The following is a 288,358-nucleotide window of genomic DNA, read 5'->3' as shown; positions in this document are numbered from 1 at the left end:
AGCCCAGTTGCTAAAGATAATTCATGACTGTTTGACATTAAACAATCAGTTTAGAAGTCTTTTGTGGTCTAATTGTTGTCTCTTTGTCCTCAACTCTTCTAGCTCCACCAAGCTACTCTGAAATAGTCACCAGTGAGGAGCGACAGAACAACTTGGAGCTCCCGGCTGTGAGAGATGAGATTGAAGGACCACTCTATGCTTACATCCATGAGTTCCGCTTCCAACCGCCACCTCTGTATGCTGAGGTGCGTTGAGTTCAAAGACTTTTTGTAGCTTCCATCTTGCTAATGCATTTGAGGTTCTGTGTTCTCAAACCTTGTTCATCTCCCTTGATAGGTTGATCCCTATCCTGAGCAGGTGTGTGGCTCCATGGACAGGAGACCAGATACCTGTCCATCCCGCTGAAGGAGTGACCACACCTGACCAGTGCTGTCAGGGATCTCTTATCTCTACAACCTCAACTGGGGTTTGTTCTTCCTTCATGAGGAGGCATGAGTAGCCATCTTGGTGCACAGATGGATATCCTCCAGGAAACACTCCCAATCCGAGTCGAGTCCAGCTCAGCGGCCTCTAAAATCCGCTGATGATCTTGAGTGATTCCCTTCCCCTCCATTCTTGGTGAAAAGAGTACATACAAGATTTGTTCGGAGAAAACTGTGCCCTTGACACCAAGATGGATAAAACGCAACACCACTAAGTGTGAGAACAGTGTCCAAACATCTCCAACCTTGTTTTGGATGTGATTCTTCACTTATTCGAATGATCAGACCGAATCATCTTGAAGATTTTTTGGTGACCATTATTCTAAGAGCAACAAATAACTCCAACCATCCTGCATCCACTCCAACAAAACAATGACATACTTGTCAATTGTTTGTCATTTCTTGACTTAAAAGAAGTGGCTTTACCACATTGATTTTCTTGAAACGTTTTAAGAACGTTGTAAACTGTAGATGTGGATACAACAAGACCTGCTGAAAAAAGCATTATGGATGGGATTCTGACATGCCATGTTGCCTTTCTGCTGAAAAGAAACTGCGAGAGCATCAAACTGAACATGGCACTGATTCAAGTGGCGAAAGAAAAGAGACCATTGATGGCGAACGAAGAGGACTCTCATCGAGATGCAAGACATTCTTGAATTAGTCCTCCCGCTCATGCTGTTACAAGATACGCAGAGAACTGCACTCCAGAACTCATTTAGAGCCTCGTACTATATGTGCAACAAAGAGCTAACTAGAATTTCTTTTTCCCTACTTTTCTGACTGTGGACTGTTTGCATAGGCCTTCTTTTTGTTTAATGACAGCTAGCACTTTTCATCGATTGCATTCAAAGTGTATACTGAAGCTTGGCTAATATGATTCACAAGTTTAACAAACATATGCTCTGACGTTTACATGTGATTTTAGCTATGTTTGTTTACATAAATGTGCTGTTAACAGACAAACTAGAGTCACTAGCTACATGTTCAGACTAATGAAACTATCTTTGTGGCCTTGGCACAAAAACCATGTTTGTTTTTATCACTGTTTATGGCTGAATTTGTGCGCTGTGCTGACATATACCTATAATTAAAAAAGGGACTATGTATTTTTTGTGAACTGTATGCATCCTTACCTTGATGTTTGTGCTTTGGGTCATGGTGAAAATTGTTGCTGTTTGTTTTGTTTTCTATTGTTTTATCTTAGATACTACGAGAACATTCTCAAACATGCACTTCCAGGGAATTAAAGAACCCTCATAAAGACTGAACATGTAATGCATACTGCATATAGGAAGCGATGTTACTCTTCAGTCAGGCTGGTCCAGAGCTAATTAAACTGGCTTCCATTGTTTTCCTTTTCAGGGGTTGATGGGTGAAATGGATATTAAGCTACTCCCAAGTCGAACGGTGCAATATCCGCTGTGTTTTCAGTGCGTTTCCACATAGTTTTGTATTCTTGGCTTGTTTCTAACTTTTGTACCATTTTCTAGGTTGTCTATATGATGTCAATTTTTTTTATGTTTGTCTGTTTTTGCTCCAATCTGTTTAAATAAATATGCCATTTTATACAAAAACTAAAGTTTAGTTTTTCTTTTATTACTTGTTTGAACATACTTCAAGAACACCAATTTACATGAGGAAACTTGGTTTTCATATTTGAAAACATATTTGGCAAACACAGGTGTTCCTACATGTTCAGACAAAAACTCCTGGCAACAAATCACTTTGACAGAGTGGAAATGAGGTTGTATATCATAGTCAAGGCTATTGCTTGTAAAAAAGTACAAAAAGATCCAGAGATGGTGGTTACATCATGTGCTTTGCCATGTCTAGAACTATGACCAAGGTTGGTAAAACATGATGGGATTGAATGTAAAACAACACAAAGTACGAATAGACAGACGGGTGTTACATATCCCGAGGCGAGATCTTTAATCAGTTCCCTGTGTTGACAGACTTCATTGTGCAGCTTTTCACCACCTGCATTTACATTACGTTTGCATCTAAATTGTATGCAAAACAACCCCCAAAATATAAAAATACAAATTTGTGGACATGTTTATATGATTCTACTTCATTATTGAGTTGTTTGGCTTCACGGGCTTCAGCTTCCCTTCAGAGGAAACGTCTTTTCCTTTCCGTTCTCTTGGCATTCCAGCAAACAGGCCATCTAAGGACCAGATGCTGACCGAACACAAGGAGTTCATTGTCTGTGCGCTCACAGACCTCATGTGCGCTAGGAACGCTTCATATTTTCCACTCCTCTTCCCAGGCTCAAACGGAGCAGATGTTTGCTCCCAAGAGCTGTAAGTGGACCACTAACCTACTTTTCCTCCGCTGGTCAGGGATAAAACTGGATCTCTTCAGCTCATTAGAGCTCATTGCTGTAAATGAAGTGTAAAATGCTCAAGTTTACAGCTGGAAATGTCAATTAAATTCAGAGAAACATCAACAGAGTAATCACTAGGATTGCATAGAGTTTTTAACAAATTAATTTCAATACACATTTATATATGTGAATGACCAGGGCTATTTGACATAATTTCTTAAGGGAGGTTTGTTTTTTAAAGTGAGCCAAAAACCTCAGTAATGGCTACAAAAAGACTTATTTCTTTAAATTTAGGTGACAACATCCCATAAAATCAGGAAATGTTGTCATACTGTATCTAGGCTACAGAATGAAGACTATATGTTTGAAATGAACATCCAAATAAGATTTTTTATTTTTTTTTTGCAGCAAATCAGCATATCAGAATGATTTCTGAAGGATCATGTGACACTGAAGACTGAAGTAATGATGCTGAAAATTCAGCTTTGCATCACAGGAATAAATTACAAATATATTAAAATGAACAAATTTAATGTAAATAAATAAATGCAGCCTTGGAGACTCTTTTCAAGACCATTAAAAAAAAATCGTAATTAATTCAAACTTTTTTTCCGGCAGTGAAACCCATGTGACAGCTAGCCCCGGTCTCCACTATAATTGGCCCCAAAACACCACCCTTTCCAACACACAAGTAGAGGATCAAGTGGAACTGGGTGAGAAGTGCGTCTTAACGGAACACAATGATTATGTAAAATCTTCGCCCTAGGCTCATCTTGACAAGTCTCAATAATTCAAGTGTCTCTAGACATGTTCGATAGGTACTTTAGGTGATGAACTTGACAAGGCCTGTGTCAGGCTGTGTATGCAGCAGGTGTTACAGCACTGCAGGATTAACCTGAGGAAAACCATCAGCCTGCGTCATCTGCGCTCTGTGTGCAGGATTTAAACCGCCGTGCATGCTTCAGCACATATGAAAGAGAACATACGCCAAAGTCTAGACGAGCAGACGAAAGAATGTCTGTTTTGAAAGTTCTGTGAAGGAGCTGAAACACAAAGCAAGGAATTTGAGGTTAAAATATCTAAAAAGAAGCCCTAAAACAAATATAATTCACCTATGATACCGCACAGAAGTGCATGAAGGTGCTCCCCTTCTCTCCCCTTTTACATAATGTCATGGATCTAAATATGGGATTGAGGACACTTTCATAACTGTAACATTAGGCCAGAAGCGGCGGGACATGTTTCTAAGAAGGGACGTGCTCCGCAAGTCAGAGATTGTCCGTCGGTGACTCTGCTGCCCGAGGGGTCAGTTCTGACACTCGACACCCCGACTTTCAGCTGAGTCAGTGTTACCAGTGGTCAGCAATTCAGGCCCTGCCCCCTTTTACAGACATTCTGCAATGCCATTGGTGCAGGAGTGCCAGATCAGCTTCTGACTGGCTGCCACCTGCAAAGTCTCTGAAAGGATTCTGATATGATTTATATATTATATTAAACAAATAGTATTATATAAAATTAAACAAATATATTATATTAAACAAAGTTATACATCTATTAGTACATTAAATATTTAAAATATTTTATATATTTTATATAAATATAGCTAATAAAATATAGCATTACCTTTGCGAATTATATCAATTATAAATATAACACATTCAAATTCTGTATTATATTATATTATATTATATTATATTATATTATATTATATTATATTATAATTATATTATATTATATTATATTATATTATATTATATTATATTATATTATATTATATTATATTATATGAAGTTCCAAACGTAGGTTCTGGAGGAGCCTAATCATTCAGTTCTGTCAATCATCATTACAAGCTTATATAAGCAGCTCTCATTGCGCTGTCACAGCTCAATTCTTCCGGCATCCCTCCACCTCCCCATCTCCTCCTCTATTTCTCTTTTTTCCCTCTAGATAGTACTGCCTAGGGTTCGAGCCTCCATTAAGGACAGCAAACCAAGTTTGTTTACCATTAACCATCAGGACTGTTTGGGCAGGCAAACTCGTGAAATAATATTTTGAAAATTATAAATCATAGCATTGCTTTTGCTTCAGAATCAACTTTCTCTCTTCTGTGATGTTTTAATTTAGTCTTTTGATTTTTTTTTTTTGATTTGTTATCAAGCTGCATCAAAGCTTTACTCTCACATCTGAGCTTTAATAATTATTATTAGCATTAAGCAACAAAATAAGCAAGGGCAACAATAATTCTTTGTTTTTTGGCAACTTTGACCTCAAGCACACCATGCAAATGAGTCATGCTTGTATTTAATGCAGTGACACTGCGTGCAAGTCTCATTTCGCTCGCTTGCTGTTGTTGATACAAAGGCGGCCACTGTGAAGTGATAATCAAGAACTGGTTTGGACTGGTCTACGACGGAGGCGGCCTGAGCGGCAATCTAATAGCTCTGCGTGTGCGCTTACTTCTCAACATACATACTTGGGAGTGTTGAAATATTTTATCAGGGCACATTCAGCCCCGGGCTGTGAAGTGGAGTTCACAGGGAGTGCGGGCTGTCCTATAAGTGCCCGCAGCTCTCTCGCCTTACAGCTCGGGCCAGTTCAATCCGGCTGCCATTGACTTTTAAAGGAGCTTATTTTAACCTGATCCGTCCATTCATCTCTGTAAATAGGCTACACAAAATATCTTTGACTAACTTTACTGGTTTGTTAATGTCAATATGTGCAGAGCTGGGTAGATTACTTAGAAACTGTAGTCCGTTACTGATTCCAAATTACATAAAAATTACTGTTAATAACGTAATCCATCACATTACATATTTTAGGTAATGTAATCAGACTACCTTTTGATTACTTTTTAGATTACTTTTTACCCAAGTTGTTCTTCACATTGATTTAAATAGGACAGTTTCATATTGATATAAAAATACAAAGACTAAGAAAATACATTCCATTCTGTGTAATTAATAACATGAAGTGCATTAAACATTATGTTACTTTAAAGTTTCCCAAACTGGGGTTTCTCAGGGTACTTCAAGAAAATATATTAGATGAATGATGTTGAGATGACAAAAAAGTTTGGGAATGCCTGCATTACATGTAAATAAGAAATATAGCATGAAAAATATAAAAATAACATGAATTTGTGTATTTTAAAATTTTGCATTTTTTATGTGAATGTCCACAAAACTGGAAGAATTTCTGAAGCAGTAGGCTATTTTAGAAAGAAACATTTAAAACATTTAAAATATAAAAAAGAGAAATTAGAGAGAATCAATAAATTATGTATAATTTATTGCTATTGTGTGATTAATATTTAATCATGTAATAAATAAAAAAATAACTGTAGTCTAATTACGAGCATTTAAAAAGGTAATTTAATCTAATTACAAGTACTTAATATTTGGAATCTGATCACATAATCCACATTACATGTAATCAGTTACTACCCAGTTCTACCTGTATGGTTAACCAAATATGACTGGTATGTGTTTTAATAACGCTCACATGTGATTGCTACTGTAGGTTAGTAATGCAGATTAAATTGTGTATTGTGCTCAGCAATTAAAGATGCACCAACATACACACAATACGATTATGATTTATGATGTAAAATATCATGTAACCCAGCACCATGTCAATATATCACACGCATGTCCTGCCGAACATCACCTCAACCTGAGGGGTCCAGAAGTTATAAAAAACGACAGATGAAACCATGTATCACTAGTGTCCCACTGACACTTGGATATGATTGCATTGTGGCAGCGACATTTCTGCTGCATCTGTACTCGCAGAGGCTGTACTCCTGGGTGAGTGAGATATCAGATGTCTACCATTTAGCTCAGCGTTACCATTAGACTAATCCAGACAGCAGACATATATCAAAAAGCTGCAGGTTTCAGATCCATTTCAGACTTTGCAAACGGCCATCAGTCACTGCAGAGAGTTGATGACAGCTTGTGGTTTGGCCGCAGAACAGATAAATGCTTCCAAACCAGCTCTCAAACGCCTTGTAACACGCCTCTGAGTAACAAGCTTGTGTCAATCAAGCTTCAACGGATAAACAGCAAAACATATACACAATATAGATATGTGTAGATGGCTCTTTTGCAGAAAAGAGCCCACGAAGGTGTGAGGGAAGCATGAATGCTGAAATGCCTTGGGTGGTGGATTCACTGTAGCACCAGCCTGTGACATGTTCCACCTCGGTATTACCCGTCTGAAAACATGACAAACACGTCACTGCAGGATCTGCCAGACAGGATAGTCACTGAGTCTGTATTTGTTATGGTTAATAGCTGGCATGTCAAGTTTGATTGATGAAGATGCCCTGGGGATATTTGAAATGAGGTTGAACTCAAACTAGCACATTCAGAAGAAATTATTAGAGAAAATCATCATTGCACATACTGAACGCCGCATTAGTTAGTGAACTGAATAACTGAATAACAAACATTATTGTTTGTATTATATCAGATGATTTTCTCAATCAAATCCAAACATAAAAAGTGATCAAATTCATATTTTAAACGGTTAACATTCAAAAGCTATTAGAATACACCAAAGTAAAGCGAATGACTAAGCATTGTGTTCACTGATCTATGTCATAAACCAGTGACTGCGTCACAATCTTAAGAACAGATCTAAGAAAAAAGGATATGATTGCAATTAATTATGAAAGAATTTGCGATAACAGATTACAACAGATTAAAGCTCTTTCTTCAGTTCTTGGAAACTACGTGACTCTTTTGAACAAGACTTTTGAATTAGGCCTACCTCAAAAACAGGTCAAAAATAGAAATGTGTAGTTTCTTTGTTCCTGTGGGTTGTAAATCACTTGTAATAAATACACAAATGTTCAAAACTTTGGGCTCAGTTAGATTTTTTAAAGGAGATTAATATTTTATTCAGCAAGACAGTGAGGGAAAATGTCAGTAAACAGATTCATTGTGTTACAAAAGATTTTTATTTAAAATAAATGCTGTTCTTTTGAACTTTATATTTATTAAATGACTCTAAAATAAATATGAAAGCAACTGTATGTAGTTTTGTGCATTTCTTGTGACTTTTGGAGCCCCCTACATATAAGTGGAATTCAGTGGAAATATCCCTCTGTGGTAATTACTGGATGTACACGTGCACTTAAAGCAATCCACCGTTTTCGCGCCCAGCGAATTGAAAGACGTTTAGAAAGAAAACAGAAACCATTCGCCTTATTAGAAGTAAGTGTACTCATCAGAATTATTTTGAAACTGATATTTCAAGGTACATACAGTTTATTAAGCAGCCCAATTGTTTTCAATATTGATAATAATAAGAAATGTTTCTTGTTCTCAAATCAGCACATTAGAATGATTTCTGAAGGATCATGTGATGCCAATCATGCTGAAAATTCAGCTTTGCCACCATAGGAATTGATTTTCTAAAATATATTCAATTAGAAAACAGTTATTGTAAACTGTAACATTTCACAATAATTTAGTTTTGATCAAATACATGCAGCCTTGGGGAGCAAGGCAAAACCCCAAAAACCCAAAACCATTTACAAATACTCTTATATTTTAAGATTCTAGTTTTAGCTGGATTTTCCTCCCTGTTTGTGAAGACAGATATGGAGTAAAATACACCTCCATGCTCCCTGATATCTTAATTAAAACAGGAAATGACACTAGTGAGCATATGTCACAAGAACAAATTTTCTGTCTCTGGACTACAGCTCCTTACAGTCTTCACTGAGCATGAGACTTCATTTTAAAATATTAAAGCGCAGCACAAGCAGCCTCATTTACACAGTGGTGTAGCATGCAAACAGAGGCACCAGTGATGCACTTCACCGAGACAATGAATGATCTTCATACGGCGAAAGAGGGAAGGAATTGCCTGTGAAAATGCTGTGCCGGCACTGCTACCTACATGGAAAGCTTAAACAAATGAAAGACTAAAGAAAATGCAGTTTCATTAGTGTAAATGTTTATTTATTATCTGCTTCTCTCAAGAGAGAATTGGAAGAAATCAATCCACTCTGAGAATTCAATACTAAAAGTGTAGTTACAGTTTCATATTCAGTGAGTCCTGTTCAGTCATCCGTGAGGCAGTCAGGTTCAGTTGTGTTTTACAGACAGTTTCAGTCCTGTCTGAATTGGTGTGTTTTTCTTGCAAATATTTGATAAAAATGACAGAGCCAATGACCTACATTTTCGGCGTGTTTTGGAAATCTCATGCCAATTGCATGCATATTAGTGACTGATGATATTGCACATTTTCCTCCTCATTCATTCTGAACCTTGACAAACACAGTAACAAAAGCTAATTTAAACTAAAAAATAGGTCTGCTTAATACAAAAATTAAAGGAACAGTTACTCAAAAATGAAGATTTGTTGAAAAAGTACTCACCCTCGGGCCATCCAACATGTAGATGAGCTTGTTTCTTCATCACAACAGAATTGGAGATATTTAGTGTTACATTACTCACCAATGGATCCTCTGCAGTAAATGGGTGCCGTCAGAATGAGAGTCCAAACAGCTGATAAAAACATCACAATAATCTACAAGCAATCCACAATTAACATCTTATGAAGTGAAAAACTATGTGTATAACAAATCCATCATTAAGGCATTTTAACTTTAAACTGTCACTTCTGGCCAGAATATAAGTACTCTATCTATAATTATTGCTTTCTCCAATGAAAAAGTAGTCTCGTCTGAATCAGAACCAAAATATGCACAAAAATATAACATTTACAAATAAAAACATTCCAAAACTGTTCTAAGTTTATATGTCTGTGGATTTTGATGTGAGAGGAGACCAGGGGTGGACTTCTTCACTGGAGGAAGTGTTATTATGGGTTATGGACTCTTTGTCAAGTTCAAAGTTAAAATGCAAAAATCATTAATTATTTACTAACAAACAACAAACATTCAACTTCACAATACACAAAACAATAAACAATAGACATTCATATTATTTGTATTATTTTCGGATTATTGTGATGTTTTTTGTCAGATATTTGGATTCTCATTCTGACGGCACCCATTCACTGCAGAACATCCATTGGTTAACAAATGATGAAATGCTTAATTTCTCCAAACCTGTTCTGATGAAGAAACAAATGCATCTACATCCTGGAAGGCCTTAGACCAGGGATCTCCAACCCTGCTCCTGGAGAGCTACCATCCTGCAGACTTCAGTTCCAACCCTGCTCCAACACACCTGTCTGTAATTATCAAGTAGCCCTGAACACCTTGATTAGCTGGATCATGTATTCATGAATGGGGTTGGAGCTGAAATCTGCAGGACAGTAGCTCTCCAGGACCAGGGTTGGAGACACCTGCCTTAGACTGACAATCTTCAGCAAATTTTTCTTTTCCTTTAGAGATTCCATACTAATGCACCAAGTTGCGTTTAATGTGGTTTTGTCTGAGCTCAACAATCATCACAACATTGTGTAGGGAAAGTTCCAATTAAAGACACATCACACTGTTATTTTATACTGATGATTGAGGGCTGCTACCTGCTACTTGATTTGGTGCAATCAAGAGTGTTAAGCATTGAACCATGAGGCCGTGAGGGTAGCTGGTGGTTGTGGATTGGATGTCAGAGTGGGTGATAATCTTCTTTGGCAATCTCTGATTTTATGTACCTCTGTGTGCGTCAGACAGTAGCACAGATGTAATTCTCAACCCCGTTGTTGTCCTTTAACTGCACATTTGTCCTGCGATCTGATGCAACAACCTTCTGGAGATGTTTATGTTTTCTTGAAAATGGCTCTGCATGATTGAAATGCAGCAGGTGTTAAAGCTGCCGTAAGGGATTTAAACCATCTTGCAAAAGCAACCAAATGCCCACACTTTACACAGACACGTCAGCAAATCCATTTTTTTAAAGTGATGTAACAGAGGTCATTGTGATTGCTCAGAATACCAGTTTCAGTAATATGTAAAAAAAGAAAAAAAGTAAGCAATCCTTACTTCAAGAGAAATCAGCACAAAATATAAATGCAAGTTGATAGAACGTGATAAACTTTAAAAAGGATAGTCTGCCCAAAAATGAAAAAACTGTCATCATTTACTTACCCTCATGTCATTCCGAACATCTATCACTTTTTTTCTACAAAACACAAAAGAAGATATTTTGATGAATGTTGTTAGCTAAACAGTTTTTGTTCCCATTGATCTCTATAGTATAGGCAAAAAAATACAATGGAAGTCAATGGAAAACCAATATTGTTGGTTATCAACATTCGCCACATTTATACACATTTTGGAAAAGCCAACCATTTTTATATAATTTTGGAAGATTTATGACATTTTTCATGCAAGATCCCAATATTTTCAGGCTAATAATTTGTAAAATCATGGGCTGACTGTACATCCTTTACGTAACTTCTTGTTCCCACAGAAAAAGTGGAAGATGTCTAGAATTTATTTTGTATACATGAACATACAGACATTAACATGAACCAGACGCCCTGAACCTGCTGACCGCACTGCTGATCTCAGCATGCGCAGACTTTAAACATACCAGCAGCAACAGAAAGTGAAAGTGGTTGTTCCTCTTTTGCAGAACATCTTGTTGAGAGAACATCTTGTACCGCTGTGAAGCGGCAGGCAGGTGTTACGTGCACAGAGCCACGCGGGACGGGGGAGGAAGGGGTTCGGCTTCACACCTGTGTGAATGACACAAAGCAGAGCAGGTTCATTTCAGGGCAAAAAAAAAACCAGCTCGAACCAGATAACATATCGCAGAGCATCAGCTCCTTTCTCGCATCACACAGAATCTGTGTACCATACTCTCACAGGATAACATCTTCTCATTCTCATGTCTTCAGTGAGAATACGTTAGAGATTCGACATAGCTATACCTTCACTTACATCAGGAGATGTTTGCTTGAAAATGCTTTTTTTTAAACAGAACATGTATTGAGGGTATAATTTTTAACCATTTTTAAACATTTAAGCAACCCAGCTAAGAAACTTGTGCTGAGAATGTTTTCCTAATATTCCAATTAAGTTATTAAAGAGTCAAAGATGAAAAAGTGTTTTTAAGCATCAAAACGAAAAATTTCAACACCACTCTAAAGTTTTCTTTTTATATATATATATATATATATATATATATATATATATATATATATATATATATATATATATATATATATATATATATATATATATACATACATACATACATTAGAATGTGTCCTGGTTATTTTTTATTTTATTTTTTTTTACTTTTATCATACATAAAAATAAATAATACAATACAAACATGATCACTTTTTCTGTTATATATTTTAATAGGCTAAGTACAGGTCAGAATATGTTTTTACATAAAAATATATGTTACATTGATTTTATACATTTAATTTGATGTGGTCATCAAAATGCGATGTCTGGTAATTGATGTCTCATATTATTTCTGAATATTCTTTGAAAATGTCCAGTTTTTAACTTTTTTCTTCTTCCTGGTAATGCAAACGTCAAATGAACATTCTGAAACAAGTAGTAATGTTTATATAAAAAAAAAAAAACTAAAAAAAAAGTTTTAGAAAAATGTTCTATTAATGATGTATGAATAGTGTTTTTGTGCTAACAATATTAAGACCAGATATAAAACCAGGGCCGGCGCTAGCCATTTGGGTGCCCTAAGCACAAATGCTTGGCGGGGCCCCCCCTCCCCTCCCCTCCCCCCCCCAACCAACCACCCACCCACCAACCAAAGAAATAACTACCATTCAGAATTTCTTATTTAGGTTCTCTTTACTTCCAAAATAACTGCTGCAAATGAATAATTGGAACTGAACAATGTAAACACAGAAAGTTAAAAGTGCAAAAAAAGTTTAGTGCAAATAACAGTATAAGTGTATGAATATTATGAAGTATGAATCTTAAAGTGCACATTTTAAACTGCAAATAACCATGCAATTATACACAGTACACACACATATATCATGTAGACACAAACTTTTATTTTGGATCCGATTAATCGAGATTAATCTTTTCCCAGCCCTAATAATTTGACAACTCTGTGAATATGAAAATATACAAACACTGAGATTGTGTTTTTTTTTTTTCTAATTGCAGTTTCACCAACAGATGTCGCCCTTGGCCGAACCTCTTGAAAATGACCGCATGCCATAGTACAACAACGAAAAATCTTTATCTAAGCGGTCTAATTTGGCAAAATCACATCACGTTCAGTTGCAGGGTTTTTCTAAAGTTCAGACTGAGGCAGATAGACATTGTATTGAAGCGAAGAAATTACAATAGGGAACGTTCTGCACTAATAGCTATATGCACACGTGACACATCTGTAACGTACGGGGAAAATTAGCTTTATTTGTTTATTTTCAAATATGACGATGAGGACCCCAACGATTGGCCTTCCTTTCCTTCTCAAACAAACTGCATCTTTAACAGCCCAAGTTTCACAATTTCCCCGGACCCCGTTAAAATAAAAGACTCAACATGCAGGGCTAAAACCCCCGGATCTTTTGCACTACTAGCGACGCGGACGCGCCGACGCCCCTGGACATGCATACTACACGCAAGGGCTACAAAACTAACATTTTTATTTAAAACATTGTCTTACCTGCAAGCGATGCGTGAGCATCATACCGCTGTCTCTTCTTTTTTCTTTTTTTTCCGCCCCCGACTCTTGGTGCCTTTTCGAGGACATGTCTGAGGTCGGTGTCTGCCAAATTTGACATTGATTGAGGCATAATCGAACAGACCACTGGGAGGTGGGCACCAGAGGGAGACTGGCACAGAGATTCACCTTTTTCTCGACTAATTTGGTCTAGGCCTATATCACTTTTGTATTGCTTTTGTATATTAACATGCTTTTAGAAATATTTTATTTGTTATTTATACTAGTAGCCTATTGTGATGATTTTTTCACGACCCAGATTTTTTGGTGCCCCCCCAAGCACTTGGTGCCCTACAACAAAACCTCTACATCCTTCCTCCTAAACCCCACCCATAATAAAACTCCCAATGTTCACCTTTTTGAGGTCAGGTTGTTCCATGCTGTTATGGCATAACCTTTTTGTGCCAGTTACCGAGTTGTTTACTGCCTAGCATTTATCTAAACCCTTCTTTTCTCATCCCAGCATAACATTTGTAACCCAACATTTTTGCTTTGCATGTAAACACACTCATTGTGCATGAATGCAGTCAGTTGCACCTGAATGCAGTTTTCACCATCCTGAGTTATCACAGAAGATCAGTCAGATGGCCCCAGAACAACTGGTTTGTTTTTCTTGACTTTGGGAGAGATTGGCCGGAGCCCAGGATCTCCAGTGGAGTCATGATTTGGAATTGTGTACACACAACATCTGCCATTCCTTCTATCTCAGTGAGAGAAAACAAGCGAGAAGCCACATGAGCGCATGTGGTCTTTAACCCTCTGCCACAAGAAAAACATTTCCACATCAGTGGCCCTGCGGAGTCACGCGTCCCTCTGATAAAAACAGCTTCTGAAGGAACTTTTATGTGACCTCACAAAGTGTTTGTTCTAATAATAAAAAAAAACATTTTTGTGAGGGATTATCCATTGAAATGTACATTAGACTCCAAATACCTCACGCACCATCACCTGCATGGCTGTGACACACATTGTCTTCTTTGTCCAATGAGAAAGCAGCAACAATGAGGGGGAGTGTCTAGAACATCACGCCACCACTGAGCTGAAAGAACAGGTATTTGGTGAGGAGCTCAAGCAGTGAGCAGTGTAAGATATACTGTACTTACTTTAACTCATAGATTTCCCACCACATAACATAATGAGTCAGTAGGATATACTAATGATGCTAGTCAGTTTATTTTAAGTCCTTGACAACCATTAATCACTAAGAATAAAAAAACAAGCTTGACCTCATTTACTGTGAACTAACTGGGGATGAAATTATTATAATCATTAATAATAGTGTATATATACGTGTGCGTGTGTGTATATATAAAATGAAAAAAAAGAAGGACCTACAGTGAATTTATCACACACACACACACACACACACACACACACACACACACACACACACACACACACACACACACACACACACACACACACACACACACACACACACACACACACACACACACACATATATAATGTTTGTGTCTGTGTGTACTAATGATGCTAGTCATTTTATTTTAAGTCCTTGACAACCATTAATCACTTAGAATAAAAAAACAAGCTTGACCTCATTTGCTGTGAACTAACTGGGGATGAAATTATTATAATCATTAATAATAATGTATATATACGTGTGTGTGTGTGTGTGTGTGTGTGTGTGTGTGTGTGTGTGTGTGTGTGTGTGTGTGTGTGTGTGTGTGTGTGTGTGTGTGTGTGTATATTTATATACCATATATAATTCTAATATATTTAACTAGATTATATATATATATATATGTGTGTGTGTGTGTGTGTGTGTGTGTGTTATAATTAATAATGATATTAAATAAATGTATTATGATAAATTTGAGACATTTTTATGAAAAATAAACAAGAATATTCTGAATGAATACATAAATACATTAAATTGCTAAAATGAACATTTTAGCATTTGATCATTTCTCTTTGTCTGTCTGTCTATCTATCCATCTATCTATGATAAACACATATATTATATATAATAAAGTAACTTTGGATAAAAGCTTCTTCTATAAAGTATGTTTGGATAAAAACATCTTCCAAATGATTACATTAATAAAAAAAGTCATTATTTTATTCAGTTTATAATTTGTATCTACAGGACACATCAACCCTTCTAAATAAATCATCAAACACAATTCTATGACCTTTAGAACAAGCAGATTAAAAAGCAGTCCGAGAGTATTGTCAATGACTTCCTCCATCTCAGAGCAGTACGTAGTATAATTACCTTTTACAGTAGTAACTCTGAAACCTCTGAAGGCTGTCTTCCCTCAATTAATCACACAGATGACAATAACCCCCCCCCCACCCTCAAAGAGCCCTTCAGTGTTGAAAGCAGCACCCAGCTACCGGTCTGAACTAGATAGCTCCAGCCTCAGCAGCATCGCAGTAGTTCCTCATCTGCTTTTGTTCAGTATGAGCCAGTCGAATCCAGTCAGACCTACCCCACAGAAGCATTACAAACCAGCACACAACAACACAATATAAAACAGAGTCAGGCAAAGTAAACCAACTGACAGGAGCAACACATTTATACTCTCAAAAATACTATATTTTAAAATGATTATACATATAGTTCTTTTAGTTATCACACAACATCACAACAATCTAGTAAAACACAAGCAAGTCCAGATGGTGCAGGCTTTCGAGGGTCCTAATGACTATAAGACCAAAGCACTGACTGTCATAAGTAGGCTAATGAAATGAATGGACTGTCACGTGACCAGCTCCATCCAATAGCAACAGACTTGCTTCATGGGCCACACAGACTCTGTTCTACAAATCTCATAAGCAGTGGTCTGTCAGCGTGTGCGCTAGTACTATCAGAACTCAAGACGTTATGCTTTCTCTATCAAGATAGACATCATGTTCTTTTCAAAACCCTCTTCCTTGAGTTGGCGTGCATACAAGAGATCTGCTTGAGATCATGGAAACTGTGCAAAAGCTTAGTTGCCAGCCACCGCTCACACCTCGTATGAGTAATGGTTAGTGAGCGTGTGAGCAATCCTGTTGTTTCTTAATACGACACCTATAAACTGTCAACGGTTGCCTGGAGGTAATCTCTGTCGTCTCGGTAACCTACTGTTCAGGTTCCAAGTGCTCTAAATCAAGTGAGCATGTTCAGTCAAAACATGAAAGCATGTGCTGATGCACTCCACGTTTATGATGAAATCTTGGGCAAGTGCATGTTTTCTTTCTTTTATTTTCTTTTTGCATGGGCACTTTTTGCAAGTAAACATGGCTCCTTGGTGTATTTGTTCTTCCTGGGTCAAAATGCCAAATAAGTATGCACAAGTATGTAGTCAGTATGTCAGATTAAGTGAACACATATGCGTCTCTCTGTGAAGTTGATTAGAACAGCTCATGCACCTCACAGGATTGATCTATTCAACTTTTCTTCAGGAGTGAATCTGTAAGGGTGTGTGGTTGTATGACCTTAAGACCTTCCAAGCTCGAACCCACAGCCGCCTCTTCTTGAGACCTACAGATATACATTTTAAGCTCATCGGGGGAAGTGGTTAAGGAGCCACCCATCTAACTTCCCTAAATGTGCTGTGAAGGCATTGCCACCAAACATGATTATACAACGAAAGAATACTAATATTGTATTTTAAATTAATTACATAGTGCTGCGAACGTGACAAAACCGTGTTTTGTTCAAGGTCTTAAAGGGTTTCTTGTACTTTCTGTACAGATCAAGTTAGAAAGGCTCATGTCAGTGTTGTTATGGTGTAGGGCGTCCTCTATTGGTGCTTGAATGAAATCACCAAATTGAGGATTCAAAACTGCTGTATTAAACAGTTTGCTGTTTAAATATCATCAATAATAATGAAATGTATTAATAGCAGCAGAAACTAAAAATGAAATAAAAGGCATTAATATGTCGCCAGAGTTTCAGTACATTTTGTTTACTTTAATATTTTAGAATTACACATATTAATTGATATTTATGACAATTGGTGCATTGATTTAATTACCCCCAGTTTATATTGCATTTACATAACAGCATCCATTATATATAGTATTTAATAATATACTCATAATCGAGTTGATATTAATATAAATATTTAATATGAATCAGTAGCCTATATTAAATTATAATATTACAGTATTATATACAAAATATTCCATTTTTTTTTTTTTTTTGGACATGCTCATTCAATGTTTACAGACAATGTATTATATTATGCTCCGTATCTATTCATATTGTATATAATACTGGATTCGTTATTATATTATATGATGTTATATAAATATCTATACCATTTATATATTGATATTTATTATTATAAATTTCGATTATATTATATATTTGGCAACAACAGTAACGTACACTTCAGTAAACGATTGCTAGAAAATATGAATATGACCCTATCCCTGGTTAATTTTTGGCAAAGTATTATATTACATGATATATATATATATATATAGTAGTTAACATTTGAAGTGGATCAAAAAAGTTAATCAAAGTTGTCCTCCTAAGACAAGAACACATTTTGTTTTAGGGTTTATTTATATAAATATTCATATTAATTTTAAGCACACACAGTCACGAATGCGCAGTCGTCGTCGTCACCACCATTAAAACCGCCCATTCCCGCCTAGACCGCCAATCAAGTAGGCTCAAACGCAGGCCTGTTTCCAAACAACCAATCACAAGTGACGTTAACCTGACGCTCAGACCTCCGCAGCCAATCGGAATCGTTTCCTTGACAATCAACTAGCAACGCGCTGCGCTTGGCGACTGTGTTTAGGGCATTAGCTGATTAGCAGGATTGTAGAAGCCGAACTCTAATCTTGTTGGACGGATTTGTGTTTTAGTATCAGTTATTTATTGCCAAACTGCAAAAATGAGCCTGTCTCTGAGGTAATTAAGACGTATTTTATCGCTAAGAGTTTATTTAGAGACTAGCTGTTGGTGTGTGGAGTATTAACTAACGTAGCCGGTGCATGTGAACAGTGTATGTTTATTATTAATAGCAACGATAACTAGCATTGCCTTACAAACAAGAGTACCACGCATTTACTTCATTTTATTGCTATGAAATTTACATATTTAAACGTTAACTGTCAAGTCACCTGCAATTTTGAGCATGATATGTTCTCTGGGACATTAAAATTCTGTGTAGGAAGGCAGGTAGCAAGTGTGTAGGCCTGTGATTGAATGGTTTATGAACTAATAGAAGATCAGAAGGAATAAGGTGATATATTTCCATACTTGTGCTATCAGGACTGACCTAACTGCTGATAAGAGTAAAAGAAAGAAAAGGAGAGAACTGACTGAGGAGCAGAAGGATGAAATCAAGGAGGCGTTCGAGCTCTTCGACACAGACAAGGATAAAGAAATAGATTATCATGAGTTAAAGGTAAAACACACACACACACACACACACACACACACACACACACACACACACACACGTGCTGTGTGCTCGTGCACTCATGCCACCCAAGAGTTTCTTCATCAGAACAGATTTGGTCTAGTCCGAACCTTAGCATTACATCACTAATGGATTATTGAGATGCTTTTATCAACTGTTCGGACTCGCATTCTCACGGCACCCATTCACTGCATATGAGCAGGCGTTGGTGAGCAAGTCATGTAATGCTAAATTTGTCCAAATCTGTTCAGATGAAGAAATAAACTCATCCACATCTTGGATGGCCAAAGGGTGTGTACATTTCCTGCAAATTAACATTTTTGGGCCAACTGTTTCTTTAATGTGTAAATATAACTAGTCTTAACAGATAAACAAAGACACTTAAAAACTGTCCTATCATAATAAAGCAAAAACACCAACAACAAATCTTTAAAAATAAAACCGTATTAGCTCAAACGTGCTGATATTTGGAATTTGTGTTCCAGGTGGCGATGAGAGCTCTGGGCTTTGAGGTGAAGAAAGTAGATGTGTTAAAGATCCTAAAAGACTATGACCGAGAAGGAACTGGGAAAATAACTTTTGAAGATTTCAAAGAAGTTGGTAAGTTGAATTTATTACTCACTAATCGGTCTTAGATATAGCTATGTTTCCATACATGTATTTTTTTTTGTTACTTTTGGGATGATGGAAATGCAAGATGTGAATAAACGTATATGCTCAACTGAGGCAGTACGTTTTCTTTATCCACTAAGAAACTATGATGGCAACAGATTTACCGAATAAACTGCTCGATGCTCAACACAAAACTCATGTGACTTTGCTGCAACAGATCATGTGATCGTATAACTGGACTAACCAGCCCACTGATCTCATAGCACAAACCATCTCAAATGTTGTTTCAATCATTCTGAAATGCCTGAACCAAAGTGTGTCACCAAAATATATTTAACAAAGTATCTACCAGAACTGTCTTGCATGATTACGTTCCCCAAAAACATCCTTCAAACGGAAGATAACATGACAACGTTTGTTACTGTGTTTCATCTGCATACTCCGAGGTGCACGTAACATAGGACAAAAGAGCCACAGGCTTCCCTGTTGCAGCAACTTTCATTTTTATTATTAATATTTTGCGCCAGTTTCCCTGGAAGTGGTGATTTTGTCATTTTGAACACATGGTATGGAAACTGCTTTATTTGCATATGTTTCATGTAGTATTCTCATTAGCTGCGTAAGATAAATGCACAACTTTAGAAGGAAACCTAGCTAATTAAATGCTTTGCAGAAATTATTTTGTTGAAATCAGGAACAGATTCCATGTTGGCCTGCTCATGAATATATGTAGCACAATAAATCTGCTTCTAGTGTCACTGCTTGAAATTCATTAACTTTTGTGCTTCAAACCAAGTATAACAATTTTCTTAAAGTGACGGACATGATATTGGAGCGAGACCCAAAAGAGGAAATTCTGAAGGCATTTAAACTTTTCGATGATGACGAAACGGGAAAGATAAGCCTGAGAAACCTGCGGCGAGTCGCTCGTGAACTGGGCGAAGACATGAGTGATGAAGACCTGCGAGCCATGATTGATGAATTTGACACTGACGGGGACGGAGAGAGTAAGTTGCTCGCTTTTTATCTAGGGAGAGGAAAAAAGTGCTATTTTTATTGCCTCTAATGAATGGAAGTAATTACTGTGCTTTTCCCAGTTGGCCCAAAGTGCTTTTCTCAATTAAGGCACAGCAAATTAATGTATTGCAGCCAACAAAAATGGGAACAGTGGAAATGAAGGCTGATTTGAAAGCTGTTTGTGTGTCTTTTGGCGTTGTGAAGAGCTGTATGTAATTTAATCAGCAAAATATTAATAATTGTCTGTGCTGTGAGTAAGTAGGTTAAAAGCAAAGGGAATTTAAGTGATCACATTTGTTCTTGGACTCTTTCAGTTAATCAAGATGAGTTCATCTCTATCATGACCGGCGACTCGTGAGCAGCTGGGACTCAAAGAAAATGTGCTGTAGGTCTGGCTGCACACACGCTGTGAAGAGCCAATCAATCTGACAGACTGATCTTATTCACGAGCAGTAAACCACATTTCAGATGTATGGAACGGTAGGTTCGATTGGTGCTTAAATCTGGAAAGACTCTTGAACTGAACTGGACATGAAGGACAAACAACATTTCAGGTCATGATTAGGTTGGTTAGATTTTTATAGGGATACTTTGTATTTTAAAATTGCAAATTTGTTATGTCCTCAATATTAATAGTTTGTACTGTAGCTGTTCATTTCACATTTGAAATAACATTTCAAAGTACTATTTATTGTAAATACTCAGTAAAAAAACAAACAAGCAGACATCATTTTCTTTGTCTCTTTTTTTGCTAGAGCACATGCATGCATGTATTAAATTAAATTATACTGCTATAGCGTGTTTATTCAGTGGATCCAGTTCTAAAGTGATTCCAGGTAATGTAGCTCAGTTGTTCAGAAACAGAATAGAATTATTAATTTTGATGCATCAGTGAATCATTTCTTTTTTTTTGTGATTAACTTTATTTATCATGTTTATTTGTATTTTTGCCCCTTCTTCCTCAATGTAGATTAATGGCGCATTTTGGTTGGTTTAAAAAGGGATTTCTCAGTCTTGGCCAATAGAGGGAGACATTATTCAAAGAAAAGTTGTTCTGCTGTTGTATTCATTGGTTTTTCAGAAAGACTGCAGTTGAATGTTGTTATAGTCAAGGGAAAAGAAATTTCTTTTCAAAAAGACCAAAACTTTTAATACTCAAATAAATGTAATCCTAAATAATACTCCTTAAACAACAAAAGGTATGACTATAATACCAACAGAATCCTTGCATAGTTAACGAAGCTCATGAAGAAAACGAATCTCAAAATAAATACTAGTTCAGAACTGTGTCAGAATTTCTGTGTGAATCAAACTCAAAAAACTTTTTCAAAGAGCCACTCGGGTTCATTGGAAAAGTTTGACATCTACAAAAGCTCCATGCCTTGGCCTGATCCTGGGCCAGATGTCTGCCTATGTGGGATCGATTCAGCTGTCAAGACGATGTGACAGTGAGATGACAGGAAGGCTTTAAATGGCTGAATGTGTTGAGCATCACCTCTTAAAACACTATCCAAAATTAAACATGTGACTGCAGCTCTGCAGAGGCTGACACCGATGACTCCAGGCGTATCTGTGCCGCTGTGAGGATAATTTGGTCAGTGTGTCTCTGTCTGGAAACAGAGGTGGTGCTGCATGAGGTAAGGACAGTCACCTACACAACATCAGCACAGAAATGGTTGTCATGGATACGGGTCAGTAGATAACAGATGGAAATAAACCCATGTGTGCTTTGTTTTTTACCTGATACATTGAAAACAACAAATCAGGCCACAAAGATGAGCAAAATTTGATTAATTCCAGTTGAAGTAAATCAAATAAGCAAAATATATATATTTGTATTTGGAGTGTATATATATATATATGTGTGTGTGTGTGTGTGTGTGTGTTTTCCCACTGAATTATATATGTATGTATGTATGTATGTATGTATGTATATATATATATATATATATATATATATATATATATATATATATATATATATATATATATATATATATATATATGTGTGTGTGTGTGTGTGTGTGTGTTTTCCCACTGAATTGAAATATTAAAATTTTTAAAACATATAAATGCATTCTTCATTAGTGCTTCATTAATAGCACTTAAAAAGTAATAGTTTATCCAAAAACATCAATGTTTTCTTGCCCTAAAATCACCCCAAAGCATTTATGACGTTCTTCTGTGTAATAAGGAGCATTGTAAATATTTTAAAACATAGAAAAGAATTAAGTCTCACATTTGATATTCAAACCCCTAACATCACAATCAGTTATGAGAGCAAGAACCAGTGCTGCTTGCTTTAATGGACATTAATCCAGGCACAAAAAGCCTTAATGTACCAATCAAAGTTGAATATAAATTAGCATGAATGAGATTTGTGAACTATGGTTTTCGGTGATTTTCATTCCTCACATATAGTTTAAATATGACTTCAGAAGTAGTCATAGTACTGGAGTACTGCTACAAGTTATTTGAAAAATTTTAAGATGAATAATTGCAGTTTTATATATATATATATATATATATATATATATATATATATATATATTTTTACTTATTTCTCAGTATTGTATATTTTAGTACATGAAATATATTTAGAAGAAAAAAAAAAGGTATATATAAACTTTATTTTTACTTATTTCTCAGTATTGTATATTTTAGTACATGAAATATATTTAGAAGAAAAAAAAAAGGTTCCTGAAATCACGCATAGAAAAACAATTATAAGATATTTTTAGAACAGTTTTTATAAATAGCACCAAAAACTGTAACTAAAGTTCATCTAGAGCTGAAATCCTCTGATGACGAAGTGTGGTCAAATGTCGTAATACGATACACTGAAAATCACTGCCGTGCTTTAGATGGGGGAAAAGTGAGGTTATAGGTCATTCTGTCATTACCATCAGGCCGTAGTGGCAGTAATGGCTTCCTTCTCAGTTGTCCAAAGAGTCTCCAGAGACAGGATTCTCTGTTAGATGAATGTTTCCAAAAACCCTGAGTGGACCACAGACGGACATCAATGTTCTCTTGTGTCAAAACTACAGGTTGATCGTATATCAGCCGCCGTCACGAGACGACATCTGAATCGCGGTATAATACTCTCAGATGGTTGCGATCAGATGGATTAGTTTGCTTTGCTAATTATACAGAGCAGTCATTCATAATAAAGAAGTCAATAGTACCGCCTAGGCGTTCGCCCTCTAATTTTGGCTTTGAGGGTCCTGTAACGACTGTAATTTGGAGCATATTTAACTTTACTGTATCTTAAGTCGAAGCCACACGATCATGGCCTACTCGTACAAATTTCAAAAACCTTCTAAGACGTTTCCCCCACACATGGTAATTTAAACTTGGAGGGAACCATTTGTTAAAAAGACTGGCGTATCCATCCATTTTAAGTTTATTTATAGAGTGTATACGATCCAATTACTATCGCTCGAACACAAGTTCATCCATTTTAGAAGCGCCACAAATTTCTCCAGTGAATAAATCTGCATTTTTGAGGGTGACATTTTGGCCCTGTGATGTCCGTCTTCCTTGTTATGCGTTGCTTGTATTGTGCTGAGCAAGTAAATCTGGACCTCAGGGCGAGGTTTTCCGTGACCTCCAGCGTTTAAGGGTTTTCTATGGCTCTGGTTGGTCTGCAGAGGGTCACGTGATTGCTGATAGCAGCTCATCATGTCTAACAGGCTGTAGGTCAGGATAAGAGATGTCTTCTGTCCCTGAGCTCTATGGGAAGAGATGCCGGGATCTGTCACCTCAGCCGTTCCCACGAACTCGGCTTTGCCCATGGGGGCTTCGAGAGCTTCACTGGGAATCTGTGAGACTGTCACAGCTACGTCTTCACTTTTGTTGGCTGGTTTGGTGGTTAAGGGAATACAGTCTTATGGTGGCTGGCAGGAGTTGAAACCCTAGAGTATTTCCAGGCACGCTGCTCATTAGCACTTACGGCAGGCTACATAAAAGGCGATGAGATAATCAACCACCAGGTTTATGATGTTAGATAATGAGCATAGACTCCGTTTGTTTACTACTTGTTTGATGATTTGAATCCAATGTCCAAAATGGGTAAAAAGTAGTGCTGTCAAATGATTAATCGTGATTAATTGCATCCAAAATAAGTTTTTGTTTACACAATATGTGTCTATACTCTGTATATTTATTATGTAGATATAAATACAAACACAAGCATGTATGTATTTAAGAAAAATAAGTTATGTTTATATATTGAAATAAAATATAAGAATTCAAATGTAAATATTTTTAAATATATACAGTATGTGTATTTATAAATATACACACTACACATGCATATATTATGTAAACAATCTTTTTTGTATGCGATTAATCGTTTGACAGCACTAGTGAAAAGCTTATTTTTTTACTGAATTTTTCTTGTTTCATAAAATGTAAAAAAAAAAAACCTTAATTATTTCAAACTTTTCATTGCGAGTATCTAGATATTTGGAAAAATACTTTGACCCAGTCCTCATATTTGAAGTGCTTTTCACATTCCTAATGATATTGCTATTCATGCAGATTTGTTTAGCTTTTTAGGCTTTGAACGAGCAGTGCTTGTTTGGACCCGCTGTCTTTTATAATAGGGAGGACGAATGTGTGTTTCGAGTCCGGTGAAGCTAGGAGCCGTCCCACTTCTACTTAATCTCTCTCTCCCTGGCCCGGCCTCGTACCCATCCACTAATGTGTCTGGCCTTTTCTAAACCTACTCAAGGTCAGATCCAATGTTGATTTTAAAACGCTGCATCTGATGATTACTGGGGGATTAAAGGCGGGAGAAAATAGTCAGATGACGAGCGTTGCGATTGAGACGGGGGTGAAGCGGCACAAGTTATATGCCTTTGGAGCTGGCACATGCTCAGCTGTTGGAGACTGGACCACTTTTCCAGCCAATGTGTGAGTCATTCAGTAGAGATGCACCAGAAATAAACAGCCTCTCTGTTCTTCCTGGTTACAGGCAGGTCCCGCTCCCTCATGTGGTTTGTGTTTGGGTGCTGGTGGTCTGGTGGGGTCTGAACGGGGAAGCCTTGATGTGAAAAACAGGAGCAGAGCAGCAGTTTGGGGTTTGAAAGATGTCGTGTTTAGGCAGGGCAGCTGACCCAATTTAATATCATGTGTTTGGACTGGTGAACTGAAAGTGTTCGCCGGCCGTTTGAGGCCAAGAAATGTGTATTCAAGCCAAAAATAGTGCACACCAGACTGACCCTCTTAATACGCATTCCTGGTCATATTGTGAACCATTATCCATGTTATTCCACAGGGAAAAATATGTTTGTCTTCATAATCTTTCTCTTGCTCCCCCTCTAAAAACAACTTTCCATGTTGGCTGACTTTTTTGTACACCCACTTTTCACAATCCAATTAATTCAAAATCCTAGCCTAGATTTTAATACCCTTTTTCAACTCAGAAATGTCATATTTTGTATCTTTTTTTTTATTTTTATAAAATTATTTATATTTTATATTTATTATATAGTTGATGTAATTTTGCATATATATATATATATATATATATATAATTCTAGTTAATACATACTGTATATTCAACAATTATACTTGTTTAATTTACAGTATGATAGAATTTTAACATTTATATTTAATTTATAATTGTAATTTTGCATATATATATATATATATATATATATATATATATATATATATATATATATATATATATATATATATATACAATACAATTCTTCTTAATTCTATTTTAAATATAAAATAATATTAAAATTACAGCAAACTATACTGCAATTATATGCTTAAAATATATAGATTTGTTTGTCTCAGTGTTTTAATTTTAAAATATAAAATGTAACAATTTAAATTAAAATAAAATTTTACATTGTTATAAAAATGACATCAATAAATATAAACTATTTATTTATTATGTGAATGTGTGTATATATTGAAGGAAAAATACCATAATAAATAAAATGTAACCTTAGATTTTAATATTATAATTTATGCCAAATGGGCTGTGAACAAGAAACTGACTAGTCATTTCTAAAAGTTTCTCACCTTTTTCTTTTGTCACTTTTGAGGAACCAGTTGTCTGCTGTGAAATGTCTCATTGAGAATGGCAAAATGATTGTTATAGAACAGATAATTGGTGGTAAATTGGTGTATAATTGCTGAAGTTTGTATTCTAGATGCCAGTGAGCGGCACAAGCGTGGAAGCTGTCCACAGGATTGTGGCGCCACTGCGTGACTGTGGTTAGACAGCCTGACCGCTCTGATTTCTCTGAGCCAGGATAACAATATTTCATATATATACTTACCATCGCGGTGGCACCCTTTAAAAAGACGTATTGTCTTGAGAACAATCGCCGCCCACTATAGACTGCCGTCTTGCTGCGAGGAGCCAAAGGAGTGGGCTCTGTTTCACAAACTTTCAGCTACAGAAAAGGCAGCCGTCCCATCGGCAGAATAACAACACTCCCACTGGGGAAATGGGAAATGGGGCTTTTGGAGTGCAGTGACTCGCATGAACCCTGCCATGCTATTGTCTGCTAATCCAAAATGGCCAACGTGGAATCTGTTCCACGAAATCTACTTTTTTGATGATGGAAATTTGGCTACTCTATAGCTAAAATGGGTGTTTTAAAGACTATCAGAATTGTTTTGTTTTGCATTATAAGCCTAGACGACCTGGTGAATTGAATGTGAACACAATGACCCCAAAAGTACTTGGACACGTACACCATTTAAAAGTTTGGTGCCTATACGAGTTTTTAAATGTTTTGAAATAAGTCTCTTTTGCTTACCATAGCTGCATTTATTTGATCAATAATATTGTGAAATATTTTTACGATTTAAAATAACTGTTGTCTGTTTGAATATATTTTATAATGTAATTTATTCCTGTGATGCAAAGCTGAATTTTCAGCATCATTACTCCAGTCTTCAGTGTCACATGATCCTTCAAAAAACAATAAAATACTCATATTATACTCAAAAAAAACATCTCATAATAAAAATTTAAAAAACATTTGCTCTATAAAATTTCTGTTAAAAAATCTATAAATCCAACACAGAATAAATAAATATATCAACACAAAGTTCAAATGTATTTTTGTAATCCAACACACGAAAAAAAAAAAAATATATCAACCCAGAGTTCTGTCTTTGATCGCAAATGAGTTTACATCTTGCGATTCTGTTTTATTTTTTTTGTTTGTTATGTTTTGTTTTGTTTTTTTCGCTACGGAATAAATAAAAAATTATATATATATATATATATATATATATATATATATATATATATATATATATATATATATATATATATATATATATATATATATATATAGATATTTTTTTTCTTATAAACAATCCAAACTTTTCAATTAAACAAGCTTCCATTAAAAAAAACAAAAACAAATAAATAAATAATAAAAAACTGCATTAAACAATCCTCCAAAAAAAAAAATAATTAAAAAAAATTAAATAAGAAAACAGCATTTATTTACTTATTCTTGTAAGATTGTTACATTATAAATGTATATCACTTTTATTTATTTTTATTTAATGCATCCTTGCTGGATAAATAAACTAATTTATAATTAAAATTTAAAAAAAGTTGCATGTAAAAATAGTTACAGTATGTCATTGCATTAGATAACAAATTCATTTATATTACATTTATTTTAAGTGAAATATTTCACAAAATACATTAATTTAACCAATGTTTTAAAAAAAGCGTTGCTTTAGTGGAACTTTTCACCTGTTGCTTAACAGTCACTGCGAAAATGCAAAAATGAGTTTTGCTTTCAGCTTTTCCTTGCAAATGCGCTTGATTTGATATTATATAACGCAATGCCATTTATATGTTATATGGCTCAAGTGTCCAAATACTTTTTGGGGTCACTGTAGATCACTCCAGTTTGACCTTTGACCTTGCATTGCTGAGTGATGTCAGTCATGCAGTCTTTCAGTAGAGGTCACCCTTTATTCAGATCCATGTGTCCCGCAGAACAAGGGTTCCTCCATGTGAAGCGTGTTCACGATCGTGCCGTACAGGCCCTGGGTTGTGGTTTACGGCTATGTAAAGAATAAATGAAAAGAAAAGAAAAGCAAACATCAGAAAAAAAACCTCCATTGCCCAAAAAAAAACACAAATTCCACAGGCTGTACATTTGTTACACTGCTCTCACAACACTGCTAACCATTCAGTTGTAAACAAAGGAGTATCTGACTCGCACCATAAGACGGCTCATAATTCTCTTCACACTCATGTGGTTGATTTGGTCATTTGGGGATCAACAAAGAATTATGCGCTCTCTCTTTTAAGGAAAATGGACTCCAAACGGTCACAGACAGATAAATAAAGACACAATAGTTTATTTTAGTAAAGTGCTGCCTGCTAAGTGTAGAATCTCAATTTTATGGATCGAACTTAAGAATCACATTTGTATAGAGTGACTACAAACACTGACTAGAGTCTTGCAATGCAGAGTCTCAGGTGGAAGTTTTGGAAATGTGATGCTGTTTTGGATTTAAGTATAATTACTGTAGTTTTATAAAAATATAACTTTTATATTCAAATAATTCTCACACACATAAATTATATTAATATAAAAGCTAAATGATAAATATATTAAATATTGAAATTCTAATATATAATGTAATATATATATATATATATATATATAAACATAATATATATATATATATATATATATATATATATATATATAAACATAACATATACTTTATATATTAAATAATTTATAAATATTATATATTTATATAATATAAAAAAATTCCATACCTATGTATATATCTATTCTCTGTATACTCTAATTGTATGTGTGCTTATTTTGCTTATATTGTCTCTAAATATATATTTTTTAATTCATATATAATGTTATATTTGATAAACAATTGATGTATTTTATAATAATATATACCCTCCGTTCTTTATTCATCCACATAAATTATATACAACAACAAATCTTGAAAGAAAAATACAATAATAAATATTAAATATATAAATAAGCCTAGCTGCTCTCAGTTGGATGCTGCTATCCCTCATTAAATTGTGCTCTGGGAGGGAACAGGACCTCTTCCCAAATTAACCAGCGCAGTCTGGAGCTGATGGGAAAAGCCATTATGCGACACAAACGGCAAGTTTCAATGTTCTTTGTAGCTCAGTAAAACATTACATTCCAAGAAATAATTACGTGAAATGGCTCAATTTAGAGGGATAATTACTTATTCTTTGACTTCCAATTTTAGAGCGGAACATGCAAAACAAAAGAAAATACTGTACATCAGGCCGCAACGGCTCGAAATTAAAATGTTCCATTGCATATGAAAACCTTTCTGTGTCCGTCTCCCTTCACCCAACACATACTGTACAAACGTATTTGAATGATTCAAATCTTGTCCTTACCGTGACAGAGATTTAAATAGTTAACAGTTAAATAGAAAACAAATATTGCATGCTGATGACAAAAAACGAATTCAGGCCAAGCTGATGACACAAGCTGATTATGATATGGTCACGCTTGGGTCTCAAAGCAAACAAAGCCGTTACTATAGCACATTCAAATAGTCCAATATGTCACTGAATCTCTGTTGAGCTTATCTGTCTGAAGCAGTCTATTTGTTAACAATCTCAAGATGTGTCCAGGCTTTCTATCTGAATGCTCTGGCCGTCTGATGGCAAAACTTATCTATTGTAAACACTCAATACAGATAAAGTCAACCGTAAGCTGTCTGCTTCAAATCTGTACGCTAACTTTCTCACACTGTCAGATATGTGATGGGTTTCCCACAGCTTTGTTAGCCTTTGCTACATTTGTAAACTCAACTAACAACTGAAAACGTCAAAACTTTTGGTTGGGTTGCTAAGCAACTAAAGATTGTTTAGCAACACAAGGAGCTGCAGACCTCGTTCTTCCATCGTTATGTTTGATTTTCCAATCCAACTTCAGGCCATGGGCATTATTTACCTCTTGAATATAGAGTACTGCAGCAGTGATGACACATTTTTGTAGGTCAAACCAGTTCACAAAACCCTGGTTTCCCCAACAAGAAAACAATAGCATTTTTCCACTGGCTTTTAGATTATTACGAGAAATAAGCTCTGTGACCAACAAAATTTTATGATTCTTACATGTTCTGTTCATCATGGTAATCTTCATAGATGAACACACTTTTATGAATTCTGTAGGCACTAATATGCTGTAGCAAATTATTTTTTTGATATAAAGAAAATAAAGACTAGGGATACATTTAAAAAAATCAGTCTTTCTACTTACAAGTTTAATTTATTGGTGTTTCTTTTCAACACCAACAAGTTTTCAGTGTATTAGAGACTGAATTTATGTTTGCTTTAGTTCATAATTCTGGACTTTTTGATTGTGTGATTTAAATCTAGAAGTTCCTTGGAATAAAGAAGAACCTAAATTCACCTTTATTTATATACAATAGAGATTCTTTCAAAGCAGTTTCATAGTAATAAAGAAGAAAATAACAGAATCAATGATGCAAACTTCTTTAAATATGTAAGCAGGCATCAAATGTGTTGTTTTTCATCTCAAATGAGTTTTGTCAGTGCAGTCAAATCCATAATAATAATGAATATTAAAGTCTTTGAAAGCCCTTTATTGTGGTCAAGATGTTAAATGTGAATGCAGGAGGAAGTAGTGCATTGCCTACTTGTGTGTTTACAGATTTCTGCATCCCTGTTTACTGAGCGTTGGTCCGTGTTGTCCTGGGGCTGGGTCACTTTAATGCCCTTGCTGAGGCCTGTGAGCCATTAGTCCAGCTATGTGACCATATGTGAACACTTGGCCCTTTGACATGCCAGTGGCCTGCTCTCCAAAAGATGTACGGAGCAGTTTCCACTCTCCGCTTCCAGTGTTTAAAGGCGCCAAACCGTATCTGTGTGAATATCAGGTGCAATTGTTCGGGAACAGTCTGTTAAAGTTAGGGTTAAGGATTTTTCAAAACCCTTGACACCATATATTTCCATTCTGAAAAAAAGATTTTTTCAGAAGAAAATATACAGTATTGCTCATAGTTAGCTCATGTTAACTAATGCATTAACTTATGGTAACAAATGAAACCTAAATAAATTAAAACGAATAAAACTAATAAAAAGCAAACACACACAATCGTTAAAATGAAAACTGAAATAATACATAATTAAAATATTAATTAAAACTAAAGTAGTATCTCTGTGAGATACTAAATTATACAAAAACTAAATCTTTTTCATTCTTAAGTGACTTATTTCTTTTTATAAAATGTGTGAAAAAAAAAAAAAAAAGAAAAAACTGGTCAAGCACTACTGATCACAATGATCCAGTCCTTGAGCGGAAACATTTCATATGGCCACCAGCACATATTGGCTCAGACATGAGTGCACCACCTGTTTCTGTGGTTTGTTGCTACTGTACCTGTTGTTTCTGTTGACCCAGGCTGACACTTCAAAGTCCTGCTTCACATTGCTGACATGCTAGCCTGTTCTTGCAAGCATTCTTACATGAATGCACTGCAGACAGCTGAGGCCAGTATAAACTTCATAATGGATCGACGTTGGAATTAGCTTAAGTCTTTCAGAGGAACTGTGAATGCAGTTTGACAAATGCTAGCTGATAATGACAATGGAAAATGTCTGTCATATGTTGTCCTTTGCTGCATGGCACACTGGAATACCACTCTGAAATCTGGATTTTGGGACTCCTTTATTGCTGCATTTATTTGATCAAAAATACAGTAAAATCAGTAATGTTGTAAAAACTAATAACAATTTATAAGAATTGTTTTCTATTTGAATATATTAGTGCTGTCAAACGCTTAATCGCGATTAATCGCATCCAAAATAAAAGTTTGCATAATATGTGTGTGTGTACCATATAAAGACACACGTACAGCATTTTGAAAATATTTATATGTATATATTTATATTAATATAAATTCTATAATATATAAATATATTTAATATATAAACGTATTTTTTTTCTTAAATATACATGCATGTGTGTGTATTTATATATACATAATAAATATACACAGTACACACACATATATATTATGTAAACAAAAACTTTTATTTTGGATGCGTTTAATCGTGATTAATCGTTTGTCAGCACTAGAATATCTTTGAAAATGTAATTTATTGCTGGAATCCAAATTTCACAAATAGCTTAGGGACATAATTCGGGGGCAGCTGTGGCCGAATGGTTAGAGATTTGGACTTGTAACCCGAAGGTTGCAGGTTTGAGTCTTGGTGCTGACAGGAGTTGTAGGTGGGAGGGAGTGAATGAACAGCGCTCTCTTCCACCCTCAATACCCATGGCTGAAGTGCCCTTGAGCAAGGCACTGAACCCCCAGTTGCTCCCCGGGCGCTGGATATATAGCTGCCCACTGCTCCGGGTGTGTTCACGGTGTGTTCACTTCTCACTGCTGTGTGTGTGCACATGGATGGGTTAAATGCAGAGCACCAATTCCGAGTATGGGTTACCATACTTGGCAAATGTCACAACTTTCTTTCTTTCTTTCTTTCTTTCTTTCTTTCTTTCTTTCTTTCTTTCTTTCTTTCTTTCTTTCATAAGTCAGACATTGAAGTGCTGTTTTTGTCACTCTTCTGAGTGACAACGAACCCACACAGAGAAATTTTGGTCAGATTTTTTTTTTTTATGTTCCTTTCTTTCTGTTTTAAAGATGTTTTCTTTGGATTGTTTGAATACTCAAAAAGAGAATATAGGAAAATATAACTTGAGCTAGATTTCACATTCATTAACAAAAATCTCTAAATCATGACTCATGATTCTAAATCTCTATTTTCTTTATTCAAGTACTGTATATGGAAACTAAAGTTCTGTTAATCCTAAAGGTTTTTTATGCTACCATAATTTAACCATGGTATTTGAAGTAAGAGTTGAAGTAAAAGTTGTATTTGTGTATTTTTTCTTTCTTTCTTTTATTTTTATAACTGTACTGTCTTAATGGTTTGATATTCTGTACATTTTTAATAAAAAAAAAGAAATCAGAAAAAAAAGATTCACAATACGCACTCCAAAGTCACAATTTGAATCAAAAGATTCACAAACCTGCTCGAAGTCCCGATCTGAATCAAAAGATTCACGATACACACTCCGAAGTCCTGATCTGAATTAAGTGATCAGCGAACCTGCACTAAAGTCCCGATCTGAATCAAAATGATTTGCAATCCGTGCTCCGAAGTTCAAGTCTGAAACAAAAGATTGGTGAACCTACTCCAAAGTAGTTTTGATATAAATCATATTATTCACAATCCGCGCTCTGTAGTACCTATCTGAATAATCACATAAGATTCAAACAAAGTTATTTGTTTATTTGTCTGTTATTTACTTGGCAGTGTATGGGACAGTCACAGGCCTCCCGGTTTTCATCCAAAATATCTTAAATTGTGTTCCGAAGATGAACAAAGCTTTTACGGGTTTGGAACGACATGGGAGTAAGTGATTAATGACTAAATTTTTATTTTGGGGTGGAGTATCCTTTTAATATGACGAGCTGCACCTGAAAATGCACATTAGATGTAAACATTGTGCATTATGATTGAGTTTAGCCTAATTAACTATATTTTTAATTGTTGACCACAGAAGTTCAGTTAATGACAGTTCAATAGGACATCATTTGAAAGCATCCAGTCGTCTCATACCATTGAAGTGAATGTTAAATTTATCAGTATGTATTGTACATTTTTTTTTGAGAAATTATTGTATCTGATTGTATTAGTCTAGAGTATTAGTCAATGTAAAAAGAGCAAATGGGAGAAGCAGAAAAGAGCACAAGAGCATAAAAACATAACTGTGCACGTATAAACACTTTGGCTACGTTATATGTTCTTACTCATTCCATGTATTAAATGTACATCCTTTAGCATATTTACTTAAAATTTTTAGGAAATATCAATGGTATGATCTATTTCAGATGCGGCCGATATTGCAACATCAGTGGTTTGATACACATATGTTTAACTGTTTGATCAAAATGATTGCTAGGGACAATATAGCAGTCACTGGATATTGGTACTAAATATGCCCTTGATATAAACTGCTTTATATATTCTGTCCCACCATGTCGCATCAATATGTATTTTTAACAGTATTGAAGTAGTGCTAATTTCCCAATTTTGGCTTTCGTAGGATGGATCTAGTGCTGGCACAGATCTCAAGAAAACGTCTGTGCTGAGATATGCTGAGAACTAAAGATGAAACAGACGAGCACAGAGCCGTTAAGGAAGCCATCTGTTCTCTGTAAGAGGAAATCAAGTCGTCGGATGATAAACAGTTGGAACGTGTCGCGAGGCTTGTTCATACACACTATCAGAGAATGAGATGGGAGAAAAAAACAGCACCTGTCACTCACTCTGATAGCGTCTATCTCACTGGAGAAGTGTCTGGAGCCCTGTGTGGTCTTTCTAATGGACTCCCTGCTCTTGTGTGATGCTAACCAGCCTTAACCACGTCTGTGTGCTGTCTGTCTCTTTGCCAACAGTTGGTCTGAACTGGAAGCAGCAGAGGTTTGGTGAAAAACACCAAATGACAACTGCCTTTTTCTTGGCAGATTTGAAAAGCACAACTTTCTGTGGCTTGTATAATATGTGTTATGTTGGTTTTAGTTTTGTGGACTCTGTAGAATTAAAAGCAAGGATGCATAACATATCGGTAATCGGTTATCATATATTATATAAAACATTTTATATAAATATTTTTTTTTATGTATTTATACAAAATAGCATAGAATTTTAATATCAACTATTTAGTTATGAAAACAATTATCTGCTTATCAGTATTGCCCAGAATTTTAATATTGATACAGTATTGATCCATTAGATCTTAATTTTAGGAAATTTATCAACAATAATTTTTTATTATTGCAAAATAATAATTGTTTTCCTAAATGTTTCCCCTTGTTTTATTGGTACGTATTTTTATTTAATATTTAATATTAATAGTATTAATTTTTATTTTATTTTTTATTAAAGGGACAGTTGGAAATGAACTGTTGAAAATGAAAATTCTCATCATTTTTGTCATGTATCTTTTTTGTGTTCATACAATCAGGGTTATTATTGCAAAAATAATAATTGTTAATTTTATTTTGTTAATATATAATATTAATATTAATTAGTATCATTTTTAAATAAAGTAGAGTGCAGATGGACAGTTGAAATGGAAAATCCTGTCATCATTTTCATCATGTCTCACTTTTATTTTTATTTTTTTTTGGTCCATACAAACAGGTTTATAATTGTTATAAAAAATAAACATTTAAACATTTTTGTTATTGAAATAAAATAAAATATAAATATTAGATGAAAAAAATATAAACGTATTCAGTTATTCGCAAAGGCAAGGCAGCATTTCTAATTTTCATTTCGTTTAAGTTAAAATACTAAAATTACTAAAATAAATGAAAACTAAAACTGAAATAAAATAAAATCTAAAAAGTAATATTTAAAATAAACAAATAAATATGACAAAAAGCACAACAAAATAGCTAAAAATGTAATAAAATGAAAATTTAATGTATAAAATAAAAGCTAATTCAAAATATTAATCAAAACTATAATAGCAGCCTGTATGAATAAATAAATGTTCAAAATGTCTTGTTTTGTGTTCCACAGAAAAAAAAAAAGAAAAGAAAAAAAATCATACGGTTTGGAACAATATGAGGTTAGTAAAGGTGAACTATTCCTTTAATACCTTTAATATTGTTTCTATGAACTATGAAAATCCTGCTATCAAGACAAACACTCAGTATCCTGTGGATGGCAGAATGGGAAATGTTCTGGACAGACTTTGTCACCGTAAGATTGCATCAGTCACACAGTTGGAACATTCTGTCACCGTTCCCCTGGATGTGTGAGTCGTTTTCATGCGCTCAACTGTCACATGACGGTCATGATGGAGATAAATAAGGGAAACTGCAAACTATAATCTAAGAAACTGTGAGAAAACCACAGTGCATTTGTCAAAACGGTCTAGATTGTGACCTGTCCAGAGCGCAGAAGTCTAATTATGAAAGTAGGGCAGATTGTGATGCTGGTGGGGCCATTTGGAGTGGTCTGCGGTGGGAGTCGTTCATTAGAGAGGCTCGGCTGCTGCAGATATCCACGTCGATGACTGTGGCTGTGTGGTTTCTTTGTTTTGGATGATTCCAGTCTCAGGTGACACAGATCAGGCACTATTAAATGATTCTTCCGACCACAGTTTTCTTTGGCGGAGGCCTTGACTTGAAGCATGAGGCTGGACATGCGTCTTTTCCACACCGTGGCACGGCTCCATTCATTTGTGCTCTGCTTCTTTGGATTGTGGTGGAAAAAAATCTTTCCTCTTTTGAAACTGAGACTCATACACATGAGCGAAACAAACCATACGTACCTTGTGTGATGTGTTCCAGTATGATGTCGGTCAAATGGTGTTTAGTTTGTTCTCTACAAAGAAATCAACAGATGTTGTGGAGAAGCTCCAAAGACTTAGTTTGCTTGTGAAGCTTAAATATTCAGATCATTTGGACAGGATTTGCAGCATTATTATTTTTAAAATGCAATTGTGGATGCATGCTGTATCAAAAATAAAGGTTCCAGAAGGAGAGCCATAGAAAAATCATTTTTGGTTTCAGTGATAAGTTCTTAAAATATTTTTTTTTTCCAACCTTAAACTATTAAAAATAAAGGATCCAAAAGGGTGTTTTCGCAAAAATACTCTTAAAGATATAGGTTCCAAAAAGTGATGCTATAGAAGAACCATCTGGGTTCTCCAAAGAACCTTTCAGTAAACAGAACAATTTTTATATATATATATATATAATGTGAAGAACATTTTAATGATCTGCAGAATACTTTTCTATTATAAAGAACATTTTGTACAAAGAAGTTCCATGGACAGTAAAGGTTTTTTATGGAACCGTAGATGCCAATAAAGAACCTTTATTTTTTAAAGTGAACACCATAGAGAACCACTTTGGGTTCCGCAAAGAACCTTTGAGTGAATGATTCTTAAAAGAACCATTTTTTCTCGGTGTGAAGAACATCTAAAGAAACTTATTCCACTGTAAAGAACCTTTCGGCCAGTGGAAAGTTTCCATGGATGTTAAAGGTTCTTCATGGAACCAAAGATGTGAGAAGAAATTTTTAATGATCTGAAAAACCTTTTTCCAAAGGTTCCGTTGATGTTGACGGTTCTTCATGGAACCATCTAAACCAATAATATATAAATATGTTTGTTAGACGTTGTCTGGGAAATGCTGGCGAGCTGTGTTGAAGTCTCCAGGGCATCTTAGCGCAGCAGGTGAAGCCCCTCTCACAGCAGATAAGGAATCTCAGAAATATGCGACGGACTCCAGGCATGCGCGGCAGCTCCACAGCAGGAGATTACTTTACACTCCATCATGGCTTTCACAGTAACTCAATCCACTGAACAGCAAAGACAAGCCCCTAAGTGCAGAGATATTAGTGCCTGCCAATTCCCATCATGCACCGTTATCACAGATTCTGAACAGAAGCTGCTTGCTGAAAATTAGCACTTGGTGTAATTGTCTAGAGGTAGACTGAAAACAGGTTTTGACAATAAATGATAAAACTGCATGCTTTACACTTTAAAAAGCTGTTGGATTCAAAATACAGTGGTCCATTTTATGCTGGTGGTCATGTTTATCACTGAACCTCCACTATCCAGATACCTTTGGTTTCCGAATAAATTGAAGGTGACAAATATGACTGTAATTATCGTAATTAAGTATAACAATACAAATATTATTGTAATGGCAAAAACCTGTTAATTGGTTAAAAGTTTCCTTACTCTAAAAACTGTAATAGATCTTATGGGACACTTCATGTAATTTTACAATAAAATACTGTTTAATGTACAATTTTCAGAAGTTTTCAGAAATGTTATTATAAACTAAAAAAAAAAGATTTCAGTTTTTCAGTTAATGAAATAATATCCTTTAATTTACTGTAAATTTACTTAATTTTCCTACCATATTTCTTGTTAAACTTCTGGCAACCACAGCTTCTGGGTTATTACCATAAATTTCATTTTTAATTTTATTTAATTTTATTATTATTTTCTTTATTTTTATTTTATTTTATTTTTTTACAGTGTAGGTTATTTCTACAGTGTGCAGTCTGTATAGGGTCCTTCTCTTTATTTGATATTATATGTTCAGTAATTGTCCAAATATTTTCTGTATGAATAATTTAACTCATCTTAGTGATTCAGTTTCTCTTGTGAATCAGATTTTTGAAGTAAACATAAGAACTCTCTTTTTTTTTGTTTTAAAGGAATTGTTTATAATGAAACGCAAAATTTAGTCACTCAAAGCTGTATTTTTATTTATTTATTTTTTTCAGTGGCACATCAATGGTGAAATTTTGAAGAGAAATCTGGCTGCTCATTTCCATATGTATGAACTTTTAGGATACTTTCATGTAATATTAGAGGTAATTTACTATTATTTTCATACAAATAAGAAGTTGGAATATTCTTCCAAAATTCACCTTTTATGTTGCACGGTAGAATTAAATTCAGCTTTGGAAATGGTGACAGATTTTTCATTTTCCGTGGGAACTATTCCTTTTACATTTTTGTCTGAGGTTCGTTTCTTCCCGTCAGATAATTGAACCATTAATCGGGGGCTGAAGATAAGGCCTCTAATCAGAACCACATTAGCTAGTACTTCCTGCTGTCATGTGGCCTCATGGATGAAGTCCTGCCCATCATCCAAGGGTCATCAGGGGCCGCGACCCCTAGCTGTGATCCCTCAGGCCCTGGATAATGGCTCCACTGCAGGATGGTCAGACGTCGGGGAGTGTCCCAGTGATTTCCTAAAAAAGGTGACTTGTGTGCTAATTAAGACCGATGGAAATCCATTTTCCCTGCAGTAGGTCTTAAAAACATTGTTTGAATTTGATTGAGGCTGAAGCAAATTCTCCTTCATTTTAAGATTTTCTGCATGAAATGCACTGGCATCCACAAGCCGGAAAAGATAAGGCTCTGTTTGTTAACGAAAACGCGTTGTAGTTGTTTTGATTACCTGGTGGGTTCTCGGCGGACTTACTTTAGGCCACAGTTTACTCAGCGCCAAAGAAAGAATTGTGTGTGTTTCATATGATGAACACTGTCCAGATGTTTAAGATCCTGTCAAAAGCACTTGGTGGAAAAGTGACGAGAACGAGCGAATGTTTACTTTGCACTTTCTGGAGGATGCCGTTAGAAAAATTTAATCCGAATCAAATTACGATCTGGCACGTATATTCTTTCAGCACGGTTGTATTTAGCATATTAGTAGAGAGCTGCTTTTATAAATGACACATTAAATGTACCATGAAAAGCCCGTGAAATCCAGGACATGTGATGCAATCGGAATACTCACAAAGTACCTCAGGAACGCACACATCCTGTTAGTGGCAGTTCCATAATTTCGAGCTGTGCAAACACGTAGAAAGGAAAGAAAAGCACAAGTTGTCTGGGCTCTGAAAATGATGGGCCGAACTGACAGTGCATCATTTTATGCCATGAATATGAGTATTCAGCTGATGCCTCCAAATGAACTGTGAACAAAAAGCTATTGAGAACCAGGAATGAGGCTCTTCTAGGTAATGGTAGACATCGGTCTCGATGTTTGTGCCTTTTATTTGTTGTAGTTTATTTGTTCACCACACTGGTTGCATGACAGCAACAAGAAATAGGTCATTCTATGAATCAGCCTTCTTGTTTCTAAGTTGTTAAGTATCTAAGGCTAAATTAAATTAGCTGAATTTAAAAACAAATATTTATTGAAAGATATTAATAAGTTTTTTCTGCAAAGAGCACTGCTACAAAATATATTATAAATAAATAAAAATACATTTTCACAAAATAATAGGAAGCAACACTAATAATAATAAATTTTTGAGCAGCAAATCAGCATTTTAGAATGATTTCTGAAAGATCATGTGACACTGAAGCCTGGAGTAATGATGATGAAAATTCACCTTTGCATCACAGGAATAAATTACATTTTAAAACCTATTAAAATAGAAAACAGTTCTTTAAACTTGTAATAATATTTTAGAATATTACTGTATTTTTCGATGAGCCTTCAAAAACATTAAAAATAATATTGAATTCTTGAATGGAAGTGTACATATAAAGTGGACAAAATATTTAATGTCTATTTTATGTCTATACTTTTTATTATTGATTGATTGGGCACCTGTTTTATAGAATGACCCAAATGTCAAAACCTATGGGTAGGCTGTTAATGCAAACTCTCTAGAAGCTAATATTTATGTTGAATCTGCAATGTAGTTTCTGCATTAATATCTCATTGATCTGCCCTCAGATATCATCACTTCATCCTGCGGAGGAAAGAGCTGAGAGGCCCATCCTCAGAACACTTCCCAAGAGCCTGACTTGACTAAGTGGCGGGAACATTAGCATTTTCAGCCGGGCCACTGGGATATGCTTGGAAGAGCACCGTAGGAAAGGTGCAGAGCGAAGAAAAATAAGCCACGGCACTACCAATAAGTCACCCTTGAAAAGAACCAGATGTGTGCTCAAAGATCTCTGAAAATATTAGCTTTGGAGGTAGAACTTCTCAGAACGCTGTTCTTCTCCCAGCCCCTGCAAACCGACACTTGCTCGCTGTACGCTTTTGCATGCTTTTCGTTTCGATACTTTTGTTTTTACACAGTATCTCCAATAGCATTTCCCTGATTTTTCAGAGGTCAAAAATGTGAATAAGGCCCACGGTGCTCATTGTTTCTGCATCGCTCCACGGCGTCTGCTTTTAAAACACACAGTGAGACTTTGTGTGGCGGCTCAAGGCCCTGACAGGCTGAAGTCAGCTCACACCACGGTTGTTCTCCTACACAGAGGCACCTCTATGGAAAGCCAAAAGACCAAAAAAAAAAAAAAAAACACAAACCGCAGGGCTTTTTTGAATAAAACTAGCCAGAGTCTCTTATGCAACCTTTTTTCTGTGGAGACTAGAGCAGAGACACACATGCAAATCTGTCAGCTAACTCATTAGGATAATAACTCGAACATGTGGGGTTTTTTTTACCATCCATCCTGCCGTAACAAAACAAAAAGCCTTAGAGCGATAAGTCGGCGGATAGAAGTACAGGGGTGAAATATGGCCACCGCCAACAACAAAAACAACAAAAGGTTTGTGTTGGGATCTGCTTCCCTATAAATGTCACAATGTTGGAGCCCCTCCTGGGTGTGCCGGACATGGTGTTCCCACAAGATCTCTCTGGCTCGGGTTCTCTGTCATTAGGCCTTGCCACCGGTGCCACACGCCACTCCTAGTGCTGAGCGGAGGGAGCGGAAGGCCACCGAGACGCAGGTTTTGTTGCCAGAGTGCTCGAGCCTCCCCCATAACCGCTTCAGACACATTTTACTGGAACTTCTGCTGTGGAGACAGATAATTGAGTTTCTCTATATTCCATGCAAGTTTGTTTAAATTGTCTGTCTGTATACACAGGTTGTGACCAGTCCAAATCCAACTCATCCCTTGTTGGGCGACTACATGGTGTTTGGTGTTTTCAGATCAGTGTCAACGTATCGATCAAATCGGGCTGTTCCAGTAAATCTCAGGTGAATTTGTTTTACCTGTCATTTCCCAAAAGCCCCGCAACAGGGTTATAGGTTTTCACCCATCCGTGTTAAGATGGCCACTGCGTGGGCAAATGTTTGTTATCTTTGGTTTCAGCTGGAGGTTCGGTGTCTTATTGGGACTGGTCGACATGCATACCAGGACAGACCAGCAGGGCCCTCCCATTACCACATGGTGACCGGGGATATGTTGCATAGGAGTCATGTGACCGCTAGTGTCCTCTTTCCCAGTGTATCCCATTTCGAAAGATGGATGTGAATGCAGACTTTACATTCATGGTAATTATGACAGTAGGTTCAAAGTAATGTTGCTCTTAGAAATAATGCATTCTATTTTTAATCAGTCTACAGTACTCAATGAGTCATGTTTGGATGAATCTCTGGAAACCTGTCATAAACCAGTCAAATTTCATCCCAAAATAAATTATATTTTATTTTGTATTATATATTTATAAATGTAAAATCTTTTAATAACAGTACTTTTTTTCATTGTGACATTATTTTTTATATTTTTTATCGTTCAAATTTCATTTATATATTGCAAAAAGCAGTTTGTAGAATGCAAAAAAAAAAAACTCATTACTGTAATGCAAAAAATTATTATTTAAAATTATACTAATAAAATTATATTTAAATTCTATTTATACATCATTGTAGCATTTGTTGTACTCCCTTTAATTTTGAATAATTTATAGTAAATCATTTATAGATTTATTATAATTTGTAAATTATACAAATTAAAATTAACTGTTGCAGTAATGAGAATTTAATTGATCATCACTGACAATAATGGAAATTAGAAATCAAATATTAAAAGTGAAATGTCAAAATACATTTCGATAATGAGAATTAGTTCTGAAAATGTCACAATTGCAATATTAAATTAAAATATATTCCTATTCCTAAAATAAAAGATATTCCTAAAATAGACCTCATTTTCTTTATGTAAAATATTAATAATTTTTACCTTCTTTTAAATTTGAGGATAAAATTTAGTCTGGGCATGTTTCTGTGGTTATTGGCGTTATTAAATTAAATAAACATGAACTGAAATCAAATATAAAAATATTTTTATATAAATAATTCATGTATAATAAATCATTTATATTTAAATATTTTGTTTCAGCTAGTTGTCAACATTTAAGTACTAAAATAATAAATAAATAAATACATAAATAAATAAATAAATAAAAAACTATAACACTGAGTATGTCAACGATACTAAAATAATTGTGAGATGCTGTGAGATTTAACTATTTGGCTACAGACATGACACTTCTCCAAGAACAGTATGCTCTTGTCCTGTCGAATACAAATTGAATTTCATCTAAATTAAATCAATCTGCATGAAAAGCTGCAATATCTTTCTGTAAGGGGCAATAATCCTGGGCACTTGTGCCAAGGCCAACAGAGGCCTGCATGTCAGTGATACTTTCATCTAAATATACACGAGACTGACGGCAGCAGGTGAGAGGGGCCCTGCCAGACGCTGGTGCTGAACCATCACGCATACGGTGCTCGTCGTACCCAAGTGTCTGTGTGTGAGTGTGTGTGAGTGTGTATGTCCTTGTTGGGTGCGGTTGGGGCTTGGATGCCATCTCCCCTTCACTGTGGATCGAGATCTGATCTAAACGCAACCCAATTTTGGGTTTCTCTTCAAAGCCAGCTGGTCTGGCTTGATTTTCTTTAGCCTTTTTTGACATATTAACAATCTTTTTTTTCTTTTTTACAAAGACTGGCCCGCAGCAGGTGCTGGAGGGTTGACCTTCCTGGAGAAGAACATTATCAGACTGGTAAGTGACCAAAAAGCGTCCAAACTGAACGATTGTGAAAAAATGACGTGTCTGTGGTCGAGCACAAGTCAATAAAGTGCGTGTGCTAGCATGACACCGTGTTTCAACACGTCTTGTTTGGGGCATGCAGACCTGAGAATAGAAATAGAAAGATACAAATTTAGAGAGGTGGGCTTTTTTTTGGGACATGGTTTGCCTTCGTAAATAGATATGTTTGTTTAGGAGATGAATGCTGGAGAGGATCGCCGTTGACTAATATTGTGTCAAGCTTGTTTACGGCTCCTTTTATGACAAAAAAAGCTTTGAGGTGAATGTCGTGAATCGTTTGAGGACTTTATCAAGGTGCTATATGTTTAACCCACATGTTGTGAAGGATTTTCTTTTTCCCAAAAATGCTTGTTAATATTATCGCATTGAACTAGAACTAACTGACTGACAACTTTTCAAAAACCTTGTTACACTTGTGTTGATCCCCTTCAAAAATGACTGGCCTACCAAAAATAGCTCGTAAATGTCTCATTATGCTACCAAATATTGGTTTCAGTCTTTTTTGTCAATTTGTTTTCTTTCAATTAGCACAGGTTTTGTAGTTCTTTTATTGAACTGATTGATTTTCTGTGCTTATGCATCTCAGTTTTTTAATAAACATTGCCAAAATTTTCCACAAATAAAATGCAAATCCTGTGATAATTGTTAGAAAACAAGCATTCTATTTTATTACCAAATCTAGGATTCTTGTATCTTTTTGTCAACTTGTTTTCTTAGAAGTTTACAAGCAATTTTTAAAAGGTCAGTCATTTTTGACCAGAAACACCAAATTAGGTAAAGGATCTTCAAGCTCAGCACAAAGGTTAAATGGAATTTCCAGTTCCTGTATTTAGTACCAGTGTACATAATATTGCAATAGAAGATAAATATGTGCTGGTGTAGAAACCATTTTCACACAGAAATTGCTAGTAAATTTTATAATTGCAAAGAAATGGCAAGTAACATTATATTAATCATAAAATTTTTAGGTAGAAAAACTGAAATAGTATTTTCCTGTAAATAATCTTTGTTTTACTTACAACATGAGGACAAAATATTTTTTTTAAAGAGTACTTTATATGTAAAAGTGAATTCCAGTTTGTGTACAAGTGTACATAATATTGAAACAAAAAGATGTGTTAAAATTAGGATTAAATAAGTTTGCAGACTGTGCACATCTCCCCAAGTGAATGTTCTTTACTGGTGCTAGATCCCGTTGTTTCTTTCTCTATAAAGGCCACAGCTGTAGGGTATCCATCAAGAGTGTTTGAGATAATGAAAGGCACATCAAGGGCATTTGAGATGCCCACAAAACCACTGATTCCTGCCCACAACCACTGCGGCCTTCTCCTCTTACAGCTTCGGTTTCAAAACAAGACGCCGTGATAATGCTATCCTTATGCACTTGTGAGTGTTTGCTCCAGTGTTTATACAGTTTAGACTCTCTGGCTGTCCCGATGGTTGATGCTCTAAAAAAGCTGAATGTGTCTGAGGAGGAAGCGCAAACTGACCCACTTTGGATGTTGAACGTCAATGCAGCAAGATTTGCATGTTCAGCTGCACCGAGCTCAGTTTTTACTGCATGAGTTTTTATTTTGACTCCACGTATTCAGCCTGGTTATTTTAATAGAATATATTGAAGAAAATATATTGTATACTAATAACGTTAGTATATTAGTAAAAAAAAAAAAAAAAAAAAAAACTTTGGATAAAAGATTCTGCTAATTTCATTTAATATAAAGTAAAAATGCTACATTAAATGCAACTGAGTTATTAATTGCTTAAATTAATTACTTAAATTACATTTCTTTTCTTTCCTTTTTTTGACACAAGATGAACTAAAATATTTGCAAGTAGGGTGTATTTTAATTTTGGCTATGGATATTTATGTATGTGTGTGTGCATAATATATAAAAAATATACATATTAAACAAAATATATGAATTATATATAATGTATTAATATAATATATGAAACATGGCTACTGTGATTAATTTGATAAATGCCAAAAATGTTCTCTTATAATTCTTACTATTTTTTACACTAAGAAATTATACTGTGTGTGCATATGTAATGCATTTGTATGTGTGTGTGTGTGTCTGTGTGTGTATTTATGTATGTAAAATATATAATATATAAATATGTAAAAACATGGCTTTTCACATTCATTTTACATATTGTACATATAAAAAATTAAAAGTTGAAAACTATATATATACATGTACATATATATACTGATTAATGTTATAAACACCAAAAAAGTTCTCTTATAGTTCATAGATTATTTTGTCATTTAAAATATTTTTTTCTTAAAAATACTTTTTGTCTTTTATTTATATATATATTATATATTATAATGTAACATTTTGGGCATAATGTAGTGTAATATGAGATATATATTTTTAAAAGGCATACCTGTAAGCATAGATATCAGGTTATGTAACATACTCTGGGTTGACGTGCCTTTAGGGCAGGTTTAAAGAGAGGAGCTCATCAGTTGAGCAACATAATGTTGCACGTTTCGAAGTGAGTTTTGCATGCTAGGACTCTCCCAGTGAAACCAGAGTGTGAACTACAACAATAGAAAGCATGGTTTCTGTATTCAGGCTTATGTGTTGTGGTTTACAGGTGTCTAGCCGTGAGCCGTGGCCTCAGTGACATATGCAAACAACTATAGTGTGTGAATGGGTTAGACACGAATAGTCTGAGATTCCTGCTAACAAGTCCTCTGGGATTGCATTAAATAATTTTGCAGCACAGTTGCAACAAAATAGGCTAGATTGAGAAAAATTACTGGTAGCCTGTTTGACAGGAAACTTGGTTTTAAATAAATAATTGTAGTAAAAATAAAAATGTGGTCAATATTTACTCACCCTCATGTTGTTCCGAACCTGTATGAGTTCTTCCTTCATTCTGCTATTCAATTAACACAGAAATATTCACTTTGTCCAAAAGGAGTTAAAGTTAAAATATTTGTCTTTTCAATGCAAACCTGTTGTTTGCTTTAAAATAGAACTTGAAGCGTGCTTTAAGACAGGCTGTTTATTTAATATTTTGACTGTGGACTGTCTGTCTCTCTCTCTGTAAGGCCTAATGCCTTTTTTTTTTATTATTATTATTTTATGAAAGCAGGTAAAATGTGTACTGCATCTCTGAGTTACTCATTTTCATCTTGATGTGAATTTGATCAAGCATTCATGGACATGTGTGGACCTTAGGCTACATGCACACTGCACTTTTGTTAGCCGCTATTTTTGACCAAAGTAACACGTTATGTTATGCAATTTTAACTAAATCCCCGTCGACATCTTATTTTATTTATATTTGGAAGATTTGCACAGCGCACTCTTTAAGTGTTGCCATGTGCACGTATTATAAGCGACGCATAGGCTACGTGTCTTTCAGCTTGTTGTTTGGGCTCGGCTCATAGAGCGATCAAATTAATGTAGCCTATAGTCAATAACAATTTTTTTCAGGAGTTAATTCGGTTGTAGAATGCGGTGGTCACTCCCGTAAATGTACAGCACTGCAGTGTGGCCTTAGTAAACACAAACAATTGCCAAATCCTAATAATCACCACCAAAGCTTCACAGACACTTAAGATTATGCTCAAAGTAGGCCTATTGCTAAACTTCACATGGAGGTTTTACCCTTACCCTCACTTGGCAGCTCTAGGGGAAATTGTTCAATGAAAAACATGCCCCCCTCAAGAGTGCCCATGCTCCTTTGTGAGTGTCAGCATTAGAGGCCTGCCAGGAAAAGTGTTGGAAAGGTAAAGAGGTTGTCAGTGTTCTGTGTCTATTAAAACACACACATAGCTTTTCTTGGACTAGAGTGGTTAAACTGTTTCCGCTCTCTCCCTAATGCCCAGTTATCGAGATAAACTTTAAAAAACGTTAACAGACCCGGTCTCAGCTGAATGAATAAATACATAAGCCCTCTGATCGAGCAGTTATGGTTATTGAAAGGATGTGTGGTTTCTGGATTGAAGTGCAATACTCCAACGCGCCACTAGTGTGCGCTGATGAGTCACAGAGACGCATGTCTGCCGCACGTCACTAAACTTCACTGATGCGATTTAATGTGCATTTCTAATTTCAATGATTATTCCCCAGACTAATAACTAATTCATGCAATCTGATGAATATTTAATTTTTCTAGGTGCCAAACGAAGGACCTGAAAGCCTAAAAAAAAACATTTGATGGAGACACAAAAGCAGTGAGGATTCAGAGGGAGAAGATAGTGAAGTTGAAACAGAAGGTTTTGAGCAAGTGATTGGTAAGATTTTTTTTTTAAACAAATCAATACATTTTTTTTTGTTCATTTATTTTTATAAAAAAATCCATTTTAAATAGCCTATTTAACATTTCCTTATATAAATTGTATAGGCTACATAACAAACTTAATAATTACACATTATATGTTTAATTAATGTTACCATATAATATAATAATTTAAAAATTATACCGTAAGATTAACCAGTTAACGTAATTATATGAAATTATAATATACATATATTAATATAACAAATAAAATATTGATTGCAACAATTAGGATATTCATTATTGAATAATATTGTATTATTTAATGTGTATTCATTTAACTGTAAATAGTCGGGTGAAGAAAAAATAAATAGGCTATAAAAGATAGTCAAAGAAATCCGCAACTAAGTACAGTAAGTTTCCTTTAAAATAACTAGACATGAACTCTTGAGTTCAGTTATTGAATACGCGACGCGGCTGACGCTTTGGTGATTAGGCGTTCTAGTAGGACGCGTCGCGTCACACGCGTGCGGGTGTGAGTTACAGTACGCGTTAGCCCCGCCCCCTTTACAAAGAGAGAGCGAGACAGAATGATTCTCTCTCCTGTGTGACGAACAGACGCTCGTGAGGATCGTGTCAGTAAACTAGAGGAGATCTCAAACACTTCTGGTCCACCCAGGATAACTCTGGACGTCTTCAGTTGTTTTTTCCTGTTATTTGAAAAAAACGCTTTCGCTTCCATCGCTGCATGTGTCAAAACCAATGAGAGACGCGCAGAGTTCAGCGATCATTCTCACATCACGCGCACATGAAGCGCTTTGAAGCGGTTCTGGATTTGGAGAGCGTGTGAGGAGTTCTGGACCGGTGCGAGTCTGATCATTAACACCAGCGCATGCATGCTTTCTGGACCTGACACACTCATGCATTACAAAGTAAGCTAAAGAACTGTCAAAACTAAAAGCTTTTTGGTTAATAGAATAGTATGATTTGCTAGTATCGAATACCGTAGTATAGTTTAACAAGCAGCTGAATAGTAATGTGGAAAAGTATACTACAGTAGTACAGAAGAGAACAGTTTTACACGTAATACAGGTGAAGTATAGGTAATATTATATACTAATATAGAATAGCACAACTGAAGTATGAAGTAGCTTAGTATTGTTAAACAAGTATTAGAATAGTATATACTGAAGTAACATAGAAAAGTATAAGTATACAGTAGTATACAAGAATAGTATAAGTAATATACACTAGAATAGTACACTTTAAAAAATAATAGTATACACTAGTATAGAAAAGAATGGTTTTAAAGGTAATATAGTATAGTTACACTAGAATAGTACACTTTAAAAAGTAATAGTGTACATTAGTATAGAAAAGAATGGGTTTAAAGGTAATATAGTGTAGTTACACTAGAATAGTACACTTTAAAAAGTAATAGTATACACTAGCTTAGAAAAGAATGGTTTTAAAGGTAATATAGTATAGTTACACTAGAATAGTACACTTTAAAAAATAATAGTATACACTAGCATAGAAAAGAATGGGTTTAAAGGTAATATAGTATAGTTACACTAGAATAGTACACTTTAAAAAATAATAGTATACACTAGCATAGAAAAGAATGGGTTTAAAGGTAATATAGTATAGATTAAGTACTTTAATATTGTGTACTATAATGTAGTTAAAAAAGTAATAGAAAACCATAAAACAGAATCATTTACTAGTAATATTAGTCGAGTATAGAATAGTTTGTGATATAATATTATGTACTAGAATAGTATAGTTAAAAAGCTGTAGAATATAAAATAATAGTGTATACTACTGTAGTATGAAATAGTAATAGTAGTAACTGATTTTAGAAATCCTGATGCTATTACTATGACTATTTTTGTAATTTGTTATTGTTATTTATTAATTTTTTATAATTTAAATGTATGGGGTGCTTTAGGTATAAACAACTTTTCCAAAATTATATGAATAGCATCTCTATTTATACCCCGCTGTGGAAATTGGAGAACTGTAAACAAGTTATTTTATAGGGCAGCTCTTACCGAAACAAATGGCTTTACAGTTAACCTGGAATATCCAGGATGGGGTTCCCAGCCGTTTAGATGAGAGAAGTGCCCTGCGCTGGTGCTTGTGCAATAATAATGACCAAAGGGCAAAATGTGATCCAGGAAAGCCTAGTGCTCCTCCCTATACTTAATAACATTCATTGTGGCCTTTTTGTGAGAGTTTTTTTAGTATGCACGTTGTTAGTATTGAAAGAGAGGCAAGAAGACAAACTTGTACACAAACAGGAAATGTGTGCCATGCGCTGAGACTCTGCAATGTGCCTCTCAAAGTATGGCACACACTTCAACTGTTTATTGCCATCAGGAAACTATAAACCTGACGTGTGTTTGCATTAGTTAGCGTTGAATGATGACAACTTAACAGCAACTAAATTATGACAACAACAGCCACTGTGTTTTCATTCACACAAGCTGTGCACGGAATCACTTGATGGTGATTGAGTTGATGAATAAATGTTGCAAGTAAAGCTAAACGTTGATGAATTTTATTATTTGGAAAAGCTAATCATCCAAAAACCTCTCGATTTAGATGTTATTATGTGAGGCCTGTTGATGATTTCAAAGCTAGTTTCAGGAGCTTCATTGGCTTGCTGTCATATTTCATGAAGAGCTTGACGGGATGAAGTTGTAATTGTGGTGTTATCAGCTAGTAGTAGCATATTGGCTATAGAGATGAGTGCAGTCAGTATATGAGTTGTGTAGGGTTTCCTGCTGGGTGGTCTGAGTGCTGGTCAGACCTCCATGGCACTTTCTTTAGTTTTCTTCATTAGCCATCGAGTGAAATGCAGCGAAACCTCAAAAGTATGTCACCATCATCGTTCTTGAAAAAAAAAACAGCTGTGTTGATTATACCTCCTGAATGAAGACATCTGAAAAAAAAAGTCATTATAGAAAAGCAAGGTTTTCTGATGCAAATGTACAAATTTTCTAATGACAAATTTCGTAACAAAAGCATTGTGTGTTATGTGTTATTTTATAATAAAAATATTATTTATAAATGGAAAATAAATAAAATATATATATATATATATATATATATATATATATATATATATATATATATATATATATATATATATATATATATTACATAAGATTTATTAAATATATAAATATTTTATATATATTTTTTAATTTGATATGCATTAAATACAGTAAAGTTTTGAATAAAAAAATTGTATGTACTTATAAAATATTATATATTTATATAAATACACCTATAAAATAAAACTTATAAAATATCTTTTTTTTTATATTAATCTTTTACAGAATATGGATTCCTATGGATTGATTGTAAATGAAGAAAACCAGTGTGTGTGTTCATTATATTTGCACTCTGCATATTCAACCTGGTTTTTAACCCTAGAAAAGCTCATAAATGAAACCTAAGCTCTCCTGGTCTGTGGCTTTGCTGATCTTGCTCTCAAAGCAGTTTTTTGGCACAGCTTGATTTTGCCACATAAAAAAAACCTTCAGATTTTTTCCCTGTCATGTAATCTATCTTTGTCACTGGTGTAAAATGCTCAATTCACTGCGTTACATCCTCCCGTAAGGAGGTTTCGCACAGAGAACTCTTTGTACAGTGGGCCGTATATAGCGTTAATCAGCGAACACCTACTAGATGCGTTCGTTGGGGGATATTTTTAGTGGATCATGTATTCAGTTTAGTGTGAGTTTAGTTAAAGTATTTAAGATGTGACTTGTTGGCTCTGAGGTAACAGATACTGTGTCCACTGTAACACGGCACTCGGTTTTTCCCATTAACAGGATAGTCAGCCGTTTCATTGGGCTCTGTTAACGTTTTTTCTCTGGGTTGTTATGACATCTGCAAACTGACAGGTTTCAAACAGTGCAAGAATCCCAAGCCAGGTGTCTCTCAAAGGACAAATGCACATTCTTGACCTGAGGTCTTACAGAAGTCAAGCTGATGAAGGACGGTTACCAACAAAGCTTGACGGCAGGAGTCGAAGCCATTCTTTAATATGATAGTTTCATTTCTGGATGCTAATTGGGTAATACAGCATTCTAGACAATATATGTTTAACAGCTACTACAACATGCAATTTTTAATTCTGTGGAATGTATGTAATGTATTCTGTGGAAGTCAATGGGGTCCAATGTTGTTCTTCAGAATATCTACTTTTGGGTTCCTTTAAAAAGATTTGGCTGAGTAAATAATGACAGAACTCTTATTTTTGGGTGGACTATCCCTTTAAGACACTCTAGGCTAATGCTATATGGTGAATATCTCATGCCATATTGCTTAAATATAGCACTGACCTCAGCCAAAACCCTCAACTTTTCTCCATCCTCAAAATTACAGAGGTGCAATCCACGTTTGGTTGAAGCAAACTTGCATGTTTGTGGTGTCTTTTAGGCCTGACCATGTTGCTCGAATCATGTAAGTTTGTTCTTTGATTATGTGACAGAATTTTTCCGCCAATTCCCACAATGAGGTTTACTTTCAAAATGAGTGTCTAGAGAAGACTAGCATCTCTATTCAGCATTTGAAGGCATAGAAAACATTGAGAGCTGTAAATTAAATCACATATCCCAAAAGAGCTCTGATTTGACACTTGTAAACAATGTTTGTCTTAGTTTTGATGAGACATCAATTTCAGCCACTGCTAAAATGGGTAAAACGTTCATAATTTTATTTTTGGAGCTGCTGCGTTTACATGCGCAGTATATTTGGTAGAGGAAGTCTGCGAGGGGGAGTTTGAGGGGGCCGTCGAGCTGAGTACCTGCCGTCATCCTGGTTTGGTTTAAAATGCTCCCTAGTTTCCACGTCACTTCCTCCCCGTGAGATCGTTCCCATGCTGCTGTAAACACCCACACCCAGACCTCCAGACCGCCAGTGCCAGATCAAATCCAATTCTTTTGATGCAGATACTGGGTGAGATAAACAGATCTAATGAAGCACATTTAGCCAGTAAACTTCAGGGGCCGGATTCACAAAAATCCTAAGAAAGGCGTTAAGATGTTTCGTAAGATAAATCCTGAAGAATGTTACTATGTGGAATTCTTGACAAATACTTAAACGGATAGTTCACCCAAAAATGAAAATTAACCAATGATTTACTCATCCTCAAGCCATCGTGTATATGACTTTCTTCTTTCAGATGAATACAATCGGAGTTATATTATAAAATGTCCTGGCTTTTTCAAGCTTTATAAAAGTAGTGAATAGTGGTCAAGATTTTGAAGCCCAAAAAAATGCATCCATTCATCATCAAAAGTACTCCACACGACTTTGGGGGGTTAATAAAGGCCTTCTGAAGTGAACTGATGCATTTGTGTAAGAATAATAACTTTAAGAGTTTATCTTTTGGCATTAAATTTTATTCTGAAATAATAAATAATTTATAAAATTAAAAATAAGGCCCCTATTTTTGAATTTCAACTTGTTTCTGAATTTTCAAAATTTCCAAAAAGTCACTTATAATAATAACAATCATTGTTTACATTGTCATCCCTTGTAGTAGTAATATATATATTGAGTTGTGCTATAATGCTTAATAATTTAAACAAACCAATGAATTCATTAAACATCTTACCTTTGGGGATCTAAGTTGTGAGTTATCTGAACTTTAAGAGGATATTTACGATGATTTTTAAGAACATTCTTTTCAGGATTTCAAATTATTCTTAAGTTTTATCTTTAGAACTTTCCTAAATGTTTTTGGGAAAGCAAAGTAAAAAAAAAAAAAGCAGTTACGAAGATTTTTTTATCTTTCTAGAATTAATTTTTTTTTTTTTTTTTTTTAAGAATGTTTTGTGAATTTGGCCTCTGCTCTTTCTAGGCTTGATCTTTACATCTAAAACTCCCTGTGAGCTGTAGAACATACTGCATCTCAGTCCATTAGAAAATCAACTCACCATATTGTTAACATAAGAGTGGGCGTCCATTTGTAACTTCAGTGTGTGAGGCTTCAGGTGTCATTCACTTCCAGTTATTTTTAGTTATACAAAATATAGCTTGTTTTGCTGATTGATATTCCAAATTGGTATTTCTTATTTTAATTTATTGTCATAATTATTAACTCATTGGTTTGTACCGCAAATAGTTTTACCATTTTTGTATTGTTATTCTTCTATTAATTTACCTATAGTGGCCAATGAAACAAAAATCTCACACAATCACAATCAAAGAAAATAGCTTACTTCCACATTGCAACATAAGGTGAATAGGCTAGCATCGCTATTACTGGTGACTTTACTTAAGGTTTAGGATGTAAACAAACCACCACAATGAATATTAAACTTTAGGGTGTAATTCAAAGGATCAGAGGTAGAAACGGCCACCTGCTTTCTTCAGGTCACTTACCTGCTGCGTGAGAGCGTGGTCCTGTACACGCTGCCAGCGGCTCTGAGTGCCAAGAGCAGAGAGATGAGCCTACACCGTGAGACTCGCTCTGATGTCAGAGCCAACCAGCTGGCGAGATCTGTTCTCCACATCGGGCAGTCTGACAAAAACACTTAAAGATATCGATCACAGGTCTGTGTCTAAGCCGTGAACTGCTAACAGCAGGGCAAGTATGCATTTACTCTTGGCAAATAATATACAGTCAGCTTTGACATAAAAAAAATCACATTATACTATATGTATAGTTACTGATAAATTTTGCTGCATATTAACAAATACAAACAAAATATAAATAATTATCAAAAAAAAATCAATCTATCAAACAAATACTTCCTTAATAAATATTTTTTTTTTGTTTTGTTTTTTTGAAAGAAACACTTCTGCTCACAAAGGCTGCCCTTATTTGATAAAAAATACAGTAAAATCAGTAATATTGTAAATATTATTACAATTTTAAATAACAGTTTTCAGGTTTCAATTTAAAAAAGTTATATATTCTTGTGATGCAAAATTGAATATTTAGCAGCCATTACTACATGTAATAATCCTTCAGAAATCATTCTAATATGTTGAATTAATGCTCAAGAAACATTTCTTATTAGTATCAAGGTTAAAATGAATTGTGCTGCTTAATATGTTTTTGGAAACCATGATGCTTTTTTCAGGATTCTTTGAATAGAACGTTTATTTGAATTAGATAATCATGTTTTGTAACATTATACATTTCTTTACTCTCACTTTTGATTAAAAATGTAGTATACATAATTTCATAACATCTAAACTAGCCTTCTGGAATACTTGATTCTGATTCTGGTCAGTTTTGGCAATCTGTGGACAAATATTTATGGATAAAATGCTAAAATTGTATAATTGTAGTAATCAGTTTCTTACATACATGTACCAGCTTTGTGCCTCATTCTTCATTCTCATTATTCTTACAAAGTAACATTATTTCAACTCAATTTAATATTTCCTGTTTGTTTATTTGTTTATTTTCCCTGAATTTATGCATGAAATCAGGTAGAATAACTGAAAAAAAGATAGATAAAAAGTGTGGATTTAAATGATCACATACTGAGCAGCAGAGTATTAATGTCATGAATGCACTGCTTTTAAAATAATGTTACAGAAAACAGAAGTGATATCTTAGCATGTGGCTATGAATGGCCACCGAGTTTCGGTTGGCAGTGTGTATTGGTTAGCGGTGAAGCGCAAAGGCGGCGCACACACACTGAGAGAACACAGCTGTGTGACACACATCTCCACAGCAAAAGGAAGCCATGCAAATGAGCAACCAACTATGAGCAATGCGCCAAAATGCCTTGTGCTCTCTCTGTCATAGTTGAGAGTTATTCGCCAGAATATTAACCGAATTATTGCTAATAACTTGATCATAGCTGACAGTGATCGCAAGCTTAGATTTTGTAACTAGGTCACTGAGAGGCCTGCAAAAAACTAGGACATAATTTGAGATTTTCCATTGATTTGGGCATATAAGGAAGTGTAGCATACCAGGCTAGGCTAAACTTGTTTTCAGAGAAAATGTCTTCAATTAGTTTATTTTCTTTATTTTTACCCCATTAGCAATTTTTTTTCCTTCTGTTAAAGTGAAAGTGTAATATAATTCTTTGAAGTGTATGCTATAATAGGTTTAAGCGTAATTAAAAGTGAATTTTATCTTATTTTCATGCATATTGTTAAAAATTTTGCCATCATTTTGAATGTTAATTTTTTTCTCCTTAAATTGTATTTATTTTATTAAAATGTATTTTGTATTTAATTTATTAAATACAATTTATTATTTTAAATTTTATTATTTTAATCATTTATTTTATAAAAATTTAATTTTATTTATTAAATGTCAATTATTTTTAAAATTATGTCTATATAGGTTTTATTAATTTTTTATTTATTAGTTTTAGTTTATTCCGTTTTATTTATTTTGGTACTCCAAGTTAAATGTAAACAAAAATGAGAAATGTTGCATTGGCAATTAGCTGAAATTAGCTTTTTTTGTAATTTTAACTATAATAACTGATTCACATTAAGTTAAATCTATGTAATTTTAAGGGTGTGCGTGTGTGTGTTTTTTTTTCTACTGAATATGATTTACAGAATATTTTCTTTGTAGTGTGAGCCAAAGTCAGATCTCTCTAATCTTGTGCTAAGCGGACAGCATCAACCTGGACTCACTTGGTTCAGGATATGGGAATGTAGTGGGGCGTCTGGGAGCTGGTCTCGTTCCGTGGTACGACTAACCTCCACAGCTCGTGTGCTCTCATTGAGAAAGACAAACGCTGTCTCCTCTTTGTCCTTGGGAAGTTTTGAGGCGAGCCGTAAGGGTGGGGCGGAGAGTGACTCGTCCCCATTCCGGCACTGATTGATACAGTCTCTTGGCGGCTGCTGCTCTGAGCAGTAGCACACTCCCTTGATAGACAGCAAAGAGATGTATGAGTCCTCTCCATGAGATACAGCTGGGAGGAAAGCTGGCAGAACGTATGTTCTTGAACATTTCCAGTGTGTATTTGAAGGCCGCTGGGTCGTTGAGGTTGATTTAGCAGTGTTTGCTTAGGTTCTATTAATGCTGCTTATACCTGGATAAACCCCTAAACTCAACTATTAAACACTGTTCGGTGCTGCATTCATGATTTAAACCATGAGTGTACCATTAAATTTCTAAGTTGTTAGGTGGTAAATATGCTAAAAACAGCTTAGCAATATCATAGAAAAGCTCTAGCCACCACAGCATTCAGAACACCTTAGCAACTGCATAGAAATGCTCTAGCAACAAAACCACTCAGAACACCTTAGCAACCACATACTGTTGCGCTGTGCTTTAAATCACTCAAAACACCTTAGCAGCCTGATAACAACACCTTAGCAACAAAACCACTCAGAACACCTTAGAAACCACATACTGTAGCCTAGTGCTTAAAACTACTCAGAACACCTTAGCAACCTCATAACAACACCCTAGCAACAAAACCACCCAGAACACCGTAGCAACCACATACTATTGCGCTGTGCTTTAAATCACTCAAAACACCTTAGCAACCTCATCACAACACCCTAACAACCACATACTTTAGCATTGTGCTTAAACCCACCCAGAACACCTTAGCAACCACATACTGTTGTGCTGTGATTTAAATCACTCAAAACACCTTAGCACCCTCATAACAACACCCTAGCAACCACATAATGTAGCACTGTGCTTAAAACCACTCAGAACACCCTGGCAACTGGCTTACTATCAGACCCTCACAGTGATGGTATAACTTTTTTATCTCAACAAAGCTCATCAGGCCCTTCAGAACGATCAGATTTGCCGGTACTTCCCCTTTTCGGTGTTGTGGAGTGGTTTATGGGAAGAGGCATCTTTTGATTGTTTCTACTCAGTGATGTCACTTCCTTGTGAGGCCGTCTGTGAAGATTTCCTGTCGTTATGTCCATTTGTGTGAGCTGATGGGTGTTGTTTGCAGAGAGAGTCATAGTCAGCTGTCTGACACCTCCGGGGTCTGCCAAGAGCTCTGAGGATCTGCTCCGGCGTGCTTCAACAAGTTCCTCCACTGCCTGGCATGTCTTCAGCGTTTCAGATGCCCTGAAAGATGGGTGATTATGAAGTTGTACAGGCTCCAATCTCAATTGTGTTAACTGACATTAGCCAAGTTATGCCAGAGGCTGTCTTGAAATACTTTTAGATGTAGGCTTATATAGGCTTTTTGTTTATTTCTTCCTTTTTGAGGTCTTTATTAGCAGTATTTATTACCGTTTTGAGATCCCCTAACCTTAAAGGGATAGTACACCCCAAAATGAAAAAGTTCATAATTTTCTCACTTTCAAGGTTTTAATTTATTTTATTTTCAGAAAAAAAAAAATGGCAATATTAGTTTTTTTTTAAAATATTGTTTAATTATTGGCATTGGTCTGATATTGGAAGATTGTATTTTATATTGTTTTAATTTAGTTTAGTTTATTTGTTCTGTTTGGCACTTACGAAGATATTTTGAACCCATGGAAGTCAATGGGTACTGTTGACATTTATATTTATCATTACAGACATTCTTTAAAATATCTTATTTTGTAATCCAATTTATGGTTTTTGCCTGTCAAGTCAAAACTCTTGTGGTAGGATTATTAGAGAATGTTTTACAATAAAATACTTAAATTTAAGTCTCTATATTTCCAAATTGCATGTTTAATTCCATGCATTACTTGCAATTTCTTTGTGAAATTTAAAAGCAATTTCTGAATAAAAAAATTTTATACGCCATATTAAGGAATAAGAATATCATAGAAATGTTAAAAACAAAAAAGAATACAGTACTCTTCTGAATACAAGTTACTTTTTTAAAAATATGAAACATGCTGGGACTTATATAATGCAATTAATGTCAAGCACGAAAAACATTTGTGCCAAATGAGATATGTGAGGCTGTGTTTATTTGTCTAGCGCATTTCCCACATGCCGGTAGATTCAGTTTCACTTATAGAAATGGTTTAGGCTTGCTGTTGTTTATATTTTATTTAAAATTAATTCCACTATAAGTTCATGTTTATTTTTCATTCCTGTTCTGTTCTGAATGCTTCTAAATTTAAAGGATCTGTTGTGTAATTATGTACCTAAAATGCCCTATAAACCACTTAGCATCATGCTTAAAAGACATTAGCATTGTGGCAGTGAGTTAGTTGCCAGGCACTTTTTCTTCAGAAAATGATAAAATCGTGTTGATAGGTGTTGTTGAGAAAGGACGGGACATGGTTCTTCTGAAATGAATGTAAATTGGGTTTGAATTTACACTGATTGTGAGGTATGTGTGGCATTGTGTTTAGCATTTGCGCTAACTGCTAATCTACTACTCCGAGGCATTTTTTTAAATACATATTCATTGACTGCACAGTCAGACACAGGATTTGTTCAAAATTTACTTATGTGGGCATGAATGACACATTCCCCTTCAGGTTGCCCTTTTACCACAGCTAATTTGCAAAGCGTTAGCTGCTAGCTAGGAGGTCTTTCTGCCCTTCTCTGGAAGTTATCCTGGGTCTAATGGCCCCTCAGGAGACTGTCTCAGTCCTATCTAGGTGTTATCTCAGCGCTGTTTTATTTCGGTGGCACCATGCCGCTCTTCACGGGACGAGGAGATATCTGTCCTCTCCTGCTGCCCTCGGGAGAAGCAGAGAGGCAGATTAACAAAGTGACTTAATGTTGCACATTACTCTCTGGAGATCCTTGCTCCTGGTTTCTTGGCACCGGGCCGCCCTCCCTCCTACTCAAGTAACACAGCGGCTCCTCCCACGCCTGTCTCTCTCCGTCTTTATCTTTCTGTCACATGGGTAAACACACCAGCATCTCTGACCTCTAAGCCATTTTGCCTCGGCTTGTCCAGATCCTGTGGGGTTTTTGCAGAGAGCTTGTTCACAATTTCAGTACATTTACCTGGCAGTTCCCTCTTTTTTTCCAGTGGCTTTGGTCCGATATAGCAGCAGGATGTTAGGACTATTTTATTTTATTTTATTTTATTTTATTTTATTTTATTTTATTTTATTTTATTTTATTTTATTTTATTTTATTTTATTTTATTTTGGAAGTAGATTATGTCAGGACTATTTCTTTTTTATTTTGTTTTGATTTATTTCAATATATAAATATTAATATCTAAAATAAAATAAATATTGGTATCCAAATGATTCATTATTGTCGTTATGTAGATAAGATCTACATTTATTTTATTCTATTGCCATAATTACATATATAATACTTATTTTATTATATATATTAATAATAATAATATAATTATTTTATATTTTTATTATTTTTATTTTTTATGTAATAAAATTATTTTAATCTGATTTTATTTTAAAAAAGCATAGATTTTTATATTCCTAAATGGTAAGCATCTTGTCAGCTGCACATTTGTAATATTTTGTAGAACTTTTCTTGTGGTTTACAAATCTAGTTATTGGCCATAACATAAAAATATTTTGGATACTTAATTATGACCGATTCTGTGCTCAGAAAAAGCTGCTAAACTGCATAAATGACTATCATCAAACAAGACAACAATGTACCCCTCAGCATGTACAAGATGTCCTTGAATAACTTCTGCTTGAACGTCAAATCCTGAAATGAAACTGCTACACATAACCAGACTGCTCAGTTAGTTGGAGATGAGTGAACTGGAGATAATCGGCCGAGTGGCTAAAGGGAACTCTTTGAGTCCGGGTTTAATGGATTACATGTCCTGAACAACTTAAAGTTACGTAAGGCCACCGTCCATAACACTGTAAGCTAAGCTGGATAAGGTAGATGTAGAATCTTGAGAACATATAAAGGGATCCATAAAAGTCAATAAGAAATAGTGTTTTGTGGGACTTTGAATGCAGATTTTACGCATACCAAAAGACACTCAGCATTTGATCTTCACTGTCTTGAATTTACTGTAAGTTTCCATTTTTATTGGCATACTCTCTTATCCGAGCAGAGCTTGCCAAGGCTTTTATCGTTTGGTATGCTTTTCAAATTCAAATGAAAAGCTGTCACAACATTCCTGTAACTTCCTCTTCTGATGTATCATCTGCTTTTTCCATCCCTCCTGCATAAATCCTTCACATCTCTCTGGCTTTTATCAGTCGACTTGAAGCATAATCAAAATTGTTGTCCATGTCTAAGTGAAGAGAACACGTGCCCCCTGAAGATCTGTGCTGCTGGTTTTCGGTTTCTGTACAGGCCGCATGTTTTCCCTGTCTCTCGTTGTGAGTGAGCATTTGACCTCTACTCCCCAAAGCTCTCTGCTTTCTCTTATTTGCATTGTGGGTTGCCCTTGAGTTTTATTTCCTCTTGTGCTGGCTGCTCTGGTCTTCAGCTGGGTACTTGTGCTCTCTGAGGGCCGCTGACAACCACAGCCATCTGTGTGAACTTGTAGGGTTAACGCAAACCCTGTAGCACTAATGAAAACCTGTTTATAATAGACATGTATAAGTCACAATGCTTCCTAAAATTGAATATTGACTTAGACTTTTTTGATCTCCTACGGGAAATTAAGGAAATTAAAATGTGAAAATATAATTTGTACATTTAATTTATATTTAAGCATAAACAAAAAAAAAAAGTATGATAATTGTGTAAAAAAACTAAATTTAGTTCAAGATATATTATCTAAAACACATTTTTATTTCTCAAATACATTTCTGGTTCAAATGTAATAATTGCATTAATATAGATTTTTTTAATATATATATTTCACTTTTTTTTTAATTTAAATATGGTAGCAATTTTTCCAAAAAAGTACTATATATATATATATATATATATATATATATATATATACACACACACACACACACACACACACACACACATATATATATATATATATATATATATATATATATATATATATATATATACATATACTTGATTGATTAAAACTTGCTGCCATGTCCATATTTAAATAATAAAATCAGTAAAATTAAATTAAATTCAAAATATATTTTTAAAAAACTATTTTTGTTTTTAAATATTATAAATGTCCTCTTTAAATATATAAATATTTAAACATTAATAATATTTTAAAGTAAGTTTTTTTTTTGCTATGTTAAACGTTTTATAAATCATGTGTTTTCCAAAAAGTCTTGATTTTGTATGCCGTTAACCAAGACGCTCCTTGTTTTTCCCACATTCAAGCATATGAGTGATATCACACATCTGTCTGATAAAATCTGTGTCTCTTTCTCTGTCTTGTCTGTTCAGGAACGAATGCCGGAGTCTTTGAAATAAGAGGAACGAGCAAAGAGGAAAGACTGCGCTGAGGATCTGAGCGAGAGCGAGAGCGAGAGAGGAAGGAAGACAAGTGTGTACCGTACTTTTGGAATAGGAAGGAATACCAGACCGAAATAATGGGGAGGAAAAAGATTCAGATTGCGCGGATAATGGACGAACGCAACAGACAGGTAAAAGAGATGTTATCTTAATGGAAATAATGTAGATGAGGTGCTCACTTCACAGAAATGCAATAAATCTTAAGCACATACTTTTACATACACACACATACAGACATACACACAAACAGCATGCATCACTTAAGGAAGTGCCAGCAGCTTCTGACGACAGCGTCACAAGACACTCACAAGCTGGATTCTCACTTTGGCTTGGCTGCTTTCGTTTTTGCACATGTGTGTTGGGTGTTTGTGTGTGAATGTGAAATATGATTGTCCTAAATCATCATAATTGCTGTTTTTAATACTTCTTTAATTGCTATATTTAATGCATTGCCTCTGCCTTTGAGGATATGATGTGGAGAGTCTGAATAATTGAGGTTTGTAACGGAGTAGAGGAAACCGTGCCTCTCCAAGCGGGTGTGTCATTCACCGCAACTAGCGGTTTCCAAACTATTAATCACCCGGGCTATTAGACGGGCAGGATCTGAACACTTATGAAGCACATCAGCCTCTTACCTTCCTGATCAAACCAGCTTTTCCCTGTCATGCCTGATGTTGTGACTTTGTAGCATGGGTTTACATGGTTTATTTCATTCAGAACTTTGTAAATTAGGTTTCTGCAGCTTTTTTATATTTATATTTACCATTTATAAATCTGGGCATGTGTTGTGCAAGAACTCTAGTGCAGGGCCAAACATGAAATCATGATTTGGAGCGGGGACTGTTGGATTTCATGGCTAACGCTGATAGCTGCAGGTCATACACCAGAGTCCTGGCTCTTTATTAACTAATAACCGTAAAGTATCCATGAGAATTAAACTCACCGTCTTCAGGTTTCAGCCAGGATGAACTCAGTTAAACTCTTGATTTGAGTGACAGGAAGGTGAATTGAATGACTTGCAGTTCAAAGAAATTTAACACGTGATGAATTCTGGGAAATTCTATTTCAACTATTTAACAAAAATTGCCTTTACAAAATTATAAGTATATACATTTCCTTGAATTTCTGTTTTAATTCTACTACTGCTCAAATTTGAATTCTGCCTCCTGTTTGGTACCTTAATTCAAATTTAGGAACTGAATTTAAAAGTCATTCGTAATTCAGTTCTGAATGGTAGTTTAAAACTTTTAATTTAATGACCTAAAAATAAAAACGTTCATTTACAGGACCATTCAAAAAAATTGGGGTTGTTATTTGTTGATGTTTTTGGAAGAAGTCTGTTATGCTCATAAATTTTATCATAAATACAGTAAAAGCAGTAATATTGTGAAATAATATTACGATTTAAAATAACTGTTTTCTATTGTAATATATTTTAAAATGTAATTTGTTCCTATGATACAAAACTGCATTTTCAGCATAATTACTCCAGTCTTCAGCATCACATGATCTTTCAGAAATCATTATAATATGCTAATTTGAGCTCATTTCTTATGTTAAAAATTGTGGAATAAATTATACATTTTTTAGGATTCTTTGGTGAATAGAGCATTTTTTTTTTTTTTCAAAATAGAAATCTTTTGTAGCATTAAAAATGTCTTTATTGTCACCTATGGTCAGTTTAATGCATCTTTGCTAAATAAAAGGATTAATTCTTAAAAAAACGACTTTTGATTGGTAGTGTATAAACAAGATCTTTAAAAAGCCAAAAACCCAAAAAGATCATCTGAAGGACCTATAATGTAACATCAAGATCTTTTTTCAGCTGAAGAACTCTATATAGCTATAAAAAAGTATAATTAAGAGCCTCCATTCAAGAACCTTTTAAATTATTGTACAGGTTTTGCACTTTAGAAGAAAGGTTAAGTGTTCAGCCTGCTGCTTTACATGTTGTTCTTTGCTCCTGAACAAAGCTTCAGTGTTTAAGTGGACAGCAGCTCATGGTGCAGGATAAATGGTTGCCTGTCATCTATGTTTCCTCCCCCCACCTGTCTCCACCCCCCCCCCCCAACCCCAAATGACCAGCCAAGGGCCGGAAGCCAAGGCAAAGCCATTGTGGAGGGGAAGCCATTGGACCCTTCCTGTTATGACAGGAAATGCGCTCAAATGTGCTTCCTGACCCCCATTGCAGTGGCACGATTAACCCTCTCTCAGCGCCCACCCTTTCCGCGTTGTGGTGGTGAAGTTCTCCGTGGATATTCTGTCTGAGATGTCTTAACTCAAGTCAAATAAACTTGCATGCATCTTTACGGGGAAGCACTGTTGTGTAAAGTTAGCTGCAGCCTCAAAGTGCAGTTAAGCATGTAGGAAAATGTAAAATAAAATAGTCTTTGTGACTCAGACATCTAAGGTAAATCAACATAGGCTGAACATGGCAGCAAATGCACGCAGCACGTGAAAGGCGAACGTTTTTTTGCCCGTATGTGTGTGTGGGTGTCTCAGTGAGCATGTGTAAGACATCTGTCGCTCCCGGTGCATGTGCATGTGTGTGTGAGTGTGAGCATAATCTAAATCATGTGGAGGTGAGAGCATCAGCGTGCTGAGCGGTAGGAGTGAGAAGATCACCCTGCTGGAGTTTGTTTGTGACAGAGAGCATGACGTCCGAACTCACGCACAGGGATCAGCGACAACACCACCAACACTATGTAGATTAGATCTTCACATGCATGTTTATTGCACATTGACATGCATGCATGAAGTATACACTGTTGAAGGAGAGAAAAGTCTCTTGAATATGTTTTCTATTTCTCTTAGAAATTAGATTAAATGGAGAACATTCTACTTTTCAAAATTGTTCAAAATAGAATGCAGTAATCTCACATGTCTCCTGTAGAGTTTAACCAAATTGTCTGAGCTATGTGATTAATTTATTCATTTGTTAATCTACCTGTATACTCTTACATGTGTGTCTATTTATTTATTTTTTTCTTCTGAGGAATTTTAAGAAAAACATTTTTAGAGACAAATAGCTCTGGCTCAAGCATGGTGCTGGCAACACCAAAGTCATGGGTTCGATTCCCAGGAATGCATGAAGTGATGAAATATAGAACTTGCTTAGTTCTATATGCGAAGTCACTTGATGAGAGCATATAGGTAAATGATACTTAAATTAACATTATTGAGAATCCCGATAAGTCTGTTGAGTTATGAAAAATAAACTTCTAATGCATTTATGCTCCATGTTAACATCCCATTTGCATCCATTGTATTTCTTTTAATGCATTTTAAGATGAAATTTTGTGAAAATTGATACTTCACTGAGACATAATTGAAAACTTGATTTATGAAAAAGCAACCTCTGAGCAATACACTGTTACTGTATTTGGGGATTTATCTTTTCAGTTGTTTCAATTCATTCATTCTTCCTCTGGAGAAATATCTGCTGCTTTATTGAGACCTATCTGAGAACTCCATTATGTCTCCACATCTACAAGCCAACTCTTCGCAAAAACATTTCCTTTCTATCTCATTTTGATGCCAGAATTTAATTATCCAGAGTTTGAATATTTCAGGCAGATGCCCAAGAGAGTTCTTTGGGTTTTGTGCGGCTGTTCCATCACAGATGGAGAGTTTGTTCTGTGAGGGTTTAAATGGTGTCTTTGGGAAACTGTCCTTTCCAAATGGAACGTGCACAACGCTACCGGCGTGCCTAGGTGATGCTGGGTCATCATTAGCAAAAGCAATCCTATGAACCCTGCCACCCAGGGGCTGTCAATTTGTGAAGCGTGCTGGGCAGAATTTCACCTTGAACTCCCCAGTCTAAATTTAGCATGGCACGCAGAGCTTTGATAGCTCTCTAACCAGAATACCCTGTCAAACAATTTGGTTTTGGATGGATGGGGCCATGTACACTCTAGTTTAATTTTGATGGGGCATTTAACTGAAGTCATGCAATTGTCAATGAAAAGAATTGCAAATGCATTTGAAGAACAAGTCGATAAAGTTCATAGTTCACAAGAAAATGTAGCTAAATTGGAGCCATGGAGTTGTGGGTAGTAGCTATGTATTTATCTTATGAGCATTTCTTGGCCAGAACTTCCTTTAGCTCAAGCAGAAGAGCATGTTGTTAACAATGAAATGGTCATGGGTTTGATTCCCTGGGAATGCATGAACCGGTAAACTGTATACCATGTAGTGGAAGTCACTATGAATAAAAGCATCTGCAAAATGCCACAAATTAAAAGTAAATAAGCTAGTTAAGAAGCCTGGTGAGGACTCAAAATGCTGGTTATCAAGGTTGACAACAAACAACGCTGTCCAACAAGTAATAAGTTTTGTCTATGTCATTGAATGAGGGGTTATCAAATCTATCCCAATTTAACCCTCTTTTTTTTCATTGGTTCATCAGGTTACGTTTACAAAGAGGAAGTTTGGACTAATGAAGAAGGCCTACGAGCTGAGCGTTCTGTGCGACTGTGAGATCGCCCTCATCATCTTTAACAGCACTAATAAACTGTTCCAGTACGCCAGCACCGACATGGACAAAGTTCTGCTCAAATACACTGAGTACAATGAACCCCATGAGAGTCGGACTAATTCGGACATCGTGGAGGTGAGTTCCCTTTGACAATATACACAATGTATTTGACTAATAAATTGAGGGCATTTGAATCAGATGCCTCACCGAGAGATCAGGTAGGGTTCATTTTGGTACAGTAGTAGAATTTGACACCTGGCCCATATCTGGTGGTGATTTGTTAGGGAACATGCTGTAATAGTCCTTGCAAAACACGTTTGGCACATGCCGTTGTGCTCTATAAGAACGGATCAGGCTAAAGGACAGGGACGAGGACTTTACCGTATCTCGTCAGGTCCACGTTACGCAACCAGTTTAAGAGGACATGGCAGATGCCACTGTCCAAGCCAGGTGGTCTGCACAGAGACTTAAGATCATGCTTGCTCATCACAGACACCTTTTGTGACATGTGAGCTCCTGAAAAGGTCACGGGGCAAGCGTGGGTAGCTTTAGATAAGGGTTTCCTCGTCCTCTAATCTAAGACTTCAACGTCTTCTGCTGAAATCGCCACCGAAAGACCAAAGAGCAACAGTGAAACTGCACTCAGCTCTTCCAAACCACCTGTCAAGACTGACTTTGGGAAGAGAGAACTTGAAGGTTCCCACCCCACATGCATGAAAGGCCATGGCGCTCCCATTGGGAGCAGTGGGAAAAATATTTCCCCTGGAAAAGTCCCTTTTCCAGTAAAAACACCCGATTGATTTGCGTAGAGGCCTTGTGGTGCCACACATAAAAACTCTCTCCTCTTACTAAATAAGTAAGGGATGAAAAAAAGCACGCAATAAGGATGAGGAATAACAGGTTGGATGCTAAAAGGGGCGTTTTAGGAGCTCATTTGTGGTGAGAGAACTCTTTATCTTTGTGCGTTTGAGCATGAGCCGGTTATTGTTTCGCAACTCACTTCACTTGCACATAACAAGCTGTGAATTCAAACTCTATTATTATACTTTGACTGTTCAGTCTAGTGTAACATCGTTTGACAGGCCATTTGCAACATTGACACATGAATCACAAGCAAAGCCCTGGGGTCAGACTTAGTTGGGTTTTTTATGAGCTTGAGAGGGAAAACAGCATGGCTTGCCTCATGAGAGGAGAAACATTAAATCTCCATGAGGCAAATCTCACGGACACCCTGCCAAGCCACTAAGGAGCCGGGATAATCCCATTTCCCCGATTAGTGTAATCTGAAAATGCTCCTTTTAATCCTAAAAACTGACAGCGTGCACTGTAACCCCATGTCTTCACCCCGAAACGCATGCTTTCCAGACCCCACACCATTAGATTTCCTCTCTACTGAGAATTGTCAACGAGACTGTTAGCGCAAAGGAAGGAAAATGTTAATTATTTTCAAAGGTCATGTTGTTAATGACTACATGGCCAGCTAATGAGATTGAGCAAAGCTCTGTGCGTATGGTAGTTGACCTCTTGTGTTTGGTCTTGTGCTGCAAGGCATTGGAGGTGACAACCTTCCCCTCCTCCAATTTCACCAATTTCAACATACCTCCAGCGATTGGCACATCGATCTGATTTCAAATGTAACGAAGAAAACATCGCCAACCTACTTTTAGAAACTGGCTCCATTTCAGGCACATTTGCCTCAAACGTTTTTCTACTCTCCTAATTTAGATAATTTGTCTTCAAGTAGTTGCATGCCAATGCATTCTTAAGCACTTCATTTTGTTCCCCATTCCCAGTTCACTCACAGTTCTCCATGTGAGAAGGTTTGCCTTAAAGTCATTGCTTCACATTCCATTGTGCTGTTTGTTGTGTCTTTGGCTAAATTTATGTTTAGAAGTGTTTTGATGGGATTGTTTGCTGCGGCAACGGTTGCCTTGTGTATTCGGAGGTGCTGGTTGCATGCACGCATGATGGCTCTTGATCTTCCGTTGAACCTTGATGACGATTGACAGATTAAATCCGTGAATCAGATTTGCTGGGTTTATACTGCTCTGTTAACACTGTCACATTGCAGTCACAACATCAAGAGGATGCCAGGAACTAGACCTTTTTGCTGTTACAGACCGTTTTTGATCTGATCTGATTTTGATATTTATGTTTATATAAGTATTTTGATCTGCATTTAATATATATGTTTATATAAGTCTTTAAATACATTTTTGTATTTTTTTCCCCAAAAGAAATCAGAGCCACTCTCATCGTTTCAGGAACTTCACCAAAAGAGAGACGTCTTTGTTTTGCATTCCTTCACCCCGCCTTTTTCACAAACGGGTTACTGCTTCACTTAGTAACAGCGTGTTGTATTTTGCGCTTTTGACTTGAGACTCGTGGTTATTTATAAGATGGTCTTTCACATTCTTTACCCCTCTGCCTATTTCCGTCCTCTGTCCTGGGCAGAGAGCAGCTGAAGTTCTCATAGCGTTGGAAATAAGGAGCAGACGCCCAACTTGTGTGCCAGACCTCCTCCCTGTTCCAACCCTTTGTGTTTTTATGTGGTCCTTCCCCATTAAATGCCTGAAAACTGGTAGTTTTCTAAAAATAGAAAGCAGCACAGCTAAAAATAGCTCCGGCCCGGCAGTCGTGCCAAGGAAAATGGAGAAGAATAGGCGTGGAGTGCTGGAGAGAGAGAGAGAGAGGACAGCCACGCTTGTTTCCCCCCCCCACTCCATTTTCCCTGACTGAAACTGACCACAGATGGCAGCGTACTTCAGTAAAGCTTAAATCAAACTTGTTAGGATGCCGTTTTCACACTTTAAGAGAGGAAAGGAAGAGTTCTTTTGATTACGTGACTTCTCGTGGCATGCTCCTCTGCACTTCGCAGACTGTTTCTGTCGGCTCATATCTGCCATCTGTTCAGCTATGTAAACTTGAAAACATGGTGTGAAATTTGAGCATGCAGTGACCTCAGCCCATATTTGGGTCATTGTTCTGATCCGCTCATGCTTAGAGTTTGAAACGCAGTATTTACTGCCCTGTTTTCTTCATCCTCGATTGAACGACATCAGAGGGCGGTTTTACATTCCACGATTAATCTGAACCTTGTTGCGTGAGTCAGGTTTTCCAAGACCCAACGGCGAGCCAGCGCAGCACAAAATGCTTCGCTTTTACCAAGACTCTATTCTTTCTGAGAGTGCTAATTGTTAGCTGGTAACAATAACGCTTTTGAAGCCCATTTCCAGATAGGCTACCCTTGATAAGGAGTTCCAGAGACAAAAGCTGTTAATTGACGGCGAGGGGGGAATCTTTTATTTCTCACTGGTGTTGCAGCTGATCGTAGAGCGTAAAGTCGGCTGTTACTGTGGCATGCAACGTGTCAAATACAGTTTAGTCTGGTGACTGTGAATGATTGGGGCCCACAAGAGCCCATTATTGAGCTACAGTGAGAGGCTTTGTGTTCAAAAGGACTTGATCAGTAATAATTTAACATGAATAAGCTCTATAGATGCTCCAATGGAAAAACAAGGCTTCTGAGAGGTCACATGCCAACAAATGTAAAGAGTGGCATGCTTGTGTGTGATAATGTGCGATTATTTACAGCAAGGCCCCAGAGGGAATTCATTAAAATCCATAAACGTGGACCTGCTTGACCCCGGGAATGATTCTGGTGAGGAATTCTTGCCTCACGTTAGCTGCAAAGAAGTTGGGAGGTGTCGTTTTCCGAGAACTGACAATCAAAACCACCCAAGAACACCAGGGAGCACAGGACGTTCACTTTTTTCGAGCCCAACTCGGTTTTGGGAGACTCTTCCGCTTCCTTGCGGTCAGATTGGATATCCACTGTGCCGGTTACTATCGTAATTACGCTCTCAAGTGCGTTTAATACCAAACACGCGGCGCTCAACTCGTGGCAGTAAAAAAGAGGGCCTTTGATTCATTATTATAGGGTACTGAGAGCATCAAAGGAGGTAAATTACCCAGAGGTCCCCAGTGTGGCATTTTCCAAACATTGCCCAGCTGCTGTGGTCAGAGCAGCTGGTGGAAAGAGCCCTGGAGGAGGGCCAGACAGTGCCACGCATTGGCCATGCGACCTGCCGCATCCCCGCCGGCTTACCAGTACGGCTCTAATAGGATTCCGCCTCTTTGACGGCTTTCGTTTTTCCTCCCCGATCCATCTGCTTTTGATAAACCGAGCTTGATATACCAGTGTTTAGGCAGCACAAATCGAGTCTTATTTGGGCTTTTTCTGTGAATTGATAATTTCCTTTTCCTTTTGCTTCAACATGCGTTTCTGTTTCGATAGCTGCTGCACTTGTCTTTGCACATGGTGTTGTGCTGCCAGTTTTTGTGACTCACTGCATAAATCAACAAGTTTCCACACAGGCAAACATGACACACGCACACATGCACGTCTGAAGAGGTGGAAGAAGTTCTTAGTCGAATATCTCTACTAACACGTGAGACAATAAGGCGACATTTCCTTCAACCGAGCTGCCTTTTTGTGGTCACATGCTCTCAGTTTGATTGCTCTTTTGGGTGGCTTGGATGTGGTCTGTGTTTGCTGTTGATGGGCAAAATGCAGTGCCACCTTGGTGTATATGTGCATGTTCCTTAAAATAAAGACATGAGATATCTTTAATGTTTTAATTTGTTAGAAAGCGTTTGAGCTAGAGATTTTTTTACATGTTTCCTGCATCTTATATTGTTCAGCTCTACGCCCTTATTGTGTTTTAACATTTATATGTTCCTCAAGAAAAACATCTTATATTTAAATAAAACATGAGAGCTATTAAAGAACGCCTTTTGAGCAATACACTCTTACTGCATGTCAGGAATGGTCTCATTTGTTTATAATATGATTTTATTTCTCTTTAGGCATTTAGGAGAAACGTTGAGTTTCTTGAGCAATGAAAAAGCAACCTATAAGTAATATATTCTTACTGCATGTCAACAATGAACTCATTTCTTTCCATTTTTTTTTCTCATAAGGCATTTGAGGAGAAACATCTTAGACAAACGTGATACTTAAAGGAAACAAACTGTAATATAAAACTCCATTAAGTCTCATGAGCAATGAAAGAGCAACCTATGAGTAATATATTCTTACTGTATGTCTACAATTGTGCATATATTTTTTTTTCCTCAAGGCATTTGATAAGAAACATCTCAGACATAGATATACTGTAATTGAGAGCTCCATTAAGTCTCTTGATTTAAAGAGCAGCCTACGAGCAATATAGTTTTACTTCCTGTACGTCAATAATTCTCTTTTTAGTTTGTTTTTTGGTTTCTCTTCAGACATTTGAGGAGAAACACCTGAGTTGAAGTTGATACTTAAATGAAACATAACTGAGAATTATGAGTTATGAAGGAGCGAACTCTGAGCAATACGTTCCAAATATATGTCAATTGATTTTTAAATATCCTATATATCCTTTTATGTATCCATTTTATGAGAAACATCTGAGACAGCATTGATCCTTAAATAAAAATAAGAACAATAAGCAATATAAACATGCTGTAGATTGACAATTGTCTTCATTGTTTTGAGAAAAACCTCAGCAACAAAAAGTTGAGATTTAAAGGAAATCTGAATGACAACTTATGAGTAATATAATTTTCCTCTGGGTTGGTGTGTGCGCCGTTTGGATGCAGTTTTTTTCAGACTTTGTCCTTGTTTAAAGTGTCTCCTGACACAGTGGACTGTAATGAGCCTGGTTTGAGGTGAGGTGAGACCACCCATGTGGACCTCAGAGGAGGGTACAAGGTGACGTGACGCCCTCAGTCAGTCAGTCAGCTGCTGGCCAGCAAACGGCATCAGTCAGCTGTCTCCACACGTTACCACCTGCTACTGCACATACAACATCATTTCTCCGCTGAAGGTTACCGGCTAGCACGCTATATAGGACGTCATGTCTACATGTGGACAGACTTGGGCTGTCTTTGTCATGTGGGAGAGCAATGCAGCGCTGGTTTAATTAGGAGCAAGTCTCCATAGAGTTGACAAGACTAGGAGCAGAAGGAGGCGCTGATGGCTGTGTCTCTCCTCTCATTTCTTCTCCTCTCCTCTCTCCTCTCCACCCTCACGACAGCTCACTTCAATTTTAGTCATAGCTGAATGCATTTATTTTAAACTTGTTGCAAAGTAATGCAAGAAACTTTTTATAGGTTGCCAATGTATTGTAAAAAGTGCTCAGAGGTTCCTCTCTCATAGCGTAGGAGAGTTTTCAGAAGTTTAATTTAAGGCCAGAAACATTTGCATTCGCTTATTCACATAGGCTAATTTTTGGTCTAAGAATCAATCAGCTCTCATGTGGTTTTCCTGCAACTCATGTGGTTTTACTAAGTGAAATTTGACATTTATATGACAGCTGGCAATGGAACGCAATGAAATGCAACTGCAATCTCACTTAAAAAAACGTATGCATTTTGGTTCACATACTCATGTCGACTGTCTTGGATCTAAGAATGAACTTTGTCTGGGATGTTTGTCCTAAAGTAATTTTTAGAAGTTAAAATGTGCATACATGAATCAAGAGTTGGCAAACAGTAAGAATATTGAGCTATTAAATGAATCTAGATAGCATATGCCAGAAAATGTGGTCTTGGGAGAAATTGTTTTGTGAGAAATGTTTGAGTTCATACTGAGATCTCGGATTTATTTTTAAAAATATGAGCATATTTTCAGACATTGTGTGGAGATCTCTTTGAGAAGATGCATTAAGTCCTTTTCCAAGGTGAAAAATCTGACTAAAAAATGACAGTTCATTCATCATGTATTTACCCTGTCATTTCATTTTTTTTTTTTTTTTTTGTGCTTGTCTGTATCAGGAGATTGTTTAAAAAGGTTTGTTAATTGAAATAAAGCTGAAATACAATACAATACAATAAAATATAATTGCAATTAAATGTAATGAAAACCTAAACTACTGTAAATGAATATTTGAAATGAACTAAAACTAACTGAAATAATTTTGGGAATAAGTTGAAGAAAACAAATCTAACTGGAAATAAATAAAAACTAAAATTTAACTAAACTGAAATAATTACAAAAAAATGAAACTATCTAAAAATATTAATAAACAATCTGCAAATATTAATAAAAACATAATAGTATATAAATGATACCGAAACAACACTGTTTCATACAATGATAGTCAATGATGACCAATGTTTTTTGTTTCTTAAAAATATATTCTTTTGTGACGGGAATGATCACAAAAGTACATGACAAAATTAATACAAATGAAACAATCTAAAAAACTATTTGAGAATATTAATGAAAACAATTATAGTATATAAATAATACTAAAACAAGTTACATACAATGAAAGTCAATGGTGATCAGTATTTTGTGTTTCTTAAAAATATATTATTTTTTGACATGAATGATTTCAAAAGCATGTGACAAAATTACTAAAAATGAAACAATCGAAAATATTAAGAAAAATCATAATAGTATATAAATATTAATAAAACAATGCTGTTTCATAGAATGAAAACAAATGGTGACCAATGTTTTTTGGTTCTTAAAAAGTCTTCTTCTGTGACATGAAGGTAATTAAAAGACAGAATATGGTTTTCTGGGTGAACTTTCATTTATACATTTACATTTATGCATTTAGCAGATGCTTTTATCCAAAGTGACTTACACTGCATTCAGGCTATACATTTTTTTATTTTTTTTATCAGTATGTGTGTTCCCTGGGAATTGAAACCACGACCTTTTGCGCTGCTAACGCAATGCTCATTTGTAAGCAAAGGTCTTCACCTTTCCAAACCCGTAAGACCTTTGTTCATCTTCGGAAAACAAATTAAGATATTTGTGATGAAATCAGAGAACTCCATAGACAGCAACGCAACTGAAATGTTCCCAGGTCCAGAAACGTAGTAAATACATTGGTAAAACAGTCCATGTGACATCAGTGGCTCAACTTTTTGCGTTTTGCGATGCTAAAAGAATACTTTTTATGCACATAGAAAACAAAAATAACATAATTTACTTAACCATTCTTCTCCCCTGAGTCATGTCTTCCACCATTTTGGAGAGTACCCAAGAACGTATTGGACGTAATCAGCGTTGTTTAAGTTCAGGGAGAAAAAGCGCTTGCATAAACGTATTCTGCACTATAAGCGTTGTTTACACTTAGTGGAAAGCATGCGCATGCATTGGAATACTTTCTAAAATGGCAGAAGACGTAACTCGGGGGAGAAGAATGGTTGAGTAAATTGTTATTTTTGTTTTCTTTGCGCAAAAAAAAAGTATTCTTTTAACATCGCAAAACTGAAGTTGAGCCACTGATGTCACACGGACTGTTTTATCGATGGCTTTACTACGTTTCTGGACCTGGGAACATTTCAGTTGCGTTGCTGTCTATGGAGGGTCAGATAGCTTATATCTTAATTTGTGTTCCGACGATCTTACGGGTTTGGAACGACATGAGGGTGAGTAATTAATGACATAATTTTCATTTTGGGGTGAACTACCCCTTTTATCTCGCTGTCATCTTAAAGTTGTGTCACGCTCTCGTCGTTGTTCTGTCTTTGGTGTGTGATGAACTGAATAGGAATGCTCGGCCGAGCACGACCCTCCCCCTGTTGGTCTGGAGCGGTCCGTGCTGGTCTGAATGTTTAGTCTGCTGATGTCAGGCTTTGGGATCCAGCCGTGTTGCTAAAAGCACCGAGCCGGGTCGGACTGTGAGCTGGCGGTGTGATTGGGGGATGGCTGGTGTAGGGTTGCTGGGATGCTGCTGGGTGGCAAAAAATAGCCTTCTACGGCCATCCCTGGGGTTCGAGGCCGTGATTGGCTGTGGCCCCAGCTCCGCCTCTTCCCCTTGAGCCGAGGAGATTTGTTGGACAGGTGCAAGGGCCATGACAGGTGGAGATGTCTTGAATGAGTGGAATTGCTGTGGTCCAGCGATGTGGCTGCTTGCCGACGAGTGAAACGCTGAGATCAGGCAGAAAGAAAAACCCAGCTGCATTGCTGTATTTCACTTTAGATCAGCTTTTACCTTGAATTTAACTCACAAAAACATGGACAGTACACAAAAAGGTTTATTATTCTGACATGGCCATTAAAAACGTAAGCTCAAACTTTTAGCATTTAGTATGAATAATAGTAATAGTGTTGTTTTGCATAGTAGCTCCGCTAATGAGAGCAGAGTAAATAATGTACATTTTTATTCTAAGTCAACGTTTGCTCAAACTGGACTCTCAAAGGCTTCAGATGAAAGGATTAGGCTCTTCTGAGGAATCAAAGGCCCAGCTTTCACAAGCAGGAAAAGCTTTATTTGTTTTCAAATATAGCCCTCGTGTGGTCAAAAGAGGAAATTGCTCCAGTCCTAAAGGGATATTTGTACAGCATTTATTTAACAGCATCTGTGGCTTGTTGTCAGTTACTACGGAAAATTATTTTGTGTTTTTAATGCTTTATTTTTAATGTTTAATTCTTTATTTTTTGTTTAGATCAGGGGTGTCCAAACTTGGTCCTGGAGGGCCGGTGTCCTGCAGAGTTTTGCTCCAACCAGCTCCAAAACACCTGCCTGGAAGTTTCATGCAAGCCTAGTAAGAGCTTGATTAGCTGGTTCAGGTGTGTTTAATTAGGGTTGGAGCTAAACTCTGCAGGACACCAGCCCTCCAGGACTGAGTTTGGACACCCCTGGTTTAGATGTATTTATTTTTATATTATTATATTTCATTTAAACCCAGAAAATGTCTTTTCCTTTTTTATCTGTCATTTATCAGCATCTGTGGCATGTTGTCAAATAATACAGAAAATAATTTCGACTTTTGTAGAAAAAATTATTATTATTATTATTATAAATTAAGCAACAGATTCTTTTGATAGAGCTATATATATATATATATATATATATGTGTGTGTGTGTGTGTGTGTGTGTGTGTGATTTTTGACATTCTTTTGATTAAATTTCATGTACTATTCTACGTTAAAAGGAATAAACACACAAACTGTACATAAATATATATTTTAATGCTTTATTTTTTACTTCTTTATTTTTTGTTTAGATTTATTTATTTATTAATTTATTTTTATTGCTTTTTTGTACTATTATATGCCATTTAAACACAGAAAATGCCTTTTCCTTTTTCATCTGTGGACAAGTTTCTGTCTCGATCTGTGTAATCTATAGAAATATATATTTTTAAGTATTTTTTACAATATTTCAATATTTTTGTGTATTTGTTTCAGACTCTGAGGAAGAAGGGTCTAAACGGCTGTGACAGTCCTGATATCGATGCTGAAGATTCAGGCCACAGTCCAGAATCTGGAGACAAATATTGTAAAATCAACGAGGACATTGACCTGATGATCAGCAGGCAGAGACTGTGTGTAAGTGTCGTCAACTTTTCAGATGTCAAACCGGTGGTTGAACCAAGCTTGAATCTCAAAATAGTCAATTATTAGCAGATTAATTTACCTGGCTGATAATACACTACATCCAAGACTTTTCTTTTCCATTTAAATACTATATTTAAATATTTTTCAATAATTAAATGATGATTGATTACCATGCATTTTGTTTTATAGGCCATCCCCCAGTCTAATTATGACATGCCCATCTCAATCCCTGTGAGCAACCCCAACAGCCTGATCTACAGCCACCCAGGAGCGTCCCTGGGCAACCCCAACATGCTGCCGCTGGCCCACCCCTCCCTCCAGAGGAACAGCATGTCCCCTGGAGTGACCCACCGGCCCCCGAGTGCAGGAAACACAGGTACTGACCCGCACCGGGCTCTCCACTTTGCCAGGGACTCCTGGTATGATTTCAAATAATGTTCATTTCCACGCTTTATTGACATCATTAGAGAGGACCACCAACAGCTCCACTGAGGCTATGAAAACACGCCTCGCATGTATTCAAACACTGCATACAGATCATTACATGCGCTCAAATATTTTTTTAGCTATATTCAGCTTTGCCGGGCCTGTAATATAAACACTGTGTACTCAGCAGAACTCCTGAGGCTGTCCCAGAGCCGAAAAAGTGTCCGTCTCGATGGGAGTTTTGGCTGTTTGTAAAGGAACTCCCGGTTTTCAGCAGGCAAATAAAAATTGAAAGGTCTGTGTTTGTGGTCTCGGCTTCATCGGGAGGAAATTTGGTCAGCTTAGGATTTATCAAAACACATTATCCGTACTCTGAGCACATGTATATGGGTGTTTCTTCAGCTGTCACAAGGATTGATTTTTATAAAAACATACAGATTTTAGATAGATTTTCTTTATTTTTGTTATTTGAATATTGCTTTCATCAAAATGTTTTGCCTTAATTCCTTTTATGTTTTACCAGAACCACCCTTTCAATCTTAAAATTTAGAAAATCATCCAACTATATATATATACATATATATATATAAATATATATATATATATATATATATATATATATATATAGTATAGTATATATATTATTTTTTTCTATTTTAAAAATATTTTATAATTTTTTTAACTATTACAATTATTTAAGAATGAAAGTTTTCATTTAAATGAAGTGTTATTTTATTTAAAAAAAAATGGATTACGTATATTTTAAATGTAATTAAAAATTAATTATTAATTAAATCATTTATTAAACACATTCAGTTAGTTCAGTTTTATTATATTTATTTAACTACAACTGTCTAAACAAAAAGTGAAAACATTATGTAAAAATTATTTATAGTGATTTTAATACAAATTGTGTCATTTGACCACCGCAAACAACCATTTTTCAACTAATAACATTTTATCAAACATTTGACTTGCCTACCTAAAATACAGAAGAACTACAAAGAAACCAGAGGACTTGTCTGTCAGTTTGTAAAAACAAGCAACAAAAAGTATTGACAATTGCACACAATCATGCGATGTATAAATGTATGTATAACTAATATGATTTAAATTAAATATATAAAAAAAGAGGTTATTTTATTCCATAAACATTTGGAAATGACATTTGCTTCAGGGATAAAAATAAAATAAATTAAAAAAGTATTTTCTTGTGATGCATGAATACACCTTTGGATCTTGTAGACAAGTGTGACAGTGTGAAAAGTCTTAGCAGTGTCCACAGGGGCCAGAAGAAACCTCCAGATATGTGTGTTTAGAATGTATATAGAAAAAGAAAGAGGAAGTAATGGGAAGAAAAATGAACAAAGTGGTAGAAAAAGACAGTCAGTGGTGACATATGTGTGGGAAGCGTAATCCGTCTGTGGGTTTGTTATTATTGTCTAAAAGATCTATTTTGTGCTCTGGTCAGAGTCCTTCTGACCGCAGCGTCTGTCCTGTCATTATCCCTGGCCCTCCTGGAACAATTTGCTTCGTATTACAGGAGCAAAACTAAATATGAGTCTTGGCAGGGACCGCAACGTCTGAAACCGTGCAGACTTTTCAAAGGTTTTTCTTGGCTGGTGGCATCTTCTCCATAGGGCCGAACAGGGGTTTGTGGGCTCGGACAGACTTACACATGGGGTTTTTTTCACACTGGCTCTCGTACATATATCTTGAGCGGCCCGTCTGGCCGCAGGAAGGAGGCGTCAGTCAGGCGTGGCGTACGTGTTTTGAGTGTCAGTCTTGTTTAATGTCTTCTCTGTCCTATCCTCAGGTGGCCTTATGGGTCCAGACCTCAGCAGCGGAGTGGGCACCAGCGCTGGTAAGAGTCATGTGTATTTACCATATGTGTATGTTTGCTGTCTCAACAGACAGACGGAGCCACTCGGTTTGATTCAAAGCTTCCTTTTGCTCGGCTCGTTCCTCGCCGGATATTTACCCAGCGTGCCGCTGTAGGATGTCGCAGTGAAGGGTATATTTAAAGAAGCGTTTCATAAAAAACATCCTACGGTGAATTCTAATATGATGAAGCCATCAACACCTTCGTTAGGCGAGAGGAAACATAACGCAGCGTATTCATAGAACGTTGAGATTCGAGGCTCTGATTGCACCACAAAAAGGTCCAAAAAAATCTCAGTGATGTACCGTTTGTTAGTGAACACAGTTCATTGATAAAAATTATTAAAAGCCGCTAACATCTGAGCCAACGCATGCATTGCATGCATGCAACGCAACTCACTGGCTGTCAACACCAGCACTGGTTTGGTGCAGAAGACTCAAACGGACCATAATGAAAAGCAAATGTTGAAAACATTTGAAAGTCTAAATTGTCTTAACAACTTTTTTCTCCCATATGCAAGTCTCTGGATATATCGAAACATCTAAAAGTGATTCTTTGTTAACTGTTGTAAACATCTGAGAAAATGTTCAAGTGAATGTGCTGTTGTACGTTTGCCAACATTCTTCCATAATGTTCTTTTTTTCCCCCAATCGTTACCCATAAGACAGTTCTGTGGCGTTTCTGTGACAGATGGCAACAATTTAGTGACAGCGTCTTGAAAAAGACCACAGAGCTAATATTGTAGCAGACTTCTTAGAAAGCATGTGGAAACATAAAATATGAAAAGATAAAATATCTTGAAAACAACCACAGATACAATAACATGTGACATTATTTTTCTTGCGTTTTAGACAGATTTATCAAAAACTGTGACAGCTGTCAGATCCATCAAGTCATTTTAAGGTTCAAAGGACATTTTTTATGACCTCTTCAAACAAGTAGTAGTTCAAAAGCTCTTTCTGATTATTTTTAAAGATGTGCTTCATAACACCACAGAAGTGGAATCTTCTAAAGTTCAATTTTAACCTCTCTCTCTCTCTATATATATAATTATTGTAAAAGTTTTTAGCTTTATTATTATACAGAAACGTTTTAAATCTGTTCTTATTCAAAAATGAAAATAATGCAGATAAGTAGTAGTAGTAATAATAATAATAATAGTCATTATAATTACTATTATAATTTTTTTATATAAATACTAATGTTTATATGGAATCTTTTGCATTAAAAATTTCTTTACTGTCACTTTTTATGCTTCCTTGCTAAATTAAATTTATGGGAACACTTTAGTAATAGGGATCATTTCTCTCTATCATCTAGTTGCTTATTAGCATGCATATTAATAACATATTGGCTGTTTAGTAGCATTTATAAAGCACAGATTCTGCATGACTATATTCTACATCCCTAATCCTACCTAATACCTAAACTTAACAACTACCTTACTAATTATTAAAAAGCAGCAAATTAGGAGTTTGAGGGAAAAGTTGTAGTAAATGGTTTGTTAATAGTGAGAATTGGACCTTAAAATAAAGGTTATTTTAATTAACAAATTAATTTATTAAAAAATGCATTTTATATATTATGCATATTTATTTATTTACCAAATTAGTAAGTAATGCAGAAAAAATGTGTTTGTAATCTGTTACTTCCACCAAAAAAAAAAAAAAAAAATGTGTGAAGATTACATTTATGTGGGTAAATTGTCAATTATGCAAATGTAGGGACATGATTTGTTGTTACCTAAAGCTTTATATGTTTGTTTTTATTTTCTCTACTTCATAATTTATGAAAAAGAAATCAAATACATTTCCATAAATCTCCATTAATGTTTTTATGTAAGTTCTATACTGTATTTCTGAAATGTGAAATTGCTTTGACTTGTGTTCTGTATGGTCACTAGTGTTAGACTGACACGTCCTCTCTGACTGTCCCACAGGAAACGGGTATGGAAACCACCGCAACTCCCCTGGTCTGCTGGTCTCTCCGGGGAGCATGAGCAAGAACATGCAGGCCAAATCTCCTCCACCCATGACCATGAGCATGAGCAACCGCAAGCCCGACCTGCGCGTCCTCATCCCTCCCGGCTCAAAGAACACCATGCCCTCCATCGTGAGTTCACACAACCATTACAACACATCCAATACCATCGCTGGATGTTAAGTTCAGCTGCAGTTAGTTTGAGATTTGAACCCAGATGACCAGCATTGCCCATATAAAACCAATTCAGACCGGGTGTATGCCATTAAGTTTGATTTTATTAGAACTAATTAGAATTGTATTCTTTTCCACTGCTCACCAGTCGGAGGATGTTGACATGTTGCTGGTAAGTAGCATCAAAAGTGCAGTGAAACACGATTAACCATCAAAAAGACAAACTAATAGTTCTTATGTCAAATGCACACAAAACAGTCTCATTCCTCTGTTGCCAAGGGGACTGCTTTAGCGGTTCCCATAGCAACAGTGGAACTCTGGCTGGATGTTGGATGATTGCGGGGTGGAGGGTAATTACCCGTTATTTGTCACATGATCTGTTAAGCAGTTAGAAGGGGCAGATATGACACCACCTGCACATTTACTGAGACCGATTGAATTTTTGTTGCTGTTGTTTTAAATATCACATTTCTTTCCCACAGAACCAGAGAATAAACAACTCCCAGTCGGCCCAGTCTCTGAGCACACCGGTGGTGTCTGTAGCCACGCCCACTCTGCCAGGACAGGGAATGGGCGGCTACCCATCAGCCCTCTCTACCTCATACGGTACAGGTAAGAGATGAGGACAATTCAGATAATACAATACAATACAACACAACACAGCACAATATAATACTATAATATACTATAATATAATATAATATAATATAATATAATATAATATAATATAATATAATATATCATTACTCCAGTCTTCAGTGTCACATGATCCTTCAGAAATCATATTAATATGCTGATTTGCTATTATCATCAGTGTTAAAAACAGTTTTGCTGCTGGTTGTGAGATACAGAATCAGAATTCTGAAATAGAAGTATTTTGTAACATTATAAATGTCACTTTTGAAGAAAAAATTTACTACCCCCAAAGTTTTGAATCATAGTGTATATTGTAATTTTATTGTTTATTTTAATTATATATTTTATTATGTAAATTTTGTTTAGTTTTTTACTACTGTCATTTTGTGACATTAACAGTTTATATATTGCTCAGTTAATCTGAATTATTTGAAGAGTCTTGAATACACCACCAGGTGGCGCCATTGACTTCATGTTCTTTGAGCATCTTCCTGTTGCAGTCACCTTGAAGATTGAAAGCAGTCTATATGCAGTGAGTTGAACAGAGATCTTTCTCTCTTTCCTCTCTCCTTCTAGAATATTCTCTCAGCAGTGGAGACCTGTCCTCTCTGACCGGTTTTAACAGCTCGGCTTCTCTTCATCTGGGTTCGATGACCGGCTGGCCACAAAACATGCAGCATTCTGGTCTTGTACATCTAGGGTGAGCAGAATCACCCTGACCCAAGCACCCAAAACACACTGGATATCAGCTGAAACAGAAAAATCACTGTGGGCATGTGCAGTGCATCATATCATGTCATTTATTCAAATTCAAAATGTATTATTAATTTATTAAAATTCAGTTATGTCAAACTAATAATAATAATCTTATGTTAATTATATTAAATTTTTCAATAAAATGTCAAACTAATATATAATATAATCTCAAATACATGTTAATATTTTCAGTTCAACTTTTCACTTTATTTCGCATCTGGGTTTTTATTTTTAATTAGATTGCAAAATGTTTAATATATAATATAATATATACACTTTCAAATCCATGTTAATTTTTTAGTTCGGTTTTGCTGGGAATATGGGATTTTTTGTTTATTACAATGCAACATTTTGAATTAAAAATGTGAAACTAATATAATATAATACAATCTCAAATTCACTATTTCTGTTTATTATTTCAAAATTTAAGTTCAACTTTTTACTTCAATCATTTTGCTGATCATACAATTTCTCATAAAAATATTTGTATTAAATCCCAAAAAATGTAGCTCACTGGACTTTACTGTTTGAAAAGTGTGGAAGACGCATTAGAATAGAAATAGTTTGGATTAATCTCTAAGAAATAGTGGGAAATTCATCAGTCTTTGCAGTTGCATTATTTTCCTCGGCCTCTAACTGTGTCTTTCCTCTCCGGCTGCAGGAACTGCACCAGCACGCCGTTATGTCAGAGCTCCACCCTCTCACTGCCGTCCAATCAGAGCCTGCACATCAAGTCCGAACCTGTGTCTCCTCCCCGAGACCGGGCCGGAGGCACCCCAGGCGGCTACGCCCAGCCTCCACCCCAGCAGCAGCAGCCGGCGTCTCAGCAGGGTCAGCTGCGGCAGGACGCGGGCCGCTCTCCGGTCGACAGCCTGAGCAGCTGCGGCAGCTCGTACGAGGACAGCGACCGCGAGGAGCACCGCATCGACTTCCACTCACCCATGGGACTGCTGAGACCCTCTCCGGACGAGCGGCAGAGCCCGTCTGTCAAGCGCATGCGTCTGTCCGAGGGCTGGGCCTCGTGATCACGGACGGCTTTTCTATGCAAAGATTTCACTTTAGTATTATTCTATTTGTTTCTGCGGAGTGCGAGTGTTACATCAAGTATTACAATTGATATATATATGATAAACGGGGCGGGTGGGTGTGTTTGTGATTTGGGGTTGGGGGCATGGGTCATGCATTGCTTGTGCCACGTGTGGGGAAAACTACAAAAAAAAAAAAAAATGATACATGCAGTTTATGCAGTGTATACAAGCATACAGGATTAAAAAGAGAAGTCTGGTACTCTTGTTTGGTAAAGCTACGTTTTAGTTTCAGTAATATATTACGCATAATTAAACTATTAATAGAGGCATTGACGTGTCTCAGGGCTCGTACAAGTAATATTCCTGTACAGACCGGGGCCTTTACGCGCACCGTCAATGCTCACTTGCAAATGTATGTTATCACAGACGTTGTTGTGTTGCAGGTTCAACGTATTTATGTAAATAGAGAACAATTAGGCTTTTGGGTAAATGAGCCTGCCAGGATTTGCAGGTTTCTTTACGATTAACGGAGTGAGAGAAAAAGCCATCACACACCATTTGAAGACTAGCACGGGGCCCGGGGCTGTGGAATGTATGCCGTTTAGAGTTCTAAATGGAATTGGGAAGTGTTCCAAATACACAAATTCTCTTGTAGATGTTGTTGATATTTCAGAGCCGTGTTAACAACGTTAAAGTTCTCCGGGCCATATATTGCCTATCCCCGGTGGAAGAGATGTACAAAACATTTTGCTTATATTTTCATAAAAATGCAGAGCATTTGTTGCTACCTGTTGACCACATGAGTCAGAATGTGATTTGAAGCTTTGCCGATGTTGAACAGAAAGGTAAAGCAGTGTGAGCTCCAAAAATAAAGCCATATAAACAATTTCACATTTTTTTTGATTGCCTGTTTCTTTAATTCATCAGGTTATGGATGTTGCATATGCCTCACCAAGACTGCATCTATTTAATACAAATTACAGTAAAAACAGTAATATTGTTAATGTAAGTTAAAATAACTGGTTTCTTTTTGAATATTTGAAAAATTTAATTTATTACTGTGATGCAAAGCTAAATTTTTAGCATTGTTAGTGTCACAAGATCCTTCAGAAATCATTCTAATGTACTTATTTGTTGCTGAAGAAACTATTCTTAATATTATCGATGTTGTTTTCTTTTGGTTGTTTCTTTAATTTATCAGGTTATGGACTTTACACGTAGACTGCTGGATTTTGATTAGTAGCCTATATACAGTAAATCATTTGTTTATTCACAGACATCGGTTTTCACATATGTTGTGAAACAGGTTAACAAAAATGTCCAAAGGATGTTTTGCTAATGTTCCCATGAAGTTATGAAAACGTTTTTGAACGTTAAAAATGCATTTTTTTTTTTACGTTTTAAAAGAGAACATTGCATTTTGTCATTTTTGCAAACATTATGGAAATGTTACTATATTTGGATTTCCCCCACTGTATTAGTGTTACTTTAAGAGAACATTGCCAGGACGTTGGCCAAATTCTGAGAACGATTCCTGTTAGCTGGGTTGGTGCAAAATACTACCACCCTCAATTTGTAGTCTTTGTAGGTTGTGTTTTGAAAACAGTCTTTAAAAAAACTTATCAAAATACTGTGGTAAAACATTTGCAGCTTCAGCGTCAAAAAAGAGGCATAAATCCTTATTTACACCATCGTGACATATTCAGCTTTGAGTTTACTCTCATTCCACAGCCTAAACTGAGATCTTCAACTTCATATTTAAAACATAAGTCTACAGTAAACTGCTTATGAAATGTTTACAGAAAAACACAGGCTTGTAGCTGAAATTGGTGGTCGGTTCTGCTAAGGTGTGATTCTGTGTGTGGTTTGATGAAGTCATTCCTACCTTTATTTTTTTCTTAAATATGCAGTTACATCAAGTGTTCTTTTAATATAATTTTGCAAGGACAAACACATTTTTGAAAACATTTATGGTTCTGTTACACATCTTTATTGCTGGAAGACTGAAAATGACATTCAACACCTTTTAATGAGTTAATGTGACGTGATAGTCGGACAATTATTCATGAGGCAGGAAATAAAAGAAACGGACAGAATTTCTGCTTCTGTCTTGAAATTAAGATATACTTTTTGGTTCGAAATACAACCATATAATAAAGAGAATATGTTTGTAAACGCGCGTTTTTTTTAAAAATTAGTTTTTTATATTAAAAATTAGAATAGCTGTCGAATCATCTTTATTTTTATTTATTTTTTATGTAACAATAATACATATATAATTCGGGTTTGGTAATATACCGATATCTCAATTCATAAGAGATACATGCTGGAATTAAACAAGAAAATCTACTCCAATCGACAGCACGAAGGTATATAAATTAGGTAAATGCACGTTAATGCGTTTTAATATACCATAATATAGATCTTTGTTTATGCCATTAAAAATTGCCATCAAAAACGACAAACCAAATAACAATAATTCCTATCACAATAAAACATATTTCGGATCATGCCCAACAGCCAGTAATTGCTTCTATAATCATCTTTATTTTTGAGAAAAGTCAAATACATATAAGTAAAGTACGAACACATCAATTAGGTTTAAAGCTTTGCATATATACGATAGGATATAATATCTGATAGATAGATAGATAGATAGATAGATAGATAGATAGATAGATAGATAGATAGATATACAGATACATAGATAGATAGATAGATAGATAGATAGATAGATAGATAGATAGATAGATAGATAGATAGATTTCATCCCTTGTTCAGCTGGTGGAAAATCATACAGTTTATTCATTTTATGAAGAAGTGCAGCTCAAAATCTATCAAAGTGCTTTTTAATCTGTTGTGAAAATTAAGCCTTTGTCTGTCTGAAAACTGTGATAAATGAAAGAGGTGCATTATAAGTATATCAGCGACAACGATCACATCAAACGAATATATATATTTTTTAGATTCGTGATGGAAAAGCTCCTGTTGGACTGAAGCTGCCACCAGGTGTCGCTGTAACGCAATAACAGACAGATCTGTGCGCCGCCACACACACACACACACACGTCTGGTCAGCTATCCTTGTAGGGACTCTCCATAGGCGTAATGGTTCCTGTCAGAATGAACGACTGTCGAAATATAAAGCTCAGGTAATGTATAAAATGTTCTAAAATACATGAACTAATAAGACATGCATTTTAAATAAAATAATAAATAAAATAAGAATAAATGTTTAGGCTAAACACACAGATTTCGCATCCAAAATTCTGAGATTCCGAGATGGTTTTTTTTTTTTTCGACTTTATCAATGTCTACAAAAGTCTTTACCTCTGCAAATAGCGGATATCTCACATTCTACGTTTTAAAGAAAACATTTTCACTGCATTTTTATATTTTAATCTGAACAAAACCATCATGACTGTGAGTGTGTGAGTGCGAGTGTGAGAGAGTGTGTCGTTGTTCTGCTATTTGTCCCTCTCTTTTATGTTTCTGAACGTACTGAAAATATAAATAGCTTATATATAAAAAAAAATAATAATAATAAAGACCATATATATGGTCGTTTAGTTTTTCATATTAAGTAGGCAACAGATTTTTATATTTTATTTTAAAAACATTCCTAAAAACATTATTTGCTTTCAGACAAAAATAATCATTTTATTTTTTTATCAATGTTATCAATAATTATCATTTTGCATTATGGGAAAAATGAAAGGTGTTTGCGATTTGCTCTTTTGTCCCCGTAATGGACAGACTGAGACATGCGTGTGAGAACATCCATGACGATCAGCATGAACTCGAGACAGCAGCTGCCGGATTCAGTGCCTTTTCATATAAAGTGTAGGTTTGGGAATATTGTTGGTTTATTTAGAATACATCATATATATCTTATAGTGTTGTTATAGTACACCCTTTAGTGTTGATTCATAAATCTACTTTCAAATTAGGCTATCTGCTTTCAATGAAAATTGTCTGACGTTGCAGCATATAATATGCACAATGTGTTTTAATAAAACTCGACTGTTCTCTTAAAAAATAAACTGTTTAATAAAGACAAAATTCCTTTTGATTTCCGTGAGAAATAAACCACATTAAAAAAACAAAAAGTAATAGTAATAATATTACAACAAACAACTCTAGACAAATCAAAATACTCACCTGCTGAAAAAAACTTTGAGGTGCTTTGAAATTCTCATAGAATAGGCTATAGATGAGCTCCTGACGCAAATGAAGCCGCTGTTCTGCCTGGTGACAAACACAAAGACACATCAAGCAGCTGATTATTACAAGCATTAATTTCTCACATGCTGTGATTTCCTTCTTCCAACGGCATTAACATCCAGAATAAGAAATAAACTCATAGACCAACATCCTTCCTAGAAAATTGCTGGGGTTTTTGTTTTTTTCGCACGAGACATTGTTTCGTCTGAATGTTGTAGTCATTATGGCTTGATTTGCATATTGAGCATCACTAATTTCCTCGGAGTATCTAAATATGGCTGCACGTAACAAACAAGACGACGTCACTGAACGTCACCCCCTCCAGTCCTGCATCAAACGAGTCTCAAAGTAATTAGAAGAAAAACGCTACTCTTCGTAAGTGGGACATTTATAATTGTTCCCAAATTGTTGAAAATGTCAGTAGGTAGGCTAGGCGTGAAAGACAACACTTGGACATGAAGACATGTTGGAAACACAGATCCTGTTCAGGTGAGTCACACCTGGTCACATCATTTGGACATTTTGAAGACCTTCGCGCAACAAGAACTCAACAACAAGTTGAATCAGATCGTATAATGCAGAGGTAGAAGGGGTGGATCATAAATCGCCCCCACCCTCTCAAACCCCCCCACCAAACTTGCAGGGTTCGCGCCGCACTTTCCATTCGCTCTCGCGCGCAGGCAGCCCTGTGATGAAGTTCTGCTCTTCCCTCACACCTTCTCATCCTGTGGATGGAATAAGATGCTTTCAAACGACGATGCCCCGTGCATCTCCAGCAAACAAGTATGGAAGGATTTCGTGGATGTGATTTCTAATCGAGGATGTTCGTTTATCAATTTCACATCCAGATGAGCGGGTATCTGTGCCATGAGGAGTCCAAGCAGAATGTAAGTAGCCTACTTTATGCTTCTAATTTTGCAAAAAAATAGGCCACGTGAAATCTGTAGCGTTCATATCGTGGATTTCCATGAAAGGATTTATATATATATATCTATATATATATATATATCTATAATATATATATAATATATATATATATATATATATATTATATATATAGTATATGTATATGTATATATATATGGCTTGTGTTTTCTCGGGTGTTATTGTCAGAAAAAAAGAAAGAAAATTGGTGATAAATCAAGCAATTTAAAATGTTTTTTTTTTTATTTTCTAACATAATGTTTTGCTTATTAAATAATAGGCTTATTTTATGTCATTTTTAAAACACTCAACGGCTAACTGAAAATCTTTATACTTTATTAACACATGCTTCGTTGACCTGCGAGTCACTGGCTGTTCAGCAAACGATAACAGATAAATAGGTGTTAATTGTCCTCTGTGTGACGTCACGCCGAACACACTAAGTGGTTAATTGCTTCAGGGTGGGTAAATTAAGAGCTGCTGAAAGATAACAGATAAAATGGTATTATGCTTTAAAATGATGCTGCTAAATATTTTATTTATTTTAAGAACGTGAATTTAAGTCGTTCTGAAGCCTGTAAAATCAAGCTAAACCTTTGTTTGTTTTTTTCTCATTTATATGTTTAAGAAAATATTTCTTATAGGCGTGTATATTTCCTAACAGAGTATATGAAAAACATTTAGCCTATATATGTGTGTCTGTATGTGTCGATTGTATGTGGACTTAGATTAAATATGTACAAAAAGAAAATGTATTTAGATGCATTTACATACAGATGTTGCTTTAATTAGTTGTGAAATACTGGTTAGGTAATTTTGTGCATCCTTCGAGTGATTATATTTTATTTAGGCTTTTTTAATGCTTGTATTACTCTTGACGAGTGAACTGGAATCAGCTGCAGAAACGAATCTGGTAAGGCAAACTAAAGAACAAAAATGCTTATAATAGTAAGTAATATTGAAACGTTTACAGGCCTGTTTACATTGCAATCGATCAGTGAAGTATTTCTGAAATCTAAGAGACGCGTAATGATTAATTAGTAATTCATAATTACAAAAGCAATGCCGTGAAAACTTTGTTGTATACAAACAAGCTAGAAGTTTCATTCTTGTGCCTAAAACTAAACAACTGGAACGGAAAAGATGAGGTCTATAACAGTATTATAAATTACTGAGCAATATTTGCCATCTGAAGTTGATTTTCATGGCATTTATTACCTATATGCGTATAAATATTTATATTTTACTAAAACGAGTATTTTAGAATATCCTACAAAATGTTGGAAAAGCAGAAGAATTTATATTTTTATATGTATGGGGTCATTTCCCCCAACCACTGGTTAATTTCTGATCCTGCTCTATATTCATATTGCATACTGCAGAAAAGGGGCAAGCCGGTGCGCGTCGCCGCGTGCGTCTCCAAATGGACATTTAAATCCGGCGCGACCTCGAGACCTCTGACCTCACGAGGTTTGTGCGCATTTTGGGCACTAGAGATGGAGCCCATTAAATGCGTCAGTCCTGTCATCAGTGAGCACGTCATCCGTGTGCCATAAGGACGTCATGATGTTTCCCCGAGCAAGAGGAGCGAAAATGCCTCCGGATCAAACCTGCGCGCATTTTACGCATGATGCGAGAGTGATATTTGAAGCCCAAACCCAAGCACGCATGTGTTTACTCTCCAGCTCTCGCTCTGTGCCCGATGCTGTCTTTATGCCTTGCGTTTTTTTGCTGCGTGCCCGTTTATTCTCTTGCCTGGATACGCAGGATTTCATGCGTACCGCACTGTAAATCCAGCCAAGCCGAGATCCGACTGGAATAAAAGCATCCTCTCTGCTATGGATGGATGTAGCCGGCTCGCGTCTTGTAGGGTTGCCTTAATCGGTCGAGTCAATAATTAAGAAGTTCATCAATTACGCGCGTGAGCCCAGTTGGACGGGATCCACCTCATTTGGAAGAACTTTCCGTTTTTTTATTTATTTTATTTTTTTGCGTGCAACTAATTACTCGCATCTGCTGACTTGGAGTAATTGGGGCAAATAGGCTTTTTGCACTTGTTACGGTTTGACACATCACGTTGGAGGCGTGTTGTTATCTTTGGTTATCTAGCTGTATGAGTGTGCTGGTCGTCATAAAGCTAGATAACCGAAAGTAGGAACCGCTTCTATCAGCATCTCAACGTGGAGCATTAAATATATCGGCGTTAGATGTATTGTTGCACATGTAAACGCTTCAGGATGGTTTGTTTGTTAAAGCTTTTGGATGAAAGGATGAATGCAAAGCACATAGGAGACAAAGGCGTAAGTTTGTTGTAGTTGTCAGCTCATTGGAACCCACGTGCGTCCGAGTATCGTTGACTCTGGACTTATTCAAGCTCCTCAAATGAAATAATTGGGACATAATGGGATGGAGGAAGGAACTGGCATAGAAACTCATCCTTAATTAATGCGGTCGAGCGCACGTGGGGGAGATGATGTGAACGCCCGTGGACCCCCATTCCCACGCTCGAGGGCAAGTGGGCAATGTCTTGTCTGGGGCAGAATATGACAGACAGCCCTGGGAGGGGGGGCCCAAGTGCGCCCTGCTCATCTGCATCTCTGTGGAGGGTGCAACAGCAGAGATGGAGTGAATGGAGGATGCTGGAGAGCCTGTGTGTGACGGGAATGTGGAACGGGATGCTGTATTTACACATCCACACACGACTCGTAAACTATCCACGACTAGGCCGACGTAGAGGCCCCAAGAGCTGACAACTGATTTAGAGGCTCTCTCTCACACATCATTAAGCAGCTGGCTGTGCATTAGGAATATCTTTGACAAAAAGTTGTTACCATGTTTTTCTTTCCTTCAGTTGACTTTTTTTTCTCTTTCTCTTTCTCTTCTTCTTCTTCTTCTTCTTTTTTTGAAGATATTTTCTATTATCGAAACGTATACATAATCCCTGCTTTTATATTAATTTAATGTCTTTAATTTAATCTTTAAGGCATTTAGGTCCCTTAAAACTGTAGAAATGTTAGCTATTTTCATTGAAAACTTTCATAAAGAATTAGCATATTTAGTGCAGTATAGTTGTCTTTTAAAAGACAATGTATGGTGTTTTTATCTTCTTTTTTTTTAGAAATATAAGGTATGAATTACTTTATATTTTTTGGAATGCATTAACTTTAACACATTTAATAATGTTTTTGTAAGTAGTGGTATGAATTACCTTATAGTTTTTGAAGAAAATGTATATGAAATGTCTTTTTAATTTCTGTTTTATAATTAAAAAGAATTAATCACTTCATAAATCATAATTAATGCAGAAAGGGGAATTCCCAGAATTTCCTGTGCAAACCATCACTTTTTGTTTGGATTTTATTTAAAAAGTTACTTTTTATTTGTGTTACCATAGTGTTTTGTGCTACATTTTTTGAATTTCAATAAAATATTTTATTAGACAAAAACATTATAGTCAAACAAACTCATAAAGTGCCAGACAAACACTCATTACAGAACTTAATATTACAATAAAGCACATGCTTACTGCTCAATGATATTGATATTGTTTCACATCATATTTATTGCTGTGTTGTGTATTTTGGCACATGGAATCAGTTTTGATGGTAGGCTTGAACTTGAATTTGACCATGAAGCACATGCTGAACTCTGAACTTTGATTCCTTTGGGACAGAGGACATCAGAGGTCAGACGGGTCACCACTTGATGTCACAGAAGGACTCGTGCCAAAAAGAGAACTTGAGACAAAGAAAAAAAAAAAAGAAAAAAGATACATGAATTCATTTGATTTCAGAAAACCCTACACCCATTTGCTTCACAAGAAAAGAAAATAGCAATGGGTCACTTTGGTTAATCAGAACATTTGCCAGAACAAAATATAAAATTTTAAAGAAGTGGTCTGAAATATATCATCCAAATCATTCATTAGATCACACTGATTGCATTTTATATATTATTATACTTATAAAAATAAAACCACCTATTTCAAAATTCATATATTAATTGTTTTGGGGTGGGGAGGACATTAAATGACTTTAGTTAAAAAATATTCCAATGAAAAAAAAAGGAGTGTAATCACTGATAATTATAACACTTCCTATTTCAACACCTAAACTAAATAAAGAAACTGTAAATGATTTAGTAGTGAAAGAGAGAGAGAGAGAGCAAGAATATCTGCTAATCATTCTGCAGTTATGATGTGTCCGCCCACTTTTGGCAAATCTGTCATGTGTGATGAGCTCTTGAGCTGATTGGGGTTTCCATGGAGATGATGAGGCGAGCTGACTCTGTATGAGCCGGAGGTGCCAGTGTGTCTATAGCTGCAATAAGTGTAATGAGAATCACCTCATGTTACTGTGCTTTAGTCACAGAGATATTACTATCTTGGATCTTCTGAGAGCAATTTATAATGAGAACATAATCTGTCATCAACGCTGAAGGATATTAATACTGAACCGTATCAGCTGTTAATAAAGATCAGCTGCATTTCACAGCTAAAACAAGCTGATCTGAATGAATGAATAAATGAATGGGTTACAAATATACTGAGACCAAATCCTGATATCCTGTAATTGTGTTTCCATCTCGGATTTAGAACAAATCTTCTAATATTTTCGACAACAGCTGATAGCGCAGTCTGCAAATGACTTTGTACTTCATAAACGTTGAGCCGGCTCATTAATATAACGAGACTGCTAATTTGCTGAGAGGCTCTGGGATTTTGATTGAGAGACACGAGGAGCAGCTTTTCCTTCAGTTGAGGGCAAACACACAGATGTACGGATAGCAAGACTGAATACAACAGAATTATCTTGACTGCAAATTGACTGTAATAAAAAAAAGGGTAAAAATCAAGATATATTTCTGTATTCTGACAAAACCAAGATTAATTTGAGAATCAAATATTCAAATGAAGCTTTTTTTGACTGCAGGGAAAGCAATAAAAGCATTGATTTGAGTGATGTTGAAAAGACGTAATTCTGAAAATGATATTCCGTACAGTACGACCCTTTTAATTAACCGTCTGCGGTTCATGGGCATCTCCAAACACCTCATTGTCCACCGTGGAAGCGATGCCTCCTGTTTGCCACCATCTTATGGCTTTGGCAGTGGAGACTGAGAGGGCAATCCCAAAATGTCTGCTGGCACACACACACACACGTCGCGCGCTTTGCATATGTCACAGCACAACGGCTGCCCGTTACCATGAATACCAATTTTCTAATTAGCACCATTTTCATTGGTTTAGCACCCTGAGCTCCGGCGTATGATTGGTGGTAATCACACTGCCTGGAGATTCTCAGGAGAGCCGCTTTTGATGAACATTTGCAATCGTGTGTTTTGATTCGGCGTCGCATGTACAGTATAAAGAGCATATGGATGAAGACTTTGTAGTTCTGCGTTTCTGCAGCGAAAACAAATATGTGTTTTATGACTTCTTTAGCTTACAAGTTACTTAACAGCACACACATTTTAAATATGCTCAACATTTCATTATACAGTAATACGAAAGGGAGGAATTTTTATTACTTTTGGAGTCACATCAGTGGCATGCATGAAATATGAACAGAAGAAGTACAGATAGACGGCAGACATGAGAAACGCTGTTAAATAATTCAAGATATTCATGCAGTAATAGGTGTCGTTGATAGTTATGCACTTGTGTAACAAATCTTAAGCATGAACAGATTTAGCTTGTGGCCTTTATTCTTTCTTTTAGACTACAGTCAAATAATGTCCATTAAAAGTTATTGCATACATTTCCATTAAAATTGCCTTGTATGTTGTAAATAAAAGGTAGCTCAACCAGTAGGTCATGGGTTCGTTTCCCCAGGAATCCAATGTATTGTTTGAATCCAATTTAAGTTGCTTTGGATAAAAATTTATGGTAAATGTAACATGTAAATTAGATGTTATATGTACCTCTGAATATGAGATATTGGGCTCACCATTATATACAGTCTTGTTGCATAGATAAACCACTTGGATGAAGAAATAGTTTTTGCTTTTCTACAATGAAAACAAATGTGTTTTTTATAGCTTAAACACTAGTTTCATATTTCACCCTAAATGCATGTATATATCAGAACAGTGTACACATTTCATAGTTTGGTGATACCAAAAGAGAGGGATTTTGCTCACTTTTAGAGTCACATCAGTGGCATGCATGAAATATAACCTAAAGGAGGACAGATAGATGGCAGACACGAGAAACACTGTTAATAATTTAAATAAGATGTTCATGCAATAATAGGTGCCACTGATACTCATGCACTATAAAAACAAAATAAAACATTTCATAGTACAGTGATACCATAGAGGAATTTTGATAATTTTAGAGTCACATCAGTGGCTTGAGCATGAATGGATTTCTTTCTTTTCAACTACAATCAAATAATGTCCAATAAAAGATATTGCATAAAATGGCATTAAAAAAAATTCATTAAAAATTAAAATGTAGCTCAAACAGTAGGTCTTGGGTTTGATTCCCCTGGAATGCATGAACTGAGCAAATGTTTTCTTAAGTTGCTTTGGATAAACATGTATAGCAAATGTAATTCTAGACATTATATACACCTCCAAATATGAGATACTGAGCTCACCATTATGTAGTAATGCTAACAAAATAGTGTGTGTCTTTATTGTGGGTGTAATGTGAAATCTCTGTGTTTCTCTGTGTGTGTTAGAGGCAGCTGGAGCTCGGAGTCGCCCGCAGGAGGAAGTGGAGGCAGCGCTGCCTCATGAGGCTGATGCAACATGAGGTGAGTGGAGAGCCAGAGGCCAGAAAAAGGGATGTGAACATCCTCTGCGGACCATTCATAGACACATGCACATGTGTGTGTTGCTCAAGATGCTCATAGCACATCTGAGATTTGTTTTCCCACTGCATACAGATCCAACAGCACAAAGATATGCATGCAAATGATGAAAAACATGAGTGGAAAAATAAACATAAAATAATATTAGTGGATATAGGGGTTGAAGGTGGGAAACTCAAGCTTACAGGCTGTAAATATTATTGTAATGTGCTATGTTGCAGTGTTAATGCCAATGACGTGTTCGAAAAAAGACAGTTGCAGTATAAGAATTACTTTGGTCATATAAAAATTACTTTGGTCATAGGAAATGTTTATCGAGCTAGAAGACTCAACAATCACGGTGTGTGTGTGTGTGTGTGTGTGTGTGTGTGTCTGAATCAGGGTTCTAAACCAGGCCAAAGGCAACATTAAACCCCTGACCTATTTCTTCAAATCAAGTCGGTCGAATTGGACTGTTACATTAGACTCCTATTGAAGTTCTCTGTGATAGCAGACGCTAATGATGTGAATGACGAAACGGTGGGTCTGCATGAAGCTGAAAGCATTTTGTGTGTGTGTTTGCACAGAAATAGGATAAATAATACAATAAAACACCATGCAAATATCAGTAAGCAACAACAAAACAATCCACAAAGAAAAATATCCATATTTTTTCAGCAGCTAATTTGTTGATTGTTGCTAAACATGTACCGCTGTGTAAATATTAGCAGCCCAGCTTTCATCAAAATCTTCCTATCCAACCGCAAATGTGTATTTTTGTGTGTGAGGTGGATTTGCATGGGCTCCTTTTTTTTTTCCGTGGTTCCCACCCAGGGAACAAAAGGCATGTGCATAATAAAATCATGCAAATGCATGCAAATTGCAAAGCCAAAATAGGGGTATGGAGTTGGTGCTTTCCTTTGTGATGCAATCACCCCCCTCACTGTGTACTTAAAGTGCTGGGTTAAGCAGGAGACAAAATGCTTTGAATGGACCAGAAAGGAGAACAAAAAAGAAAAAACAGGTGTCTTTTCCTGTGCGCTAATGTTTTTACGTAAAAAAAGAAAAATACAGAAAAAGGAAGAAACATTAAATTATCCACCTTTCTGGGAAAAATATTGTGCTAATTCAAAGAAAAAAAAATGCACACACACATGCTGTATAAAAAATGTATATATTTATATCAGGGTTGTTAACTATTATAACACTGATGTAAATATATTTTGTTGTACAGCTGGTGTATGTACGAGTATTTTCTTTAAATTAGCATATATTTATAACTATTTTTCACATTAAGATGGATAATTTATTTATCATAGTTAACTAAAACTAAAATGAAAAATCATGAAAAAAAAAACATTTTCTTGAAATAAAATAAATGTATAAAGAACTTTATTTCAGCTAGTTGCTGAGGCAACATTTCTCAATTTAATTTTGTTCAAATTTATGTACTTAAATAACAAAAACTCAAAAAAAAGAGAATAAAAACTATATAGGCAAAAAAACACAACAAAGTTACTTAAACTTTAACTGAAATATAATGCAATATAAAAAACTTTTTATTTCAGCTCATTTTAATTCCGTAAAAAAAACCTGATTCTAAATATGAATAAAAACTATAATAGTATCTCTTATTAAAATCACTCTGATTTATATTTGTTTTTCATTTATTTATATTTTAATACATTTGTATTCATTTCTTTTTAAAAACAAATATTACATTCTTAGACCAGAGTTCTGTTTTAAAATAACAGGCACAAAATGCTTCATATTTAGGCCACATTCTATACGTTTGTTACGTCTGTCCTTTGGTACATTAAAGTGGGTTTTCTTACCCCTGACTAGAGGGGCTTCTCTCTCAGACACAATATGGTGAGATGGTGCATAGGCCCAGCGTGCAGACAGACGCCTCACAAGCTTCTTATAATGCGTGTCGACATTAACATTCTTGCATGTCTAATGCCGGGCTCGCAGCAGACACACGGTGTCCGGAGAGCGTGTGAATGAGCCCGTTATAGACAGCACCGTCTTAATGATTTATTAATCTGCATGGGCCTCATCTGAATATCGGAGCCTGGATGCTAAGCAGCTCTGCTGGGCAGATGGGCAGACTGCAGACGTTCAGCGCAGTGTGCGTGTGTGTGTGCATGCATGTCGCAGTGCTGACGGCCATAGAAACACACACTGCAGAGCTGCACGTTATTTCAAAAGGCAACAGACCAGGCTCAAAATTTTGAAATTCAATTCATGTAGTGAGTGTTGTCAGTGTTATTTGTTCATCAGTTGACACATTAATGAATTGCAGTGAGTAGATTGATAAGCTTAAATCATGCAATATGCATGAGAAATTAAATTGAAAGGGAAAAGCGTGGATGCCAAGAATTCAACTTTATTGACTGTTTTAGAAGATGCACTGAGTTTCAGCCCACCAGATCTTGTATTAAATGCATTTTGCACAAAATTTGTGGGCCATTCCATACAGTATGTGCATTGATGGTGTAAGGAGGCGCTGTAAAACTGGACTTGAAATTTACAAGCTTTATAATACCAGGATTACTTTAAACCCATTTTACACAGGGATTTACATCTGAAATATGTTGTGTGAAAGCTTGCATCCAAATCATTGATAAAACATGGCTGCATGAATGTACAAGTAAGCGAACAGAAACCATTTTGTGTAAGTTGTGGTACAGTATAGCTATAACATATCTTAGATTTGATAATATAAACTTCCACGGCAATTTATGTTGCTGAAATTTATTCTAAGGGATACAGTATTCGAATACTGTTCAAAAGTATTGGGTCAGTAATAAAATATATATATATAGTAACACATATTTTAAAAACATTCAAAACTTCAAAACATTAAAAAAATCATACCGACCCCAAACTTTTAAAAGGCATCATGCATTTTTAAATGTTATGTATTTTAATGACTTTTATAGTAAAGCAACATATCTTTTTGCATTGGAAAACAGCAGTTTTACAAGATCAGTGAAAAGGTCTGAACTATATTTAATGCATGAGGACATAGTCAAACTGTTGTTAAATTGATAGCTATGTAATACTTCCTCTTATGCTGCTCATATTAGCAAGAAAAAGGATGACTATCAAGCATATTAAAGCATATTTATCCTTGTTTTGGTATATACATACATGTGTGTGTGTGTGTGTGTGTGTGTGTGTGTGTGTGTGTGTGTATAAAATTTGATAAGAAGTAATGCAATGTGTAAACACACACGCATACACAAATAAAAATGTGACAGGAGAAGCCATTTTCAGCTCTTAAACACTCTGCTAAACATATATTAGATTAAGAAGTATTTTCACTTGATATTCTCAGAAAACCTTTTATTTGCAAAGGATGCACCAAAACCATGTATTGAAGCATGTATTTTAGGGATGCTAAATCATTTTGCATGCTTTTTAACAAAACTGAAGTTCAAGTCCATACTTGTCTTTTTCCAGACAGTTTTCATTCCTCTCTTAATGTCTCTCTGCTGAAGTGAGTGGTGATTAAGCAGCAATATTTCAGCCCTATGAGAGACACTGCTCTCTCTCGGGTCCCATGATGGAGTTCTGTGTTAAGAGTGGCGATGGAGAGAAAAAGTGAAGGAGGGGAGGACAAATTGGAGGGGGCTTACGGTGGCCTAGTCAAAGGGTCCATTGTGCTGGGGTGAGGAGCAGAGTTAATCAGGAGACCCAACAGTAATCAACGGTAGAGTTTGGGTCGGACAACTGCTTGGGTAAACATCCATTGTTCTTGGGCTGAGGTACCAAACAATGCCAGCATTGTCCCCGGGTCTCTCATTAGTGTGTGCTGGGGGTTACGAGCTCTCGGCTCGGGCTGTTAAGAGCTTCGGAAGCGGATGGGAACCAGAGGGGTAAAGCCGAGCGGAGGGGGAGAGGAACAGGCCTCTCACAGTCCCTCCGCCACAAAACCTTTTGGCCATGGGTCGCACAAGCCGCAGGAGAGAGAGAAAGGCCAAGCTTGTCATGACATCTTCACGTCAAAATCTCACGGAAGGCTCTTGTTGAAGAGGGGGGTGGGGGTCCATTCACAATAGGAGAGGATGACATGAAAATCCCTTAAAAAGGGAGTTATGGTCATCTATAACCAATATTAGTATCTCTACACAAAAAAAATATCCTATATATTTAATTTTGTTGCTAGTGAAAATATGCTTTTTAAAGCAATAAGCGATTTGGGGCTCTTAACTAAAAAAAAATAAGATAATGTGTACTACAATAATAGAATGTATCAATAATAAAACCGCATTAAACTGCTAAACTTTGTTAGAAATGAACAAATGTCATTAATGTGGGAGCACACTTAAAAATTTGCGTGCATTTAATTTCTTAACCAACGTTTCTCCGCAAGTAACTTGCAGTTTTATAGTTCGACCACTAGAGGGCCACATACATAAACTGAAAATGGGCAATATACTGTATAACGTTAGGTGAATGTGCGTATGAACAAAGACTATAGAATACCCTAGACGTGTCACTCATATTAGTTTTGAATGAGTAAAAATTAATTTTTCCAATATGGCCACTCTACCAATGGAAGTCCCGCCTTCTGAGTGAAAGAGCCAATCCCTAATCCCTTAAGTCAGCATGTCACTGCCGTTAGAAGTCCCGGTTGCTATAGAAACAGTCAGCGTTCTGAGACGTGCACTCGGGAACATTTATGAGACAGTTGTTGTCAGATTTCATTGGTGATTTCAAATATGAAATTTAACCATAATCTTGGTAAACAGTTTCGGAGAATTTGATGTTTCCCCATGTCCGAGAGGCATTTCGAAGATGGCCTTTCATGTTTCTTATGAATTACGGTAATATGAAACATGAATTAGTAATGCAAATATTTAAATTAGAGATCCATATGACAAATTGATGATTATTAACAGCACATTAAAAGCTTAAATTGTGTGGAAATATCACAGCATATCGTATATTTGGCTATAATTTGTTATTTCTTGTCATTTGTTTCCTCTTTGGTTCTTTATTCTTATTTACACATGAGGTTTTTTAATAGTGTTTCCTGTGTGTGTGACACCTCCTGATTCAGAGAATTATGGATTCATCCAAATCCTCAGCATATATGCAGTTGTTCCTATTCTAAGCACTCAACAGAGAGAGAGAGAAAGGTTCATGTAACACTCTCCCATGAAGAAAGCATGTTACTGTAATTAGACAGTGGATGAGTTTGGCGCAAGGATAATTTCCCCCAAACCCTTTCATCTTCCTGTTCTCTCCCCCACCTAATTTTACATAATAGTAAGACACGGCAGGCATAAAATCTCTCCTTGAGTCATGACATGGCCTCTATATGTGTGTTTAATGAGTATGTATGTGCTGAAAATGGGGGTCTTTTGTTCATTTTAGAATCTGGGAAATTTCTGAGCACTGCAAACCATTTATCTATGTACTATTTTGTGTGTGCGAAAATGGACGCTCTTTCGTGCCATTGCTTCTGCTGGTAGTATCTCTGTTATCTCAGAAAGCACATGGGCTTGAAAACTCATCGTTCTTGAGGGGGTAAAATTCGGCTAGTGTGTGAAATGGGAAAAGAGGAACTAGCGTCCGCCACCCTGAGCCATTAAACCAGGACCGGGCTCGGAGAAAGAGAACTCGGCGCTCTGGTTTGTGATTAGCTCAGAGAATGGTCTCAGATAATGTTCCCTAATGAGTTCACACAAGCTTAGCTGAACCTTGCGTACAGTCAGAGGTTATAGGGGTCTCACCAAATCCTGCATAATACAATGTAAAAGACTACATAAGTGCCTGTCGGGGCCTTCATACCCAAGACATCGCATTTGATTGGATTGTGAAAAGAGCCTGTGATATTATTGGTTAATTTGATTTACTTCACCTTGGTTACAACAGCAGGAAAGGTGTCAGGTAGAAAAAAAATATTACATTTTGCTAAAAAATTATGATACCTTTTATTCTTTACAATAACATGCATGCACTGTTGAATCACAGTTCAAACAAACACTTCATGCGCTTTTGAATAATTTGTAATAAGACCAAAAAACGATACGTAAAAATAAAAACTTTTTGATTTTTGATGTCATTCAACATAACTGTCCATATAAAATCAATTTTAAACATTGGTGTTACAAAAACAAATAAACTTCTTTTCTTATATATTACTTGTGCACTTATTAATTATTTACACACACACACACACACACACACACACACACACATATATATATATATATAAATATATATATATGTTATATATAAGCATGGTACAGAAATATACATGTATACACACACACACACACACACACACGCATATATATATATATATCTATATATTAAATATTTATATAATTATTTTTTGTAAGATATATATATATATATAAAGAAATATATCTATATATTAAATATTTATATAATTATTTTTTGTAAGTGTTTTTATATATATACTAAAATGTAAAATATTTGCTCGCATTATTCTCTGATATGAAAGTTTTATGGCAACACTTCCTGTTGTTGTGACCTCATGGCTAAACATAATTATGACATCATTTTCTCAAGCTGTCACCGTTTTGACTGCTGAATGGAGGATTCAGACTTGAGAAAATGGCACATGCTAGCAAAGCACAATGAAAAGAAAGGCATGTGTGTGTGTTTCGTGGTGTGTGTGAGTGTGTGTGTCGTCGGAGGGGGTGGTGGTGTTACACTACACCAGTGTTGTATGCGATATGCTGGATTAGAGTGGACAAAAGTATGCAAATATTGTTGCTCAGTTCTTACAGGCTTTGTGAGACAGTTTGACAGAGAGTAAAAGGAGACGAGATGCATGTGAGGTTTTGTCGCCATCTGTGATGCTAACCTTGGGAAACTGTACCCTAATTAGCATAAGTATAATTGATACATTAAATTAGTCTTACAATGTCAGGGTTGTGTAGGAGAGAAGTACAGAGAAGTATTACACAGAAATAAATCAGAATTTATGTATGATCAATTAAATACAAACATCAAAAAGGCTATAAAACAATAAGAGAATAAAAGAACCAATGAAACTGACTAAAAACACACCAAAACTATTTTTTAATTCATTAAGTATATTTGTTTATACACTTTGTTCATTATTTTAGGGTTATAACTAAAACTAAAACTGAAACTAAAATTAAAACCTTTTCCCTACTTCAAATAAAATAACTATTAACTTCAAATATATATATATATATATATATATATATATATATATATATATATATATATATATATATATATATATATATATATATATATATATATATATATATATATATATATATATATATATAAAATATTAAAAACTTTTAATTTCAAAAGTTTTTAATTTTAATTTAGTTTAATTTCTTTTACTAAAATACAAATAGATTAGCTTTTTGTCAAGTTATGCATCAGACAAGTATGCAATGATCTGAGAAGAATCAAGAGGCCAAAAGAACTTCATATTCATAACGTTTAAGAGATATTTGTGTCTCAACTGCATCAAGTAGATTTGTGCATTTTGCTCACACACACATCTCGCTCACTGAAAGGATGGCGGTGGTTAGGTGTGAAATCACGATGTGTTAACAAGACTGACTCCTCCTGTGAGCACACACGCTCTCAGATTCATAACCCTTAAAATAGCATTTGTACCTGTAAAAGCTTCTCATGTTGGCGTCGGCTAAGCAATATATTTCTCCGTCGCAGTCCAGAGGCGCTTCATACACCTGACACAACACAGGGTCTGCTGAACTGAAAAAGCATGATACATTGATAAATCTAAATCAAAACCGTAACTAAACCCCATCATTTCCCTCATCATGATCAATGTACTCATAAATTAACACATAAAAAAATAATTCCCAAGTCTAATTCAAACATCTAATATAAAAACAAAACATAGCACGTTCACCATAGCCAAAGGCCAAATGGACACGATTTTTCACAATAGAAAAAAAATAAGACAAATGCTAAGGAACAGTACTAGAAAATGAGTTTCCACTGATCCATCAAGCTTGTAGTTGTCTTCTGTGGAAGTGGATAGCAGTGCATCAGGAATTCAGTTTCCTGTTCCAAATGTCCTCCTGAACTAATCACCGTGTTTTCATTAATTACACAGCGCTCAGTGGATTTGAACATAACTAGAGCCACCACATGTAGACAAACGTCAGCAAAAATCAGATAGCATGCATGTGCTTTGAGTGTGAAACTGTTTTTACGTTACATTTATAGCTCATTATTTTTGTCTTTTAAGGGATGGAAGACAAATGAAGGATGCTAAAGGAATCATGGGAGAGATGTGATCTGGATTCTTTCATGTCACTTCAGTGATGGTGAAACTAACATCAATCAGAGCAGAAGATGGTTCAATCAAATGGTAAAAAATATCATATAAATCAAAAATAATCCTTAAATGTATGTCATATGTATAATTGTTTTTTAAAAATATATATATTTGATCCAAATTAATATATATATATATATACTGTATATATATATATATATATATATATATATATATATATATAGCCTATATATTTATCAATATTTTAGAAATTTTAGAAATGTAATGTTTGATGTCATTGCAGACATGTATTATATTTAACACAATGCATATGTTTTTAAATGTTTTATATATGCATGCATATATTTATGATGATATATAAAGATTTACACATTTTTAAATAAACAATTATATTTGATCAAAATATGTCAAGTTTCTTTTTTCATGCCACTGTTCAGGTGTGTGTCTCAATCTATCAACTCAATGGTCCAAATATCACAGATCATAAAAGCATGTCAGTTTGCATGAATGAATGATATGAGTATAGCCCTCATACATCAGTACACATGATATGTTACAAAACCCAATGAAGCAAAAGCCTTTAGTTTGTGTAATTAGTGGGTAAAATCATGTTTTGCTAATCATATTCAGGTTATTTAGGGGGAGTGGCATTTTTATTCTAGAGAGTGTTTGATTGGACAAAAATGTGCATATAAATGTGCCCCCCCCCCAGAAGATAACATTTTTAAATGCAAATATCTGCTAAATGTTTTGGAGCTCTTTAAGCTTTAAATAAAAAATGTATTTCAAATTGTGCAGCAAATAAAATAATTGTTTACATAAACTTTTAGAAGCATGTCTGTGTTGTGGTAGACACGATATGGAAATAAATCTACATACTGACTTAAAAATGTTGGAAAACCAAGCATTTCAAAACATTGTGATGAAAATGAAAAAGGAAACCTAGATAATTAACACAGCATTATAAATGATTAGCCAGTATCAGCATCATTGAGTTGAGGGCTCTAGTGTCCGGTCAGTGCGTGTTGAAGTGAGTGGACGCTGGTGCTCATGTTAACAGCCTCCTCTTATCCTCTCAGGAGGCCCTTGTTAGACGAGGTGCCGCTGAAATGAATTAACGTGATTCACAATCTACTCCACAGCCTGCAGGTGAGGAGAACCATCATGTCTCTTCATAATGACTGTGCCTGTCCAATCAGTGTTTCTGAATGCACTGCTTATGTTTATTCTCATTAAACTCTAAACAAGCCAATAATGTTCAAATAACCAGCAGAAGTTAACAATGCACTTCCAGTAATTAGCTTACTTCTCTTATAAATGGAGAAGCCAGCAGTGAGCAGCACATTAGCCGTCTCTGGAGAAATCTGTGCATGTTTTGTCTTTCTGCATTACTGCAATAATTATGTTTTTGAACATGTTTATCTGGCTAAAAGTTCTAAAGAGAAAAATATTTGTTGTATTTCAGGAAAAGTCCAAATGTAATTGCTTATTTCAGCTTGATGTAAAATCTGACTATGAACTGTACAAATGTTAGCCATTAATATTTAGGCTAATATGTAGACTATTTAAAGCACCACAAACCCATATTGACACTGAACAATCACACCTCAGGTTTAAAAAAAAGGCTCAATAAATGTTCCAAATGATAATTTTCATACTAAAGCCCTACCCATTATCCAGCATGCTTTGTAACGTTGGGGGCATGCTTAAAGATAAGTCTTACATGTTTGTATGGAAATTTGCATTGTGTTACAAATCACTTTCACCACGTTTTGTAATTATGCCACATTAATGGGTGTCTGACAATAATTATTTTTGTTATATATTATGTTATTATATTATTATATCATGACTGAACAACGTAGTCAATATATGTTTAAAAATAGCAATAAAAATCTGGGTGGGGCTAAAATGTATTTATGACAAAAATTATATTTTTAAAAAACTAAATATATACATATATGTATGTACACTAAAACTATATATAAAACTCTATATAACTATCTCTATATCTATCTATCTATCTACTGTATATATAAAGAAACACACACACACACACACACACACACACACACACACACACACACATATATATATATATATATATATATATATATATATATATATATATATACAGGTGATTTATAAATTTTGTTTCTAAAAACGTGAGCATACCTAAGTAAAACATGAATCACAGTGTTTTTATGATGTTTACACACACACACACACACACACACACACACACACACACACATATATAGTAAAAGATGTCATACTCATTCTAGCATGGAGAGCATTTAATTGGGAAAAAACGTATATATGCCCCTACAGACAAGATATTTTACCTGAAGAGAAAGTAAATATGCATGTCTAGTTTACTTAATCAAGTACACTAGAATATATATTGGCATAAAACAGGCATGGATTGAACTGTAATTTTGATTTCATGGGGTCTTAAAAGATTTCAATAAACACATTTGCGGTTTAAAATACATAAAAGAGAGTTTGGACATGAATGTTTGTATTAACTTTTTGAAGGAGGATTAAAAAGGCATATGATTTCTATGCTAAATTGGCAAGTGTACGGTATATAATTTATCTAAACAAAACTGAAAACACCTTTCATATTTTCCCATGAGCTATGGGGGAAGCTAAACCATGGCTTAACATATCCAGAGAGCATTAAAGCTGGACGTCTCAATGGACAGAGGGTGGGACGAGCTGTCTGCTTGTGTGCAGAGCATTTCGGAGACAGACTATTGTCCCGCCACGGTCTCAAACCCCACTAGAGTCTCCCCCCCATTCTTAGAGTCAGACAAGGCTAAGAGGTTTCCACATTCATGTCCACCTCAACGCGCTCCCCACTTCACCGCAGCAATGCATGATACCAGCTCACTTCAGCCCGCAGAGGAGGCCAGACTGCAGCTGCCCGTCTGAGGGGCCGCATGAAAGAACGGGGTGTTTTTCAGTTGGGGCGGAGAGGGAAGCTTGTGAATGCCCTCCCAAAGAGAGATGAGGCATATTGAAAACTATATTAAATTACCCTGATTAACAATTTAGCCACGAACAGGAGAGGCAGGGAGGGGTTCTATTGGCAGAACCAAAGCCTATTCACCACCAGAGCGGCGGGGTCGAAAGGTCCCCCAAGTTCACAGGCTCTGCGGCTTTGTTATGCTAACACACAATCTCAAATCAGCAGCCAAGTGGAGTGTGAAATAGAAATGATTCCTTGAGAACTTTCAGCGAGTTTGTTGTCCACATCACCTCCTCCCCCAATACCGGGGTCTGCCGTCTGCTCCTGCCACGTTAAAAACTACTACCTCCATCCATGGGATGGAAAACGACTTTGAGGGTTGACTACAAGATGTCAGGAATAGTATTTTGATGACTACTTCATTAGATTGAATTCAAATTACATTTGTATTTTTGCATGCTTGTGAATATAGAAGCTTGTTTTCACAATGGGGGTAAAAAAATAAAGGTAAATGCAACTTTTAATATCACAGTTCTGAGTTTATATCTCACAGTTCAGACTTTTTTTCTCACGGTTCTGAGTTTATATCTCACAAGTGGTAATTCTGAGTCAGAATTGTGAGATATAAAGACAGAATTGCAAGATATACAGTAAGCGAGTTTATATCTGTGAAATTCTTGGCACCACAGCAACAAAAGAACATCATTTTGAGATGTAAACTCAGAATTCTGTGAAAAAAAAGTCAGAATTGCATGATGTAATCTCAGAACTGGTAGAAAAAATTCCATTGCAGGATGTACAGTACACTTAGAATTCTGAGAAAAAGGTCAAAATTGTAAGATGTAAAACTTGGAAGTATAAAAAGAAAAAAAAAAATCTAAATTCTGAACTTATATCTCACAATACAGAGTTTATATTTCAGAAAAACAGGTTTCCATATAGAAAAGATACATTCATGATAAACAATTATGAAAAGGTGAGTCTTTAGCTTCTGATACATTTGATTTCTGTTCAAAATAACATAAGATTTTAATAACATTGTTTTCTCTTTGTTTAATTAAGGCCACATTAAAACTTTTTGCCTTCATCTTTTAATTTTTTGTTAGAAGACTCAGAAAATCCATCATAAAAACTGTAAAATAATTTTTAATAATCTTTACAAAGAGTGAAATCATCATGAATCATTTCAATATTTTTTTTGATTATGTGTGTGTGTGTGTGTGTGTGTGTGTGTAAATTAAAAGTTAAAAAATAAAAAAAGTTATAAAATAAAAATGATGAGCTCTCAAGTGTGAAAGTGATTCCATCACTGTCAACAGTTTTACTGCTAATAAAGTTTTTTCAAAAGTTCAAATGTTAAGTAAACAACGTCAGTGAACAGCATAAAAATCAAGGTAAATATCACTTGACAAATTCAATTCAAGTTGCGGTTTTGTCAAATTATGCAAAAATCATCAACACATTGTTTAATTGCTTGTATTTAGGATGCACAAAATGCAAGCCATGAAATTAGCCTTATCAAGAAAAAAGGTGTTTTATTTTTTAAATCTCATTTCTACCACAAAATGCTATTAAAAACAAAACATAATAGAAATATGGTGAAAATGTGTAAGACAAAATTACAAAGATGACATATTTCTCCTGTGGTGCATGTATAACCTACAAACACACAGTTGGACATTGCTAGTAGACAAAATAAACCATGAAGAGTATGAAAATTGTGTTTTAAAGGAGTTTATTTTAAGGTCCAGAGTGCCCATAGTTGAAGAAACACCCACAAATTATGGTTATGGTTTGTTTTAAGAGCAAATAGATGTCATTTTAATGCTGAATGTCCACTGGGAGCTGCTTTGCGTCCGTGGGGAGCCATAGAGCCGCTCCACACTACAAGTAACTGATGGGTCAACCATTGTTTAAATCCAGGTCAACATGGCTTGCCCTCATAGGTCACATTCAGTGAAAATCAATGGCCCTCTATGATGTGCAGTGGATTATGTCTCTCTTGGGTCTCATTTGTGAGACATTAATTGATAGCAGAAGGTGGATGTCAGTGTCAGCTATGGATCAAGTCAAGGAGATGGACATCCACTATATGATAAACAATTCAGTCTGAAAATGTAACAAATTTTAGAATAGGTCTATACCTTGTAAGTGCTATTTTAGTGCAACAACTTAATCACATCATTAAAGGAATAGCTCAACTAAATATGAAAGTATGCTGAACATTTACTCACTATCAGGCTGTCCAAGATGTGGATGAGTTTGTTTCTTCAACACTCACCAATGGATCCTCTGCAGTGAATGGGTGCCGTCAGAATGGTACTCCAAACAGCTGATAAAAACATAATAATAATCCACAAGTAATCTAAATGTCTCCAGTCCATCAATTAATGTCTTCTGAAGCAACTGCATGTTTGAAAGAAACGAATCCATTAAGACGTTTTTAACTTTAAATGAGTCCTGTATTCATAATATTGTTCCTGTAGTGAAGAAGTAATCTCGTCTGAATCAGGAGAGAAATATGCGCAGATCATTCACAGTTTACAGGCAAAATAGTATAAAACAGTTCAAAACAAATATGTGGGTGGATTTTAATGTGAGTGTTTTCATCAGAGGAAAAGTTATTATAGATTATGGACTCATATTTTATGGAGTCATCACTGGAAGTGATGGTTAAAAGTTATAATGTCTTAATGATGGAGCATGCAGCTTTTCACTTCTCAAGACATTAACTGATGGACTGGAGACGTTTAGATTACTTGTGGATTATTGTGATGTTTTTATCAGCTGTTTGGTCTCTCATTCTGACGGCACCCATTCACTGCAGAGGATCTATTGATGAACAAGTTATGTAATGCTAAATTTCTCCAAATCAGTTCTAATGAAGAAACAAGCTCATGTACATCTTGGAAGGCCAGAGGATGGGTACATTTTTAGCAAATTTTCATTTTTGGAGGAATTATTCATACATTAGTTGAGAAAAATTGGATTTAAATAAGCAGGTTAGTGTCATTTTTGTTGTAATTGGCAATGGTCCTTTTAATATACAACAATTAAAACGAAACTGTTAATAACAGGAAGGAATGTCTTAGTTTGTCCTGTTTGCTTGCTCTCAGCCTAGACGGGGTGTTGTAGGTACCCCCCATTTCTTTTTACTTTCTCCTCTCTCTCTTTTTTTTGGGATAATTGCCAGAGAAAATTGTGCAGCAATTTCAGATTTATGTAGCACTTTGAATACATCCTCCCCCTCTCAAGTCTGATTGGTATCCAACCGCCTGTTACCATGGTAATGACAAGATCATTTTCCTGTAGCTCTTTGTGAGGTGGCCTTTCTCAGATGACAGGTTAAGCAGACGTGCTTGACCTGTGGGGGCAGATTTATTGCCACCCTTACATTATTTCATCTCACCAAGGAGACGAAATAAGGAGAACAAAATTACATCAAAAGTTCAAGAATTTACTCACGATTCTGATGAAATGAAACAAGCAGTGAGGCTTCCTCTTACATTTAGCAGTGACATGGTGCAGTAATGGCCTGCAATACCATGGTATATATTTTGGTACTCCATAATACCATGGTACATGCCTAAAAACATGCTACTACCATGAGCCCATGGTACATTTGTGGTATTATTTTTTGTTAGTGTTGTGTGCAGTGTTATTTTAATATTATTTATTCATATTTTTAATTATATATATATATATATATATATATATATATATATATATATATATATATATATATATATATATATATATATATATATATATATATATAAAAATTTATTTTAGTTTAAATTTTAGCAATTTTGGTACCTTTGCGTAAACTTTATTTATTTATTTATTTAGATGATGTTTTAGTTTTAGTTAGTTATTATAGTTAAATATCATCTCTGGTTTAGTGTTAATGAATTTAAGGGATGTTCTTGAAATAGTGATACATTTACCATGGTAATTTCTGTATTATTTCTACATAATACAATTCTACACTTACTGTTACAGCTATAAAACCATAGTAAGTTTATATATTTTAAAAATGCATATTATGATGGCTAATCTCAATATACTAGTTTTACTATGGTATTTTGATGGAAACTAGAAGTATCATGGAAACATTACACAAATCATGTTATCTTACACTCTAACAATCGATCCTGGTTTTCTTTAACTCAGTCTTTTGGTTGTTTTCTTTGTAAATTATGTTTTTATTGGTTTTCATATTACATAACAAAGTGGGTAATGATGGTTACCATGGCAAAATAGTTTTCAATAGTACATAGTCAAAAGTAAACAACATCATAAATAAGGTTGATATTGCTTTAATAAGATGTGTGCTTGGTTTAGCCATGCATAAGGAAAGTCACAGCCGTACGTTTACAATCTCCGTAGCAACAACTGGATCTCTTACTGTTTAAAAGGGGCCCTTGGGCCCCCGCTGACTTAAACCCAAGCCTGGGGCCAACATAATGAGCCTGTGATCGGCTCGTCAAACAAGAGCTTCATACCCTATGAGCTCAAGAACACTGCAGTGAATCTACATCCGCAACACAATTAGAGCACATGCACCAGAGTTTTTCCACTGGTTTAGCAGAAGCCGAACCAGTTGGTGACACATAAAGAAAGAAAAAGCAGCCTGTTTGTACTTGTGTTCAGTGTAATTTCAGAGAAGAATAAGTTTCATGGAAGTCCACTGTATTCCTGCCAACAGTGCTGATTACATGTAATCTGAACTATGTAATCAGATTCCAAACATTGGTAACGCTTTATATTAAGGTGTCCTGGTTACGCATGTTATATGTTCTTACTATTATAATAGCAATAAATTATGTATAATTACATGCAAGTAACCCAAAGTTAAACCCTAATCCTAACCATAACCATATAGTAAGTACATGTAATTAATTAATTAATATTTCTCAGTACTTAAGGACCAGACGCGAGCGTTCGAAGAGGTGAGAGGGGACGTGTCTAAGAAATTGGCAGCCTTCAATTAGTTGTGAGTAGAGTCAAGTCGCTTAATGTATGAGACGTTGTCATTACCTCTGCAATCTAGATCACACCTAATGGACAATCAAGAATCTGAGGGTGCTTGACGCCCGGCGGAAGTGACATGAGAGATGACGGCCTATTTTTGGTACGAGGACAATGTGAAGACAAGAACAGAGGTTATATTACATTTATGCATTTAGCAGACTCTTTTATCCAAAGCGACTTAGAGTGCATTCAGGCTATACATTTTACCAGTATGTGTGTTCCCTGGGAATCGAACCCATGACCTTTTGTGCTGCTAACACAATGCTCTACCTCTACTCTTTTTTGAAGTTTCAGTATCTGTTAAATGGAAAAATATAAGGTTTTATTAGATTAAAAAGCATTTAAGATTCTCATGCAGTGTGAGACTTGTATACAAAGACTTCCAGAGGGGTCGACTTTTGAAAGAAATTTAGATTTAGAATTTTTTTTAGGGCGCAATCTGTTGAGGTTTTGCATGAATCTTTTTGTACTCCTAGTGCAGTTAGCTAATTTAAACTAACTTAAAGACCTTTTCCTGATAGTCTATAATAAAATGTAATATAATAAAAAGCCAAACGATGACAGTGTTAATGTTTCTGTGATCGATGATTTGAACGAAAAACACCCTTTACTCCTCAGGTGAAAGAAAACATTATTAATTGTGGTTACAGTCAAGCTTGATTATACTTAACATTGTGTATTAATGAATACTATTGGCTGTACGACAGACTTTGGATAATAGTGTATGCTGAATGAATGTAAATGATACAAATTTTAAAAAAATAACAGATTTTTGCTGTAGTGCTCAAATCTCATTTGCATATTAAAATCTGGTGTTTCTTAAGCCAATTAGTTAATTAGATTGTGGTTACACTAGAATTTTTTTTTAAGCAAAAAATGACAAGCTATAAGCTACACTGCAAAAATAAAAAAATAAAAATAAAAATCTTCCTCAGTATTTTTTTATTTTAAGTGCAAATATATATATATATATATATATATATATATATAGATTGCTAAATCAAGATACATTTACTTCAGAAGCAAAATTACTTATAAGTCTTAAAAAGCAAAGTATCAAAATAAATGACTATGCTTCAACCAATTAAGGAGAAAACATATCGGTAAATGGGGTAAGAATAATGAACTTAATTTAAAGAGAAAGCAAGTTTATTTTTCTTATCTCATTGGTAGACAGTCTTTTTGTTTTAAACATTAAGTCTCTTAATTTTGCTGTATTTTTCAGAAAACAAGACTTGTTATCTTCTGTCAGTTTGCTTCTCAAATAAATCTATCTTGATATGAGAATGTGTAGATATTTAGAAGATTTTTTTTCAATGTAATGTGTGATGAAAAGACATCAAAGTGTTATTGACACTACTTTCACAAATGTAAATCCAACCAGTTTGAAACAACAACTGAATTTAAAGCATGGCTTAACAACAATTCTGTATTTTACCAATGGATAAATGCATCTACACACCGCAAGTTATTCTTTCTTTTGCAAACTTGGATTTCATGTATGAATTTGGAGCCCTATCCCAGAAATCTGTGTCACCGGTGTCACCGATCTCCACGCGGGAGGTAACAGGCCAGGATCTGAAGGGCGGTTCCTGACAGCTTGTGCACATTCACTCAAAGTGCTGCTTCACAAAAGACCTCCGCAGCAGCTCTACAGACCTAATTGTTCAAAGCAGCCAGTCCTGAGAGTCGAGCCGACCCTCTCTGGCACCCAGTAATCACTGCAATCATGACCCAACACAACACTGACATGTTTTGTTTTACAAAAGTGAGCAAATGCTATTCAAGTTATATATTGTCATTTGTTAATATTAGTATGAACTCTACAGGCCTGAGTTTATACAAAACTTTAGTTTCTAAACGTCTATGGATTAATAGTTTCATGCTCTCACTGGTCATGAAACATAATGTACTTGGAGTGTTGCATGTTTAACGCAGTCTGGGTTGAAATTTCTTTAGCTTTGCGTACTTTTCTTCATGGTTTTAGTATTAAGTGAAAAACACAGCGTTTTGGTGTCAAAAACAAAAGATGTAGAAAGCATTTTCTTCTCCATTTTTAAAAGTGATAAGCATAGTTATTATTACTGTCCTAAATATGTTTGAAAGTATGGTTAGTTTGTACTGTCCAATTTTTTTTTTTTTCTGTTGTCCAGTTGAGAACCGCTCATTGAAATCATGTACACCATTCAAAAGTTTGGAGTCTGTACGATTTTTAAATGTTTTAAGAAATCTCTTATGCGTACTGAGGATTTATTTATTTATGATGGTTTTTTTTTTTCTCACAATAATATAGTATAATTTGAGAAAAATCAATAAAAATCAGCTGTTTTCTATTTTAATATATTTTAAAATATAATTTATTGCTTAAAGGGATAGTGAGAATTCTGTCATTAATTACTCACCCTCATGTCGTTTCAAACACGTAAGACCTTCGTTCATCTTCGGAACACAAATATTAATAGATATTTTTGATAAAATCCAAGTGCTCTCTGACCCTCCCATAGACAACAAGGGTCCTAACACAATCAATGTCCAGAAACATAGCAAGGACATTGGTAAAATAGTCCATGTGACATCAGGGGTTCAACCGTAATTTTAGGAAGCTTCAAGAATCATTTTTGTGCACAAAGAAAACAAAAATAACAACTTTATTCAACAATTCTTCTCCATCCCGTATGCAGTGGCATGCTGCCATTGTGGAGAATATCACAATATTTAACCCCTGATGTCGCATGGACTATTTTTACTGATGTCCTTGCTACCCTTTAATATTTCTATTCTGGATTTTTGAGTAATAGAAAGTTCAAAAGAACAGCATTTATTTGAAATAGTAAAGACTTTGAAAATGTTACAAAATATTTCTGTCACTTTAGATCAATTTGCATCCTTGCTGAATAATAGTATAAAAAAAAAAAAATCTTACTGACCCCAAAATTAACATAAATCCAAAGAAAAAAAAAAAACTTTTTTTTTTCAACATAAATCCAAAGGATTCAATGATTTGCTGCATTATACCATAAAAAAAGAAAAGAAAACCAGAAAAATTGGCCTCACATCCCTCCTCCCTCCAGCTGTGCAAAACCTAAAGGTTTTAGTGTGTTCGAGAAGGAATTTAATACTTCAGCCTGGGTGTATTTCATCAAACACAATGCATGATTGTAAATTATGACATCAGCAGCCATGCCGCTACACGGTGCAACTGTCATAATATATAACGAAATGAGCTGACGGCAGAGACAGATGAAAACCAGGCTGGGCCTTTGCTAGAAATGCCTGTCAGATTTATTTCAAACATCAAGGGCCTGCTTATTTCAGCAAGGCCTCATTCATCAGAGGCACGTCTGGGCTCCAGCACGGCCTCGGCCCGGGAAAGGAGAGTCTGTAGCCGTCGACCCGCTGTCTCTGAGGACAGTTGCCAGGGTACGAGGGCCAAAACTATCTTTCCCCGTCTGGCATCCCACAGCGTGACTCCTGGCATGATCTAGACAAGGTACGGCTGGAGGTATAAAGGCTGTCTTTGGAAATGAATGTGGCCGGCGAGGAGGACAAAGAGGCGGGAAAAAGCTCGCGCAGCAGTATAACTGTACTAATGTGTGTACAAGAGAGCGCGTTATGCAGATCTCTAATGCATTAGCCAAATGTAAAGAGGCTTTAAAAAGGCTGCGGCTTCGCACATTACACATTCACATCACACCGTGATTCACGGCCCCCCTGCCCATACGTGCACGCTAATTAGCACTCGGCTAACGAACTAGGTCCTCCATTAGCACCCCGAGCCTGAGGGTGATTAGCATTATGGGGGTTTGTATGGCAGCGTCCGGCTTTCTCTCGCTCAGTCGCTGATTAAAAGGCAGTGTGCTTCCTGTCTGAGGGACTCAACTTCCGCCATTATGTTCTGCTGCAGCCTTGACAAAGCTGAGAGGAGATGGCGAGAGAACGCTTTGCTCCCTCTCTCGGCCGCGACTCCTTCTCATATCTGAAACCTTTAAGGCAAAGAAAGAGAAAAGAAAGTGAGGGATGTTAATTTATGTGAGTGGCAGATGCATCAGCCTCTAAAAATAAACAATGTGGAATCAAAATTGATCTTACTTGTATGGTGCATTATGTGTTATGGCTTAAATTTTGATAGCAGTATATAATTACTATCTCATTGATTCTGTCATTCAGTCTATCTATCTATCTATCTATCTATCTATCTATCTATCTATCTATCTATCTATCTATCTATCTATCTACCTATCAAACAAACAACCCTATCTATCTATCTATCTATCTATCTATCTATCTATCTATCTATCTCTCATTTTTTTCCCCAAACTCTTGCTCTGAACTCCGTTTGTCATTCCCTCTCACACAAACACTCCATTGAAAACTCCTTGGCTCCAGTCGTGTGTTCCAGAAAAACCCCTTACAGACTCAGCAGGCCGGAAAATTGGCCCACGCTGTCACAGTTAGCTTAGCTGATCCTTATTATCCACGTTTCCAAGGGAGCTATTGGTAGGTTTTTATCTAACGTACCGGGGAGACGCCCTGCGACCCAGTGGCCGACTGCAGCAGCCCAAAAGGGAAGGTTCAAACGTTAATGGCAGCTCTCTGCATGGGACAAAGAGCTTTACAACGCGTGGGAAAAAGTGGTCAGTCAGCTTCCTGGTACTGGGAGAGTTTGCACTGACCCAAAAGGTCAGCCAGTGACAATGCTTCGTCCCAACAGGGCTGGTTTGAGACAAAGCCTTTCTTTTACAACTATATTCATCACTCAGGGGCGGTTTCTGTTGCTGTCTGGTGCACAGTCGCTAACACACAAACATACACGCACACACACAATATGAGCATTTTTAGAATAACATTTTTTGGTGATGAACATTTTAATGTTGTAAAGACATTTAAAACTGTCTTTGAGTCGCAGTTCAATGCTCAAATCCAAGTTAATTCACTTCACCCTTTTAGATTTCAAACAGCAATCATTAATGTCATATAAGTTTACAGGGACCTATAAATATGTGTCGTCCACTTCCCCTCTGACCCCAGGACAACGTGCTTTCGACATGTCCATATGGACAGACAAAGAAACAGGTCAAGTGAGGTCTGGTGAGCATCTTCATTTTGCAGGTCCACAAAAGTGAAGTGAAGAGACCACAGCTCACAGAGAGTCACTGAAGTCCACTTGGTCAACTATTGGTTTGACCTGCTGACCAGCCAGCCTTGTACATGACCACGACACACGTCAGTGACAATGACAATGGTAAAATAAACATTTTGCGACTAGTTTTATATATTAGTCAAAGATATATTCTGTAATAATCTAAAAGTTTAACCCATTCCAAATCTAATGAAAAAAAAAACCAAACAAGTTGTGCACATATTTGCACGTTTATTTTCAAATATTTTCTAGTTAACAAAACAAACATAAATAGGCTATATAAATAAGCAAACAAATAAATAATTTACTTTGCCAAATAGTGTTTGTTAACTGAAAAAAAAAAAAAATTAAAAACCACACACACACACACACACACACACACACACATATATTTAAAATAACAATGAGCTAATTTTTTTTAAAGAAACTTTTTATGTAAAATAAATTCATGCAAAACTGAGTTCATGATTAATTAATCACAAAACTACGCTAAGGTCACAAAATTTAAATTTAATAATTTGCTAAATAGTATTAAATACTGTTTAATGTCAGCACGACTTACAGACAATAAATGTGTGACTCCGTGAGAACCGAGTGTCCCCCATGGCTGTCTTCCTAAAATGCAAATTTTAACATATTGTTAATACCATCTGTGAGCAATAATTATGCATTGAATGGCTGACGACAGTGTCACCATTATGTTCCCAGAGTCCTAAAATCCTGCTTGTTCTAAGGTAATTCCAGCTCTTGTGGGAAGTGTGCTCTCAAAATGAACCACAATGCACTGCTTTACCCAGAATAAATCCATTTTGACAACTAGTTAAATTGCCCACACCAAATGTTACTTAAAAATAGTTTGCATGTATATTTACCAATTCAAAGTGTCAATCTACTATAATCAAATTGTATTTTATTTTTTTCGTTATAGAACAAACAATCCGTAATTAAGTCAGTTCTGTATTCCTTTGTGAAAAACACAGGCACAGCCAGCGGGATGTTGTAAACTCAGAAAGGGTTCAGTAACTAGTCCCCTGAAGTGGAGGGCAGGTCTGTTGGTTTTGACTTCAATGGATTATGCAGGTTGTTAGTGCGTGGAGTGAGAGGGCAGCTGCTCGCGGTACTCTGGTCATTCAGAGCGTATGGATTACAAGGTAGCGGTATCACTCGGCCCAGCGGTAGGCAGTCCGGCTGCCCTAAGGGAGGTCAGGGGTTAAATGGTTTGTGTCAGAGGGGCCGAAACCCATAATTGAAAATGGACCTTGTCCTCGTTTAGTTCACAAAACCAGTAGAGTAGTTAAGGGCATGGGGTCTGACATATGAAGTCCACTGGGCACGAGGTCAAGGGCTAAAGATATTTATAGAAATGTTGCATTTCCACATTCCATCAATCATTATAGTTACTGATCAAATTTTCTTTGCTGCAGTTTTAAACTCTGCCTGAAGATACACAAATGGTGTAAATGCTTCTACATTTATCATCTACATTATCAACTACCAATGCAAATGCACAATTTTCCATTTTGAAATGATCCATGGACAAGGTGTACCATAACGTCTTCTCATTTGTAATTAATATGGTCAAAACAGTAGGCCTATGATATGCTGATTATTATTTCCTGCTCTTTTCATTTGATCTTGTGTTGATTCTAGATGTGCTGACATTGATTTAATCGTTGCTTGGAAAAAATGTTAATCGTCTGTTCCCTGGCTGAAATATTATTAGGAAGACGTTCTTTCAGGTCTCTTTACTCGAACCTGCTGGGCTCTATTTGGGCCTTTTGAAAGAGGAAAATAAAGAGAAAACTGAGGCAGAAATACGAAGCATATAGAGTCCTTTCTGCTGACCAACTGTGCTGTCGGTGGGTGCTTGTAATCTCTATTGTGCCTCGTCACAGGACAATTAAATCACTCCACCGGAGTCCTGCAGCTCTGCCAGGCTGCAACCGCAGGGCCTGGGTTTGAACGCGGAGAAATATCGTGATTACAAGAATGAAAACAAGGTCATACTTCGAAGTGTGTGTGTGTGTGTGTGTGTGTGAGAGAGAGAGAGAGAGAATAAACGCGTTTATCTACAGCTAACAATGTTTTTAAAACAGATAGTTACAGTTCAGTCAAATTAAAACACCCTTTTCGTATTGTTACTGTGTGTATCACTGCGCAGCGCTAATAGATGTGTAATATTAACGTTAATGTCTGGGACTATATCTTCTAGCGAAAGAATTCGCCAATTTGCGTTTTTTTTATTATTGCGTTTAAAATATGTTTGTATATTACATTTCAATTATGTAATTATGTTTTATTGTGAACGCTTTATAAAAACAAAATTAATATAGCACAGCTTTGAATGCTTTTTTTTTTGTTCTTTTAGCTTTTTTTTGAATTCCTTGTAAGGCACAGAGGACTCATTTTCGACAGTCATTGATTCGGTGAATGAAGAACAATGATGCCATCTAGAGGTTAAATTGTGAAAATTATTATTGTTTTTCTCTGTTTTGTAAATTCATTATTGAAGAGAATTAAATTTTATATATATATTTATAAGTTATTACCTAAAAATATATTCATTTTTATTATCTTAAGCCTGGAGTAGCCTACACTACACGAGTTTTGCCAAAATTCGAGGGCCAGTCTGCAGATGTATTTTAAAGCTTCAGAATATGATTATATCCAGTCACAGGATATCAGACTTATATTTTGACGTGATTTTAGAACACAATAATTTCATTTGTCATGTATCTGTCTTAACCATTTATATTGTGTATGGTGCCTATTGTTTTTAGATTTTTAATCTGATGGACTTTAATCTGAATATTCAGATTTATTCCTGGGAGGTAAAAACACCACCTTAAATACAACATATTAAAAGAATAAACACCAAAACCAAAATCAGTGGTAAGAAATTGACAAACAAATGACAAAATTCCTTTGATTTATTTGCATATATATATTAGAAAACATAATCACTGTAATTTTACAAGAACGTATTAAATAAGTGCATGCATACCTGATAGTGTAATCTCACTCACATCTTTATGCATATTGTCAGAAAATCATTTTAGAAAAATTCTAAAGCAAAAAGCATTATTTTCAATTTTGTGATTCCAAATATGAAAATAGTTTTGATACAAAATACCTTCTTCCGCATTTCTTGGTAGTTCCTATATTGGACATATATATAAAATTAGCTATAAAGATGTTTTCTCTTGATCGCCTGCTCAAGCACAACATAAAAGAAAACAAATCAGTCAGAGTGTAAATTCATAAAACATATTTGGTCTTTTAAGGCATGTTTTACGCAGCACCGGTTAGTTTACATGCTTTTTTTCCTTCTCCACTTGTCAAGCATCACAGATTTGTAAGTAAAATGTGGTTTTAGCTTGTTTTCAGAGGAAAAACTGTAATAGTGTTTGACATTGCAGAACGCAAACAGTAGTTATGAATCTGGACAACATCACTTCTGTCATCTGGAAAACATCACCATCCTTTTCATAACAACTGTGGAACGTTTCTTCTGCTTCATATTTTTTTCTCTTTATGAAAACATCCTGTAAATAAGGGAGTGCAGATAAAAAAACATTCTCTCACTGCCTTGTCTGTCTAATGTGAAGTCTATGATCAAAAGTGGTTTATAATGTCACAGAACATACACATAAAAGCTTTTAAAGTGTGTAATCCTGCAGTCTATCGGCTGCTGTTGGTCACTGCATACTGAGTTTGGGTCTGCTGCAGAAGTTCAGTGAGTGCCAAGAGTTTTTTCAAGATGTGCTGTGAGAGAAACAGAACAATTTCACCCAACATGAGACCACAAGAACTGGCTATCATCATTAAACATTTTACTAAGCTATAATGGTACCTGCTGCGCGCCCCTCTCATTACTGAGTATCCTCAGCTCATCTAAGTGTGTGACACAGAGCTGGTGTAGGGCAGCGAGGTCACGGGCCAGGTCAGTGTTAAAGTGCTCTGTGGGTTCAGGCAGCTCTGGGACATTCTGAAAAGAGCAAATGCATGCAAATAAACATATGGCACAGGGGCATGTGAATATGATTTAATCATTGTGGTTATCTGGAAAATAAACAAATAAATAAATAAATAAATAAATTAATAAATAAATAAATAAACAAATGCATTGGATTATAATTCCATTTTAACTCATCGCTGAGTATTTCTGTGTTGAAAAATGTGGATAATTAAGCATTTGCGCCCCCTGGAGGACATCTAATTTATTACTTATAAGACTGAGTTACACTGTAAAAATTATTTTTTGAAGTTGTAAATATATATATATAATATATATATATATATATATATATATATATATATATATATATATTATTCAAATGAAGAAAATACTAATTCATTCTTTCTGCTTAAAAAAAAATCCTTGTTTAATTCAATGTGTTACTTGCTGTTTTGTTGTAATTATTACAACACCACATTTTTTCAGCAATATTTGCAGTAAAACGAGTTTTAGAGAAGTTGACAAACCCCAAGTTCGCCCAAAAATTTGATCATTCTGTGTTTGTTGTTCTTGATGAATGGATTTACTCCTTCCATGTACGGCTCCTGAGATGGGACAGAATGAAATATTTAAAGAAAGCAACAATTATAGAACTAGAGTCTTTAAAGTCTATTAAAATCCATTTAAAGTGTTTATTTTACTTTGGCACCGAATTCCACCAGGTTGGCCAGATTTTGGACTGCTTTGGCCACTAAGGTGAGTGTCCGGGATGCAATAGGGGAAGGTGGATCTGCACAAATACATTTTTTTTTTTTTTTAAGATTTATACATTCAAAATGTTGCTGATGCCTATTTAATAAAAACGGAACAATTTGAATTGACCAATCACAGCTCACCTGCAATGATGTTAAAAATTCTGGGGTTGACAATAGCAGGACAGATCAATCTGAGGAAGACAAATCCACTGAAAAAGAAAAAAAAAAAAACTTTTGTAATACATTTTATCATATAGCTGTTGATACATTTATACTAATTCATATAATGTAATATTTTGAATTGTATTAAATCCATTATTTTATTATTAAATCAAATTTTGTCCTCCAACAAAACTATTTCCATACCTTACAACTCTAGTTCTCATGGTTGTGTTCCTGGGCCACTTCTGCTGGACAGCTTTCTGTAAACATCCATATATGAACCTGAGAGTCCTGTGAAAAAGTAATCAACATGTATAAAACTCCATTCTCTCACATTATATCCTTTGTTCTGATCACAGGTTTATTGGCAGAAGTATATTCATATATACAGTGACTCACGGAGGGAGGATTTCAGCAGCCATGAATATTTTCTCCACCAGCTCAGACACAATACTCAGGAGATGAGCCTAGAGTTTCACATTCACATCCTCATTCTTCTCCAGTTTAGATGGATTGAGCTAATTTACAGTGGAAACAACATTTGTTTGGCAGGCAAATGATTGATCTACAAGAATTAAACTAAGACGCATCAGATTCAAAGGGATCGTTCCTTTTTGAAGCTTTTTGATAACATAATTTGACATGCAAACATGTTAGCCAGTCATAAATCATAATAGGTCATTTAGATTTTTTAATGTTAAAGATTCTGTATAATCTGAAGTGTTAAAGAGAGGATGTCAATATCTAATTAATAATTAAATGTAATTAAATAATTGATATAATAATCAATGATAATAATAATTAAATTATTGTTTTTTGGAAGGAAAAAAAAACAGAATTGTGAGATATAAACTCACAGATAAAATGTCAGAACCTGCAAAACACTTTTGTAATACATTGATCCTATAAGCTGTTTGATACATTTATACTAATTCATATAATGTAATATTTTGAATTGTATTAAATCCATTATTTTATTATTAAATCAAATTTTGTCCTCCAACAAAACTATTTCCATACCTTACAACTCTAGTTCTCATGGTTTGTGTTCCTGGGCCACTTCTGCTGGACAGCTTTCTGTAAACATCCATATATGAACCTGAGAGTCCTGTGAAAAAGTAATCAACATGTATAAAACTCCATTCTCTCACATTATATCCTTGTTCTGATCACAGAGTTTATTGGCAGAAGTATATTCATATATACAGTGACTCACGGAGGGAGGATTTCAGCAGCCATGAATATTTTCTCCACCAGCTCAGACACAATACTCAGGAGATGAGCGAGATTCACATTCACATCCTCATTCTTCTCCAGTTTAGATGGATTGAGCTAATTTACAGTGGAAACAACATTTGTTTGGCAGGCAAATGATTGATCTACAAGATTAAACTAAGACGCATCAGATTCAAAGGGATCGTTCCTTTTTGAAGCTTTTTGATAACATAATTTGACATGCAAACATGTTAGCCAGTCATAAATCATAATAGGTCATTTAGATTTTTAAATGTTAAAGATTCTGTATAATCTGAAGTGTTAAAGAGAGGATGTCAATATCTAATTAATAATTAAATGTAATTAAATAATTGTGATTTAACATAATAATCAATGATAATAATAATTAAATTATTGTTTTTTGAAAAAAAAAAAAAACAGAAATATAAAAAATAAAATAAAAAATAAAATGTCAGAACTGCGTGATAAAATGTCAGTTTTTAGTCCATAGTTTTTTTTTTAAAATCCATAGTTTTTAGTGCAAGAAACCTTAACTAACATTATTAGAGGACCTCAGCGGGGAAAAAAAGTGTTACAAAAGGAGGATATGGATCTTTAAGCATGATAATCTCTATGTGATTTTGGTTAACACAAAAAAAAATCTAAGCAATACCTCACAGGACTGTCTAGACTCCATGATCTTGAGGATGGTGTCTTTAAGAGCGTGATGAACGAATGGAGTGGCTGTAGCTTTCATGTACTGCTCCATCAGAGTACTGGCCAGAGTGGTGGCACGAAAAAGAGTCGTCGCTTCATCTGGAAAAACAAGCAACTCTGTGAATATTTCTGATGAATTCAGTCATGCAGCATAAGAAGAGGAATAAAAGAAGTACCTTCAGCGCTGATCTCACGGTCATTGAGCTCTCGGAGCAGCTGGGCCTCCAGGTTCTCGTGTCTAAATATCCTGAGCAGAACGCTGGCCAGGAGAGTGCGGTCCTGTCCACACACGTGGGCCAAAGCACTGATCACGTGCAACTCTTTCAGCAGAACCAGCTGGAAAAGATCAAATATAATATGCTGGAATGAGTTGCCAGTTCTAAAATAATGGTCTCTACCAGGGTTACTACTTTTAACTAAAACAATTAAAAACTTTTGTGTTAATTGAAATAAAGCTGAAATGAAATAATTTTGAAACAATTTTGAAATGTTACCTTCACCACTAACAGAAATAAATTTAAGCACTAAAATTACTAACTGGAAATTCTGGAATAAAAACTTAAACTAAAACTAAAGTCAAAATAAAAATAAATTAACTTATATAGTAATATTTAAAAAAAAAAAAATGACAAAAGCACAACATAATTACTTAAAATATAACTAAAATTCTAATGAAATCTGAAAATATAAAAATCAAATTCTAAAAACTTTTTGATTAGCAATATATTAATAATAAGCAATGAACTAAAATAACAATGGTCTTAATATTTCTCACTGGCCATTTGACAATTTTCATAAACAACATTTTAAAAGTTAAACTTTTTCAAGTGTGACAAAGTTTTTTGTTTACACCAAAAAATAAAAAACGGTAATATAAACATTCTTTCAAAAAAAAATGACATATACCTTTTTCCCTTGCATATACAAATTCATATTTCGCAATGATGTTAACTTGCAATTCTGAGTTTATTTGTTACAATTGCAAGAGAAAAGTCAGAATTGTGAGATAAAAAGTCACAATAACCTTTTTCTTTTTTATTCCATGGCAGAAATAGGCTTTCATAATAATGTGACATATTTCTGAGGGAAATTCTGTGGGAAATTATAGGTAGTGCATTACTTGACTTCAGGATCAATGATACATTAATCATGTGGCTTTTTTTTTCCTTTTAACTTTTATATGGCAGACAATAAAATGGGTGAAAAAACCTTCAACTTGCATTGAATAATCAATATCATAAAATAATATAATATACAGATTTTTGTATACTGAAATGCATTGTAAATTCTAGGACAGTTCCTAGCCAACTGTCCAGTAACTGAATTTTAGTTAAATGTTTAGTTAAACTCATGTATGTACCCAACCTCTTTTAACTCGTTGTACACCTCCACAGGCATGATCTTCTCCACAGAGTAGCGCACTCTCAGCCGGAGTGAGCTGGGCGCCACGTTCTTCAGAGGCACGTGGGAACTCAGAGGAAACCACTCGTCAATCATCTGACCCCTTTGTAGCCGACACAGAGGGCAGCACATGAACACTGCGGGAAAAGAGCGTACGTTATTTCTTATACAAAACTGTTTTGAAAGTCTGAGCATGAAGTAATAAGAAAGAACGTACAAATATCATTCTCTTTGCTTTTTTTTGTCTTGTTGCTCAGGCTGATCTCAAGCCTGTTGATTTCACTGGATAAGTCACTGCAGGAATATTGGTGAAATATTAATAAGAACGTTCAAGTTTAAAGAATGACTATCAATATCTGAGGAAGTGGCTTACTCGAAAATGAACTCCTCTGTCCACACAGGGTTCTGGCCCTCCCGCGGATGGGTTTTTGCTACCTGAATGCTGTTCAGGTAAATGTTGCAGTAGGCGTTTGTGAAATGTTTACTAGGAAGGTGGTGAGCCTCCTCAACATTCAGAAATAAACTACTGACCTGTAAAGATACATGTAACACATGAGGAGTAACAGCTGTAATTCATATGACATTAAACAACAGGAAGCAACTGAGAGTTTACCTGACGCAGGCGTTTGTTTGAGCAGGGCTGGCTGGGTTTCCTAAGGTTACTACAAAAGGTTTGCAGACATTTCATCCAGTCCTGCGCAATTGAAGGGTGTAAGAATAAATTGAACAGAATTATATTTACAGTGTTCTGCAAAGGCAATTTTTCTATCCTCACTGCTGCATGACAATATTACAGCCAAACAGATCATAATATTATTTTGAAATCTAATTTTAATATATACACACGTCTGTTCAAAAGTTTGGGTTTCGGTAACATTTTTGAAAGAAGTCCTTTATGCTCCCCAAAGCTGCAATTATTAGATAAAAATACAGTAATATTACGAAATATAATTTAGTACAATTCGAAAGAACAGTTTTCTATGTTAATATATTTCAAAATAAAACTGTAAAGCTGAATTTCCAGCATCATTACTCCAGTCTTCAGTGTCACATGATCATTCAGAAATCATTCTAATATGCTGATTTGCTTCTGAAGAAACATTTTGTATTTTCATCAATGTTGAAAATAAAATTTATATGAAAAGATCATTTTACAATGTAAAAGTCTTTACTTTCATTTTGATCAATTTAATGCTTCCTAGCTGAATATAAGAATAAAAAGAAAAATCTGACTGACCCAAAACTTTTGAAAAGTAGTGTATGTTGAGCTGGATTTGGGATGTATCAAATTTCCCTTTGGGACTGAAACCAAATGATTGACAAATGCAGTATTTCATATGTTAAACTCAAGACAGAAAATCTATCATTTGGACACAGTGTTACTCTGATGAAAGTGTATTAGCCAGCATTGCTAATGAAGGCACTGGTACCTGAGCTTGTTCCGGGGTCTCTCCAGCAAAGTAAAAGATACACTGCTCCTCGCTAAAGTGCTGTACAACTATCTGGAAACAGTTTGGCCTGCAGAAAACAAAACAAAACAAAAAACAAATAGCTAAATGTATTTCAATCGAACCTAAAGTTGAACTATTATCAGTGCATAATACAGTGGGAAACAAACCTGCCAAACATGCTGTCATGGACCTCGTACACAGAACACACACTCAAGTCGATTAAACCCTTTGGTTTAGTTGCTCGCTTCTCACTCTCAAAGTAGATCAGCTGGGAATCGTTTCCCTCAAGGATGAAATATAGATTTTTCCATCTTTTTCCTTTTCCTATAAAAGACACAAGATCTTAGTAAAATGATTTTTATAATGTCTTCGATGTAAAACTACACTGAAACGTTGGCAATACCTTTACTGAACAGGACATATCCTTTCTTCACAATGTTTTTATAGAAAGCGTCCTTGGTCTTTCTACGGATGGTGTTGTAGATTTCTTTGCCTTCGACGGTGTCAGTAAGCATCTGCTCCTGGTGCTGATGAAATCACACATCTCAAATCATTCACACAATAACATCAATAAAATGAATCAGAGTTTTCAAAAAATACATACTTGGACAGATAAAGCATCTTTAAGGTTGTGGCCCTCAACTATCTGTTCCTTCCTGTAGTGTTCAATGATGTCATCAATACTGTACAAACACAAGCAATATGTGTCATGAAACTCAATTTTATACATTCCAAAAGCCATAAAATGCCCCCAAATCGCATTTACCTGTTGTAGTAACGGCCTCCCATCATAAACTGGTTGCTGGGTGTGGGGCTGATTTTGAAGCGCCGGATGGTCTCAGTGGTGCGGAAGTACAGAGAATAGTCCCCAGGTGTGCTGTCAGACGGGCGCACTAAAAAACTGCCCACCTGCCCAACTGCGGAGAGCCATTACAGGAGTTAAGCAGGTGTAACCCTTCGCAGTTTATTGCTTGTTATCATGACTGACCTGTCATCAGTAGGTTGTAAGCCTCTTGCTTTTTGATCTTGCCATGAAACCAGCTAATAAAGACAGAGATTACGCATGAAAATAATCATGTATTTCTATTCATTTTATGCAGTGTAGTATAGTTTGTATTACTACTGGAAACACCACTCAACCAGGAATCAAAGCAAAATAATCAAACTCACGCTTTCCCCTCATGTGGGTCTTCTTCACGTCCCTGTGAATGTGTCAAAATAGGACACCCTGTTATAATACTGTGTATATACATATTCATCCAGTTATGGACATGTGTTTATTTGTCTTGTTATTCTAAACACTGTTTGTACTCACCACTTCCTTCACCAGGTCTTGGACTATAAGACCCTGCTCATCTGTTCGGACATTCGTCACCCACAACCAGCCGTCCTCCAGCTCATTATGGACTATAAATGTATCGCCTTTGAAGAAACTGTGAGCACAAGAAGTCTAATTAAGTAAACTTTCTGAACATACTTTAACACGTAATTTATTCCTATGATGACAAAGCTGAATCTTCAGCACAACTAAACAAGACCCCACAGAAACAATACCAATAAGAAAAAAAAACAATACTCAAAATAAACATAAAACTAAAAAACAAAAAAAAATATATAGAGATTTTTGTGGAAACCATGATACATCGTTTTTCTTTTATGAATAAAAAGAACAGCATTAATTTGAAATATTAATTATATTTTTCATTACATTATAAATATCTATACTGTCACTTTTGATCAATATGAAGTCTCCTTGCTGAATAAATTTTTTTTGTTGTTTGTTTGTTTTTTTACTTTCTGACCCCAAACTTATATAAAGTACATGTTTGAAAATAACATAAAATCAAATGACCTGATCTCATCAGTTTCAGGCACTTTGGTGTATGGGAGAATTGCTCGCACCCTCCTGCGGTCTTCAACAGGTAGAAAACAAAACATAGTTTTATTTGAAATATACTTTGAAAACGACAGTCCATTTTTCTGCTAATAAATACTACACTGAATGTCTACCTCTGGAGGGGCGACTGGTGAGATCAACTTCTCTCCTTTCAGCAGACAGGACACGTAACTGTAATAACCAATCAGATCTGACAGAGAGGAGAAACGACGGCCTCCAATGTAGTAGTCTCCACACATGGCGATGATCCTGCAAACATTCATTTGGTCACAGATACCATCTCATTATCTAGGCACAAAACCTTGCAGATTAAAATGTGCCATGACCATTAGTGATTAGTTCAATTTAAAGATGTGGTTTGATTCTAAAGCTGCAGAGAAAGATAACAGATAAACAAACACCTGAAATGACTGACTGTGTTGGTCATGCTAAGGAAAGACAACACAAATGAGCCGGGACGACGGTCACTCTCCCTGATAAGGTAGCTGCCAGCCGTCCTGCCCTGAAGCAAACGCTCCTCTGCAATCATCCGGTCCAGCTTCCCATGATACCACCTGTCGAATTACAAACTCTATTACAAATCTTTTATTATTTTCATCACAGTTCAAAGTTAAAGGAATACTTCACCAAAAAAAATTACATTTACTAAAAACTGACTCCATCCAAGATGTAGATGAGTTTCTTTATTAAAACAGATCTAGATAAATTTAGCATTAAATCACTTGCTCACCACTGGATCCTCTGCAGTGAATGGGTGCCGTCAGAACGAGAGTCACAATAATCACAATAATCCACAAATAATCCACACCACTCCAGTACGCCAATTAACATATTGTGAAGAGAAAAGCTGCGTGTTTGTGAGAAACAAATCCATCAAGACATTTTTAACACCTATCCTCTATCCATAATATTGCTTTCTCCAGTGAAAAAGTCTTAATCTGGAGAGAAACTTGACCCTGGACCACAAAACCAGTCATAAATCACTGAGGTATATTTTTAGCAATAGCCAAAAAAACAATGTATGGGTCAAAATTATCGATTTTTCTTTTATGCCAAAAATCATTAGGATATTAAGAAAGATCATGTTCCATAAAGATATTTTTTAATTTCCTACCGTAAATATATCAAAACTTAATTTTTGATTACTAATATGCTTTGCTAAGAATCCATTTGGACAGCTTCAAATGCAATTTTCTCAGTATTTTTTTTTTTTTTTTTGCACCCTCAGATTCCAGATTTTCAAATAGTTTTATCTCGGCCAAATATTGTCCGATTCTAATAAACCACACATCAATGGAAAGCTTATTTATTCAGCTTTCAGATGATGTATAAATCATTTGTAAATTTACACTTAAGACTGGTTTTGTGGTCCAGGGTCACAAATGTGCACAGATCAAGCACCATTTACAAGCAAAAACAACCCAAAATAGTTCTAAACAAATATGTTGGTGGATTTTGATGTGAGAGGACAATAGAGGACGGACTTTAGTATGAAGCGTTATTATGGATTACAGACTTGTATTTTGGAAAGATGGGACAGTTAAAATATAAAACTTTAATGATGGATTTGTTTCTACCAAACACTCAGCTCTCATGAGATGATAATTAAGGAAATCTTGTGGACTACGGTGATGTTTTCATCAGCTGCTTGGACTCTCTTTCTGACGGCACCCATTCACTGCAGAGGATCAATTGGTGAGCAAGTGACGTAATGATAAACTTCTCTAAATCAGTTTCGAAGAACTCATCTGAATCTTCTATGGCCTAAGGGTGAGCTAATTCTCAGCCATTGTTTTTATTTTTGGGTAAGCTATCCCTTTAAACACTCATGGGATGTATAAATTGGGATGTCATTTTACACGACTCACTGATTAGCAGGTGGCGCGGTGAGGGTTAAAACAACTTCCTCATCCTCCCCAATTTCCTGCACATCCAGAGCATCACCTTCTTCAACGATACCCAGAGGAAGAAACGAAGGGGCCACCAGGCCCACCTCAGGACTCAGTGATGCGGATGGTATCCGACCGACAGCACCTTCATGTGGATGATCTGACATCCCCCTCCCAACACCTGAAAAAGACCCCAATATAACATGTCCAACACTACTACCACCTGCCTTTGAGGCAAACACGACTGTTCCAGGTCTCGAATTCTTTCCAAATACAGAATATGTGACCCCAGGAGGCTGTTTAGGTGGTAAAACTGTGGTATGGAAAGACAGAGCTGAGCCCAGGGCCGAGATCTGTATCCCCTGACCACGACAAGCTGGTAAATGCGTGGTCCCATCTCCTCCTGCCCCAGCCATCTGGGTCACCAACGAAAAGGGATCAGGCTCCTCGCTGCCACCATGGGTTGCCATCATTGTCACCCAGAGAAGTTGACAATGAAAGCTGATAGTGTTCAGGAGGGTTTCCCCTCCTGAAACCCACAACTACACCTTTATTCCCTTTTAGGAGAGTTTTCTCTAATTCACTGTGGTGGTTCGAGTCTAACACAAGACAGACAGCTTCAGGTCTTCATTGTTTGCTTTTCTCCTAATCTGAAAATAAGTACAAACACAGAAAAACTCAAATACTGTGATTGTGCCTTAGAAGTATCATTGTTTACACATGATGATAGCGCATTTTTCCCTTTATAATCACAACACGGTCTTATTTTTCTGGGAATAAACATCAGATGTATTATGAGGAACTGAATTTCGCCTAGAATAAGACTATACATAAACAGAATACAGTTAAATCTGCATACAAACGACGGCTATGTGCGTTAGCTCGTTAGCTTAGTTTGGTTCTGGCCAAGTTTGACACAACAAAAGTCCAGCGTTTGAGGTTAGTTGAGCGCTTAGGCTTGTTTACAGTGAGGCAGGAGAGTTAAAAAGTTGGGAATAGATGTTAAAGATGATGTTAAGGAAGCTTTGCGTTACTTTTGTTTCACTCACTTTGGCTAGTTTCATGTTGAGAGTTGTGTTGTAAAGTCTCGCGCAGCCCTTGCGCCCCTCAAACACTCCCACCTCGCGTGAGCCCGCCCGCCGCGCACTCCTGACTGCCTCGAGGCGCGTGCCCGTTTTGTGCCTCGGCACAAAAAACTACCATGGTAACAAGTTTCTGCCAAATAGTCACCTAAAGTTATTGTTGCTACTATTAATATATATACGGTTGCTACAGCCAAATTATCATAATAAATTATGGATATGAGGGTTTCTTTTAAATGCAATTAATTTATTTTTAAAAGCAGCGTGGCATCACGTATCACGCATCTGCAGTAACGTTACCGAGGTAATAAAAAAATGGTTTAATAAAACAATTGTCTCGGTTTTATAACAAGTCATACGTTTTTAATCATTAAAGATGATTATAATATGGATAATCAGAATATTCGTTTTACTTAGTATAAGAGGCAGTTCATGCGAAATAGCCTTCCTGTAGAAACTATGTTAAAATAGGATATTCTAGAAAATATTTTCGTAACAAGTCGTTTTATTAGAATCGGATATATGCGAAATATGCACATATGCACATCGGGTTAAAATGATAAATTAATTCGAGGAGGAATGAATATCATTGTCGAATGCTGTTACTTACTCCTTTGGGCCTACAGAGGGCGACAGACACATTTTTTTAAGTCATAATTAATGTATACTGTAAATATATGAATACGCTTATATGAAGTAGGCTGCTAGCTATAATATATGTGTAATAAATAAACATTTTGTAATAAGTAAGAGCACACCAGGGGACATGATTATCTACGATTTAAGACGTGATTTTTTTTCAGGAAGCTTAATACAATAATCGTGAAAAGAAATATGCAATATTATCGTGTGTTTATGAGACATTAAAACATTTTACATTTGCACGTGGCAGTTAGGGATATTGGAACTCAAATCAAACAAGGGCCCCATATAATTTTTTTTTTTCATTTCTTTTCTTTTTTCTTTTTTTTAAAGTAGGCTATATCAAGTAACATTTCAATGCACTCTATAAAAGAAAGTTGTGTTTTTCTGAGGATGAGTGGATCAGTGGGTGCGTCTACACTGATGCTGTGAATCCTGCCAGTGTCGAGTCTCCATCATCATCTTCATCACTGCAGTAAGAAGAAGCAGCAGCAGCAGCATCACTGCTCAGCATCACCGGACATCCTCACTGCGAGTCTCTCTGCCATTATATCTGCATCGCAGCTGAAACACGGGACGCATCGAGGTTGCACAGGAGAACCAGCTGACATACACAAGTTTCCCCGCGATGGTGCCTTTATTTATGTCCCTGTTCGTCTGCATTGGCGCGTTCATCCCACATCCGACATCCGCGGGTGAGTTCACAGAACACAACTCTGTGTTTAACATACACCTCACATTTGCACAGAACGAAGTTTATAACACCCATCAGAACTTCCAGACAACGTCTGGTGCGTTTATTCACAGCTCGGACATCTGCAGCATCACTTCGGTGTTTTTTATTCAAATGTCCTCAGATATAATTCATGAGGGATATGATAATGAGATGTCGGGTTATTTCGGGCGTATACTTTTATCAGCGCCCTCTAACAGACGCGCAATTAAATATGACATTAATGCAAACACAGCTGCTTGACACAAGATGACAATGAATAGTAAAGCGCCTGCTTGTGCATGTAACAGTGCTTTTATGAGCTGGGATATTTGTTTGATGTTACTTTAAGGTGATCCAGAGGTCATCTGCACAATAAATAGTTATCTAAACACTGTTATCATCTGCGAGCCCGAAACATCTCCTTGTGTTTTTAATAGCTGAGCCCAATGTGATCATGTTAAATGTCATACTGTGCATCTCTGGCTGACCTTTACATAGAATGACTCAGTTTGGACTGTCACTGAGTTTTCATTAGAAATCAGCTGCATGGGTTAGTGTTGTTATGTTGTAATATTACTTATTAGAGCTGTTTTTAGCTTGAAACCTGTTGTTTTTGCATGCCAATAATTTATTACAAAGATTTTAATAATTGTTATGCTTACAAAAACTCTACTTATAAACCGTAGTTCCACCAAAATATCTTATTACAATTTTTACTGCAAAATATTAGGCATTATGGGATGTCATTCAAACTGTATATACCATGGTACTGATTGATTATCAAATTCATTTCCCATGGTATTTACAATTGTTCCCTGAGTAGTACATTGCCGTTCAAAAGTTTGGGGTTGGTATGATTTTTTTTGTTTGTTTTTGAAAGATGCTTACCAAGGCTGCATTTTTATCAAAAAATATTAAAAACAGCTATGTTGTGAAATATTACTGCAAATTAAAATTACTGTTGTCTATTTGAATATATTTTTTAAATGTAATTTATTCCTGTGATGCAAAGCTGAATGAATGAATTTACTGAATTTACTGAGTCCTTAAAAGATAAATCTTACCGACCCCAAACTGTTGAATGGTATTCCACTTCAAACCATGGAACTTGACTCAACAACTTTTGTATTACCATAGTAACTGTATTACTTTTTTCTTATTGAAGTTACAGTACCACAGTTTTATCCCAGCAGCAATAACTACTTTTTTAGTGGAAACTGAATTGCCATTGTACATTAAAACTGTAAGCTTTGAGGACTCATTCATTTCCTTCCCGATTCACTGTGTTATTCATAATCAAATTGCCACAAGTTTCCAGTGCCAGTGTTTCTGTATCAATGCAAGTAACACAACAAATATCATGGCAGTGTGAAATTCATTGTACTGGAAAGCACAAAGCAGTGTGTAGCGCGCTACTGTAATCCTCTGCGAGTTTCATGCCCTCAGGTTGTGTCGGATCAGTGTGCAACAAGACAGCTCCGTCAGCCATGTTTCTTTCCTAACACAAAAGATTTTCTCTAATCTTTCACCTCACTTAACCTTCCACACTTCTGAAGCACTGGCATTCTGTCATCGCCAAACATCTGCGCTGCATCTTTAAGAGTCGGCAAGTGTATTCCAAAGTTTGGCCGACATGGACACCTGTGTAAACACTCAAAGTTTCTCTCCAGATTCCTGTGGCTGAATAATTCAGGCCGAAATGACAGCATGGCTGTGGATATAGCGTCACAAACTCTTGTGCATCACTCCACAACACACTTTTTCCAAGCTGTAGAGGTGACTTGTCTTTGGAAAAGAAGATCTGCTCATTTCCTGTTTATATCTCTTCATGTTTTGTAGGTGAAGTATGCGAACCGGTTCCGTGTGAGAACGGTGCTGACTGTCCCAGTACACCAGCTGATGAAATTGTTTCTTGTGAGTTTTTGTCCTTTTGAATTTGAGAACCCTAAAGGCCCATGAGATTTATTTTCTTGTGATTTAAAAACACATTTTAAAATTCATGGAGTGATACAGTATGTGTCTCTGAGTTGAGCTTTATTAAGAGTTTGCCTACACTCTTAAAAATAAAAGTTATTTATGGTTTCATGAAGAACCTACATATAACATCCACAGAACATTTCCGCTGTACAAAAAGTTCTTTAGAATATTGAAATGTTCTTCATACTGTACTAAAACACACCTTTCTTTAGGAACTGTTCACTGAAAAGTTCATTGGGGAACCAAAAATGGTTCTTCTGTTGCATTGCTATAATGAGTATTCTTCATTATCTGACAACATATCATTCATGAGTTCACATGATTTAGATCTCTCCACACTCTTATAAAGCTTCTTCAAAGATTCTTAGATTCAGCAAAGAATCCTTATCAAGAATCATATTTTGAGTTATGGGTTTTTGGAGATTAAGTTTGATGTTTCATACACTCTTAAAAATTAAGGTTCCAAATGGAGTTTTTTTTTTGTATGCAGTAGAAAGAACTATTTTATTTCCCCAAAGAACCTTTCTGTGAACAGATCTTAAAAGCCATTAACACTTTTTTTTTATTAGTGTGTAGAATATTGTAATAATCAAAAGCATTTCTTCAAATAAACATAAATTCCAATACAGAAAATTACATACAGAGCCTTACTTTTTAACAGTGTAAATTATAATAAATACTAAATTAAATTTAGTGTACATTCTTCAGATTGGAGTTTTGACTTAAAAATATAGACAATTTAACACAAACACTTAATGAGCATTATATAACAAAAATGAGATAAAATCATTTAGATAGAATATAATCATATGTAATGTGTCAAATGTGAGTTTTTTACCACAAATTATATAGAAATTCATAGTTTTTACTTGCAAAAACTATATATTTGAGTATTTTACCTCGTAATTACATACAGTATAATATGTAACGTATAAAACATATATGATAAGTTTACTTCACACGTCGCTTGAGCTCTTTAAAGGTCGATTCTGATTGGCTGTCAGTGTTTTTATCATTCATTAGCTGGAAAAAATCATTCTGATAGTGATTCTTGTGATAGCGTTCCTCTGTGGTGTTATCGTATTGTATATTGTGTATTATATTGTATAAAACTATATATATTTCATGGTAGTTTTCATCTTTGGAGTGAATACCATGTTCTTATTCTAGCATTTTTACATTTTTCCTCCCAGTAAAAATTGGTGCAGGAAATTATATTTTTAAAGAACTAAATAATAAACAGAGCTGTAGAAGATTCTACTGTTTCATCTAATTGGAATCTTTATTTATTATAGTGCAGACAGAATATGTCAGAATCTCACAAACTGTGTGTTCTGCTTTTTCAACAGCATCAGGCTGGGATGAGCAATCTATAATTGGTGAGTTTGTTTATTTGTAGCTTGTTTTAATGGCCTGTTTTCCTCATTTTAAGAAAGGTTCAAGAGCGCTGTGCTCATTGAGACTCCAGATATGAATGGCATATTAAACAGATGGCTCATGTTCGGCTTATGAGCCGTGAACATAAATTATGTCAGCCTCGATTTCCACTCACTAGTTAATTCATATTTTAACATCTGCTTAGCGTTCATTAGAAACTCACACTTTCTGGAGTCGTCTTTTATAGCTAATGCAGTATTTAGTGTTATGTTCAGACTGAGCTGAAAAACATGAAATAATAATGACCGTGTGGGGAAAGTGCATGTCATCAGCACACTGAGCATCAAGTTCACTTACAAATCAACCTGCAATAAACTCTAGTGTAACGGAGGGCAGCGACTGATGCTAGTGGCTGCAGTCATTTAGCCTCCTTGTTAGTACATCCACCTCCCATGCCGGAGACCTGGGTTCGAGGCCCACTCGGAGCAAGGACAAGGTGTGGCGGTGAGGACCCGGGAGAGAGGGGTTACATTGGTGCCATGACCCGGATGGGAGTGAGGTTTAGGGGGGTGAGTGTAACGGAGGCCATCGAGTAGGTGCTGTGCAGGTAAACTTCGGTCCCCTGATCTCAAGAGACGCGCTAGTGACTGCAGTCATTTAGCCTCCTTGTTAGTGCTTCCAGACCCCCATGCCGGAGACCCGGGTTCGAGGCCCACTCGGAGCAAGGTCGAGGTGTGGCGGTGAGGACCTGGGAGAGAGGGGTTACACTAGCAGGATTTTAAATAGCACTTCAGATGAACCCTGCAGATTCCAGATACTGTGTGTTTCTGTCATTCAGGGCCCTGCCGCCCAAACCCCTGCCACAACGGAGGGGTGTGTGAACTCAGTGAGACCTACCGTGGCGACACTTTTGTCGGGTATTTGTGCAGGTGTCTGCTTGGCTTCGATGGTGTCCACTGCCAACACAGTAAGAAACTTTGTCATTTTTAGAGACATTTATTTCGATATTTTAATGATAAGAAAAGTTATGTGTGTATATGAAATAAAACTTTTTATTTTGTATCATTAAATTATGTGTTCACACACACACTTTAGTGATTTTTTTTTTTATTTTTTTTTTTTTTTTTTTACATTTTTTAAAAACTTTTTTAATTTGTATATTTTTTTCAGTCATATTATACACAACACAATTAATGATATTAAGTAAAATGCTATATATACAATTTTTTTTATTCTTTTAATGTTATTATTTTTTTTTATTATTCATATATGCACACACACTTTAAAATTAAATGAATTAAAATTAAATGTAAAAACATTTTGAATATATATATATATATATATATATATATATATATATTTACTGTATATACCTTTTTTGTCCCCGTTTATAAGTTTGTTAAATGACTAAAAAAAATGGTAAAATAGGGAAAATGTTTTAAAAATATCTAAAGTATCTATAATATCTATAAATATAAAACATGTATTTACAAGAATATACATATAAAAACTATACATATAAAAAAATTGGGTTCAAAAATACATATAGTGGATATAGTGAACCTTAAAACAATGCAAATACATGAATGTTGAATTTTCATTGTTGCCACAACTCAACAGTCAACATGTTTATATCTACAGTATCTACCAGAATAACACATCTAGTCTAATTATACAGACTGAATGAAACTTTCGTCCAATTGAGAAGTGACTCCTGCCACAGTGATGGAAGAACATTTGTCAAGATAGCTCACTTACTGTAGTGTATTTTATGGCTTTAGTTTCACTAGTGTAGAAGCCCACAATGGACATTAATGTGAATATCAATGTTTTTCTGCCTCAGTTCTTCTCAAAAAAACTTCCACAGCATATTGTGCCAGAACACTTAGCAAAGTGACAGGAACGTAATTAACAAAGAGCTATTTTTTATCTGTTTGCCGTCAGAGCTTGTTTTTATTTGTTTTGTTTTTGTCCTGAATCTCTTGTTTCTTTGGTTACCTCACCCTGCCTGCATTATTCATGGATTGGGAGAAAGAATATTCAGCTCTGTTCTTCACTGCCTAATACACATCACACATGTGCATCCGTGACCTTAATTTGCACTGTCTCCTGAATTGACTTCTAAGCGTGTCTATAATTAATGCCGGAGTGAAAGTACAGCTAAGATAAGACACTGAGGCTCGGTTAGTAGCAGGGGGCTGGAAAACAGACTGAGCAAAGGCCTTAGAAATCTCAGACTATTTTTTTAGTCAGATTTTCAGAGAATGACATTCGGTTTCATTATCTGCCCTGGGCCCCATGACCTGCTCAGTTTTTGTCATAATAATTAGACTTCACAGCATATTGACCTCATGTAGGATGTTTAGTTGAGTGTGACATTAAAAAAAAAAAAAAAAAAAACCCAGGGATGTCACTAGACAAATAAAATAAAATAAAATAAAAAAATTTCCTTACAGGCGGGAAGAGTTTCAGTAAGATTTTTATGGAAGCCCATTTCTATGGAAGCCAGTTTCTGCCACTAAATAAAAAAATTAAACAAGGTAATTGCGACTTTTTTATCTCACGATTCTGACATTTTTTCTCAGAATTGTGTGATATAAACTCACAATTCTGACTTTATAACTCGCAATTGCAATTGGGTTATAAAGTCATAATTGCAAGATATGAACACGCAGTTCTGAGAAAATAAGTCAGAATTGTGAGATAAAAAGTCGCAATTATCATGTTTTATTTTTTATTCATTGGCGGAAACGGGCTTCTATAATATATATATATATATATATATATATTATATATATATATATATATATATATATATATAAAATTTAATGGACCAAGAAACCAGATAGCAGTTGAAGTAATTACAAGTTGAAGTAATTTGTTAGAAAGGGAAAAAATGAAATTACATTTGTAATAAATTTAAATCGTTTAAATTAAAAAAATAAAGAATCAGACACTAGTGATGGGTCGTTCTTGAACGATTCGTTCATTTTGAACGATTCGTTCATTTTGAACGAATCCTTAATGTGACTTGGGAAGAACGAGTTGCCCCGGGGAGTGATTCGTTCAGTCGCACATGCGCAACATTCTATAGGTTCTGTACTGGAATTAGTCAAGTAGTTCACCTGTTTTGAGTCTTCAGGTTTTTCGAGTCATTCGTTCATCACATGACAGTCCCATGAGCTTAACCAGTCTGAGCCGGAAAGAGATGCCTTGTCCAAATACCCGCACTTGCGGTCTTTGCACTTGATCACTTGACTACTTATATGATGTATTTCCTCTATGTGGCCCAAGTGTTCAAGTCAGGATGAAGACCACAAGTGTGTGTACAACTTTTCATTACCTGATGGGACACACTTTAATTTTTGGTGCTTCTAATAAAGTGATAAAAAGCAGTTGCAAATGATGTACAAAATAAATATAGGCTACTCAACTTTGCACCAACAAAACATGTAGCACTTTGTTTTACTACCAAATTATATGTAATATCTAATTATTATTATTAATATTTAACTTACATTGGAAAGTTTTCCGTGACGTCTTGTGATCTTGGCAAAAAGTCTCACGATTTATTTCCACAATATGATGCATGATGGGATACACTAAGCCTTGAATACCGCTCTTGAGATAGTGTGGATTTAGTGTGCATTAAGGGCACTGCGCTTTGGCGTTTTTAAGATCTGGACAGTCTTGTGCACTTACTTCCTGTCGTGCGCACGCGCTCTCAAGTGGCCAAGACTGCAAGTGTGTGTATTTGGACATGGCAAGAATTTATTAGTTTATCTCTCGAGTCTTCATGTTACACAACCCTAAGCTCAACATATGAAATACCAGCAAGAAAAACAAATAAAAACAAAAACAAAAAAATAATTATCAACAATAATAACAAACAATTCAGTGTTATCTTCAACAAAAAATGAAGTAAATTAAACAAAATTAAATTGAAACAAAATTCTAAGTGAAAAAAAGACTAGTTAAAATTTTAAAAATATATTTTCCTTTTATTTTTATTTTTTATAGATAAAAAGAAAAACTGCACTTGTATGTTAGTGACTTTTACCACAAGCAGACAGACAGACAGCAGCAGAAGAGGGAATGAAAATTATAGCACAGGGAGCTGCTCTAAAAAAGTTACCCGCTAGATCACAATTCATTTTCAATAAGAGGTTCACAGGAGAGCTGGTGCAATCTGGTGAAAGTGTTGTGGAAGATCCATAAAGAAGTGAAGTACATGTCACCTCAGGGAGCGTTGCCATCCTCAATTATATCAACTATGCCAGGATCCACCGCTGGTTCTGACTGAGTGATCATACTGTGTGAAGCACCACTGACTTCATTAACCTAGTTGTCTTGGCACAACTCGGCACAACGAATTTGTGTTTCTTTAAGAAACGAAATGCTGAAATCAGAATGCATTTAATAATGGCACGGAAATCGTTTCCCAGACGGCTCTGATCTGGAGAAGAGGCAACAAAATGGAACTTGGGCATCTCAAAGCATCATTTATTAGGTCATATGGAAGATGCGTCCAGTACCACAAATCCAGTGTGACAGCTGACCAACCCCCCTCTGTTCCTCACACCAATTTACTTGCTTGACTGGCTGGACTTTGGCCCCACAGAGGGAATCCCACCAATCAGGACAAGTTCGTTCTATCGCAACTGACAGCGGTGCTTGGATGCACATGACTGGCATGAAGCTGAATGCCAATGTTCGTTCCTCACTATGAATGCAGCAACATAAAAAACAATGCTTTGTTTTGCGGGTCATATCAGTATTTTTGTTTCTGATCTAAAATAAAAGAGTTACTGCAGAGCCATTAAAAAAATGTTGAGGGTCAGTAAAATTTCTATGTTTTTGAAAGAAGTCTCTTCTCTGCTCACCAAGGCTGCATTTATTTGATCAAAAATACAGTCAATATTATTAAATATTATTACAAGTACAAAGAACTGCTTTCTATTTGAATATTTTTTGAAATGTAATTTATTTCTGTGATTCCAGTGTCCCATGATCCTTCAGAAATCATTTGCTGCTCAAGAAACATTTCTTTTTATCGATGTTGAAAACAATTGTGCTGCTTAATATTTTTTGTGGAAACGATGATAATTCTGGATGGTTAATTAAGACAAAGTTCAAAGGAACAGCATTTATTTGAAATAGAAATCTTTTGTAACATTATAAACGTCTTCACTGTCACTTTTGCTATATTTAATGCATCCTTGCTGAATAAAGTATTGATTTCTTTCCTTACTGACCCCAAACTTTTAAATGGTAGTGTACAATGCAAACTCCAGTACAGTATGAGCAAATTAACATATGACCACTCACATCAATGCATTTCATAACAGAGCACATTAATAACATGTACTTTAGGCCTTAAAGGTGCATTCAAGTAACAGCTTGAATAATTCATTTAGATTTACACTTACTGAAATCAAATTTACTGGATTCAGATTGATTATGATTCAGTCTTTAGTGAAAGAAAGGTTCCTGAAATGCAAGAAATGTATAGAATGTGGCCCCTGTAAAAACAAACAAACAAACAAACAAACAAAAAAAAACAAAAAAAAAAAAAAACGTGAAAATCCTGTAGATTTACTTTGAAAGGGGACCTGAGGCTTTCTTAACTGTAAAAATATATATATATATATTCAAAGATTATTGGAGTAAGATTTACAAGAAAATACTATTTCAGGTTTTAGACTTAAAATTTCACGTGTAACTCAATGTGTTCAATCAATAGTTTGTGAAAACTGTTTCTACACCAAATGTTTTTGAGTGTGCAAAACAGAATATAAGACCCATTTAGTATGGCAACTGCATAGCAACATGTTAAAACTACTCAGATCATGACATGAGCAAGACCCACTCACATTTACCTCAGAAAAATTAAATTCTGGTTTTGTGATTGCAAATCAAGTTATTTTGTCAGACAATAAAGTCATGTTCCTTTAGCTTTTCTTTTTATTTTGACACCACCCCATGAGAGGATCAGTGCAATCTAACATCAGATCCTTAAATCACACATTTGTTGTGTTCATCCATGCTTTCAGAGCTCATGGGGTGACCCTGTTTAAGCTGTGGATTTGGTTGTTGCCCTTCAGTACTCTTCTGTTGTGGTAAACCCAAAGGTGTGGTTTATCTCTGCCAGATACCTGATAGAACTGAGCCTGTGCTCCACCTTTCCATAAACCTCAACTTCTTCTTCGACCACACCACTTCCTGCCTTCAACAACAATCCTCAGTATTCTTCTTTCGTTCTGCTTAAAAATCAAAGAGAGGGGTCAGTGCAGCAGAACTCTGAGATAGGACACCATGAGCTCTGCTACCAGGAATCAATGTTACAAAGCCTGCTTATAAAATGAACAACATACCCTTGTTACAATTACGCTTTGGCATATTGATGGTGAAATCGTATGAATTTATATGATCTAATTTTTTTGTTTTCTTTTGCTCTTCTTACGTTCCACTGAGTGTTCAGTTTAGAGGTGGACCTTTATGCTTAGATTTTTTTCTAAAATCTGTATATTTCCATACGACTCAAATCATACCAATTCACCAAAATAAAAAATATATTTTTTTAATAATTTGTGGATACAACAATACTATAAAAGACTATAAAAGCCAATTATTTCATTTTAATAGCAAAATCTTTTATATCACGCATAATAATGCTCAAAATATTACTGTTTTTCCTATATGTTTAAATGAATACAAAAATTAAGACATTTTTAAAAATGTTACTGACCCCAAACTTTTGAACAATTGTATAATTTTATTTTTAATAATATTTTATTTATTTACTATTCTGTCAAATTATAGGTTATAGGTAAAAGGGTAAAATACTACCTTTTCACTTAGTTATTGCTAGTCAATTTTACATATGATTACAAAGAAATGGCAAGTTGAAACATGAATTTTGAACTTGACTGAAATTGTATTTTATTTTAAAATGTCCTTCAAATCATTTTTTACACTGTAGTAATCTCACAATTCCTAAAGAGATTTTTCAGAAGAGATCTCAACAATGTCTCAAGACTGTGTTTATTTATCAAGAAAAGTCTGCAATCAAAAGTCCTGAACTCCAACAATTCTTCCATGAACAAATAGTCTAAGCTGCTATGTACATTAATTTTATAGATTTATACTCTTACTGTTCTTTCAATATTTGTGTCTATATCTGAAGCAATTTAGCAAGAGACAGAATTATTGATACTTAAAACATAAAGAATAATCAACGTCTCATGTGAGAAACACTTAAGCAATAATATATTCCCTCTCGGTATTTAATGCATAAATAAGCACCCTTCGATGTAAACTGGTATGATAGCAGAGAGGTTTTTCATCACTGTGGAAAACTCAGCCATAATGAGAAACAATATTTGACCTTTTGTAGCTTTTTCCAGGTTGTCGCTTTTAATAATTTCCCGATGTGTCTGTGAATGTCTGCTTGTGTTTTCAGATGTTAACGAGTGTGAGAAAAATCCATGCAAAAATGGAGGCAGCTGCACAGACCTGCGAGCAAACTACACCTGCCAGTGTCCCGGTGAATACATGGGGCGGAACTGTCAGTACAGTAAGTGTGAATCGACTTCATCACCTCATTTAATTAAACCCATGTGCTTAATATTCACTATCAAACCACAGCATCTCTTGAGGAGCAAACTCAAACTAAAACTGGATTCAGTTTGTATTGGCTTGGGGATGGGAGCCATCTGCCTTCGACAGCTTTTTTGGGAGAATCTGAGTGAATGAGGCCAATATGACATTGAGTAGGGAACCACATCGCTGGTAAAATCCTTCTGTCATTTCCATAAATTCAGGAGGGGGAACTGATTCTATTTTGCTTATTTATGTCCATGCAATATTTCCTAGATGTTCAGTCTCCAGAAAGAGTGCCAGAAACTCACGGTATGCTCGAGAGATACCAATACTTGTGTAACTATGACTTGTTTGCTGGTATTTTTTGTGCTGACTCAAAACAAGAAGGTCCCAGCTGTAGCTTAACACGTCTATGAACATATAATTAAATTAGTTGAAGATTACTGTCATGCTTTCTTACTTACATGGCTCTGAGGAGCATATATAGAGTTACACCCCTCAAGAAGGTTTGATTTGCAATCATGCTGTCCAAACACAGCAGCAGAAGCTCCCTGTGGGCAAGTCTGAGCAGCCTGCGGCTCCTTTTCGAATCTCCCCAGTCTGTGCGATCGTTCAGGGGAGATGGTTCAAGTACTCCATTCATGTTCTCCCCGGAGCACCAGCGAGCGGGAGCCATATCCACAGGTGGACGAACCGACGACAGTAATGGGACTAGGGAGGATATCTTAGGCTTCGAGAGTGAAGACAGCATCTCTGTGTGTGAGAGCAAGGACACAATATCCATCAACGAATCCAAGGACATTGCATCCAAAACTTTAGACCTGCCAGATGTTTTTGAGGACAAAACAGAGAAAGATGGCATTTCAGGGGTCGATACGGATTCTGTGGCGAGAACCAGCGAGAGCAAGAATAATGTTGTCATATTATCACTCGAGACCAAAGAATGCTGCGTTTGTGGTATTCCTTTAAATTGCTTAATCTTCCCTTATTAACTGTATTTGTTTAAAAAAAATAAAAAAAGTCATATAGTTCAGGAGACTTTTGCAAATTATATGATTTTGATAATTTGATTTAAATCAAGTATTGTATAATTTTTTCTTTACTTTTTAATGTTGTAATTTGTTTTTTAAATATCTTTTTAATCTTTTAAAGCTGACATATGCAATCCAATAGGTTTTTATACTCTAATTAACTAAAACTAAAATCGTAAAAAAGCATTTTTGTTACTTGAAATAAACATTAAATGAATTAGAATAAAATATACAAAAAAGTAAGCTTGTTTTATTTCTACTTGTTGCCAAAAAAAATTCAAATTTTTGAATAGTTTAACTAAACATACTGAAATAACGACAACTAAAATAATGTAATAAAAACTATGTAGACATGTTTAAATTAATAGGCTTTTATTTGTAAGCGTTACATGATTGATTAACACAACACAATGGAAACAAGCCGCAACACAACAAATTAGCACAGCACGAAAGAAAACAAGTCGCAACACAATGAAATTAGCACAACACAACAAAATCTCCACAACACAACGAAAACAACAAAAAAACAAAACAATACAAAAAAAACAAAAAAACCCAAAAAACAATTAAAACAACAAAACACAACGGAAACAAGCCACAACACAAAGAAATTAGCACAACACAATGAAATCTCCACAAAACAATGAAATTAGCACAAAATAAAATTAATCCTCAACACAACGGAAACAAGCAAAAAAACAAAAAAATAAACACAAAAAAAAAAACAGAAACAACACAAAACAAAAAACCAAAAAAACAATGAAATTTACACAACAAAAAAAAAACGAAATTAGCACAACACAATGACACAATGAAATCTCCACAACACAACAAAACAACAAAATTAGCACAGCACAATGGAAACAAGCCGCAACACAACAAAATTAGCACAACACAATGGAAACAAGCCACAACACAACAAAATTAGCACAGCACAAAAGAAACAAGTCGCAACACAATGAAATTAGCACAACACAAAGAAATCTCCACAACACAACGAAATTAGCACAAAATTAAATCTCCACAACACAACGGAAACAAGTCACAACACAATGAAATTAGCACAGCACAACAGAAACAAGTAGCAACACAACAAAATTGGCACAACACAACGAAATCTCCACAACACAATGAAATCTCCACAACACAATGAAATCTGCGCAACACAATGGAAACAAGTCACAACACAAAGAAATTAGCACAGCATGACAGAAACAAGTCACAACACAAAGAAATTAGCACAGCATGACAGAAACAAGTCACAACACAAAGAAATTAGCACAACACAAAGAAATCTCCACAACACAACGAAAATAGCACAAAATTAAATCTCCACAACACAACGAAATTAGCACAACACCACAACAGAAACAAGTCGCAAAAAAAAAAAAGTCGCAACACAACAAAATTGGCACAACACAACAAAATTGGCACAACACAACGAAATCTACGCAACACACGGAAACAAGTCACAACACAAAGAAATTAGCACAGCATGACAGAAACAAGTCGCAACACAACAAAATTAGCACAGCATGACAGAAACAAGTCACAACACAACAAAATTAGCACAGCAAGACAGAAACAAATCACTACACAAAGAAATTAGCAAAGCATGACAGAAACAAGTCGCAACACAAAGAAATTAGCACAGCATGACAGAAACAAGTCGCAACACAATGAAATTATTACAACACAACGAAATCTCTGCCAGAATAGTTAACAATATTTGTTTTAAAAATGGAAACGGTCCTACAAATGAGACAGTAAGATTATGGAGTTATAAAATGAAGGTGAACATTTAGTTTTAATATGAAACGTTTAAGTTTATATAGAACTATACAAATTTTGATCGTATACTTTGGAATATGAGACATTGTTTAGTTATTTCCTGAAACTCTCTTTAGAGAATACTTTTTCTGAGGACAAGCATTTAAGAAGGTTACTTGAGCAAAACCTCTCCATTTAATTGTCTATGAGAATTAAACAACTGAGTAATTTAAAATTAATATTTAAAAATATATATTTAAGAGGTGTTACATGTGATTTTTCTTACATCTTTTTCTCTGTCTGTCCTCTCAGAATGTTCTGGGCCTTTAGGGATGGAAGGGGGGATAATTTCGAACCAGCAGGTAACAGCTTCCTCCACACATCGAGCTCTCTTCGGCTTGCAGAAGTGGTTTCCATACTTCGCCCGACTCAACAAGAAGGGCCTCGTCAATGCCTGGAGTGCAGCCGAGGGTGATCGATACCCATGGATTCAGGTAATCCTGCCACACTTTGACTGCATTAAATGAAAAATAAACTTTTGTACTTTTTTATAATTGAATATCAATTCATGAGTAGAATACAAGCAACAGTAATAGCAATGGTTGCTAACAACTAACAAATCACTAATATCACTTCAGAGTTGTGTGCCAGCCATCCAACATAGCTACAGCTTTCAAGGAAAAGCATAAACACCCCACAGTAATTAGTTAATACTAGGAGCCAAATCTCATTAGAGATTTCAGGAGTTCCAAAGGCATGTCTGTGTGAGATTTCATTAGGAGACACACAGAAAGAACAGTGTGGGTGTACAAAAAATGTTCACAGCTGCTGTAATGACTTAAGTGGTAACCGCACACTGCAACCAGTTATGCCCACACAACATCAGCATCCTGGCCTTGTTCTGCTGGCGTCCTGTGTGCGCCTGACTCTATTTTTGTGCCTTTGAGATTAAAGATAGCTTTGATGTCCATATGCTTTTAAATAAGATCTCAATTTGTTCCTGGAAAACTGCGCTACTTGTTTTTTCTAGTCCTCAGATGTTCTTACTGCTGCTTTAGAGCTGGTTTTGTGTTTGCATTGGACAGTGTTCCAACCTAGCATGGATTTTCAAATGATTAGATGGCAAGGATCCACAAATAATAATAGTTACAAAAAAAAAAACATCAGAATCCAAAACTAATTATTAAAATAAATAAATATGTACTAATTAAATAAAAAAAATTATAAATACAGGTGAATCTCAATAAATTTGAATGTCGTGGAAAAGTTAATTTATTTCAGTAATTCAACTCAAATTGTGAAACTCGTATTAAATAAATTCAATGAACAAGTCTTTGGTTTTTTTAATTGTGGTGATTTTGGCACACATTTAACAAAAACCCTCCAATCTCAACAAATTAGAATACTTCATAAGACCAATAAAAAAAAAAAAAACATTTTTTAGTGAATTGTTGGCCTTCTGGAAAGTATGTTAATTTACTGTACATGTACTCAATACTTGGTAGGGGCTCCTTTTGCTTTAATTACTGCCTCAATCCGGCGTGGCATGGAGGGGATCAGTTTGTGGCACTGCTGAAGTGGTATGGAAGCCCAGGTTTCTTTAACAGTGGCCTTCAGCTCATCTGCATTTTTTGGTCTCTTGTTTCTCATTTTCCTCTTGACTATACCCCATTGATTCTCTATGGGGTTCAGGTCTGGTGAGTTTGCTGGCCAGTCAAGCACACCAACACCATGGTCATTTAACCAACTTTTGGTGCTTTTGGCAGTGTAGCAGGTGCCAAATCCTGCTGGAAAATGAAATCAGCATCTTCAAAAAGCTGGTCAGCAAAAGGAAGCATGAAGCGCTCCAAAATTTCTTGGTAAACGGGTGCAGTGAGTTTGGTTTTCAAAAACACAATGGACCAGCACCAGCAGATCATCACAGACTGTGGTAACTTAACATTGGTCTTCAAGCAATTTGGGCTATGAGCTTCTCCACCCTTCCTCCAGACTCTATGGCCTTGGTTTTCAAATGAAATACAAAACTTGCTCTCATCTGAAAAGAGGACTTTGGACCACTGGGCAACAGTCCAGTTCTTCTTCTCCTTAGCCCAGGTAAGACGCCTCTGATGTTGTCTGTGGTTCAGCAGTGGCTTAACTTTAGCCAAATTCCTTGACACGTCTGTCTGTTGTGGCTCTTGATGCCTTGACCCCAGCCTCAGTCCTTGTGAAGTTCACTCAAATTCTTGAATCGTTTTTGCTTGACAACCCTCATAAGGCTGCGGTTCTCTCGGTTGGTTGTGCATCTTTTTCTTCCACGCTTTTTCCTTCCACTCAACTTTCTGTTAACATGCTTGGATACAGCACTCTGTGAACAGCCAGCTTCTTTGGCAATGAATGTTTGTGGCTCACCCTCCTTCTGAAGGGTGTCAATGATTGTCTTCTGGACAACTGTCAGATCAGCAGTCTTCCCCATGATTGTGTAGCCTAAGCCCCTTTCACACTGCGATTCCGGGAAATACATGGGTAATGTGTCCCGGGCAATTGTTCCCGGGTCGCTAGATTTTGCCCCTTTCACACTGCCAGTGATTACCCGGAATCTGTGCGTGCGTTCACACACAACCCGTAAAGGTCCCGTAATGACACGTGACATCAGGGTGTGACGTGTGATGTACCAGTCGAAAACGCTAGGCACGTTAACTTTCACTTAAGCTGGCGAATGATCTCCACTTCAGCGCGGAAAGTGAAGAACTAACTGATCTCTGCTTCGTTACAGTTTGCACACGTTTTGTCGCGAACGTTGATCTGCCTTCAAAACACCCGCTAAAAGAGTTGCGCGATAACGTGCGTCATAACTTTTTTTTAAACTTAATTTTTGTATTCAATCAAACATACAGGAAATCAATAATATTTTGAGCATTATTATACGTGATATAAAAGATTTAATAGATGTTATTAAAATTAAATAATTGGCTTTTATAGTCATTGTTGTATCCAAAACAAATTATATATAATTTTTTTTTTTTAAATAATAATAAAATATGTATAAAATAAATTTGAGTTCAGGTTTTATGAACATTATGTAATATAAAATAATTAAAATATACTATTGTTCAAAAGTTTGAAGTCAGTAAGATTTTAAAAATGTTTTAATTAAAAGAAGTCTTGTATGCTCACCAAAGCTGGATTTAAATACAGGAAAAGCAGTAATATTTTAAGCATGATAAAGCGCAATATAAAATATTCTTTCAGAAATTGGCTTTCATATTGCCATTGAAATAAATAAAAATCAAAAAAATAAAAAAAAAAAAAAAAAATAAAAAAAAATAATAAAAAAAAAAAAAAAAAAATAAAAACAATAAAAAAAAAAGAAAAAAAATAATAATAATAATAATAATATAAAAATACATTTAATTTGCATTGATTATATTAACAGATATATGTGTATACACAGCAAAATCCCCAGTGTTAATTTAACACTCTGAGTGTGGACTCATATAAACACTGAAGTAGTGTTAAAAGTAACACTGAAGCAGTGTTGAAGTTAATGAGATAATAAGTTGTTTGATTGCTTGTTATTATCAGGTGTCTTCAATAATAGTCAATCATCACTCAGAATCACCAAACGAGAAAATCACCATTTGTGTGTCACCATTATAGTGGTCAGTATTAGCTTTAGTTGGGATCTTGACCCTTAAGTAGTTAACTTTAGATTTTGTGTGGCTGTGGTAACTGAGTTATAACAGACATACAAACCAGAGGAAAGGTGATCATGTGTTGTTGGTTATGTTTTGGGTCTGAATACTTGAGTTGGATTGTCTTTATTTATTACATAAGTTAAATGAAAAATACAAGACCTTGCATTTTTGTCCTAATCAGATGTTTTTTAAAAGTTACAGCTATATGATAAGTTTTTATTTAGACACACAGACATCAAGAATCAGCGTGAGCATCACAACAATGGTGACCATCAAAAAAGCATGTTATAACCAATAAAAACTCATAATTTTTGCCATTTTTTTGTGACTTTTTAGTATTTAGTTTTGTGATGTTCAGAGTTGATCTGTTTATCTGAATATGCTGTTTGTCACCGTTGTTTGAGATTCATACACTGATTCTTGATGTCTGTGTGTGCCTAAAATAATGAATCTTGAAAAAAAAATCAGAACAGTTTGCAAGGGACCCTTACAAAATGTGTAGGAGATGCAGACTTTTTCACTGTGGTATCAAAAGTTGTTATATTCAGTCAAGGAAATATAATTCAGAGAAAAGACTCTGAATGAGTTCAGTGATTTAGGTCACATAACGATTACATTAAAACATAATCATCACAACCCGATGACTTTTACTCTTGGTTTATCTGTCTGTTATAACTCAGTTACATCAGCCAAACAAAATTTAATGTTAAAAATTCAAAGGGTCAAGATCCCAACTACAGCAAACACTGACCACTATTATGGTGACACACAAATTGTGATTTTTCTCGTTTAGTGATTCTGCTTGTTAACATAAGGCGTCTTCAATAATGGTCAATCATCACTCAATTAATCACCCAATTATCTCATTAACTTTAACACTGCTTCAGTGTTACTTTTAACACTACTTCGGTGTTTATATGAGTCCACACTCAGAGTATTAAATTAACACTGGGGATTTTGCTGTGTATGTATGTATGTATGTATGTATGTATGTATGTATGTATGTATGTATATATATATATTATATATATATATATATATATATATATCTATATATATATATATATTATATATATATACACACACACACACACACACACACACACACACACACACACACACACACACACACACACACACACACACAACCTCCACAAAACCCCTCTCCAGATGCATGGTCATCATTGTCTCTACCACAGCAATTTCTGATAGGGACAAATTATGACTCCACAGCCCACAAGGCTTCACTCGTTCATCTTGTGAGCTAAGGCCATCGATTTTGTGCTGTCCCCTCACAGATAAATCTGCAGCGGAGGATGAGGGTGACCGGACTGATAACACAGGGTGCCAAGCGAATTGGAAGCCCAGAGTACGTGAAATCATATAAAGTGGCGTATAGCGATGATGGGAAGGCCTGGAGCATGTTTAAAGTCAAGGACACGGTTGAGGACATGGTAAGACAGGGCACGCCGTTCGTTCCAGATGAGATGAGAGAGCCCGAAGGGGATTTTTTTAAATTAAGAAACTGTCCGCTTAAGAAGTTCTCCTGCCAACTCCCCCCTCTTTCCAGTTTTTATTTTTATCAGACTGTGCTGTTTTAGAAATCTGCGAGAAATCTTCTTGTAATGTGGATGCAAATTACTTTATTACTTATAGGTAGCATTTATTATAATTTCTTGAAGTCTAGAGCAGCTAGTTCATGTTTTACAATTATGATAAATAAATGTACATAATGATTTGAGTTTACATTAAAATGATAATATAGTTATAAATAATTAAAATACGCTATTGTTCAAACTTTTGGGGTCGTTACAATTTTTAAATGTTTTTAAAGAAAGAAGTCTCTCATGTTTACCAAGGCTGCATTTATTTTATATAAAAAAAATAAAGGAAAAACAGTAATATTTTGAAATATTATCACAATTTAAAATAACTGTTTTCTATTTGAATGTATTTTAAATTACAATTTATTGCTTGGATGAAATGCAGAATTTGTTTGACAAATTTTGTCAGAATTTGTCATTAACCCAGTCTTCAATGTCACATGATCCTTCAGAAATCATTCTTATTGGCTGATTTGCTGCTCAAGAAACATTTCTTATTTCTTATCAGTGTTCAACAATTTGTACTTTTTTAGTGTGAACCATCATATAAAGAATAGAAAGTTACAAAGAGAGCATTTATTTGAAATGGAAATCTTTTGTGACATTACAAATGTTTTTAATATCACATTTGATCAATTTAATGCATCCTTGTTGAATAAAAGTATTTAAAAAAACTTGATGAAGGGTAGTGTATAGGTATATATTTTTAAACATTTTTGCAGTGTTTGTAATAGCAAGTTTTATGTTATTTTATTGCAGATATTCACTGGAAATACTGATAATAATGCCCCCTCAGCCAACTCCTTCAGTCCACCAATCGAAGCACAGTACGTCCGCATTTACCCACAAGTCTGTAGGAAGCACTGCACACTGCGAATGGAGCTCCTGGGCTGTGAGCTCACAGGTCTGTGTTTTGAAGCATGCAGTATTTGTCTCCGACACTGAGTTACAATTATGTTGACTCTTGCGATCATATTTTTCAGGATGCTCAGAGCCCATGGGGATGAAGACCGGACACATCCAGGACTATCAGATCACCTCCTCCAGTGTGTTTCAGACTCTGAACATGGACATGTTCTCCTGGGAACCATCCAAGGCCAGATTGGACAAACAGGGCAAGGTCAACGCATGGACATCAGCCCATAATGACCAATCCCAATGGCTGCAGGTGAGACAGATATGAAAAGTTCAAAGGTTTATGGGTAAGTTTTTTTTTTTGAGATTAATACTTTTATTCAGGAAGGATGGTCAAAAGTGACAGTATTTATGCTATCAGACATTTATAATGTTATAAAAGATTTCGATTTCAAATATGCTGTTCTTTTGAACTTTCTATTCATCAAAAATAGTTCACGGATTTCACAAAAATATTAAGCAGCATAAATGTTTTCAACATTGATAATAAGAAATGTTTCTTAAGCATCAAATCAGCCAATCAGAATGATTTCTGAAGGATCATGTGACACTGAAGACTTGAGTAATGATGCTAAAACAATTCAGCTTCGCATCACAGGAATAAATGAAATGTTTAAATATATTAAACAAAATATATTTCAACAATATTTCACAACAATACCATTTTTACTGTATTTTTCATTAAAAAAAACAGCCTTGGTGAGCAAAAGAGACTTCATCATACTAACCCTTAGCTTTTGAACACTAATATATTAATATATATGTGTGTGTGTGTGTATATAATATATATATATATATATATATATATATATACACACAAACAAATTATATATTGTATCCCAGTCCGACCAACTACCGCCTAAATCTCCTCTAAAACCAGGCTACACACCAGCCAGACCAGGCTGGGAGACCATCAAACCAGCTCAGACCAGTTTCAGGTGTTTTTCAGCAATTTAAAAAATAATCATTGATTGATTGTGCTCCAAAAGACTAAATAGATCAGCAAGCTACAATATAAGGCTTTTCTCACTGTGTTTAATTCTGGGTTATCATCATTTTTAACCCAGAGTTAAGAACACTATTAATCCTGATTTTTGAAGCTCTGCTCTGAAAATGCGATGCCAAAGGTGCTTGAATATTATGCCGAGTTATTTAGCAACAGACGACAAATCATGAACAATTTGAACTTGCCTCATTAAATATTCACGACTTGGTACAGCTGTAGAAACTTTCCTGTTCAGGTTCAGCCTCTGAGTAAGTTAAAAATGTTCAGAGTGATAAACAGACAGTATTATTGTTAAGACAACCATAGAATATTTATGTGGTGATTTTGGGATTTCTAATTGGGCACCAAATAGGTTATACCATTTCACAAAACTTATTTCAGCCAATGGGATCATTTAGGGCTCCAAGTGGGCTTAATTTGAAACAGGTTGCGTGGTTGGATATGTCATATGGCATCATCCTTGCTCAATATACGATTTTCCATGCCACATAAATACATTCATCCTCATGCATTCAATACACTGCAGGATAATCTTTAATTTCTACATATACACCCACACAGGTGAGACTGAGGTTAGCTACTGTATCTTCAACATCACTAATCTAACTAAACCTGTGGGCTGCTCATTGTTTGGCGTTATAATGGACTGTAAATCTGAGCTTGTTCTCAGACCTGAGAGCCGTGATGTCATTAAATGACTGAGTCTGCTGCCATTGAACTGAGATCGGGAAATTGGACCCTAGAGAACAGGCTAATGTATATATTATATTACACCTGCACGCTTGCAGTCGAGCCCAGCCGCTCAAATGCTCCTCTGAGATTGCAGAGCTGCTGTGAATGCCGCTCACGTCGGTCCAGGTCAGAAAGCAGAACCCGAGTCCTCATGAAAGAATAATACAGCGAGAGGGAGGCTGTACTGACTGCACAGTTGTGTCCCATTCAGAATATAGGAAACTAAATACAAATATTCATAAAAAAGCTGTAGATTTGAATAATATGCCTAAATATTATTGTTTAATATGAATTATCTACGCTGTATAAAAAAATACTACAAAATTCTAAATAAAAAAAAACATAATTCTATCAATATCTATAAGAAAATACTATTTTAGTCTTTCTACTTAAACATTTCATATTTAATTCAATGTGTTATTTGCCATTTCTGTCTAATTATTCGTGGCATTTACTAACAATTCCTGAGTAAAAATTATTTCTACACCAATTTTTTTTTCAGTGCATAAAAGTCACAACTGAGCAGACATATTTCTGTAAACTAATTTCAATACTGTAAAAACATTTTAAAATAAAATGCTAAAAATAAAACAATTTTAAAAAATTGTTTTTCTATAATAAGAATAATGTACAAATGTGCTTATTTCACTCATAAGTATGTTTTAATTTTTTTTCATTATATTGAATACATTTTAATTCACTCAATTATGTATTAAATAATGAGAATTTGGATGTCATCATTTTTAGAGTTATGAAAACAATATAGTGCTGTGTAATTCAATTCTGCTGTGGTTATGTAAATTCTTTTTTAGTACTCAGTTATAATTAGTCGCATGATCAAGTAATTTGACTAATTATGCCTAAATAATTAAGCATAAATAGTCTAAATTACTTTAATTTTTTATTGTTTTAAATACATAAGTATTTACATAAACACACCCTGTGGATGTGGCCAATTCAATTCGTGAAAAATTGACAAATTTCGAATTTTGCCAACCCTAACCATGCAGAAATGCATATAGTGAATTTAGAGAAGCATACTGTAGTTTCAGGTCTTTAGGCATCATGTCATCTTATTGTCATGAGGCATTGCTTATTTTAATAAAAGCTCATTAATCAGGACTGGCTGTTTTAGCAAAAACAAGGAGCTCCAGAGCAATTAATTAGAGCAGCCTTGAAATCCTGTAATACCACTAAAGTAATAGACTTACAAAATTCCGCTGCTTGAAGACGTTCCTGCGGTGTCAGTGGCGCTGATCAACTCCGGTCCTCCGAGGGGAACTCTGCAGTGCAGACGAGGGCTGTGATTTAGTCTGACGTCCATCACTCCGTGAAGGGCAGTGAATTCCAGCTGTATTAAACAGATAACAGGTTGAGAGACAGTCCCACCAAAGCAGGTGTGAGATTTGTTTTACCTTCAGACACCTTTCTCATCATTTGCAGAGGTATAACCTACATTACAATGACACATTTAGGCATAAGCAGAGCTGTCTATACTGCAAGCGCCTGATGTCGGATGTCCCGTTTCTGTTTTAACACAACTACTCCTGCAGTTTTACTTTCTTCTTTTTGTAATTTTATTTAATTGCTGAAATCTATCCTTGAGCTCATGACACCATAACACCCTTTACAATGGAAGCCCATTTCCATCATGGCATTTTTTTTTTTTTAAAGGAAACCAACTTTTTTATCTTGCAATTCTGAAATAAATAAAAAATAAATAAATAAAATTGTGCCAAAGTAAAAGTCAGTTCTGAGAAAAGAAATCAGAATTTCATGATGTTAATTTGCAATTCTGAGAAGAAAAAGAATTGTGAGATAATTTGGAATTGTGAGATATAAACTCTCAACTGACTCTTTGCAGGAAGTGTGATTGACAATTGACCAATCACAACGCCGAATATGCCATTTTTGTCCGACAAACAAACCGTAGCGCCATTCTGGAGAATATCCACTGGACGCAAACTGCGTACGCTATTGTGTCAGCCGCGACACAAAGATACGTTTTCTATGTGTATTTATACTTTGATTTGAATGAAAACAGCGCATCCGTGCAGCGCGGCTGACACAGAAGAGCGTACGCAGCTTGTGTCCAGCGAATATTCTCCAAAATGGCACTATGGTGATGCAGAGAGACACAGAGGAGACGAATTGTTAAATAAAGTCTTTTTTTTTCCTCGCGTACAAAATTATTGTCACTGCTTCATAACGTTACGGTTGAACCACTGATGGCAGATGGACTATTCTGACAATGTTTTTCAAACTTTTCTGGATCTTGACAGTGTTATTTTTTTGGTAGTCTATGAGACAGTCACAAGCCTCCCGGTTTTCATCCAAAATATCTTAAATTGTGTTCCGAAGACGAACAAAGCTTTTACGGATTTGGAACGACATGGGGGTAAGTGATTAATGACAAAATTTTCATTTTGGGGTGGAGTATCCCTTTAATGTTGGCGGGCTTGAACTTGAAAAATGGTGTGTATTGACCTCTTTCCATGGTTGAAACAAGATACCTTCTGATGTTCATTCAGGTTTATTTCATGATATAACTAGTAAAGAGGAAGAGATAATGACACTTTGTTTCATATCTAACGTAACCTGTTCTGTCTTGTCTGTCAGCACGTTGTCAGTTTGCCCTTTGCTCTGTGATGTATTTTCTCTGCGTGAGAACATGAAAGTGCCATGGCTTGTTCGACACAGCAAAAGTGATGAAGCGGGCAGGTCTTTGCGACGTGTCAATTGTGAGAAAAAAAGCCAGAATTGTGAGATACAAACACAAAATTGCAAGATGTAAACTCAGAATTCTGAGAAAAAAGTCAGAATTACTCAGATTAGCAAGAAATAAACTTGGAATTCCGAGAAAGTAAGTCAGAACTCTATGTTTATATCTTGCAATACAGAATTGTGATATAAACAGAATTGCGAGGGGAAAATAAGTCACAATTACCTTTTTTTTTTTTTTTAATTCTGGCAGAAACAGGTTTCCATAATTTTTCGAACTGCCATTCAAAATTAGATGTGCATGGTGACAAAACACAATGTTCTGTAACAAATATTTCATTGTATTACAATAATATTTTACAAGTATGTTTTTTATTTTCTTTTTTTGTGGAGGGATCTTAAAGATGTAAAATGTACTTCTACAGTAATATATGTGGGCTTGAATGCATTATCTGCTGCTTTCTTCACAAAAATCTCTCTCTCGCTCATTATCACCAGGTGGATTTGCTGATTACCACCAAAATCACAGGAATTATCACCCAAGGAGCCAAAGATTTTGGACATGTGCAGTTTGTCGGTTCCTACAAAGTGGCATTCAGTAATGATGGAGAGAAATGGCTCATATATCAGGATGAGAAACAACAGAAGGATAAGGTAGGACACTTGCTGTGTACATGAACATTTGAGGGAGATGTCATCATTTTCTATGAAAGTATTTATAAAGTATTCTAAAGTACATAATGTATTTATTTAAATGTCTTTTATATATATATAATAAAAAAATCACCCTACTGATTGTAAGGAATACATAGATGGAGCTTCTCACACAGACTCTGTAAAGGACATGACATCAGCATTAGCACTGAGAAAAATTTCAACCTCTCAGCATTTTTATGACAATCTCCCAGCTCCAGCTGAAGAATCACCTCCATGCTTTCCATCCAGAGCGGCAGCAGCTGACGAGACGAAAGCTTTCCTTAGACACAAAACTCCAACAAGGAGTACTTCTGTGTAGAAAAGAGAGACAGTTATTTTAAAATTCAACGTTCATTAGAGAGATACAACTAGACTGAAGCCAGTGTTGCTTTATGGTACATTTTCATTGATATGCATCAATATATGATACATAATAAATATATAAATACATAAAAGTTTGGGATCAGTAAGATTTTTTTTTTTTAAAGAAATTAATTATTTTATTCAGCAAGGATCAATTACATTGATCAAAATGATTTCTATTTCAAATAAACAATATATAAATATATTGTTTGTTGTTAATATATAAATATTGCTTTGCATCACAGAAATAAATTACATTTTAAATTATATTAAGATATACAACAGTTTTTTTAAATTGTAATAATATTTTACATTATTACTGTTTTGTTTACTTTATTATTAAGTTATGTCTTTAATCAAATAAGCGCAGCCTTGGTGAGCATAAGAGACATTTAAAAACATTTAAAACTCCATTTTAAATGGTAGCGTAGGCAAATATTGTTGTTTATTACTAAAGCTATTAAGTCATACAGATTTACTCACATGGGTGAATGTTTGGTGGTTCTTTCAGAATTTTCATTTTTTTAGTGAATGTTACCTTTCGCTTTTTTTAAGTCACATGATGTGACGTGATCTTTTCCAGTCATAGCCCTTTCCCTGCTCCCACAACACACGGAGACAGTTTTTGTCCTCACACACACACACACACACACACACACACACACACACACACACACACACACACACACACACACACACACACACACTGTAAGGTCATAAGTGTGGTGGCTGGGGGTAATCTATTCTGACAGCACTGATAAGAAACAGTCTACTGGAATAGATTCTCTCAGAGGACTAATCTGTGAACGACGTCCTTTAACAAGTGCTATTAAAAGAGCTCAGGTGAAGCGTGTATGAAAGCCACACGTCTGCTTTATATGGCCTATTTTACTGCCACATTATTGTGCACTTTTAAATGACATCAGAACGCCTGATTCAGCATTTTTTTAAATTACTCATTGTCCTTCTGTCATTGACAGATCTTCCAAGGAAACTTTGACAACGAAACACACAGAAAGAATGTGTTAGATCCGCCGATCTACGCCCGATTCATCCGGATTCTTCCGTGGTCGTGGTACAGACGCATCACTATGAGGGCGGAGCTTCTGGGGTGTCCGGAGGAACAGTGAAACTGCGGCACATTCTATGACAGACTATGTGTAAAAATAACATTTCTAATGGTGATATTTCAAGGATGCCGTTTGGCCTGAATCAAAAATGAAAGATCTTTTGATTACAGTCGATGATAGTCAATGATTGTGATGACTTTGAATGGATTTTTTTTTTCTGCTCTGGAAATTGCCACAACTTATGATGCTTTTCAAATGTTATTGTCACTGTACAACTGACTACTTTATTTTAGAGTATTATCAGAAATAGGTCAATTGAATTCACTCAGGTCAAAGGTCACATGCTAGAATAGTTCAAGTATATGATTTATGAATATAAGGAGGAGCTAAGAACTGTTGGTATTCTTATAAATTTATGTATATTAACTACTAAATGTTGTCATTTGTAATTTATTAAAATTCAATCATGCAAAATCGATGAATGAGAAGTATAGGAGGGTGGGGTAAACTGTGCCACATATCTAGATTGACTTCACATGGAATGACACAGATTTAAGACTAAAGCTTGTTCACACCAAGAAAGATAACTATAATGAAAACAATGATGTTAACTATATTAGCGTCCACACAATGCATGATATGATTCTCTTTATTATAATCTACAGATCTACAGTTGTTTAGCTATTTGTTTGTGGGTAAAATCCATGATTGGGAATTTTGCACGAGGGCCAAAAATTTTCCCACAATGATTTAAGTGCGGTTTCACATTGGCCACACTACCAAACTAAATTTGTATTGATTTATGTATTCTAACTAAAATTTCCAACCATTTGGATCACGCAGTTTTAACATAAAAAACCTGAAAAACACAATAACCAGGTTTATACATTTATCACCAATAAAATCTATTGGTTTCAACCTCATAAATTTTAAATTGCTCGTTTTTACAGCCAGCTAATTTTTTATTCACGAACATACTTTTTAAGTGAATAAATCACTTGATTTCTTAATGAACAAATGAAAACTGATTCTAAGCTATTTGAATAAAGGCATTTTGAAAACATGATTATTTAAATGAAATCAAATAGGTGCAATAGTTAATAATAAGCCATGCCATGATTTCTTTGAGTGGAGAAATTTGACTCATTTTATTTATGTATAACTGACAAAAACGCATCACAAGATGTTTATTAGTTTGTGTTAAAACTATGTGTATATCTAATGAATGGAAATTTTATATGCAACTCAAATTCAGAAATTTTAAATGTAGGTTTAAATATTTTTATGACTGTAGTGACAAAACACAATGGGACTTTTTTTGCTGCAAAAATTGCTAATGTCCACACCTTAATTCTTACAGTATAATTATATTTCAGGATGTTGAATGAAATAAGGAATAAGTGTCTAATAATAGTGGTTTAGTGACACACCTTGCCCCATGTTAGGGGTAACCTGTGTAATGTCAAAGGGTATTTTGACATGCTTTTCACAAACCTGCCCCAAAACAGGGTTAATATTCAAAATATTTTATCAGTTTATCACTATTCTACAAAAATGATGCAGTTTGCTAGATTAGGGGTGACACATCTTACCCCACTCTCTCCTACATACATCTGCAGGTAGAATTACTTCAACACAATGTAGCGTTCAGTACTTCATATATATCCACAGTCAACAGAAACAACTTAAAGTTAACATGAAATCAAAATGAAATCAATTCCTGGTGGATAAAAATCAATTTTGTACCTTTTGACTCAAAAATGTGTCACAATACAGACATCAAATGAGTTTCATGTTGACTTTAACTTGGATAAGTGAGAATAAACCAACAATCTTTCCTTTCTTTCCTTGTTTTGTAGTGTTTTTGAAAACCTGTAAATACAATACAGTATAACGCAAGAGCAGTTTGGTATAATCTTATCTATAATAGCTTTCTATTTCATTGCTGTATTCACTGGACAGTTATTGAACAGACCTGATTATACTGTACTATTATATTACTGAACTCTTAATGGTCATTTTAACAATAAAAATCAAACTGTGAGACCGTTCTGGCAAGTTACACTTCTTCATCAACTGAGTCTGAATATGCATGAGATTTAGTTGCTGCTTTATTCCATTTTCGCTGATGTTTTCACTTTGCATATTTCAATAACCACAACAAGCACACAGCCTGATTTTGAGAGCACAATCCCTAAAATTTCAAAACATATGCATGAGAAAGTTATATGTATATTCTACAAAACTTCAGATTTTTTCAAAGACTTTGTATGTTGCTGTGTATAAATTCTGATCCATACCAGTTTGAGATGCCCATGGTTTACTTCTAGTCCACTAATTTGATTAGTTTTAGTTAACAATAACAACAACTGCTTATAATTATAGATCGTCTCAGAATGTTTCTTGTATAAAAGATTAGAGAAACTATCACCATACTGTATGTGATCTGTAAATAAAATTATTAGTTTAATATATTTTTATTTTTAAAATATATGCATATTAAAATATTTAATTTATGTAAGTTTTTCATTTTATTTTATTGTTTTCAATTTGTTTTATTTTATTTGTTTTCAAACCACTTTATTCTACAACAGCCATTTATGCAAAAACTAATGCCTTACATGAGCTATAAAATTATGAAAAAATAAAGAAAAAAAAGTTGAAAATTATCTCAGTGAATTTAAAATCACAGCGTTCATCCAACAGAGCTCGGGTGAGGTGATTTAGCAAAGCATCAGATGTTTCTGAGCTTTCAGCGTGTAACTTTAGAGAGCCGTGGTGTGCTTTCTTACTGGTGACATTATCAAGAGATGCAGAAGAAGATTGGCTCATGCATTTTTCATGTGCTTCGGCTCAGAGGAAGAGCCTGGGAGATAACTGTGCATTTAATTGCTTCAGAAGCCTTATGAGTTCATGTTAACTTCAGTCTATTACAGCTGAGAACTGAAATAATCTCACATTCTGTTTGATCGCATTGCATTGTCGCTTTGCTCGTGTAGATGAAGTCAAAGTCTCTGATTATGTTTGCAGGTGAATAAAGACAAGTATTAATGTGAGACATTTTTTCTTTGTTTTTAGCTTTTTAACATGCTGACAGTCAATTTGCACCTTTCCACTTCAATTTTCAGATGACTATCATAGCACAATAATTCACATATTTTTGTTTCTAGATAAAACAGGTGGTAGCTAGCTTTATAGGTCCAAGCTGTTCTCTGGTCAGTAGCTGGTCCGAGGTGGTTTGGATGGTCAGTCAGGAGGACTAGAAACTGGTAGATCTGATTTCATCCAGGTAAACCACTTTATAATAAAATCTTAAACGAACTCTCTTCAGAATCTCAGTTACCTCTCCCAGAGATTAAACGGAGGCTTTGTCCTGAGACAGAGTTTAGTAATTAGTAAGATCTCAGCGGCCAGTCTGAAATCAATCAGATCTTAACACGAACATTTCTCTGCTGCTGTTATGATCTGTTTGATAAAATGACCCCAGCGTCTGTGAAATCATGAGTGAATGCTGAGTGCTGGAGGAGCAAGCCTGTAAATCATGTTGAAAGAGGCCAGTTCCTCAGAGACCAGGCCTCACTAACATCTCCATCACTGTCTGAACCACATAAGCAGCTCTGGAAATAACGTTGCAAACAAGAAAAGGATGTAGCATAAAAATAACAGAGTAAATTAAGTTTGCTTATGTATACAGCAATTCATGAAGTTATTAAAAGTAAATAATGCTTTACATTCAATCTTATGCGATCAACAAGACAGAGGCTGCAAGAAAAACAGGGTTGAAGTTTTGAATAGCATGATTTAGTTCTTTAGTTATCATTAATTGTTGAACTTTTCAATTAAAAAATAATTTGAACACAATATATAACAACTATATAAATTGTGCTGATCTATTAAATTGAATTTTGCACCAGGATTATTATCGGTAACAAATTAAACCATAAAAAAGATTTTAAAAAAAAGTAAAATAAAGTAGAAAAAAATTGCTAAATGTATTTTATTTTTATTTTTATTTTATTCTTATTTTCATGCTGAAGTACTAAACTAAGACAACTAAAATCTAAACTTAAACACTATATAAATAAAATAAATAAATAAACAAAAACTACAAAAAATTACAAAAACACACAACAAAATATTAAAAAGTGAAATTAAATTAAAACAGAAAATATAAAAACATTAACTGATAAATAAAAATATGTATAAAAACATTTCCTACATTTTTTTGTCATTTCAGTTGCCAAGGCAACAGTTCTCATTTTCAAGGTGAACTACTAACCTAACTAAACCTAAATAAACTAAAAACTAAAACATAATACGAAGTATAAAAGTCTAAAGATATATTTAAAAAAATAAAATACAAATAAAATAAAATCTAATGCAAAATATTGACAAAAACTATACATGTATATCAGTGATACTAAAATAACACCGGGTTGTACACCAAGGACCAAGGCAGTTTTATTATTTACTTATTAACTACATTTTACTGATCAGCTACTATATTAATTTATTAACAACATTTCTCTATCAAGATTTTATAATAATAATAATGATTATTATTATTAATATTATTATTTAGCACTTTGATTTATTAGTAAACAGTTATTTGAGTCACTTGTGCTTCTACAATAATGACAGCAGGCTAAAAAGTGCATTAATGTCGCCCTCTCGCGGTGATAGATGTCAATTGCAGCAAAGAACACGACTGCCCTCTACTGGTAGTTTCAGGACGGTTCAGATTCATTACAGCAGGCCTACATTAGTACTGATAGTTTACAACTGCACATGTTAGGTATGTTATATAAAAAGATTAAAAAAGTGTCCGAATATAGTGTTTGACCAAATTAGGATGAACAATGTCGTCCCGTCCGCAGACGGGAAACAGTCATGTCTCTGTTAGAGAAGATAGCTTTGGCTTCATTCATTCAGCTGTCAATCAGACAGAACACCAGGCACCAGCGCTGGAGACAGGATGTGATGGACATTCATCTTGTGTCAACAGGAAGTAGGGACAGAGGCTTCTGTGAAAACAAAGAGCCCCTTTGGTCATCGCGAGTCAAGAAAGAGCAAACTTCACATCAGCCGCCTGACAATAGATTCACTGAGACCTGCTGTATTAGTTTAAAGATAAAGAACTGATAAAGAACAGACGGAGCGCGATAAAAAAAAAAGAAAGGAAGAAAAAGAAAGAAAGAAATCCGAGATCTCAGTTCCGGAACTTTCTAACATGAAACGCTAATGTATTAAATGCAAACTCGCCGATATGTTACTGTTATATTAGGGCTGTCAAATGATTAATCACGATTAATCACATCCAAAATAAAAGTTTTGTTTACATAATATATGTATGTGTACAGGGTATATTTATTATGTATATATAAATACACACACATAAATTATATATTTAGAAAATATTTACATGTATATACATTTATATATTTATATTCTTATATTTTATATTATATATAAATATATTTAATATATAAACATAACATATTCTTCTTAAATATATACATGCATGTGTGTGTGTATTTATATATACATAATAAATATACACAGTATCCACACATATATTATGTAAACAAAACTTATTTTGGATGTGATTAATCGTGATTAAATCATTTGACAGCCCTAATATATATATATATATATATATATATATATATATATATATATATATATATATATATATATATATAAAAAAGTGGAAAAAAACACTATATAGAGATATTTACAAAAGTAAATAAAAATGCTAAACTACAAATTTATTAAAAATTTTTATTTTATTTATTTAAAAAAAATAATAACATTGTTTTATTTGAGCTAGTCGCCAGGGCAATATTTCCCATTTTCATTTAGTTTAACTTGATGTAGGCCTACTAAAATAACTAAAAATAAAACTAAAACTAATATAAATTATAAAACAATAAAACCAAGCTAAGCTAAAATAACATAAAAAATAATTAAAATTCAACTAAAATTAAAATAAACAAAAAAAAAACTAGAATGGTATCCTCATTGATACTAAAAATAGCACTGATAGCCAGCATCACTAATTAAATTTTGGAAAAACTCAGGAATAACAGATCCACTGTGACTACTTTGTGATTCATACTGACTTTAGGACAATTTCCCTGTACATTAGCTTCAGAAAATCTGAGCTATTCTGAGGAGTAACGTCTCGTAGCAGTGGATGTTGGCCGTGTGTCTCGTGGCTCTCGAACCCCCGCATGGAATGTTTCAGCCAACTTTGGCTCAGTGCGGAAATCAGGACAAATAGGCTGTTCATGGCATCCAGTGGCAGAATGTTGGTTTTGGGGTGTGTGTTAGCAGAGCCATTTGACTGGGCTAGTTTCTGTGTAGTCTGTATTACTGGGTGTGTCCGCTGGAAAACTGCTGACTACCGAAAGCAATTAACATGAACATCTGGAAGCACCAGCATAGGTTCTGTGTACTTCTACTTCCATGTAACAGTCTCGGAACAAGTACATCATTGCCAGTGGAACTGTACTGAACAAGAGTGACCATAATTCACACTCTAAGATGACAGAATTATGCTGTTAAAATTATTACAAAAAAAAAAAAAACTCTAGAATTAATTAAAAATAGTAGTAATAATAATAATAATAATAATAAAACAATTCAAATGTTGAAGCTGTGGCCTAGCAGTTTGCAACAATTCCTTATCCCATACTTTTTTTTTTTTGTGCACATAACTTAAATATTCCCACGACTAAACAATTAGAAAATCTCTACAGCCAGATGAGGGTGACACTATCTCTATGGACAGACGTCACGCCTTTACTGATAGACGTGAGAAAGCTCCTCTTCGTGGTTCACAAAAACAGCTTTTCTAAAAATTCTTTCATTCATTCATTTTTTTTTTATAATTATTATATTTTAAATAAATTATTAGGACACGTTAAATTGGTGAAATGTTAAAATGACAGTATTTATAATGTAATAAATTATTTATATTTCAAATTAATGCTGTTCATTTGAACTTCACCAAAGAATAAAAAAAAAAAAAAAAATCAGTTTCCACAAAAATATGAAGCAGTACAAATGTTTTTGATATTGATGATAATTAGAAATATTTCTTGAGCAGCAAATCATCAGAAATTATCACTAGAATGATTTCTGAAGGATCATGTGACACGGAAGACTGGAGTAATGATGCAGCTTTACATCACAGGAATAAATTAAGAATAATTCAAAATATCACTGTTTGTACTGTATTTTTAATCAAATAAATGCAGCCTTGATCACATAGGAGATTTCTAAAAGCATAAAAAACTTTAAAACATTAAAAAGAAAAACCTTGCAAAAAAACTTTTGAATAGTAGTGTAGGTAAATATTGTTATTTATTACTTAAAAAAGAAAAGAAAAACATTCAGTATATGAATATGAATATTATGAAAAATGCCACAAAAAGACTTCCGAATGGTGATGCGAATGAATCATGAATTTGAAACTATAATAATATTTCACAATATTACTGTTTTTATGGTTTAAAAAAATTGGTGTAGAGACAGTTTTCACTCAAAAGTTCTCCTGCACTATTAATTATAAAAAACAGCAAGTAACACATGCTTTGAATTAAACTTGCAATCTTGAAGTAGAAAGACTGATATAGTATTTTCATGTAAAACATACTCCAATAATCTTTATTTCTGACTAATAAAAAAATTATAATAATAAATCACTGCAACTACATTTTTACACTTTCTTTAAAAAAAAACAAAAATGTGAGTGCTTGTCTGTGCAAATCCCGCTGTCACTATATCCTGAGTGATTGCCAGGGAAGATGATCTGAATGGTTATGGGATTGTTTTTTCATCAACCAGTGATTACTCAGGAATGAGCACCTCTCCACAACAAGCCACACAATTAGAGCAATCACAAACAGTTTGAAGAAATGTTTCCTTGATTCTTTTGCTATCTTAAAGTGAAAGGAGTCAAAATGTGCTGGTGCAGACATGGGACAGGCAACAACAGTCACGGGACAGAGCAGTAAAGCAACAATAAATGCATACAACAGTGTTTCATTCTCTCTGACCGAAAGCCACTTCCTATATGACCATTGTGCCCTGGAGCCGTGACATTTAACCCAGATTGCTGCCACGTGTCTGTTCTGTTAAGGACTTTCTGCTACACATTTCTGTAAGAATGGTCTTCTGCCAATCACTGCCCAATAAAAGGCAGCAAATTGGATCTTTAAGTGACATTAGATGTCATATGTGATGATTTACCTCAGCAATTCTTCCAAAATTTGCTCTTTAAACACTGTAACAGGTATTTACAAAATGATAAGATTATCTGACCCCAAGAGCCTACAAAGATTTCTGACAGCTTCTTAAACTCCTTGTGCTCTGCCTTCAGCAATTTCAGCAGGCGAGGAAGAAAGTAAACCGCCAACCTCAGGGAGCTGCGCTGCGAAATTCCTCGCAGCTCGGTTTTCTAAAATGAATCAGACCTTGTAGCCAACATACAGTACTGGCTTTCTAAGAGCAAACCTGCGCACCGTGCCGCTGAGAAACACACACAAAAAAATGCTTAACGCAACGGAATGTGTTTCTTTCTGTGAGGTACGTACGCAGCAGAAAGGTGTCTTTGTGTGCGCTGATTGTAAACAGCTATGCATGCATGCCAAAAACAGCACATGTGAAGTTTAGGCAGTTTTTTTGTGGACAGTTGTGAGAGTTGATGAACTCCAGTTGGATCTGCTTTGAAATTTTCAGATGTGCTGTGCAGTTTAATTACTGAGAGCGGCCTTAAAAAGAACAGCTAAGGCAAAAATGACACTTCTCTCATTAATATACTGTATGGCCTTGTGTCATTCCAAACTTTTGTATGGAACACAAAAGGGGAAATGGAAAAGAATTTTCAGAAGATGGATCTTATCATTTTATCAATATTTCTATTATGCTAGTGGCAGAAATGTGTAAAGAACAAATTAAGTAAGAACCATTTAAGTAAAACATCCTGTATGGCACCTATACACCCTAAAAATGCTGGGTTAAATACAACCCAGCGCTGGGTAAAATATAGACAAACCCAGCAGTTGGGTTACTGCACAGATGGCTGGGTTAAACATTTAACCCCGCTGTTGGTTGAAAACAACCCAATCGCTGGGTTTGTCCATATTTAACCCAGCATTTTAGAGTGTAATTTCACTTTAAGTCGAGTCCACTTTGCAGCCTTTTTTTTCGCCAAGAATCACTGATTGACAGAAGACAAATCCTTTAGGAAGTGTTTCATAAAATTTCATTGCATTTTTTGGCTGATATATCCATTTAAATCTTTGCGTCTGAAATACAATTAGAGAATAGACAGGCTAATCTAAAAAGTATAGGATACTCAACAAATCCAACAAGATTATATCATTGCCAATGTGTGTGTGTGTAAATGAGTTGCAGAAATAATAGGAAACAACTAGATTTGTACATTTTCGGAGTTGTTTGCGCTTGCAAAAGTTGTCTTCTCATTACCAAACTATTCCATGCCAAACTATTTTCAATTCAAACTATTCTGCTATGCGATTAATAGGTTGTTTTGGATGGTTGTAACCAATAAAGTCCTGTGTTTGTATTTTCTGTCAAGATCAGCTATTACAAACCATAATCTAAACTACCTAAAACAGCCATACATACAGTATAACATTCCTAGAATTTCTTTGGATACGACATATAGTGGAATGAGGTATAATATAATTGGTTGTATGCCAGAGTCAATAAACCCCACAGAGAAGTGGTCAGTTCATCTCCCTGTGGATTGAACTTTTACAGGCTCAGCGTTTACATTCTCTCGTGTTTATGACCCTCTATTTATGCCTGTGCCAAATTTTGGCTGTGGGCACAGAAGACATGCTTTAAAATAAACACGACATACCTTGACCTAAAACAACAATTTCCCAATGTTTTGGTCTTTTGGACACAGAAGTGATGCAAGTACTGAAATATCTATGGAATGTGATATTTTCATATTTTGTCTTGTGGTCAGAGAATTAGCTGTCTTGATGACATAAGACCATTGTGTTGGATCTAGTCCTGCACAGCCAGATTTTTGGCATGAAATGTAGTCCACATAGTGTATTCTGGCCAAAAACCACCCACTTCCAGTTTATAGTTTCATCATCCTAAATATACACTTTCCCTTATGCATTCATATACATATTTTAATAAAATAAGAATATTGAAAAACAATGTATGATTTACAATTGTTTTGCATGCCATTCAAGAGCAGAAAAGTCTGAAAACACCTTGAGAAAACACAACAGAAATATGTAGAAGATGCACAAAGATTTAATAAAAATAAATATTTTTTTCTGTCCAAACACAGGTGTAAAGCTGAGACTATGTTGCAACAAATAAACAGATCTGTGATCACTGTTACACTAGGCATCCTGCTACATTATGAATCATGCATGACAAATCTGTTCTTCATACAGTCTTGTTGTACAGTATGTTCAGAGTGGAATTATTCTGCATTAATCCCTGAGCAATGATTCTGTTTAGTTTTGTAGTTACCTCTTAAACATTTACTGAAAGAACGCTTTGTCATGTGGAAACCTTCTGGGTGAAAGTTTCCTTCTAAAGCTAAAAATGTCTTCAGGTGGAAAACTGAATGTCCTAATGCTGCCAGAGCGCTCCAAGAAACTGTGTTGAATGAAATCACCAAAAATAGAGTTGCAACCTTATCTTTATGCACCGAAGGTATTCAAGAGTGCTTTATCTGAGTGAAGCAATGGCATATTACAAATAATAGGTTAAGATTTTTTACCAAATTAGGCTGGAATTAAAACTGCATGCTCTCCAAATTCTACCCAAAACATTATTTCAAACATCATTTTTCATTTTGACCATATCTGGTAACCTGCAGAGAGGATATTTATGTGATTTCAGATTATTAAAAACCTTTAAAACCATCTAGACATAATGAGCAAAGGGTCCTTAGAGAGTGTGTTTGTGAAGGATATTAACAATGACGGAAAACAGAAGTAAAACAAAAATTACATTTAAAGTCATAGTTTACAAAGCAATGAAAATTCTGTCATCATTTACTCACCCTCATGTCCATGCAAACCTGTATTCATTATGCATTTCTGTCTTCTGTGCAGCATTAAAAAGATATTTCAATAAAAAGCATGTTATGATTTCTGTCCTACTTGACAAGAAGCATGTATTAATCATTTCTATATATATTCTTACAGTTAAATTCAGGTAAACGTTTTGCATTGAGTTGATAGAGAAAAATGTACCAATTAACCTGAATTCATTATATATAAATAATCGTGAGAGTTGAAAAACAACTTTTGTTACTGTAACTTTGTAACATTCTTGATGACGCACAGCGTCTCTCTCAGCACCTCTCTAAGTGTGTGCGGGCGGGTGCGTGTGTTTTCCCGCGGGGTCTGCCTGCCTCGTTCTGTGACGTGTCTGAAAATCTGCTAGCATTTCTGATGCTGGAGCCCACCAGAGATCATTCAGCAGGACGCAGAGCTCTGCTTCACAAGGTAAGAGCCTGTCATTACTCATCCCTTCTTCATTTAAGACACGTGAGTTTTGCGATACGAATAAAACACCTGTAGAACAACCGATGTTTTTAGTGACCGACCGTCCGCATATTCTTCACATTCATAAACATATTAAACTCTTGCATACGTGAATTTGGAAATACACTATAACTTTTACGTAAAAAATATCGATGGTGTGAGGCTCAGAAAACATTAAAATGCGTTTTATACAAAGTGACTCCTTTTGATATGTTATTTTTTATAAAAAAGTTTTGGTGTAGTACTTTGGAATAAACTTTTATTATTGTTTCTTTCTTTAAAAAAAATGAAGAAATTTTGTTTTAAATATTAAAATATAAATATTTAAAAACATGTCGGTGTGGTATAACCAACATACGTAAGCCATTTTGTTGTCATTTGACAAGAAATCATAATCAAATATTGGAAAGAAAATATTTAGTGTTCTTCACATGATTGTCAAACCAATTATTTTTTAAGTATAGGCCTAAATCAAATGTGTTTACAATGGTATAAAATGTAAAAGTTAAAGCAGGCCATGTAAAAACTTGTTTTTCAGTATTATTTACAGATTAATTATACTGTTTCTCAGTATTATGATTTGGCAATCTTTTGAGGTTTAATAAGAACTGCATTCATGTTGGCCACATCTTGGTCTCAATCTCTCCCTCAATTTGTTTTATCTTTATGGCTGTTTAGTGGTTTACCAGCAGATGAGTCAATTCATGAATACTCCCATCAACATTAACACAAACAACTTCCCCTTGTTATTTCTCAATGAATTATGAGACAGCCTGGCTCCAAAGAGACCAACAAGTGTAGCCCACATTCTGCAGAAGAGTGAAAAGCCTGCTTGTTGAGTCGGTGCAATGACAGAATGTTCTTACAGGGCAAAATAGGCACATACAGAGGCCACTTCAATACAGGCAAAAGTGCTGAGAAGGAACAGCTGGTTAAACAAATATTGGGGGCCAAGACTGTATAAAAGTATAAATTAATAATGTATAGCTTTATTTGACACATGAATGAAGCACTCAGTATTGCATGGAGGGCTGAGTTTGCCATCTATCGGTTTGGAGCTTCAGTGAACCACTATGCTGAAACTTGCCCAACTTTTTTACCCAAGTTGAAAATAGACAGACCTGGAGCTGAAACAATGCACTCTCATGTAATCATGTCATTTATGACATGCTAAAAGTTTACAAATGTATGTACAACTGCAACTACATAGTTTCTTTTCCATCTGCCTGGTCTTTAAGCCTGGTCTATGGTTGGTAGCACCATTGTTTTAGCAACGTAATGCACGTTGCCTTGTTTGCTATTTAGCAGTGGTTAATCAGATCTGTCTGGCAGCTGTTTGGCTGCTGATCTCAAGGTCAGATTGCCAGCTTTCTCAAAGATGTGTCTGGTGGTCTGTGATGACCATGGGTGAACTCTGACTTTTTCCTCACATGGTTGGCAGAACACATTAAACCAGCCGATTTTCCAAGTGACCTTTCATCCTTATTCTCCACGGTGCTGTCATGTAGCGGAGGGTGGCCTGGGGCGATGCAATTCTTTTCACCCCTGGTCTACTCTAGGTTAATGTGTTGCATCATTCAGAGAGTCTGTTTTATCTTATTAAACGTTGTTCATTTCATGCTTAGACCAGTGCTGTTAATTGGATTTGAGTAAAACTATCGCTGTGTTTTGTCCAGAGATTAATTCTGCAGATTAGAATGTTCTTTAGTGCACAGTTTTAGTAAAAAACATCTGGTTTTGAAGAACCATGTTTTTTATTGTATCGGGATATCAATTTTCTCTGTTTTTTGGACACTATATAAGCTTTGATGAAACTTACAAAGGTTCTCCTATGGCATCATACTGTATACAGTTCTGTTAGTTTTAAGTAGGACCTTCTTTTCTACTGAAGGGTGTGTTGACTTTCAAAAAGTAAGATGGCAACAGGCACTCTAAATAAAAACATGTCTTTTGAGACTAGATTGCAATACATTCTAAAATGCTGAGATTGACAAATGCTATTTGGACTGAGACCGGCACAGGCTGACCTTTGTTGAGGATGCTTTAAATAGCATATTTCAGTTTTAATAGATGTTTTAATATGCTTAATTTCCTGTAAAAGTAACACATGCAGTCTGTTGTTTAGAATAACAAGACAGTATTTCACACCATTCTTTACAGTTATCTAATTGGAGATGCTGATAGCAAGTCTAAAACTAAGATGTGGGAGAGTATCCGGGTTGTCAAGGCAATGTGTGGATTGGTTGTAGATGTGGTAGAGAGATGGTTGTAGTTTATGCATATGCACTGAGGACTCTTTGTGTGTGTTAAGGTGGTGCGAGGGTGACGTCAAAACCCACAGAACTCTAATGAGATGCCGGGTGGGTGGGCCATCACAAACCCGCCCCATGTACCGCTAGAAGAAATATTCTCTCAAACTAAGAGTTTATTTGTACTACAGAATATTTAGCTTTCAAATAAAAATAGATATAGCAAGATATTTGCCTTCTAAGTATCCAGCTGTCAGGAATTCTACCTGCTGCCTGATCAAAAAGTCCATCTGCTGTCCATCAGTCTTGCTTCATGAGTCCTCCTTTTGATATGAGCACTGCTGTTAACACACCCAGGTAGTGCTGCCAAGTCAAAGGTTCTTTATGCTCTGAGCACAGAGCCCTTCCTCATGCTGGAGTCTATGAATAGGAGGCACATTGTCTTTAACGAACATGGAACATACTTACAGAACTGTTAGGAGCATGTGCAAGCTAAATGAAAAGGTTATATTTACACAACTGGCGTTTCCTCCCACCATTAAATTGATGTGCGTGAATGAATCTAATGCAACTTTAAAGATGCAGTAAGTTTTTCCACTTAAAATATTGCATTTAATACCTGCCAAAAATATAGCTGCAGGCAGCAAATATTCAATTAAATCCAAGTGGCCACAGTACAGCAAACATACTAATTTTAGGATAATGCTTATGTTTTGCATCCATGGCATCAATTCCATTGTTGCATAGGTGCAAGCAAACAGTTTGACAAATAAAAAAATAAAAGTCACAACAAATTTCTGACTCGTGTGAAACACAAATTGTGGAAGACATCGATGAATGCTGTAGAACAGGCTTGAAAAACCATATTAACAAATGTAGCAGAATTTGATAAAGTAATACATGCGCACCATCATTGTTTGACCCCCAATGATGTCCACTCACATGAGATGAGGATTGCAGTCATATCAGTGCCCTAGACGAGATGTTTAATTGGCTGCCATGTTGAGAGCACATGACCAGCTAAATACACCTGTAAATAGGATATTTCTAAAATGGCATTAGTAATCGAAAAAAGTAGGTGTCAGTATAATGTCCAAGACCACTACTGTATCAAACAGCAAAAAAGGGATCTTTAAAGATCACCTTACAATTAGTATGTTCATCTAAAAATGTACAGAAGTGAACATATGTTGAACAGGATAACTTCTTATATTGTGCACAAATTATTGTTTTCTTTTTTAGAAAAAAGTATTTCTCAGTCATTTGCCACAGATCACAAAATAGTAGGAAATCAGAAAGACTCTTTGTATTATTCAGAACAGAGCATCTCCTTTTTGTTCATTATGAATGGCTGAACTGTTTTCTGACCTTTGCATGTTTTTTTTCCTCAAATAGAGTGAAACATTAGAATATGTATTAATAGAGATCGGGGAACCCTATTTAACCCTGCTCTATAACCCAGAAAACAATACATAAAATCTCATTTACCATCATGGCATACAAGTTTGGAACAACATAAAAGAGAATAAATAATGAATGATTTTTTTTGTTTTCAAGTCCGTTATTTGTTTGATTCACAGAAAGCAAAAAATGCTACAAACCATGTCCATGTGTACCAATAAATTTTAAGACAAATATGCTGCATATGGCACCTGTAACAAATGGATTTGACTTATGAGTCCATGAAATTAACTCACTTTATTGAGTGCTTGCAGAGAGTGGGGGTCGAACACACGCCTGACCCCTAGAGAAAACACATGGAAAGGTTTTAGATGTTGTGACATGGATCTTTTTTGTTTTTGGGAGTGGTTCTTTGGATGCCGAAGACTGTGTAATGGCCCATCCAATTACCCTGTCAATGGGGCCAGTCTTATGCATGTTAGTGCCTAAATCTCCACAAGTGTCAGTGGGTCTTTCGGAGCTGTTTAGAAATACTTTTAGTTAATTGGCCTGGAAAATTAAAAGTGAAGCAGAGCATTCAATCAGTGTTGTCTGAAACAAATCTATTCAGTGTATATAGTACTTGACTTCATTCAGTTTTTCATTAAATTGGATTCGAAATTAAATTTATGTTTTAGGTAAGACTTATTAAAGAATTTCAAGGTCTAAAAAATTGGGCTATATGAATATTTTAAAATTACTGCCAGAATTTTCAGTATATATTTAAGAATCTAAGACATATGTTTCTATAACTACATGTATCTTAAAACAGCAGACTGTAGCATATGGTGGTGATTTCAATAAATGTTTCATCCACAAACATTTAAAATGCTGATACTGGAATTATGCTGTAAAGTTCAAACTGTTTCATAACTTAAACAGGACTTTTTTTGAGCAGAACCTGTCTGAGTGACAGAAATCGGAAGCAAGTCTGATCTCTATGATCTATAAATGGGAGATTTTAGGATCCCATTCATACAATGTCATCGGTCTAATGTCTAGTGAAGAGAGATGCCATGGCCTTCAAAGACAGCAAATCGTTTGAAGGGTGGAAACACTACTCTTACTGATGTTATGGAGATTAAGGGTTACTGTGTGCTTTGTAGAATCAAACATAAGCTTTAAACATGAGTCATTGAAATCACAGGTTTACACTGCATCTATTTGTTTTGAACTGTGTTTGCATTCACCTGGAAATCACGACTGTCATCTGCACTGGACTACTGAACTCAGCAGGTTTACTGCCTTAAGCGGTTCAATTATATCTGCATTTCCTGACAAGAATAGTTAACCCATTTAAAAAACAGATTACAGACAAATCCTCATTTAACACACGCACACATTCATCTCAAGTTTAAATTAGAGCTTACTCTCCGATACTGCTATCAGGTGTTATCAGAATCTCTAAAGGACATCTCTGTTCTGTAAGTACTGTATAAGTTAGAATAAAATGGCCAAATATTGACAGATTAATCAGTCTGGCTGATACAGTATATACTGGTCTATCAATTGTAAAAATTTATTTCTTTTTATTATGACCAACTGTCATAATACTTAAAGTTTTCTGAAAGAAAACATTTGTTGAAATCAAGTTTAGCATAATGCATGATCACTGGAAGCTATATATTTGTTTGGCACTTAGTGAATTAACAAGAGAGAAACACAACCGCTATCTCATATGTTGATCTACTTCCAAACAAGGAGAGGAATAGCCCTCATAGTAATTGTAAGTAGTAACATAGTAAGTGATCAGGAATGACTACTCAAAATCAACCACTTAAGGGATTATATTTTGGCACATTAGGGAACGGGTTTTAAAGGAAAATTAGGTTCTGGCCAAATTGGATCCATAATCTCTTTGAGCTTCACAGCTGCTCAGGAACCAGTAGGAGTGAGTTGTTGGGAAGTGACATCATAAAATGACCCCCCAGGCTGTGTTGACTCCATTTCCAATGAACACTGTGTAGTCAAACTGTGTATATTGTTAAATTGTGTGTATAGTCTCCTGACATACACTGTCTAGCAATATATTTTCTTCTACTAACAAAAGGCTTCTAACAAAAGTTCCAAGGGAAGACTGTAAATATTTAGTTTTATGCAAAAACACGCATGCTTTCCTATCTTTGAAATTGGTCACTTATGAGCCAACCCCAATTCATTAAAAAGTACTATTTACACCAGGGAAGTTAATTTAAGATCCACTGCTATCAAAACATCACTTTAAAATTGCACTAATAGACACTTGCTAAAAAGCCCAGTTAACTAAACACTTTACATCATAAAAAAGTGTAACAAATGAAAGGTTTGGTTCTTGCAAAAGGGATTTCCATATGAGGACTGGAAAGTCTGCAGAACTGCTGGGACAATCTGTGCTTGAGTTAAACAAGCTAGTTTAATCAGGACCTGTCCCAGACTACAGATTGTTGACAAGTCATTTATTTTCTGCGCAAATTACACCATGCTTATCCACTCATATTCCACTGTACAATGAGTCTGCAACAGACCTGGTCAGGCAACTATTATACTGCTTAAAGACCATTGTTAGGCATTGGCAGCTTCATTTGTTGTTTATTGCTAAGAATGGGATTTAATGTCAAGGCGGTAACAGCAACCTGACTTAAATGTCCAAAAACATTAAGTATTAAGTCACTGTTTACACTGGACTGTCTTAAAGCAAATTCAACCATCAAATCTGTAACCGTTTCCTGCCAAGTGATTTCAACAACGAGGGAGTTTTCTCCCAATTGTAGAATTGGTGCCTCTTCCCAGAAGATAAGTTCTCTAGTTGTGCAAGACTAAGATTCTTGTGATGCTTATGTGAATTAGCTGGTGGTCTGGCACTGTTTCTAAACCACTGCTGTTTTCTGATCAACTGCAGTCTATGCGTTTAAGACGTTTACCCACATTTGAAAACTAAAGGCACGGACTGTTTTCCCTGTGCTTGACCTCACTGTACACAATCGAGTTTCACAAAGGAATGTGATTCGTAACAGTGTTCTCTGTCAACAGCACAGTTAGTGTGTTTGGTTAACCGTCAGCCTGCAAAACAGAGCATGTTTGACAGTCGTTACACTAAAAAGGCCTTAGGGTCATTTGGGTGGGAACAAATTCTTTCAGCTGTAACAATTGTGCTATAAAGTGGCCTCATAGGGCAATTTAGTATAGCAGACCCTCCAATTCCTGGAGATCCTTTGGACTGTATTTCATCTTTTCAAACAGAGGACTTGGTATCCTTCTCCTGCAGGATATGATTTTACCTTGTCACAGTTGAGTAAGCTCACTGTACTGTGGTAACTTATCTTTCACAGGAGAGGGCACTGCATCTGTGAGTCCTCACTTTTATCAGCGGTGGCTTCCTGGTATGCGTAATGACTGTTTGCAGGCTAGGTCTGGGGGGGTTGGCTACTCTGCAGAGCAGTTCTGCTGACTGCAGTAGAGAGGAACTACCTCAGTGCGTCAGCACTCTGAAATGAATGAAGAAAAAAACGAATCAATCAGAGTGACTGCAGAGAGAGGGAGAGAAGACTCTACACACTTTCTAATCCTGATCTTTTGCGTAGCTGTCCTTACATGCGCTAGTGGCCGGGAGCACTTGCTCCGTAAGATGGTAAGTCTTTTCTGAGCTCTGAGTCTGTAGGGAGACTGTCTGTGCTTTAGAAAGTTTTGTGCTAGTTTGTGCCATCTTGACTGCACTTTCCTCACACTTCAGTGCCTCTTAAGGTGAAGGGTACAGGAAGCAGTCCTGCAGCACTGGTGTTAAATGGGATTTATGCATGTGTGAAAAGTTTACCGGTCCTAGTCATTTATGTACCTTGCCCTATTTGTGTGAGTGTCTTTCTGGGAGATGTGGTGAAAAGGACACAGCATGCGCTGGTGTCTGCGTGACAGTACTGCACAGGGGAGTTACTGCAGATGGAAACGTGCAGGGGATCTGGTGCAAGTCACACAAAACTGAGCTCTTTCTCAAACGCCACAGAAAATGACTCCAGATTGTTTTAGTAAAGCCTAATAATACAACTCTAAAGAACGTATTCTTCCTGGATTGGATATACAGTAGATAAATAGCTTTGTAAAATGCATATTGTCTGACTGTCCCTTATTTTTGTGTTCTCTCATGTAGTGAAGTACCCCCCAACCCCCAGGTGCTATAAATCAAGATGACCTTCCTTCTTTTTTTCCTCTTGGTCCTCTCCGAGAGCCGAGCTGACAGCTTTGAAGAGGCATATAGTGACCTGGAACACTACAGGACTATATACATCTCAGGTAAGCGATGGGAAAAGGTGTGTTTGTGATTGTGTGTGAGAGGAAATAGTAGAAAGAGTGGAGAAGAGAGGGAGAAAGTGAGACAGAAAGTAAGAGAGAGACAGAGAGGGGGTTGTACTGCCCATCCCCTAAAATGGTGTTTCCCCCTCCAGCATTTCTTAACAGGGACACTTACCATAATTATCTCATCGGGTGTCGACTTAGGTGATTCGAAACCCAATGGCTCCCGTCACAGAACACAAAGTGGCTGGAATTACTTACTACAAGTGTTAAATATTTGATAAGCTATTTGGGTTCAGTATTTATTCATGCTGATATCTGATTATAGTAGTATATCAGCCTCCCCAACCTCATCTGCAAAATAAATAAGTTTTTGGTTTGTGTGAACAACAATATAGTTATTAATTAGTATAAAAACAACACATTGTGCCCTGGCCAGGAATGATGCAATGACAAATGATAACAGCCATCTCTGCAATGCTAATCTGTTTTTAACAAATCAACCACATCTAATGCACAATAAGACTTGGTAGCTTGGATTCAATCTCCTATTTCTTTTTAGGGCCATGCTAAGTAGCCCCCAGTGAAATCACATGCTTTCTTGCACATTATAGATGGAAACTTGTTGCACCGCACCTGATTAGGACACTGTGCCAGTGCCTGTAATACATTTTTGGTGGAAGTTTTGACAAAGAAGCATTCTTGTATCATAAGTTAAGTTTAACTGGAGTTTACTGTAGCTGCAGCGTGTCTTGGTTGACTGGATAATTTGCAGGTTTTCACCAGATCCATAGACCCAACAGGGCTTTGCTGAGAACTTGGCAATGCCAAGTCTTAACTCAGGTTAGTTGACATTGACATTGAGAGTCTTCATCCTTTAACCTGGTAATGAAGAAGAGTATGGAAAAGTTTTATCTAGACATACACATTCCTCTTGTTTGACCTTGGATGACACAAACTCCTATCATGTCTCCATTGGGTCCAGAATACGTCGTTATGAGAACCAGATGACTTTAGAGAATAACAAAAACTTTTAAGAACCTGAGAGCAGGCCACAGTGTTTCCATGACCTCCACAGTTGTTTCCCTATGATTACATTTACTGCATTATTTACTGCATATCAATGACAAACTGATAAAGCATCCATATGTAATGAATGGCATAAGTGAAAAACAAAACCATCCATGTAAATATGGACCATATTAAAAGCCCTCTTCAACTCTTCTAGATTTACCTTTCTTCTCTCAGTGATTACTGATCCCAAAACACATCTGGGAAATTTGCCAGCCTATTTTCTTCATATCCCATGTTGTAAAATGTTACCCACCAAATTTAGAAAAGGTTATCATAGCCTACAACCCTACTCTAAACTATTTATAGTTACAATATGTACAAAAGTGCAATAATGTAGTTTTTTGATGATGGATTTAAAAAAAAAACACTGGCACACATTTCTTTAATTATTTGTGCACTAAAATGGTTGCAACACCTTCATTGGAAGAGCATACACAGTCACTCTTAGGTTTCTGTCATAAACATGTAGGGGAGTTTCCATTTCTCTGAAATCTAAAAAACACAATGATTTATGAGTTTGCATAACCACAAAATCCTGTAGCATTAGACAAGGATGCATTCAAGCTATCATCTTTGTGAAACGCCTTAAGTTATTGAACACTAACCAATGCAACAGGCCTTGGGACAAAAAAAAAATCAGAACAAAGGCTATTAACTCAGTCACAATCTGCATTCTTATTTTGTTTATTTCTTTGAGTGACAATCTGAATGTCTCTTTCTTTGACTTTCAGAAAATGGACCCAGACTCTCAGTTGACACAGCACAACCCAAAGTAATCTCTCAACGTGGTGGCAATGCCACACTGCAATGCAAGTTCAACCAGGATCCATCATCTCCCCCAAATCCCAAACTGAGGATTAAATGGACTAAATTGACTTCAGATTATCTGAAGGAAATTGATGTGTTTGTAGCTATGGGTTTCCACAAAAAGAGCTATGGTCGATTCCATGGCCGCGTACACCTGCAGGATGCTGGCAAGAATGATGCTTCACTAGTTATCACTGACATCACTCTGGAGGATTATGGGAAATACAAGTGTGAAATCATTGATGGCTTGGAGGATGATACAGTAGTTGTCTCACTTGACCTGCAAGGTAAAGCATAGATTTATGTTGCTAACATACCTGGATTTTCCTGGTCACTCTAGTGACAATTAGCCAAGAACAACACAGTGTCTCACAGGTTGCTTTAATTTTGTTTAGATGCTGGTCTGGTAATGTCACTACCATGCTTTAAAACTAGATTGACTAGCAAAATTTCCTGGGTCAAACAGTTGAATCAGCTAAGTTTTGCTGGTGTAAAACATAACTAGGCACCCAAAAATAATCTTTATAAAAAAATACAAATAAATAAATCTTGTCTTTGACAGTTGTCATTAGGTTATATTAATATTTTGTGTTCATATCCTATCCATCAAACATAACTGTACCTATTCCTTTAAAGATACACAAGTTTTTAAGATACTCTACAAAAAGGCCACACAGATGAAAAAACAGCAACAATGCCATTGTATGACTGGCTGTTTTCTTTCCAGAATAATACACATAATACTATACACAGTTTATGCACCCTTGGCTGTTCCTCAAGGCAATTAGCCATGAGATAGCATTGTGCTGACTCTCTTCACACTGTGTGCAATGTAAATGCTATTCAATAGTCTTATAATGCAGAGTAGAACAACTTATAAATCTAGACCATCAGCAAGATCCTGACAAGAGCTATCATTGCCAAATAATGGGACATTTATTTGGTACTTGCTCTCTGCATTCTTGGCATCACTTCAGTTGCATACAATAAATCTAAATGTTTTTTTACTTTAGATGATGCATTGAAGAAAACATCGATTTATCAATCAAGAATTTGATTATTGCTTGATTACACAGATCTAATCAGGGAGAATTTTGAAAATTCCTATGTCTTCGGGTTTCTACAGGCATTGTTTTCCCATATTTTCCTCGACTGGGTCGTTACAACCTGAACTTCGCTGATGCTGAGAAAGCTTGCCGAGACCAGGATGCCATTGTGGCATCTTTTGACCAGCTGTATGATGCATGGAGAGATGGGTTGGATTGGTGCAATGCAGGGTGGCTCAGTGACGGATCGGTGCAATACCCCATCACCAAACCCAGAGAACCATGTGGAGGCAAAAACACCATTCCTGGTGTGAGGAATTATGGGATGCGTGACAAGCAAAAGGAAAGATATGATGTCTTCTGTTTCACCTCTAACTACAAAGGTTTGTCCTCCCCACTGTTTGAAAGACATCTGAAATAGGGTAATCTCTCCAAAAAAAAGTAAAGCAATTGATGTGATACATTATGTATGAAAGGAAAAAACAAATTGAGTTCAGCCATGCAAAGAATCTCTAATGAAAATTCTCTTCCTCATGTTTAATACCCATACTGCATATTATTTGAGAATAAACACTTTTCCCCTTTCTCTTCTCCAGGACGTTTCTATTATTTGATACACCCTTTCAAACTTACATATGACGAGGCAGTGCGGGCGTGTCAAAAGGACGGTGCTAAGATCGCCAAAGTCGGGCAGATGTACGCAGCGTGGAAGCTGCAGGGCTACGACCGCTGTGACGCAGGCTGGCTGGCGGACGGCAGTGTACGCTACCCAATCTCAAGACCACGCAGACGCTGTAGTCCCACGGAGGCCGCTGTCCGCTTCTCTGGATTCCCAGACAAGAAGCACAAACTCTACGGCGTCTACTGCTACAAGAGCGACAACTGAGTGTACCAACTGTATGACTCACGAACTAAGCGTAATAATGTAAGGAGTTAGATTGAGTGCATTAAAACTGTGACAAAGTCTCTAGATACTGTAATACAGAAGGATTTGAATATAAAATAAGTGATTGGCATTTGTTTGAAGCAAAGATTCTGTAGGATTAGGCACCTCAGGCGCCCTCTTCCTTCAAAATCAGGACTTCACTACAAGACGGCAACAGGACAGGAATAGTATTCATTGGGTGCCGCGGAAATTATAGCTTCTGGTTCCAGGTCTGAATGATCTTATACAGCAGTGCTGAAGGAAGAGATATTTGGTGAGATTGCAGAAGAAATTCGCTCTGTGCTCTTCCATTTAGCATGCAGTAGCTTGAGGGATGTTCTAGAACACAATGACAGCAAAGCTTAAATACTTTGAACTGATACCTTTGGGCACTTAGTTTATCATTCAAGAACATCATATCCCATATAAATAGCATGTGAAAAATATATTTTCTGTTAACAGGTAAACAAATTCAACGAAAGTGCTAAACACCATACAGTACAGCCATGGCACAATGAACAATTTTTTCTTTTGCCATCCTTACAGGGTGCTATATTGTATTATTTTCTAAAAGCATACCTTTTTAAATTTAGTTTTATGTGTGGACCAAACCATGTTGAGTCATAAGTCGCATTGTTAAGAAACAAAATATTGTTCTGTGATTTTTTTAACTATTGAAATATACAAGTAGAGTGTTTATAAATGTATGTTAATTATCTTTTTCTTGAAACTATGTGTTTATACAATGCCTCCCCTACAACGCAATGTAAGAAATTAAGAGCTCCACTGTATTGACCTCATCACTGTCAAAAGTTATTTTGTGTTCAGGATGGTGAAGAAATCTTTGGTTCATTCCACAGACATAATAACAAAACCATTGTGTTTCAAAAGTATATCATGGTTTGTTTTCTAGAACTTGTTTTTAGTATTTCTGATCAATTCATGAAACCACAGAAATCAGCCAAATCAGTAGTTTTAGTCTATGCATGTTACTGTTTACGAATAGCAAGACTGAAGTGGTTAAAAAGACAACAGTGCTAGTGATCACTTTGTGTTACTTAGTAAAAGAAAAACAGCACAATGAACTTAATTTTCTATTGTTGAAAAAAAAGATGATGCAAAAAATAATGGCACAACAAAGAAGTGTATAGTTAGCATGCTGCATTCAGTCGTTATTAGTCTATGAAGCAGTAGACCTTCAGAAGAACATGTCAAAGCCATGGCATTTGGAAATAAACCATTAAAACAGACTGCCAAGCTAAGACAAAAACAACTTGATGTTTTATTCTTACTATTATTACCATTAGGCTCAACACAGCCGACTTAGAACTCAAGGTTATGCGTTTCAGCCACCACTAAATGACCAGCTCCACTGGAAAAAAAAAAAGGAAAAATAAAGTTCTAAATATTGGTGTTGTTTCAAAATACTGTATCCACATTCATTTCATTATTCATGTTGTTTGTACTCTGGCAACTGTACAGTAGGTGTGCCTTGTTTACAAATCTTCAAAATCAGTTTTAGAGCTGAATGTTTAGATATGTCTTTATAGACAATGTTAACATTTTTCACTCGTGTTTCATGTACATAAAATATAATTAAAGGGATAATTTGACTGTATCAATGTGGAAAACCCCCCTGACCCAAAAAATAAAAACAATCAGTCAAATACATTTGGTTTGGTTGTTTTTAGAAAAGCACATTGAGAAATTATGTAAAAATGACAGAGGTCTAGTTTCACTCGGTCAAAATAAAGAAATTGCAAGGAAAATAGAAATTGGACCTTTAAAAGGTTGTACTTTCATGAGTATAGCTGCCATATTAAGTGTTATGATTTTTCTTTAGTCTTTAAAAATCTAACAGATACTAGGTTTCTCCAAGTAGAGGCTACTCCATGGGATTAGGGGCAGACATATTTCCATTTTATTGGACAAAACTGTGTATACACACCTAACGTGCAAAAATAATCAATCTAGAAGAGTCACTAATACTTTTGGTCCGTTTTCTCGGACGAAACGGAGCAACTAAAAGTTTGGTCAGTTTTAGAATTACACAAGCTGACTAGCACATACAGAAAGTTGGTCCACAGACATTGAATAATGCCACAAAACTACAATTTCATGAGTCTTTAACTAAAGATGGCCATTGCAAATGTGTATTTTATGTTATTCAGGTCAGGTAAAAAGAAACAGTCGTAGTCTAAATGTTATTTTGCTTGCCAAATCTCTCAGAAAACACACAAGAAGCTTGCCAGAGTTAAAAGATGTAATCTCAAAATGAACACTGAACAATGCTCACCTTTAAACATCCAAGTCCTCACCTTGTAACGCAAGCATGTTAGTCGATTAGAAAGTCGTCGAAACAGAGCGGGTGTCTGTTCATAACGGTCACATGTCAACCCTATGGAGGCGCCTCGCGGGAAAAAAAAAAATCTCCTTAACCATTACATCGCCCTCTTTTGGTCAACACCATGGTAGCGGCGGTTTCTGTCAGAATAAGCGCGGGATTTTTGTGAAACGCAATCGAATAAGAACACACGGTTTAAACGTGTTCATAATATTGTAATAGCGCTTTATTATTTCAAAATCTCACAGTTCATTCATCGTTATATGTATCTTCAGCAATAAATTAAACTTCTATGGCTTCATGTAACATTTGTAATAATGTTTGACAAAAATGCTAGTTCATTCAACCACACATACAGTATTCATATTTTCATATTTTACCATGCCATTCATATAAAAAAGTAAAAATGGTTATATTACAAACCCACATATTTAAAAAAAAAAAAAAACACCAGAAATATATATTTTGATGCCATATGAGAATATGATTATGAGAGTGTACAATGGTTTGATGTTATCCTAGTAATCCTCACGACCAGTGAGGATGCTGCCGGGGAAGACGATGTTGAAGATTTGTTTTCCAGTCATGATTTGCACTCCTTTCAGCATTGTTTGTCCTCCAGCCCTGTGACATCTCTTTTGAACACCCCTCACCACAATGTTTAACAACATAATGCCTATTGTTCTTTTACTCTTGCGTACTGTAATTGTTCTGTTTATACTCTGCTCGTAACATAGTGCTCTCTTATTGTGCAAGAGAGAACAGGAAATCCAGTTCTTGTAAGCAAAATGAATTAAACAAAATAACAGTCACCATTCACAGCTGTTTTTACTTGTTCACTATCTCTACTATATACATTTCAACCAGAAACCCCCCTCCCCATGTCAAAACATTAAGACATTATTACAATATGCAATGTTGACTGTTGCATAGTCAAAGTACACTCTCAGTGGGTGGGTGATGGTGTTTTTTTGCAGTCCCTCAGGGTAATTCACTTCTCAGCTCTAAAACATTCATCAGGCACATGGTCTGGCTTCACCCCTTTAGACTTTCTCTGTAGATGTGAAGCATCTGTAGCTCTGGATGGAGATCAGTGTCTGGAATCATCTGCTGTTTTTGACCAGACATGACGGTACTGCGTCGACTCACTATAGCGTCTCTTGCTGTTGTTGTAATAGTTATTGTTTTGATATTTATGTGCATACATCTTCTGGTAGGTAGACGCTGCAGAATAAAAGGAAAAAGGGATGTTCATTCAAAAGGATAGTTTACCCAAAAATGTCATTATTCTGTCATTATTTACTCATCCTTACTTCCAAAACCTTTTCTTTCTTAAAGGATTAGTTCACTTCCAGAATAAAAAATTCCTGATAATTAACTCTCCCCCATGTCATCCAAGATGTTCATGACTTTCTTTCTTCAGTCACAAATAAATTAAAGTTTTTTGAAGAAAACATTCCAGGCTCAGTGGTAGAGCATTGCGTTAGAAGCGCAAAAGATTGTGGGTTCGATTCCCAGGGAACACATGTTAGGTAAAAAATCTTAGCCTGAATGCACTGTAAGTCACTTTGGATAAAAGTGTCTGATAAATGCATAAATGTAAATGTAAAAATGTATTTCAATGTCTTGAGTAAGACATTAGTCTGGCAACTAACTGAAATAAATAACTGATATACTAATAAATGTATAGATATATTAAAAAATAATAATAATAAAAATGACAAAAGAATAACAAAATCAAAATATATAAATAAAGACTAATTCAAAATGTTTTATATAAAAATATATAAAATGTTATTATAATAAATACTAAAATAACACTAGTGCATTTCATGACTGGATTTCACTAAACATCTATTTATTCAGAGTCAGCGACTTACGATTCAGGCATGTGATTTTAGGCTTATCCCAGTGGCCGTCTTCCTGGCATCTGATAGTGGGAAGGTGTCTTTGGATGAAGCCTTCCTTGCAGTGGTACCTGACCAGAGAGTTGATCTCATAGCGTGCCTTCATACTGCCATAGATATGGGCGTCCTTTATGACAGGAGGCTGACCGCAGGACACTGAGACAGAGGCAAAAGAAGGTCAAAGACAGTGAGCTGACAGTGAGTGACACTATAGATTAGATGAAGGGGAAGAGGAGGTCTCACCTGTGCCCTTCTTGCAGGTGAAGGTCAGGTGGTAATTGCACGGCACGTCGTTCCACTGGCCGCTCTCATGCCAGATCATCACAACGCAGTCTTCGCCTGTGGAGAAGAAGCTGTCCGGCTGACCCGCTCTCCAGTTCTCAAATTGCTAGTGCAAAAATACAGAAGGGGGCTGTGTTATTCCAACTGCTCTTGCACCACTGCATGTGCCCACAGGAGGACGCAAAGATCACATGGAAGAATCTAAATAGACTGTGCTCTATACACATCTGGCAGCGTTACATGGGACTTTCCTTGATAAAATGGGGGGAAAGGGATGATACGTTATTCTAATGAAATGTACTGTTGAACGCAATTTACATGGGTTGAACACAAACACACAAGCCCCATTTCATATGCAGAAAGGCATACAACAAATCAAATAAATATGCATGATGATGCAAGATCATCAAAACCAATTAAATGTTTTTGCAAAAATGGAATGTTTGCTTTCTGATTTATGCTATTTTAGGAAATAAATAAATGCATACATAAAAATGCATGAATAAAATCACTCAAATACAAAAATAAGCTATGAATAAAACAGCTAAATGAATAAATGAATGATCAGAAATTAAATCATTAAATCAGTTAAATAAATAAAACTGCTAATAAATAAATTCTAAAAAGCATATAAATAAAGTCCATGTGATACCACACAGAATGATAAAATGCTCATTTGAGAACTTTTCCATTAGCATTAGCATCATCTAAGCATTATGGTAGAGTAACACATTTTTATACTGTGATTTTAATAACTGTGTGCACAATTCCTCACACTAATTTTAGAATCAAACAGCCTCATTTATTCAGGCCGGGGAAAAAACAACACATCAAGAATGACTCATATCTGAATCTTAATATCTGAATTCATCACAGTCACCTGCAACACAGATGTTCATCTAATAAACAGACATTTTAGGATCAAAATAATGAATCCCATCTTACCATAGGGTGTCCATCAGTCCAGCGGAAATCATTGTCAAACATTTTATCATTCAGTCCGATCCACTGATAGTCATGTCCCAAGCCTACAAGACAATTACACAGATTTCAGTATATGTCTCTGCCAAGCTAGTCCACACAAGCTATCATATGACTTGGGATGAAGTGGACAAGTTGTGTGGTTGACTAATTTCTCCTATTTGTATCTGCTTATTGGTGGGAAAAATGGAAAGTTCCCACTCCAAACTCAAACTGCTGTGTCAGACTGGTCAGGCAACTCAAACAAACAGAGAATGTTTTAATAGCACCACAAAACTTATAAACATAAAGAAAATCAAAACAAATATAAGTGCATTTTTTTATAGAAAAGTCTATATGGAAGCCCAGAGAAATGGAAGAAATTCATTAATCTTTTTGGTGTGAGGACCTTTGCAAACTTCTTTGACATCTTTAATAGACTACCTGGCCAAAGTAGAAATAGCAGGAAATCATTTAAACCAAACCACACATCACATGACACAAACAAATGTAGAACAAATGGTGTCTGTGCCCCGAGGAGCTGTTTAGTTTAGAGTCAACAGCACTTTTATTATGAATTATGCTTTGTTTAGTCAGTGCAAGAATTCAGTTAGTCCTGAGTATGTTTTTTGCTTCATTTGAAACTATATTTTTTTACATTTGATGGAAAGTGCCTGTGTGAAACTCAACACCACGCACTGCTATAGGCATTTGCCAAAAGCATTGCTATACATATTCTGAAAGGTTTTTGTAGTTTTTAGGGCAAGTTAGCATTTTAGCACGTCAATGGGCTTTTTTGAATTAGTTTAGGCTAAATGTCTTAAAAAAGGTCTGTGGTGAACACAAGCTCAGAATATTTTCATGTTTTATTCTATAACAAAAACACATCAGTAATACCCCCTTTTAAAGCTTTTACCTGTCTTGAAAATGGCAGTTGCTAACAAGTGTCTAAATAGGCCTACAGAGGTTGTCGGGACATAAAGCATCATCACGCTTAACTAGTTGCTTTGCCTCATTGTGTGTATAATCATGCTTTTGCAAACTATTCTAACACAGATTGCCAGGGAAAATGTCATGCAAACAAGTTGTAGTTCGTTTATAGCCTATGTTTAGCTTTGTACTTCTACCAATTGCATTTCGGCTTTAGAATTCTTAAACGTTACATTCAATTGTGAAGGTTATCATGCTGAACAATTAAAAACTTATGTTTATGTCTGAGAGTTTTGTTTTTTTGGGATGGTTTTCACTTCTGGTTTGGCCTACAAAAATACGTCATCTACAGCATTCTGAAAGAGTTACAAAGTAAAAGAGTTAATGTTCAGGTCCTATCAAGAGTGAGCAATAAAATGACTGATGTCTGATTTGCCAATACCATTCATAGACTCTTTAAAATCATAAACTCACGATTAACAAAGAGCTGCTCTTCATGGGACAGGACACTGGTGAGGTGACCACCCTGCAGACGACACTCTCTTTCCGCTGCTTCCCATGTCCGCCGGTGTGTGAAGTACTTATAGCAGTGGCTCTGAAACTTGTGCCAGCCAAAGTCACAAACCTCCGTATCTGAAAGATTGAATGACATTGAAACATGAGAAGCCTACAAATGAGGAAAACAGGCAAAACTTTGAATAGCATTCATAATGTTAGCCATATCAGTGCATCCAAATTCAAATGGCAGATGCTTTTGTAATTTATCATGATACAGCTACAGGCAGCATCACAGTGCCCATAGTTTATCAAAGACAAGACGTCTCATGATTGAATCTGTAGCCATTTTTTTCAGCATTAACCATAAACAAGCCTGTCTTTCAGATCAAGTATAATCGGTTATGGTAGAGAATAGACACACAGAACCGTGTCTGTTTTGAGTTCGGCCATTAACTGGGTTAACCTAGTGCAAAGCACTTTTTATTCTATGCCATACAATGAGGATCATCAACATTTTGCTTGGACTGAAAGCCCCCAATGACCGCAGCGCCCAGTGTGAAAGCTAAATGCAAACAATGACATCTAATGAGGCTGGAAAGAAAACACCAGTAAATGAGGCCAAGTAAATCATCTCAGACACATGGCCCATAGTGCTGTTTTCTTTAACTGATTACGTACTATTATGTGCTCGCTCTGTCCTTTGCCCTGAATGTCCAGTAGATTATCAGAACTGCTTTCGTAGCACAGTGCACGTACATTAGCAAGCACCACTGAAAATCTATTATAATTGCTACAATAATATCCAAATCTTCAATCTACTTGAGAATGTAAATTGTTCCTCCAATTTCAGTTGTCTTAAGTTGCTTATTTTTTTTAAGCCATGTTAAATCACAACAAATATTTTAACCGAATCGACCAAGTGTAATATGTCATGATGAATAGCACAATTTTGTTTGTAAAAAACCCCCCCAAAAAGTAGTGTAATTATGGTCAGAGCTAATATTAACAAAATATCCATGACTTTGGTGGTTTTTAAATTGCCTACTTATTTTGCGAGACCTAGAAGTAACAATGGATCGAATCAGGAAAACAACTTTAAACACTAGTCAGTGTCTAGAAACTGGCAGTTGCATACAACTTTGGCTCTTTGGCAGAAATAAATAATAAAACGACAAGGTTCTGGTTTCCCAAAGTCCTGTCTCATGCTGTTTGGCTAAAATACTGCATTTATCACAAGGTTTAATGCAGCAGCTTCAGATGAAACATTTTGAACTGTCACCAAAGGGCCAAATTCAGCTTGACTGACTAGACACAACTGTATTAAATGTGAAATAAGGTTCTTTTTTTAACTTACACGAAAATTAGAGTTCAGCTTTTTACAATTTTCCCTGATCTTTGGCTAAAAAGCCTGAGAAAACAGATGTCCTCAGAGGTGATTAGCTCTGCTGACTAACGGCAGCAATATTTTGCATGAAGCTGGAACTAATCCATTGGGGGACCAACGCCCAACACGACCGTCAAGCCTGTGCGAGAGCGCGTAAATGTCAAGTCCTGAGAAGGTTAATAGCTCTCTTCAAAGTTAAAATGTGGCTCTCATTCATAAGTCAACTGATTATTTTCATAGCAGGGAAAGTCCTACGTGAGATGGAGTCAGGTGTTTGGGAGTTTCTATACTGTGGTTTGTCCCCAGTGTGACTTGGAGGGGTCTCCACGAGCCTCCTGGACAAATTGTGATGCATTAATTGATTCCAGCTGCTTTCACAGTAAAGACCCATGTGCCAATCACAGTCGCCTTCCTAGAGTCCTAAGGGGCTTCACCTTTAAGTGAGGGAACAGCAAAGGAGGGCCAAGAATCCCTTGTCAGAATCATTCCCAGCTCTGTTTCACGTCATCAGAGGAGAATGGCTTGACTTCATCATCCTCAAAGACTGTCCACAGGCATGTGAAAAAGAAATTCAGAGTTTTCTTTTTTTATAAGTTGTTTATTATATTTAAAACCAAAACAGACCATCCAAAAGGGATGTTCTCATATTTGAAGTGCTTCACTGAGCATTTTGATGGGTAATGAAAACTGTGAAACAAGGCTCACCTTGAATGCCAAGAAGACTCTCACTGTATGCAAATGTGATCTGAACCCTCACATTATAAATTTTATTTCCATTTCATGCATATCAAAGCCTACATAGAACAATGGCAAGCCAATCACCAGACTAAATTATCAGAGTGACAGCAGATTTGGCACCTACTTTGTTCCCCCTTCAATCCTCATGTAATAGTTGAAAAACAATATGAAGACCTGGTATCATATTACAATAAGGTAACATAACTAATGCTCACATTAGTTATTTAAATCAATAGCTAACACAAAAGAACAATGAAGAACACTTTTAAAGCATCCTTTAAGCTTCACTTCTGCATACAGTATACTAATAGATATTTAATCCATTTGTGTAAATTAACATCATGCTCGATTATTAAATGCTGTTAAAAAAAGTTTATTGTTAGATCACTATATCCAACAAACCAACCAAAAATTACCAACAATCATGTCCTTGGTCTTATTGTACACAGTTCAGTTGCTATATGATCACTAATGTCTTCTCAGTGGTGTTTAAGCACATTGCTTTGTGGTTGCTTGGGTATTCTAAGTGGTTACTTATTAGATCCACTCTCATGTCTTTAAGATATTCCAGTTGTATAAACATAGCCACCATGTTAAGACTGTCTCTCAAGAACCAATAGTCTGAACATCTAGCAGTTAACCAAATGGTAATCAGTCTTACTGTTGGGATTTAAATTATACCAATCTGCCTTTTATGTAACTGACTTTAAAAAAAAAAGTTTAAACCAGTCTTAAAGAAAAAAATAAATAAATAAATTAAAGGCATAGTTCTCCCAAAAATGAAAATTCTGTCATTAATTACCCACCCTTATGTCATTCTAAACCCAAAAGACCTTTGTTCATCTTAGGAACACAAGTTAAGATATGTTTGATGAAATCCGAGAGCTTTCAGACCCTCCATAGACAGCAATGAAACTGAAATGTTGCCTGACCCAGAAACATACTAAGAACACTGTGAAAATAGTCCACGTGGTTCAACTGTAATTTTTATGATGCTACAAAAATACTTTTATGTGCACAAATAACCAAAAATATAAATGATAATTTTAACAATGTTCTGTTTCTGGGACTGGGAACATTTCAGTTAAATTGAGCTAGAAAGCTCTTGGATTTCATCAAAAATATCTAAATTTGTGTTTAGAAGATGAATGAAGGTCTTGTGGGTTTGGAACGACATGAATGTGAGTAATTAATGACAGAATTTTCAATTTTGGGTGAACTAAACCTTTAAAGGGGTCATATGATGCAATTTCAAGTTTTCCTTTCTCTTTGGAGTGTTACAAGCTGTCCATGAATAGATAAAGTCTTAAACCCAAAGAGATATTCTATTTAAAAGTTAAGACTCGTCCATGCCCTGCTAAAATGCCTCGTTTAAACACACCCCCACATGTCTGCGTCACTGTGTGGGAAGATTTGCATAACACCGCCCAAATGTTCAGGCAAAGAAAGAAGGCGTTACTTTGATTCTCGCTGTAGTATTGTTGCCGCCGCCTCCATTGTTGTGGAGACGCTGTGTGTTATGTTGTGAAAGCGAAACTGCTTTGTTTGGCCTTCCAAAAGAGGACACAACTAGAAATCAGTGGTTAAGTTGTATTTACAACACTGTTCCAGAACAGTTCAAACCAAATATTTTTGTGTGTGCATCGCATTTTGCAGAGGACTGTTTCCTGAACTTGGGAGAGTAGCCTACAATGCCGTCTGTTCGGATTTACAGCCTGTAAGTATGTTTTCATATTTAAAGAATTTGCCACTGATGAGTCAAACGCAAGTTTTGAGCAGTGTAGGGTAAGTTAGCACTTCTTGTTTGTCGTTTCTCCAATCCCAAATGCAGACATGGTTTTATGTTTATGTGGCACGATGCAACGCAACGCATAAAAAGATAGTATAAGTCATTACAATCAGTAATTATGTTCCCACTGGATGCAACAAATGCCTCATTCGTAATGGGTTTTATTGGTTTTGTCTTGTCGCACCGGGACACGGCATCACAATATGGTAAGGGCCGTAACATTTCCGTCACACGCTTGAGGCATTCATCCAATCACAACACACTGAATAGCTGGCCAATTAGTGTACACCTTGCTTTTCAGAATGATGAGCTTTGTAAAAATCAACGCATTTCAGAAAGGCGGGGCATAGAGGAGAAACTATAATGTACAGTACTGTATGTGGAAAATAATGTGTTTTTTGAACCTTAAACCACATAAACATTTCATTACACCAAATACATAAAATAATGTTCTTTTTTAGCAACGTCATATGACCCCTTTAATATAATAGTCTAAGTATGCAACTTAGATGTAGATCTAAGCCAGTTTATTGCTATTGGCTTAGCAAGCACTGCTAGTAATATCATAGCAAGACATGTCAATTTTAACCCAATCAAATTATTTTATGCTAAATACTCCACTAACATACACATATTGTAGAAGTTCAGTGTTTTACAAACGTCATTTCAAGCTGGCTTTAATTAGTTTCCGAAGTCTTCTAAAAGTCACAACCTTAATGTGGGACCTACTCAAGTCATGCCTGGATAAGTATGACGAGGCAACTAAAGGAAAATGTACTCATCATTTACATAGTTACACTAATGTTCCTGGGACCATGCCAAGTAAGTCAGTTGGCTCTGCAACGGCTCATTGAATTGCTCAGCGTTTGTGAAAAGTGTGGTGGGTGTAAGGGGAGAGGCAGTACTGTTGCTGACTTTGTGACATTTTCTCTGAACCTTATTGTTGGCACAAATTTGCTTTTATTCCTATGGACACCATACAGCACGTCCTCTGGAGGATGAAGCCTGCCAGATGTGGTGAACTTTGTGGTTTGGTTTGCCCATTCTAACTGTTTGGACTGACCGCTGTAATGTATACAGTTTTCTTCAGTGGATTTATGATTTATTAAACAGCCATAGCTCACTTTTTAGAAACTAGCACCCTAAATTATAACATATTCCATCCAACAGCTCCTAACAATAATTTAAGAGTTATATTTTCTTCCACTTACAAAGGAAACCTATCAGGAAATCAGGCAGATACATGTTTAAAATATGCCATCATTGCAACATTTAAAAAATAAACCAGAAGATACAATAGGCATTATGCGTTAGCATTACAGTGATGTGATAAAATCGCTTAGTCCACAATTAGTTGCCCCAAAAAAACAATCCTTCAAGAATTTCATATATAAGCCCAATTAAAACAACTGTATAGCATCATGTTAGTGTTGATTTCATACCTTGCTCACAGAGGGGTCCTGAATAGCTGGGCAGACAGACACAACTGAAAGTATTTAACCCATCAATGCATGTTCCTCCATTGCGACAAGGGTTTGACTGGCATTCATCAACGTCTGGAGGAATTACAATATGAAAATGTCTTACTTTACTTAGTAACTCTACACGTGTTAATCAAAAGTGAATAAAACTGCAAATATTAAAGACTTCAAACCATTTTCACAATGTTCCCCACTGTATCCAGGCATGCAGACACATATGTTTCCTTTTCCATTAGAATAGCAAGTTCCATCATTTTCACACACACTGACAGAGCAAAGTGTGAGACCTAAAATAAAGTTACATCCATTAGTGGATGGACAAGTCCATTATGGATAAGTGGACTACAAAGCAGAGTATTTCAATTATTTTGTATACCTCAAGAAAGTTAATATCACTACACAAGATAAGCAATATACAATGTGAGTTACAAAAATACTATGTGGAACTGTACCTTGCAAATCCTCCATATGGCTCTCAACAGTGTAGCTGGAATCTGTCCAGACTTCTGGTTTTCTTGTGGTGAACTCTTCCCTGGATGGTGGTTGTCCTTCAACAATTGAGGGACCGGCCACATCTTCATAATCTATAACATTCTCTTCAAATGTCACAGTACTTGTGGCTTTGGGGGTGGTGAAAACATCTTCTGTAGCAGAAGTAGTTGCCCTATCCAAGACCTGAACTGGCTCTTTCACATTTAAGTCTGTAGCAACACTGGTGGTGGGATAACTGGAAACTTGGGTAAATGAGGTGAGAGGCTTCTCCGTTGAGAATCCAAATGTAGAAAGTGGTATTTGTTGTGTTATCTCTTCTGAAGTCTTTGATGATTGCACTGAGGTGGTTGTCTCTTCTGAAGATGATTTTTGGAATAGATCACTTTCTTGGGAGCCTGAAGTCCCTGATGACTGCACTGAGGTGGTTGCCTCTTCTGAAGGTGATTCTTGGATCAGAACAGTTTTTTGGGAGCCTGAAGTCCCTGATGACTGCACTGAGGTGGTTGTCTCTTCTGAAGGTGATTCTTGGATCAGAACAGTTTTTTGGGAGCCTGAAGTCCCTGATGACTGCACTGAAGTGGTTGTCTCTTCTGAAGGTGATTTTTGAATCAGATCAGTTTCTTGGGAGCATGAAGTCGCTGATGACTGGACCAAGGTGGTTGTCTCTTCTGAAGGTGATTCTTGGATCAGAACAGTTTTTTTGGAGCCTGAAGTCCCTGATGACTGCACTGAGGTGGTTGTCTCTTCTGAAGGTGATTTTTGAATCAGATCAGTTTCTTGGGAGCCTGAAGTCGCTGATGACTGGACTGAGGTGGTTGTCTCTTCTGAAGGAGATTCTTGGATCAGAACAGTTTTTTGGGAGCCTGAAGTCCCTGACGACTGCACTGAGGTGGTTGTCTCTTCTGAAGGTGATTTTTGAATCAGTTCGGTTTCTTGGGAGCTTGAAGTCCGTGATGACTGCACTGAGGTGGTTGTCTCTTCTGAAAGTGATTCTTGGATCAGAACAGTTTCTTGGGAGCCTGAAGACCCTGATGACTGCACTGAAGTGGTTGTCTCTTCTGAAGGTGATTCTTGGATTAGATCAGTTTCTTGAGAGCCTGAAATCCCAGATGACTGCACTGAGGTGGTTGCCTCTTCTGAAGGTGTTTTTTGGGTTAGAACAGTTTCTTGGGATGAAGACATTACTGCTCTAAGACTATCCGTGGGCACAATGGTGGCTTGTGAACTTTGGGTTGTGAATTTTGTTTGGGTTTGGACACTAGTGAAAATCAATGGTGGTGTGTCTTCTGCAGAACCTTCAAATACTTTATTTGCTTCATCATATGCACCAATGCTCATTTCTTCAGTTTGTTGAATGAGAAAGGATGGAACAGTAGATGCAGAGAAAGGTTGTTTTGAGAATGCTTCAGTTGGCTGATCACCAGAGCTAATGTCCTCAGAGATGGTGAAGATTGTACTTACATATTTTTCAATCTCAGGCACCAATAAAGGACTCTTAGTTGTACTTGTGTCTTGGTCTTTCTCAGAGTGTGTAATATAAGGAGTGCTTTCTTCTGAGATTGCCTCCTTTTGAAAAGTTGAAACCACCCAAATCGTAGGCTCTGTACTGGGCAAAGCTAAACTAACAGGTTGCCTTGGCTCTTTGGGATGAGTACTTGTTAAGGAACTTGTAAAGCTGTGAGATGAAACAGTGAAAGATGGAGATAAAGTTGTGTGTTTTGATTCTTCTGTTGCATATATATCTTGTCCCGAGCCCTCGTCTTCAGTGGAGGTTGAGCCCTCAAAATCTTCTGTTTCTGGTCTCATTTCTCTGTTCTCCGTTTCTTTCATTTCTACAATGCTGGCTTCTGTTGTTGTAACAACTGGTCCTTTGGTATTGCAGTCAACCCCAAATGCCGGTATAGTCTTCTCTGTTTCAGCTATTTCAGTCTCGTCGGTAGCCACCACATATGGGTCATTAGTTGTTGGCAGTGTGTCATCCGCAGAACCCTCCAAGGTGGTCAGTTCCTCTTCATCATCTGTTGAACCTTCTTCGTGCATGCTAATAGATATGGCTTGTTGGGTCATTTCCTGGCTTGGAGATTTGGTTGAAAATGTGGGCAGCTCTGTTATGGTTATACTTTCCAAGCTCTTTGTTAAGAAATGAGGCTCAGTTGGGCTTCTTGTCGTTGTGTCAGATTTGTCTGTTTCAGGGGAAGATGTGGTCTCTTTAGCATCCCCCGTAAGTACTTCTATCTCATGAACGGGGATGGTTTTTTCTGTTGGTGGGATAGCAGTGTCAAACTGGTCTCCTCTAGCTTCCAGAGTTTGGGCAGTGTCTGGTTTTAGAGTCAACTCGTGCTTTCCATTAATGAAACTCACTTTTGGGGTGATGGTTGAAAATTTGGGCAGCTCTGTAATGGTTATACTTTCCAAGCTCTTTGTTAAGAAATGAGGCTCAGTTGGGCTTCTTGTCGTTGTGTCAGATTTGTCTGTTTCAGGGGAAGATGTGGTCTCTTTAGCATCCCCCGTAAGTACTTCTATCTCATGAACGGGGATGGTTTTTTTCTGTTGGTGGGATAGCAGTGTCAAACTGGTCTCCTCTAGCTTCCAGAGTTTGGTCAGTGTCTGGTTTTAGAGTCAACTCGTGCTTTCCATTAATGAAACTCACTTTTGGGGTGATGGTTGGAAATGTGGGCAGCTCTGTAATGGTTATACTTTCCAAGCTCTTTGTTAAGAAATGAGGCTCAGTTGGGCTTCTTGTCGTTGTGTCAGATTTGTCTGTTTCAGGGGAAGATATGGTCTCTTTAGCATCCCCCGTAAGTACTTCTATCTCATCAACGGGGATGGTTTTTTCTGTTGGTGGGATAGCAGTGTCAAACTGGTCTCCTCTAGCTTCCAGAGTTTGGACAGTGTCTGGTTTTAGAGTCAACTCGTGCTTTCCATTAATGAAACTCACTTTTGGGGTGATGGTAACAGAGGCTGATGTTTCACCTATTAAGTCTCCACTAAAGGTCTCCACTAAAGGTGGATCACTTTCACCAGCTGTTGTAAGTGGAGTAGAAAGCCCTGGTTCTCCAAGGAATTTTAGAATAGCATCAACTGCTACTGAATCAATAACTGTAAACAAAAAAAAAAATTAAAAGACATTACACACAGCTAAGTGAGTTATATACTGAGTTTATACTGAGCAAGCCAAAATCTTATCAAAAATAATCTACTGTAAAGCCTGCTTCCATATTCAGTTACGACCTCATGTTGCCAATTTTTCAAATAACTTTATAGACATCTTAGACACTAGCACTCCATTTATATTCCACTTAATGGCTAGAGACTCACTTGAGGCAAATAACCGCTCACGCCAGTTATGATTTTTGCAGTCAGGATATATGTAATGTCCCTACTTATATACAGAGAAAAGCTTATTATTAATTATATTCAGTGATACGTCCCTGTGAGACCCTAAAGCCACTATACTGCAAAATTACAAGACCCTTTTCATTTTCAAATAGCTCAAAATTAAACCAAGTGATTCCAGCTACTGTTACATTACACAGTTAAAATGTGTGAAATATAGCCAGAAATTTTACTACATCCTCAAGTCCTCAATAACATACAGTACATAAAAAATGATGGATTTTTTGGTAGATTCACTAGCAGCCACACATGGTAACATGATCTATAGACTGGACAAGGTAAGGAAAAGTAATTAGCTAGGAGTGATTACCTCTCTGATTGTTTTAAGGGGTTTTGCCATTTGACCCGGGAGGCATTTGTCTGTGGCTTTGAGAGCTACTTTTTTTCACAACTAAAACCCCTGTCTCTCCCTGATGTACTACTAGAGTAGGTGCCCCTTTAAACGTATCACACAGTATAAATAGGTCAACTGATTTATGTTGACCCACAGGACCTACAAGACAGGAACACTGGCTGCAGTCTGTTTACAGACGTTTATCAACCTCAGTCATCACTCTTTCCAGCAACACGGGAAGTCAATTAAGGTCATGAGAAGGCACTGAAGATCTGTTTCTCTTTTCTTCTTTATGCACTAGTTTAGCTGTACTTCTGGATGAGGTAAAGATTTGGCACAAACCAAATATTAAAACAATTGCATGAAATCAAAGGACCAAGTCCAAATCTTTTGTTTGCAAGACAGCAGTAGGCGTCTCGACAGAGCCAAATGTGGCCTCTCTTTAGCCAAGATCTACATTCATTTTGCATCTCAGTGTCTCCTAAACCAAGTCACTCATTTACAACATGCTGCTTTGGACATGCAACAATCACAGAAAAACACTGCCACACCAAAATATGAAAGGACAAGAAAAACTGGTTCAAGAAGTCAATGTATTTTATACTTGTATACTGTCTTGCTCTGGTAAAACTAGCTTCTGTATGAACCTTTTTTGCATAGACAAAATTTTCTGAACTTCCATCTGACCTACCTGATTGATTTCTCTGCGTAATGTTGTATATGAACACATTGATGCCCAGTGGAAAGTCATCGTCCTTCTTGGTATCAATCTGCTGGCTGTGCAAGATAACTTTACTTAAATCTGGGGTTAGCAAAGTGGACTCCAGACTTCCTTCAGTCATGTTTGCTGTGGTTTCATCCTCTTTGTACACAATTTTTGGCTTGTCTGGATCTCCTTGCAAGTCTGTAGTTAACATAGGTGAAGTAGGAATCACACTCTCAGAAGTATCCATGTTACCACTGCTGCTACCCTCCACATCATTGTCTCCCCCATGCGGAGTATCCATCCCAGGATGCATGTTCCCTGCGGTGGGCTGACGGGGAAGATGGATAGAGAAAAAGGAATCTGAATAATGGGGCATTCCAGGTGTAGTAGGGGCTGGTGTGGTTTCCATATTCGAAACAGTCTCAGCTTTAGTTGGCACAACATTAATGGCTTCAGCAGAGGGATTCGCTTCAGGAGCGCCTCTGCCGTGTGGAGCCATGCTTACAAAGAACATGGACGGTGGCTCTTCTCTGGTGCCATGGGCTGGCATAGAAGAGACTGAATCTGAATAATGTGGCAATTCAGGTGTGGAAGGTGTAGCTGAAGGTAGCTGGACAGCAAAGGAGTTATCTACACCATGGGGTACCCCTTGCACCAAGAAGCTGTCTTTGTCTTCATAGTCATTAAATGTTGTGGTTTCCATATCCAAAATTCTCTCAGCTTCAGTTGGTACAACAGCAATGGCTTCAGCAGAGGGATACGCTTCAGGGGTGGCTCTGTCACGTAAAGTCATGCTTGCAGAGAACATGGATGGTGGCTCTTCTGTGGTACCATGGGCTGGCATAGAAGAGACTGCTTTAAGGGAAAAGATTAGATGGCTGTCTAAGAGAACTGGAGATGTTGTTGGTCCAGATGGGGGTACAGTTGTGGGATCCCATCCTGAGAACAGAGAGAAAAGGAAAAATGTAATTCTGAGAAGCATTTTGCAAATACTTTTCAAGGTGAAGTGTGTAGCGAGATTGAATTACAAAATAATGTTTTTCAATTGTGAATGGCTTCAATTGTTCAGCTTGTCTGACCCATATTTATACAATTTACTGACAACAGCTGACAAGTCAGACTGCCCAAACAAACAGAGACTATTTGAAAGTGACACACTGTCAACCTATATGTCTCTATGCATTAAATTGTGATAGATGAAACTGTCACTTTTATGAGGTCTTATTAAGGTGAGCACTGTAGAATACTTTTACAGTTTATCCTAAATAAGGCACAGCCCTCAGTCTATTAATATTGACCAAATAAGTGTTATTGCTGGCAGCAAAGTTAAGATGCTTCTACAAAATGGCAATAACAGCAGAAGTATTTAGGCATTTTTTGGGGCTGGTAACGAGTTATTTTGGGAAAATGACGCACTATGACAGGGTAGAACCTATTTATTTTGAAACTTTAGCTTCCTTTCTAGAACATTTTTGGCTAGGTTGCATTTCGCCTAACCACATATTTTGACTCCGGCCAGTAGGTAAATAGTCTTGAATAAGTGCACTTGGAATGTTTCATAATGTAAGTGCCAATGTCATCTCATTCTCACAAACAATAAATCAAACCCTAACACTGCTGTCTACATGCATGCTAGCTCTGACACACTTTCATGGACCTATATTAAAACTCAAAATGGCCAAGTTAACAACACTATAATGTTCACTCTTGTCTGTTCATACACATACGTGTGTATGACATGTTGGCAGGCTTCCAAAGGTTTGACTCAGAAGGTAAGAGTTTCATGGTTAGCAAGACATTTCAATCACGGTAAAACCATTCATGATGACATGTATGGCAGTCACCAGTCTGGCTGCATGCAGGAGAATAGAGTAGGGGTCCAAAAGTCTGAAAGGACAAGTGAAAAGGCCTCTATTTTTTGTCTGAATTTAAAAATATACATGGATTTCAAAATGTCTAGTATGTGGTGTGTCTTCTTTTCCTTTAATGACAGCACTGTGACACAATGTGACGTGAGGTCTTTACAGACCTAAAAATACCAGGCCAGATGCAATATTTAATTTTTCACTAATAAAAAAGAGGCCGGGCGAGATAGACATTATGTACATTACTGTGGGGTCAGCATTTTTTCAGCTTTTTTAAATAAATTGATACTTCTATTAAGCAAGGAGATTAAAAGTGAAAAGGGATTCTATTTTAAATAAATGCAGTTCTTTGGAACTTTCTAATCAGAGAATCCTGAAAAATATGCATCACGTTTTCCAAAAACATTACAAAATCTTACCAATCCCATGAATGTACAACCTATTGAAAAAAAAAAAAACTGATTTCTATCTATTGTATGTTCTTAGAAGCATTTCACTGACAGTCTGACTTATGTGACAAAATGCTTGTTTTCAGTACTAACCACCAATTGTTGTTCTTTCCGCATTTACTGCATTTGATCATTTATGTTCTTTTAAATCCGTTTTTACACAAGCAGCATTTCAGATGCATAATGCTAAAGTTATGCAGAGTGTTGTGGACAGACAAAAGCCCACACCCAACTTTGCTTCCTTCAGTCTCTTCATCTGTACAGTAGATCTATCTTCATCTTTCTTTAAGCCTGCACACGTCATGACCAGGCTAAGAGAATATAAAATACCAGAATACTATGACAACATGACATAATCAGGATTCAACAACATACAGTAAGAAGATAAGGGTGAGTAAATGATAGAATGATGACAAAAGCCTCCCACTTTTGCTAATGACAAGGGTATCTCAGTGCTTCTTTGTCTCTGGCTCAGTGTGTGGACACACAAGGCCAGCTGTTAGACATTAGGGATGTGTACTCTTTTCTATACAGCGTCTCTGATGTAAAACATCAGGCATCTTTTTCCCTTATAAAACCCCAGTGATCTTGAAACAGCACAAGAGGAAGCCACATCCCCCCACTGGCACTTGTTTATATATTATGGTGGGGCGCTCTTGCCCTCCGTGCTCTTTTTCAGCCTATCCAGAGTGCTTTTGTTTGTTTTGCGGTACTCTGCGGTAGAAGCACATTTAAAAGAAGTGCTTCAAGACTGGTTACATGAAACAAGCCGCGGCTAACAGGAAAGCCACAAAATCCCTGGAAGTAGGGGGCGAAAAGGAGATACCCGATGTAAAATCGGATTAAATGAATGTTAAGCGCTGCTTTTGTGTGGCCTGTTTCCATTTTACCTCTCGAGTGACGACTGAAGTTGCACAGACAGAGAGTTTAAACAACCCCCAGCAGTTATGGGGTTCAAAGGCCGTAGTCTTTCTGGTCAGAGGAACTGACTAGTAAACAGGTTTTAAGGTTTGGGGGTTTTTAAAGTTTGCCGTTTTAAGGCACATATTTGAGCTAGACATAGGACAGAGGTTTAACAGATGAAATCTGAGGACTCCCTGGAGAGAACAAATTATTCTGCTTCCACCCAGCTAGCAGAGAGAGAGGAAAGGTCCTCTCTGAGTCACAGCTGTTATGATATCACAGCAAAACAGACGCCTCCCTATCTACAAAATATCATGAGGAACATGCACATGCACTCTCACCAAACTTGTCAAAGAACATGTCTGTTACAGTATATTTCATCTCAAAAGAAAGACACTTTCATAAATGAGTATTTATTAATTAATTAATTTTTGGACTAGATTTTAAGATTTAATAGTTTTGAAAAGTTAAAAAAGTTTTTTTTAGTTTTATTATTTTTATTAAGCCCTTTGATCAACGTGAGTTCTTTGTAAAAAGGGTTTTTAAATTTGATAATATTAAATATTATGATACTATTTAAATAAAATATTAAAAGTATTGGTAATATTTCTTGCCTAATGCACCTTGAAACTGGTTTACTTTTCTTCATGAAAATATACAAATTAGCTTATTTTAAAAATCTTGCTGATATATTTGAAATCACATCAGTCAAGATGAGTTTTTAGTAAAATTTGCTATAGTTATAAACATGAATGAATGATTTCTTCTTTGGATTGTGAAGTTGCTGTTTTTTTTTTATTTTTTTATTTTTTTGTCATGAGCGTTTCTTGAAGACATACCTTTGAAACAGAAAGCTCTTAGCTTCTCACTCGGTAAGGGAAATCCGGTCTGGTTGATGAAGCGGTACATAGTCCTCACGCCCAGCTGTCCTTTGCCGCACTGCTGTCTGGGTACAGAGACGGGGTAGCGGGCGCTGCCGTCAGACAGCCAGCCGAAGTCACAGCAGTCCATGCCAGCCCTCCAGGCTGCATGCAGGTGACCTGGGGACGCTAAAACTGAGTCCCGTCTCTCGCACTCCTCCCTGGCCTCAGCTAGAGTCATCTTAACATCAGCAGCAGTGAAAAACACCTCACCTGAGATCACACACACAATAACACATCACCTTTTTCCAGTGCACTTTCATAACAAATAAGGCAATCCCAGAATGCACTTCTACAAACTTTAAATATATGTAAATATATAAATATAAATATAATAAATATATATATAAAATAAATAATAAATTAGAATAAAAATACATGTATTATTAATTTATTTAAAAATAATTATAATTACGAATATCTATCTATCTATCTATCTATCTATCTATATATATATATATATATATATATATATATATATATATATATATATATATATATGTATTCTTTCAATGTCGGGGTGACCCAGTAAGTTTTAGGATTTGCTTGATCAAGACATTTTGCAAAACAATATATTACTGATGCGATTAAATTAGATTGCTATAATCACCAATAAAGCCACACATGGATCTATTTCTATTTATTTATTTAAAAATTAAAATACATATATATATATATGGACTTTTATGTTTTTTGTTTTCATTTCAAATTACTGTAATGAAAAAAAAAGAATTTGTATTTTTTTAGTGAAAAATATGATTAAATAATGGTATTGTTTAAAAAACAATACAAGTATTTATACATTACATTAAAATTTGTTATATTTGTTATATTTTTCTTTTTGAAAAATAATTTTATATTATAATTTGATATCTATTTCCATGAGATTCACCGAATCATTTGTATGATTTTTTTTTTTTTAATGAAGACATACCTTTTTCAAGAGAATATAGTAAATTGCCACTCACCAATAAAGCCAAACATGGATTGATCGATTAAAAAATAAATACAAAATAAATCAATAAATAATAAATGTAATATATGTGCACCATTAAGATTTTTCACATTAAGACATTTTCCCTTCAAATTTTTTATTACTGCAATGAAAAAACAACTATTTCAACGTTGCCATAGAAACAAGTAATCCGTGCGTGAGGACGTGCACAGCTCAGAGCAGGCTTTCCAAACTGTCATCTCATAATTATAGTAATTCTGACACGACGTGTGTTTCAAGTGAGCAGAAACCCGCTGATTTCTAAACTTACCCTGCAGTTTTCCTACATAGCAGTACACATCATACGTTTCAGAGGAATTTCGGAGTCCGTATGACCTGACTCCTGGCCTCATTATCATGTCGCCGTGACAGCCTTCACGTGGTCTCGTTATGGGGTATCTGTGGAGAACAACCCCAGATGTGCTTCTCACATCAGTAATATTCAAACATACATAGCATTATGTCATAGCTTCGAGTCTGGAGCTGGAGAAATCACCTGACGGTTTGGTCGGCCAGCCATCCGGCATCGCACTGGTCAAATCCATCCTCGTAGGCTGAATAAAGCTGCTCTGCGGTGGCGATGGTGGCGTCCACATCAATGCAGGCCTGCTTGGCGTGCTCGAAATCTAGAGTATAGCGACTAGTGCTGGAGCGGTAATGAAACACAACACCTGTGACGAAACAGAAATCAAGCTCACATACCAAAGGTAAACTCATTTGATCTAATCTTACATAGCAATATTGATGTTTTTGTTTGCGAAACACTAATATTTTGTATACCTGACAAGACCAGGGGTTTTAGAAAGAAATGAATACTTTTATTCAGTATGGATGCATTTAATTGATCTATAGTGGCACTAAAGATATTTATAATGTCAAAAGCTTTCTATTTCAAATAAACACTGTTCTTCTGTTCTGTTCATCAAAGAATCCTGAAATAAAATGTATCGCTGTTTCCACAAAAATACGAAGCAATAATAAATGTTTTTTAAGCATCAATCTTGAGTAATGACACTGAAAATTCAGCTTTGCCTCACAGGAATGAATTTTAATTTAAAATATATTTAAATGGAAAATATTTATTTCAAAAAAAAAAAATAATTCTATTTCATGTACAAATTTTTACTGTATTTTTTGATAAATAAGTGCAGCCTCGGTGAGATTAAGATATGTTTTTCAAAAACATTAAAAAAAAAGTCCTCCCAACTGCAAACTTTTGAATGCTAATGTATTTATTCAACAATTTGATTTTCCCTCCAGTCAGGTGGTCATATGGTCACATGATATGCATATTTAACTTCATCTAACAAAAATGTGATCAAGTGGGCAAGAGGGCCGCTTTTGTACTGAACACTGAAAGATTCAGCCACAACAACAAGCTGTTGTCTGGCAGAAAAATGAAGAATCATTGTATTGTTCAGCTATTTAGGAACCTGTCCTGTCAAATACTGAACATGATCTGAATAGTAATCGCTCTCACAGCATTACATAGCATCAAAATATCAAAACGGACTTTATTGCTCCACTCTTTATACACTTATTTGAAATATTTCCCTGTACAGTATCCCTAAATGATGCTCTGGGCTTACACAAGGCAATTGTCAATTACATAACAGAGTCTTCAAAATAGGTTTTTATATTATCTGTGAGTGCTCAAAAACAGGCAGACAGATCTTAACACAAGATTTTAAAAGTGGAATATTTTAAACCAGACTAAATATCTTGAAAACACTTATGATTACGGCAGATTGCTCGAAAAGAAAGAAAGGGAAAAAATGGTGCATAATGCAGTGTCATGGCCAAAGACATCCATCTGCATGTGTATGAATGATAAAGAACGAATTTATGGATGCAACATTTTTAAAAAGGATAAAGCATGCATATTAATAAAATAAAATAAATAAATGAAATGAAATATAAAATAAAACATAAATACTAAGATAATTTTACAGTGCTAACTGTCTAACAGCTAAATCATGAAACAAAAAAAGCAAAAAAAAAATAATAATAATAAAATATAATATTTATTGTTAATTTAGTTTTTGTAATATATGTATATATATATATATATATATATATATATACACACATATACATATATATATATATATATATTCTGACAAAAATAAAATCAGAAATAAATTTGAGAGCAAAAAAAAAAAAAACAATTATGCAGGTTCCTAAATCACAGGTATCTTGTTTTTCACTTAAACAAACAACATAAGTTGTGTTTCATAGCTGCTGCATAGCACAGACATGCTGAGTTAAATGTTGAATTTAATACTATAACACAAATGAGCAACAGTAGTGATCATTGCTTTAGCAAACACTACTAATAAGGCTCTTTACAGGTCATGCAGTATGCCTCTGTTCTTTGCCCTTTTATGGGCTTTTCTAGTCTTTTTTGGGTACATTGGCAGAGCTGCTGGCTGACGGGCCTGGTTCTGAATGCTTTTTCCTCAGAGGGATGGCAGTGTGTTTTTTGGGTAGGCGCTACCCTTGAGTGGCAATCAGCTCTGCCCGGGCCCCAAAAGAGGGCATTGAGTGTATTTGGCAGGAAGGCACACGGCTCTCTACGGGCCTACAAACACTCCAACAGCACCGTCTCACCTGAGCCAGATGTGCTCATGTTTTACACGTTTGCACAACAGAATGCCATAAACAAATACACCTATAAGATCTTTAGCAGTTTCTTTCAATTCTTCTGTTGGATGAATGTTTCAGGTTTAATGTAACTTAATTTCTTGCATGTGTTGTGCATACACATTCAAAAGTGTATATGTTGAATACACTGTATTCAGTCTTTGCATGGCACTGTCTTGCAAGAAAACTGTTTCTTGAATGATTTTTCAGACATTCGTTCATAATGCAGTCATTCAAGGAACCAAAAAAAATAAATAATTCCTTGTATTGATTAAAACACAAATCATTCACCCTGCCTTTCTATTACTTAGAAACACAATAGGGCCTTGTCAAGATTCAATGGAAATCCAGACACTGAAAGTGATTTTTCCAGACTCTAAAGCAAAATAATCTTTCCCCCCTTGCCTCCTGACAGGAACGCTGTTCCATTTTGGCTAGCGATGACTAATTACATCATCACATGTGCTTACGAGAGTAAAAAAGTGCAGCACATCTGAGAGCCATTGCTGAACAACTTTGCCAATGGGAATCCTGCTAAAGGAAGTTAAAGAAACACCATTTTACTTTGCAACGTGACATATATATGTATCCGCATGAAACATGAGAAAATATATATAGTATATATCATGGTAAAGAAAAAAAAATATAATAATAATATTAATTAACATTAAAAATCATTTTTTAATAAAAATATTTAATTTTACAAAAATAATATAATAATTTACAAAAATATAATAATTCATTAATATATAATTATAATATTATTATAGTCAAAATATTAAATTTTGCATGCTCATTACCTCGAATTCTAAATATAAACTACCTTTGTAGTATAATATTTAAAAAGACCATATATTACAAACAACTATATATTATATTTCCAGATGAAATGTGAGATAAATGTAGGGCCAGACTTAATTGGATTATAAGAAGTGAGATCACTTAACAAATAAAACATTGAAATAATATTAAAAATAGGGAATATTTAATTATAATATGTGATAAGTATTAATGAATATTTAATTATAATATTATAATTTGAATATTTAATTAAACATGCTCATTTCCCCTATTTTTACATTTAGATTACCTTTGTTTAATTTTTTTAAGCACTAATAATTTAATAATACCTATATAAATCTTAAAAATATACAGTAATTATACTGTATATAAATATATAAAATAAATATAATCTTTAGCAAATCTAAAAATTAATATTTCATTTGAATAAATTATTCATTATAATAATTGTAAACATTATTTTAATATTATATATTAATTATGATATTTTTAATACTCAGTACACTGTATTTATACATTTAATAAATAATATAATTATATATATAGCATTTTTAAACTAATTTTAGCTCCAGAAGAAAAGTAGCTGTTCTGTAACAAAATTGACTGGCAATTGGAGGTTCATATTTGCATAGAGAATGACTGACCGCTGACATTCAGGGAGACAGACTGTTGAGTGTCTTCAATGCCGTGCATGACCTCGCAGCGGTAAGCTCCCGCATCACTGGCCCTGAGCCTCTCTATGGTCAGAGACGCATCGCCCACATCTTCAAAGTGGCTGGGAACCGATACCCTGCCTTTAAACTCCGGCCCGATCTTGAGGAACCCATTCTGGGTCACTATCACTACAGTTTCCTCATCGCCCACGAGTTTAGTCCACTTGATGCGGAGATGGTCCGGGTGGGCACTGGAGGCCGTGGCTGCAGTGGTGGAGGTGCTGGAGCTGCCTGTAGGAGGCGGCAGGATGGAGAAATAGCAGGGCAGGACCACCTGCTCCGCCAGCGAGCCCCTCACCGGAGAACTCCTCTCCACCCTCATCCTACGAGCAGAGTCTGCAAACAAGAAGCAGATGGAGGAGAGGAACGTCAGAATTTTGAAACAACACTCAAATGTTCTGCTTCCATTGAGACTGAATATTTTAACCATACTGCTTAATTACGATATTAAAAGAAACAGTTTCATAAACCAAAAACATTGCAGTTCATCTCTCATACAGCATTAGTCACTTATAGCAGACCAGGGCTATTATCGGTAACTAAAACTATACAAAAAAAAAAAAAAAACTATTATTAGTATTAACTTAAAAAAAAGCTTAGAATATTACTAACTAAACAAAAATGAAAAATGGCATCTAGCTTAAATAAAAAAAAGTTTAAGTACAAAAATAACTGTAAAGTAATCTTAAAAAGTTACTAAAATGTTAACTAAAATGAAAAATATTTTTATATTTTAATATTCGAATTATAATTCAAAATAAAAAAAAAAACAATAGTACATCAGTTAAACTAAAATAACACTGTAGCAGACAGGAAGTAGTCGTTTAGCACACGACACAGGAAGTGCTGAGCGATTGGTAGTTGGTTTACAATGATTACAAGATAACAAATTCATATCTTTTTTTTTTTTTTATTACAGATAATATATTTTTTTTTTTTTTTACACAATTTTCTACATGCTCATTTCTCCTAATTTTAAGTTCAGTTACTTTTGTCATCATGTAGCACTTAGTCAATCTGTAAAAACACTAATACTTTAATGAATATTTAATATTAATATTTTTCATATCATAGATAACTTTTATCATTTAAATGAAAAGTACTATCAAATTTTAATATCGGCCATTACATACAAGTGATTATCGAGATAATTTGAATATCTTCCACTGATCGATATCGTCCATTAAATGAAAATGATAACTGACTCATCAGCCAGAATATTAACATCACTGCATCCCTAGCGTTTACATACTTTTAAAGGTTTGGACAGGCTAAATTAATGTAAAAGAAAGAGGTTTATCATTTTAATCAGATTAAATCATTAAAAGAAACGCCTTAAAACACTCCAGAACTCACCATCGTTGATTACAGTAGCGCTGCAGGCACAGAGCAACCAGAGGATGTGCTTCACGTCCAACATCATCTCAGTTCTGTAAATAAATGAATAAGAGCTTCTCATTTTGTAAAAGCCAGACATGAGTTTAGTTCGTTTTGCATTTGCAGCTACAGTTTACTCCTGAACGTGGGTCGGCTGTCAAACTGTCTGTGTTTAATGTCCGTCTATGTCTTTGTTCCAGGTCCAACTGGGTCTTTAGACACCCACTGTCTGTTTGCTCTCCTGTCTCCCTTTATCAATTCAATATATGGCTTTGCCATCAGATACAGAACATGTTTATAAAAGCTTCTTTCATAATTAGCGGTTAAAAGGGATGTATATATTCCATCTTAATATGCTGGACAGCCCTAAAAATAAAACACAAAGATCGTTTTGTGACAGCTGTGGTGACAGTCACACACGCCCTATATAGTACACACTATCAAACACCAGACAGCGATATATATAAAGCACCTTCACGCGACAATCACCGTGAAAATCTCCAGCGCGAGCGCGCGCGCGCTAACGAAGACCGATCAATCACACCAGCCCAAAAGAAAAGCTTTTCTGAAATGAATCCAAAGCTCACATTCTCAGTTATCAGCATTAAAGCAGAGCTGGTGTTACGATGATAGTGATGAGATAATGAAAAGTGGATCTCCACTGAGAAGATGCCAAACGCAAACAAAGCTTCAGGGTGACAGACAAGCTCTGACAATACAATCAAACGAGAAACAAAGAGATGCACTGAGGTACATCTGCTCTGATATCAAAAGATGCTGAGCAGAACATGGTCAAATTAACCACAGCAAATGACTTATTAATGTGAAATAATAGTAATATTCATCACTCAATTAGGACATAATTGTTTTTAATAGAATAGAATAGAACAGAACAGAACAGAATAGAATAGAACTTACTTTTTCCTGTAGGCAGTCTTGGCTATTCCTGATTCTCCAAATGCAATCCTTCACAAAAAAGTGCTAATATCTCTGATGCCCCAACAGTGAGCAGCAGACTGCAGTGCTCTTTCTTTCCCTGGTGCCCACGAAAAGACTGGAGACATGAGCCGGCAGCAAGTTCAAATTCCATGTCCACCCATGATTTCGTCAGTTTCCAGAGGAGGGGCAGAAAGTGCCCACCCAAAAAGAACCTGATCCATCCTGCTGAAGAGGAACGGGGATGTTCTGCGCAAACTAGACCTTGATTCACTGATCAGTTAGTTTGAACATGTAGGTTGGGTTGCAAGTAATTAAAAATAAATGAGTTAGTTGTTTCTCTTACTAACTTTATTATGAATGCATTGTGCACAATCTTGGAACATTTCCGCGCAAAATCAAATTCAGTGTGAAGTGCACGCACATGTGGGAGCTAAAACAAGAGGCAGTCTTCGATTCAACTTTGCAAATGAAATGAGTATTCATTTTACAGATTAGATATGCACTGAACATTCGCAGTCCTGACCATCAAGCAGCTCTCTGTATTACGCGGAGTCGTGCGTAAAAGCGCATCTGTATCTCACTGCGCGGTCTGACAGAGCACTGATAATCAGACAGAGAAGGTGCTGATGGAGTTACTGGGTTATTAAGGGCTGTGAAAGTGACCAAATTACTTTTGTGAACTGATGTGAACTGCCCAGCTCCACTTATAAGAGCTTGCCTGAGCTTTCCACACGGGGGAGAGACAGCACCGTTACCTGCGCTAGAAAAAACCTGCACCATTGATTTGATTTACAGTAGCTATCACAGTGTGTGAGATTACAAATCAAAATCAATGTATAGGGTCGAAATTCATACCCTGCCGTTTAAAAGTTTAAGGTGGGTAAGTTTTTTTAATGTGTTCATCAATGCTGCATTGGTTGGAACAAAATTTTACTACAATTTAAAATAATGTTTTCTATTGGAATATATTTTAAAATGAAGTTTATTTCTATGATGGAAAGCTGATTTTTCAGCATTATTACTCCAGTTTTCAGTGTCACATGATCCTTCAGAAATCATTCTAAAATGCAGATTTGCAGTTCTAGAAATATTTATGATTATTATCAATGTTAAAACAGTTATGCAGATTCATATTTTTGTGGAAACCTTAATTAAATTTTTTTTTTTAGGATTCTTCGATGTACAAAGTTCAAAAGAACTGCATTTATTTGAAATAGAAATCTTTTGTTACATTATTCTTCCTAAATTCAATCCTTGCTGAATAAAAGCATTTCTTGCAAAACAATACATTACATTATACAATATATGCAATAGTTCCTAGAAAATTATACGTTTATGTTTTTTTTTCCACCATGTATGTGGTAACATTTAATGTTCAATGATGTTGTTAATCAAATTTGATTTTTTTTATTAGTTTCCTATGACAAATAAATTTTTAAGTACAGATATATTATTTCTCAATAAAATGAGCTCATAAAGAGTTCACATATAATAATAGGTTTTGAGAGAGAGTTCAAAGAGTTCACTCACCACAGTCTCTATTATATTCTCAAAACCCAGCTAAGACTGGTTAGCTGGTCTCAGATGGTCTAGCCAGCTGGAAAAAGCCCAGTCCTCACCAAAACCAGCAGGCCAGCCTGAGGAGTCTTTGAGACCAGCTAAGACCAAAAGATTAGTTTAGGCTGCTTCAAGATGTGCTTTCTTTCTTTCTTTTTTTTCCCAGCAAAGATGTACATAAAAAAAAAAAAGGTGAACAAAAAAAATAAATAAATAACCAAAATATGCAAAAACAGTTTGGGATTAAAATCCATTTTGAAATACCACTACTTAGGGAATGAGAAAATCACATTTTTATTCACATTTATTATATTTATTCACACCTTACACAGTTAAAATGGACTAATTTTGCTTCATTTGCCATTAAAAAGTAGTGTTCTTTTTAAACTTTTATCATTTAATATAGCGCCAATTCATCTTTACAATAAAAATACTTTTAAAACATACAATTTTATTACTCCTGCAGTTTAAAAACAGTACAAAAGTCATGCTTATCACAAACGGTGCTCATTAGGCCCCAAAGAGGGTCATATATCATCAAACAGGTCGTCCGGATCAAGGTTCGCCACAGCGCTTGCTGGTTTCGGTTTGACGTTTGACGTTTTGCTCGTCTCGGCTTTGGCCTCTTCAGTCGGCTTCTCTCTAAAATTACAAAGTGAAGGAACAACCGTCAGCAGAAGGTGAAGGTTAAATACATAGCAGGAGCTAGTATAAGTCATGACACTGGAGTAAAGTCTGACTGCTGCCTGATTACAGTGACCCAGTCAAACCCCATCCCACCACAGGCTCCTTAAACCGGGGTCAAGACTAAACGCTGCACAGTTCACCCTGCTTCTGTCAAAAAAAAGCTCCTTTATAATCAGCCACATGCCATGTGTTTTCAGCATCACAAAGTCACTGCATGCTAATAAAAGGTCACTTTCAAGGTGAATCTGACACTGATGTACATCCTGCTGGAAATACGTGACATAAATGCCCTGAAGTCAGAACTACAGTAAGTTAGGTTGATGATATGAAGACAAAATGACTTTGGTTACTACACTGTGACAAAGTTAGCATGTCAGAAATGCTTCCTCAGCATTAAAACAAGAAAAGAAAGGTTAAACTGCAGTAATTCTCACAGGATCCTGTCTATAAGGGCTATGGAGAGCTTTTCAAAGCACTAGAAGAAATCAGGTCACAAGGAAAATAAATGAGATTTATGATCCCGTAAGCCTGTTAATTTCAGGATGTGCCGAGGATCATGTAGCCTTTTAAGCAAAGCTTGTCCGGTTGTGTACCAGAAAACACATGGACAACACGGCTGGAATTAACACACATTAGATAAAGTTAGTTGAATTATATAACATCTAATTAAACTGACTAGACGAATGTAAACTTCCAAATATCTATCTACAGTATCTATAAAAATAAAAAAAATATTATTAACTACATGTAATAAATATAATTAAATATAAGTAATATAAAATATGTTAAAAACATATCTATCTAGCTATAAAATATATAAAATAATACACATATAAATAAATCAATATATACAATAACATTAACACACACACACTTCTAAATAAATAATGTATTTAATAAATAAATAGATTTTTTTTAAAGTATAAATTAGAAGAAAAGAATGAGTAAAAAGAATAAGAACTGAATGCATTAAATGTGTAATGCACCAGGAATCATATTCTGAGATTTCTGATTTTGTCTCAAGCAGACTAATATTTGTGGGCTTTAATAAGCCTCACTGTGGGGGAAATGGAGTTCATTAAAAGTTAACAGCATGCATGTAAAGCATTCACACTCTTAAAGAGCCTGTCTCTGGAAACAAACTCTTCCTTATTAGAAACAGGTTTGCATCCAGCAGTGTCCCCTCATAATGCAGCTACAGGACTCAGGTCAATAAGACACGGTTTTAGAGGATCATGTCCAGGAGATACCAGAAACCCTTTAGGATCCTGGTAGTTCACCCAAAAATGAAAATTTGTTGAAAATTTACTCACCCTCAGGCTGTACAAGAGGAGTAGATAAGTTTGTTTCTTTATCTGAACAGATTTGGAGAAATTTAGCATTTCATCCCTTGTTCACCAATGGATCCTCTGCAGTGAATGGGTGCCGTCAGAATGAGAGTCCAAACAGCTGATAAAAACATCACAATAATCCACAAGTAATCCACAAAACTCCAGTCCATCTTGTAAGGTGAAAATCTGTGTGTTTGTAAGAAACAAATCCATCATTAAGATATTTTTAACTTCAAACCATTGCTTCTGGCTAAAATACAAGTACATGATTCATAATAACACTTCTTCCAGTAAAAAAGTCCATGCCCTGTTGTCCTCTCACATCAAAACATATTAATTTAGAACTGTTTTCAATGTTGACTGGTTTGTGCATATTTCTCTCCTGATTCAGACGAGATAACTTTTTCACTGGCGAAAGCATTATTATGAGTAGAAGACTCGTATTCTATGATTTGAAGCTAAAAACATTGTAAAGATGGATTTGTTTCTTATAAGACGCTAATTGATTGACTGGAGTGGTGTGGATTACTGTGATGTTTTTATCAGCTGTTTGGACTCTCATTCTGACGGCACCCATTCACTGCAGAGGATCCATTGGTGAGCAAGTGATGCAATGCACAATTTCTCCAAATCTGTTCTGAAGAAAAACAAACTCATTTACATCTTGGATGGCCTGAGGGTAAATACATTTACTTTAAAGTAAAAAAACAGCTCCTGCTTGCAAACAGATCACTATTCTTCCATAGAAATTCAAAGAACCAAGTAAGAAAAGTTTGTATTGGGTCTTTTCTTGCACTCACAGAGACCAAAGAGCTTTTATATGGTGTGTTGGTACCAAATAAACCCTGAGAGGCCTTAAGATTTGGCTCTTTTTTTAACATGTAAACACCAAAATTGTGTTTTTTGACTCTCAAAAACCACATTTATTGAACTAAGTAACTCGAGCATCAGAAATGCATCTTTGGTGCTTTCAGCAAGCCTTTAAAACACAAACTCAAAGTGAAACAATGCTTAGTCAGCACAATCAGAGTGTAAACAGTGTATTTGCTTTTCTGCACATGTAAATATCGTGGTCTGATCAAGGGGTTTCCTTGTGCGGCCGCATCTGGAAGTCATTTTGACGCAACTAAACTCCCCTGTAAGGATAGCTTTGAGACAGAAAGAGTGACTTTCCTACTGCCCTCTGGGAGGAAATCCATACGTATGAGCAGGGATAACAGATGAGCACAAATGTAGACGCTGCTGCCTTGTAAGCCGCTATATTTGCTGTCATGATTCAATGGGAACAGGGCGGGAATTGTCTGCGGGTTGGGAAAAAAGGTCTTATGTTTCTTTTAAATTATTATGGACATGACTAGAAGTTCTGGAACTGGTTAAGAAAATGCAAAAGAGCCCAAAAAGGGGGAGAGAGGTTACGTTACAGTACAGTACAGAGCCAAATGTCAGACTACAGCCATATTGTGACAGCCATAAGATGCTGATGTAGGTAAATGTATATCCACGTATCATAAAGTAAACATATGGATGATTTTATTAGAACAACGCAAACACACTAAACTCAAGTCAAACTTGACTCAACCTCAACTTGCATCAAGCTGCCATATTTCAATCACTGCATAACAAATCAGAACACATCCTGCATAACAAAAAATAAATGAATTAAAAAAATAATAATAAAATAAACAACCAACAATGAAAACTTGTCATTACTGTACATTACTTTACCAAGGATAATTATTTCTTAACAGAAGCAACACAAGGGTAAACTCACAGAAACTGACAGAGCAATAAAAAAAGAAGAAATAATATATTGCAAAAATAAAACGACTATTCTTAAGATCACTAAAGATTTAGCATTGTAACAATATTTAATAATACAAAATATGTATTAAATTATGAAATTACATACATATGCATATTAATGATAAACAGCTGTTTATACAATTACAACGTTTTCTATATTGTAATAAATAATCATTATATAAAGTATTAATTCTGCACACACAAACACAAAATATATAACAAAATAAATATATTATGACCTAAATTTCTATTGACAATTAAATGAAAAACCCACATAAATTAATATAACAAAAATAAATTTGTTTAAAATACCAAAATGTTAAATATTGATAAAACATGTTTAAAATGTCAAAAAAGACAAAAAATATATTATGTATAATAAATCATATTTTGTATATGATATCAAATTATATTTAAATGAAAAAAAAAGAATATATTATTATTATTATTTAAATTGATAGTATCCAATTTATGGGGGGTGTTCTTATCATGGAAATGATGTCACAATGCAAAAAAAAAAAAAAAAAAAAATGCAAATTATATTTTCTTTTTTTGCCTTTTGATTGTGAGGTAAAACTCAAGCCGGACATTTCTTTAAGAGAGCCACGAAGTGACCAGATTAATGCAGTGTAACTGGCCTGATTGTTGTCTGTTGTCGTGCTCTGCCAGATCCATCTCTAAGCAGGTGCTGGGAGACCAAATTAATCCACGTCTTTCTTTCTCTCGCTCTCTCTCCCTTCCTTCATCTTTCTCTCTTTCTGTCTTCCTCCTTCTTCTTTTAAAAAAAGAACTATTTAACTTCTGATGCATCTCTGAATCCTCTATTAGAGTTTCGACTTCCTTCTACTCGACCTGGAAGGAGACACTTTACAGTCAATTTACTTTGCAGTCTCAATCATTTACAAATCTCTTTTGTGTTTATTTGTCTGCACAAACTATAATCACAACAATCTAACTTTCTCTTCCTCAGAAATGACTTTTCACATCATCACAAAACCTTCTCACTTTCCAAGCCCTCCTTTCAATCATCTGCCTTCATGCTCCAATCAATTTACAACAGATGAAACCTAGTCCCGCCTCACACAGACTTACATAAATGCATTGCAAAAAGATTTTCACATTCATGTGAAGAAAAAAAAAAAAACGAACCAAAGACGTGATTACACTCCCCTGATCCGAACAGTCGAGAGTAGAGGACGTGCACCACAAGCGGTCCTGTAGCTGAATAAACAAATGATGTCTGCTGGGTGATTCTTTTCAGCCTTTAGAGGAGAAATGCTTTAAAAAAAATGGGCTTTATTAGAGCAGATGTCATGGCACAGAGTCTCACCATCTGTAGACAGCAGTGATTGTGAGGTTGGTTTCTGAGAAAAAAAAGAAAAGAAAAAAAACAGGGACACTGATTCTTGTCTCTATCCAATGACTGTATTTTGCCTGCTGGGAAGCTGCTACTGGCAAATTTCTAGATACCCTTACAGGGCCTTTAAACGGATAATAAAAGGCCATTTGCTTTTTGATTACTCTAGAGATGTTGGCAGAGCGATAGAGACACTGGCATGGAAGGAGTTAGAGGTCTGAACAATGACTGTGTTCATAATGTTCACTCATTAGTTAACTTACTTTGATATTTACTTGAAGTTTGGGGTCAGTAAGATTTATTTTGGCTAAAGAAATTAATACTTTTATTCAGTAAGGATGCATTACATTGTTCAAAAGTGACAGTAAAGACAAGTATAATGTTACAAATCTAAATCAAATAAATGCTGGTCTTTTCAACTTTGTATTCAGTATAAAAATTCTGAAAAAATAAATAAAGTTTCCATAAAAATATGAAGCATGACACTGAAGACTGGAGTAATGATGCTGAAAATTCAGATTTGCATCACAGACATAAATGACATTTTAAAATATATTGAAAAAGAAATCAGTTACTTTGAATTGTCAAAATAGTTCACAATATTACTGATTTTATTGTGCTTTGATTAAATAAATGCAGCCTTGATGAATATGAGGGACATTAGAATCAACTTAAACCTGTATGAAAGTAGACAGTCAAGCTCCAAAAAGGGGAAAAAACCACCATAAAAATCATTTGTGTAGTCGCATAAAGTAATATTTTGTGTGGTAAGTTTTGTAAAGCAATGCAAAAATGTATTAAATTAAGCAAAAAGTATTGTTTTTCATTTTCCACTTATTTATATGGCATTTTTGGAGCTTGACAATCTCATTCCCTATCCTTTTCATTTTTTGGAAACCGGCATTAAGATTTTTCGAAACATCTGCTTTTGCATGAAGAAAGAAAGTCATCAAGACAGAGAGTACCGGATGACAGAATTTTGGGGTGAGCTGTTCCTTTAACTCCGTCTGCCACATAAAACAAAACTCATTCATGATACACCGCCACTAATTTGTGTCACGTTTTACAAGAGCGTTCCAGCTCTCTCTGAGGCACAAAATTGTGCATAATTAGCCGAGGCATTCAAAGCCATGCGGCTGTTAAAAACCTCATTCCAGGAACAGAATGAGAATCCTCCAGCTGGATTTCTCCACTCGTGTGATACGAAGTGGCGTATGTGATATCATTCTCTTAAGAAGTTACAGCCAGATCTCTATGCCATGGCAGTCTATTAAAGTTTGGAAAGTCTTACTGCGGTGACAGACCCTGCAGAACGAGAGAAGACATCCCTCAACACCTGAAACGCAAACACATGCACAAACCATCTGGCGTAGAGGCACCATTCTGTCATAGACCACCGCTGGGCCTGCGAACGTCACCGCTTTGAGTGTCTGCTGACACGGGAAGCAGCCGCTGACACCGGGAGGCTAGAAACACTTTTAAACAGAATCAGTTTAAACATTTACTCTGCCTGCAGAGTCACACAAACACTCTTGTTTTTACCAAGTTTTAAAAGACCCTCATCAAATGTTAATCTCTGCATAGCCCAGCATAACGTCAATACAATATGAAGCCAAGACGTCTTAAATGTCTGCCAACTCGAGAAACTTTCATATAGAGTATGTCTGCCAACCCAAAAAACACAGGCTCTGTTCCAAATGCTAGTGAGCTGTCTTTCTACCAACTGTCTACTTTGGCAGCTGCCTTCTAAGGCAACATCCCAACTGAACTGATCTGAAAGGTGTAACGAGTCTGTTAATCAATCAGTCGAGTCACACATACCATACTCCTCATGTAAAGTGTGTATAAAGACATTCATCTAGTGCTTGTAGTTGATCACAGTACTCTAGACATTGGCATGTTGTTAAGCTAACAACTCAGTACTCAAATAAATGCAAAAAAATCCATAACATACACAAATATTGGGCAAAATTATTTTGTGTTTCATCAGCTATTTATTTCAGCTGTACTAATTTACAATAAAATATCAAATTATATTGATACATATTTATCACAGTTTTAATATATTTTCATAAAATTCAGCTATATAAAAGTGATGCAGGAAACATTTTCTGATCAGTTAAACTGCATGACTTTTCCATTATTTTCCCAGTCTTTTCCCAAACAATTTTAGATTTTGCCATCACAATCACTTTAGGCTAAATAAATACTCATCATAAGGCTTGTTGACTATAGAAATACTACAGAAATTTCAATGATCTTTCAGATTTTATATAATGTGACTTTACCAGGACTGGGAAAAAAATTAAAATGACAAAATAAATAAAAATAAATGAATTAATAGACAAAAGATAAATAGAATGACAGATAGAATGACAGAACAATAGACCGAATGACTGAAATAGATAGACAGATAGATAGATTTTGGAATGTACTTGGCAAAGGGAGCGACAATTTCCTCATTAACTTCAGCTGGCATGTTCCCGTGACAGACAGACAGATAGACAGATAGACAGACAGACAGACAGACAGACAGACAGACAGACAGATAGATAGATAGATAGATAGATAGATAGATAGATAGATAGATAGATAGATAGATCGAACTGTGGGAAACCCTGAAAGAATCACCTAGGAATAATAACAAATAATAACTTAAAAATAATAACTAACGCCAAATAATCTCCAAAACAGTGTGACTATTTTAAGATAAACGCAACAGGTTTTCTCAGGATCGGTGTCCCTCAGGTGCCATCAAGTCTGAAGAACTTGCTCAACGCAAATCTAAACCATTCATGGGATTTTTATTGTACAATTACAGAGGCAACTGTGGTACTGGCAAAGGAGGAGATGAAATTATACACATTCTCCTATTAATAAGTAAAAATGAGCTGGAGAGAGAAGCTCCCAGGGGGGCCTCCACTGGAAAAATACAAGGTGCTGGCAAATGACCAATGGTTTCTGTACAACGGAAGAGGGTTCTGGGAAAGCCGCTTCTGTCTGCTTGACTGGCTGCAGGCGCGGAGAGAAAGCAGCATCCAAGGTTGCATGAAATGGACACCAGAGAATAAGACAACTGGAATTATCACTGACATTTTAATGGCTGCAGTCGCAGGGGTTTATGGGTATCATATGCAACATTACACAACAGGCCTCCAGGAGTTTGAGTTCATTACGAGCCAATCGACTGCAATAAAATGTATAATTAGATGGATGGAGGATGTGTGTAAAGATGTGAGAGATGATACCTGGATCTCTGTCGCTGGTCCAGCTCTGCTCGTTTGGCTTGAGTCTCCAGCTGTTGGAGATGTCGGTGGCGGCGTTTTCGACAGGGGGCCACATCTGTGATGTCATTTAAGCTGTCGTCCATCGGGTTGCTTTCTGGCATCTCTGTTAGACGAAACATGGAAAAGTTCTTCCAATGTTCATATTTGCACTTATTTAACTGAAGATTTGTCTTTTAAAGAAAATGTACTTAACATTTAGTCAGTATTTCAATATGCCTTATTCATGAATTTTACTTAATTTTTTATCAAAAATGGTATAATTCATTGTAAATGTAAATATTTTTAATTAATTTAGCAGAACATGTTATAAAATATATAATTATAATCTATTAACATAATATTTTAACATTATAATGTGCAGAATTAATGTGCATCAAACAGACCAAACATTAAAAATATAAACATTTTTGGAAAAGATTAAATAATTTAATTAGCATAATCTAATATAAATATAATATTAAATGTATACAAATATTAATATATTTAATTGTCAATAATATTAATAATAATAAATAATAATATGTATTAATGTTTTTATTTCATGTATTTATATAACAACAACAATTATTATTTAAATACATACTTTCTATATTTCTATTCTCCTTGTTAGTGCATTGTTATTATCCTAATTTTTTTATTTTATTAACAGCATGTGCATTAAAAACTTTGACAAAAAAAAAAAAAAAACAATAATCATCTAAATTATTCTGCCAATAATGTAGATGAGATTAACATTTATTTTAAGCAGAAACATTCAGCCAACCTGATCAGTTACTGAGCTAAATGGCCATCTGTTGCCAATTTCACCATTTCAGTCAAGATGAGTTATTATCTGTGAATGTTATTATTTGTGATTGTTTGCATATATAATGGCTCTGAACAGGATAAATGGAGGTTCTCACAGCCAGCGTTCAGGCAGCTGGCAAAGATATGGCTCCACTAACACAATCAACATCACAAACACATTAAAAGCATGTTGAGTATCAACATTAAATGATGTACAAGCAATGGGACTACAATAAAACCCAACAGGGGCACATCTGTCTCATGTGATATGTCATTGTACCACAGTGGGAGAATAGTACTTGTTCTTTTAAGTACTATTACATTGCCAGACACGTTTCCATGATTGTTTCTGGCAGTTGTTTACAGTTTAATTTACACAGGACAGATATAGCTATGAAACTGGGTGGGTTTGACTCCCGTTAGTTGATGCAACAAACATCCTAACCACATTAAATACTCTTTCAATTATCCTTCATGCACTGCACCCTCATGGTAAACTTTATAGTTAAGATGAAAAAGACTAAAGCTACAACTCATACTCTTTAAATACAAAAACATAACCATGCACACACTCTGAAACATAAACCACTGAATCACGCTTTAAGCAAGGAAAGAAAAGGACAATAATTGAAGCCAACTAAGGAAGTATGCCAAAGTGACACACACCTAGCAACCATACATTACAATTCATACTGTTTACAGGGTCACGTGTCCGTGAAAGGGGGTTTCTTATAGTGCTTTTCACTTTTACTCCACAGGGTTTACACAAGGGGAAAAGCAGAGAAATTGAGCAACCAGCAGACTAAATCATGTGTGACTCCACCTCATTTCCCTTTCTGTGCCTCAAAACTCTGACTCAACAGCCTGACGGAGCCCCCAAATACGGCCGTAGAGTAGCCGATGTCAAAATCGACCAAAAGCAGACGGTGTTGCCAAGGAACAACTCGTCTAGGAGATGACATCATTAACAATAACGGACGACAAAGGGAAAATCTGAGGGAATGAACTACCTGTAGGCCGTCTCAGTTCTGGCTCAAAGGTTTAATATGCTGGACGACGCAGTGGTTCTCAGCAGGGGAAAAGATATTAGCGTGGTCATGCTTTGGACAAGACAGCAAATACCTACAGTGATGTCAGCGCTCTCATTGACGCAATGTCTTCGCTGGTCTGTGCAGTGTATTTGTGATCTAATGGTAGAAATACTACAATACAAGTAATGTTATGTAATGCAACATAGCTATTTAAAAAAAAACAGTTAATTAACCATGCAGCAAATTAAAAATAAATCATTTGATGGATGCAAACCAGGGTAGGAAATTATAAGGGATTTTGGGGCAAAAATGCAAACGTATCTGCTTAAATTTAAGTATCTGACATAAAGGACAACACTAAAAAAGGTAAAAACTGCCCTTACAAAGCTTTCAATGCCTCTTGAAACCAGTTCTGGGAGAAAACGTAATTCTGGATGTTCATGCAAATCAAAGATAAGATCATTTATAAATGAATAAAACTGAAAACAGCTGCTTCACATTGTATAACACATGATAAAAACAAAAGAGTTTTCAATATTATACTAACAACATCATAAAAGCCAATATACAAATCGTAAATTGTAAAATATTTGATACACACAACTCTAAAAGTTGGATTCCACATTAATGCACCAATCAGAGATGTAGACTTATTGAATTATTCCATGTTTCTTTGTCGATTTCTATCATTGCATGGTACATACTGTCATTCTGTCTGGCCCTACATAAAGATCTTGAGCTTTCATGCGCTTGCCAGAGTCACTGTAGATCAAATCAGCATCGTGCTGTCATTCATCAACCTGAACTTTCAGGGAAGAAATTCCCCTAAATTCTAAGCTATATTAAAATATGAGTTTCGTTTGATGTTCTAGGCACAAATTCAGTTGCAGGCTCATCAAGTTTGACTTCAAACTTTGTTAACTTTGCAAATATGTAACAACAATCCAATGAACATAATATTACAGAGCCTTGAGAACAAATCAACTCTGAATATACAGCGAGCTGAAGAATGAGAATTTCCGCAAATCCACACAAACTAAATCACAGGCTTTGTTAAAAGTAGGCTGAGAAAGTTTCAGCAGTAATTTGCATAAATGTGGCTCTCTGGAAACTTTAAAGGAGTAGGAGAAAAATGGCAACCTGAAAAAGACAACCTTAACTACAGTATATGCTTTATATTTTTTTTAGCAAATGCATTGGGGAAAAAAAGGTTTGGAATACAGGTTTGGAAGGACATAATAACAGAATTTTAATTTCTGGGTGAAGTTAGACGAATGACCTTGTGTAAGAGGCTTTGGGTCAGACTGTCTGGGTTCAGCCTCCTGTTCATCTTCTGTACTGCCTCCATAATCACTCTCTACTTCAGGACTCTTATCTGCCGCTGTCTCCATTGTCTTGTGCTCTTCACTGTCTGCCTTTTTCCTTCCAAGAGAATACAGTAGGTACATGTCATATGAGAAAACATATTGCAGACTCATTTCTAGAAATGACTGATTCACATGTTCTAAAAAAAAAAGTAAGAGAATGCACAAACATTTGAAAGTTTCTCTTTCATTCAAAAACAAATTTCCGTCCTTTCACCATCAGTTTTTTTTTTTGCTTTGTTTTTTTTAACTACCATTCAAATGTTTTGGGTCAGTTAATAACGTAAATAAATCAGTATTTTTATTTCACCATGATGCATTAAATTGTTGAAAAAGTGACAGTAAGGACATTTATAAGATCCAGTTCAAATAAATGTTGTTCTTTTTAACTTCATTTGTCAAAAAAATAATGCACTGCATTCTCTACAAAATTATTAAACAACTTTGCTAATAACAAATGTTTCTTGAGCAGCAAATCAGCACATTAGAATGATTTCACTGAAGACTGGAGTAATGATGCTGAAAATTCAGCTTTGCATCACAGGAATAAATTACATTTTAACATATATTCAAAAAGAAAACAGTTATTTTGAATTGTAATAATATTTCACAAAATAAATATTTTTCAAAACCGTTAAAATATGTTACAGATCATCAACTTTTAAATGATAATGTACATATAGATGCACAGATATATTTGTTGGACTGTTTGAAATCAATTATTATTTTTGCAACTCATTCAGGTGTCATAAGTGGCACAGAAATAAGACTCTTTTAAGCGTGTTAATCAAGGGCACAACATTGGTGGACTGAACTTTCTTGGGTTTATACCTAAACAGTTTTAGTTTTCCATCATGCCACAGTTATCCACTAGAACAGAGCTTGTTGCTGTTGTTCTAAGTTTTGTTTTCCCACAAAAAAAGAAGTGTAGACAGGAAAATGTGCTCAACACAAAACTAGAAGTGATAATCATGAACATAACATCATCAGGGGGTTACCTAACAGGAAAAGGGAAATGTTGAACTGAAAAATGCTTACAATCATGTGAGGTTGTATCATGATGAAATGCTTCACACATCTTTACCTCAATCGATTCTTTTCAATAGATTCTTCCAACTCTTTGACTCTTTTCTGCAGGGCTCTGAGTTTGGCTTTCTTCTCGTTTAGGACCAGCACAAATCTGCCGTACAGGTCTCTCTCCAACGTCTCCTTCCCCTGGACGTACCTCTCCATCCTGTGGAGAGGGTGAAGACCAATGAGACCCACCCAAACACTCATGACTGACACTCATGGTTGACCAGAGTGGAAATGTTTAGTTTTGAGAGTGTTTATATTACTAGAAGTTTTTGTGGTTTTATAAGTAACTCAATTACTTATCATGGAAAACCTTAAGAGCGTATTGAACTAAACACCTGTGGTAGTTGTTCGCAAAATACACACACACAAGCTAATAAAGAGCCATCAGTGTTGGGTAGCATTACAAATCCCTCATAATTCTGGTTTTGGAAGATGTTAGAAAGTGTGGCGGCACAGTCTGGCCGATGATGTCACTGCTGCTGTTTCTCACAAAGGAAAGATTGAAGCACAAGAAAAGAAAGTAAAGAGGAACTTCTTGTCAAGTTGGCTGGGATTCACTTGTCATTCTCTCCTCCTGAATGTGTTATGTGCTCTAATATACACAGCAAAAAATACTGAAGTGCGTATGCATATCTACAGTTCCCCCTTGAGTATCACAGCAAACACTAACTCTAAACATCTTGTGTATCTGGAGTTCCTTAGTAACCGTTTAAAAACACAGCCAAGATGCGCTTTCACTCTGAATCATGGTAGATGAGGAGGAGGGGAGAGGGTAATCCAAGAGGAAGTTAAAAGGCTTGGGTAATCATGCTATTTTGTTTGAAATCAGCTTTGGCATTACACGAAAAACCTTGTGAACGTTCCCAGGAACAAAGAAACAAATCAAAAGCATATTCCCCACATTTGTAGACTTATTTTTCATGTTGTAGTTCACTTCTAAGCATTTTCAAGCATTAAAAATATCATAATTTAGTTTGAAATATAATATAATAATACCGATAAAAATGCATAATAATAATCATAATAATAAATTAGATATAACTAATGATTATATGCTGTATAACTCATGATTATATGGATATGGTGTAATGTAGTGGTCTGGAGCTGTATCACATCACTCCATTACTGAGATCCAGACGTTCTCACTATTTTTGACCAAAGAATTTCCATTACTTTTCCATCAAAAGATTCTGTCAATCTTTACTGAACAAAAATATTGAAATTTGTTTAGATTTAGAGGAATTTGGTAATGAATCATTCAGATGATGTGTGAAACTGTTTGACTGTTGACTGTTTGTAATTCATTGAAAATAATCAACTCAACAGAACAAATTTAATCAGACCTAATATCAAGCCAAAGGAATATTTTAGAAAAAAATAAAAACTGAAATGTCAATGTCTTTACCAGGATAGGTAAGTTTGTTTGTTTTTTATGTTACTTTTGGCCCATTCTCTAGAAAATACACACACACAAACATATATATAACAGGCATATTTTAAAGAAATAAATATAATGAATGATTTTTTTTTCTTCAGAATTAAAGATTTTAATTTTACATTTAATTTGACAGCATACAGCAGTTTTGAATTTTACATTTAAAGGATGACTTTAAATAATGTAATGTTTTCAGAATAAAAAGTCTTTGAATAATGCGAACCACAAAGCTTAACTCGCTCATAAATCATAAACCGCTATTCTAAAAAACCCTTTAGAGGTTCCTGAGGAGACCCGTGTTGATTTAGCCTTCCAGGTTAGCTTACAAATTGATGTCTTTACTGAACAGCTCTGTTCTGCAAATTATTTGATTTACTCCAAACATCCATTTTCTACAGTTCTGTGGGAGTTGGGAAGGATTGATCTAGTGTGGACCTACTTTTTAGTGATATGTTCCTGCTCTCTCCTCAGCTTCTGGTTCTCCTCAAGCAGGTGCTGGTTTTTGGCCTGTAGACATGCGCTCTGCTCCCGACCATGACTAATGAGCTCCCTTATGACTTCAGTGGGCTCAGGCACCGCCTGCAGATCCACCACACCAAGCCTGAACTGACAAACAAAAAGAGAACAAGATTAATAATAGAAGACCTTGTGCAACCTGGCACCTGGAGGAGACACCTGCCCATCAGCTGTTAGCATTAGCATCCCGGCTGGAGACACAAGGGAGATTGGCTAAGATTGAACTTCGCCTACAGACGGTGAGATTTATTTGTTGGTTTCTGAGTTTGTGGTTGTGGAGCAGGGATGTGGTGTAATGTACTGCTGTATCACATCACTCCACCACTAAGATCCAGACGTTCTCACTATTTTTGACCAAAGAATTTACATTACTTTTCCATCAAAAAATTCTGTCAATCTTTACTGAACAAAAATATTTAAATTTGTTTAGATTCAGAGAAATTTGGTAATGAATCATTCAGACTGATGTGTGAAACTGTTTGACTGAATTATTGAAAATAATCAACTCAACAGAACAAATTTAATCAGACCTAATATAAAGCCAAAGTATTAAAAACGGATTTACTAGGATAGTTAAGTTTTTTTCTTTTCTACTTTTGGGCCATTCTTTAGAAAATATACACACACACACGTGTTTGTTTGTGATAATATGCCAAGATAATTACTATCATTTAATAGTATTTATTTGATAATTAATATTATTTAATAATTAATTTACTTTCTGTAATTTATAACAAAAATACATATAAATGTAAATTAACGTATTGTAAAAATAACATATTATATACATATAAATTACATAATTTATATATAGATACATTATAATTATAAATTCATAAATTATATTTAATTGTATAACTATAATGTAATTACATACTAAATACATGAATTAATAAATAAATAATAAAAAGATAAATAAATTAATAATACATCATTTAAAAAAATTAAATCAAGAAAATTAAAAATAATAAACTAACAAAAGACTTAATGAATAAAATAAATGAATACAATTTATATTTTAAAAATACAGAAAACAGATAAAATATTATAAATATTAGAAATATTATAAATACAGATCTATAATTAGCCATAATAAGCCTAATTTACATAGACTGGATACACATTTGCAGCACAAAAAGCACAGAACCAGGTTAAAGTAAAACGAGGGCAGTTCATGAATATAATGCTTTTTTTATTTGCAGAAAACTGCTTAGTGAATTCACACTTCAGGGTTTCAGTGCCCAAATCTGTCTAGCACCTGGACAAACACATCAACATTTAGCCTGGACTCTTGTACTGATAAGATAAGTCAACCGTTGTGATGGGAGCCAGCGGGCGACAGCGAGTCTCTGATCCTCAAATAGATGAACTCTGACAGGACACACAAGAGACGGACGCTCGGACTGTAGTGTGTGCCAGTCTGTGAATGATAAGAACGACTGCACTGAAGATAACAGAACACAATGAAGTTCCTGCCATCAACCTACCGAGTCTGTCTGTTCACTGAACACTTTTGTCCTATGAATGATTCTTGACAGCTGTAAGCAAAAGACAGTGAGTGGGAACAAGAAAGTGAATCCTTATGACCTTGTTGTGAACGACTCTGGTAATGTATGTAGTAATGTAGCACTAAAAGAGAAGTTTAGCATGCTCTTTAGGGAACGAAGATGTCAAAAATCAGAACAGACTGAAAATTACACTTATATTGATATTCCCTAACATTCGCTTATTTTGTAGCAACAACTGAAGGTGTTTTGAATCATTGAATCATACAAATGAATCATTCAGTCATTGAAAAGAATCAACTCAACAAACAAATTCACTCAGAAATCAGACCTGATTTCAATTCCAAGGAACATTTTAGAACTGATAAAACAGACATTTACATGGTATATGTACATAAAAATTGGGAATAATTAAAAAAAATAAGAAGATAAATAATAAAAAAACAAAGGATAAATAAATAAGTAAACAATGTTAGACAAATCAACACATACAAAAATACAAGAATGATAATTAATGACAGAGTTAACGGAATAAAAATGACTAATATCATATTGCTTCAGACTACAGCAAATAAATGATACAAAGTACTTCTTTTTTTTTTTTTTTTTTTGGACCTTGCCTGCCACATCTTCTTTCTGTGTTCCACAGAGGAAAGTCAAATGGATTTGGAAAAGAGATCGATGAGGTGAATAAAGGATGACTAATTTTTAATTTTGGTCCATGCCATACCTCTTCAGTTTTTAATTCCACACAGAACGAAAGAGCCAGCTCTGATGCAACGGTCACATTTACAAATCCTTAAACCAGAGATTCAACATTTTTTCAAGCTTTTCCAGCCAGAATGTGACGTACCATCGAGCAACACTTACACTGAGTCCTTTACATGATGAGCTCAGAACTTCCATGTCTCAGAGTGCTTATTTAGACAGGTCTGTGTAGTGAACCTGGACGCAGCCCATTCATCCCACAGTGGGAAGCCAAATTGCGGAGACAGACACAGGTTGAATTGCTATTAAAACTCTTATGACGAAGACTAGTGGCTTTATGCTTAAAAAAGCAAACAGTTGTTCATGAGTCACACAAAATCATCATTTAAACTTGTCTAACTCAATGATACATGTGAAGGCAAGCCAAACAGAGCTGAAGTCAAAAGAGATACTTTTGTGGGCCTAAATACAATCACATCTTTTAACAAAGATATTTTGATACATATTACTGATTATTAAAGTATTTTTCCATTTCTTCAAAAAAAAGCTTATTTACTTAAGCCTTAAAGGATCATCCAAGTTCACCCAAAACTGAAAATTTGCTTAAAAGTTATTCACCTCAGGCCACCCGAGGTGTAGATGAGTTTGTTTCTTCATCAGAACAGATTTGAGAAATGTAGCATTACATCACTTGCTCACCAATGGATGCTCTGTAGTGAATGGGTGCCGTCAGAACAGCTGATAAAAACATCACAATAATCCACACTACTCTAGTCGCTCAATTAACATTTATGCAGATTTCTCCCCTGATTCAGACAAAAAAAAAAATTCACTAGAAAAAGCAACATTATGGATAGAAGACTTGTATTTTAGCTGGAAGAAACGGTTTGATGTTAAATACGGATTTGTTAAGACTCTCATTCTGATGGCACCCATTCACTGCAGAGGATCTAATGGTGAGCAAAAAATAAAATACTCACAATATGATCACACCCACACACTGAAGACAACCAAACACTGAACAAGATATAAAATTCAGAAATTCACCAAATCTGTTCTAATGAAGACACAAATGCATCAGACCCACGCAAAAGAAACCACCTTGGATGCAGGATCAGACAGCAAACGCAAAAGAAAAATTATGACAGTTTTTGGAACATTGACTAGTGGACTTTGGGGAGAAAAGGCTGAATAAAGAAGAGGCAAAGCAGAACACAGCCTCTTTAAATGAGGAATACTGATGGATTTGATGACGGACGTGAGGTAAACACACCAAACACAACCATAATCCAGCGGAGTTAAGGAAACGAAACTTTCCCCCAAAAGAGTGACTAAGAATGACCTCTCGACAGAGCCAGCATTGTTTCTGTACATGGCTGGCTGGTCTGGAAAGTATTAGACAGTTTCATCTCTGCAATCAGTCAAGTGGCCGGCAGAACCCAGAGCAGATGCCATCATATTCCCGCAAGGACGCTGGGAACTGATCTCAGTTTGTCCCTGTGGGAATGGTCATTTTCTAGGTGCCACAAATGCACTAAACCACACACAGAGCGCCGGACCTCCCAAAGTTTCCTAGGACTTCTTCAGTGTCTGACCACAGAAGTGTCACGTGACTATGAAAACGTGCATCACAGCTAAACTACTATTATGAGCAAAAACAGCTTTGCAAAATCAGAAAAAAAAAAAAAAACTATTTTCTGAAAGACATCTAGCAGGAAATTTCATATTGAAAAAGTGAAAGTCGTGACATTTGTCAAGTATGGTAACCCATACTCGGAATTGGTGCTCTGCATTTAACCCATCCAAGTGCACACACACAGCAGTGAGAAGTGAACACACCGTGAACACACACCCGGAGCAGTGGTGCGCTTCAGCCAGTACCCGGGGAGAAACTGGGGGTTCAGTGCCTTGCTCAAGGGCACTTCAGTCATGGGTATGAGGGTGGAACATGCACAATAGCACTCCCTCCCACCTACAACTCCTGCCAGCACCGAGACTCGAACCTGCGACCTTCTGGTTACAAGTCCAAATCTCTAACCATTAGGCCACAGCTGCCCCCATGCTATTGTGCATATCTATTTCATGCACAATAGCATTATATATATTAATATATCAATATTATACACAAATTCAATTTAATATTTATGGAATAATTCTGTTTTCTATCTTTTGCAAATGTAATTTTATATATAGGGTAGAGTGGGGGAAAATGCCCCCAATGTTTTTCCCAAAATAACCAAAGGATAAACTCAAGATTAATTTTAATAATAACAAACTACTAATTCAAAGAAAATTATCAAAAATTTTTCACAATAAATCATAAAAATTTTATGTACCGGAGAAAAAAACAGATTTTCAGCAGTGAGAAAACAAGTGTTTTAAAGCTTGTTGTTTTGTAGAACATCACAGTTATATATGATATGAGAACAGTAGGGCCTGTAGATAGGGAGTAGCTGTTATTTAATAAAAAAAAATATAATTATATTTTCAGAATGACATGATTGTTTTTTCAAACAGTCTGTGGGCAATGAGCAATTACTGTAGTTGTTCTGAACATCAAATTCTTTGTTTTTCCATCAAATATATTCTAAACAGTTTTATATAAACATATTCAATATATAAACGTAACATATTTTTCTTAAATATATACATGCATGTGTGTGTATTTATATAAACATAATAAATGTACAAAGTACACATGCATATATTATGTAAATAAAAACTTTTCTTTTAGATGTAATTAATTGCGATTAATCATTTGACAGCACTAATATATATATACACACACACACACACACACACACACGCAAAGCGCTGATCCTCCCGATACGCAAAATACGCAAGCTGCGTAGGGCCCCTGAAACACCACAGGGCCCCCTTCCTCTTAAAGATTATTTTTTAGTTTCGTTTTTGAATTTGGCCAGTGGTTATGAAAACATGAACGATCATTTCTTTTAATGTGGTGTCGCCTTTTCTACTTAAAACAGTCAAATCATTTAACGTCAATGTCATACAGTCTCTTGCTAGAGACTAAAAAACGAGTTGAAAGCGTACCGAGCCGCGGAAGAGACACCATTTCTCAAGCGCTTTCCGCAAGCGCGATTTGAGATGAAGCGAAACACGGACAATGCGTTTCATTCATTCGTTCATAACCACTCCAGCCCCCCCCCCCCCCCCCCATATATATTTAAGTAAAAGAATATTTTTACATTTATACACATAACTAACTTAAAAACAATCAAACATAACATGTATACACTAACAATGTTTCTAAGTCTCAACAGTGCCACACTGTACAGAACGGTTACCTTGATGACGGCTCAGTTTAAATACATCCACATGTGTTGCATAGGAGTTTGTGCAGCCCAGCTCTGGGATGCAGAGGATCAGTGTCAAGCTAGTTTACAGCTGTGATTTTCCACACGCTGCCAGGAAACGCTTCCACATGCGCCACAAAAAGACTCGCTTCAGCACCAACACATGAGAAGTGCTAAACAATTAACAGCAAAAAGAACAAGAGAAAGAAAAGCAGGCTTTTTTTTTCTGAACGTTGGTCTGATAGTAATTACAGCATTTACAAATACATGGGGGCATTGAGACCCAAACCATGGCAACGTTTTAAATCCCTCATGTTTGCTGTTTGTTTGTTGGATTATTTGAGTAAACCGGATCATATCATTTTGGATTTGGCACTTGCGTCTGCATGAGAAACCATGAGAAACTACGAAAATCAAATACTTGGAGGTACAGATGGTAAGCATTTAAGTGTGGGCTGTTTAATTTAAACCAATCAGAGCCTTATTTCCTCACCAACCTCACCCTATCACGGCACAACGTGAGCTACAGGACCAACAACATTAGAAAAATGTGGTCCTGGCAGTAGGCATGGGAACAAATGTCCTTTCATCTAAGCATCTGAATCATTGCACATCTGTTTTTCACCAAAAAAGGCAATAACTTTCTTCAACACTAATAAACAGAATATCTTTATATATTATAAAAATCAGCACATAAATATGTTATACAGACTAAATATATATATCTATAATATATTACTAATTATATAGTCTTAATGTATATAATGTATATATAATAATTTATTTAAAGGGGTCATATAATGCTGCTAAAAATAACATTATTTGGTGTAATGCAATGTGTTTATGTGGTTTAAGGTTCAAAAAACACATTATTTTCCATACAATGTACATTATAGTTTCTCCTCTATGCCCCGCCTTCTGAAGCACGTCGATTTTTACAAACCTCATCGGTCTGAAAAGCGAGATGTACTCTGATTGGCCAGCTATTCTGTGTGTTGTGATTGGCCGAATGCCAAACAGCGACTCCAAATCTTCCCACATAGTGACGTAGAGATGTGGGGGTGTGTTAGAACGAGGGGGTGTGGTTGACCCTTAACTTTTATAAAGAATATCTCTTTGGATTTGAGACTTTAGTCTTTGCAACTTTACAGATCTTCTTTATGCACCAAGAGCTTTTAACACTCCAAAGAGAAAGGAAAAATTTAAATCGCACCATATGACCCCTTTAACTATATGTATATAATAAATGATATAACTATGTATATTTATGTATAGCCTACTTTTATTCATCTTTAATAGAAAAATGCAATGTTTAGTAATAACATTCTTTAACACTAATAAACAGAATGTTTCATAAATTATAAAAAAAGTTAAATATTACATATTAGTAATTATATCGCAATAGTATTAATTAATATTTAGTTTGCATTCATTTTTGTATTTTTAAATATAAGTTTATTTATACTAATAATAGAATATTGTAATAATTATTTATAAAAATATAAAAATAATAAAAGTTTAAACTTTAAATAAATTATTCATTTAAAGATAGCGATCGATATATATAAATATTCTAATTAAACATAAAATAACAGTCTTCTCTGTAAGAATTAAACTTAATTTGTTACTTATTAAAGCTACAAAAAGTCCTTCAGTCAAGAGCAGTAAGTGCCCCGGCATGAGTTGTGTCGTGCTATTCATTAGTCTGTTTGTTTGATGAAAAAAGATGAAAAGTAGTTGCAATAAATGCAGTAAGAATCCGTACAACTGCAGCAGCAGAACCCAATTTTCTGCTGCGTGAAAACTGCGGACAAACTGATGATGGCACGGTTTGATCTTCAGCTGACCAATCATCAGAAAGGGGCTTTTAATTCCTGCCCAATTGTAGAAATCGAATATTCAAGCTGTTTATTTATTTTTCTACCCCTGAACGAAAGACAAAAATTTAAGCTGAATTCTAATATTAAAAAAAAAAAAAAAAAAAAAAAAAAAAAGCCAAAAATGGTAAAGGAGGCGTTTTCTCATTTTTCTACTTTCAATATAAAATCAAAAAATGAATGAATGAATGATACACGGATTTTAAAAGATGACTTATGTCCGTGTTCTGTTCCATCTCTGAGCGCATACACAATCCTCCCAAAGAACACCGCAAGTTCTTTTTTGCACTTTTAAAAACATACTGTATATATGACTATAAAAAAATGCTATTATATTTAATATTAATAATATAATAAATATAAAATTTATCACACATTATAACATAATATAATATACTTATGATCATGACCAGAACAAACCAAACCATTTTTACAGCTTTTTTTTAAATATATATAAATGGTCTGAGCGTAGTTTTGCATTACGATTGTTAAGTCAATATATTATACTGAACTATTTCAAACCGCTAACAGACATCCTACTTTCTATGCCTTGAACTTTTAATGACTCAGTATTGACATTTAACATAGTGGTCTTCCAAAATTACGAAATTTGTAATATCCTTTTGAGATTGCAGGAATACCACTGTGTCATCACATGCAACCTCAGATGTTCAAGAAAATGCATGTTTGTACTTTGACATTGACGGCCCACCTGTAAGGAACATGAGTGAAGAGTAATACATGCTTTAGGAAACAGAAGTCAGGGTGTCCCTAAGTATTTAGAGGGTTATTGTAATGAAAGTGCCGTCTTCAAAAGCTTGTGCCAGAGCTGTCCTGGCAGGCCAAACACCTGCTTTCCCAAACCTCAACCTGACCATTTGCGCATGAGTCTTTAAGCGTCTTCTGTCAGCTGTTGCACTGAAGAACGCAGCAGCTGTGTCTTACCAGCACCACTGGAAGCTTGAAGAAAACCACAAACAAATAACAGTCTGTCATTACTTAGAAAGTCACTTCCCTTCAGGAGCTATAGCTTCTAAAATGTAGAAAATAACCACAATCACAAACCTCTCCTTAACTAGCTGCACAATTTGAGTAACGATTCGTGCCTAAAGTACGTAAAGAGGTTTAAAGGAATAGTTCGCCTGAAATGTACTCATCCTCAGGCAACCCAAGATGAGTTTGTTTCTTCATTGAAAAAGATTTGGAGAAAATTAACAGGACGTCACTTGCTCACCAATGGATCTGCTGCAGTGAATGGGTGCCGTCAGAATGAGAGTCCAAACAGCTGATAAAAACATCACCGTAATCCACACGACTCCAGTCCATTAATTCACTACTTGTGAAGCAAAAAGCACCATTTACAAGCAAAAACAGTCTAAAACAGTTCTAAACAAATATGTGGGTGGATTTTGATGTGAGAGGACAAAAGGAGATAGACTTTTTTCACTGGAGAAAGCATTATTATATATTATAGATGGGTATTTTGAAACAAAGGTTTAAAGTTTAAAACTTTTTTGTTCCTTACTAACTTGTAGCTTTTCACAAGACATTAATTGATGGACTGGAGTGGTGTGGATTACTTGTGGATTACTGTGATGTTTTTATCAGCTGTTTGGACTCTTATTCTAACAGCACCCATTCACTGCAGAGGATCTAATGGTGAGCAAGTGATGTAATGCACAATTTCTCTAAATCTGTTCTGATCAAGCAACAAAACTCATCTACATCTTGGAGGGCCTGAGGGAGAGTACATTTTCAGCAAATTAAAATTTTTAGGTGAACTATTCCAACAATAACTCACTTTTTGTTCGCTTTAGAAAGTATGACTAAAAATAAAATTTGGTTAATGACTTTATTATGTAATAATGACTTTACCTTATGTAATATTGAACAGGATACACATGTCCCAGCAGTCCATTAATTACCTCATATATTTACTAAATCCTAGCACCGGCACAATAACACTTACATAAGAGCACTGGTCCAGATTTTGAAGCATATACAGTATGGAGCCAAGGATGTAAGCCGAGAAACGTCAAATGTCCAAAACAGCTTTACACAAGAGCATAAATGGATTAACTACAGCGTGGGATCTCAGACATGTCTGTGGGAAGCTACAGGAACCCTAAACACACTCAAAAGTCAAGAAAGGACAATTTGAGTCTGAAAAAAACACTTTCTGTAAGCTTAGAAGTCATAAAGGCAGTTTAATGCACTTAGAAAAACACTGAAAAACACTAATGTTGTGAAATATTATCAGATTTCCAAATAGCTGCTATTTATTTTAATATATTTTAAAACATAATTTACTCATGTGATGCAAATTTCCAGCATCATTACTCCAATCTTCAGTGACACAGGATCATTTAGAAAACATTCTAATATGCCGTTCTTCTGCTCAAGAAACATTTAGGTTGCACTTTATTTTACAGTACGTGTACTTACATGTACTTATAGTGTACTTACAGTGTATTTATCTAAGAAAGTTCTGGTAATACAAGGTAACTACATGGGGTAGGGTTAGGTTTAGGGGTAGGCTCAGGATTAGTACCTAGTTATTACATAGTTATTGTAATAACTATAATAAGTACATAGTATGTACATGAGGAACAGGACTGTAAAATAAAGTGTTACCAACATTTATTTTATTAAAATCATTGTTGATTTTTTCGGGAAACTCTGATAAATATAAAGTTCCAAAGAACAGCATTTATTTGAAATAGAAATCTTTTGTAACATTGTAAATGTCTTTAAAATCACTTTTGATCAAATTAACCTAAACTACCCCAAACATTTGAACGGCAGTGAACTATACATTATACTTTTTTGAGTTCCTTGTAACCACAATAACATGATCATTATTGAAGGTTATATTGTGCAATATTCATTCCCATTTACATGCAAGAAGAAGGCCACAAGATATTAGCAAACAACCTAATGAATAATCTTTTTTGCAAAATGATTTGGCCAAACTTTCCTCCCCTACCAAGGGCCAGTTTCCCTTTTTCCAAAACAAACCCTTGACATTTTCATGTAGTCACATCTACTGTGGCAGCAAAAAAAAGAAATGACGTGATGTTGATGAACATGATTGCGTCTATTGAGTTGAGCAACAAGGCGTTATTGAAATGAAAGAAAATCACAGACAATTTATAACAATTTCATTAGGATCCAAGCCTACAAATCAATTTAAATACTTTACACTTATTTATATATATATAAAAGTGGTTCTTAGCTGGAGAGTCACTTCCCGAAAATGGGCCACAAGTCTGTTTTGAGAGGGACCACAGAGAACATTTCCAAAACCATTTCAATTTAAACTGTATTTGTATTTTTTTCAATACAGTCTATTTCATTATAATTTGTATCAATATAATTATTTTTTTTAAATGCATTTAAATTTGTATTAAATATTAAATTTTAAGGTCATTTTAAGCTTTTACATACACATTTGCACACGTTTTTATCCAGCTGCTGAAAATTCAGCTTTGCAATAATTAGATTTGTTTTAAATAATAAAATAGAAAATGGTTATTTTAATTTGTAATACAATTCACAATATTTCCATTTTTACTTTAATTTTATTAAATAAATGCAGCTTTGGTGAGCAGAGATCTGTACATATGGAAAGGGCCCTCAGGGGCCTATGTGGGGCAGGTAAACAGTACAGTAATAGCACATCTCTACATCTCCGGCACTAGTTGAAAACATCTCATGTCAAAAAGGCCTCACTTAATCCTATAAAAATGAGCGTGCAAAATTGGCTTCAATTTAAGACGGGTCTGAAATGGAGATGAGACATTCAGAGGGAAGGAATCCTCTCTTGAGACACGTTTTAGACAAAGAAAACCTTATGTCAGCTTCATCCTTCTCTAGGCTTCAGTAATTATGCCACACTATTTCACTACAAACAGACCATTTCTGCAACACTGCACCACGCAGATGGACACAATGGATGAATTTAACATCAACAAATGCAGTACAGTAAGAAACGTACTACGTGATCTAGGTCTTGACGTTAGAGTTTACCGAAGACTTCCCAGACACTGGAGTTCCTCGGCACCCTTGAGCTTGGCATGAGATCAAACGAGGGGAACCTCCTTTAAAGCTTGACATAAAGAGCGGTAGTTCTCTGGGAATGGTTAAGTGTTGAGAGCGATTTTGGCCAATCACGCGTTCACTAGAGCCTCAAGCAAGCAGAGATCGCACACTCTTTCTCTCATCCATGAAACAGATGTGTTCTCATAGAGGAACCAGTGCAGGAGAGGGACATGGGAATGAACGGTTTGAACCAACAAGAACACAAAGAGTGAACGAATGAAAAGTTGACAGACAGAATCATAACAGAAAGAATTAACAGATGTGTTCACATAGAGGAACGAAACCAGTGATGGAGGGAAATGAATGAATGAATAAATAAATGAAAAATGAACGAACGGACGAAAGGACAAGAAAACAAATGAATGAATAAAGTGAATGAACAGTGATTAATTTTAACAATTTAAAAAATCATTCAATCAATCAAATCAAACTATCATCCATCTATCTATCTATCCATCTACCTATCTACCAACCTTCTATCTATCTATCTATCTATCTATCTATCTATCTATCTATCTATCTATCTATCTATCTATCTATCTACCAACCTTCTATCTATCTATCTATCTATCTATCTATCTATCTATCTATCAACCTTCTATCTATCTATCTATCTATCTATCCAAACAAATCCAGAATAAAGTGAATGAACAATGATTAATTTCAACAGTTTAAAGAAATCAGTCAATCAATCATAGCAAATCATCTATCCATCCATCCATCCATCTATCCATTCATCGTTCTATCCATCCATCCATCCATCTATCTATCTATCTATCTATCTATCTATCTATCTATCTATCTATATTTCTCTATCTCTATCCATCCATCTATCTATCTATCTATTAGTAATCCAAGAAATCTATCTATCTATCTATCTATCTATCTATCTATCTATCTATCTATCTATCTATCTATCTATCTATCTATCTATCTATCGGTCCGTCTGTCTGTCTGTCCGTCCATCCGTCCACCCTTCATATCATAGAAAAATAATCCAGGATAAATTTTGATGTGAACTTTCATCTTTAAACAAAGTTGTTCAGTCAAGTCACTTACATCATCGTGGTCAGATAATCATTCTTACAATTTGACTTAAACTACATAACACTTCAGTTTCTCAAAACTCCGTTTTAACTTTAGCATCTGGCACCTGGTGAGTGTTAATTTTGTACCCTGACTGCACACTATGTGAGAGCGTGTGTCAATCAGCGAGACTATTACATCACGCAGTGCTGTGTATCGGTCTCAGGCGTGCCACTCACCGAGATGTCGTTCTGCACCTTCTCATAAGACAGCTGCAGCAGGGGGCGACCGGGTCTCTCAGGTGTCAGGTGGAAGCTGTATTCCCCCTCCGCTGCCGGTCCCTCTCCGGTCAGAGCCAGGTGCAGGTCACCGACATACCTCTCCAGCTCCATCTCGATCTCCTGGGCTTCACGGGACACATCCTCCTCTGAAACTAACAAATGAAACTGTGGTTTGAAACGTGGCAGTTCTGAAGGCTCTTCATGTCATTAAAATGGAATCATTTGATGTCCTAGTACCTTCACCACTCCACGCAGAGACGCCATCAGACAGAAGTATAACAAAGCCAGATCCGAGATCCTTAGCCCACTCTATCTTAAGAAAAAACGTGCGATGAGGCTCAGAGGCAATGGAGATCTGACGCACGCTAGTGCTGCGACACCTGCAGAAAAAAATGATCATAATAACATCACACACAGCTAAAACTCAAAGAAAATGATATGGTTAATTTCAACCTATCACCGCATATATATAATAAAATAATATATTTAATATAATATAATAATATATATAAAAAGAAATAGAATGAAAATAACTATAATATATTCTATTTTAATTAGAATAAAAAAAAAAAATACTTAATTTTATTTTAATATTTTATTTTGATATATATATATATATATATATATATATATATATTATATATATATATATATATATATATATATATATATATATAAATTTAAACTAATATTTATTATATATTTTAATTAAATAATAATAATAATTGCATTAATATAATTATTTCATAATAAAAAATTTAATGTTAATCATATATTACATTTAATGTATGAATTATTCAGTTAACATTTATTAACTATCTGAGTAATTCAATTATATTAAGATAATTGGAACTAATACACACAAACAAATAATTTATTTAATAGCACATAAATAAACAAAACATACAAAATTTTTATAAACATACATACACATATATATACATATAAAAAAATACAAAAATATACATATATATAATATATACATACATACATACATATATACATACATACATATAAAAAAAAAAAAAAAAAAAAAAAAAAAAAAAAATACATAAATATAATTATATACATATATATATATATACATCCTACAACATCATTTTTTAATATCTATAAATCGGTAAAATGTGTGCAATGAGTGGAGATTATGATCCTCCTTATAGATAAAGAAATTGATCAAGCAAAGGTCAGAGAATCCAGTGAGTGATGTGTGAGAAAAGTCCGGCCTCTCAGGTCAGCGCTGATGATGTGCAGCGGCGAGAGGAAAGGTGAAGGACAGCATTCGTCGACTGACTTTAACTCGCTTGTCAAACTGATAATCAACGCGTCCAAAACCTTCAGCGAACAGTTCACATCTGTTTCCTTCCCATCGTGCATCATAACCAATTGTTGCTATTCTTGACATGACTTTTCTGCAAACCGTGGCATAAACGTACAGCGGGGTCACGGTATCCAAAGACTGACACAGTACACACTCTGAAGGAACAGCACGGCCATTCATTAGCTACAGTAACATCTGCACAGAGGTGATTCTTCACCCTCGGTAATGACAGATGCTGCAAAGCCTATAGGAATATGAGAAGACGGCTTTGACAAATAAGACAAAGAATTCCCTTAAGATGTGGCTGAGAAGCCAAGAAGGGGTCAGGGTGGAAAGTCTGGATGTGGCACACTTCTCAAAATGTTCAATATACAGTAACTACCCAAACATTCATCCACAGCCTATTTTAAACAGGCCAAACTAAAGAAGATTTAAGTGCCACAGTCCCATCTAGAAAGTGGCTGTGTGACACGGCTGCTATCTTTCCAGGGCCGTCTGGCTGGCCTGGGTAACAGCGGATGAGAGAAAGCTGTTCTTCTAAAAAGGTGGTGAAGTATACAAAGGGGGTCCCAAGTCACTTTCCATAAATGGGATTTGGGAATGAAAGGAGATAAGGAATTCAGGACGGAGGAATAATGATAACACGAGAAGAAAAGAGAATACAAAACAAAACTGCTTGGGTTGCTGAAGAAGAATCTTTGTGTCTCTTGATTTATTAAGTGTAATTGTCTGTGATATTTGCCTGCTAGTAAAAATATTGAATATTATATTTCAAATTTACTTGTTTTCTTATTTAAAATGTCACTGTTTTCTCTTTGAATATATGTTAAAATGTAACTTATTCCTGTGATCAAAGCTGAATTTCCAGCATCATTACTCCAGGCTTCAGTGTCACATGATCTTTCAGAAATCTAATTCGAATATGCTGATCAGCTGCACAAGAAACATTTCTTATCAATGTTGAAAGCAGTTAACAGTTGCTTAATATTTTTGTGGAAACTGTGATTCATTTATTCCAAATTCTTTGATGAATAGAAAGTTTAAAAGAATGGCATCTGTTTAAAAAATTTATAATCATGAAGGCCTGGGTCATACTAACACTACCAGTCATGAGAGATTATTGGTTGCTTAATAATATATGTACAACACTGACTGAGGTGTAATTAAGACACATTCCACGCCAAAAGCGCTCCATCGATGGTGCATCTCAACCATCTTAACAAAACCCTCTTGTCTAAACAAGACTGACATTCTATACAACTGACAATCTCTTTCAGGAAGGTTATGAAATATGCACAAGTAACCCTGAAAAAACACCTGTTTTACAGTCTCTTCTCTCTTGCATAGAGGTGCAAACAAAATGAGGTTCTTCAGTGATGAAAGACATATTTGGACATTTATTTTGCATATTTTTTATTTTGTCCCAAAGAAAGTATTATTTTCTTTGGAACATTATTATGGTATATTAGCAATATAATTAAACAGTTTCCTGCAAATTATCTGAGCAACATTCTCTCCACATATCCAACCATGAATAGAGACATTCATAATCCATCAAAAGCTAAAGATTTATTTCTGGCTTGCTGATTTGAGCACCATCTCCTATTGCCCAAAGTCATCAGCGGTTGGACGCAAAACAGTGAATCAATTCTCCAAGTCTATTTTTAAGGGAAAAGTCCCATAATTTCTAGTTTTAAGAGGAGGAAAAAATGCTAATCCTCAATAAAAAGAGATTGCTGAAACAAACGGCTTGTGTTTTGTACATCCATACACACAATTTTAGAGCGACTGAATCATTAAAGAGCATCACTGGCTAGGAAGTAGACAGCACTGCAACAAAAGCCTCAGTGTGATCAGTAGAATGACATCATATCTGTGTCGAAAAAAGAAATGGACAGTCCTGCTCTACGCCTGTTTACATGTGATAGTATGTTTCTATATATAAAATAAGAAAAGTTTATTACAGCTCTAATTTTTTGTTCATACATTTAAAAAAGTCCTGTTTTTTTATGTTTTTTTTTTTTTTTTTTTTTTTTTTTTTTTTTTTTTTACAAGGATTACTGAAAATCAATTCATTTAGTTTAACAATGTAACAATAGTTTCTAAATCATAAAATCTTGCCTGGCATATTTACCTCAAGAATCATTAGATGACATTACAAGACTCTATTTGGATCACAGTGCAGCCCCAAAATACTAATTAAATGTCATTTTTATTATTGATTCGAATTAATTATTCCAATCCTTGCTGCTATCCTTCAAACCACTAGGTTTTAGCGAGACATTTTTAATAATTTAAAATATAATAAAAATTAGTATGATCACTTATTCTTTTATATATTGTAATAAATTATATTTTTACATAAATGTATGTGTTAAACTGACTGACGTTTGAACATTATTTCACTCATATTCTGACATTTTATCTTCACACGTTATTAAAACATTAAAATAGACACTTTACTTGGATTTAATATGCATTCTGTGTATATAAAATCACTTTTGTAATTTTAATTTGATGTGGTCACTTATCTTCTGTTTTGCACTGAAGATTATTATATTAGCAACACATAAAAATATAGATATAACATCTTCATTTTTATATATAATATTGTTATTTATTTAATTATTTGTTATTAATATTGAGTATACTAACTATGGTTACCATAGCGCTTTTCTGTATAGAATCAGAACAAATACAAGATTTCAAGGTCCATAACATAACAAACCCTCTTCAATGCTGCTCCTATATTTCTGTTTAATATGACAAATAGGATTTTTAACTCCCCTGTTTCCTTATTTCTTGATTGTTTATATATTTTAGGTGCATCGTTTTATAAATACCGTAAGAATATTAGTTTGCGTTTTGTTTATGACATGAGTTTTTGTTTATATCAACAGAGAATGCAAACAACGTCATATTTATCATAAACAAGTGCGTTTCCCTCATATAGCGATCACAGTGCGTCATACACGTGCAGAGTCTCACCTCATTCCGAAAGGAAGTTAATGTTGGGGGTTAAATTAATTGAATTTTAAGTCAAACTAACACACTTCTGCAGATTTCATTTTCCTGTCTCTTCCGGCTTTTCGACGCCTCGCGCTTCCAGGCTGCCGTACCGGTGACGTCATTTCCATCCTACACCGGAAGTGTGAGTTGGCTGACCGGTAATACCAAGATGGTAAGTATAAAACTGTTATTTTGGAAAAGTTTATACTAGTGAAATATAAACGAGCGGTCGGATTGATTGAGTTCGCCTGAATGTCGTCGCGTTCTGTCGGATGTAGCGATATATCCGTCCACGCTGCAGTGAAAATGAAAGCGATGCGAGGAGAAGGTATAACAGGAATATAAACATCGGAAAGCAGCTGAACTTGTTGATCAATGCTGTGAGTCTGTGGTCATGTGTGTCAGCATCGGTCTGTTCTGCACAGTTCTGAGCTGTCATTCATGTCTTCTGTTGAATACAGTATCTGACAGCATTCAGTAACGTTACTGCTCCGAGTGTGACAGGGCCTTAACCTCATCAAACTGCACCATAATACGTCTTTTATGACGATTAGATGTGATTTATGCAACCACATAATTCAATTCTAAAAGTTATTGTGAAAAATGTAAAACTGGAGTAATGGCTGCTGCCGACAATTCAGCTTTGCCATCACAGAAATAAATTACATGTGAAAATATATTCAAATATAAAATAGTTGTTTTAAATCGCAATAACAATTTATAAGAATGCAATTTTGATGGTATTTTTGATCAAATAAACAAACAAATGCTGCCTTGGGGAGCATTTAACTTTTTATCAAATGCACAAAAAATAAGTCATTTCTGGCAATCAAATATTATTTATGCAAAAAAATGGACGGACAGTTAAGATCAAAGTTATAGGTACAAAGTTAAGATGAAAATAATATGAAAATTATGTTTTGTCATAACAGGAATAAATTACATTTTAAAATACATCAGAACAGAAAACTGTTTTAAATAAAATTTTGGATTGTAGTAATATGTATTTGTAATCAAATAAATCAATAACAAATATATTCTGCCCTGGGGGGCATTTAACTTATTTCATAAAATGCACAAAAATAAATAATTTCTGGCAATTAAATACTTTTAATGCAGTCTCTTTTAATAAATAAATTAAAAAAATAATAACAAAACTAGAAACTGCAATCCCAAAATTAAGATGAAAGATATAGGAAAGAAAATTATGTCACAAATGGACTTGTAATTTTTTTTTACTAAATTTTAAAGCTTTATGGATTCACTAAATTAAACCATTTGTATCTAAACAAGTTAAAACTTTTTATTTGTTTTTTAATTATTTCACTTTTTTGGGTTACAGTGTTTTAGAACTTTAGTTGTGAGTAATTATTTATTTTCTCTTTCTGTCTCTTGCAGTCTGCCATATTTAATTTCCAGAGTCTGTTGACGGTCATCTTACTGCTCATCTGCACCTGCGCGTATATACGAGCTCTCGCTCCCAGCCTGCTGGATAAGAACAAAACGGGGTATGTTTACTGACATTCTGATCATTCAAAAATGAAATTTGCTGAACATTATTCAGCCTCAGGTGATCCAAGACAGAAGTGAGTGTGTTTCTTCATCAGATTTGGAGAAATTACGCATTGCTCGCCAATGGATGCTCTGCAGTGAATGGGTGCCGTCAGAATGAGAGTCCAAACAGCTGATAAAAACATCACAATGATCCACACCACTCAAGTCCATCAGTTAACATCTTGTGAAGCAAAAAGTTGCATGTTTGTAAGAAACAAATCCATCTTTAAGACGATTTTAACTTCAAACGGTCCTGTAGCCAGTATTGGTATTGTTTCTTCAGTGAAAAAGTCACCTCGTCTGAATCAGGAGAGAAATATGCACAGATCAAGCACCTTTTACAAGCAAAACCAGTTCTAACCAAATATGTCGGTGAATTTTTATGTGACAGGACAACAGAGGGTTGGCTTTTTCACTGGTTAACTTGTGATCATGTTTTTATCAGCTGTTTGGACTCTCATTCTGACGGCACCCATTCACTGTAGAGCATCCATTGGTGAACAAGTGATTTAATGCTAAATTTCTCCAAATCTTATGAAGAAACAAACTCATCTACTTCTTGGAGTACATTTTCAGCAAATTTTCATTTCTGGCTGAACTATTCCTTGAAGCACCAAAAGACTGCTGATTTAAAGGTTAAAGATGTTTTCCAAACAGGCCTGGATTTGTTTTATGGTTTTATACAAACACTGTAATAGAAAAAAAAAATCTTAATTCAAATAAAAAAAAAAAAAAATAAAATCCCAACAAAATATTTTTCTCATGGCCAAAAAAATAAACTCCTGTTTTCTGTTAATAACACAAAGTCTTTATTTACATTCTTCATTCATTTGATCTAAGTTGAGTGTCATTGGTCAGTGTTTGTTTTGGGGCTATATCTGTGAAATAAAGTGACCATCTAAGATCGAACTCGAGCATCAAGATGTTCGCCACATGTCTGGACTTCACATGACAGGAGCAGGAAATGAAGGAGATAAATCACATCCAGCGATCTGATCTCAACAAACACATGCATTAGCCAAGACAAATTAGCCGGAGTTGCTACATATTTAATGGTTTTTGCACCCCCTCAAACGGAGTACAACCGAGCCTTGTTTGTTACCAGAAACTGTGACGTACTTCCAACATGTCCATTTTGGCATTTATAGTGAATTACTTTAATGTACGCATGGGCAGGGTGTGTCACACAGTAAATGATCGTCTGAAAGACATCAAATATTAAGTTGCGGATTGTTCCAAATGCCAAGGTTGCGAAACCTAAAGAGCGTTTACTGGGGAAATGTGTTAAAGCTTTGTTTGACGTGGGGAAACAGAGGCTGGGTTTTATTCCCGGGGGTCTGCGCAGGCTGTTGACAGTGCATGTTCTCGCTGACCTGTTTGTTGTTTCTGTTCAGGCCAGACGCCGTCTGCTCGTAGCTCTCCGCTCTGTCAGGCATATGTTGTGACATTTCAGGCCCTGTGAAGCTCGTCAGTCATCTGTAGTTCTGCCCTCTGTAATCTTCTGCTTCACGCTTCCTAGACAAGCAGTCGGCAGACAACGCTGCTTTGTGTTTTACTCGTATAGTCTTATTTTAAGCCCAATTGTAGCACTGCTAAATCAGCATTTAAAAAACATACACAATTACAGCCTTGCTCTTCCAGGAACACAAATGTACACTACTGTTAAAAAGGAAAGAAGTGAATATTTTTATTCAGTGAGGACTCATTAAACTGGTCAGAAGTGTCAGTAGAGACATTTATAATCTCACAAAAGATTTCTAGAGTAAATATAATGGGAAAAATGTATCACAAAAAGATTAAGCAGCACAACTGTTCAACATTGATAATAATCAGAAATGTTTCTTGAGCTCAGATCAGCATATCAGAATGATTTCTGAAGGATCATGTGACACTGAAGACTGGAGGAATGATGCTGAAAATTCAGCTGCGCATCACAGGAAGAAATTATGTTTTAAAATATATTTAAATAGAAAACAAGTTATTTTGAATTGTAGCAATATTTCACAATATTATTGTTTTTATTGTGTTTTTGATCAAATAAATTCAGCATTGGTGAGCAGAAGAGATTTCGTTCAAAAACATGAAATCTTAAAGATCCTGAAAAATTTGAAGAAAAAAAGGTCAAAAATTTGAGTAATATTTTTCATAATAAAAATAAGCATTTTATCTTATACGTGCAAAAGTTTGTTTATTTGCATACAAGAAATGTTTTAATCTTTTTGAATATAAAACCTTTTTGCAGTTGATCACATTAAAACAGAATTCAAATGAATTTAAAACCTGAGACAGTTAAAGTCTGACGTCTTTTGTTGTCACTGTTATCGCTTTTGATATACTATGAAAATTTTGTATATGTACTAATATTATTGGTAATTATTTTTTTATTTAAATGAGTAAAGCTAATTCATTGGCGGTTCCCAGAGCTGCTATTTATGATGATTTCAGTCCACAGTTTTAATTGTTTTACGTTATATCTGCTCAAGCTTTAACTGTAAACCCTTTCCTTCTGCCATCAGATTTCTTGGAATATTCTGGAAATGTGCAAGGATAGGTGAGTAATGCTAAAAAGCTACCATGTCATTGTTTTTTTTGTATAAGATTTATTCTTTTGCTATTTTTCTTTTGGTAATCATCTTTTACGTTACCTTTTAGGTGAGCGCAAAAGCCCTTACGTGGCGTGTTGCTGTATCATCATGGCCTTCACCATTTTATTTTCGGAGTAGCAGCGGAAGCATGTGAGGATTTGGAGCAGGCAGAGAGGATTTCCAAGAACAGCTACAAGATTCTACAGCAGGGAACAAGATGTGTAATTGGGCGACATTCAGACTCTCTCGGGCAGAACTGGCTTCTGGTAATGCATGTGGAGTGCTCTCCAAATACAGCTTGAGCGTTTCTCAGCCTCCTGGACCTATTTTTGTAAATACAAATAATTGTTGGTCTCCATGGTGATGCTCCAGTTGTCACTGACTCGTGCACTCAAAGCTGATCAGATGTAACGTGTTTGCTGTCAAAGCCAAAATGCTTGTCAATGACAGTTTTAATGTGGGACATTGAGGATAAATTTGATGCACGTGAATGTGCTTGATATCATGCTTGTTAAATTGTTCAATTGAATCTGTTGACTTTACATGCACAAGTTTACATTAAAAGGTGAATTTATTACACAAATCTTCCTTAAAAAGTTTGTTTTTGTGACATGTCTGTATAGTAGTTAATAATAATAGCTATTCACAGTACAGAAATTTGATATTATAAATCATTACTGTAAAATTATGTTTATATTTTAAGTAAAATCAGGCATCAAAATGATTAATTGTGAAGAAAATATTTTCAAAACTTGGCATAATGAATGTTCGAGTTAAAAAGGAAAAGGTTGGAAGTTCAGGCAAAAAAAAAAAAAAAAAAAAAAAAAAAAAAAAAAAACCTTGATATCTGCTTCCAATATAAGACAAATCAAATTAATAATAATTAGGAAAATATTAATATTAGTGAAAATATGCATATTGTGCATCCCTAAATAATATTATTCAGTTTTTTAAATATAATAGTAAAAATGTAGTTATTTATTTATTTGCAGATATATAGGTAATCTAAAAGTAAGTACAGTGGCAAAAAATAATCTGTATATTGTGCATTTCTAAATAATATTATTCCTGTTTTTAAATATTATAATAATATTATATATTTTATTATTATTATTTTTAATATATAGGTAATTTAAAAATAATTGCAGTGCCAAAAAATAATCTGTATATTGTGCATCCCTATATTCAGGTTTTTTTATTATTATTATCTATCATTTAGTAATCCAAGAAACCCACAAAAAGAAAAATCTAAATGTTAAAAAATTGTCTACTGTGCTAAATGGCAGAAGTATATCCCAAATATGATCCGTCCAGGCTCCATTAAATAAACTGGCGAGTTTAGTTTTCTCCCAGCCAGCAAATGGTGCATTTGCTCATAAAACGCTAAAATTGCAATGTCAAGACATAAAAAAAAATGAGCGGATATCAACGCGGTATGACTTTTTAGTGGGTCATTTGCATGTTCACAAATCTGTCAGTTCACACAGGAGGTTGTGAAGATGTTATTGGGATGATTGTTTTCTCTGGAAGCATTTGAGACCATAAATCTGTAAAACCTCAACCGTGCGTGACAGCAAAGAGCTATCAATGCGAGCAAAAGTAAATCACTCATCAAAATGTGCAGATTTTGTCTATTAGCCATTGTAAAAACTTTTACTTCAAGACAGACCACAAAAAAAATAGTTATTTTGTGATGTGAAGTTCTTCAACAACCTCAAGATCTTTCTAGCTCCTCTGATGTCTTTGGATCTTAGTATGAGGAAAATTTTGCAAGCAAAAATTTTGAAGTAATATTGGATGTAGCGTTTTTTTCTATAGCGATATTTTGATTATTAGACCTGGCAAAACTCTCATCCTTGCCAGAAGAACAAACACCTTCACTAATAAGATTCCTCAAAGATCTTATCTGCACTATAAATAATAAAAGTTCAAAGTTTTTATTTTATTTTATTTTTTCCATTTTTGGTTCCTTGGAAAAGCTTTTAGTGAACAGTTCTTAAAATAAACTTTTTTTTTCCCCCAAATCTTTTTCCATTAGAAAGTACATTTTGTGGAATAGAAAGTTTCCATGGATGTTAAAGGTTCTTAATGGAACCATTAAAACCAATAAAGAACCTTTATTTTTAAGAGTTTGGAAAGTTTCCATGAATGTTAAAGGTTCTTCATGGAACCATCAGGGCCAATAAAGAACCTTTATTTTTAAAAGTTTAGGATTCCCGTACAACACCATTTTGACATCATCAGCTCCATCTGTTAAAAGTCATGTCTCGGACTCATATCTTGAAACTTCGACCTTTGGTATCCTCCTCACACCGAGCAGGAAAGAGTTTTATCTGCTCATAACAAGCACTAAACATTTATGTATCCAGTCAAATGACTTCAAGGGCCTGCCCTGAGGAGCTCAACCCATATTCCTGCAGCATGCGTCAGTGCAGAAGCCCCTCTCGACGGGGTTCAGAGGCAACGCACACCAGCGGGGAAGAGACTTTAACTCAGCGCTCCTGTTTAAAAGCAGACTTCAGATCTACGGGTGGCTTTCTTCTAAGGCCACTTATATGTACAATAGACGTCAGCCGATGTTAAAAGCGAATGCTGGAGGTTGTTAAAGCAGCGGGGAAGGGTTTCAGATCTTTAACAGTAGCAGCTCCTCTTCAGAAGCCTGATACAAGAAAGTCCTAGAAACTAATAGAGACTGATTCAGTGTTGCAGGCTTGTTGACAAATCTATCTATCTAGCATTGTATCCATCCATCGTTCTATCTATCCTTCTCAGATAAAATCATTAGACTTAGAGCATAACTTTACTAGTAGAGATTATACATTTACGGCTTATTGATGATAGTTTAAAAAGACCTTTTATGACATAAGTTATTAGATTATACTCAGGGCTTTCTTATATTACCACCTAGATTCTGCTGAGGCCCCCTGACTTACCTACAGTGATCATGGACTGAGATCAGATGAAGCAGAATGAGTGTGTTCATTGTTCCTGCCATCCATTGGAGAGAATTTTTACTGAAAACAGGATGAAACCCAATATTCCCATAAAGAGCGATGGAAGAGGCCAAATGATTTGTCGCAAGATCAATTGCCACAACACATCACATTTGTGTGTTCTCGTTAAATATTGCTTGACTAATGAAGATCTTATTTGTTTTCTGGAACATGACCGAAAGATCGGAGACGGGTTTCAGAACCTATAACACAAAAGGGATTGGAACTTTATCACAGTGATGCCACAGAAGAAGCATTCTGGGTTCCCCAAAAAAAACTTCGGTGAAAGGTTCTTAAGAGGACATTTATTCTTAGTGTGAAAAACATTTTAATAATCTAAAGAATTTTTTTCCACTGTAAAGAACATTTTGTTTTCATGGATGTCGAAGGTTCTTCATGGAACCATAGATGCCAATAAAGAACCTTTATTTTTTAAAAGTGTAGCTGCTTACACTTCAAGCGTACATTAGTTTTGCCACATTGGGTCCCTCGTTTTTAATATAGATACATACTAAACCATTCTCAAAGCACTGCAAGAAACCTCAGAAAAAAGAAACAATACATTTAGACCAGTCCGAGGGGGTTGTTAACCCTCTTGTTGTGTTAAATTGGAAACAGGAGCTTTTACAGAGTGAGTTCCCATGAATAGATTCTCTGTGTATTGTTATATAACTCAACCCCCTACAGATGAAACAGTTATAATTGAATAATACACAACACATGAGCAGATCTGTGCTGGAAGCGTCAGCTGGGCCTCTGGAGCCACATTCACACTCTCCATGAGAAGCCGCGCTGGGCACACATCATCATCAGTACAGTGCCTCAAGATGCCCGCAGGCACACCTTTGGTGAGCGGTGCGTTTGGCCCATCAGTGGGCTAACCGTTTGAAGACTGTGGGGTGCATGTTAAGTGATCCTGGAAAACAATTTCAAGCTGCTGTACATGACCCTTGGCTCCCCACTTTTAGAGAACCCAATCAACCTTCACTCTCTTCTCTTAATATGGACTTATAGTACAAAAAAATCTGGATATTAATGTCAATTACTAAGAAAAGAGAAGAAGATGCTCTTATTTTGTACAGTACACTACATAGAGCATATGCAAACATTAAACCACTGTGAACCAAGAGTAAATACCATGTGGTGCCAATAAAGACTATAAAGATATGATTCTTTGGAGATTAATGAAGTGTTTGATGTGACATTATAGGTTCTTTAGCGCAGTGTATGTGTTCAAAATATCCTCCTGGGTTTACAGATGGCTTTTCGTTGAACTATGAAACTTCAACAGATTGAAATCAGGCTGTAAACTCCATTTATTTTTAAAATTGGCAGGAAATGGATAAATAATCATGTAGATCTAAGTGACAGGTAGGAGTGTCATTTTAGGGTGTCACCTTAGAAACGCCCTGACAATCACCCAAAATACTCTAGCAACTGCACAGCAACACAATTAAAAAAACATTCAGCATATTTTAGAAATATCAACACCCTGCTCACTACCTACACCCTAGAAAACCGCAAATGACTGCCCTCAGTAACTCACATACAGTAGCAACACACTTAAACCTTAACAACACCCTGGGAACATGCTAAAAACATTCAGAACACCTTAGAACTGTTCTGACAGTCACTCAAAATACCGTAGCCACTGCACAACAACATGCTGAAAAACACTCTGAACACTTTAAAAAAAGCAATGGCCTGGCAACTACCTAAAACACCCTAGCAACCACATAGCAACATGATTAAAAAAACACTCAGAACACATTAGAAACAGCAACATCCTGGAAACCAGCTAAAAAAACCTAGCAACCACATATGTAGAAGTGTGATTACAACAAATACGAACACCTTAGCAACAGTAACTCCCTGGCAATCACATACAGTAGCAACACATTAAAAACCTTAACAACACCCTGGCAACATGCTAAAAACACTCAGAAAACAAGAAACTTAGAAACGCCCTGACACTCCCTCAAAATAGCCTAGCAACTGCAGAACATGTTGAAAAACACTTGGAACACCTCAGAAATAGCAACGCCAGGGTAACTACCTAAAACACCCTAGCAACCACATAGCAACATGATAAAAACCACTAAGAACACCTTAGAAACAGCAACCACATACTTAAAAGGATGATTACAATCAAAAAGAACACATGGCAATCACATAGAGTAGCAAACCATGAAAAATCACCTTAGAAACACTCTGGCAACATGCTAAAAACACTCAGAACACCTCAGAAACACCCTGGCAACCAACCAGAACACTCTTGCACCAAATTTTGCCATTTAAATCTACTTCAGAGAATGTCTAAGCCTATCAGCAAGTGGTGTTGTGCCACAGATTTGAGCCACTAGAAGAGAGTTTTGCACCAACATTCTTTATAAGAACTGCCAGCGATGTCACACAATCACACAGTTGTTTCTGTGTTGCCTAATACTTGAATGGAGCTCTAAAAGAAATAATGAGCAGACAGTATATCTTTATTAACAGTTAAACAGGGCATTACTTAACGCAACACAGCCATATTAGCATTGGCCTTCAGATAAATCTCCCCCTGACAGTAGATGTGCCCACAGCATTAAACTACTTTTCCAGCATGTTATCATTGGATGTGTTTCAATTGTTGTATATCCTCTTGCACAATGAGTGTTTTAAAAGGCAACAGCTGTGGCAGAGCGTCAGAGAGGACATTTTCTTTCTCCCTGTGGTTTAACTGTAACAGAGGAAAAAACATAAATTTCAGTAGGGTCTCTGTAGTCATGTTCTAGTAACATTTCATTTACTTCACATATTGGTAATATTGTGTTGAGGAAATTACAAGCTAAGTACATGTTTGGTTGTGTTTGCTTGTGTAAACTCATTGCTAGGACTTTGTAGGTGGTTGCCAACATGTTGCGGGAATTCTGAGTGGTTACCAGGGTATTGCTTACTGGCTCACCACCATTTTGTTGTGACCAGCATGTGGTTAAAACATATAATAAATGTGCCACAGACAATATACTAAAAGTTCATGTGCATGTGAAAATATGAGCTTGTGGCAAAATTTGCACAGATGATTTGCCCGAAAACTTTATTTTTGTTAAAGTGGTCCAATTATATATTTTTCACATTTTTCATATTCGCCAATCACAACACACTGGGCCAGCTAACCAATCAGAGCACATTTCCTATTTTAAAAGGAGGGGCTTGTCTGGAACAGGAACTAAACAGCATTTAAAAGAGACTGTGAAGAGATGTGCTGCAATAATGTAAAACGTGAAAAAAATAATGTTTTTGAAAAAATCAATCATGAAAATCTATTCTAGTACACCACAAAAACCAAATCAAGACTTTGTAAAAAGGCATAATACGAGCACATTAAGGCTGCCAACTACTCAAGTATGCATTGGTATAGGTGATGTTTTAAAGATAGCAACAGTTGGAGAAATGTATACAGGAAAGTCGTAACAAAGCTTGGTAAGTTACATGCTAAGCTTGGCGTGACGCACACATGACCATACGCACATGCTTGTTTTTAACTGATTCATCTCTTGAGCATCAGGGGGTTTTGTGAGCAGGGGCTCTTTTAAACTGCCTGTAAACTTTAACTGCTGGCATCTTACGTTTCAAGGAAACAAGCGCAATATCCAGCCTCCCAATGGAAAGCAGCTGAACGCGAGAGTCATTACAGACTTCACACAAACATAAACCAAACTGCAGAGCCACACAGGCTTAATCCTGCCAATATGGGGATATTTCAATACATGCAATGAATTAAATCTGTAATTTTTAGCAGATCAACTATAAGTAGTAGATACAATATGATAAAAGATAATCAGAACAAACCATTTCTCCACTCACTTTTGCGTCAGTGGGAAAACTTATATTAAATTTGTTGAAATTATTTTGTTATTATAATTTTTTTTTATTTACAAGTAAAGTTGCATGTACAAAATATACAATACAAGTAGTAGTATCTAATAAAATATATAAAGATTCCCTTTAGTACTGAATCAAAACATAACCAGCATAAACAGCCAGTGCTGGGTAGTAAATGATTACAAGTATTCTGTATTTCATTTTAAACATTTTGTACATGTATGATTATATTACATTTTAAAATACTAGTAATCAGTAATCAGACTAGTTTTTTTTTTTAATTGATTACATATTATTCACAAAATAGCAAAAAAAAAAAAAAAAAAAAAAAAAAAAAAGTAAATTATTTATTTACATTTTATTAAAATATTTTTGCCTTGCAGTTCCTTCATGAACCCCAGTTTGGGAAAACTTGATGTAATGTAATATTTAATGCACTTCATGTTGTTAATAACAAGGAATGTAATATATTATCTTTCTCTTTGTAGTTTCAAATGGTACAAGATTATTTTATTTAAATCAATGTGATAAATGTGTTAGATTACTGTGATATATTACCTAAAATTTGTAATGTAATGGATTACATTACTGACTACAATTACATGTAAACTGGAATCAGCAATGGACAACAATCAGTCATCTACCTAGCACTTGCGCATTCTTTAATCAATTGTTGTTGTTGTTGTTGTTTTAAGATGAACAGTAAAAAAAAAATATATATATATATATATATATATTTTAGGCCTATGTGTTTTTTGTAGAAAAGGTGCATTGTCATTTTGATCCAAACAAAGTGATTGGAATGCACCAAATTTTGTAATTACAACTTCCCAACTGCCCAAATTCGAAATCTTCAGGATTCGAACACACCAATTGAAAGTGCTGTTACAATGGCTTTATCCAATCAGAATTTAGAATCAGAACTTTCAGTTTGATTTAATCAGAATAAACAATCCATAACATAAAATGATTCATTGGTAAACTGTGGGTTGTTTACGGGTGCCAGGCAACATGACAACATAGTAACTTGAAATTTAATTTAGAATGTGCAAAAAACAATATTTTGACAATATTTACTATGACACTAAACATGGGTCATCCAAACAGAATTTAGAGTCTTTTATGATTTACTTTAAATATTCCATTTAATATTCGCCAATGAATCATCATAGTTTTTCATGTTAATCTGGTTGTATGTCAGCTCTGCTATATGGGACTACTTCCCTGTACTGTGATCCAAACCTGAGGGGGGCATTTTAACAGAACCAGCATGCAACGCGGGAATGCAGTGTTGAGGAAACTAGAATGAAGAAGGCAAACCAATTAGCGTAAACCTTCACTTTACATTTTAAAACTAATCCATTATTGTCAAATGTCAAAATAGTTCTGTGTTAGCCTGAACTAGCTGCTATACAATTTTTTTGAGGGCTGAACAGACTTATGGTCTTGTATATCTGAGATACTTTCAGGGCTACATGTGCTAGCTGAGGAATAGCAATGCTAACAGTTAGTTTTCTCCAGGTATTACCGACCTCTTACAACCTTATTTTCTCTCTCAGGTTTCTCTTCTGGATGTAACATCTTTCAGCAGGTATATTAAAAACCCTAAGCTGGGCTCTGAGGGTTCGTACGCTAATGTGAGACACATGTATGGAACGAAAAGAGAGATTAGGACCAGAGGAGCCTGGGAAACACAAAGCAACACTGGCATAAAAAGGTGCACTCTTCGACTTGCATCATCTGTGACGTTAAACGCTTTTCTAACCCTCCTGTGGGACTGTCCCCCATCAGAAAACTGCCGTTTCAGTGCGAATTATGATGATTTCGCACAGCTGTCGATGGGTTAACGTGTCTTAGTGAGGTACTAAGCACAAACTTTGAAATGTGACGTCCCTCTGAGGAAAGAGATGGAAGTGACAACATTAGAACATAAATTCTATTACATGTTACATTTACATTACATTACTGTTACATTTTACTTTTAAAAAAATAACATTTTCGTGTTGAGAAATCAAAATTCCCTTAATCTTTTGAAATTTAAAAGGTCATTGTACTATAAAAACATCCTGTAAGTTTCAGATCCCAAAACCTTCTTGTTAGTCTAAAAACAGCTTATATTGAAGCCAATCTGCCAAACAACAGTTTGTGGAATGTGCTACTCTATGATGTAATAGTGTGGATAAACACCGCCTCCGCAGAAGAAAATCAACACCTGCTTTACATCACTGCCTGTTTAGCCAGTGTTTAGACAGTTAATTTTTTTATTAAGTAGTAATATAGTAAGACACTGATATTAAAAGTCCAAATTCAATAAACACCTTATTGATGATGCATACTTTGTACAGGCAGGCAGGTTGAACCCTGAATATAAATGCAATACGCAAAGTTTCATGATTGTTTTTTAGAAATCCATTATAAAGAAAACACAACCATTTTCCTGGCTCATCTTCTTGCTTACAGTATATAAGGTATGTATCAACAATAAGGTGTATACCGAATTAGATATTTTAATATCACTCTTTTTATATATTGAGGCACTTTAAGTGTTTTTCACATTAACATTTTATGGATGCCTATTCAAACAGAGCATTCTAATGAAGGGGGTTAAAGGGATAATCCACCCCAAAATTAAAATTTTGTCATTAATCACTTACCCCCATGTCGTTCCAAACCCGTAAAAGCTTTGTTCGTCTTCCAAACACAATTTAAGATATATTGGATGAAAACCGGGAGGCCTGTGACTGTCCCATAGACTGCCAAGTAAATAACAGTGTCAAGGTCCATAAACAGTCTTTTCTGTGTCTCTCCATATCACCGTATGCTGTGTATGCTCTTTTGTGTCATCCGTGCCACAAGGAAGCGCTGTTTCTACGTGTATTTAGCTTTGATTTAAAAGAAAACAGTGCATCCTTGTGGCGCTGAGACACAAAGGAGACTGTTGAGAAAGGAATTGTTGAATAAAGTTGTTATTTTTGTTTTCTTCACTTACAAAACGTGTTCCTGTCGCTTCATATAACCCAGATTGAACATATGATGGCAGATAGAGTATTCTGACGATGACTTTCCGGATGTCTGGATTATGATATTCTGGGCTCTAGTCATGGTTCGGGCCCCTATGTCAGTCTAAATCTCTGGGAGTTTTTAGCTTGCCAGGTGAAAACCACAAGTCTTGAAATAACATACATAAATACAATAATAAATAATAGCACAGCCTTCCTCAAAAGGCCACACATTCAGATATATCAGAGCACAAATGGTGCAGGAGAAATTACATGCATAAGTTCAACACTCAGGGTTAAGATTCTGTTCAAATATAGCCTTAGTAAGCACTGCTAATGATATACCTTATAAGAATGGACCATAAGTGCTCAGAGAGCTATAAGCTGACTCAAATTTACCTTGACGTTTGCTTGTGCCACGGGACGTGAGGCCATCAACTGGTCCTGGAGCTCGCAGATCCTTGGTTCTTTCCCAGAAAACACTGTTTAACTTGGCAACAATGACACTGTCCAAAACTCTTCAGGCGGTATATGAGCCAGAGCCAGAATGTGATTAAAGCCTCGAACCGAAGGAAACAAAAGGCCCTTTTCTCAACAAATCCAGCACAGTGACTAGACGATTCCAACCTGAGTCAGTGTTTTTGAGATACTGAGAAGGACCAGTGACAAACTGATTCATAATTGTTTTACTGACTTTCCAAATCTATTACAAATCAATACAACACAGTTGACTAAAAATCACTGAGAAAAATTATCTAATGCAAATGGCATTCAAACCGTTAAGTGTCCAAATCAGTGTTATATTAGTATAGAGAAACTATTATAGTTTTTATTATTATTATTATGTATTTTTTGTTTTGATCTTGATTTGTTTTTTTACCTTTTACCTTTTTGTTCATATATACAGTGTTCCTATATATATAATATATATATATATATATATATATATATATATATATATATAATAGTTTTATACAGTGTTCCTATATATATATATACACACACACTGTATAAAACTAATTATATATATATATATATATATATATATATATATATATATATATATATATATATATATATATATATATATATATATATATATATATATATTGTGTGTGTGTGTGTGTATATATATATATATATATATATATATATATATATATATATATATATATATATATATATATAATAATTGTCAAAATATATTAAATTAGAAAGAGACAGAAATATATAATTTTTTATCAATTTTATTTCCATTTTAGTTATGTAAGTTCTAGTTCGATTTTGTTTTGGTTTCAGTTTTAGTTTAATAACCCTGGTCCAAATTCTTTTTGGGGACACTAGATCTAAATCGAGTGACTTTTTAATCGAATGTTTATTTAAATCTCTATCTTTCCCATTTCAGACAAGGTCAAATCTGGCTTAGCATAATAATTGGTGCATTAAACAACCATATGTTTTTGTTTACTCATCGTTGGCATCAGTGAAACCTTGTAAAACACTGATGTCTTTTAGAGGACGTAATCAAAAACGGTAGCTTTTTCCACAAAGGTTGTGTACAAAGGTCTCAGAGGACATATATTTGCATGTGTGTGTGTGTGTGTGTGTTTGTGTAAGAGAGAAAACAAACAGCGGTGGTCGCACCATCCCATATGTCAGAGCAGACTGTTTGGAGAGTGTCCAGTGTTTAGGAAACTGATTTCCTATTGAATCCCATTTACTACCTCAGTAATGCCTTTACTTTATATCGATACCTCATGCTGGCTGCATCATAGTTTACAATAGCATGATACAGTTGTAAATACATCAGATATGTCATACATTTACAACTAGTCTAGATTCACTCTTCAGACATTACCTAAAGTGTACAGGTCCAATAAAACCCCAATTAAGGATTTATTTAATTATAAATAAGCACCTCTGCTCTACAGAGGCTTGGAAAATACAACCCAAAGCATATGGAAGGCAATGGTTTTGAAGTTTGACTCTCACTGTAACAAATTTCAGACAAACTGACCCCGTTCTCATACCTGACAACGTGAGGGTGGACAATAAGAGGAAACCGAATGCAGATGGTTTGATCCTGCAAAGAAAATCTGACCCATTTTTCCTGTTGGAAAGTTTGGTGTAGACATGCAAAAGATGGGTTTTGTTTGGTTTTATCATTATCCGAATAATGCTGGAAGCCAGGATGATGTCTGGATTATTTGGACAGGAAAGGGGTCTTCCTTGTCTGGAGTAGCACTGCCAGATAAAACATTCTCAGGGAAAGAAATAAAATTGTGAACATGTCCAATAATACAGTAAAACCTTTTATTATTATTATTATTTTCCTCCTCATACTGAAAGTATGAGCACAGTTTGACAATCATATTCATATATCAGGGCACTGTAAAAACCATTCAACATTAAACTAAAATAAATAATAATAAAAAAAGAATATATATATATATATATATATATATATATATATATATATATATATATATATATATATATATATAATCAAATGCTTTAATATTATATATAATGAAACTAACATAACACTGAAAAAACACCTGAAATTTCATTGTATTAGACAGTGTTGTTAACAATAATTAATAAGAATGTTTCAAGAATATTAAGATTTTTTCTGGTAATTGAAATAAATCCGAAATAAAATATTAATATTAGAATAGAAAAACTTCTAATCTAATTTAAATAAGCTCAAATAAATATCATTTGCGCTTCGGTCAATGGCGGCTCCTAGTGGACAGATGTGTAAACTACAACAACACACGCTCGCGTTGGCCAACAGATGTCAGCAGCGGCTCGCTCACGCTCACGGTGGCCTTTCACAAATTTAATTCCCCAACTCCATTAGGAGCGATCAAACTCCATTAAGCAACACCTCCAGTGAAGCATGTAAAATAAATGGGTATTTGTTTCTAAGGCAATTCTAATTTCCTTTCCTCTAATGTAACAACTCCTCCAGATATAATAATAATATTGAGGTCTGTCTGAAATTTACTCAATACATGCTACGTACGTCAATTAGACGCTCTGCACACAGTCGATCGTAAATGTGACTGAAAGAGTTTACCCAAAAATAAAATAGTTGAAAGACATCTGAAAAATAAGTGAATAATGACTTAAATTTGTTCCTCACGCCAAGCTATTGTATAACTTTAAGGGAGTTGAAATACACCTCATATTTCATACAGATCATACATGATTTATTTTATTTTTTTTCCCCCATGTTTGGACTTGACAGTCGCTATTAATTTTAATTGTGTGCCAAAGAGCTCAGACATTCTGAACAACAACAACAAAAAAAAAAAAAAACATGGAAGAAAGGAAATTATGTGGTTTCTTAAAAACAATGTGAAAATAACAAAATTATTATTTTTGTGTGTGAATAATTCCGTTAAATTAATTAGATGTTATCTTTACTCACCGTCATGTCATATTCCCACTCCCTGCTAAAGAAGATAGTTTAAAGATGGCTCACAATTTTCATACAATTGAAACATACAGTGACCAGCCCTGCTGAAAAAAACATCATAAACCAGCAAAGGACCAGCATCAACCAGCAAAAGGACCAGAATGGACCACCATCCCAGCATCAAAACATACCTAACCAGCATATGCTGTCTGTTCAGCAGGGAGGGCCTGTAAAGTTGCAGAAAGGTACAAAATGCACCATCAAAGCCAACAATATCAAGACTAACATTGTGGTAATGTTCTCTTAACTCTGTGAACAAACAGTTTTAGTTGGACATTTGTCTTTTATTAAATGTTACTACCTTATACGTGTTTCGGAACGTTCAGAGAATATTCGAAAGTAACATTTCCCCAATTATAAAATGTAACGTTAACATTTCTCTAACATTCTTCCAGTGCTACATAATGTTCATTCAAAGTTGTCTGGTCTTTAATAACATTCTCAAAATGTCAGCACAAAACATTTACACATCGTTCATGAAACTAAATAGTAATGTTACCAAAATGTACTTAGAACATAATTTTGTTAGATGGGATAAAAGCTGTCCATGTGACTTGTAGCTCTGTGTGAGAAACATCTAAATGAATTCAAGACACAAATAAACCCAAACACCATTGGAAGTATCAATTTCAAGTTCACAGATTTAAAAAAAGATTTAAACACTTTAATTGAGCTTGACGGTCCTTAATTCATTTTTGGGTGACCTAAACCTTTAAGAATGGCCCTGTTTATGAAGCATGTAACATTTCTCTACTGTGCTCCATCTGTGTGTTTCTCTCTCTCCTCTCCATCATTCCTGTCTGTCCATTAGAGCGAGATGCTTCGGGTAGGAGGCTGACCTCCTTACCAACACTGATATAGTCCCCTGAGAGACTCGCCCCATTTAGACATGCTGACTGAGGACTTTCACCGTCTTCTCTCAAACTCCGAACTCTAAACTCAGCTCCTCCGTTTCAGACTTCACATCAGACGGTCAGGATTTCAGAGGGATTTGATTCCATTCAACTTTTAAACCTTGTCCTGGCACAGCACGCTACTTGGATGAGTAATGAAGAGAAATGTCAGACTGCAGGGAGACACAACAAAAAACATATTAGACTATTTACTTTGCTTATTAGATGCAAGGTTATACAAATCATGTTTGACTTCGATTTCAGGCCGCTGAAATGTCAAAAATAGGCCAAATGTAGCTGCATGCTTCACAACATCCGACCAATGAAGAGTCACACACACACACACACCTACGCAGCTGAAGACAAAGACATCCAGACTAATGTTTGAATAGCAATCCTCCATATGCCTGCACACACAGCTGCTCTGATGATTTTTAAAATGCCTTCAAAATGCAAAAAAGAAATAGTAGCAGAGAATACTATTGTTTGTCTTTTTAATTTGATGGTAATGTCTCACACAGTACATTTTCTGAACAAATCCCTGTATATAAAAGATTTTCCCATGAATAGCAATAACAGCAATGCAGTTTGCGTACATGCATGCTCTGAACAAATGCAACTGGGTTCTCAGGCGCATTTTGGTGATATCTGTCAGATAATATGGACGTTTTATGGTTAGTAATCCAAAAAATGAATTACAGTACACACAACCAGTAAGATTTTTTTGAAAGAAGTCTCTTCTGCTCACTCACCAAGGCTGCATTTATTTGATCAAAAATACACTAAAAACTGTAATATTGTGAAATATTATTACAATTTAAAATCTGATTCTGATTCTATCTGAATATATTTCAAAATTGTAATTTATTCCTGTGATGCAAAGCTGACCCCAAATATTTGAATGGCAGTGTATGAATTATTTTAATGCAATTTATTTAAACATTAAGATCTAACTTGTGAACTTGGTGTCTTGAATGCTCAAGCATTGCTAACAAGACTTCTGAAGCGTCTTTGGCCCCTCGGAGACCCTCAGCATGTCCTCTGCACGTCCTCTGGGTCTGTGGAGTCTGAGACAGACAGGGAGATCACAGCAGAGGAGCTTCAGTCGGGAGCAGACACCTCGGTGCTGTAGCTCAAAGGGACGTCCAGTCTGACGACGGGTCCAACAACACTGAGCCAAGTCACGATATAGTTCATCCTCCTGAGAACAGATGAGATCATCAGAGCATCTACCCATACTGCAATGCTGCAAACTGAGAAATGATTATATCTAGTCAGATCTCACTAGCTAAATAGATGGAAATGCCAGATCTGATAATTAACATTTAGAGCTAAATGAGATAGATATAACACTATGAGATGATATAATGCCATTTTAAAATGTTAAAAGGAATAGGATTAAATAAAGCTTTTATTAAAAGAATGCTGTTGATTACCACAGAAAATAATGTTGAATCATTCCTCATTTGAAATGGAATCTATTGGTCAAGTATTGGGGCACGATTTTTTTTTAAATAAAACACTTAAAATAAATTGTAGTTAAAATATTTAAATGAGCTGTAAAAGTCATATTTAATCATCTTTTTTTTTGTAGATGTTTCTTGGTGAATAAAATCCTTGGATATAAGGATTATATAAGGATATATATATATATACTGTATATATATTTTTTATTTTTTTTTTACAAAAAGTACAAACACCTTTTACTAAAAACAGTGCAAACACCCCCTATGTGCCTCCTGTTATTAATTTAAATTACATTTTATTCTAATACATACATACACATATATATATATCTATAAAATATATCTATAAAAATGAAACAATTAACACACACATATATATATATATTTTTGTTGGTCAAGATAGTAATGTTTATATCATACGTTGAAATATTCACAGCAGTTGCATATTGTTGGTACTTGCATATGTTAAACATTTATTCCCTGTGCTGTCTGATTGCCTTCTAGGATTCCATTGGAAGTGCATTATTGAGGAATGAGTCGAAATATATATTTTTCATGGTAATCAAAAACATGCGTTAGATGTGTTGACCGAGCTCAAACGGCAAAGCATGATGCAAGCAACACCAAGGTTATGGGCTTGATTCCCAGGCAATGTGTGAGTTTATGTACCTTGAATGTATTGCACTGTAAGTGTTTTTTTTTTATGAAAATAGTGTGTGATAAATGTAAATTTAAACATGCACCGAACCTAGAATATTCATTGCACATAATGCATGACGACTAAAGCTGCAGCAGGGGGAAACTCACTTGTTTTCAGCTTGTGCCAAATCCAGAGCAGGTTTCATAAACTCCTCAGTGCGACATGGATGAAGCATGAAAAACGGTTGGCCCAGTAAAGGATGTTCCTACACACACAGAGAGAGAGAGATCGTTCAGCTCTTTGTTAATGTCTATTCTGACCTCATTTTTTATTAGGAACAGGTTCTCACTGTCACACGCTGTAACACAGCCATTAAACCAATGTCACAAACATGTGTTTTTCCATCTTAACTCAATGTTAACTAGTCACACGATACTTTTCACAACCCTAATTCAATTACACTCAAAGCTTCAGATAAATTAAAAAGAAAATAACGAGGCAGACATAAGAAAATCTGCCATGCGACACATGGGCTTCATTGGCACCCTGCTGCTCTCGAGTGAGTCTCGCACACTGGAGGGCACTCATGCACAGCAGAGATGGAGGAATGTCCTATCCCATAATGCCACACCAGAGAGACCTGGACCAAACCATCACAGTGAGATTATTACGGAACATACAGAACATTTATAGAAGTCATACAGTACGGCTGAACAACAACAACAACAAAAATGTGTCCATGAAATATACATAAAAAAAAAAAAAAAAGATTTACATGTAAATCTGAAAGAAGAAAGTCATATACACCTAGGATAGCTTGAGGGTGAGTAAATCACGGGCCAGTTTTAATTTTTGGGTGAAATATCCCTTTAACTCAAATTTAGTCAGCAGCATTTGTGACATAATGTTGATTTCCAAAAAAAAAAAATAGGTTTGACTTAATTTTGTCCCTTGTCGTAGTCTTTTTTTATGAAAGTTACTGTGCTGCCACAAAAAAGTACTACTATTAATCACTTTACATTACATACTGTGATGTACTGTACAAGCCAAAAAAAAAAAAGAATTTACACATGAAGACACTGAGTATATCCGTGATAATAAATGGTTTTGAATCTCACTGAAATGAACACAATCCATTGCTGAAATAAATACTGTGGTGAGTTGCAGTTCCTTTATGCATAAATACTTGAATCTTTTCCACAAAAACAGTTCCTTTCTGCGTAGATACCGACCACACAAACACAGATGAGGAACACAAATACAGTTCACTCCAGGAGAGAAACTAGTGTTAGTTTGTGGGCATCTTGTCTAAATGAATATATAGAAAACGGCACAACTCGGAAAATGCATAGAGAAGATAAAAAGATATGAAACATAAGAAAGACAGAGGACTTCAACACACAGCTAACTGAGATGAACTGAGTTTACTCATGACAAGAACTAGACTGATTAACATCTGAAGACATTCTACAGTTGGCATTTTTTTCCATTTGAACTGTGTTTTATTAGGTGAATTGATTCAAAATCATCTTCAGGAAGTGATTGCGTGAAGATCAGAAACTACAGAGCAGCTCCAGTGTGTTTAGTGCTGCTGTGTGTGTGTGTTCTGACTGCATTCATAGTGCTGTGTCCACATCCACACAGAGAGCAAAAACTAAGACACCAAAATACCAAACAAGCCAAGATTTTACCCCCCAGATTACTGACAACCCCCTACAAATCATCAACTGATCACACTGAAGGAAGAGCATGCAAATGCAGATACCGCTACAACCATCTACTGATGTAACAATCTGAAGCTCATCAAACTTTAAAAGCTTTCAACAACATCTGCTTTCAAAATGAACAAGCCACTGATGGCTTTATAAACATGCAAACTGTGACATTGATTGTGCTTTATCACATGGTTTTTAATGGACATTATGCTTTTTGAGGAAATGTATTAGCAGTTTATCTCAATACCTGAGGGAAGTTATTATGTGATAATATATGCAATTTAACCACATTTAACAAACCAAGAATTGCTGAAGGTCAAGCTCCTTTCTGCATAAATACTGGCCACACAAACGCTGATGAGGAACACGACACAATCCACTCCAGGAGAGAAACTAGAGTTCTTGAAGACACTGAAACTATAGAACATTACTGAGAAGTGTAGCTACATCCAGCAAAATGAACCGAGAGAATGGACAAAGGGCTGATGATGTGTACACAAATATTGACGTTGTAAATGGTCAATCTGGAAAAGAGATGGCGGACTGTAACGCAAAGAGAATCCATTCCTCTGAACTCCCAGGTACTGAGATTAATCATGAATACATTTCATCACACGGACATAATAGTACAGATTTGATCACTTATTGCACATTTTTCATGTTTTCAGTTGATGTGAGTGGTGTCAAATGAATAAATAAAGTGAATAGTTACATTTGTTCATCGTCAGGAAGTGATTGTGTGAAGATGCGAAGCTCCAGAGCAGCTGAAGTGTGTTTGCTGCTGCTGTGTGTTCTTCTGCTGACAGCAATCCTAGTGCTCTTCACTCGAGAGAGACAACTACCCAACAATACCAACTTCACAGAGGACAGAGATCAGCTACTTACCAAGATGATCGACCTAATTCAACTCAACGACCAGTTAGTTCAAGAGAGACATGAACTGACAAAGTTTTTTCAAGGTATTCTTCAACTACACTGAAATCATCACACAAATATTCAATGATAGAATTATATTTAGGTATTTGCAACAGGTAAAAAAAAATAGGTTGTGTATTTTTTGTGAATGACAATAATGAGCTGACGGTTAAGCTGGATGTTGACAGATGGATGGATTTACTATCAGTTCAGTCATTACTACGTTTCCACTGAGATGAAGAACTGGACCGAGAGCAGAAGATACTGTACGGAGAGAGGAGCAGATCTAGTGATCATCAATGACAGCCAAAAACAAGTGAGTGAAACTTAACCACTAACTTAACCATAACCATATTTTGGGGACATGTTTATTGCATGGATAAAAAAAATAATAATAATTGCGCTGAGAGAGAAAAAAAGTCACCTTTAAGTTGTCATCGAATCCTTTAAATCTGACCTGTATTCAGAACAGAATAAGATAAAAATCTTAAGATAAAAACTTTAATGGCATTCGTTATAAACAACATAGGCTTATAAACATCTAGCAATGCTATAAATATGTTGTATACGCGCAAGATGCTCTGGCGCGATCATGGGTATTGTCCTTATCACAGCAGAAAAATCTTAATATTCTGTCATTTTTGGTCATAAAGACAGGAGTAAGACATCTATTGAAACTGTATAGGGTTTACTTTTATTTATGCCTACAATAAAAACAATACCAGGCCTTTGTAAAATAAAGAAAACAAACACGATGCACTTTCAGCCGTCTCTGTTTCCTTTTCATTTTCTGTAGGTCTATTTATTTTATTCCTATCATATGTCATTTTATTCTGTTTTCCTCCATTTTCTCCTGTTGTTTATGCACATGCGAATCTAAATCACTGAAAAGAAAAACATCTAGTTTTAATGGGTCACATGCACTTATCCGATGTAATTTAATTTTAATCGGATTTAACATTCTAATTTTGTTGATTAATGGATAGGAATTAGGAAACATTGTTTAAGAATTTGCTCAGTCTGCGGAAAGTAGGTGGATTTCAGTGACTTTAGTGTCAAATCTGAACGCATTCAGATTTGTGTTTTGCGAATGCATTTTTTTACTACCTCAGTAAGTGGTCAAAAGTGGAGGAGCACAAACATTTTAGACCCCATTCACACCTGTATTAAGCATTGTCCGCTTGTCATCTTTAATTAGGTGTAAACAGGGATTATCATTTGTTTTTCCTTTCAATTTTTTTTTTTTTTTTTTAAGGATCTTGTAAAGAAAATAACCTGTCGAGCTCAAACCTGGATTGGTCTGACTGACAATGATGTGAACGGCACATGGACATGGGTTGATGGCAGCACACTGACCTCTGGGTGAGAAACCACTACATTTAACTCATTATATATATATTATATATATATATATATATATATATATATATATATATATATATATATATATAGATATATATACATATATATATATACATATATATCTATATATATATATATATAAAATGATTCACACAGTATCATATCAGACAGAAAGCAGCACTAAACATCTAATGATGATCTGTTGATCCAGGTTCTGGAGGCCCGACGAACCCAATGGACATATAAAAGAGAACTGTACTGTCACTCATTCATCAGGATGGGCTGATTATTCATGTACTGTCTTGTTTGAATGGATCTGTGAGAAGAAACATTTTAAATGACTTTATTATATGCAATACATGTTTATTTTAAGTGTAGACATGCATTCAGGATCATGACATTTACCATTTTTATCTTACTACCATTATAATGTTAAGTCATTTTTAATTAATAAAGTCTTGGAATTATTAACTTACACGTTTATCATGTTTGTCATCTTGCTCTCAGCTCTGTAATCCCATCAACAATTATATTGGAATAAATATACAAATAACATAATAATTTGTAGGTTTCTTGAAGCATTTTGGAGATGTTACCACAATTCCTCTGGATTTAGTCTGTCCTTAAGTTTGTTATTTATTATAAAAAAATATCTAGACCCTCTAACACTAGCTCTCTCTATTCCATATCTCTTCTATACTTTTCATTCTTTTTATTTATTATAAAAAACTTTTATATATTGTTGCTCTTTTGTTATTTTGATTGCTTCTATTGTTCTCTTTTGTAAGTAGCTTTGGATAAAAGCATCTGCTAAATGAATGAATGTAACGGAAATGATCACTTTATTGTGAACATATTTACATTACATACTGTAGCACAAGTATATTTTGTTTATAAAGTCTTAAAAATATAGTTGATGGGTAGCTAACTGAGCAATAAATGCCAAAAGACTTGGTTTAACTAACTTTAATAGATCTGCCCCCAAAAGGTATGTACATAAATTGCTGTAAAAGTCACTGAAAAATACTGATGAAAAAGCATGTAAATGCAGCCACTGCACAAACCATCAACCATAAACACATAAACTGTCTGGAATGTTGATGTACGAGCAACTGTCAAAATGCACACAAACCCCGAAGACTTTACACATAAAGACACTGAGTGTATCTGTGATAATATCTCATTTAAATAAACACAGTCCATATTGCTGAAACAAATATTTCCAGTTTCCTACTGCGGTAAGTTAAAGTTCCCCTTATGCAAAATGCTTAAAAGTTTCCACAAAAAGAGTTCCTTTCTGCATGAATACTGGCTACACAAACACAGACGAGGAACGCAACACTTTAGTTTCTCTCCTGGAGTGAAGCTGATGTTAGCTTGTGAGCATTTTCATGACACCAAAACTGTCTAAATGAAAACATCGAAAAGGGTATTACTCAGGAAATGCACAGAAATTAATAATATCTACAAAAATTTGACGTTACAGTAGGTAAATTTGGAAAAGACATCTCAGACTACAAAGCAACAAGAATCCAGTCATCTGAACTCACAGGTACTGAGAATAATTAAAGATTTATTGAGCACACAGTATGAAGTATGAAGAAAAATTGTACAAAGAAAAAAATAATTGTGTAAAAAATAAACCTGAGAAAATGGTTTCAAACTTAAATAATGCATGAATGTTTCCTCTTTTTGGGTTCATAAGTAATAAATTTATGTAATTCATACACGATTTTAAGTGTTGAGTATTGTGTGCATAGCTGAGTGATTGAATTTAAGTGGCTGGAGGAAGACTGCAAGGTCCAATGGCACCACTTTTGACAAAAACTTTGCTGTCAGTAAGCACCATTTTAATCCAGTTATCCAAAACCTCAATAAAAAATCTCCTCTACTCTGCAAATAAAAACAACCTCAATGCACTGTCACCATCTGCATTAAAATTCACAACATCAACTGTCTGGATGCATTGCTCTGTTACCGTTCAAGCACCGAAGACGTGCTGACTATTCAAATTCCCTCTACGAAACTTCACTGTTAGCATCAGCGGTACAGAGTTGGACTTTTTCATTTTATTTGTGAATAGCAGTTCCATCGTGCTCCTATACTGCGGCACGATTCCAGCTCTGTTAGTCAATTATCATGACTTTATCTACAGGCCTCATGGGAGGACAGACCGAATCCCTATATATGATCACAAAGCTGTTGTGAAACTTGTTCTGTTAAAACAGGCATTTCTGTTAGTGTCGAGATTCTTAAGTCAAGAACATTTTATTAAACAAAAGAACCACTATTGTTATCTCAGAATATTTTTCCCCACTTTTTGCCTCTTTGCCTCTTTTTTCCACAATTTTGACTTCATATAAACTTTAAAATTATACATTTTATAATCAATGGTCATATTATTCAAAATAATGTAAATATATATAAAGATATAAATCTTAAAAACTGGACCATATATATATATATATATATAAATTAATTACTTTTTAAGTTACTTTTGACTGTAAAATCACAGCTAGCACATAATGGCATAAAAGTGATAACCTTTTTTTTTTGAAAGATGGGAAATTTAATTTGTGTAGAAAACATTTAGTTTGTTTTTTCTTACAATTGTGAGTTTATACAATTCTGAATTCTTAGATTTGCAAGTAAATATTTAGCATTTCTGAGTTGATACCTCGCAATTCTTTTGTCTCAGCTTTCTTTCTTAGATTTGCGAGAAACAAACTCAGAATTCAGACTTTTTTCCTTACAATTTTTACATCTCGCCATTCTGAAATTTTGTCAGCCACTTCTGACATGTTTTCACAATTGTTGTTTCGTATTCCGCCACTGCGGAAAATGTTCACCGCCATTCATAAAAAGTCGCCGGGTCGAGTAACACGCTTCAGCGCTGATTCTGCTCGCAACTCTAACTGTCCTGCTCGTGCAGTGCTCTCAGGACAATTCTGTCCGTGAAGTTTCTTTTCGCAGTTTATTAGGTAATAGTTTAAGGCCATTTGCGCGATTTCAATCATCATGCAGTAACCAACCTACCCCCCAAGACCCCCCCCCCACCCCAAAAAAGGAAAAAAAAATCGGATCTACGCGAATCACATGGGTCGTCCCTCAGAGGCCGGAAAATACGGTAATCACATCCCTGAGTCCTCAAGAGAGAAGTGTTCTGTGTTGTCCTAATCGGATATGCTAAGAATGCGATTTGGGTTTGAGAAAATTGGGCAGATAAAGAGGAGACAGAGAGATATAAGAGGGCAAAAACAGAGAGGAAAGCGAGAGACCGAGCGAGAGATAAGGAGAGAGAGTCCACTGGCGTCACTGCTCGTAAGGCCTTGATGTGAGTCACTCATGTTTACCTGCGTCAGATGCGGCAGTTTTCCATCTCCTGAGAACCTCGAGACCCTCAACCCTTCCTGAGTCTCTCCCTCTTCTCTAATATCCTACACTGCCTCTAATCAGCCTTTTTCTGCATCTATTTTTCCACTCTCTCTCCATCCATTCAATATCTCTCTGTAATCACGCCTACTGCTCTGCATCCCTCGCAGCCTAAAAAAGAGCAGCAGCAAACAGCCAGAGTCAGTTTTTCCAAACACTCCAGATCTATGAAGAGGGAATGCCAGCAATCGGTGTAAAGTTTGATCTACATCGCAGCTTGTTCTCGCCAAGAACCGGCCACTATAACAGAAACAGCCATCTGATTAACATGTCAACTGTCCAACCACAGTTAGGCTTTGATGCATAGAATTTTCACATAAACAAGTAAAACTTAGGTATGTTTAGGGCATAAGGAAACACGTTAAGAAAGGCTACCTCTAATGTTGATTTTACCCCTTTTTTATGACAATGTAAAACAGTTATGATCAGAGTAAATCTGAAATCAATGATTTGACAATAACAACCTAAAACAAAATAAAATGACAGATCATTTTCAAACAGAACAAGAGTCTCCATAAACAACTGTAATCTGATTCTGAGCATTTTAAAATGTCAATATACTCTCATTACAAATACTGAATTTTTGAGATCTGATTATGTAATCCAGATTACATGTAATCAGTTACTACCAAGCACTGATTACATATTATTTTCTTTTAAAATAGAAATATGACTTAATTAAAAATTATTTTGTATTAAAAAACCATTATGTATCCTGAAGGACCAATTAAAACCTGTGCAGCTTGAATCTTATGAACTACAAAGCTGACCAATCGCAACGGAGCGTTGATTTCCTGCAAAAGTACAATGTGCCTTCGCCAGTCTTTGAACCATTTTTGGTAGTTTGTGTGCACTCCATCTGCAGCTTTGACTAGAGTGGCACTTCAGGTTACCTGTTGGGTCAGTGTGTCCCAGGGTCCCTTCTGTAGTCTCTGTCTATAGTTCGGATGAACATTGCTCCACACCTCCTCGAGAGACAGGGGTCGCCCATCTGTGACGGAGATTGAGTTTTTCTGATTACAGACGCCTTCGAGCGATCACTTTCAAATGGATCACGCTTGCATGTGCCTGTTTGCTAACTTGCTCAATAACAGCTCCGAAAATGTTTACATGGTGGCTATTAATGTATTTACAGCACAAAGTCAAACTTTGTTGAGCACAGATGCGAGTCACCGCGTTGCCTGCTTTCTCAAAACTCAAACACTCCTGTCGAGATGGGATCTCAGTGTAAATGTTGAGTCTGTTTTCGCAGCGCACATAAAACCAGACTTTGAGAAAGCAGAACACCGAGGGTTCTGAAATACACACACTGATAAGGGAAGCAGACAGCATATAAACAAGGCCGTGCGGTTTAATGATAGAAATGCAGTGAGGGAGAATGTCGTGTACCTAACGTGGAGGCTCTGAAATAGAGGACGGGGATCTGATAGCTGCAAGAATACAGAACGTGGTATTCATAGCGCAGCACAGCGTGAATTTCACATACTGCCTGAACTCCAGCCGTTTCATCCTCAACGTTTGCCTAGAAAACAAGACAGAGAGAAACGGATAGAAAGTATGAGAGAGAGAATGACAAAAATACAGAAATATATGCGACAAAAAATTATGACAATTGTCAAATTTTGAGACAACATACTAAATTCAAGTATTAGTTCGCCCAAAAATGAATATTCTAATCATCATTTATTCACTATCTTGTAGTTCTAAACTCGTGAATTATTTCAATCCATAGAATACAAACAAAATTTATTAGAATGTTTAAACTTCTCATTGTTGTACACAAAGTCTGAGGTCAGTAAGATTTTTTTTCCTTTTAAAGAAATAAACATTTTAATTCAGCATAAATGCATTTAATTGATACTAAATACATTTATAATGTTCAGAGGATTTATATTTCAAATAAACGCTGTTATTTTAAACTTTCAATTCATCACAGAATCCTGAAAAAAGTGTATATTTTTTCCTCAATAATTAAGCAGCACAACTGTTTTCATCATTGATAAGAGGAAATCAGCATATTAGAATGATTTCTGAAGGATCATGTGACACTTACGATTGGAGTAATGATGCTGAAAATTCAGCATTGCATCAGAGCACTAAATTACACTTTAAAATATATTCAAATACAAATCAGTTTTTGAAATTCTAATAATATTTCACAATAGTTCTGTTTTTATTGTATGTGTGCTCAAATAAATGTAGCCTTGGTGAGCAGAAGAGGCTTTCTTTTCAAAAAATACTTTAAAAAAATTACTGACCGACCCCAAACTTTTGAAAGGGCATTCAAGCTCTAAAATTGAGAAAATAATAATAACAAATAAATAAACACTGTAAAAGTGGTCCATATGACTTTATTGCTATATTGGATTCAAGTGATACTGTATACCGCAAAAGTCAAAAATTTGGTGCAGAAACAATTTTCACTCAGAAATTGCAAGAAAATTTCACAATTAATTACAAAGAAATGCCAATTAACACACATAATTTAACATGGACTTTTAAAGAAGAAAAATGGAAACAGCATGTTGGAGTAAAACATACTTCAATAATCTTAAACTTATAGTGCTTTCATGTTGTTTCTGTTTTTGGAGCTCAATAGAATCCATCTCTGTTAACTGTTAGAATACACACGAGAGCAGCCGGCACGTTCTCCTAAACTTCTCCTTTTGTGCTCCAAAAGAAATATAGTCATACAGGTTGAGGGTGCATGAATGAATACATTTCCATTCTATTCATATACAACAGATATGAAATCTTGCCACATAAATGCTAATTCTGTTTACACCACTTTAACGAGCTTCTGCAAGAAAAGGAAGTGGCTTTCCACATGCAAGCCATATCACATATCTGATCCATGATACGTGTGCAGACTTGCTATTAACCCTGAGCCGTGATACCAAACCCAAAGCCAGCGACCCACGTGAGTGATTCATCGAGCAGTATGTGACTTCATTCTTCTTCTTTCATCTTGACTAATGAAAACGAGATCTCTTTAACAGTCCGTGTGGACAACAACATGTGTTTACCTTTTTGCTTTCCTCTTGCATCCTTCATCGATAGGATGTTGTTGACATGTTGAAGGAGTTTGTACACTCCCCCCTTTGTGTTGTGGAGCATGAGTAATGGCATCATGGACAAGGCCCTCGAGCGGGTCCACATGCACAAATGTTGTGCAGACTGTTTACCAATGTTACCTCTCTTTCAGGCGGTGCACACTGGATTTTCCCGCTCTTTCTCGACCTGCAACCCTTGGTGATTAATTGGCTGTCAGAATGTGGAATAAAGGTTTAGGGAGCAGCAACTTGCACAAGCACAGATAAACAGGAAGGGATGCCGTCATAGTTGGGAGGAGTTCACAACCATTACTGGGGAGTAACTAGAACTAACAGCGACACAGCTAACTTACTGTAACTACATTATGTAGACATCAGAGTGCAGCTTTGCCACTTAAAAGCTACTTTTATTGACAAGTAGCCATGTAACGCAACAGTAATCTATGTTGCTGTTTTATGTAAAAATCTGGAAAGTCATATTTGTTTTAGTAAATCAGTTAAATTGGACAGTTGTAAATATGATATAAATCAACCAAATCAAAAGGAAATGATTTACTGATTCAAGTCTTGGTGCAGGATTTTGCATGAAACCCTTAGTGTTTTATGCCATGTTATTGAAAAATACTGCTTTTATTAAATTACACATAATATAATCTTATTGTAATTTTTTATATTATTATTACTACTAAAATATTATTATTATTATTATTATTATATTAGAAGTATTATTAAAGTTCTACATTGAAGCTATATGGGGGGAAATATATTTTAACCATAACAACAACAATGACAATAATAATACTTTTTCCATATATATTGCACCCTTACATAGCTTTGGCGTTTTAGCTACTTTTAATGAATTTGAGCTTGAAAAATATTATATAATAATATAATAATAATATATTTTGTTATCTATCTATCTATCTATCTATCTATCTATCTGTTAACAATAATAATATATTAATAATATATTATTGTTACCGATATTATTATTATTATTACATAATTGATGCTATATAAGAGGGCAATATTTTTAAGTAAAAACAAAATAATAAAAATTATTATAAAATTATATAATATTTTCAATAATTATTCTATTATTATTATTCTGTTGTTTTATACACACACACACACACTTAAATATAACTATATCAACAATAAATAAATATTATAAAAATATTCAAGGTCAGATTAATACTAGACTGAAACAACATAAGAGCACAATATCTTTTAAATATAAATAAAAAATGAAAAAGTAATAACAATAACTAGAACTATAATAATACTTTTTTATTTTATATACATTTAAACAATATTGCCCCCTTCAGTGTAGTTAGCTTTTGTTATTAGTTTGTAGGCTTCTACTTCACAAAACAATAGCTTGATTGTAATAGAATTACTTTATAATAGAACTACTTCATGATTTAAAAAAAATCCTAAATTAACAGAATGGAGTTAAATGGCACCTGTGACGTGATTTCTGTCACACGGAGGAGGCTTTGAGACGCTATGACATCACTATGGCCTTTGCGGCTCACACTGATACGCGCAGGTTTAATTAGTGATAGTGTCTGAGCGACAAGTTGGATCAGCAGCAGCGGTGGCTGGATCCCTGGCAGCTTCAATGCAGGCTCAAGGATTGTTCACGCATCCATGCCTTCACCGATATCATCTCCTCTCTCCCATACAAGTGCAGTCTTGAGAGACACACTACTACTGTTTCACATCCGACGTCTGTCAGGAATGAAAGGGTTTGGAAAGAGGGAAGGCAGGTCAAATAAACAATGACGTCATACTTTTTCCAAACAGTACTGGCACTGAAAGGTAAAATATCACCTAGAGGCTGTAAAATAATGTGTGGGATGATGAGTTAAATGAGAGTGCAAACATGCAAGCAGAAAACGCATTAAATTTTGGGTTCGCTATGGCTGGAACTCGTTTAGCAAAACGAATATTCACAGCTCTCATTCAACCTTTGCATAACTGACTCTTCGAACTGCATTTGGAATTCATTTAAAGGACAAAAGTTCAGATGCTGTTCGTGCACCGCTTAAAAATTTCAAAAGGTCAAGTTCAAAAAGGGGCGTTTATTAACTTTGAAATGTGTTTCTAGCAACAACTTCTGGCATCCGCCGCCGTTTGTTGTCATTCAAACGCTGCTGTGTTTACGTTCAAGCAGGTGTACAGATGTAACGGTGCAATCGCTAAACGACGGCACCTGTTCAACTCCACAAATACACGAGCAAAGCAAAGGGCTGCGTGGCACGTTGCAGCAGATGCTTTAAATAGGATCGTTTAAAGAGATCTAACAGAGCCATGAGCTCAGGTATACACTTTATACTCGCTCCGTTTTTCACTGTCAAAAGGAAGATCAATACTGGACGTGCAATAGCAGAGTAGAAGACGTTCCCTTCGCTTACCTGAATACCAGCACATGGCTGGGTAATTTCAGAGGATGATGAAGGATGGGCTCTTTCATTAACCTAAATAAGCCCTAATTATGAGTTTAATTATCCTAGTAATTCCGTTTAAATTCTTTGCACTTAAAGGATTAAAATACCTTTTGCTTCTGCATGCATCTCTTGGGGAACAAATAAAGACTGCTTCCTTAAATGTGGTTATATAGCAGCACTCTAGTGGTTGAGTGAGACCCAAAAAAAGAGCCTGTTCTAAAAGGGAAAACAATGCTGACTACAAATTATAAAATGCATCTAACCATGTAGTCATGACTTGCAATAAAAATAAACATTTTAACAAAAAAACTTTTCTATGCGGAAATATTGGGTGAAACCATTTTAAATCAATACTAAAACTGTAAAGTATGGAGGGCCAAATTACTCAAAATTAAATAATTAAATATGATTAAATTAATAAATGCTTAAATTATATATTAATAATTAATATTGATAATATAATATCATATATTTATTTATTTATTTTTATTTAACAATTAATGTATTTCAATATTCATTTAATTAATTAATTAATTAATTGATTCATTAATTAATTATTTCCTCCACATTTCATTTTCAGGATTACGCTGTTGGCACGTGAATAAATAAATAAATACATAAATTAATGTATTTAATTATTTATTTATAGTTTTTTTTTATAATTTTCAACATTTAATTATTTAATTTTTATTTTCTTTTATAACCTAAATCATGCAGCTTAATGAATTTCATGCTAATGTAATTTAATATTAATGTATATTTATAATATATACACACACTGTACACATTATAATATATGAAAAAATTATATGCTTATTATTATATAGGCCACGTTTACACAGCAGCAGAATACGGTTGTCAGTACTGTTTTTGAGTCCTTAATATGGTTATGTTCACACACAGTTCAGTTATTTACGGGTGTGACAACCGCATTCTGTAACGGAACTGAATGGACCAGGACCGGACAACTAGTTGTCTGTAACATCATACAGTGTGAGAGCGAGCCGCTCTGCCGCAGAAATGCGTCTAATGTGTGTGACGTGTTTTCAGGTGTGTTTTTCGGTAACTTACAGTGAAAAGAAATGAGCTGCGTGTCATCTGAACCCTTTAGAGCCTGTCAGTTTTCCACCGGAGCAGCTCCTGTCAGTTTTGTGTTCTGCGCACGATTCAAATGCTCCACTCTCCACGCAAATTTAAAGGGGTCGTATGATGCGATTTAAATTTTTCCTTTCTCTTTGGAGTTTTACAAGCTCTTGGTGCATTAAGAAGATCTGTAAAGCTGCAAAGACTAAAGTTTTAAATCCAAAGAGATATTCTTTATAAAAATAGAAATTAAATTCTGTGAGATAAAGTAGAATGACACAGGGAAAAAGTATTGAACACATGAAGAAAGGGAGGTGCAAAAAGCCATGGAAACCAAGACATCAGCTGAAATCTATCAGTAATTAGAACGCAATCCTGCCCCTCGTCAGTGGAAATTAATATTAGTTGGTTCAGTCCCAACTGATGGCCTATAAAAAGGTGTCTCATGACCAATGTGTCACACAAGAAACATTTCATAATGGGTAAAAGCAAGGAGATTTCTCAAGACCCTTGCAACCTTATTGTTGCAAAACAATGGCATTGGTTACTGAAGGATTTCTATAATTCTGAATGTTCCAGTGAGCACTGTTGGGGCCATAATCCGGAAGTGAACAGAACATCATCATTTCACCATAAACCGGCCACGACCAGGTGCTCCTCACAAGATTTCTGACAGAGGAGTGAAAACAATTATCAGAAGAGTCAAGAGCCAAGGATCCCTTGTGGAGAGCTTCAAAAAGACTTGGAATTAGCAGTTACAATTGCATCAAAGAAAATAGTAAGTACAATAAGTAATGCACTCAACTGCCGTGGCCTGTATGCATGCTCACCACACAAGACTCCATTGCTGAAGAAAAAGCATGTTGAAGCTCATTTAAAGGGGTCATATGATGCGATTTCAAGTTTTCCTTTCTCTTTGGAGTGTTACAAGCTGTTCTTGGATAGATAAAATCCCTAAAGTTGCAAAGAATAAAGTCTCAAACCCAAAGAGATATTCTTTATAAAAGTTAAGACTTGTCCACGCCCCCCTAAAACACCTCCTTTAAACATGCCCCCACGTCTGTGTCATGATGTGGGAAGATATGCATAAAGCCGCCCAAAATGTTCACGCAAAGAAAGAAGGCGTAACTTTGATTTTCGCTGTAGTATTGTTGCTGCCGCCATGTTGTGGAGATGCTGTTTTTTGTTGTGAAAGCGAAAATACTTTGTTTGGCTTTCCAAAAGAGGACACAACTAGAAATCAGTGGTTAAGTTGTATTAACAACAATGTTTCAGAACAGTTAAACCCAAATATTTAGATGTGTGCAGCACATTTTATGGAGGACTGTTACTTGATCCTGGGAGAGTAGACTACAATGCCGGCTGTTCTGACTCACAGTCTGTAAGTACGTTTTCCTATGCAAAGGATTCAAACGAGAGTTTTGAGCAGTGTAGAGTAGTGCTTGTTTTTTGACGTTTCTCCGATAATATAGTATCGGTGGTGAGCATGCATACATATAGTATAACTCATTATAATCCATAATTATGTACCCACTGGATGCAACAAATACCTCGTTTGTAATGGGTTTTATTGTTTTTGTCTTGTCACACCGGTTTTCTGACCAGGACACACAGTATGGCAAGGGGCGTAACATTTCCGTCACACGCTTGAGGTATTCGGCCAATCACAACTCACTGGAAGCTGGCCAATCAGAGCACACCTCGCTTTTCAGACCGATGAGCTTTGTAAAAAAAAACGGAGCGTTTCTGAAAGGCGGGGTATAGAGGAGAAACAATAATGTACAGTATGTGGAAAATAATGTGTTTTTTGAACTGCATAAACACATATCATTATACCAAATACACAAAATAATGTTCTTTTTAGCAACATCATATGACCCCTTTAAAGTTTGCTGCACAGCATTTAGACAAGCCTGTGAAATACTGGGAAAATATAGTCTGGTAAGATGAAACAAAAAATGTACTCTTTGGATGCCATAATACACATAATGTTTGGAGGTCAAATGGCACTGCACATCACCCCAAAACATCATGGTGTAGTACTGACAAAATTCATATAATTGAAGGAAGGATGAATGGAATGTACCGAGACATTCTTGATAAAAATCTGCTGCCATCTATGCGACTAGTTTCTCCATACAGGAGGCGTTTTGAAGCTGTCATTACCAACAAAGGCTTTTGTATGAGGTATTAAATAAATATTAAATAAATTTCAGTTTTCCCTCAGTCATTCCATTTTATTACACAGAATTTAATTTCTGAACTTATTTGTATTGTTTTCTTTGTATGTATGGATTACTTGGGTTGTTACCGACATCTGGTGAAAATTTCATGTCAACAGCACTTTAGAAATATATTTACTGAGAAAAATGGGGATGTGTTAAATACTTATTTTATCTGCTGTATACATATATAAATTAATACTTTAATTTAGCAAGGATGCATTAAGTTGATCAAAAGCAACAGTAAAGACATTTATGTAACAAATGTAACAAAAGATGCCGTTCTAAAACATAAAACAAGTAACTATGGAAGCAGTTGAGAAGCACATTCTACTGCCTACAAACATAAAGAAGACACTATAAGGACGGCTATTCTTGTTAACTGAAGTAACGACCCCTTCATGTACAGGTGCTCATAGACAAAGAGTAACATTGAGCACAGATCCGCAGGAGTCAGGTGTGTGGCACTGAAAGAGTTAACCCTGATAGATTTTTGTTGAGTGAGGCATTTATTCACTCCCTAAAAAATTCCACCACTCAAAACAGGATGCCACAAAAAAAGAAAAAAGCAGTCCTGGCTTCTCTAATCTTCCACAGATCTTTTTGGATTTTTTTTCTTCCTTTCCTTAACAATAGGGAAAAAAGAGGCTTTCTTGTAGCCTGCAAGCTACTGCTTGCTGGTGAACAGTCTTTACCAAGGTCAAGTTTTCTAAATGTTCTTTTATGCAGGGCATGTCAGGTGACATGTGCTGTGGCACTACTGCACGCAAGACTTTGAATGTTGGGAAGTGAAAAAGGAGATGCTGATGTTGAGTTGGTATCACTGCAGACAATACTGGCCTTTTGGTCTATTAGTAATTCATCTGCAATTGATAGATTGCACAAGAATATGCTCACATTTAAACTCAAAAGGCAAAGGCATAAGCCATTTGCATAACGAGTTACAAAAACACAAAGCCTATTTTTTTCCATTACGATTTTTTGCTTGAGATTTAGGCACTTTTTAAGCTGTTTTTTTCTACTTGAAATACACAACAAATACTGCCTTGATGAATTAACTTTACAATTTATATTTATTTTTGCATTAAAACAATATTTTTTGCTTGAGATTTAAGCACATTTTCCCTTCTAAATTCTCATTATCATAATTAAGTGGGACATTTCACTCTCAAGTAATTTTTTTTTTGTACTTAAAATATAAAACTAATACTACCATGATGAATAAATAATATATATATATATATATATATTAATGCATTACATCAATTACAATAGTTATTTTTTTGTCTTGATATATATATATATATATATATTACATTTTTATTTCTTTTATTATATATTTTATATTTTTATTATATATTTTTTGCATTACATCAATTACAATAGTTATTTTTTTGTCTTGAGATTTAAGCACATTTTCCTTTCTAAATTATCATTATTATAATAAACTTGGATATTTTACAGTAAAATTGTTTTGTTGCACTGAAAATATACAACAGATACTTCCATGATTAATATAATATAATATAATATAATATAATATAATATAATATAATATAATATCTTCTATAGACTAAGTTCAAGAGAGTTGGCTAGTTTTATATATATATAAACTAGAGCAAATACAGTACATAGATAAAGATATGTAGTTAATATCCTTAAATATTACGGTAACACATTCTATGAAGCCCGTATTTATAATACATTATAAGGCTATTCTTAAGGCATTGTAATGAATGCATAATGCATTATAAAAAAAAACGTATAATATGTTATATCAACTCATGAATAATCATAACAACAATTATAATACGTCATACACTTACGTATTTGTGGTTATAAGTTTAAAGAGTATGATTATTTATAACACACAATGAACACCATATTAAATCTACTTCATTTACAGTATAATGGACTGTATCATATCTTGACATTGTTTATTTAAGATCTGCACAGTATCTTACTACAGCTTGTGAGTAGGGATGCATTGATCCGATACTCAGGATCGGTATCGGCTCCGATACTGGCATTTTCTGCGGATCGGGTATCGGTCGGACGAGACCGATCCAAATCCGATATTGTGCATATGCTATTCTGTGTTATTGTTGAGCCCCACGAAAGGCACCAAAACATTATAAAGCACCAAAACATTTTCGTGCACTATATTTCAAGTGTTCTGAATCTGTTCTATAGTTCAATGTGAGGTACAGATTAATGTTGAAGTCATTAAATTCAATTTCACAAACACTCTTCTTTCCGCTGTGGCTGTCTGTCACCCTCCATTCAGCAATCAAACTGCATGTCGCATTCGGTTACTACTAAGTGTCCCGCACTAGTCGTCAAAAGTGAAGCCATTGCGTTTCGACCGCCCCCAGGTGGCTGATCCCAGTATAGGTCATAAACCCCGCCCTCTCCATGTAATCTAATGGGACGTGAGACAAACTAAATAATTCAATTTCACAAATATTTTGTTTTCAAACATGGCTTATATCATCTGATGTAGATTTTATCACACTGTTGTAAGTAAGGGAGTTCGTTTTTAAAATAAGTTTGGTTTTAGTTATGTGATGCTATAAAAACGGGAGTGTGACGTCATGATTGACAGCTGATACTGACAGCTCCTCTAAATGAACTGAGGTGCCAATGGATCTTCAGGAAGAGACTGGAGTTGTATTTACCTTATTTTAACACAAGCCTCTTATACGAAAAATCAGCAGACAAAAATTGGACCAGTCAGGCTAATTTAAAAAAAGGGTCAGGGGACCGTTAAAAGTGTTAAAAGAAAAGGCTCAATAAACTAACGCACAGATTTAATACACTACGTATCAATATCTCTTCCCTTTGTACTAGTGATGTACGGTTCGCAAACGAATCTTTCAATTGAACCGGTTCTTCTTAGTGAACCGATTGAACGAGTTCACCAAATCGGACTGAATCATTTGAAACGGTTTGTGTCTCCAGTAAGCATTAATCCACAAATTAGTTAAGTTATTCACTTTTTTAACGTGGCTGACACTCCCTCTGAGTCTAAATAAACCAATATCCCGGAGTAATTCATTTACTCCAACAGTACACTGACTGAACTGCTGTGAAGAGAGAACTGAAGATGAACACGAGCAGAGCAGCATGTGTGTTGTACTAACTTTTCGAGGCGGACTCGGAGGACTGCGCAGCCTGCGCTCTGTGACTCCGTGTTGTCTCAAGCTCATCATTCTGTGCATGGGATGCACATAAGAGTTCTCTGCTGATAAATTGGTGCATTTAGCATTATAATACTTTTCTTCGCAATCAAAGATTATTAATAGTCTTTCTTATTCTGTCCTATCTATCATATGTTGCTGCCTTTATTACTGTGTTATACATTAAAAAAAAAAACGTCTTTTAGATTTCTATATAAATGTATATACTTGTTTTTCATGAATGTATTTTACAACAATACAAAGAGCAATGTGTAACATTTTACCAGATTTTAGACTTATTCACTTTTATTTGTAAATAAAATATTAAACTAGATTTTATAAAATTATTGTGCACCTGTGATTTTCCTAGAGAGTATCTTTTGCTGCTGAATTATCCACTAACCTAGTTTATAATAGTATATTTGTCATAGATTATGATTAGATATATTTTTTATTTGTTGTTTTTCATTAAAATGAAGTTGTCTATATGTAGTAGATTGTGATTAACGCACAGTAGCAGACATACTAATACTCTAATAACCGCTAGCCGATAGTTGCAGAGTTACTTAACAACCGGGTACCATCAAAATACCACATTCATCTGATCTGATATCTGATCTTATGGCTGTTTGAGAGAAAAAAGTATTATTATTATTATTATTATTATTATTACTACTACTACTACTACTACTTATAAGTGGTCTTTGACCGCTTTAAGTAAAGTAGCATAAGAAAAATGGCAAGATATGAGACTTATAATACACTATAACTATGAGAAATATAATCCATTGTAAAAGTGGATGCAACGTGTTCAATGTTTTATAAATCATCATACTCTTAAATGCTATAACCACAAATAAGTAAATATTATAATATATTTAAACTCTTCTTATGAATATTCATTAGATGATACACCATATTATTATAAGGTTTTTTATAATGCATTATGCATTCATTATAATGCCTTAAGAATACCCTTATAATGTATTATAAATACGGGGTTCATAATATTTCTTTCAATGGACCAGCCTTAACCACAGAATACAAGTTAGATTGCATTATAATCAGTTACTTAATAAAAACTAAAATTGTTTTCTCCAGTAGCACTAAAATATGGCAAAATCTCCTTCATGAAAGGAGAAGGTGTCGAGTCTTCTCTAGTGTGTGTGAGCTGAATGTAAATAAGCAAGAAGTCGAGTCATTTGCAATCAGCCGGAAGGGCTTACTAATGAAATGGGCTGAGAGTGAGGGTAAAGAAAAATCAGCCACAAGGCACAACCCCCATTTTGGAGGGGATCATTTAAACCGGTATACAAATCAAAATATTTTGCTGATACCATCTTCAAAGACACATACTCTTTAAAGTTTAAATATGTCACACACAACCATTTTTTCCCCAAATGGAGAATGCATATAGTGTGCAGACAAAGCTAAACGACTGCGTGTGCAACACTCTGATGGACAAAAGAGCATAAACATCTTAACAGACACATAAAATCGTACGCCAACATTAGCAAGTTTTTCCAAAACTAAACCCAGCATGGTTATAAAGTGCAGAATTTAGTTAAAGTGTTTCCTTAAGGTAATTGATCCAGTATGTGGGGAAACACTTACAGTAGGCTAGGTCAATCTTCATTTTTGGTGCCCCGTTTTGTTAGGGTTTATAAATGGACTGGCTCATTCTACCAAGAACCACTCCTGGTTCAGAGACAATATGCTTTTATGACCAAAATGGGTAAAATGAAGTGCTGTGGTATGACTTGATCGTCAAAGGTTAATATTTAGTGCTAGTTGCTCATTCAAATCACTAACCATAAGAATGAGTAAATAGTGAAAGTGATACACGTCTTACCTGGACATCATCTGTCACCATGTTTTCATCCTGCATGGAACACTCATGTTGTTTGTGCAAAAAGCTTGGTTTTACAGGCATGAGAACAGTCTTCTTCATGAAGCCTTCATCAGTGCCCTAGAACAAAGTACAAAACCTGTCAAGAATATGTCAGTCACATTTTACCAATAAAACTATTTTTTATAGAAATTAGAAATGAGGTTATAGAAATAGTTCACACAAAAATGCTAATTTTACCCTCAGGTCATCCAATATGTAGACAAGTTTGTTTCAATTTGGGGAACTATATTATTACATCACACTTGCTCACCAATGGATCCTCTGTAGTGATTGGGTGGAGCCAAACAGCTGATAAAAACATCACATTAATCCACACCACTCCAGTCCATCAATTAATGTCTTGTGAAACGGAAAGCTGCACGTTTGTAAGAAACAGATCCACCATTAACAAGTTTTTAACTTTAAACCATTGATTCTGGACTAAAATATGAGCCTTCTATCCATAATACTGCTTTCTCCAGTAAAAAAAGTCATCTCATCTGAATCAGGAGAGAAATATGCACAGCTCAAGCACTGATTATAGGCGAAATCAGTTCAGAATAGTTCTAAACAAATATGTCAGTAGATTTTGATGACAACAGAGGATGGACTTTTTCACTTAGAGGAAGTGTTATTATGGATTATTATGGGCTCACATTTTGGCCAGAAATGTGCCACTTTAGAGTTAAAACGTCTTAATGATGGATTTTTTTCTTATGAGCAGTCAGCTTTTAACTTCACAAGATGTTAATTGATGGACTGGAGGGGTGTGGATTACTGTGATGTTTTTATCAGCTGTTTGGACTCTCATTCTGACGGCACCCATTCACTGCAGAGGATCCATTGGTGAGTGTAAGTGATGTACAGCTAAATTTCTCCAAATCTGTTCTGATGAAAGACACAAACCCATCTTCATCTAAGACAGCCTGATAGTGATTAAATTTTCAGCATTTTTTATTTTTTTGGGATGAACTACTCATTTAAACAAAG

General features: G+C 35.5%; 10 protein-coding genes and 2 long non-coding RNA genes across 22 annotated transcripts in view; 7 read left to right on the top strand and 5 right to left on the bottom strand.

Moving 5' to 3' along the window:
- LOC109059703 (arrestin domain-containing protein 3-like) overlaps nt 1-2,059 on the top strand; it is a 6,029-nt gene extending 3,970 nt beyond the window's left edge. Inside the window, exons 7-8 of the mRNA XM_019076875.2 lie at nt 103-245; nt 337-2,059. Of these exons, the coding sequence (XP_018932420.1) occupies nt 103-245; nt 337-405 (212 nt within the window). The 3' untranslated portion in view covers nt 406-2,059. The remainder of the gene's footprint in view (nt 1-102; nt 246-336) is intronic.
- Nucleotides 2,060-10,101: 8,042 nt separating this feature from the next.
- On the bottom strand, nt 10,102-16,115 carry LOC109059675. Its single transcript, XR_002012618.2, has 4 exons — nt 15,700-16,115; nt 11,334-11,478; nt 10,886-10,919; nt 10,102-10,579 (listed from the first exon to the last, which is right to left on the bottom strand). It is a non-coding gene; the product is annotated as an uncharacterized LOC109059675 (long non-coding RNA).
- Nucleotides 16,116-18,177: 2,062 nt separating this feature from the next.
- On the top strand, nt 18,178-21,197 carry LOC109059702 (centrin-3-like). Its single transcript, XM_019076874.2, has 5 exons — nt 18,178-18,339; nt 18,703-18,838; nt 19,339-19,453; nt 20,281-20,472; nt 20,797-21,197. The coding sequence occupies exons 1-5, from the start codon at nt 18,323-18,325 to the stop codon at nt 20,838-20,840; spliced, it is 504 nt and encodes a 167-aa protein (XP_018932419.1). The 5' UTR covers nt 18,178-18,322; the 3' UTR covers nt 20,841-21,197.
- A 22,480-nt stretch (nt 21,198-43,677) lies between these two features.
- On the top strand, nt 43,678-84,427 carry LOC109059697 (myocyte-specific enhancer factor 2C). Of its 2 annotated transcripts, XM_042733110.1 has the most exons (12): nt 43,678-43,910; nt 48,099-48,216; nt 62,398-62,597; nt 66,875-67,078; nt 77,148-77,288; nt 77,487-77,673; nt 79,540-79,587; nt 81,545-81,717; nt 81,908-81,931; nt 82,242-82,371; nt 82,972-83,095; nt 83,813-84,427. In XM_042733110.1, exons 3-12 carry the CDS (start codon nt 62,544-62,546, stop codon nt 84,174-84,176), a joined length of 1,449 nt encoding a protein of 482 aa, XP_042589044.1. In that variant the 5' UTR covers nt 43,678-43,910; nt 48,099-48,216; nt 62,398-62,543; the 3' UTR covers nt 84,177-84,427. The 2 variants fall into 2 exon arrangements, with proteins under 2 accessions (XP_042589044.1, XP_042589045.1); XM_042733111.1 differs by lacking the exon at nt 81,908-81,931 and having other exon boundaries at nt 43,679-43,910.
- A 4,512-nt stretch (nt 84,428-88,939) lies between these two features.
- Nucleotides 88,940-106,245, top strand: LOC109059696. 2 transcript variants are annotated; one of them, XR_006155777.1, is made up of 4 exons: nt 88,940-89,290; nt 96,014-96,088; nt 104,376-104,498; nt 105,506-106,245. It is a non-coding gene; the product is annotated as an uncharacterized LOC109059696 (long non-coding RNA). The 2 variants fall into 2 exon arrangements; XR_006155776.1 differs by lacking the exon at nt 105,506-106,245 and having other exon boundaries at nt 104,376-104,672.
- Nucleotides 106,246-120,486: 14,241 nt separating this feature from the next.
- LOC109059668 (ras GTPase-activating protein 1-like) lies at nt 120,487-132,210 on the bottom strand. Of its 2 annotated transcripts, XM_042733109.1 has the most exons (27): nt 132,069-132,210; nt 130,999-131,669; nt 129,532-129,684; nt 129,244-129,379; nt 129,086-129,156; nt 128,549-128,666; nt 128,404-128,435; nt 128,222-128,274; nt 128,000-128,150; nt 127,838-127,916; nt 127,637-127,760; nt 127,401-127,557; nt 127,213-127,300; nt 126,396-126,476; nt 126,156-126,313; nt 126,000-126,076; nt 125,747-125,919; nt 124,558-124,717; nt 124,338-124,480; nt 123,666-123,781; nt 122,654-122,740; nt 122,429-122,496; nt 122,234-122,322; nt 122,060-122,137; nt 121,428-121,562; nt 121,222-121,339; nt 120,487-121,119 (listed from the first exon to the last, which is right to left on the bottom strand). In XM_042733109.1, the coding sequence occupies exons 2-26, from the start codon at nt 131,490-131,492 to the stop codon at nt 121,256-121,258; spliced, it is 3,105 nt and encodes a 1,034-aa protein (XP_042589043.1). In that variant the 5' UTR covers nt 131,493-131,669; nt 132,069-132,210; the 3' UTR covers nt 120,487-121,119; nt 121,222-121,255. The 2 variants fall into 2 exon arrangements, with proteins under 2 accessions (XP_042589043.1, XP_042589042.1); XM_042733108.1 differs by having other exon boundaries at nt 120,487-121,339.
- Nucleotides 132,211-133,194: 984 nt separating this feature from the next.
- Nucleotides 133,195-162,050, top strand: LOC109059667 (EGF-like repeat and discoidin I-like domain-containing protein 3). 2 transcript variants are annotated; one of them, XM_042733106.1, is made up of 11 exons: nt 133,195-133,438; nt 135,298-135,372; nt 136,785-136,814; nt 137,651-137,779; nt 144,275-144,388; nt 147,528-147,709; nt 152,191-152,346; nt 153,256-153,400; nt 153,480-153,664; nt 158,369-158,524; nt 159,910-162,050. In XM_042733106.1, the coding sequence occupies exons 1-11, from the start codon at nt 133,372-133,374 to the stop codon at nt 160,057-160,059; spliced, it is 1,389 nt and encodes a 462-aa protein (XP_042589040.1). In that variant the 5' UTR covers nt 133,195-133,371; the 3' UTR covers nt 160,060-162,050. The 2 variants fall into 2 exon arrangements, with proteins under 2 accessions (XP_042589040.1, XP_042589041.1); XM_042733107.1 differs by lacking the exon at nt 137,651-137,779.
- Nucleotides 162,051-171,369: 9,319 nt separating this feature from the next.
- LOC109059695 (hyaluronan and proteoglycan link protein 1-like) lies at nt 171,370-184,736 on the top strand. 2 transcript variants are annotated; one of them, XM_019076868.2, is made up of 5 exons: nt 171,370-171,518; nt 179,367-179,509; nt 181,315-181,677; nt 182,517-182,819; nt 183,033-184,736. In XM_019076868.2, exons 2-5 carry the CDS (start codon nt 179,404-179,406, stop codon nt 183,320-183,322), a joined length of 1,062 nt encoding a protein of 353 aa, XP_018932413.1. In that variant the 5' UTR covers nt 171,370-171,518; nt 179,367-179,403; the 3' UTR covers nt 183,323-184,736. The 2 variants fall into 2 exon arrangements, with proteins under 2 accessions (XP_018932413.1, XP_018932414.1); XM_019076869.2 differs by lacking the exon at nt 171,370-171,518 and adding an exon at nt 178,407-178,853.
- Nucleotides 184,737-185,913: 1,177 nt separating this feature from the next.
- Nucleotides 185,914-212,692, bottom strand: LOC109059666 (versican core protein-like). The gene is made up of 16 exons (XM_042733104.1): nt 212,186-212,692; nt 211,247-211,320; nt 209,822-210,226; nt 206,230-206,404; nt 206,005-206,132; nt 204,659-204,952; nt 200,588-201,541; nt 198,848-199,265; nt 196,127-198,582; nt 195,848-195,961; nt 195,636-195,749; nt 190,259-190,417; nt 188,840-188,922; nt 187,856-188,000; nt 187,586-187,768; nt 185,914-186,929 (listed from the first exon to the last, which is right to left on the bottom strand). The coding sequence occupies exons 2-16, from the start codon at nt 211,311-211,313 to the stop codon at nt 186,796-186,798; spliced, it is 5,829 nt and encodes a 1,942-aa protein (XP_042589038.1). The 5' UTR covers nt 211,314-211,320; nt 212,186-212,692; the 3' UTR covers nt 185,914-186,795.
- A 1,349-nt stretch (nt 212,693-214,041) lies between these two features.
- Nucleotides 214,042-245,697, bottom strand: LOC109059693 (X-ray repair complementing defective repair in Chinese hamster cells 4). Of its 3 annotated transcripts, none has more exons than XM_042733102.1 (8): nt 245,562-245,697; nt 241,490-241,632; nt 241,211-241,404; nt 228,361-228,527; nt 226,494-226,643; nt 225,325-225,467; nt 222,190-222,331; nt 214,042-214,405 (listed from the first exon to the last, which is right to left on the bottom strand). In XM_042733102.1, the coding sequence occupies exons 1-8, from the start codon at nt 245,564-245,566 to the stop codon at nt 214,291-214,293; spliced, it is 1,059 nt and encodes a 352-aa protein (XP_042589036.1). In that variant the 5' UTR covers nt 245,567-245,697; the 3' UTR covers nt 214,042-214,290. The 3 variants fall into 3 exon arrangements, with proteins under 3 accessions (XP_042589036.1, XP_042589035.1, XP_042589037.1); XM_042733101.1 differs by lacking the exon at nt 214,042-214,405 and adding an exon at nt 221,534-221,953; XM_042733103.1 differs by lacking the exon at nt 214,042-214,405 and adding an exon at nt 221,984-222,128.
- On the top strand, nt 245,632-250,304 carry LOC109059694 (protein kish-A). The gene is made up of 4 exons (XM_019076867.2): nt 245,632-245,754; nt 246,981-247,090; nt 249,653-249,687; nt 249,789-250,304. The coding sequence occupies exons 1-4, from the start codon at nt 245,752-245,754 to the stop codon at nt 249,857-249,859; spliced, it is 219 nt and encodes a 72-aa protein (XP_018932412.1). The 5' UTR covers nt 245,632-245,751; the 3' UTR covers nt 249,860-250,304.
- Nucleotides 250,305-262,200: 11,896 nt separating this feature from the next.
- Nucleotides 262,201-288,358, bottom strand: part of LOC109059686 (ubiquitin-like-conjugating enzyme ATG10) — a 29,645-nt gene continuing 3,487 nt past the window's right edge. The window contains exons 3-8 of one of the 4 annotated variants that reach the window (XR_006155774.1): nt 287,330-287,446; nt 274,877-275,009; nt 274,381-274,478; nt 266,231-266,328; nt 264,306-265,158; nt 262,202-264,130 (exon numbers count right to left, since the gene is read on the bottom strand). Coding sequence is in view for 2 of the 4 variants with exons in the window: in XM_042733099.1 (XP_042589033.1) it covers nt 265,059-265,158; nt 266,231-266,328; nt 274,381-274,478; nt 274,877-275,009; nt 287,330-287,446 (546 nt within the window). In the remaining 2 variants the exon portion in view is untranslated. Of the gene's footprint in view, nt 265,159-266,230; nt 266,329-274,380; nt 274,479-274,876; nt 275,010-287,329; nt 287,447-288,358 lie in introns of all 4 variants that reach the window. The other 3 variants (XR_006155775.1, XM_042733099.1, XM_042733100.1) reach the window with 3 other exon arrangements.

Source organism: Cyprinus carpio, chromosome B10, assembly GCF_018340385.1.
Source record: "Cyprinus carpio isolate SPL01 chromosome B10, ASM1834038v1, whole genome shotgun sequence".
Classification (NCBI taxonomy): domain Eukaryota; kingdom Metazoa; phylum Chordata; class Actinopteri; order Cypriniformes; family Cyprinidae; genus Cyprinus; species Cyprinus carpio.
The sequence above is the reverse complement of the archived record's forward strand: the minus strand, read 5'-3'. Positions and strand labels throughout refer to the sequence as shown.

What these genes read in the sequence shown, in the direction of transcription:
- LOC109059693 (XM_042733101.1), bottom strand. An exon ending in AGGTGCAGAACGACATCTCG is followed by an intron (nt 228,528 to 241,210) that starts GTGAGTGGCACG and finishes TTTGTTTGTCAG; the next exon opens with TTCAGGCTTGGTGTGGTGGA. An exon ending in CAGGAACATATCACTAAAAA is followed by an intron (nt 226,644 to 228,360) that starts GTAGGTCCACAC and finishes CCCTCTCCACAG; the next exon opens with GATGGAGAGGTACGTCCAGG.
- LOC109059668 (XM_042733108.1), bottom strand. Translation starts at nt 131,492, where the DNA reads ATGATGGCAACCCATGGTGGCAGCGAGGAGCCTGATCCCTTTTCGTTG. An exon ending in AAGATGCTTTATCTGTCCAA is followed by an intron (nt 127,761 to 127,837) that starts GTATGTATTTTT and finishes TGATTTCATCAG; the next exon opens with CACCAGGAGCAGATGCTTAC. An exon ending in CCGTGAGATCAGCGCTGAAG is followed by an intron (nt 124,481 to 124,557) that starts GTACTTCTTTTA and finishes TTGTTTTTCCAG; the next exon opens with ATGAAGCGACGACTCTTTTT.
- LOC109059666 (XM_042733104.1), bottom strand. Translation starts at nt 211,313, where the DNA reads ATGATGTTGGACGTGAAGCACATCCTCTGGTTGCTCTGTGCCTGCAGC. An exon ending in TGTCTCCCTGAATGTCAGCG is followed by an intron (nt 206,405 to 209,821) that starts GTCAGTCATTCT and finishes GTTTCGTCACAG; the next exon opens with GTGTTGTGTTTCATTACCGC. An exon ending in AAGAGCTTTCTGTTTCAAAG is followed by an intron (nt 201,542 to 204,658) that starts GTATGTCTTCAA and finishes CTCTGTTCTCAG; the next exon opens with GATGGGATCCCACAACTGTA.
- LOC109059695 (XM_019076868.2), top strand. Translation starts at nt 179,404, where the DNA reads ATGACCTTCCTTCTTTTTTTCCTCTTGGTCCTCTCCGAGAGCCGAGCT. An exon ending in CAGGACTATATACATCTCAG is followed by an intron (nt 179,510 to 181,314) that starts GTAAGCGATGGG and finishes TTTGACTTTCAG; the next exon opens with AAAATGGACCCAGACTCTCA. An exon ending in TTTCACCTCTAACTACAAAG is followed by an intron (nt 182,820 to 183,032) that starts GTTTGTCCTCCC and finishes TCTCTTCTCCAG; the next exon opens with GACGTTTCTATTATTTGATA.
- LOC109059694 (XM_019076867.2), top strand. An exon ending in CTGGATAAGAACAAAACGGG is followed by an intron (nt 247,091 to 249,652) that starts GTATGTTTACTG and finishes TTCTGCCATCAG; the next exon opens with ATTTCTTGGAATATTCTGGA. An exon ending in CTGGAAATGTGCAAGGATAG is followed by an intron (nt 249,688 to 249,788) that starts GTGAGTAATGCT and finishes GTTACCTTTTAG; the next exon opens with GTGAGCGCAAAAGCCCTTAC.
- LOC109059697 (XM_042733110.1), top strand. Translation starts at nt 62,544, where the DNA reads ATGGGGAGGAAAAAGATTCAGATTGCGCGGATAATGGACGAACGCAAC. An exon ending in CTCTACCTCATACGGTACAG is followed by an intron (nt 82,372 to 82,971) that starts GTAAGAGATGAG and finishes CTCTCCTTCTAG; the next exon opens with AATATTCTCTCAGCAGTGGA. An exon ending in TCTGGTCTTGTACATCTAGG is followed by an intron (nt 83,096 to 83,812) that starts GTGAGCAGAATC and finishes CTCCGGCTGCAG; the next exon opens with GAACTGCACCAGCACGCCGT.
- LOC109059702 (XM_019076874.2), top strand. An exon ending in TAGATTATCATGAGTTAAAG is followed by an intron (nt 18,839 to 19,338) that starts GTAAAACACACA and finishes TTTGTGTTCCAG; the next exon opens with GTGGCGATGAGAGCTCTGGG. An exon ending in TGAAGATTTCAAAGAAGTTG is followed by an intron (nt 19,454 to 20,280) that starts GTAAGTTGAATT and finishes ATTTTCTTAAAG; the next exon opens with TGACGGACATGATATTGGAG.
- LOC109059667 (XM_042733106.1), top strand. Translation starts at nt 133,372, where the DNA reads ATGGTGCCTTTATTTATGTCCCTGTTCGTCTGCATTGGCGCGTTCATC. An exon ending in CCCACATCCGACATCCGCGG is followed by an intron (nt 133,439 to 135,297) that starts GTGAGTTCACAG and finishes CATGTTTTGTAG; the next exon opens with GTGAAGTATGCGAACCGGTT. An exon ending in GGGGCGGAACTGTCAGTACA is followed by an intron (nt 144,389 to 147,527) that starts GTAAGTGTGAAT and finishes CTGTCCTCTCAG; the next exon opens with AATGTTCTGGGCCTTTAGGG.